This window comes from Rattus norvegicus, chromosome 1 (genome assembly GCF_021556685.1).
Source record: "Rattus norvegicus strain SHRSP/BbbUtx chromosome 1, alternate assembly SHRSP_T2T, whole genome shotgun sequence".
NCBI lineage: Eukaryota > Metazoa > Chordata > Mammalia > Rodentia > Muridae > Rattus > Rattus norvegicus.
The window spans coordinates 30470915-30704012 of NC_141534.1; the positions used below are offsets into that span (position 1 = coordinate 30470915).

General features: G+C 46.7%; 5 protein-coding genes, 1 long non-coding RNA gene and 1 other non-coding gene across 27 annotated transcripts; 3 read left to right on the forward strand and 4 right to left on the reverse strand.

Moving 5' to 3' along the window:
* Positions 1 to 17074: 17074 nt before the first annotated feature.
* Cep72 (centrosomal protein 72) lies at positions 17075 to 47016 on the forward strand. Of its 5 annotated transcripts, none has more exons than NM_001400076.1 (12): positions 17075 to 17192; positions 19816 to 19943; positions 20893 to 21085; positions 24318 to 24426; positions 34012 to 34190; positions 35463 to 35669; positions 36724 to 37028; positions 38029 to 38167; positions 39656 to 39852; positions 41224 to 41350; positions 44648 to 44759; positions 46343 to 47016. In NM_001400076.1, exons 1-12 carry the CDS (start codon positions 17114 to 17116, stop codon positions 46506 to 46508), a joined length of 1941 nt encoding a protein of 646 aa, NP_001387005.1. In that variant the 5' UTR covers positions 17075 to 17113; the 3' UTR covers positions 46509 to 47016. The 5 variants fall into 5 exon arrangements, with proteins under 5 accessions (NP_001387005.1, XP_087408661.1, XP_087408668.1 ...); XM_087552535.1 differs by having other exon boundaries at positions 17102 to 17192; positions 36724 to 36851; XM_087552542.1 differs by having other exon boundaries at positions 17102 to 17192; positions 36724 to 36788.
* A 1816-nt stretch (positions 47017 to 48832) lies between these two features.
* Tppp (tubulin polymerization promoting protein) lies at positions 48833 to 72825 on the reverse strand. 3 transcript variants are annotated; one of them, XM_087567493.1, is made up of 4 exons: positions 72496 to 72788; positions 63028 to 63339; positions 53753 to 53906; positions 48833 to 53450 (listed from the first exon to the last, which is right to left on the reverse strand). In XM_087567493.1, exons 2-4 carry the CDS (start codon positions 63333 to 63335, stop codon positions 53256 to 53258), a joined length of 657 nt encoding a protein of 218 aa, XP_087423619.1. In that variant the 5' UTR covers positions 63336 to 63339; positions 72496 to 72788; the 3' UTR covers positions 48833 to 53255.
* A 14961-nt stretch (positions 72826 to 87786) lies between these two features.
* Positions 87787 to 118495, reverse strand: Zdhhc11 (zDHHC palmitoyltransferase 11). 4 transcript variants are annotated; one of them, NM_001419501.1, is given in 10 exon segments: positions 87787 to 88135; positions 88668 to 88760; positions 95121 to 95167; positions 97679 to 97791; positions 102826 to 102981; positions 104895 to 105019; positions 107177 to 107278; positions 108001 to 108179; positions 116838 to 117059; positions 118428 to 118495. In NM_001419501.1, coding segments are annotated over 9 exon segments (1044 nt in total). In that variant the 5' UTR covers positions 118437 to 118495; the 3' UTR covers positions 87787 to 88135; positions 88668 to 88669.
* Positions 118496 to 118587: 92 nt separating this feature from the next.
* Positions 118588 to 120905, forward strand: LOC134484978 (uncharacterized). Its single transcript, XR_015649166.1, has 3 exons — positions 118588 to 118973; positions 119524 to 119622; positions 120820 to 120905. It is a non-coding gene; the product is annotated as an uncharacterized LOC134484978 (long non-coding RNA).
* A 641-nt stretch (positions 120906 to 121546) lies between these two features.
* On the reverse strand, positions 121547 to 148464 carry Brd9 (bromodomain containing 9). Of its 8 annotated transcripts, none has more exon segments than NM_001395088.1 (16): positions 121547 to 122150; positions 124972 to 125139; positions 128928 to 129030; positions 129882 to 129920; positions 132476 to 132587; positions 134065 to 134197; positions 136664 to 136759; positions 138364 to 138439; positions 141124 to 141256; positions 143253 to 143368; positions 144004 to 144114; positions 145424 to 145568; positions 145926 to 145986; positions 147221 to 147344; positions 147576 to 147790; positions 148326 to 148464. In NM_001395088.1, coding segments are annotated over 16 exon segments (1785 nt in total). In that variant the 5' UTR covers positions 148378 to 148464; the 3' UTR covers positions 121547 to 122049.
* Positions 148465 to 148529: 65 nt separating this feature from the next.
* Positions 148530 to 193644, forward strand: Trip13 (thyroid hormone receptor interactor 13). Of its 5 annotated transcripts, none has more exons than XM_087650837.1 (14): positions 148530 to 148957; positions 149769 to 149934; positions 152066 to 152195; positions 154944 to 154999; positions 155534 to 155624; positions 157251 to 157323; positions 159503 to 159566; positions 160347 to 160433; positions 160685 to 160791; positions 162183 to 162336; positions 164530 to 164642; positions 165478 to 165547; positions 166709 to 166840; positions 193266 to 193644. In XM_087650837.1, exons 5-13 carry the CDS (start codon positions 155549 to 155551, stop codon positions 166802 to 166804), a joined length of 840 nt encoding a protein of 279 aa, XP_087506963.1. In that variant the 5' UTR covers positions 148530 to 148957; positions 149769 to 149934; positions 152066 to 152195; positions 154944 to 154999; positions 155534 to 155548; the 3' UTR covers positions 166805 to 166840; positions 193266 to 193644.
* On the reverse strand, positions 158728 to 158865 carry LOC120100379 (small nucleolar RNA SNORA21). Its single transcript, XR_015655811.1, has one exon. It is a non-coding gene; the product is annotated as a small nucleolar RNA SNORA21 (small nucleolar RNA).
* Positions 193645 to 233098: the final 39454 nt, after the last annotated feature.

The window sequence follows — 233098 nt, forward strand, 5'->3', positions numbered from 1 at the left end:
CCTACAGCTTGGGTCTCCACCACCTGGTGGGAAGGTAATTCTGTGTTGTGTGGTAGGTGGACTCAGAAACCCCAGGCTTAGCAGTTTGTAGCTATCTAATCTCCCAGTTGAGTAGGTGATCTTCAACTCTACTTAAGATCGTGATCTATTTCCTTGTCTCACTGGGTTGAACTTTAAGTAACACAATTAAATGGATGCTATTGACCCTGAAGACCTAAGGCTCCTGAACTATCATTGAACATGAGAGGGAAGATGTCAATCATCCACACAGCTTAAACTACAAACTCATTTCACCTAAGTCATCCAGCATGGCTAAAATACAAATCTCCAGGAACTTGGTAGCTTGAAACAGGTGCAAGCCTTTACACAGCTTTATAAGGGAGGGACAGGGAGAGCTTGTCCTGTGATAGGTTTTTAATATGATTGTGTCAGCTCTGGATAGGATGGTAGATCACTGAAAGCTGTGTCTTTTCCAGGTCATGTTCATGAGACTAACACAGACACTGAAACCTCTCCCGAGGCCACCAGAGCTAGCAATCAAAAAAAAAGCATTCAGGATGTCACCACAGCCTTCCACAGCTTGAATCTCAGATGACACCCACCACATTTGATACCTTTAAATGGTTCCAAAGTCTAGCCTGATGTGCTGACAGGTAGCCACACATCTATATGGTTCCTGTAAACAGGACCAGGATGGAGCTGACACTGTTAGGTGGGTTTGCTTTGCCCTGAGTAAATGCTGATTAACTGCCTAAAGTGTTTCTAGATCTTGAAAATGACAGTCATTACTCATCCACAACTTCGTCTTCCACAGGCTAATTCAAGGTCAAGTGTGGCATAAAGATAGTTAAGAAAATCTTCAGAAATAATTCTAAATCATTATTATTAAATAATAATTATTGAATAATAATTATTAAATATCTTCTCCAAGGGATCCTTGAATACATGAGTATGCCATGATAGTTAATCTACCAACTGAGACACCTACCTACTCTATAATCAACAGGCATCTGTATCTGCAGAGAGAATGTGCTGCACAAAGTCTTCATTCTTGTCCAAGGCTGGAAGGACAGAGTTAGACAGCCTGCAACTCATCCAGCTACTCGGGGCAGCTTCCCAGTGATGGGTGGGGAAGATTTCAGTAGCTGGTCTCACTATCCCATCACATGGGCTCCGCAACCTGCTACAGTATCCCAGGAGGAAGGAGGAGGCCAAGCACTACGCTGGGAGGCCCTGAGGAGGATGCTTTTGTACAGGAACCAATTGGGGAACAGGATGTCGGTCTGAGAATCTCCCCTTACACACAATTGCTCTATCTTACTGTTCTCGTTAATCTTCCTCTGTATCTGACCCATACATTAAGTCTCATCATAGATACATATGTACAAGAAAGTACATAGTATAATGTATGACATGTTAGTACCAACTGAAGCTCCAGGCACCCACTGAGATGCTTGGATGTATTCCCAGGGACAAGGGACTCTGTGTTATTGTACCTTCCTATTTCTATATGGAGAGGGATCGAGGTTTGACACAATTAGGTAGTGACGGAGCTGTGATCAAAATCTAATTCCAATTTTTATTTCAGCTTTGAAGAACAACATATAACACTCACCTTTCAGGATATAGAAATATTCTTAGGTTGGTTTTTAAAAAGATCTTTAAGTGCCTAAACAGTGGCTTTTGTATTTCTGTAAAATCTTAGAATAGCCAATAACCAATAAAAGAAATGTTAATGCAATTAGATATGTTCTGGTAACAGAAAGAATAATTTTCTTTAAAAAATTTAGCTTTATTTTATCTCTGTGTGTGTGTGTGTGTGTGTGTGTGTGTGTGTGTCCCCATATGTAGGTATGTGCATAAAAATCTGGAAAGGGTGTTAAATCCACTGAAAGAGTAATTACAGGTGGTTGTGAGTCACCTGATATGGATTTGGGAAGTAAATGCTGGCCCTCTGTAAGAACAGTACATGTTCTCAATTGTTGAACCATCTCTCCAGTCCTTAAATATTTTAACGAGTTTTTATTACATACTCCTCTTTCTGTTTCTCTCTCTGTCTCTCTGCAACTCTCTGTCTGTCTCTGTTTCTGTCTGTCTCTCTGTGTCTTTATCTCTGTCTCTCTCTCTCTTGCTCATGTGCATGCATGTGTGTGTGTGTGTGTGTGTGTGTGTGTGTGTGTGTGTGTGTGTGTACATGTAATACCACCCCACAGCACACAAGTGAAGGTCAGAGGACAACCTGTAGAGTCAGTTCTTTTCTTCCACCTGATAAGTCCTTGGTATCAAATTCAGGTCATTGCACTTAGCAGCAAGTGATAAGCCATCTCACCAACCCCAAAGAATAGTTTTCTTATTAAAAATGCTGATGGCTGATATAAGAATAAGCTATAAAGAAATTCAAATGTATAAAGTGTGAATTTCCACTTCTATTAATAGTTGTAAATCTTGTTCCGTAAGAGCAGAGTCAGGGGACAAGAATAATCCCACACAAAGAGCTTCATCTAAAGTGTGCCAACCACCAAGAGCTTGTGGGATTGAGAAGCTTGTTGGAGGCAGAAGTATGGGAGGCAGGCTCCACACCTATGGCTGGGAGACAGGTAGGACATATTGGGCAATGTCATATCTTAGGAACTCAGAAGAGAGGTTCCCATATGGAGAGGGGATTTGATTTTCTCCATGTGATATAAAGGCAATCAGCTTTTGAAAAGATCTTGGCTCCACTGCTCTACCAACTTCTGTGCTGCTCTCTCAAAGCCTTTGTCCTCTGTGATAGGAAAGCATCAATCTTAAATGATGTTTTAATAGTAAGTACATTTTAGCCCAGGAGCCATTGTTCTTGAAGCTGTCCATCACGTTCTCCTGGAATGCTCTCCCTTTTGACTTGGTATTGCTCTGTCTACAAGTTGGCTTTGTGGTTTTAGTCTGTTTTAGTTTTGTGCAGCTTCACTATGATGTACAAAACACGTGGGTTTCTTTTTAGCACATTATGTCTAGACTCCTAAATCTACAGATAATAATATTTCTTACTTTTGAAGACTCTTCCTTATTCTCTCTCCCCATGAATAGATTCAGTACCTATTACATTTTCTCTCCTCCTCCTATAAGGGTCTCCTCATAACCCCTTCTTTGGTTTTTTTCCCATTCTTGACCTTGTTCTTAACCTATCCCCCTGATCTGTCTTTCAGAGCATGAGATTTCTTTCTTTGCTGCTGGTCTGCTGTTGAACTCAAATTATTATATGTATGTGTGATTTCTCAAATTATTGTATTATGTGTGATGTAAAATTTTTAGCTGTTGTGGTAAAGCTCTAGAATTTCTGTTTGGTTCTTTGAACCTGACATGTCAATTTTTACAGTTTTGGCTCTCTATGGAGATTTTCAACCTTATATTTATTCCATTTATTACTCTCATAGCTCAATCTGAAGGCCATCGGTTTCTGTTCTTTAGTTTTGTTTTAGCCACTGGTGCATAGGCTAGATTTGTGCACTGTGTACAGAGTCATAGAAACAAGATGAAACCATATCATGCTCTGTTTCTCCATCAGGAACTTTGGTTGGATTCTCCTCAGGTTTGGACACCACATCCATCTGAGGCTGACCCAGTGACAAGAACAGGAGCTACCTGAGACAATCAAGGCTAAGCTATTGCTCTGACGCCAGTAGACTTGGTTTACCAGGTAGAGGCTAGAAAGCAGAGCTCACCTTCCTGTGGGTTCCAGTGACAATGCCTGCCTCCTAACCTTGGGTACCTTCAAAGGAGTGGGTTCAGCTTCCGGGGCTGACAGAGCCCACAGAAAAACAGCCCCATCCAAAACTCTTATTTCCATTTCTCCCAGGCATCTCCACATGACTTCCATCACTTTCCAATGCTTTCATTCATTCTGTCTGACTTCCCCACTGGCCCTTAGCATGAGACTTAGTTTACATTAACGAGGCTTTCATTCCTAGCTATTTTTTTCCAGTTTAGTATTTAAAGGGGCACTGAATTGGGGTGGAGACTGTAGGACTCTATGGCTTCATTGCTCTCCCAAAGAACCTGATCATCTTCAGATCCCAGCACCAACACTGGTCTCACAACTGCCTGCTTTTCACGCTCTACAGGATTTGACGTCCTCTTCTGGCTTCCAGCGATACTTATCTTACATACACATTCACATGGACATATAATAATTATACATATTTCTTTAAAGAAATAAAGAAAAAACATTACATTTTCCCCACCCTTCTGCAGCCCCTGGCTTTGGTCTTCAAGTGAGGCTCAAATGTACCATTGTCTGTCCTTTCTTGAAAAGTACCATACAATGCTCAGGTCCAAACTCTTCTTACTACTGGCACAACCTCACGTTCTCAGGTTTTGCTACAGTCACATGAAATAAAAGGCTCTCTTATTCCTGTATCTTTTATACAGCAGATACTTAGGGTCTGATTAGACAAGTCCGCACCTATGTCAATCATAAGGCTGTACCAAAATTTATGAAGAAATTTAATGACTCAACATCTGTATCCAGAGAGATGTGTATTATGACTGAGGAGAGAGGAGGCTTGTCCTGGTTGGTTTTGTATTTTGGTTTGGTTTTCTGGGTTTTTGTCAAGTTTACACAAACTATTTGAGAAGAAGGAGCCACCATTAAGAAAATGCCTTCATAAAACTGATCTGTAGGCAAGACTGTAGGGCATTTACTTGAAGAATGATTGCTGTAGGAGGGATGGTCCACTGAGGGTGACATCTGGGATGGTCTTGAGGTATTTAGGAAAGCAGGCTGTGCAGGCCAGTAAACAGAGTTCCTTCATGACTTCAGCTTCAGTTCCTGCCTTGAATTCCTCCCCTGACCTCTTCAGTGATGGAGTATAAGCTGAAATAACCCATTTCTTCCCCAAGTCAATTCTGGTCATGGTGTTTTATCACAGCAATAGAAACCCTAACTAAGACAAGGCTATAAGCACAAGTATGTGGATCTTTCGAGCTACAGAGCAGAAGGCTACACACTGGGTAACTGAGGACAGACATTCACAATCTCCAAGCTGTATCTCATCAACATACTGTCAGGACCAGTGTCCCTCCATGGGCTCTAGAGTAGAAATTGCACCAGCCTCTTCTTTGTATTTATATACTATCTACCCTCTGCATCTTTGTGTATCCAAATTTCAGCCTTCAAAGACAGACGTTAGTCATAGGCCCACCCTTATTCAAGAGGGGCCTCTTAATTTAGTTACATCTGCAAACACTATTTCTAAACAATGATTGGGTGTTGGGATTTGTGGGGACTTAAATTTATCTATATGTTTGTTGGCTGGTTTATTTATTATTATGTGTATGATGGGGGGAGGGCATGTACTTCCTGGTGTTTGTGTGGAAGTCAGAGGGCAGCTTTCTGGAATTGGTCCTATCCTTCCACCTTTATATGTGTTCTGGGGGTTGAACTCCAGTCATCAGGATTGCTTAGCAATCATATTTACCCACTGAGCCATCTTATAATTCCCAGGATATTAAGATTGAATAAATTGTTGGTGAGGACACAGACCTATAGTGTGTTTTCTCTTTCAAGAACATGGACTGCTGCCTTCCCTAAGGTCCAAAAGGCCACAGGAACCAGTCAACCTGTTCCTACAATTCATATCAATCAGAGAGGTTATCTATCAATACCTGCATTCTACAACACGAGAGCTCTTGTATCAGAGTCTTATGAATGACAGGTATTCAATATAAAGTTGATGTGAAAAAGAGATTAAATTACTTAATTCAATGCCAGGGTAGCAATTGGAGAAAAATTAATCATCCTTATAGTCTGGAACAAGAGCTGTACAGTAGAGTATTAAAATCCCCAAGCCAGGCAGGATGTGGTGGCACATACTCTGAAGTCAGAGACTAGTGATCTCTGTTGTATAAACCAACAACATAACCACTCTGTTGTATGGTCAAAGGGAAGGTTTCTATTGTAGATATTAGAGTGAAAATAGCCAGAGACATCTGGAAGAGTCCAGAGCAGAGAGAGAAAGAAGCAGACTGAATATGACCAACAGACTGGATCTGGCCAGGGTTCTCTGTGAGAGAGGAAAAAACAGCAGGAGAGAGAGAATAGAGAAAACAGTGGGAGAAGCAGGAGCAGAGGGGGAGAGAGGGAGAAAAAGAAAGTAGCCAAAATAGTAGTGTTATCAGGAGAATGAGTAGGCAGGGGCAGGAAGCCTGTGAGCTGGAGAGAGTTTAAGGTAGGGGTGGTGGTAAGAAGGGCTAGAATGCTAGCAAGGACTTTGAGATAAGCTACCTGTGGTACTGAGGGAGTCTGGAGGCCAGCATGAGCTTTGGTATGCTAAGAGACACCACAGGTAGTATGCAGTATGCAACTGTGTGTGTGTGTGTTCCTTCAGCGTGAGGTAAGGGAAATAACTCCTTTTGACAACTATGAACTAACTTCACAAGTTTCTGAGGAATGCTGGCTTTTAACTGCAGGAAATCCCCTCGAGTCCAGGTTGAATTCATTTCTGGATATTTGGACTGCCTTTTGGAGTTTGGAAAAATGTTCCTTTGGATCTAACATCCTGAGGACAGCCTGGTCTCCATAGAGTTCCTAGTCAGGTGAGTCAGGGTTACATAGTGAGAACCTGTCTTTAAAGAATTCTGAACCAATGGTTGGGAAGATAGCTCAGTCAGTGAAATATTGTCTGTGTTAAGTATGAAGACTTAAGTTTGAATTCCTAGTACTCACCCACCTCCACCCTCACCCTCCAAAAGCCAAAAACAGTATCCACTTGTAATTTCAACACTAAGGAAGTAGGGACAGACGAATCCCTGAGGTTTGCTTGTCAGACAATCTAGCCAAATTGACAAGTTCTAGATTCAGAGAAAGAAACTATTCAAATGAGGTGGAAAGTGACTAAGGAAGACCTCTACACCCACCTCTGGACTACACACACACACACACACACACACACACACACACACACACACACACACGAAAAAAAGCTAAACCAAGAAAACCATCAAACCAGCACAGTATGTTGCATTGCATACAACTCAGAACTTGAGAAAAATAAAGAGTTTCTCAGGTGAGGAAAATCTAGGCAAGTTATGTGGGTCAGACAAACATACTTCAGGATCTGGGGCTCAGATAATCTCCAGGCCGAGAGGAGGGTGCAAGCAGGGCCTAGCTCTGAAGGAAGAGAGAGAACACGTGGGATTTCCCTCTACTTGTCCCTAGCTTGGAAGCCAGTTTTGTCTTATGTTCACTCATCTGCCCGGAGTTTCTTTTTCATTAAAGCTTGCTTGTCTAGTGAATCTTTCCCATTATCCTTAAATGTCCCAAGTCATTGTATTTTAAATGATCCGTTTGTTGGTATCATATATATGCTTGAAAATATTTATGTTTGAAAGCAGTCTTCCAACACTGACCATATAAATTTTAGGATCATTAAAACTAACAAAAAATAAAAAATCTATATTAATCAAATACCAGCCACAAACACTGGAGTAACAAAACAGATAGTTTGTTATGGTCTTGAGAGGCTTCACAGACTAGTTTACCAAGATGACACCATTTAATGTGGACATGGCTAATAACTTCTTAATGGCTATAAGATACCATCTGGACTGAAGGGATGAGAGACCTTAGGCTTTTGAAGGATCATAAGCTTAAATTGGCTAAATTAATTAATCACAATTCTGGAGCCCAGAAGTCCAATGTCAAGATGCTGCAGAGATGAAGTCTATGAGGCCTCTCCCTTATAATCTAGATGCTATCCACTCCCAGTGGCCTCTACTTTGTTCTCATGGCGTAGTGCCCAGTGTCTCCTGCTCCTCTTGGGAGAATCTTTGTCATGGCAGGTCAGGGTTCACCCTCGAATCCTCCTTTGACACTCACTGCCTCTTCATAGCCCACTCTAGATACAGTCACACTGAGGCTCAGACTTCAATGTGGCAATGCTAGGGCACATCGGCCCTTCTCATCCCCTCAGAAATTCCACACATATGGAAGAACATATCAGATGTGATCAGTACTGAGTAACCACGAGGCAGGCTTAGTCTGTGAATTTTCCACTGAAGAGACAATACACGTTTAAGTACTTAGGGGCTATTTGCCTCGATAGACCCTGCCTTTGGTCACACCGCCTACCTGACACGGAAGTAAACTGGGAATCTGTAAAAGAAACTTCTCTGATTAAACCCCAAATAAACATGAACTGAACAGTATTCTAAATAATCAGGCTCAAAGAGGAATAAAGTTATTTTCCAAGATGAACATAAAGATATAACTTATCCTAATTAAACTAACTGTTTCTATTAACAGAATTTAACTAGAGAATAAATTTAGCATAAAAATGTTTATATTGAAACAGAATAAAGTTGGAAACAATAGTTTAAGTTTCCATCTTAAATTAATTTCAGGAGAAAATGAAACCATGATCGAGCGAAAGAACAGAAATAATAAACGTGTGTGAAACCAGTGTAATTGGAAACAAAGACAGAAAAGAAAAATCAATAGAATGAAAGCTATCTTTGTTTGGCTGGTTGGTTGGTTGTGGAGACAGGGTTTTATATTTATATAGCCCTGGCTGTCCTTGAACTCACTTTGTAGACCAAGCCAGCCTCAAACTCAGATCCACCTACGTCTGCCTCCTAAACAGCAAGATGAAAGGCATGAGCGGCTACTACCTGACCAAAAAGTTGTTTCGTTGTTTTGTTTTTGTCTCAAGATGAATAAAATTTATAAGCCTTTAACCAGACTGATGAGAGAGGAAGTTGGGGCGGGGGAGAACAGAGGTAGGGATGGAGGGAAAGTGGAAAGAGAAGGAAAGGATTCCATTTCACACCCCACGTGCATCTGGCAAACTTAGACTAGGAAGGACTTTCTTTAACCTGAAACTGAAAAGCCCGCAGCCAACAATTCCCTTCACCGTGGTAGAAACCAGGCTCTTCCTCCCAGAGATGGGGTCACAAGGAGGTCCATTTTATCACACATTGCAAACACCAGCAATAACACTAGCTAGTGTCACAAAAGTAGAGGTGCCCAAGGCTCACTGGCTATAAAGGAGGAAACGAAACCATTTGTCTGTTGATGTGTCACCGCTTATGTGTCTAATTCCAAGGAACTAGCTTCGGGACAAGCCCTGCTCGAGCTAGTGAGTCAAGGTCTCAAAGTCCCAATGTTGACACACAAAGACCCATCTCTACTGTACTCAGAGGTAGGGAACACATAGGGAACACAGCTCATGGCTCTGTGCTATTCCTCATAAGGAAGATTAAAACATGTTCACTGAAGATCGCGAGAGGACGCTCAGCCTTTTTAGCCTCAAAGGAAAAAACTCTAAAACAATAATGTGACGCCACTGTGCACCGAGGAGAGAGCACAAGAGGTGAAAGGAAGGGAATGGGGCTCACAGACAGCAAAGCCGTGCCTTTGAGGAAAACACTAGAGGAAAACAGCTCGTTCCAAAGAGAAGCCCGCACACACCTCTAAGGCTCATGTAAAGAACTAGAGAATGAGCCTCTTATCCAATGCAATTAACATGTGACCTTTTAAAAACACTGTCACAAGCTTTGAAAACTTGTCTGCTCTATCTCATTTTGAGGCTCCACTCTGAATCTTTAATTTTTCCTCAAATCCCTAAGGGTTTCTACTTAAGGGTAGCAAACCAGTCGTTTAAGGCACTGCATAACTAATGCAATGTTTATCTTGAAAAGCAAAATAAAACTCAGTCTGTAGCAGAGCTGCCATTTGGCTTAGTACAGTGCAGACTGACCCAGAAGTAGAGAAAGACCAAGTGCGGTGATTAAAGAAATGGGCCCAATGGAGACCAGCTGACAATAATCCCAAGTAGAAGAAACAGGAGGTAGAAAGAGTGGAGTCTGGATCCTCACTTGGCAATGGTCAGTGATGGCAGCATTTGCTATGAATAAGACAGACACATGCCCCCAAGCCTCAGTCTTGGTGTAGCAAGGGACACCAAGTCTCCTGAATCCTTCTTTGCTAGATGGCTATTTTAAGTTCCTAGCACCCTCATAGTCAGCCTGTGTTGTCCTACCTCATTCAGCCTCCTTCTGACCTACATACAGCTTTTCTAGGTCTGTGATTTTTTTGCCTGCCATTTGCTTTTCTTCAAGGACTTTGCTCACTTCACACTCTCCAACAGGAGCCTGGGGGTTTGCAACAGACACTTGAAAGCAAAGGGATGAGGCCCTTTGGGCGTAAGCCAGCAAAGAAGGTTCTTGGGCTCTGACCTAGAACACCTTCCTTCCCAGAACACGGAAAGCCAAGGAAGATAGCAGTCAGGGAACAAGGCCAAGGGTCAGAGGTGGAGTCTGTGTCAGGACCCTGAAACTGGGTGGAGAAGTTGGCAAGAGGCGCCCCCCCCCTTGTGATGAAGCTTCCCCCACCCCCACCACAGGCATAGTGACCTCAAACTCAGTGGCTCATCCTGCCAATCCCTTCACCGCATGCCTTCCCATTCCCCTTGTAACTTCATGTCTCACTCTGCATCCCACCTTGGGATTCTAAGACATCAGTTATGTCGGCAGATCAAGAGCTGGTTGCCAACCACACCCCTTGAAGTTGCTGGGAATTCAGGTGTGTGCGGACTGGTCCTGCTGGTGAACCAGGTGTGGGTGACTTAGAACTTCAAAGGTCTTAGGCAGGAAAGAGGTTGGGAGCTCAAATAGGTGAGTCAGGCCCATTGTTCTGTATATCTGAAAAAAATCAATTGAGTCCAAAGTAAAACATGTATTTAGCCAGCAAAAGTGTATGGCTAATTGGTTTTTAAAGGATGTGCTTCCTGATTCTTGATACTGAAAGGAACCCAAGATAAAAAGAAAGAAAGAAAGAAAGAAAGAAAGAAAGAAAGAAAGAAAGAAAGAAAGAAAGAGGGGGATATCTGAGACCAAGTAAATAACAAAATAGCAGAGTCCACAGAAGACAACCCCAGCTTTCCTTTGGGGTAGTATTACTCTGGTGAGAGATAGCACATAAAGACTTGTAAGAATGTATCACCAGAAACAGAAGGCTGATAAGAGGGTAGACCCTCCCAGGGACCCATATGTGTAATAGACAAAACCTTGGGCTTCTCTGAATAGGTTCTGGATTAGAGCTCCCTGGCTCCCTGGCTCCCTGGCTAAATCTTCTGTAAGATCAACTTTCAACTTAGCACTCACTCTGTTCCTGACCCAGACAGCACAATGGTGAAGTTATGGGCTACTGTGCCTCAGGTGTCTTTGGGGAACAGGGTCTCAACCCTGAGAGTGTCTGGTAGGGTTGTTGCCCCTTAGGATGATTGTGTCTGGATCCTTATCAACCTTAGATCCTCCTTTGGGGAGGGGCAGAGACAGGGCCTACTGCGTGTTATAGTGGGAACCAGCTGTAAGTACACTGTGAGCCCTGCTTGGGCACAGCTTCTGAGAGTCAGAGAATGCTAGGGCTCTGACATCATCTCCACGTGCATGCTCGGGGCTGACATAGACTGGAGATGTGGGTGAGAATTCTGCACAGCAGGCAATACGAACTGCAGTGTGACCTGACCAGCCTCCTCTGGAGCTTCCAAAGAGACAGTGAACATCTGAGAACAGCTTTCTATGTGAGGGCTCCCTCAAGCTGTCTTCTATATTCTAATGTCTTGATATATTTTTGGATTTGGAATGATAAAAGTTATTCTAATCAAATGGAGTCATTTGTATCAAAATCAACCAAAACAAATTGAAAACGTCCATAGGTTGTGAAGAGAGGGACTCTCATGTTCCTGTGCCTGATTGGCAATAGCTATGGACTAAGACTCTGCCAGAGTCAGAACCAGGAAGAAACTACCCCAACTTCACATGGGAAATTTCTACCAGTAACTGCCTGTTCATTTTAGGGTTACTGACATCCTGGTTTCTGATCCTGATAACCAAGGATTAGTGTTTCAAAACAACGTATGCAGGCATTTCGCTTTGCCTTTGAAAGGCTTCTTTTGTCTCATGTCCTCAATGTGCCTCAAACACAAGGCTTCCATGGTCTCCTTCCTTTCAATCCCAAACACAGTAGTCTTTAGAGACTCTCTGTGATTGGAGTTGACCAATAAGGTGTGCATGTGTTGTTTCTGTGGCTGTTGTACCAAATTACTAGAGATTTGCTCCTCTGAAACAACACAGACTTCTTTTTTCAGTCCTGGAGGCTACAAGGTTTGGTATGGGCAGAACCAAACTCTCTCTGAACCTCCAGGAAGTGTCTTTCCTGCTTACTCTAGCTCCCATGACCCAGATGCTCTCAGACTGGGGCTGCCTCACTTCAACCTCTGCTTCAGCCTCAACTGGCTCTTCTTGGGGGTGTCTTTTGACTCCTACAAGGACTGTACTTGGGCAAGCCTAATAACTAGAAAACTTACCTCATGACTCATGGGCAACTTCGTCTCCCATCCTATGAGGTGACATTTGACATGCGAGCATTTTCACATATCAGGCAACTCGAGAAGCCGTGAGACACTGTGAGAGAGATGCCGTGAGAGAGATGCCGTGAGATGCCATGAGAAGCCGTGAGTCGCTGTGAGAGAGATGCCGTGAGAGAGATGCCGTGAGACACTGTGAGAGAGAAGCCGTGAGACGCTGTGAGAGAGATGCCGTGAGAGAGAAGCCGTGAGACGCTGTGAGAGAGATGCCGTGAGACGCTGTGAGACGCCGTGAGATGCCGTGAGCTTCATCAGTGTATGCTACTTTCCCAGGATCAGGCCTGGTCAGGTCCACTACTGCGGATCTGCTGCCCTGGCTTCCTTCTTGACAGAGCCTAAGGGAATAGCTTGATGCCTTTTGAAAGGGATTGGTCCCACCAATGTGTGAGGCTCCACCATATCACCTCTTAAGACCCCTGGATTTAATGCTTTTTCACTGGGGTTAGCACTTTACTGTGTGAGTTTGGGGCTAGAACATGTCATCCACAAAATAAAGTATGCTTTAGTTTAACAAGAGCGCCTTTCCTAGTACATCCCTCACTTGACTGAGAGCTTCTAAAAGGCAAAGTTCTGTCTTCTTTTCCTGGATGCTATACTCACATATCCCTCCGCTCAGGAAAAGGAGTCTTATCCACATGACTGAGTCAACATATGATTAGAAACGATAAAAGCCAGCAATACGCTCTCTGATTACTCCCTGCTTATACAGCTAGGGAACCAGATAAGCAATGTGTAGGTTTTTCTTTGTACATTTCCCAGATCTACCTTCACTGACCCATTTTGCCTGAACTTCAGACAGCTGGATCCCTGTCAAGGGTGTGACATCCCCTCGGGTTCCTCTTCTAATGGAACATTAGCTCCCTGGTCTTTTCTGCTCCCTCCTATCGCGATGCTCTGGGTACTGGATCTCCTTAACTGCGCCTCAGGTGCCCCAAATAGAACATGAGTTCTCTTTAGTGTCACAGACTCATTGAAACCTTCTCATAGTCACATGTCTTCTGGTTATACACTCACTATGTGGTGTGGCCTATGACAAATATATTGCATCCACCACCATGACAGATCTCAACAGCCCAGATCAACACAGCAGCAGTCAAGCAATGCCAGTGTATTCTCTCCCACTCAGGGAAAAGTCTACAGTCAGAAGGTAGTGACATTAATTTAGAGCCCAAGTTGAGTACTGCTGTAATGCCATTTTCTCCCCCTTTGTACCGAGGTGACAGATTCAGCTCTGGCCATCACAGCACAAAGCAAAAGGAGAAGGTATGTGGCTTAGCTCTTTTTTCCAGAAACTCAACTTTAAAATGTTATTGTAGTTTTATACATCCCACTAGTCAGAACTTCTTACCCCAAGCTATAAGAGATAGGTCTCATCCTCTGTGATGGGGAAAGGCAAGGCTGAGAGGGTTAGGAGCCGTTAGTTATATGAATGAAGTTTTAATTTTTTTCTATTTTTTTTAAAGAGGTGAAGAAACTGAGGTTTGAAGTGAAGCCAGTCCAGAGGCCACAGAACCTGTGAGTTCTCATTCTTAGTACCCTGACAGTATGTTGATATATTATAAAGCCAGGATGCCCTCTGACCCTTGCTCTAACCCCCGCCACACACTCAATGTGAGAGGCTCCTTTGGCCCATGTTCTCTGCCTTGTGCTGTCACTTCGAGGTGTATGACTGTAAGGCAGAAATGGGTGGCAGTGCTCACACGGGTCCTGGCCTTACAGATTTTTACCACATGATATCACCCTGAGCCTAAACGAGAATGGTGCTCTAGTGGTGGCAGGGCTGGTGCTGGAAAACCTGAGTATCAAAAGAACAGAGCTCGTTGGCACAGCTCATAGGCTCTGGGCCTGCTGACTAAGGCTACTAAGCAAAGGCAAGTTTGTGTGGTGGTAGCAGGATGAGGCTGGGTGTAAACTCTAATTTATAGGAAGCTATAGGCTTTCTACAACCTGGCTACCTGGGCACACTGTCTAGTCTAGACAGAAAATGAGCTCCCCACCCCTCTAGGTGAAAAGGAGCTCCTCTAGACATAGTGAGCCTGGGCCTCAGAAACACTAGGCTTTGACAGAAGGTGCCTGCTTCACCTAGACCGAGGCCTCCCTCTGTCTCTTCTTGCAATACACAAGCCTCAGAACAGACAGTTTGGCTGAGTGGATAGTTGAGGGAAAGACAGGGCTAGGCATAGGGTAGTTCCTGGTGAGGACAAGGGCACAGTGTTTACGGGGTATTGTGTGCCGTGGCATTCTTCAGACATCCCAATTTGTCACTTGATTACTACCTGAGAGTTGCAGATATAGCTCCAGAGTGTGGATTCTGCCTAGTTACCAACCTTCCTCTCTGGAGATCATAGCTCAGCGTTAGGGGCCAATGAGGATGTTGAAGGAGCAGCCGTCCATCTAAGGATGTCACACCAGGAAGGTCACAACGATGGAAGTCACCGCCAGTGAAGACTCACCACCTGGAGGGGCATACATGTGGCACTATACCTGTGGGGGCATGCCCGGGAGCTTATGCCTTATAGACTATCTTCCGGGGGTCACACTTGAGTGGTCTCCACTTTGGGAGATCACTACCTAAGAGGTTTTTCCTCCAAGAGTGAGGCCTGGGCAATTTCTTGGGGGATCACATCTAGGGAGCCCCTACCCAGAGGGTCTCCACCTGCAAAGTTAGGACTGCAGGGTCACCTCCTGGCAGGTTACATAAAGAGCCCTATATCAGGGAATTATACCTATGAGGATCAAGTACCTGGTGAACACCATTGTGGTATCTACCTAGGGAGAATCTTATCTCTTGGGTTTGGTGGTCATTTTTGGAGCCTCTACCACTTTTGCTGTTGTGATACAGAACTCAAGCAGTCATAGAACTGGAAGTAGAGACATTTCACTTAGATGTACGTGCTGGGAACTAGCTCCCTCAGGCCCAGCGCTAGATCGATACCAAGGTAGTCTAATTTTGGACAGGAGTGGGGGGCTCTGGCCTATGAGACCATGGGAGCTCTTTCGGGTTTCTTTTCAGTATGGCTTTGCACTGATAATCCTGAGACTCACAAGAGAAAAACCAGTCCCACAATTTTGAGCCAAATTTGAAACTTTAATCAAATAACCAGAAAGGACTGTGATTAGGTCCATACCCTGGAATCCCAGCAAGAGTCACGTGTTATAGAAGGTTTCTAAGGGCAAAAAAACACATGGTTACAATATTTCCCATAGGCTTTGCTATTTTTCAAGAACTACAACTCCCAGAATTCCAGTAAGTTACCTGGTCCTTGGGCAGGTGGGGTTTATAGGTTGCCTTTGACTCTTACAGGTAACCCAGCTGCTATGGCTTAGCCTTTGATCCCTAGGGCAGAACAATGCCAATGGTCCATCCTCACCATTGATCCAACTACATAACAGTGTTTTCAAACTCCTGGATCCAATGTCCTGCTTCAGGAACTCATGAGGTAAAGTGACATCAGCCTGGTCTCAGCTGACCTTATAACCTGGGTCACTGACTTTGAATTCTTACCTTTCCAGAAACAGGACAGAATTCAAACCAGAGGTGCTTTCTAAATGCAGAGAGGTAAGCTACAGCCAAGCCCAGATAGAGCAGAATCCCTCCCTAGCCATACAACCAACTGCGAGAACCAGTGGTTCCACAGTTTCTCCACACAGTATATCAGAGATCGCCTCCTGCTCATGTTCCTCACTAAACCATTCCCCATGCTACTCTGGGCAAAATATAAGAGCAGAATGTGGTCTCCCTCACTGTATTTAGCTGACAGGGGAGGTAAAATACCATGATACAGGCCTCTAGGCCCACACCAATTATGTTTATGGAAAGCAGCCATGGGAAGGGCCTTGCTTGACATCTCTGTATGTTTTAGTGTATATGTTGGGAACGGGGTGGGAAATACATCGATAATTTCCAGGCATTCATGTTGATCTTAACTGGTGGATATACACCTAGGAGGAAGAATAAAAAACAGTTGCAACATGGAGGAAAGCTGACCCTGGATCAGAGCCTCCTCAAGAAGGGGGAAAATGGAAAGCTCCTTCTACCTCTTCTCCTACCCCTATTCCTGCTTCACTCCCTGAGATAGCAACAGCCTTTGCCTTTGAGGATGACAGCCATTTTGCATTCAGCCACAGCGTTACACTTTGCTCACAGAGCCTGTGCTCCAGTCTTCTCCTGATGTACTGCCGATGGTCTTAGGGCTTGCTCACTATCCTTTGCCCACACTACTGGATTCTAACACTAGCCTGGGGAGACACAGTCAGAACCAGGGCCTCGAGCAGCTGTGTGCCAGTGGGAGGTCCACCTATGAGCACGGAAGGATTCCTTTCAACATTGTCAACAGGCTGGTGTGGCATTAAGAGGAAGTACTGTGGTGTGCTTCCCTGCGGTGACACACAAGCCCAGCTTTTGTAAAAGGAAGGAGAGCTCTAACTAGCAACGCAGCATACTGGAGTATTGCCCCTACGAGAGGATGAGGGGCGCTAACAATGTCATGTCACCCATTGCTCTGCGAGGCCCACTGAGGACTTAGGGCCAGGATGAACCCTCCTCCTATCTAAAACTCTCAGTCTTGACCAGAACGCTCCGAGAGGAAGTTTTAAACACAGCCGAAGCTCCGACCACCCTCCTGGGTCCGCCCCTTGCAGGGTTGGTCCCGCCCATCCCAGAACACCACACTGCGCAGGCGCCACGCGCCGGCGTCGAGTTTGAAAATATGGCGCCAGGTCAGCGGTTGGTTTTGTGCGAAGAGACTGTCCGGGAGCGCAGCGGCCTGGGTCCCCACCGCGACCTGGGTGCGTTGGGGTCAGACAGACACCCGGGGCTCAGAGTCTCCCTGTTGGTTTGCCTGGCCTGATAGCTCTGCCTCAGTGCGAACGCCACTTGGCCACAAACGGTCCCGGCCCGTGGAGCAGGGAGGCGGGGCCGACTGGGCGGGTTTGTGGAGAGGGGCGTGGCTGTGGTCCGGGAGAGCCGTGGACCGAGTCTGTTTTTATGTGTGGAGCTGTGGTCGTGCTGAGCCCTTACCTCTTTTCGTTGCAGCTCTCTTCCTGGGTTCCTACATGGCTTTTCATTTATGAGGGATTTTATGTGTGGAGCTGTGGTCGTGCTGAGCCCTTACCTCTTTTCGTTGCAGCTCTCTTCCTGGGTTCCTACATGGCTTTTCATTTATGAGGGATGCAGTTGGACATCAGGGCCTCTTTATGTTTTGTGCAAGAGGTCATTCTGGTTGTTTTGTTTTTTTTTTTAACTTTTTCCCCCTGAACTTTTACAATAAAACCACGCAGGCATAGACTTTTCCATTGTTGAAGATTTTAGGGTACAAGTTCGAACTTTAAACTTACAGTGGTTTCATCTAGAGTGAATTTTCGTTATCTAAATTATCGGTTTTTCTTGATTGTTAAACAGGTACATAGAACTGACAGCATTCTTTATTGCTAGTTTATTAATGCTTGTGGGATCTGTAGAGATATCACCATTTTCACATATGGTACTTAATCTGGCTCTGTTTTTCAGTCACGTTGGAGATTTATGGTTATAGATCGTTTCAAAGACACCACTTTGGGGTTGGTTGATTTGTCTTCACTGTTTTTAATTTTTACCTTTTTCTTTCTTTGTGCCTGCTTAGCCCTATTTTACTCTTTAGATTCTAGAAGTGAAACCTTGTGGATCAAAGCTTTTTTTATAATTTAAATATTTTAATCTATACATTTCTCTTTACGTATTACATAGGTGCACACACTAACATATTTGTTAGTGTTATGTCTCTCCTATTTGTAAGAGCACCTGGGGCTTTTCATATGCTAAGTAAATGCTAAGTCATGGAACTTCACCCCAACCTTTTATACTTTTTCAAGTGTGGTATTCAGGCAAGATGGCCTTGATCTCCATATTTAACCGAACCTGGCCTTGGAATTTTAGTCAGACTCTCAAGTGGCTAGGATTGCAGGCAGTTGCCACCACAACCAACTCTAATTTTCATTGATTTCACTATGCTTTTAAAAATATCCCTTTAGGTATCTTCTTAGTCCTATGAATTATTTAGTAATTGCTCACTTTTTTATTCTTAGGGATATGGGTTTTTTTTGTTTTTTTGGGGTTTTTTTTTTTTTGTTTTTTTGGTTCTTTTTTTTCGGAGCTGGGGACTGAACCCAGGGCCTTGTGCTTCCTAGGCAAGCGCTCTACCACTGAGCTAAATCCCCAACCCCAGGGATGTGTTTTTAAAGAATCGTGTGTTGGAAGGAAGGTTTTCTTGTTATTTTTCTGTTGATTCTAGTGTAATTCTATTATGGCCAGAGAACATACTGTGTGTGATTTTAGTTCTCTTAGGTTTGCAGAGACTGTTTAATGACCAGGAATCTGGTTTCTATTGGAGCATGTTCCCAGTACAGTGATAATCGTGTTGCTGAGTGGAATGTTCATGAGTGTCAGGTTCATTTTATTGCCTGACAGTATTCAGCTCAATCAGAACGATCTTCCATCTAAGGGTTTTATTTAGTAAGAGGGTACATTAGTGCTTTTCTCATTTCTTGTTTGGAAAAAAAAAAAACTGACAAAAAGCAACCTTAAGAGTGAAAAGGTTTATTTTGACTCAGTTGGAGGAGATAAAAGTCAAGGTGAGGAAGGCATAGTGGCTAGGATGTAGGGGCTGTGTATGTGGCATTTAGGTTAGGAAGCAGATAACAATGAATCCTAGTGCTCAGCCTGCTCTCCGCTGTCATTTGTTTATTTCTTTATTCATTTATTCATTCTTTTGAAGACAGGGTCTCTCTGTGTAGCTCTGGCAGTCCAGGAACTTGCTAGAAGTAGTGGTCCACGCCTGTAATCCTGGACCCAGGAGCTTGAGCCAAGAAGATCTAGCATTCAGGGCCATCCTCTGCTATCTAGATTTATCTCAAAAGCTAACAAACCAAACAAGAACATTAAAAAAGACTGTGTTCAGTGCTTTGAGATGGGCATAGGCCCTGGTGCAGTAGGATTTTTGCAGTATAAGAAGAGAAGATTCTGTTTCAAGTATGACATGGGCAAGTAGATGTTTTAGCCAGCAATCGAGGTAGGGAAGCAGGGGTCCATGGCTAACATTACTAAGAGGAAATGAGGGAGCAGAATCTTGCTGTGGCCCTAGGGATGGTGGAAGATAAGTGATAGGAGAGGGACCAAGGTAAGCAGACACTAAGGGCAGAGATTCTTGGTGAAATGACTTATCAGGGTTCTCTGCCAACCTCTGATGTATAAGAAATACACCAATGGGCCTAGGATATAATCTATAAGTCTAATTACACTTTGGTCAAACATTGCGTGTCTGTCAGTATCTGTTGTATTTCTAGAAATTTCTAAAATGTTCCCCCTGAGTTGAATTTCTATTTTACTATTTTCAATTTTAAAAAAGATTAAATTCTTTCAATTTTCTGTTCTTAGCTGAGCTTCGATCTTTATCGATTCCCGGAACATACCAAGAGAAGATTACACACCTGGGGAACTCTCTGATGCATTTGACAGCTCTAAAATCCTTAGACCTCTCACGTAACTCCTTGGTTAGTCTTGAGGTACGTTTAGGCTTATTTGTGACAATATCAGTATAAGAGGAACATATTTTAATGATAAACATACAACATGTTTTGAAACTCCACACAGAATGCTTATAGAATGTACCTTTAGAATGATTGTGTGTTTTATTGCCACTAGTGCTCATCTGGAGCTAAGTGTCCAGCCTGCCCCACTCTACTTTAAACTGCTTTGAATGACAAAGTAATAGCTTCCTGAAGAAGATGGATTATCTTTAAAGGGAAGGAAGCCAGGTCCCAAAGCCTGAAGTGTGCATGCCCATGCCTCTCTGTCCCTTCATCTGCTGTGCTGCCTCCCTCTGGAGGTTGATCTCTCCATGGCTGGGCATTTGGCCTTCTACCCTAAATGGCAGTGTGCAAATTTGGGGTTCATTGCAGGTGCCCAGTCATGATTTGAAAATAAAAAGTCTCCCAAGGTAACACAAGTGGGAAGTTTGTATAAATACTGCTTATTGCTCAATTCAGAGAGGAGGGCCTTACCTTGAAAGAAACATAGGGTGTCATTGCCTAGGAAGATGGTACTTAATGGAGATTATTCCTAACGTCGGTTTCGGAGTCTGACTAGTTTAGGTACAGGCTCCAGCTTCTGCTACACCAAGGATTGGTTCTTCTCTTGGTCCCTAAGCATTAGCCTCCTAATCTGGGTATATGGAGAGTAAGTGAAATTGTGTAAATTACATAGCTTGATTCATATTGGGCACTCAAGAGAGAGTAGCTGTGCTTAGTCCTGCTGGGACTCACAGGCCTCTATTCAGATACCTCAGATGGTTGTTGCCCTATATGGAACATACAATTTCACAAATGAGAACATGTTCCATGGTTAGTTTTTCCTGGTAGTAGTATATTCATTATAAGTGTGTTTAAACTGGTTAGCCTGTACCAATGGTTTGTTTTTCATGGTGAACTGAGTGAGATATTTTTGTATTAACAGGGCATACAGTATCTCGTCTCTTTGGAGAGTCTCAACCTCTACTACAACTGTATTTCTTCACTAGCAGAAGTGTTTAGGCTCCACACCCTCATGGAGCTCCAGGATGTGGACTTTCGGCTTAACCCTGTTGTGAAGAATGAGTCTGACTACCGCCTGTTTGTCGTGCACATGCTCCCGAAGCTCCGGCAGCTAGGTGGGCGGAGCCTCCATTGCCCTCGCAGCCTCGTGCATGGAGCTGCTTCTGTTCCTGGACCGATTATGCTGTTCTTTCATGCCGGAAACAGAAGCTGAGTTTGGGGTTTTGGGGTTTTTTTTTGTTTTTGTTTTTGTTTTTTTGCTAAATCCCTGTCGGCTCCGGGATAGCCTTCTTCCGCTTGTACTCAGTCTTGCTAGCCAGCCAGTCCAACCTAATCACCAAGTGTTAGGCCCAGGAGAGACCTTATCTGAAAAACAAGATGGATAACATCTAGAAAAGACCTCCACATGCACACACATGTACACATGCACTAGTAAACACATGAATGCACAACACATACTCTGGCACACCACTGTCACCATCACCACCACCACCAACAACAACAAATGCCAAGTTTACAAGGTCATTCCTTGGCTAACATCTGTAAGTTCCCAGGATGGTACTCGTAGGACTTGTAGGTCAGGGAGCTTGTAAGCATTTCCTGGAATTTCTGTTGTTATTGGGGTCAGACCTCCTGTGCCTAGAGGATCATCAAAGCAATAGAACTACCAAAGTTCTATTAGAAATATTAGAAAAATAGACCACTTTTCCTCCATAGCAAATGACTAGAGGCTCAGTGTTTAACATTCAGAGTCTTTTGGAAAAAGTAAAGTTCAGATGCTTGTTTTTGAGCCAGTGGGTAAAATAGATAAAAATACTTGCTACCAAGTCTGATGACCTGAATTAATTCCCAGGAACCACACGGTGGGAGGAGAGAACTGCTGCAAGTTGCCCTTTGACCTTTACATATGCACAGTGACAAGTGCACACTCGTACACACACACACACACACACACACAAACAGATGTGTACTTAGTTTTGTAAAAAGTATGACAACAAAAAGAGACTGGTAGGCTTGAGTGTCTTCCAGCTTGTCTGGTTAATTTTAGTTTAACCTGACCCTTATATGTAGACAGGCATGGGTTGGCCAGATATGAGTCAGCTCTGGATTTATACCCACCACATAAATGCAGCACAGACACCGTCAGTCAGCCAGCCTTCCCATGGATAGTCTGCAAGCTAGCCTTGCATATCCGTTCCTCGGACCTGGGAGATGGACGCTGTGTAAGTCCTGTCCTGTTGGTTTATCAGTAGGTCAAGAGCTTTCGTGAGTAAGCAGTAAGCATCAAGTTAAATTCATCCATACAGTCTGGGCTTTCTTGTCATAGCACCAAGGGCTAGAATATTTTGACCATGAAGTGACTCTCCATGTTTAAATAGTGTTCTGATGCCTTAAATTCCCTTTCCATGAATCTCAGGGATGTTTTTAGAAATAGAAGGAATATTTAGCAACATGAAATCATGTTCCTTTTATTTCATCCTTCTGTAACAATGTAAATTACTGAATTACTTCTTGAAAAGCTGTCCTCCCTGGTCAGCCACAGTTTGGCTATTATCAGAAGTCACCTATTTAGTAACTCAGTTGGAACTATTTTCTTCAGTCCTCTAAAGGGGATTTAAGGACCTGACGATAGCCCTGAGTATGGGCTGGCCTCTCCTAACCTAACAGGTTACATTTCCACAAGAGCTGAGCTCCCAGGGCAGGATGGGCAGTAGCAATGTTGAGCAAACCTTTCTCATTTGTGCATTGCCAATGCAGAGGTGGTTATGAATCTCTAACCCCGAGGTACAGTTGTTGGCCAAAGGTGGGGGGTGCCGAGTGCCTGCACCTTCTGTGTCCTGACCCAAAAGGCCCAGCTCCAGCACATTGTGAGTGCTGACACTAATGCTCCAGTCCCCATGCTGAGACCCCATGTCCCATATACAGCTGAGTGTCTGTGCTATGGACCTGTGGGCAGGAACACTGTTAGACCCCCCAAAGTGTTGAGCCTGGGTGCAGATGGGCCAGCTGCCTAGAGCACATTGTTTAGTTAAAGCATACTTGGAATTTCTGGGTTTAATTTGAAGATACTTGGAAGGGATGTGTGCTTGTGTTCTATCCTTTATTTGACTGTTTAAGTGACTTTATAAACAGTTGACTTTGGCTTTGTATTTAGAAGCATTACAACTATGGTAGTCTTGAGACTCTTCAGGTTTAAATCACGGCCATCCCCATGCCAGAAAAGTTTAGATTCAGAATCACACAGTTTGTGTGGAGAAGCAATGTAAGAGGTATTTTCATACATAGCAAAGGGATATTACCGAAATCAGAGTCATTGGAAAAATCCTGTCCAAAGGCCCGGGATCAGCAGAAGCTAGAAAAAGAGCATCTCGGTCCTGAACAGGGCCTGCAGAGGGGCCTGGTCCTGGTTGGTGGGAATTCGGGAGGCCCTGGGTAGACTGTAGAGAAAGGAGCAAAGGGTCAGGGAAGATACTACTGCCAGGAAAGGTGGAAGTGCGTGTGTGGGGTGAACTTTATTGGCTTTGGATGTTTTGCGTTTGAGTTTGATGGAATAATTAAGGGGTTTGCACAGCCTCTGAGGGGAAAGTAGCGAAGCTCAGACATGTTCTCCTAGTCCAGAGAAGACACATGTAATTACGCAACATCGTGGGGGTTTTCCTCACTTTTTACTATTTTCTATAATTGTGTGCCATGGAGTATGTACTGTTTAGAAGATACCTTGGGAACCTAACTGCATGTGCCATGGGAACCTGACTACTGCAACATGAGTGCGCTGATAAAATGAGGAAACTTTCAAAACTAAGGACCTTGTCCTCCTTGGGTATTTATATAAGACATGTCAGAAGGCCTTTTGGTCAAGGCCCGTCTCTGTTCCAGCATTGGGCTTCTGAGGACTCACCCTTAAGAGCAAACTCAACATAGTCCGAGTCTTCATTGTGGTGAGGACTTTCCTCTATGCAGACCCTTTAGTGTGCTTATGTGACAAGACCTATCCAGTGTCTGGCGGGCACATTTAATAAACATCTTAGAAGAATGTCTTAAATGTGCACCTTACGTGTCCTACTTTTGCAAGGAGCATCAGCCTGTTCCAGTGCAGCTCACAGACAGCAAGCGTTAAGGGCATAGGCTCGCTTCTTGGCATTGCTAGGAAGCCAAGTGTAGCCACCAGAGCTTATCATTGCAGTATGATGCATGCCATTCACTGATGAGAGCTTGTGTCTCCATGAGCACCAAAGCCTTCTGGTACTGTGAGCTCCAGAATGGGACAACTAGGTGTGACCACTCTCGTGAAGAACGTGGCAATCATCTGCCCCTGTTCTCTACAGTTCTTGGGAATTTTCTCTTTAGATGACCGTCCTGTGAGAGAGAGTGAGCGGAAGGCTTCCCAGCTTCATTTTGCCCCAGAGGATTCACTGGACTCAAAGGAGAACTTCTCAGCCACTTTGACAGTTGGAAGGTATGGACTGATGTGGTTCCACTTGGAGATGGATTTCAAGCTTGCCTGTTGACAGGACGTTCAGCCATCAGACGTGAGAGTCTATGTGCCACCTGTCCCTGAGTCAAGGATGCAGAGCAGACAGAAGTTCTCAGTTCTGACTGAGGCTCAAGTAGAGGTGGTAGACATCTATTTCTCTGTTTCTTCTGAAGTTCGTCCATACTGCCAGTCCTTTTCAAACGCAAAAGCTGCCGTGTAGGTAGCCATACCTCAGAATACTGCATTTTGGATTTCTGGGTGTCTCTTGTGTCAGCTTTTTCTTTTAAGTTTGCTGTTCATATTATGGCACTAAGGGAGAGCATATACCATGGCCTCAATCTGTAGTTATGGGAAATTTCTTTTCTGTTTCTAAAATTTGTTTTCCTTTCGTGTGTGTATATGATCTTAGTTGTTTTCCTTTTGTGTGTGTATATGATCTTAGTTGCAGTTTCTGTTACTCTGATGAAACACCGTGTCCAAGGCAACTGGGGAGGAAAAGGTTTGTTTCAGTTTACACTTCAGGTGACATCCACCACTGAGGGAAGTCAAGGCAGGAACCTAAACAGAGCAGGAACCTGGAAGCAGGAACTGATGCAGAGGCCATGGAGGGATGCTGCTTACTGGCTCGCTCCTCATGGCTTGCTTAGCCTGCTTTCTTATAGAGCCCAGGGCCACCAGCCCAGGGATGGCTGGACCCTCCCCTCTCAATCATTAGTAAAGGAAATGCCCTTCAGGCTTGCCTATACACCCCTCTTCTTTGTACCTTTTTTTAAAGGTACAGTTTTGTTTCTTTTTTTTTTTCAGTTACTACTGTACTTTATTGTGTTCAACCAAATCACCATGTTACAAAAATAGCAAGCTGCCATAATAAAAAATAAGGCTCCTCTATCCAGCACCAGATAGCATCATTTTACTTTCAAGCCTAGAAATTGCACACTTGTATATAAACCAACCGAAGATGAGGATTGAGACCTCATCTTGGTGGATTTTTCCTTTGATGAATATGAAGTGTCCTTCCTTATCTTTTTTGATGACTTTTAATTGAAAATTGATTTTATTTGATATTAGGATGGCTACTCCAGCTTGCTTCTTCTGACCATTTGCTTGGAAAGTTGTTTTCCAGCCTTTCACTCTGAGGTAGTGTCTGTCTTTGTCTCTGAGGTGTGTTTCCTGTAGGCAGCAGAATGCAGGGTCCTCATTGCGTATCCAGTTTGTTAATCTATGTCTTTTTATTGGGGAGTTGAGGCCATTGATGTTGAGAGATATTAAGGAATAGTGATTATTGCTTCCCGTTATATTCATATTTGGATGTGAGGTTATGTTTGTGTGCTTTTCTTCTCTTTGTTTTGTTGCCAAGATGATTAGTTTCTTGCTTCTTCTAGGGTATAGCTTGCCTCCTTATGTTGGGCTTTACCGTTTATTATCCTTTGTAGTGCTGGATTTGTAGAAAGATATTGTGTAAATTTGGTTTTGTCATGGAATATCTTGGTTTCTCCATCTATGTTAATTGAGAGTTTTGCAGGATACAGTAACCTGGGCTGGCATTTGTGTTCTCTTAGGGTCTGTATGACATCAGTCCAGGATTTTCTGGCCTTCATAGTTTCTGGCGAGAAGTCTGGTGTGATTCTGATAGGTCTGCCTTTATATGTTACTTGACCTTTTTCCCTTACTGCTTTTAATATTCTTTCTTTATTTTGTGCGTTTGGTGTTTTGACAATTATGTGACGGGAGGTGTTTCTTTTCTGGTCCAATCTATTTGGAGTTCTGTAGGCTTCTTGTATGCCTATGGGTATCTCTTTTTTTAGGTTAGGGAAGTTTTCTTCTATGATTTTGTTGAAGATATTTACTGGTCCTTTGAGCTGGGAGTCTTCACTCTCTCCTATACCTATTATCCTTAGGTTTGATCTTCTCATTGAGTCCTGGATTTCCTGTATGTTTTGGACCAGTAGCTTTTTCTGCTTTACATTATCTTTGACAGTTGAGTCAATGATTTCTATGGAATCTTCTGCTCCCGAGATTCTCTCTTCCATCTCTTGTATTCTGTTGGTGAAGCTTGTATCTACAGCTCCTTGTCTCTTCTTTTGATTTTCTATGTCCAGGGTTGTTTCCATGTGTTCTTTCTTGATTGCTTCTATTTCCATTTTTAATTCCTTCAACTGTTTGATTGTGTTTTCCTGGAATTCTTTCAGGGATTTTTGCGATTCCTCTCTGTAGGCTTCTACTTGTTCTCTAAGGGAGTTCTTTATGTCTTTCTTGAAGTCCTCCAGCATCATGATCAAATATGATTTTGAAACTAGATCTTGCTTTTCTGGTGTGTTTGGATATTCCGTGTTTGCTTTGGTGGGAGAATTGGGCTCCGATGATGCCATGTAGTCTTGGTTTCTGTTGCTTGGGTTCCTGCGCTTGCCTCTAGCCATCAGATTATCTCTAGTGTTACTTTGTTCTGCTATTTCTGACCGTGACTAGACTGTCCTATAAGCCTGTGTGTCAGGAGTGCTGTAGACCTGTTTTCCTGTTTTCTTTCAGCCAGTTATGGGGACAGAGTGTTCTGCTTTCGGGCATGTAGTTTTTCCTATCTACAGGTCTTCAGCTGTTCCTGTGGGCCTGTGTCTTGAGTTCACCAGGCAGGTTTCTTGCAGGGGAAAAGTTGGTCCTACCTGTGGTTCCAAGGCTCAAGTTTACTCGTGGGGTGCTGCCTAAGTCCTCTCCGAGGCGGCAGCAACTGGGAAGATCTGCGCCGCTCTTTCCGGGAGCCTCCGTGCACCAGGGTTCCAGATGACGTTTGGTGTTTTCCTCTGGCGTCTGGACGTGCACAGAGTGCAGTCTCTTCTGGTTTCCCAGGCTTGTCTGCCTCTCTGAAGGTTTAGCTCTCCCTCCCACGGGATTTGGGTGCAGAGAACTGTTTATCCGGTCTGTTTCCTTCAGGTTCCGGCGGTGTCTCAGGCGTAGGGGTCCTGCCGCTCCTGGGCCCTCCCCCACGGGAACCCAGAGGCCTTATACAGTTTCCTCTTGGGCCAGGGATGTGGGCAGGGGTGGGCAGTGTTGTTGGTCTCCTCCGCTCTGCAGCCTCAGGAGTGCCCACCTGATCAGGCGGTGAGGTCTCTCTCCCACGGGGTTTGGGAGCAGAGACCTGCTGCGGGCCGGGATCCGCGGGTGTCGGGAGGAATATTCTTAATTGAGGTTCCCTCCTCTCAGATGAATTTAGCTTGTGTTAAGTTGACATAAAACTAAATAGCGCATACTTATTTTTAAGAAACTTCTACATGGTTAGAGAGAAAGTGTTTATTGAGAACAGGAAGCCATCTCACGAGCAGGCGCAGCATGCCCTTCAAAAGAGGAGCCCCATGACCTGTTCTCTGACATTTACATAGCCCCCACCTCCACAAGGCCTCATATCACGAGCCTCTCTTGCATATGATGTATTTATTACATAAAGCCCAGGCAGGAAAGGACTTCCAGCCCTTCTCTGCAAATGTTCATCTTTTATGTGTTAGTCTTGGTGTTTCAGTTACAGGCTCCTGCTATCTTGTCATATTCCTTGCTGAGAACTCCATGTCTGGGATGTCCAGCTTCCTTTTCACTGCTTTAAGGGAGTTTCCTTTTCCTTTTTTTTTCTTTCTGTCTGAAGATAGTCTCAGTGAAGCTTATTGGTAGCAGTAGAAATCCATTTAAAAAAAAAAGAAAAGAAAACTAAACAAACTACCATATGAATAATTCTTTGATATATTCATTGCCTATAACATCTGGTAGATATGGCTAAGAAATAAACAATATTTTCTTTGCAAATAATTATAAAAAATATAACTGATGAGTCACTTGCTATTAAAAGTACAATGTAAGCCAGTAGGTGGTGGCACAAGCCTTTAATCCCAGCACTCTGGGAGGCAGAGCCAGGTAGCTCTCTAAGTTTCAGGTCAGCCCGGCCTATAGAGCAAGTTCCAGGACAGCCAGAGCTGCACAGAGAAACCCTGTCTCAAAAGACAAAATAGGAAAAAAAAAGCACAGTCTAAGTTGTTAGTAAGGCTTAAGCAACCTCCTATCGCATGTAACAAGATCCTCTTAAAAACATACTGTTTAAAAACTGCTCTGTGGGGAAGGTGGCTGCTTCAACGACTGACAGCCTGAGCTCCATTCCTGGAATTCACATGGTGTAGAGGAGTGTGTGCGCGCGCACACACACACACACACACACACACACACATACATTTCCTATCAAATGTCTGATCTGTCTTCATTGGAAACGTCTTAATTTTTATTCCTGGCTTGATTTCATCCACTCCCACCCTTGGTAGTCAGTATCTATGTATAAATTTACTTTTATTCTGTCTCTTTGTATGTCTCAGGTGTGTGTGTGTGTGTGTGTGTGTGTGTGTGTGTGTGTGTGTGTGTGTTACACAGTGGCTACAAAGACTTAAAGAGGCTATGGCAGAGATAAAGGAGATTTGAAGAGGCCTGAGAGGAAAGGTAGGAAGGTGATAGAGATGCCAAGAGTCTCTGTGGAAATAAGATGATAAACCCTACTGGGATCTGCTGGAGGTGCGAGTGGAGAGTCAGGCTGCAAGGTCAGAGGTGTATGATGTTCTAGAAATGAGCCGGACGTGGAGGCACACACCTCTCTCAGCACTTCAATCACAGCACTTTGGAGGCAGGCGGATCTCTGAGGTTGAGACTGGCCTGGTCTGCATAGTGAGTTCCAAGACAGCTAGGGCCATGTAGAAAGACCCTGTCCCCAAACAACAGTAAAAAGGAAGTTAGAGAAATGAGATGTGGGATTGTAGGAGCTGTGGAAAAGAGCAGGACCGTGACCGTGTAACAGATAACAGTAGAGCAGGCCACATCTGTAACGGGATAGAGCTAAGCTGAAGTTCCTGGAATAGTTGGGAATTCTCACATCCTAAAAATTCATGACAGGTTAATGGGACCATTGCTGTCTGTTAGGTGTTCTCCTCCTCGAGGGGTTCAGGTAAGTGTGTTGCACCCTTCAAATAATCTGGTAAGTTCTAGGCCTGGCTTTCCTGATAGTATTATCATGTGTGTTCCCATTGTCCCGGTTTGCTTTGATAAATTTGTAGGTGGTGGTAAACTTATAGGGGCACTCATTCTGTTTTTAGGAATGAATTAGTTATAGATCTACATTACGGGTAGTGCCAGATGGGATTGTTTATTTGTGCTTCAAGATGCACGATCTTCTTTGTCTTCAAAGCGGAGTCTCCAGACAAGGCACAGCCTGAGGAGGATGACAAGAAATCTCTGTGACAGCATATAAGTGGGTCTTTTCAATCTGTTTCTCTTAGCTGACCGGTGTCTACACCGGTGTTTACAGTGTTTTATTAACATCTTTGGACCGGTGCCACCATATCCATTGCTACTTTCTAATCATTACATGTTCATTGTTCTTTTATCTTCTGTTTCCTTTCTGCTGTTTTTGATGTCTACAGAGCATCCCGATTTCATTTTCTCCACATTAACATAGCCATTGGTTTCTCACCTTTCCTAGTAGTTGCTGTTGAGTTGGCTGTCCAGCTGATCCGTGTCCACTTTGAGTACATACCTCTTTCACAGACCAAGTGAATGCCTTGTTCAGCACAGTATTTCTGGGCCTCCCTCCACTTGAGCCACTGTCAACCACTTACTCACACGTGGCTTGAGTTGTGCATGTAAAACACAGGCAAGCATAATGATGATATGACTGTTTTTGAAAAATTGTAATCTGTAAAATCAGTTAAAAGTAAGGAAAAGGTTCTTACTTTATTGTATTTTCCCCATTGCTCTTTCTTCTGTTGATGTAAATAGGGTTTTTCTTTGAGGAACTTTTAACAACTCTTGGACAGCAGTCCTAGCAACACATCCCTTCAACTTTCATTCGAAAAAAAAAGGTAATTTTGCTGGAAACGGGATTCTACATAAAGTTTTGTTGTTTGCTTTTCTTTCAACACTTTAGTTTTCTCTTCCCTCTTACATAGTTTCTTAGACGTCAGATAAATCTTATCTTTGCTTCTCTGTGGATAAGGTGTGGTGGTTTGAATTGAGAAATGTGCGGTGGTGATGGTTTGGGAGTTTAGGCGTACAGCCTTGCTGGGGGACAAGCTCTGAGGGTATGCAGCCTTGCTCCACTTGCCGTGTGCCTCTCCTCTTGGCACTTGTGATTAAGGTATGAGCTCTCAGCTTCCTGCTCCTGCTGCCGTGCCTGCCTGCCATGGTGGACTCTTACCCCTCTGGAACTTTAAGCTAAATAAACTTTTTTTTAAAAGATTTATTTTATTTATTATGTATGAGTACACTATAGCTGTCTTCAGACCCAGCAGAAGAGGGCATCGGATCCCATTACAGATGGTTGTGAGCCACCATGTGGTTGCTGGGTTTGAACTCAGGACCTCTGGAAGAGCAGGCAGTGCTCTTGACCACTGAGCCATCTCTTCAGCCCCTAAATAAACTCTCAGTTCTTAAAGTTGCTTGTGTTCTTTAAGTGGCATTTTATCACAACAACAAAAGTATCTAAAGGTTTGGTTCGGTTTTCCTTTAGTTAGCTTCTTTTGGACTATTTTTCTTGGTCCTGATTTTCTGAAGCTTACATATGCTTACATATATTTTTTGTTATTTATCCTCCTTTTATTCCGTTGGCATCATTCACATGGAATACCCTTCTGCAACTTGGACTCTATAGTGAGTATCTTAACGCATAGCATATAGTTGAATTGTGCTTTTCATTTTTTTCTGCCAATCTCTGTCCTTTAATTGGAGAGCTCAACCCATATTAACTTATTGTACTGTTGGTAAGGAAGGACCTCTGTCATCTTTCTGTTTCTGTTCCCTATGCCAATTATGTGCCTTAGAGATTCTGTTACTGCCTTTTGTGTTGGATATATACTTTTGATATACTATTTTAATATTTAAATTACTTTTCTTCCCAATACCAAATGAAAAGACAACCTAAGTTTTTATTCCTCATGTGCCACCCACCTGTGTGCTTGTGGGTAGTGTGTGTTCATATTTGTGTGTGCATACATGTATGTAAAAGTGAAAGTCAATTTCAAGTATCCTTCTTACGCCTTGCCTTAGCTCTTCAGACAAGATCTATCACTGAGCCTAGAGCAAATTGACCCTGATAGAGCAGTTAACCAGGAACTACAGGGATCTGCCATCTTCATGTCTTATTTCCTACCCCATGCTCAGCACAGACACATGCTCCTCTGCCCAGTTCCTATCTGTGAGAAAGTAAAATCTGAACCCAGGCCCTTGTGCTTCTCTAGTAAGCACTTGACTAACAGAGCTACCTCCTAGGCACCACTACCTTCCCCTTCTTTCTACCTCATTTTCCTCTATGCAGTTCCTCCGTAGCCTACCTCTATTCCCACTCTTCTGAAACTTCATGTAGGGCTTTTCTTGTTTGTTTTGTTTTGTTAACCCACTGAGTCCACTTAGCACATTCTATATGTGAGTGGGTAGTTATAGCCATCTGCTGGAGCATGTGTAACCTCTCTGGCCACATCCTTGAGGAAAAATGACTTTCTTCTAGCAACTATCAGTTGCCAATAGCTACTCAAGACAGATGAACTCCTCTCGTACCTGCTGGTATCTTGGCAGGCCTGATCTGATGCAGGTCTTGTACACGGTCATGTCCACTGAGTTCCCATGTGAAACAGCACTGTCATATCTGACATTTACTACCTTCAGTTCTTAGACTCTTTTTGTCCCTTCTTCCATGGTGACCCCTAACACTTGGGGTGAGGGGGTGGGACATATTGTCCATTTTAGAGGTGAGCACTCTGCAGTCTCGTATTCTCATTACCGTCCCAAGTCTGATGCTAAGACACTACATCCAGACTACATGGAGAAATCAAATTGGCCCTGTCCAGGAAAATCTGTCCTACTGGCGAGTGTTTATAGTGCTAGAAGGCGATGCACACACTTCTGAAGGAGAAAAACAGTCAACAGTCTCGCCCCATGTTTCACGAGCCTGGAACTCCCCAGGTAGGCTAGTCTGGCTAGCTAGCTAGCCCCAGGAAGCCATCTATCTCTGCCTCCCCAGTTCTGGGATTACTAGTCTTTTGTCAGACATGTAGCTGATAAACATCTTTCCCCATTCTTTGGGCTGCCTCTACAGTAGATTAATAGTTACCTTTGCAACGCATAAGCTTTGAATTTCATGAAGTCCCACTTGTTGATTGTTAGTCCATTTCCTGGGTGACCACTGTCCTATTCAGAAAGCCTTTTACTTGAGGCTGTATCCTGGAGTGTGCCCCCTACTCTTTCCTGTAGAAGTTTCAGTTTTAAGTCTAGCATTGAGGGGCTGGGGATTTAGCTCAGTGGTAGAGCGCTTGCCTAGGAAGCGCAAGGCCCTGGGTTCGGTCCCCAGCTCCGAAAAAAAGAACCACAAAAAAAAAAAAAAAAAAAAAAAAGTCTAGCATTGAGATGTTTGATTCATCTGGAATTGATTTGTGAACAGGATCAGAGAAAGGAGTCAAGTTTTATTCCTCTATGTATAGATGATGCACACTTTCCCCAATACCATTTAAAGATGCTGTCCATCTTGGTTGTTTTGGCAATTTGTACTCATTGTTAATACTCTCCACTTAGTGAACCTTGTTCTTTTATTTTCTTCTAGTTCTTTTTCAGTTTCCCTGCAGCTCGTTGAACAAGATTTTTGTCTAGAAATCTATAATGTCTAGACTTGGTCAAGTAATTTCTGAATTCAGTGGGGTTGTCTGTTTTTTGTTTTTTGTTCTCATTTTTCTTTTGTAGTCAGTACCTTCTTCTTGTTTTGTTTGTTTTGTTTTGTTTTGAGACAGGGTTTCTCTGTATAGCCCTGACTGTCCTGGAAATCACTCTGTAGTACAGGCTGGCCTCAAACTCAAAGATCTGCCTGCTTCTGTCACCGGAGTACTGGGATTAAAGACATGCACCACCACTGCCCTGCAAGTCTGTACCTTCTTGTTTCTCTGCATCCCTTTTGGTTTTAGTTAACAACTGGACATATTGGATAACAAGTTTGGAAGCATCTCTGGAAGTCGGTCAGTTTCTCTCTAGTCAGTTGAATGTATTTTTGTTCTTGATCATTAAAGTTGTCATTGTTTGATGGCAATTCTGAACAATTTCTGTGAATTTTCTTCTTTGTTGTATATGACTTCTGAAGTCTCAGTTCAGTTAGCTTGTTGATTAGTGATTAGTCAAAGGTTGCCATACATATATGGAATCAGAAAGTTAAAGGCTATGTTATGCATGCCTTGCTCAGCTGTAAATATAAGCTTCAGGAACACTGCAGTCCTTTAAGTTTCTTGATCACATATATTTCTTGGGAATGTGTCAAGAAAAGAACAAGTTGAATTTTAGCCTGTTAGAAGATTGTAGGAATGGAGGAACAGTCTAGAACTTACTTTTTTTTTTAGCTATTTCTAGTGGACTTCTGTTTAATGCTGGGTCATTAGGGTTGGGGGCATCTCATGACATTAATGGTTGCCAGTTGTGCTAGGTAAGTCGCTCTTCCAGGTTACTTTATAATGAGAGCCATCCTAGGCTGGGAGTATACATAGACCTGTGGACACTGAGAAGTTTCCTTTTCCCTTGCAGACCACACCACCTCAGAAACAGATGTACTGAGACCTCAGCCAAAAAGTGCTTGGTCATGGATGCTGACGATGAGGCTGTCCTGAACCTTATTGCCGAGTGTGAATGGGACCTAAGCAATCCTCCTGGGAACATGAGCTCCAGCCAGAAGGAACATGACGCTGACCTCCATTATGCCCAGGGTGCGCATCACAGCACAGTAAAGGCCCAGGGGTCAGATAGGCCCTGGCTTGAGCATACATTTATGATGCTTACAGTGTTAAATCTGGATACTAGTATTTCAGCTCTGGAATTACAAAGGTTCCCCTTTGTAATGGGATTTAAGTTAATGGATTTAAGTTGTCTAGTCATAATTGTAGTTGTTTGAATTTCATTCTTTCTCAGAGCATAGGGGAAAAAATGTCTGATTTAAACAAGACAGCTAGAACTAGCTACAGCACTGTGAGGAACAGTCAGCTACTTGGCTCTCTTGAAATGCCCGTGCTCAGCAACCTGGTTAGGCACAATTCCTACCAGGCTCCCAGAACTTCTCAAAGCCTGTGAACTTGATGTGCACAATCTAAGGACTGCCTTTCACCAGAAACTTGCTCATAAGCTCTAATTTAATGTCTTGTACTCTATGATGAGTTTCCCAGAGCCACTCATGCTAGCTAGGACCAGCAGCTCCTAAGCCATAATCTCCCAAGACTGCTGTCCTCAGTCTTAACCCCGGTTCCTCTCATGCGTGTGTGGGTGTGTTACCGTTTTGACTTGCCTTTTCCTGACAGGTACTAATGCAGTGTTGGCCATCTGGATCTTCTCTTGTGATACTTTAAAGTCTCCCTCCCTGTTTAATAGCTGTTTCTTTTTTTGGTGTTGAATCATACAAATGTGGAGTTTGGATGTAAGACCTTTCTTTCACTCCACTGATTGATTCCCTTTTCACATTCCTAACAGCACTTCAAAGAATTAGATACTTTTTCTATAGTAGAACATGCTTTATTATGTCCTAATCTAGACCTTTTCCCATCCCAGGCCATAGAAGGACTACCCAGGTTTATTCACAGGCCACAGTTGGGGTCAGTGCTCAGAGGTCTGAGAGTACTGACCAGTGGTCACGGCCTCTCGCACTTCCAGGTTCTCTGAGCATCTGTGAAGAGAGACATTGAGTAATCACTCCGGGCACTCGTTGAGGCAGTTGATTTGCATCTATTGCCCAGACTGTAAATTCTGTCTTCTATACACCGCCATCCCATCGTAGTTACTTGGTACTGAGTCTTGCCACTGTTGAACACTGCCATTTTCCTCCTGTAGAACTATCTGGAACTCACTGCAGTGTTGACTGCTATATTAACTACTCAGTATTTTTTTTGTCTTACTTAATTGATTTAAAGAAAGTATATTTTATAGATTACATTGCTCTCACAAACCTAAAATGTAACGAAGTAAAACTTAAAATGTTTTTAATAAAATAGAGTCCAGACATCTGTTGAGTCCTTTGTCCATCCAGCACCAATGTGGGGACTCAGCGAGGCGAGGCCATGAGAAGAAGAAAGTCACCTCCAGAGGGTGTCCAGGTCATTCCCCACAGGACCAGCTCTGTGGGGAGCTCCCCCCACAGCATGGCCTGCCAGAGGCCTGCCATCTGCATGTGCAGCATGCCCGCATCGCTTCACAGCCAGGTAATCACTCAGTCCTGCCAGCATTCAGCCGCCTTTCCAAGTTAGTATTTATACATTATTCACAGTGTTTGCTACAACTCTGAAATCTTTTCTGATGTCTTTATACCTATGAAGTTCTAAATTATCTTTGGAAAGGATTTAGCACATCAGAATTTATCACACACCGGTATTTTGGATTGCTAGTTTGGAAATTTTTTGGTATTTTTCCATTGTGCACACACCCTCTTTCTCTGCCTCTCACATTTCTTCCTATCCCTCTTTAGTCCTATAGACATGTTTTCTTCTAAATACACAGGCTAAGCTCCTGATAGTAGTTAGATTTTTAATACCAAAGATGAGGAAGATTAAATAAGTTAATTGAGAGTACCATGAGCATCTACAGTGTAAGTATCAAAACTTCCCCCATAAATGAACCTGCTATCTTGAGGCGCTTGTTTGGGTCACATTTGTGAGGCCTTCAGATGGACAGTGGTCAGGTAATATGGCTGTTCAGAGTCCTGGACCGTGGCTAAGGCAGGGTCATGGTCCTGTTCAGTGTCTTCACCACTGTCATTGTTCTTCCCTGGACAAGAGTGTGTCTGCCCCTTCCAGAGGGTATTAGTGAATAAATGCATGGGATCTCCCATGTCATTTCACTATCCAGGCCTATTTAATATGTGGGAAACACACGTGTGTGATGTTGTCTAGAGAACTTTGTTGACATCTATTCTGTATGAGCTGAGTAGACCAAGTACCGACAAAAGCCCGTACGTAACAAGAATGGAGTTTTGTCCACTTTGTCCAGAGTCTTCTCAAAATCCATGTTTTACCACATGAACCTCCCTCCTTTCACCTCCTCCTGCCTCTTCCTCGTGTGTGTGTGTGTGTGTGTGTGTGTGTGTGTGTGTGTGTGTGTGTGTGTGTATCACACACATATAGATACACATCTGTTGGTTCCATGTTTGGTGGACACACATTCACACTGTGGACGTACTTTTTAAAATTATAAAACCAGCCTCCAGATCCTAGAGAATTCAGTCTAATAAGGGCTCTGCTCGCTTTCTCTGTATTCCAGACTCTGTGGATGTTGAAGACTGTGCTTCATCTTCTCAGAAGTCAACTTTGCCATCACAAAAGATAGTAAATCCTTTGCCTGTCCCTGAAAAGTACAGGAAGCGAAGGATGCCTGGGGGGAGATTCCAGGTGCCTTCAGACCGGGAGTGTTTGAGCTTCCTAGAGAGGGCTGACGTGCCCTCCAGCCTTGAGGACAGTCTAAGCAGACAGGATGGCTTGGAGGGCCAGAGTCAGGTGGCCTTGTCTCACTCTGAGGCTTTGGAGGCTGAAGAGCGGACATCTCATGGCACAAGTGACCCCAGAGTGGTGAGCAGCTGTAGCAGAGGGGTCAGCAACTGGAGACCTGCCTTATTCCCGTTACGTGTGTCTTAGCAGCACAGTTGTTTGGTCTCTTGCTTGCCGTATCTTATATTTTCAGTACAAATTGTGACCCCCACAGTGAATGTTGCTTTAAAACAACTCTCTTGATGCTTGATCTTGTGCTCTGGTTCTGAGGCAAGCCCAGCTTCATAGTAGGGGTGATTTCCCCATATTTACATTTGTGTCCAAAGTTGGAAGTAGGCTTTATGGCAGGCTAAGTCGTCAACAACTGTCATGAGGGAGGAATCCTGGAAATACACTTTATGGTTTCTGAGGAATTCATTCCTAATTGGAGAACTAAGAGTTCTCCCACAGGAAAGGACCCAGAGACTCCAGAAACTACTCCCTTGTCTCAGTAGCAGCCAGCTGGACCCAGTTGGAGGCTTTGAGACTCAGGGTCCACCCACCAAGTTGAGAGCAGGCCATACTGACTCAAAACTGCTGGAGCAGGATGGGGAAAATGGAGATTTACCATAGCCTTTTGAATTGGAAACAGGGAAAAGTCTAGGAGGTAGAGCCATTTGGCTTAGAAGCCAGAGGGCCTTCAAGATGGTTGATTCTTTGATTGGTCCTAAACTGGAACTGAGGCAAAAACAAGGAAAGTTGGCTATGCGATTTGTGGACCAAGCTAGAAACAGTTGGCTAATGCCTCTGACTATAGTTCTGGGGGCTGTTTTCATGTGATGTGACCCTGTCTATTTGCAGCCTGTTCTTAGGTTCTGGACTAAGGGAAATAAGGGAAATGGGGGAGGGGATTTCTATGCTGTTACAGCCTCACGAGAAGCTAGCTTCACAGATGGGTGTCTCCTGTTCTCAGCTCCTGGGCATGGGCTCCTTCTATTATGGAGACAAGGATTTTAGACCCTGGCATGTTGTATTAGAGACCTAGCTTTTGCAGTGAGCTGCCAGCTTAAAGCCAGTCTTCATCATTGTGTCTTCTTCGTAGCTGTCTCCTAAACTCTGCTCGGCAGCGGCGCCTGAGCGAAGGTCCACTCTGGAAATGGCACTTCTGGAGGCGCTCCTCGACCTGATAGACAGGTGCTCGAGTGGCAGTGGATCCCTGCATGGCAATGAGGCTTTCCTCGGTGAGTCCTGGCAGCTAGGTTTGGGGCTCTCAACATTCACACAAGCTGACGTTCTAGGGAAGTGAATAATTATCCCATGTTAACTAATAGATATCCTCTTGTGAGTGTTACACGTTTTATTACATGTCCTTCCTCCCTAGTGTTGCTGCCCTTCTTGGTGGCTGGAGTGCTTTGTGACTACGGCTACCACCTGGCAGTGCTACAAATGCCATGTGGAGTGTTGGTCTCTGCTGTCTTCTTATGGGCATTTGGAAGGCTGGGGACCTCTTTCCTGCCTTCTGATTCTCTATGTGCATCTAGTTGAGTACAGAGCCTTGGATTCACAGAGCTTCAGGGATGTGATCGAAACCCAATGGGATTGTCTGCCTACTGAGGTCTCAATTCATTTTCTTTTGCATACTGGAGATAGAGAATGAGAGCATGCCAAGGTTCCTCATGCAGTGTTCTGCTCTGAACCTGGGCAGTGGCTGCTTTCTCCAGAAGCCTGGACTACATGTCAGTGTCCTTTGGGGGCCACGTCCATCAGCAGTGAGCTGCCTAAGCCACTGCCTACCATGGTTCCTGTGAGTCAGGGTTACCGCGGCTCTGATAAAACACCATGATCAAAACAACTTGGGAAGGAAAGGGTTTGTTCAGCTTACTCTTCCACATCACAGTTCATCAGCAGAGGAAGTCAGGACAGGACCTCAGACAGATTAGGAACCTGGAGGCAGGAGCTGATGCAGAGGCCATGGAGGGGGCTGCTGACTGGCTTGCTCCTCATGGCTTGCTCAGTCTGCTTTTTTTTTTTGGTTCTTTTTTTCAGAGCTGGGGACCGAACCCAGGGCCTTGCGCTTCCTAGGCAAGCGCTCTACCACTGAGCTAAATCCCCAGCCCCTCAGTCTGCTTTTTTACAGAATCAGAACAACCAGGCCAGCGGTGGCCACACCTGAAATGAGCGGGGCCTTCCCCTATTAATCACTAATTAAGAAAATGCCTACAAGAATGCAGCCCATCTTATAGGGCATATTCTTAATTGAGGTTCCCTCTTTCAGATGACTTCAGCTTGTGTCAGGTTGACTTTAGTAGCCAACATAGTTCCTGACCACTTCCCTCAATTGCTCCTAGATCAGAAACCCTGGGAACTGTAGTACTGGATTCTGATGGCTGTACCTCTAGTCTTTAATCAGGGCCAGTGTGTTGTTGCAGCAGAAATGGCCCATGGTAGTTGTGATGTCCATGATGTAGCTGCCGTGTTGGAGTTCGCTGGCCAAGCTACCATACATTTACCACATCTTTCTGACGTGGCTAACTTCTCTTGCCAGTTGCCTTTTTTGTACATTATTGGGAACCAAGCAAGGTGATTTCAAGGTGCCAGTGTCTCTGTTCCTTTATGCGTTTTCTTTATGCTTTCTCGTCATCGAGCAATTGAATGAGCTTTTTTTTTTCCCTGTTTGTATTCCTTCCTTGAGCTGTGATACACTAACAGTATTTCCTTTTGACTCCTAGCTCAGGCCAGGCAAGTTTTGTCATCTCTTCAAGAGTTCACCGCAGCGCGGGACGGTTCAGCACTTGAGAAGGAAGGAGTTGGGTACCTGTCTCTGGAGAACAAGGCTCTGCAAAGCCGCCTTACGGAGCAGCATCAGCAGTATGCTGCTGCGGTGACCAAGGTGACGACAGAGCTCAACAACACAAAGAGGGAGCTGGTGAGTGCTCTCTGCTGTCTGTGGTTGTTGCTGGGGCAGGGGAGAGACAGGTCTGACCCCCAGAGCTCCATCTGACTGTTTCATACCCAAGTCCCAGAAAACAGTGAGCCTATGATGGTACTGCTGCTCATTGCCAGAATTTTGCCTGGTGCTCTCTCCAGGGTGTGGATGGAAGAGGTGGGGACGAAGCAATGGACCATATTCAGTCTCTCGGTTGCCTGGGCTTCTTAGTCCCGCTCTCTAAGGTTCCAAATAACTGGGTCATCTGTGGTCTTTGTCTTCATTCTGCACCAACCAGGTGCATTTGATGGTTTCGTCCGAGTCTAGGGGACTCTCTAACACCAGTTGGTATATCCAGAGAGAACTGTACAAACTTAGACCTGGCATCTAAGCTGACTGATTCTTGTGGGGTTATATTGTATTTAAAGTTTTGGGGTGCTCTCATTTCTTTTAAGTTTATGCTAATGGTTTACATCAAATGCAGAATGGGTGGGTGGAGAGAACGGGTGTGGGGTCTGGCAGTCAGCCTTTAAACAGAAGGCATCCCAGCCTGGTGGGCATCCATGTGTGAGGGCAGGCTTGCCACATGTATATTAAACTCACCACTTTCCCGCTGCAGACTGGGCTTGGGTTTTGGTGAAATGCTAGTTCCCCTTTCCCAGCCCAGCCTGTCTAGAGCCCAGACCTTTACGAGTGTGTGTGCTGGTGCATGAGCTGCAAGCAGGTGTAGGAACTGTGGGAAGGTGCAGGGATCGGTGCTGTGGGAACCTTTGTAGGTGGCGTGCATGGGTCACCTCTGAGAAACCTGATGACTTGCACCACCTTTGCAATAACTACCATTACTGCTCTGATGGGAGCTTTGATCGCTCTTATGTCTCAGTCTTAATGCCCCAGCTTACGTTCAGCGTTTTCCCTGTGTGCAAAGATACTAAAGGACTCGGGCCTCAGCTCCTACTTGTAATTAGGGGCAGCTGATGGAATCCCCCATCCTTGTGGACTGAAGACCCAGATCATAATGGAGTCCCACAGGAAGGATGCCAAGAACACAATAGTATAGAGGCCCCAGGATCTGCTGTGACAATGGGATCCTATGGAGAATAAGGAGCCATTCTCCTCTATGAGCCATTGCTCCTCTGATATTACACCTGAATTCCTGTGGTGCATACCCTGCCTACCTCCCCCCTTCCTTGTGTTCTCCCCCTTCAAGTGGGTCAGACTGGGGTAGCCTGCAGGTGGGATAATATGCTTTTGAGTGTGATTTTTGTTTTGTGTTGTAATTCAGAATTATAATATGAAAAGTAAAACTTTACGGTGACCTTCCAGAGTTTTCATTCATTCATTAGCTGTACTAAATCTCACCTGTCTATCCAGGACACATTGAGACAACATTTGGACAACTCATTGGAAGAGAATGACAACTTGAAATCTCTTCTGTACAATGTGAAACAGGAAGTGAAGCACGCAGACACGTCAGGTGCACTGAGTCTGCAGATCACCGGTCAGTAGCTATGCACGCCATTTGCTAAACCTGAGTGTTCATGAACGCGGGAGGCAGACATCATTCTGAGTCACTCTGTGTTAAGGTTGAATCAGTAAACACTGCCTGAGTAGGGTTAGGGCTGCCTATGGCAGCTGCTCTGGGGTGGTATGTGGAGGTCGCTCCTCGTCTGGCCATTTCCACTGCCATCAGGATCTTGACTTTTCTGCTTTCCAGAAAAAGCAGGTGTCTGGGCAGCTGCTTGTGTTCACTGTTTCTTTCAAGTCCAGATAATTTTCATTTCTTTCTTCACTTTTTGGGCTGTTTTGTTTTTCAGCTTTAAGAAAAGTCAGGTTCAGATGCCTAGGGTGGTCATCTGTGTTTTGGGAGGGCCGGGACGTAACTGCCTCCTTAGCACCACAGGGAGGAGCGCTACCCAGGTCTGACTCCTGGGCCGAGTGTCTCCTCAGATCTCTTTCTGCTTGCTCTTATTGGGCTGTTTTGTTGAATGATAAGAGTTATTTGTTTTCTTTTTCTTTCTAATTAGTACTTTTTTTTATTTGTTTTTCTTTGTTGTTGTTTGGGGAATATTATTCCTCAGATACCATCCCATCTTTTTTCTTTCTTTTCTTTTTGAGATTATATCATTTGTCCCTTCCCTTTTCTCCATTCAGACCCTCCATTACCACTCTTTTTCAAATTCGTGGCCTCTTTTTTCCATTAATTGTTGCTACATGTATATATGCATATGTAGTGTGTGTGTGTGTGTGTGTGTGTGTGTGTGTGTGTGTGTGTGTGTATACACACACATATACATTCCTAAATGTAACCTGCTCAGGCTACTTGTATGTTTTCAAGGCTGACCATTTGGTATTGGGCAACCAATTAGAGTGCTCTTCCCTGGGGAAGAGTTTCTCCCACTTCCAGCATTTCTTAGTTGACTGTAGTTCTCTGTATAGAGTTGAAGTTTCATGGTCCTTCCCCCACCCACATAGGCATGTCTGTTCCGCTCATATTTAGGCAGCCATGTTGGTGAGACTTTAGGGTTGTAGCTTCAGTCTCACAGGAAGCCCCCAGATCCTTTCCCCATCCCCACCCCCCCACCCCCGCCACCCTCTCCATCCTCCTCTTCCACGGTGTTTCTGGGAACTTAAGTGTGGTGACTAGTTTTGTGGGAATGAGTGCTACGTCTTTGCATTTGGATTGGTGGTTGTTTTCTGTGATCTCCCTCTGTTGCAAAGAGGCATTTCCTTGATGAGGAGTGAGGACTGCACTTATCTGTAACTATGAGGACGGATATTTACAGTATCATTAGAGATTATGCTGGTTTGGCAAAGTAGTGGTTGTCAGTTTTCCTTCAAGATCCGTGACTTCACTCGCCCTGGGTAGTTGGTTAGGTTCCCAAGATCTTGTGAGGTGGGTTTAGATCCATATTGAGAGCTTGTCTTAGAGTTTTATTGCTGTGAAGAGACAATAAAACCACAGAAACTCTTACTAAGGAAAACATTTAGTTTGGAATTAGCTTACAGTTCAGAAATGTAGTCTATTGTTGTCATGGCAGCAAGCATGGTGGCATGCAGATAGATCTGGTGCTAGAGAAGAAGTTGAGAGCTCTATATCTTGGTCCATAGACAGAAGAAGAAGACTGCACACTGGGCACAGCTTGAGCATAGGAGACTTCATAACTCACGCCCACAGTGGCACACTTCCTCCAACAAGGCCACACCTCTAATAGTGCCACTCCCTGTGGGCCAAGCATTCAAACACATGAGTCTGTGGAGGCCATACCTGTTCAAATCACCACAGAGCTGTTGTTACCAGCAAGGTATGCATGCCACTCTGGGTCCTCAGGGTTAATTGTGCATGCTGGTCGTTTCTGTGAGACATTACTTTTATTGTCTTGGCTTTTTTTTTCCTTCTAGCTTTGTCTTCACTTTTAAGGTAGCATGAGTTTTCTGACATTCTGTAATTCTGGTTCAGGTTGCTCTTTATTTCTTGTGTCATTTTCTGTTTGTTTTACTTAATTTGAATTGGTGTATGGGTCAAATCTGCTCTGTGGACCTGACTCTCAGAAGCTAGGACTCTTTACACTTCTCTTACGGCAACAAGAGTTTTCTGTCACTCGTTTTTCATGACACTTGTCCTTCAGGATTTCCTTCGAAAGATAGGCCACAACCCCTTCTCTGGCTATATGGCTGATAAAATACAACTGCTCCTTTCGGGAAACTTTTGTCCTCTCTTCCTTCTTTCTGTAGTCGTGTTTTGCTCAGTCCCCCCACCCCCCTGTAGAAGTGGCTTTTCCCAGAGAGGACCATGTTTTAAACAGACTGGGCTGTCCAGCCCTTAACTGCATGGAACACCTGGTCTCCCCCTCACTAACAAGATGAAACCTTCACCTAATTTACCACAGCCCCGACACTAACCCAGGAAGTGGGTCCTTTGAGATCTTCTACATTGTATCTGTCAGATGCCCCACTGATGACAAACTGTCCACGTAGACATAGATGTCATGCACTTACCATACCTCTGGGACTTGGCCTAGTTCCTTGGGTTAGGGACATGAGACTCCTGTGGGCTTTTAGTTTTCATCTGGCTTCCCTTGATATTTGGTTAATGTGAGGTTCCCGGGAGGCCCTGAGACCAGGCTACTGCTATCTCCTCAGAATCCCTTTCACCTGTGCTCTCGGGGAGGCTGTTGCCTTGACTGAGATCGGCACAGACATTTGCGTTGTGCTGACTGGTGAGAAGGACCTTATACTAGTGTCACTGTTGTCCTTTGCCATACTTTGCCTTCTGGCTTTGTTGATGTTACTGATGCTATATGGTTTCACAGCCGTGTGTCTACATGTAGGTTTATCTGGATCCTTTGTTTAGATGTAGGAAGCTAATAAAAGGTACTGCTTTCCTCCCTTGAGTTGGAAACACAGAAATAGATCAGAATCAGATAGATTGGAAGAAGCACTGGCTCTAGCACTGGTAGGGAGGAATCGGTGGGTCATCAGATCTGTGGCCACCATAGAGTTTAGACTGCTTCTCCCTAAATCACAGGCTGCCTTGTGAATGAGTGTAGATTTCTTCCTGAAGAAAGGGGAGACTCTGAAGGCAGATCCAGTGGAGGAATCTGCTGGTACCAGCTTTAGGGTATCAGGTATAGGTAACAGGGGTATTAGCTCCCATAGAGGGAAACAGATGTTGCCTGATACTCTTCACCCCCATCTTTGAGTCTCTAATATTCTTTCTCTGGCTTTAATTTAAACCAGAATGATCAAAATGTGTAGATGAACATCATTACACAATACTACTTCCTGTCTTCCTCAGGACTTCAGACAAGTATGAAGCAGCTCTCTGGGGAAGTTATGGAGCTGAAGCAACACGTGGCGCACTATGACAAGATCCAGGAGCTCACACAGATGCTTCAAGAGAGCCACAGGTCCCTGCCTGAGTGGGTCACGGGGGGAGGCTGAGACACAGGGTGGGAGGCACTAAGAAACACAGTATCTGTCAGGAGTTGGTGTTCAGGGCCCATAGGCATTGCCACATTGACTTTCAACATGAGTGAACATTCCCTTGGTAAAAAATGAGATATGATGATGACTGTAAGGAATGTACTCTGAGGTACACCTGAAAAGTGTTTAACCTGAGACCCAGGAGCAACCCAAGACATGTATGAGCCAGGGAGTATGGACTAGAATCTGAGGGGTGAGTACATGTTAGAGCTGGTGAAGTCTGGTCCAGTGTTCTGCTCCCCTGGGCCATGTGCTTTCCACTATAGCATGTGCTTTCCCATCACTGGAGGTCATGGTTGTTCACTTACAAACATGGACATCATCTTTCTACTTGTTGCTGTATGAGTAGTGAAAGGGGGAGTAGGAATGTTAACATGGGCAAGGCAGACCCTGGCTGTATTGAGGAAGCGTCTTCTGGGAAGGAGGCAAGTGCCTGAGAGAGAGCAGGTCATCGGAGCAGCTGTTGTTCCTGGAGCCTCCTCTGAGGAGGGCTCATTGTCGTCACTACTCTTCCCCGACCCTCCCTTCTTCCTTGTAACTCCTGTTGTTAATGGTCTCCTTACAAGGTGACCACATGTAAGGGTCTTCATGTTGGGTCAGACAGAGCCAAGCTTTCCCTTTTAAGTCTTGGCAGGCCCGAGTTACAGAGCTGGGGGTAAAGGCTTTGGGCACAGAAGACTGCTAAGACAAAGTAGGGAGGAATGGATGGAAGGAAGGAACCTGGGCTGCTAATTCAGAGCAGTGACAGGCAAAGGAATACACTCCTGGATTCCAGCAGGCCCAGTGCAGACAGAGATGCAGAGGTCTGGAGACAGTGCCACCAGGCTTTTGCTCACGCATGTGCATGCTGGTGTTAGCAGCCATTTCTGTGATTTCAACAAACAAGGTCAGCACGCACATACAGATTTATTCAATGGGATGGCCATCTTCAAAGATGGCAGAAGTTAGTGTTGCCTTGCTTCATCTGAACTTGAGATGCTATTCATTATGGCCACCTTGGGGACGAAGCAGTAGTGAGAACTTGTGGGAAACACACTAGTGTTTCTGAATCCAGCTCTGTGCTGTGCTATGGCCATGTCCCAGTTAACTGTGTGTGACTAGGAATCAGAAACACTGCAGTATTGGGTCTTTACAGTGGGAATATGGTTTTACTAGCCATAAAGATTCTCATCGTCTTGCCATAGAACTGTGGTGTGTTAGGAAGGCATCACCATTCACTTCTTCAGCTTATTCCCAAGCTCAACTCACAGTGACCAGCAGTGCCTTTGGGAAGGCTTGCTGAAGCCAAGGGCTCTGGCCGTGTCCATGTATGGTATGGAAGGTCATATAGAGTGACAGTAGCCAGTAGGAAGAAGATAATGGGGCCAGGGACAAGTGGTCACCTTGGCACTGCTACAGTTGGGAGCACCTGGCCAGGGCATGGGCGAGATATTTGTTTCTATGCTGGTGGACTTCAGCCAGTCTGTGGCAGTTGGGACACAGCAGTTACTTTCCTTTCATCCTCCAGCTCTCTGGTCAGCACCAATGAGCATCTCCTGCAGGAGCTGAGCCGTGCACGGGCACAGCACAGAGCTGAGGTCGAGCAGATGCACTGGAGCTTCCAGGAGCTCAAGAAGACTACGGCCCTGGCCCCACACCGTAGCTCCCGCCTTGGTGGCCGGCAGTCCTGCTAGCTGCTAGTGAGCTGTACTCCAGGGTTGTACCTGGGCATGTATCTGTCTGAATACCCTCCTGAGACTGTAATTACCTTAGGAACCTCAAAATGTATTCGTAAGCTCAGCTTGCTTATGTGTCCTAAATTGACGTAACCGCCCTGGGGCTTCTTCACGTTTGGGAAGTTTTCATTACACATCCTGCGTAAGGTACCTGTAGTTTTTTTTTTCTTCCCAATGTGGGAAAATTCGTATAATTAAAATGTTTTCATGTGACAAACATTCCTTACTTAAAGAAATAATATATTGCTATGTTTAAAAGTTAACCCGTAGATGGCTCTTTATAAATTATAACTGACTTCCTTATTGAATTCTTCTATAAAACAAGTTGTACAAAGTGAGAAGGAAGAAATAAGTTCCAAGTTGAAATAAAAAGTAAACTTAGAGATGTGACAAACATTTTAAAAACTTGTATGATGTTAACGTGTCATAGTAAAACAAATAAAAAACCTCCCCACTTGTGCCTCAACCTTTTGCTTTCAATAATTCCTGCAAATAAACAGACTGTGGACCTGAAACCCAGGGGAAGATTTAAAAACACACTGTACAGAGTGGATCCCAGATGACTAACCGCGTAAAAGGTGCTCAGGAGAAGAGGCAGACTCAGTCACCAGTACAGTACTATCCAGAGGGAAGCCCATGCAGAGAGATGGCTCGTACACACCAATGTTGCCGAGTACTGCACTCTGGAGACAGCTCAGAATTGCCTAGTGGACCTTGTCAGAAAGGCTCTCCTGCCCTCCACTCCTGCAGCGACTCCCAAGTCAATTTTGTGTGCAAGGCAGGAGTGAGTTTCAAGCCTCAACTTTGAGGCTTTGAGGGCTCTGCTGTGTTCTGTGGCTCCCAAGTCAGGAGCCGTACAGCCAGCGGTCTGTTTCTGTTTCAGTTTTTGTACATCATGTATGTCTATGAGTTAATTTATATTGCCTAAATTTTCAGATTATTTTGGTACTGATAATCTTTTGTTAGTGTTTTAATACCTTCGGGATTTGAAGTTGTATCGCTGTGTAGACTTGCTGACACGTGTCTTTTAAATAAGAGCTCACTGTCTGGGTAAGGAGATAGCCTCTGGCCATTGCCCTGCCTCAGCTTCCTCATTGCCGGAGTGCTCAGCGAGCCAGTGAACAAGCGGGCCTGGCCTTCCCATCGCCAGTGAGTATCCGACAGGTGAACTCCGGAGCATGCTGGTGGCCATCCTGAACTTTTTCAGCTGTGTATCTGGGGAACCAGCTTCCTGTCTTCCCTTCCTTGTGGTGTCATCTACGGCGTTATTCATTTCCCCAGACCACTGTCATATCTTCCTGTCAGGTTTGTTTCTGTTCTGTCTGCGTCTCACTTTGTATATTTGTTCTAGTCTGTTTATTGTTTTGTTTTTCTGGCTCCAGTATTGTCGTTCCTTTGTTGGTTGTTTGTTCAGTTGGTGGTTGTTTTTCTGTTTTTCTCCTTTTGAGACAAGGTCCTTCTTGGCTGGCCTGGAGCTCACAGTGTAGATCAGGCTGGCCTCAAACTCACAGAGATCCTCTTGCCTCTGCCTCCTGAGTGCTGGGGTTAGAGATGTGTACCATGACTCCTGGCTGTTTTTAGACTGTCTCTTTTCAGCATCTCTACCCCTGTTAATCGGGAACCTGGTCGGCACTCGATTCCTCCAAAGTACGGAAGAGCCTCCACTTGCCTTTGGGTTTGTGTGATTGCTCCACGTCTCTTAATGAAATACTTTTAGTTTCACAAAATATGTGCGTAGCTCCTACTAATCTGAAACCACCTGCCTACTTATCCTCCTGTTTTACTTTTTGTTAAAGACATTTCAAGTATGATCATTTTTCTGCACTTTTTATGTCTACTGGTAGCAAATTATTACATTATCCAAACAGCCAAACAAAAACCAACTGTTTTTCCTCCTCATGAGAGGCACCCTCACTGGATGCTCTTTGCACTGCTGTCTGAAGTGGACCTTAATTCTAGTCCTCCTGATGATGCCCCTGCCTTTGGAGTGTTTGACTTTGCGATGTGGTTTATGAGTGATCACCTTCAGCCTGAACCTCACCCAAAGGGCTGCACCAAAGCCAGCTGTCACATTCAAGGCCACGTGGGTGGCCTGCACGCACTCCTGCCCAAGCTAAGCAGCAGACAGCCTCTTGAGTGGAACACACAGGAGTCTCTGCTGGTGAGCCTGACGCAGGGAAGACTTTAGACACCTCTGTGTTCGCACCCAAGTGTCAAGACCCTGCCGGCCAGACGGTGTGACGACTGGCATGGATAGCACAGGACTTTAAGGAAAATAGAAATCCATATTTTAAAACCTTTATTCATCACTTTACCAACTTGACACACAATGTTAATAACAGCAAACACAATGAACGAAATGTTGACAGACACAAGCTGTTCACAAAAGCAATATGAGCCAGGCCATATGTCCAACTAGGTGACTGGATGCCTTGCACTATAGGAGGGACAGCAGGGCCATCCTGACCTGACATTCTGAGCAAGCGTGGTTTAGATGTCAGCATAAGTGTCTTTGAGTCAGGACACCTGTGACATCAACATTACCCATCACACTGATAAAGTGATAAACTCCATACTCCCTAACATTAATAAAATAGTGTAAAAATATATATCACATATATATAAACTTAACTCCCTTTCTTGAAAAAAAAAACTTAGTACAAACTAGTAGTAATAGCATATTATTCCTTTCAAGTTTAAGTTGTACAGGCTTCCTTTGTTGTTTGGCTTGGTTTAGTTAAGAAGTCTAAAGGAAGAGATAATTTAATCATCCCAAGATGGCCACACCCCTAAACTGTAAAGTTCAAAATGGTCAGTAGTATGTTGGTGAGGAAGAGCTGTTTGGCTCAATGTTGGAAGGCTATTCTGTCTACTGATGTCTTCACAGTACAGCTAAATTGTTACTCTTGCCATTCTTAATTGGCAGGGCTTCCCCCATGTGCCCATGTTGTAGCCGGGTAGTAGACGAGTCTACAGGGGGTCGGGGGCTGCAGACAGGCAGGCAGTTTTCCCTGGAAAAGGACAGGTGGCAAATACCACGTGTCTGTGCCATGGCATCTGTCCCAATCCTCCCAGCCAGTTCTAATACCAAAGCAGCTACAGAACAGTATGTAAACACATGGGGACAGCTGTGTGCCAGTAAAACTATTCATTAAAGCAGGCAGCTGAGGCAGCCCAGGGCCTCTGGGAGGGGGAAGGTTGAGTCTTGGCTCAGGGCAGCCACCTGTCAACTCCCTGGGACAGACTAAGGGAGGTGGCAGATCTGTAGTGCAACCTATTTCAAAACTGTCTCCATCTCTTAATGTCCCTATGCCCCAAAGTAAGATAGGATACTGAAAGGTGTAAAAATACTCCAGTATAAATATAGATCTTTCCACAATATTTAAATACGGAATTTGAACTCTGGTTTTGGTAAAGTATTTCCACTAACTAGTTGCTCATAGCATTAAATAGAAATAAATAGGGGTTCTACTAGAGTCAATGTTTCAGACAGCCTCTAACCTACCTACCATCATTCCCTGACACTTAAGACACCATCTGAATGGCTCTTCCCTGAAATTTGTCCCTTTCTCCTGAATGTCACCTCCAACAGAATGTGTCCCTGTATATCACCCCCTACAGACCATGTCCATGGGTATCACCCCCAATAGAATATATCCAAGTATTACTCTGACAGAACATGCCGAGTGTCATGCACAACCAAACATGACTCTGTCACTCCATCCGTGTCCCTGAGTGTCGCCTCTGACCAAATCTGTCCTTACTTTTGTCTGTCATACCTCAAGAGAACCTGTCTCTGTCTCCTGAGTGTCTTCCCCTGATAGACTGAATCTTTCTTGTCTCCTGGATCAGCTCACAACAGAGTATGTCTCTGTCTCCTGAGTGCCCCCTATAGAGAAAAAAAAATATCGCCTCCTGGGTGTTATCCCCTGTGAGAACCTACCCCCATCTCTTGTGTGCCTGTCACCTATTAGCACATGGCCCTGGTCTTGGTTTGCATGCTGTGCAGTTTTTGTTTTTATTCACAGACACTGGATTCTACTTACCCATAATTAGTAGTAGCTAATTGGTATCGCATAAAACATGCAGCACAGACAAACACTCCAGCTGTGTGTTCAAATCGAACTGAGGAAAATGCACATCCATTCTGTGCAGCAAAGTTGGACTCAATCAGTTTCTATGCTGAGAGGGAACACAGGTGCCACAACAAATTCCAAAGACAGTTTAAGCTGACAATATGGAGACAATAAGTCCTTGTGATCTAATTGTTACTACCCTTTCCTTGCTAGATGATAGATGTCATCTAGAGGGAGGGCTTCTATTCAAAGTTAAACAACACTGACTGGAGAAAGGTGCTGTGTGAGGAAACTGGAGGTAAGGGGAGACACGTCGAAGACCACTTGTCTCACATAGCTCTGGGTGCTGCTGAGGAACTACATGGGTGGGCCTAGGACTATTCCCAAGGGTGCTCAGGTTCTGTGCTAGGACAGTGAGGACCAGTAAGGCAGAGTGACCCAATTTCCATTTACAAAGCCCAAGGTATGTTAGAGCTATTAGAAATGCTTTCTCAAGTGCTTTCTTGCTGAGGATCCTACCTTTGGGGACTCTGATGGCAGTTCTGGTCCTCTACTGCCCAGGACCTATATGGACGTGCCACTCTGAGCTTTTCTGTCCAGTCCTGAGCACATGGGCGAAGTGACTAGTTTCTAATGAAGCGTCCCCATGGCGCTGGGCGGTCCTGTGAAGGTGGACGCTTACGTTGTTTCCTAGGTGTTGCTAGGCTGCTAAGCCTGGACTTGGCTTGGCTCTTCATCTGGACATCACTCTGGCATCTTGGCCCTTTGAACAGGACACTGTGTCCAGGGTTTTCAGACTACTATGGGGTCAGGGAAACATCTGACCCACTACATGTTTGGGGACCGTCTGATGCCACACTAGCCTGACCCTCTGCCCTGGCCTACATGCAGTCACCTCCTGAGGGATTTGCATGTGCTCCATTTTACTTGGCTATGGTGGTGCCAGCTAGACTGTTCGTAGAAAACAGCATCCTCACACCAAGAGACTGCCAGCCACATGGGGACTAGGGGTTCTGGGCGTGGGTGTGAGAAGTGCAAGGGTCCTTTTCTTTCCCCAGACCAGTGAGGTAAGATTCCAGAGAGGAGGCTCCACCACTTGCCAGGTACTGCAAACTCACAAAACCTTGGGAGGAAGTTACCATCCTCAGCTTCCAGCGGTGGGTATGTTGATGGGGCTTGCTAACTGAACTTTTCAGAGGGCCTGCTGTCTGGGAGGTCTGGTATCGAGGATCATGCATTTCTCTCTAGGTTAGTAAGTAGTCCTTCCTGGTGTTGCAGTGAAGCCCCAGAGAGCCCCAGAGAGCTGGGTAATGTGACTGACTGTCTGCCGTGGCAGTAGGGAAGACGGCCTTGTTGTCTAGCTGTGCTGTCCAAGCCGCGTAAGACACACTCCCACCCCCAACAGCCATCTGCTCCGGGAAGCAGATCCCGAGGCCACTGTGCTCTTTCTAGGAACAAGGCTACACAGTTCACCAAGTTGCATGCAAGGCTAGGGCTGTGTTAATGCAAAGGAACAAGTGCTGCTCTTTTGAGAATAGTACAGGTCTGTGGGCCTGGCTAAGCGGCACCCTCATTCGTGGAAGAGCTCAGTCCTGACTTCTCTCTTGCGGCAGGAAAAGAAGCCTTAGCTGATGCTGAAAATCTTTCTTGGGTCTGGTTCTGGTGTCCAGTGCCCTGCACTTGCACTTGTGATCAAAGTTAGGAAATCTGAACCCAGAGAAGATTCCACTGAGCTGAAGACACATGGTTTTGAGCAAAACACAGCATAACTCGCGCTGGCAAGAGCTTCTGTCCCATTGGTGGGATAACTGTCAGGCCTGGTCTGGATGAAGTGATTCAGCCTCATGTGTGTCCCAACCTGGTGATGGGGCATGGCAGCTTGATGTCCCGGATCCCCCTGGATCACTCTTGAGACCAAGCACATAGCCTTGTCATTTCTTAGAACAACACTGAAGAAACTTCCAGCTTCATATTACTCCTCTGGTCACCGGGGAGCTTCCATTTTTCTCTTGGCCACTCTCAGCACAGACTTGGTTGGTGAAGCTGTGTGTGTGTGTGTGTGTGTGTGTGTGTGTGTGTGTGTGTGTGCTCGCGCGTGTGCACATGCATGTGTACTGATGTGAATTGTTCACACACACATTGGCACACCACCGAGTAGCCTCAGTTGTGTGCTGTGGTCATAAAGGATGAAGCGGCCTGTTTAGGATTACTCTATCCGGTTGGTTAGTTCCTTAGCTCCTGCCGCCCTACAAGTGCCTAGATAAAGCCAGCGTGAGTTCTCACATCTGCTCACCCTTACTTCTGCCAGTACCCAGAACACCCCTTTTACGTGCAGCTCGAGTGGCCAGTGTGGTATGATCCTGGGAGACAGTTTGGAAAGAGCAGTCCACTTCCCAGCTGTGGACAGGGCAGGTATGTTAGGACAGGACAATGAATCACGGCCCAAACCTGGGGTCTGAGGGAGAAGTGTCGAAGCACCCAGCAGGAGGAGGCCTGGGCATCGCCCCCACCATCGCCTAGTGGAGGTGCATTCTGAGTTCTGCCCAGTTAACATAGGAATGTAATGAAGTGCAATGGGTGTAAGTCCTGTGCCTGCCACCTGTAGTGTCCGGAGCTCCAGCCCGTAAGGCTACTTGCCCCCCTGCACCTTCTGGTCATAGGTGCCCGCATGCTTGTAACCAGGCACGTAGCCTGACTCATCCACCAGGTCCACGCGGCCAGCTTTGCCCTTGCCCTTTCCTGATTGGTCGAAGCGCTCTTTGTGGGAGCCTGTGAACTTGCTGGTATCCGTGAGCCGTGACACTGTGGGTGAGGACACAGCTTTCTGAAAGAGAAAGGGAAGAGGGTTATCATAAGATATTAAATGATAGAACTGGGTAAGGACTGCCACCGTTTATGGCAGCATTTAGGTAGGAGGTGGCAGGGGCTGCAGGGTAACCCAGGCAAGGAATATGTGTCTGCTAGGCCACAGACAAGGGGTTACCTCTCCTGACTCTGGGTTAGTCCCACACTTACAGGACTAACAAGTGTAAGATTTTTCTAAATCTACCCAGTGTGACCTTCAGATACTATTGGGCCACGGCCTCCCCAGGGGCAGATACAGTCAAGTCCCACCCGTGCCCTCACCGTGACGCCAGAGATGACTGGTGCTCGGCCCTCGATGAGTCGGTGCACCTCACGCACGGCTTCCTCGCTGCTCTTATCCTTGAACCGCTTCTTGGCCAGTTCCTCCAGCGCCTCCTGGAACTGCTCAAAGGTGATGGTCCTGCAGGACTTCCCTCTGCGGATGACAGGCCACGTAAGTCCTCCCTCAGGGAGAGGTCCTCTGGACCAACCCCACAGGTATCCCTTCCCACATTCTGCAGTGACCCCTGCTGGTCACAGCCAAAAGTCACCAACCAGCATGTCAGGACATTGCTGCTGTACTCTCTCCTGGGCGGGAGAGCAGAGAGAAAAACAGGAAAGATCCCATGAAACTCTTCCAGGGTTACCCTAGTCTTATCAAGGAGCAGGACGGTCGGAAAGGGTCTAAGGCCGTGGTTATCAAAGCGAGCAAGGTTCAGGACACCAGCCTGATGAGAATCCTAATCGTGAGCAGCCTAGTCAGCAGGGTGGCCTTGAGGCTGAAGCTCCTATTCCCCGTGTGTACGTGGCCACCAGTGAGCATCCTAGACAATCTGTCATTTCACAAAATCCTCCTGCCAAAATTTGTTGTCATTTTAAGACATTTTCAACTTGGCATTTACCACCACCACCCCCCAACTAAGCCAAATTACTGCAGTTTCCAATGTGTTGACATAATGTAGAAGAGACAACCCTGCACGTCCCGCATGGTGCTGGGGAGTTTTAGTGAAATGGCCAGAGGTAAGCTGCCTCCTGTGGCCAGCAAGCCACAGACCCCAGCTGCAGAGTGCTAAGAGTTCAGGGCGTTAAAGCAGCTGGCTGACCAAATCCCAGGAAGGCTCTGAAGCCACTCCATCAGCATAGGATCCAGAGAAACCAAGGTGAGTAAGAAAACAAAAACAAGGCAGCGGTAGGGCACGAGTTCCGCAGGCAAAGGCAGGTAGAGCTCTGTGAGTTCGAGGCCAACCTGGCCAATAGATGAAGTTCCAGGACAGCCAGGGCCCCAAAACCCTGTCTCAAAATGAAACAACAACAACAACAACAAGCCAAGAAACCATAAACAGAGTTGGAGGTCCAAGACACCATGCAAAGTCTCCTGAAGGAGACAGGGTGAGAGAGACTAGCAAGGTGTGAGCATACAGTTTGACGGATCTGGAGTCCAGAAACACCCACTCGTGGCCTAACTGAACAAGGTCAAGGAGAAAGGACCATTTCAGAAAGCAGCTGGAACATCTGCTCCCTGTGCAAGACTAAGCCAGCTGAGATCCACAGCTCCCTCAGTTTACTCAGAGCATGACCCCAGAAACGACTTTCTCCCACATATCTGGGAGATAACCTAGGCGATCTTAGGTGGGCAAGGTTTTCTTAGAAATGATGCCAAGTGATCACATTCAATAACCGAGAAGTGGGCAGACTAGACTTCAGAATATTAAAAGCCAGGCTCTTTCAAATGGCATGAAAGACAAAGGCATCCCACAGAGCTGCAGAAAATACAAACCCGAGAAGGGGCTTGAATCTAAAATACGAAAGCAAACAACTTAACAGTAAGAAAAGAAATTTTCAAATGGGCCAAGTGTTTGGCCAGACACCTCACCGAGGAAAACCCGCTGAGGGGAGCAACGCACACAGGAAGTCACCCATGGGAAAGCAAAGGAGATGAGGAAGCTGCCTGCTGCGTGCTGAGGAGGATGTGGTCAGTCTCCCTGGGGGTCAGGCTGCTTACAGAGAAGACTTAAGCTCGTGTTAAACCCATTTATGAATAATGGACAGATTTTATTCAGTCGTTCAACCTTGGAAAACCACCCAAATCTTCTTTACCGTGGCCAGATAAGCATTCCATGGGCAGCCTTGAGAGGACACAGCAGTGGCAACAAAGTGGCCCTTAGTGGCTGTGCTAAGGAACCAGACATGAACATACTACCGTTCCCACACACCTCAGATCTTACTGGTTCCCGGAGGAGTCTCGCACTTCACACATGTCCTGAATACAGAGGACAAACGACCAAGGAGAGCTGAGCCAAACGGTCTTTGAGAAATGCACAGCCCCCCCCCCCCTTACTTCTCAGGGGATTGGGGAAGCCACTGAATCAAGGATACAACATAGGAGCTAGAGGCACACAGTGTGTGGTCCTAGAACCTTGCAGAATAGTCTCTAATATGGGTGAGGAGCCTCAGTAGATGCCTTGTGTCCTAGCGAGTGGGTTCTAGTCCTTCAATGCTCTTAGCCCCAGCACTCAACAGCTACCCTTGAAATACTGGGCAATCTAGGGCAGTGGAGAGGCTTGGCTTCACAGTTCAGTGGTGCCTGGAGCTGACAGCTTTTCCCTTTCTCCTAGGACCTTGTGTGTGGGGGTGTTGATCTAAGGCCCCTCAGGGCCGCTCTGTTTGTCGTGAGAAGTCAATGGCACTCTTGTCTCTTACTCCCAACCCTTCCTGGGCTGACATGAGGATGCCAGGCCTAATGGCCAGCCTGGCAACCCGCTGCTGGGGCACACGGCCATTTCTGGGCCGCCTCGGCACCAGGCACCACCAGTATGAGTCACCGGGGGATGGGGTAACTGGAGGGGCTCTCCCCTCACAGGCCACATTCAGATAAAGTTGAATGCCTGCTCCACTGGTACAAGAATCCCTTCCTGGCCTATATCCCTACAAGTCTAACTGTTCTGCTGGGGAGAGGGAGCCCTGTGTTGGTGCCCGAGGTCACAGAGAGCTCTCCTCAGGAGACCCAGGCACATCTTGAAGCAGAATTCCCAACTAGCTCCAAGAAGACAATGCTCACTTCTTCCTCAGAGATGTAAAAACCTCTGCAAGGTTCTCTGACAGAGCCTATATCTAGAGCTCTCAGGGATCTTCCTAGGGCTTTCGCTTCCCTGCCTTTGGTTCCCAAGCTGTCTGAAGCTGGCCTACACGTGAGTGCCTGCTCACATGTCCTCCTGGAGCCTGAGATTGCGTCTCAGTCTCTTGGGAACCCTGGGACCTGGCTAAAGGGGTCAGGACCCAGACTCAGCAGCAGAGCCCTCTGACGACTACTCCTCTATGACCAATACCACAAACACTACCACTCCTCACCTCAGCTTTGTGCTTTCACAGAGCCCCTAATTCAGCCTATTCAGAATTTTGTGAAAGGATCCCTGTCAAGGCCTGCAGAATAAAAAAACTTTTAAGTGGTGAAGGAGAAGGGCACATAGGACAAGACAGGGCTGCCTGCGCTTCTTCCTGGGATTTACAGAAGCTGTTGCTTCTGAAGTAACCACCAGAGAGCAACCTTGTCAGCCAGATACTAATGCAGGCAGATAGGGTGCTTTTGAGGAGTGGAGAGCTATACCCTCCCTATACATGTGGTGGTCAGAGAGCAGCTGAAGGACCTGGAAGGGACCTCTAGTCCAGGTTCCTGCCCTACAGAGATGCTACTTCATAGGAAACCCTTCTGGAGTCTTTCTGTAGACACAGTAAGGGAGCTGACCTGAACCTGCTGGACCACAAAGCAACCTCAGCTGCCATGGGCCTCAAGTTGTTTGTTGCGACCAGTGTCTGACTCTTTAGATGTGTTCAAGGGAGGTGTAGAAGTCTGGTCATTTTCTTCAGACACCAGTCTCTTGTACCTTCCTCAGGACTCTCCCGTGCCCACTGACTTCTCAGGCCCCAGGCCTGTGCATGAGACAATGCTGCTGCTGCTGCTGCTGCCGCCACAAGTCTAGGCCTGTCAGTTCTCTGTACCCTCAGCAGGTCACTGGACTTAAATTCCTTGGGAGCAGGTGATGTGCTCTCTGTCTAGAGGGGCCTGGATGGCCCTACTATGGCCACATTCCACATTATGTCTGTTTACTGGCAGTCACCAGCCTAGAGGTGGCATCTGTGGCTTGCAGCATTGCTACATCTCTCTGTTGAGAACAAATCCTTAAAGCCCCGTTCTACTTGTCATTTCGTGTTTTCCAAGGGGCCTGGGGCTATGGGATAAACATTTACCAGGTGACCCAAAGTGGGCGCATCTGCCCCTCCCTACCTCCTCATGGCTCTGGCCTGGATTAAGTAGGGGTACACCATGAGGACAGATGTGCCTCCAGCTGTTCAGACAAGTTATGGGTCTTGGGGAAAGGCAAGCTGGAAGAGCTGCGGAACAGAATACATTTATCACCCCATACATACAAAGAACATACAAAGCCTTCTCCAGAAAAGCCATAGAAGCCACTAGCTCAATGACTATCCGGCAAAAAAGCTCCCCATGTCCTGTCTTTCCCCCAACAGAGGTCAAAACCCTAAGTTTCCCAGAGGCGACTAAGTAGTCACTGTGCACTACCACATATAGCCACTAGAGGGCCATGCAGAAGTAGGAATAGCAGCAAGGCTTCAGTTGCTGGGAACAAGAGGGAGAGGCAAGCTGGATCTTGCTCCGTTCCAGGCCTGCAGGGTCAGGCCTCTCTTCTCTGGAGCATGCGACTGTTAGCCTTAGCCTAGACTCAGGAAGCAGAGCCCAAAGGAGCAGCTCCAGTGACATATGTGCCATAGGTGAGTGGAACTGAGTGGGCCCCACAGCCAGGAACAGAGGCTGCCTCCGAGGGTCCTCGCACGTCTAAGGTCCTTTGCGTCTGGATTCTCTGAGATGCTTGGATGGGCAGTATACATAGAAAACCATCCTTTCCATGCAAAACCCTGGCCAGGACTCCATACCCGAGGCCTGTCCCTGAGAGTAATGGGCTGCATTAGCCTAGGTGACTTTATGCTGAACCTCCTGGGCAGCCTACAGATATCAGAAAAGTCCCATCAGGCTGTAGCATGTAAGGAACACCACGCCGCTCCTAGACTGAGCAGTGGCTGACAAATCCCCAGTCTAGACAGATCTAGACCCTGCTTTCTTACATGTAGGGACTGGCCTGGCTTCCTTCTGACCTGTATCCAGAAATAATGGACACCCAGCCCTGACACCCCAGCCAAGTCACTTTCTGACTTTGCACAGTGTTGGCAGGAATCTGTGCGTTTACTCTGGAGGGTACCCAGCACCCAGTCCAGGCCCAGGGAGGCCAAAGGTCTCTGGGCCTCCTTACCTGGCAGTGTGGTGGTTAAAATAAGGAGGTAGTAGGTAATCCCAGCCCAGCCCTGAGGCCTCTGTGCCTCTTCTTCCACAGGCAGTCACATACACACAGTCAGGCACAGACACTCCTGCACACAGTCCCAGATGGAGACAATGCCTAAGGCCCCCGGGTGTTTCTCAGGCTGTGCCACACTGGCCTGGCTTCAATGTCAGGTCTCCATTATCTGTGTGGAGACCGGCCATGCTGAGGCTTTTGCAGGATGGGGAGTCGAGGTTAACAGTAAAACTTGGTATAGAGCTTCAAGAAATTTGTTTAAAATTTAACACATAGTAACATCAAAACAAACAAGCGCTGTCATGGTGACAGCGACCTAAACAAAGGCTGCAGATACCCCAGCTGGCGCCACGCCCGCAGAGCCATGGCAACCTGCCCCAAAACAGAAATAGCTGAACTTTTTTTTCCCTCTCAAGTCCTGTCAGAGTCAGCAACTTCCTGGAGGTACCAAAGCAATTTCCTCCCGGGCCCCAAACTCCTATAGGAGGCGATCCCTGCCCCTCAAGGGACCACAAACACCCAGACCTCAGAATACAAATAGCACCACCACAGACGACAGAGTCTCCCTGGAAATCTCACCCCAGAGTTCCTCAGCCATTTCTGCTGATCCTTTCAGCATTCCCTCAGCACCCTGATACTCAGAATACAGTCTGTCTACACTAGAGGACAATAGGACTCAGAATCTTCTGTTCACGAAGGCCTCTGAGGATCTCCCTCCAGAACAGAGGTGTTCCAGGTGGGACATAGTTCACAATGGAATCCAGGAGTGAGAGTTCAAAGACAGTAAGAGATGAGGGGATGACAGCCTCCAGGGTCTCAAGGGTCCAGGTATGGAGGCAAAAAGAACATCAAAGTTTCTGGGTCCCTGTTTAGTACAGAATCCTCACCTAGGTGTCCCCAGCCACCCCCGCTCTAGTGTGTACCCACCATGTCATCAAGCCCAGCACTGTCTGCCTGCCTAGACTGTCATAGCCTTGAGCCTTCTCTGGGCTTGAGCAGCATGTATTTGCTCTCCAGAACCTTGACTTGCAAGGCAGGGATAGTCCAAGGTCCCCAGACAGCCCAGAGTCTACACTGAGGAATGGCCATGTCCTGGAGTCATCTGAAGTCCTGCAGTCTGGGAACAAGCATCACCTCCATGTGGCTCATTCATGTGGGTCTAGTGCCTCCCATAGCAGGGAGGACATGTGGAGTCCTCGTCATCCAAAGACCCGTGACTACATAAGGCCACCCACCAGGAGGCTGTAAAAACACAAGTTCTACATGGGGGTGCAGGGCATATACACAGGCACACAGAGCTGGAAGGTAGCCTCCTTCAAAAGAAGCTGGAGAAGCTGACTGACCTCTGGAAAGGTCACTTCTTCCTACCTTCCAACCATCCCTTGTAAAAGCTTCCCCATAGACACAAGTCTCTGGGTCTCCTTATTCTTTGGTTGGATCTTGTCTATCTTGAACACTGGGATTACTAAGGACACAGTATCATGAGGGACATGTCTGAGGAGGAGAGTATGATGAGCTCATTAGCCTTGCTGAAGAGACACTCTGTATGATCCCAGTGTGGGAGCAGCTTCCAGGGTTTCTGGAAAGTTCAGGGTTAGCTCTATAAGGGGCACCTGCTGGTGGGGAAGGAACATGGGGCCCGGTCCAAGTTCGTTTGCCAGTTTAGACACTGGCAGTGAACTCCATAAAACCATCAGCTTTAACTGTACGGACATGGTAGACACAGCTAATACATACATGGTAGGCATGGCTAATGTACACATGGTAGGCACAGCTTTAATTGTATATACATGATAGACATGGCTCTAACTGTATATATATAATAGACAGGGCTAACCTGGCTTTTCTAGGTCTCAGTGTTGCAGGTCATGTCCACTGGCCTAACAGCAGTTCTTGGCACCAGGATGAGGGTCATATCCGTGTGTCAGAGGGCCTAGTGCCAATTATTTTGCAGCCTGGGTCAGTGTACCTCACTCACCACTGGCCAACCTACCAGAGCAGGTTTGTTTACTAGGACCTACCTGTCCATCCCTGCCTGGAACTGTCCAGTGAAACGCACGAGGCCAGTTTCTATGAGGACGCTGCACCTTTCCCAGCCGGTGATAGCCAGGACAGGCCACGTGACCAGCACAGTGAGCTCTACCAATCCTGGAAAAGACACCCCCCACCACACACACACAAGACAAGGGCCATGGCGGTGTCAGTTGCCTAATTCAGAGACAGTCACAAAATGTGTAGGGAAGGTCTCAGGAACTATAAGGATCAAGATTCCCATGTCATGTAGGAAGGAGCAGCAGCAGTACAGAGGCTCTGTGGACTAATCTTGCTGCACGCATGTCCCTGGGTCCCTATGACCTGCTCTGTACTTTGTAGACTCCTCATGGCTGCCAATCTCCCATCACTGTGCTGTTCTGTTCAAGGGGGAGAATTACTATCTCCTGACCCTTTGTCTTGGGTCCTTCCTGTAAAAGTGATAGAATGAATAGAATACAGTGCTCAGTAGACCCGCCTCTGTGGGGGTTGCCTGGGTCACTGGCACTCAACAGCATTACACACAGATGAAGCTGTGGAGAAAGCAGTGCTGACGGAGGCCTAGGGACCACAGTCTGGAAGTGCACAGGCGCCCTGGACCTTCCAGATAGGCGTGGGGGGGACTGGTGCCAATATGATCATCATAGAACCAGGCCAGAGTAGCGGCGAGGGCTTTCACAGTGGGCATCAGGCTAAAAGAGACCACGCGAATCTGAGCCACCGGCCATAACTTCCTCTATTATCCTCACCCACGATAATTGCACTTCGGCCCGGGGGAGATCAGATGCATCTCAGGAACAGAACCTGAGCTGGAAGGGAGAAAGGGCTGGGGCTAACGACGGCCACACAACATCTGCTTTCATAGGTTGAGGCTACATGGAGAGCCTCTTCTCCAGCTTCTCGTTGGGGTTGAAGACCACAAGGAGACAGAACAAGCAGAACAGACTAGCTCGGACTCCCTTTTGGAATCCCCTGGGATCAGCAGAGCCTGGAGAGGGTCAGGATGCAGGATCCCTTCGGGACATGTTTCTCGGCCTTTTCCAGTACAAACATTCAAACTAAGACCTGCTTCTGTGTGCTCTGTACAACAGGAAGTTCCCTTGGCAGCACAGGGTTGAGATATTCAAGCCCAGTACACAGTGGAGTTGACACCAGCACTGGGAAGCCAGGGGACAGCCAGGCGCTGGCTCAGTCATCTCTACTGAGCCCCCTTCCTAGGTGCCAGGACCTTGCAAATTCAGGCTCAGCTTCTTTCGTTTCCCTCAACGGGGATCTAGAAGCTGCCGCTAGCTTCAGCTCAAACAGACGCCACTATCACCCTGAGTCTGGTCATCTGGGTTATGCCACCTCTCCCCGTCGGTTCCCATGTTAAATCCCTCCACCTTCCCAGGAATGTCTATGTTCCTGGCATGTGACATCCGTCTGGCGGTGGCTCAAAGACTCCCCCACGCACCCGTGCGTGACCTGGGGGCAGGGAAGCCTTACTAGACCTGAAGAGCACCAACAATTCCACAAGCAAAGTGGCGATTGGTGACCACAGTCGTGAAGACATCCCCCACCCAACTCTGGAGAAGGAAGCGACGCTCAGCTGGTACCACCTACAGAGAAAAACCACAGGACCTGAGAGCACGCAGACGTAAGGCAGGACAGGAGAGGAACGGCCATTCCCTGATTCTTATCAGTTTGGCTGCATGTGTGATCATTTATCAAATACAAAATTAATGGAGGTGGATAACGGGCTGATGGTGGGTATCATGAGCCACTGTCATATCCTGGAGAAAAGCTACATCGTCCTGAGCCTCACACTGACCTCATAGACTCAGCGCACGGCAGATGGGTCTCTGTTTACCTAAGCCGATCCTGATCGTGTGTAACGATGGCTCACTAACCTTGGTATTGGTTAGAGTTAAGTTTTCTCAAGGCCAGAAGTCCCCGCCCTGGTCACATCCAAGGCCAAATGGACCAAGGCAAGGTCCACAGCTCAGGACATGGCCAAGAAGTTCCTAGGCACCTGTGACCAGTGTGCTGCCCAGACTGTTCAGACACCAGAGGCTCTGTGCCCACTCGTTAGCTTCAAGCTTTCAGCATCTGCGAGCAAGATTCTTCACTGACCATCATGGCCACTGCCATGAGCTGCGCTGCCTAAGCCCGCACGACACTTACTTGATCTTGCTGAAGACGATGTCCACATCGGTGACGGTCACGTTCTTCCCGTCGATCACGTGGCAGTCCTTGCACAGTTTTGACCAGTTCTTGCCGTGCATCTCCTTTCCTGTGGCCCTGGTGTCCCCGTGTACTGCAAACCGCCGGAAGGCCTCCTCCAGGGCACTGAGCTCAGGGGCTGCAGCTGCACCCTCATTGGCCCCCTCTGACTCCAGCGACAACCTCTTAGCAGCCTTGGCTGGGTCTCCTGGGGACTTGGGTGGTGTCTTGTTGGCAGCTTTGGTGGGCTTGGCCTTGCTGTCAGCCATGTTGCTAGGGAAGAAGGAGAAGAAAGGGGTCATTCTGCTTCTCATAGCCATTCTGTGTCCTTGGTTCTTGCTTCAGTGGTACCAGGCAACAAGATACGGTGAGAGCTGAAGACGAGCACCCTTCCTAGGGTCTGGGACCCCTGGGAGCTGAATGCCCAGCATGACTGTGTTGGTCCAGCTGCTGGACCTGGCATTGACCCCGCCAGCCTGACACCCGCAGAATCTAGAAAAAGGAAACAGGGTCTGACTCAGCAGCAGTGGGCTTTACCTTAACCCCAGCAGGCACATTTCTACGGCCTCCTCCCTGGGCCTCACCTGCCGTGGGTGAATGCCCAGAGGGATGCCCAGAGCTTATAAAATGATGCCATCCCGAAGATCCAGGCCAGTCATGCTCACACCTGAGCCTTCTGAGCAAAGGCTGAGCCATGCCAGGAGTGATGAGTGACCCTGGAGACACAATAAGGCCCTGCCCTGGGATCCTAGAATGTGCAGTTGGCCACTCCGAGGAAGGGAAAGCTGAAAGTGTAGCCACATTCTCTGGAGTTTTGTGGGCCATTGATTCCTAAAACAGGTAGACATCCAGGAAGGCTAAGAAGACAGAGGAGGTGGCTTACTTCCCAGCACAACTCGGGAGCACAGGGATATGTAGATGATCGCACCACAGACACTGATGTTCCAGCACAGGTAGGCACATGCCATTTCCAGCCCCCAGGAAGCAGGAATGAGGAGCTCCCAGTTAGCTTTTCTCTGGGAACTGAATGCTCCTGGTATAGGCACACACCACTGGCCCACAAAGCTGAAGTGTGCAGGCCCTGTCCAGACTGGAGATCTCAATGACAATGTGACCAAGTCATGCCGTGAAGTGTGGCCCCTGCTGAACTCACGAAGGGGTGAGTTCCCTAAACAGCCAGAATAACACAAGTGACAGTCAGCCACAAAGGTCAGGTCCCCTTCTTGCCCATCTCCCTTGAAAAATGGTGATAAAAGCACAACAGAAGAATTCAGCAGACGGAGACAGCAAGGTTAAGTGGGAAGCTCTAGGTGAATGTGAAGCCCAGGACTTCCTACATCGCCACAAGACTGACTCATGGTGAATCAAGTCCATGCACTCGATCAGTTATCTGAGCTCCTGCACTGGGCCCTCACAGGACACTGAAACGTGAGAGGGGCTCTGCCTTCTGAGGACTGCAGGACAGTAAGGCAGGTCAGAGCCTAGCCAGCAGCAAATTTAAACCAAGCAAGGAATTGTGAGCAAACCAGCAGCAGAAGAATGGCACGTCAGGACAGTGAGGGCGTACCTCACGCTGGTGTGGCCACTCCACATCAGACAGGTGCAGACTGCGTCCTGTCCAGGTTTCTGTGGTCCCTCGAGATAGTGAACAGGTACCAAGGTGGGGATAGGCCTCGTGAGAAGGAGCTCTCACTTCCAGCTCCTCCACTGTTCACATGCTGTAGGAGAAAGACTCCTGGGTTGGACTCCCTTCCACATCCGGGAGATCAGGGATTGCAGAGGCAGCTCAGAGAGCTTCCTGGTGACTTGGACACTCTAAGAAGATGAGTGAACACTTCAGGAGGAGTGAACCTCTGCACTGAGGAGTCAGGGCAGAGTGCGGGCTGAAAGGTATCTGCCCAAAGGAATCAATAGGAGGCTCAAGTAACAACCGAGTTCTGGAAAGCAGAACCCATCTGAGCTCAACCCTGGAATATGTCATCCAGGAGCTTTTTTGGGCTCTGTGGCAGGGCAGCTGACGACTGTGACTTCGCTAAGTGGCTGACAGCATGGCCACACTGTCTTAAAGTCCTAGTGCCGAGATTTTTTTCAGCAAGATCAGCTCAGTATGCAACCTAGATGGCAACCACTGAAGGGCACCAACAACACAGTGTCACAAAGGATAGGCTGCAACAGGGGGGATGAGACCCTTCCCTCAGACGCACCGTGGGGACTGGAGTCAGACCTCCAGACACTGAGTCCACCTTTGCTTTGTCTTATCCTGAACATGCGTTACCTTCATATCATATCGTAAGTCATCTTGGATATAGAAGTCACTGTGGGTTAGGTCCTAACTGTGGCTCCACAAAGAGCATCACTTGCTCTGTGAAAGGAAGCAAAAGGGCGCCGTGCAATCAGAGCACACGCAGGAGCAGGCTGTGAGGACACAGCTCCTATCCACAGGTTCTCTTCTCTAGCATGAAGTGATCCGTTAGCTCCCAACGGCAGCCATGAGAACGAATTGAATCTGAAGAGAACCGAGGCCGCACACAAGGTATCCAGGAACATGGAGGCCCAATTCTCTCCTTCACTCCTCAGTATTGTGTGATGACCCACTGCAGCCCTTTCCCAACCCTGTGTAAAGGCCCTGGGCTCCTGTTTTCCCTGCCCCACAGCATCTGAGGCAAACCTAAAGCTTAAGGAGATCTCTGAGTGTCCCACCATGTCACTATAATTTCCATCATGGAAGGTAGCCCATTTAGAAGAGGTTCCAGGAAGGCACCTGATCTACCAAGTTCAGTGATAAAGGACAGCCTCTCGGGTGTGTTCTGCACTTCCAAAGTGTGACTCCCACACCTCAGGCAAGTGTCCTAGATATGCCTTGTGCCCCCTTCCTGATAACCTTTAATTCATTGTCTCTCAGCCAGCCGGAAGGGATGTACCCCAATTTCATCCTACAGAGTCTGCCTATGAGCAAGTGCCCCTCCCTGAACCGTCCTCCTTCAGCAGCACTGAGAGCATAGAGAGCGGGTGTGTGTGGTGGAGGAGGGGAGTGGCGCCAGCTGGTGACCCAGCAATGACTGCTTATGTTCCCTGAGGGGTCAGGAGGACAGGAGATGGTAACTTATCCGCAACAGCACTGACTGTAGGGACAGACTATGTTACCAGATTTGCATCTTCAGACCAGGCCTGAGGAGGGCAGGGGAGGCCAGCTGAAGGTAGAATTACAGATCTTGCAGTGGGAGGGGATGTGGACAGATGCCAGGGGCAAGGCTTTCTGCAAATCCTGAGGACCCCTTTCGTCCAGACGAGATTCCTTGCATCCCACACACCCCGACCTTTCCTTGCCAACTCCAAAGGATTGGCTGTTCCCAACAAAGCCTATAGGAAATCAACTGGGCCCCATTTTTTTTTCAGAATAAAAAAATACTAAAGCAAATAAAAATATTTTTTTCTTAAAGAAAAATCTTACAGTAGGTAGGAAAAAATAGTTCAGTCGGTTCTGAGATGAGTTTGATTCCTAGAACCCATGATAAAAACAACAACAATGACAACAACAACAAAAGGTATGTCCATGTGTGCTTTTAACCTTATACACTGGGGAGATTGGTAACAGCCTGCCAGCCTAGCCTAATTAGTGAGTTCTGAGAAATAACACACACATGCGCACACACACGCACGCACATGGTATACTTGAACACATAACAACCTATACACATGTAGCGATACAAACAAAGAAATAAAGAATACAAACGCCAGAGGTGACAAGCCAAGCATCAATTGCTACACACCTCAGGGCACAGCCCCGTTATGGACTGGAAATGAGGGAATCAATGGATTGTCTGTAAGCAGGGCAAGGAATCTATTACTACAACCAGAACAGGGTGTCCCTGAACAGAAAAGGCATTTATGAATGCAATGGGTGTTCATGAATAAAGTAGGGGTTATAACTAGGGCAGGTACCCATGAGTGAGACAGATATCAGTGTGTGGGACAAGTGTCTGGGAACAGGAAGGAATACAGAAAAGAAGGAGATAACACTTCTGCCTCTCTGGGGAATCTCTACAGCAGAGCACAGGCCAGGGATAGCTCTTTCTCTAGAACATTCCATGACCTCCATTTCATCCTCATTACCAGGAGCTGATTGGACTTGAAAGAAGCAACCTCCAGATAAATCCAGGGAAATGAGACTTCCATCCACTTGCAAGACACATACCACTCAATCCCTGACCACCAGCTAGGCTGCCCTCAGTTCCACAGGCCTCATCAGCAAAGATGAGGTCAGGGGCAGCCAATTAGAAAGACCATGACCTGACATCCAAGAGAAAGAAGTCTGTCCAAGACGGAAAGAAAAATGGGCACTACTCGCCTCTTCTTCCTCACTACATCCCACCAACGTTTTAGTCCTATGGGATCCCAGATCAGACCAAGGCTAGTCTGACTGTGTGGGATCTAGACACATCCAGCTAGCCCTAGAGAGGGCTCGTCTGAGGATGGGACACAGGCAGCCTCTCCTACACAAGTCTGTACGTTACGGTGTACTTACACACAGCACAGCCTTTGATGATGGTTTTGTTAATAACACAGTCACACACTCTGCTCCTCGACTCTGCTCCGCTCACCCCATGTCACTTCTTATCTCAATGGGAGCTGTCATCCCAGGCAGGGTGAACTCCCACAAAGTGAGCATTTTCTGAATGTGTACATCCTGCAGGCACACAGAGGCAGTACCAGAAGCCCAAATCTATGAGGAAACCCAGCCAGGCCTCTTGTCACCCAGCCCCATGTACACAGTGCACGCAGAAACAGCTCAGAGGATGACTAGGGTTGCTGAGGATGGAACACAGTCCCCAGTCACAAAGATTGGAGTCCCAAGGCCCGGCCGCTGCCTACAGACTGACGTGAGGACCAAACCCTGTGCTCCTCAGCGTTTCTAGGTTAAACACAACACAATTCTCCTGGGTGTGGCAGGGGAAGGGTAGCCCAGTGTCCATGTCAACTCACTTCCTATATCCTAGGTCTGGGCTGCAGTGTAGGCAAAGCAGGGCTACATGTTTCAGAAAAACCCACACTTCACATTAGGAGAAGAGAATCCTGGGCCAGGAGACTGGGTTAGAGTTAGGCTTCTATACACCTAGGTTCTTTTTTATTTCCCACATCCAGGGCCACAGAAATGAGCCCAGAACTCCCCAAAGCCACACTGGCTGCTCTACCCAGCTGCCCATACCTTCCTGGAACTCACATTTCGGGCCTTACCCACAATGTTGCCCTGATTGCCTGCCCACAGTAGGAAATTCGAGAATAAAGCCGCTTCCGGGAATGACCATTTGAGGTTCTGGCTTACAGTTCTAGAATAAGGGAATGAGGATAGCCACCATTCTTGGTTGTGGGAGTCACAGAAATGCCTTCTAAAAATAATGAATGAGACAAACCCCATGAGATATTCCAGAGTGTTCGGTAACTCTCTAAGGTTGTTCCTACTGTCCAGCCAGAAAGCAGGTTTCTCCAGAGCCCTGGATGGCTGCAGAAATGTGAGTGGAGAGTAAGAGAGCAGTAGCCCCCACATACCCAGTGTTTAGCCCCAGGCTCTAGACAGTTCTCTAAGGCCAGTAGTGAGTACTGAAATCAAATCCCATCACATTGATCAAACACTATTTCTAGTTCACCCTCCAAAATATTTGCCAATACAGCATCCTGTATGGGTCTGAATGGATACAATCAAGATCAAGAGGGATGCTTACTGTGGGATCTAGTTACCACAGAGGTACTGAAGACCACTCTTGAGTATCTATGTCACAGTGGCATGCCAGGGTTTGCCACCATGCTCCAACTAGAAGCTCCATGTGTCGGCTCCATGTGTCAGGTCCAAGGGACGCAGATGAACTTGTAGGTCACTGGTTCCTAACACAACATCAACATGGCTTCATGATCACCAAAATGTACATGGGCATCCCCAAGTTGCATGCCACACATCTCAGCATTGTTCTTGGACAGTGACAGGGGGCTATGAAGATGAGCCAGTGGGTGCAGCTAACCTGGAGCCAGGCAGCTACCTAACAGGGCTGAGCAGGAGCCCCTCAAAACATCTATCTGCACCTTCATGCCAGGATCTCTGCCTGGAACCAGGTTTGGAAACAGTATCTTGACAGGAAGTCAACCTAGATTATCCACAGCTGGGAGGTCAATTGTGTGCCAGTGCCCCTGTAGGACAGACACCACCAGATAGCACTGTCTGCATGTATCCCTCCAAAACACGAGACCTTGAGGGAAGTGACTAAATCAATTTCCTGGGCTCTCCTGAGTCAAGTAAGGCTTCCCAGGAGTGTTGTAAAGAATTGGTTGAGGCCTTTCCTCTGGAGTTTGCTCCAAGAAGGAACTACCTTGGAAGCAGCCACAAGGGGACAAAGCCATGGGAGGGGGCCAGAGAGCTAGATGGGGCTACACCCAAAGGCCCTGCGAAGTCAGCCCAAGTAGACCGAGTTCTGCACCGATCTACCTACGGCACTATCTTCTGTGACACCCACGTATCTCGCCATCGGTTGTTACGTGCTGGGACGGAAAACAATGGAAGTGCACAGAGAAGGTGAGCAAGGGTGTAGCAAAGGCACATGGCACACTTACAGGGGAACGAGAAGGCTGAGCTCCTCGGTGTTCTTACGCCCATCTACCACTGACCAGAGCCAAACACCCTTGAGCAGGGGAGGTTTGCCACAGGATACACTCTCTCAAAAGGACTTCTGCTTATCTAAAAGTGACGAGAGACTAAAATGTCAAAGCTGGAAGAAGAAAAGATTCCTGTTGTATACAACAAGCATAGCTTGTCCGATATATACAAAAAGCCTCTGTAGTCAATAAGGAGGGAAAGGGGGAGATTACTCATCAGAACAAAAGACTACTACGTCCAGGGGAGAGCCCGAGAACACAAGCAATGAATGCTAGGCTTCGTGAGCATAACCAGCAGAGCACAGACACAACCCCAAACCAGACACAAGACACACCTGGCCAGGTGGGGACACTTACGTCCATCCCAGGCAATTGTTGGTGGGATGCAGAACACAGAGCACAAAAGTAGGGAAGGTAACTAGTGGAATGCTCTAGAAAGCAGCACCCCTGGTTCATTAGATCTGGAGGTGCACAAAACTCAAAGCCCAGCTACTGCTGTTCATCAGGGGCCTTGCAGTTCCCAGGAGAGCCCTAGGGCGGTATTCTCCATCTCCCAAGAGAGAGGCAAGCTAGCCGACTGCAGAACGGAAAGTGAGAAAACTAGAGCCTGCTTAGACCAAGACGGCTCAGAGAAGATAGTCTAATAGAATAGTAGCTGTGTGACTTCATCTGTGGACAGCACAAGCTAAGCCAGTCTTCCAGGATAATGTCCACAAGGTGAAATCATCAAGACCCTTCCACTCCCACACTTTCCACCACAGGACAAAGGGCAGTGGGAATGGTTGCCAGGAGGAAACTGAAGTTACAATACTGAAGCAGGGTCCCTGTGGGAGGGAACTTGAGGGGCCAGCCATCTGGCAGAGATCACTCCAGCCTGGCAGGTGGGAAAGGAGACCGAGGTTCAACTCATAGATCACTCTCCTCATGCTTGCCTGAAAGACCAAAGAAATCCTTACATGTGGGCATTCAGACATCAAACCACGGCTTACAGCTGAGTTACATCATTGGACACTTAGAGAGACCATGGACCCAAAGAGGTCTCATTCTTCATCAGGAAGTGGCATTCTGTCCATGGAGTTTTCCCTGATAACAGTAAACCATTTGTGGGGCACACAAGTACACAGAAACCACACCCTCTGAGACCCCAGCAGGACCACTCTATGCCGTTCCTGCTTGGGACGAAGACACTAGGGGGAGGCTTCCAAGGGCCACAGAGGTAGGATAGGGCACAGATCTGAGGGTACTATGAGTGTATGCTGTGGGTCTTCGGTGGAACTGCCCTAGGTGGGGAGTGCCCAGGGTAATGCCATTGCTGAAGGATGCCACGAGGAGACTCCTTCGAGTCATGGGCGGGGCTGTCATGGGTAGGGCTACTTTGATTGGGAGGTGGTGTAGATAGGGAGATGCTGTGGGCATCAATAGAGGATGCGAAGGTTGCAACACTGTGACCCCTCTCTATGAGGAAACTGGTCTTCCCAGGTTGAATCAGCACAAGGAGACTCCATGAGGGTGTTGGGGACTGGCAGCCATATCCGAACCCTGTCTGTGGCTGAGCAGCTCCAACTCTTCCTTTCAGTAGGAAGTGGGAAGCTCCATTTTCCTGCATGGGTTCTCTGGGCACATCCTTACTGTGAGAGGGAGAAGGGATGGACAAGACTGCAAGGTTCCCTTTCCTGGCAAAACTGAACTCACACCTCCTACAGGCTCCTCCTTCAGTCGTGCACTATAAATAGGACAGCAGGCCCTGCTGAGGAAGCGAGGTCTCATCCTCCGTGGAACTCACAAAGCTGTCTTCAGGTCCCTGTTCTACAGACTTCTCCCAAGTCTTCACCCCTCATGGGTAGTTTCAATGTTCTTAAACGGGATTTTCTAGTGCTTATAAAAAATTCCCCAAATCTTAGATGATAGTTAAAATAGCCTTATATACCACAACTTCCAAGAATGGAGAAGGTGGACCCAAGGAGCCCCAAGAGGAAAACGTGCTGCTAGGCAAGTCGCCCTCACTGCCCCATCAGATTCTCAGTCCTGTCAATTCAAATATGCCCCTTGAATAGGGCACCTTTTCTAATGGTGGGTCCCTGTGGTAATCACGAGTTTTTCTGAATAGAGGAGTCCTTTAGAGAAGCTAAGCACAGATTGTGCCCCTCCCCCTCGCCAGTCCTCCAGGGTCACGTGACGGGAGAGGGGCCGGCACGCGAGCAGAAACAGCAGCCCGCTGCCAGAGAACCCAGCTAAAGGCTAGGAAAGCAGGGTTTCGCGCCCCCCACCCCCACCCAACCCTCCATATTGCTCCAGTCCTGGAGAGCTCGCGCCACCTATGCAGGCCACTTACGCGGCCAAGAGAGGCCAGATACGCCAAGTGGGCGCTGGGCCGAACGCCACCATTGGCCCCAGGACAGGCACAGGATCGACGGATCACCAGGACACAGAGCCTATCCAACGCTGCGCCACTTGTCTTCCTCACCTTGTTCAAGGCCTCGTTTACATAACCGAAACCGCCCAGCAAGGGTCAAATCCTCCCTCTTCTACGTGCAAATACGAGCATTCAACACGAGACCCTGACAGAACCCTCGCCATCTCGAATGAGAGATGCAGGCTTGAAAGGAGAGTGGTGGAGCGAACAGGCACTGTCACCTGCAGGACGCAACGCGCACTCAAGATTCCAGACCCAAGAACGCCCCAGCAGCTCCAGCGTCAATATGCGCGGCTCCGGGCGGTGGCTTCTTTTTACCCTGTTTCCCACCAGGTTCCTCGGGCAGCGACCTGGGGCCCGGCGAGGCCTGGTACCTGGGTCGGTGGGAGCCGTGGGGTGCTTTCGGTCCGCCGTATTAAGTTCCGACGCAATGCGCCTGGCTCAGTGTACACGCATAGCCTTTTTGACACCCCTGCCGAGGTCTCTGAGGAAGCAATGCTTCAGCAGCCGGAGCTGATCTAGCCACTGCAGAGAGTGGCAAGTGGCCAGCCTCACAGACCGGAGGCGTCCCGAGCCTTGGCCCCAGAGCCGCGCCTCGGACCACGGACAGCGCCCGGCGCTAGCTTACCTCCAAAACGCGTCCACTGCTGCGCCTCCGCGACTAGACGCGAGCCCGGGGGCGCTGAGCTCCCAGAGCAGTCCGCCCGGACCCCGCCCTCCAGCACCGCCCACATGCCCCTCCTCCTCCCGCTGCGCCTAGGCGCGCACTAAGGCCCCTCCCAGCCGGAGCGCGGCACACGGACACCCGAGACAGCCACTGCCTTACAAGGCTGCCACAGGCACAGCCGGCCTATGGACGCAGCTCGACCCAGGGTGCGGTCGCTGTGGAGCGTGGGAACCGGGCGGAGGTTGGGGAAGAGCGTGTGGGGCACACCTGGCCCTGGGGCCCGGGGCGTGTGGCCAGTCCTAAGTGGGGAAGCTGAGGCTGGTGGCGCAGTCGCAGCCTACACTGCGTGCAACCCGCAACCGTTGCTGATCCCTACGTGCCTAGAGAGCTTGATGCGCGGGGTGAGATCGCTGGCCACTCAGGTTATCTGCACGAAAAGGATTCTCAGAGTCTCTGCTGATTTTCCTTCATTCTAGGAATGTTTGCCACAGAATCTCTGACTCTGGTAAGGTCAGGGTCCCACTGGTGGCTCTGAAAAGGATTATGGGATTGGTAAGGAGGCAATGGGGCTGAATGGTGCAATAGATTCCTCAGTCCTCCAGGTTCTCTCTCAGACTCCAACCAAGTCAACCCCTGTGTGTGTGTGTGTGGGGGGGGATTTGCTGAGTGTCTAACAAATTAACTCATGGCTTGAGGGAACCTTGTTCTGAAACTTAAGATATGAGGCCCACCTGGGCACTTCAAATTACCCCTCCCCATGGTAGTCTCTGACCCACAGATCCCTCAGACTCTGCTTTCTTCAGCTTCTCAAAAATGACTTAAAAGTCACTTCTAATTCTTGCTCTCCCGAGAATTCCCATTCACTATGGAAGCCATGTGAGTTCAGGACTGTGGGACTACAAGGAATAGAGAGCCAGACGCAGGCCCTCTCCGTTTTTATCAGATCCTGGCTTGGCCACTTGCCTTATGTCCCACAAAGCCCCAAGTCCTGCCATCCCCTGAAAATCAACAATGTAAATGAAGTTCTGAAAGCTGAAATTCATGTGTGCGTTTGTATTAGCATGTTTTCAAACGGTGAATCTATCTTTACATTTTATTTTTATGTATTGTATGTGCATAGGCCTGCTCGTCAGTATGTGCACCAGCTGCATGCTGGGTGCCCTTGGAGACCAGATAGGTAAGTTAGATTTCTTAAAACTGGAGTTACAGGTAATTGTGGGGTTCCTAATGTGGGTTCTGGGAATTAAATCCAGGTCCTCTGCAGACTTGTATCAATACAGTAAAGTTCTAGAGGCCCCTCTGTTAACAACCATGGTTCAAGATGTCAGCTTGATAGGTTTGGATAGCATCTTCTGACCTGACCCCACTACAACATAACAGTTACTAAAGCTTCAAGGCTCTGACCTGCAGACAATCTGTACAGGGGACCTGCACCAAATCCAAATGGATGTGCCTCTGGTGAGTATCTCTCATAGTGACCCAGTAAAACACCCCTGCTGGGGTGATGGTCGGCTTCCAAATTCATTACATTTGGGACCTCAAAATATGACCTTATATGCAAACAGGGACTTAGTCTGGGGATATAGTTCATTGGAAAAGCCTTCTTTTTCCGCCTGGATCTCCAGGACCACAAAAAGTCCATGAGGGGTGTCTGCATATGACAGACCAGAGGCCCTGCCAAAAAGGGTCCTATCTAGGGATAGCATGGAGTTCAGGGAGGAAATGAATGGATGATCATTGGCAGCCTTCAGAATCTGAGAACAGTGGCTGGCAGGAATGGGAGCTGTGCTGGGTTCCAGATAAGAGCAGGATATGGCAGAGGAGCCTGAGACACTGGCAGGTTTCCACCTGGATGGTGCAGGTCTTCCTGTCTCCTCCAGGGAGGGTCTCAGCAGCCCATGTTCTAGGAACCTGCTACAGAAGGCTCCATCAGAGTTACACAAAGACCAGGAGGTGCAAGAGCCTACTAGGTATAGTCCTACTGAGAGGCTTGGAGGTGCAGCCCGCTGTGGGAGAGCAACTAGTGTCCCAGCAAACAGCTCCGGAGAATGGTTACTGCCTGGCAGGAGCCTTTTTTGATAGCCTTTGTTTCTCTCTGAAGTCCTGAGGAAGGCATACAGGGAGTCACCTGCTGCTGCTCCTGCTGGCAGTCCTGCCCTGGACCTAGCCTGAATTCTAGAGTGGCTTCTGGTTGATTCTGAAGGATTTATGTGTTAACAACCAATTTTTATCTTTTTGTAGTTGTGAGCAGGTAGGTGAGGTCTGGTAAGCCCTAATTATTTAGCTGAAGATGCCATGGAGGCCCACCTATGGCCCTCACTAGCAATGGACCATGAGCAAATTTCAGCCCCTCTGTGACTGTCAAACAGGAACCAAGCCCAGCAGCTAGACTGAGGCCAGGGGCCTCATAGCTCTAGGGCCTGGGTCACAGGTTAGACTGCAAAGGAAAAGAGGAATGCACAGTCTTGGGCCTTGCTGCCCCTCTACTCAGTATGATCCTGGTAGTGCCTTCAGAAGCAGACAGGGCTGGACACTGCCAGAACCTTGTGAGTAAGCAGACCTGAAGAACCTTACAAACCTGTAGAAACCCATACAGGACCAAATCCAGAAACCCTTAGACAAGGTTCTGCCCGTGGCCTCTGCTTATTTATGTAGCACTGGAAGGCTCCATGCAGAGAGCTTGTCTCCTAGAGTCTCAACAGCGCCAGGTGGCTCATGGCCCATTGTTAGTGAGGGCCATAGGTAGGCCTTCTGGCATCTCCAGCAGTAGCCACGTCACTGAGTTGTAGTATAGCCCAGCCAAGGAGTCACAGAGAATTCTGTGACTAGGGTTCTGCTGAGCGCCCCCCTTACCAGCCAAAATGATATTTCTGGTTGACTTTGACCCCCAGAAATCCCATCTGAAACCAAGAAGAAGCATGTTAGAGGCATTTGGCCCATGGAACATAAGAGATGGGCAAGTGGCCCTTTCCACCCAATAAGTCCTTCAAAGCTCACCAGTGATTCTCACTGGACTTCTCTAGGACAAACCTTTGCTAGGCTTCTACACTCATCACATATGAAAAACATATATACATTCTATTAACCAAAGTATCACCTTTTATTTTTGAACTAAAACTCTACAAATTTAGTATTAAAACGTTTCAAGCTTTAGGAACCTCAAGTTTTGCTTCTTTTGGCTAAAAACATTCTTGACCACACAGCAGCCTCAAGGATGGGCACAGTGTCTCCCTCCACAAGAGATAATTCAGCTTGTGTGGACTGAATTTACAGCCTGTGGAGACAAAACGTGGCTTAGATTGGCTGTAGACATCCGTCTTGCCTTCAGGACAACATTTTTTAAGAGCTTCCTTCTTCGCGGGGGCACACCTTGAAATTTGCCTATGCAGCCTTGTCTTGGAATTCTAGTCACACTGGTCAACAATGGGCGCTTAGACCTAATGAAAGATGAGATCCAAATGGAACTCCAATAACCTCCTGTGGCCAGGAAGGTTCCACCCCTGTAGAAGGAGAGACATTATCAGCCAGTTCCCTTCCCTTCTAGGCTCATCATGGTGGTGGTGCAGAGGATGACATCTCTGTATTCTACCCCATGTGATGGCCATCTGCTAACTCCTGAAAAAGATCGCCCACCTTCCTGTGTGCAGAGTCGAGGGTGAAGGTCAGGAGACCTGGATGTTAAATGAAGTCTGTGGTTCACAGCCCAGTCAATGACTGGGGAACCTGAGTGTGTCTGAGAAATGCTTCTGCTCATACGCAGTATTCATAAGGGCACACGGTGGGGCCCGGCATGTGAATGACTGCCTCCCAGCAAGATGGAGCTCTCTCTATGAAGTAACACGAAACAGACGTGATGTCTGAAAGTAAGACAGCAAAGGACTAAGGTCTCTGAAAACTGAACACCCAGCTCTAACAGCTTCCCAACTGTGGAGTAAAGGGGAGAACTTAGGCGATGATCTCCAAGTTAGAAAAGCCATGCAACCTAGGAGAGGGAATGCCATCAGGTCCTTCAGTGTTCGGCAGAGCACAGATAACTCAGGCAAGGAGGAAACTGTCTCATCCTGGGGGTGTCGGGGGGTAAGTGAACAGGGCTGGCACAGACGCTACCCTGACAAGTCTAGGAGGCTCAAAACTCATAGCTATTGACTAAAACTAAGCTGCAGAAGTCTGTGGCTATCCATAATTTAATAGCAAGGCACAAAGAGACCAAACTGGTATTAAACAATTATGTCACAGAATAAATAATAGAGAATACGGAAAAATCCAACTCCAAAAAAAAGGTAAGCGTTACATTTTCTGGCATCTAACTAGAAATATTAGGCAAAGCTGCAAGAAAGATTGACCTGTTAAGAAACAAACAAATTTACTGACCCAAAACCAGCATACGTGCATTCAAAATGTATCACAATCATTTCCTCTCGTTTGGAAAATGCAATGATCCAATTAAATTTCTAGTGGTGAAAGCCATACACACATGATGAACATCACTGAGTAGGGTGAGTAACAAGAGGGAAAGACAATCCGTGGGAGGTCAGAGTCAGCGGCTTTGCACAGGAAAAGATGACGAGAACACATCTGGGTGGTCGGTGATAATGTCACTAAGTAGACCTTCAGCTGGGGTTCCAGAAGAAAAGCAAGGTGGACAGTTCTGAAGCTGTCCTCTGGCCTACACACACAGACACACACAGACACACGCACACGCATGCACGCACGCACAGAGAGAAAGACAGAGAGAGAGAGAGAGAGAGAGAGAGAGAGAGAGAGAGAGAGAGAGAGAGAGAGAGAGAGAAAGTCCTGACCTCAGCCTGGGCACCAGGTAAGAAAGACAGCCTACATCATGGCAGCAAGGAGAAACCAGCTCGGGTTAATAGACTTGGAGCTCTGCACAGGCCTTGTTCCTTTTGCATTTATTTTGGTTGATCTTAAAATTCCAAGTAGCATGGGTTCAGTTTATGTTCTGTTAGGCTGAGGTCACACAGCTCCTCCTGTTTTAGAGTTCAAGACTGGCATGCAGCTCGGTCCATTTCAACTCTCAGCCCAGAAGCTCTATCATTAGGCTGACTGCACTTCCCTGAGCTCTCTCTTCTCCAGCCTCTGTTAGGTCTCCTCATGTACACTAGACCCTTAGTGCAAGTAAAAGTACGCTTTTATGCATGAGCTGGTAATTTCATAGCACAAGATTTACTATATAACCTGGACGCTGCCTTCTCAAAATCGTATTTCTTAAGCCTTTATCCATGTTCAGATACCCTGCCCTGGCACAATGCCACAGGGTATATCTGCCTCCCTTCCTGTTATCTTTAGCCACCCATCAGATGCAGCTCGTCTCTTTCTGGAGAACCTTCTATATGTGAGTTGAGATCACTCTTCTGGAAGCCAGAGGCTGGCCTCTTCCTGGAGGTCCAGTTGAAAGTGAGTCACCCCTCCGCCCTTCCTCCTCTCCCAGCTCTCTGGAGGCAATAGGTGATCTCTGTGGGATCTGGCTCCCTTAGACCAGTTTTGTTCTCTCTTCCGTCCTGTGAGCCGTACATTTGTGTGGATGATCTTTAAAATGCACCTTAAGCCTGTGGTTGTAGAGAAGCCACGTGACTCTCTTTGCCTGGAGCCCCTTTTCTAGAGTTATGAAATACTGAGGAATTACTGAGAGATGGAGAGCACACTCCGATGTTCCCAGTGACTCGTTAGAGAGGCATCATCACAGTGTCTGTCATTCAAAACTGAGTGGCAGCCATTTTGAAAACAGAGGTTTAAGAGCACACTAACTATGGCAGGCTGATGAAGTGGCCAGGTTTTTGCTTTTTTAAAGCAGAGCTGTGTTATTGGACATGGGAGTTACAACCTGTGCCCCAAGTCATATCTCAGACACCAGTCCTCAATAAACCAAGAAAGGGAGCCAAATTAAAAGTAGAAAGCAAAAGAAGATTTATTTAATATGGCTTCGTTGGAAAGAGGGACAAAAAGATCTAGCAACCCCCTCAAGTATATCTTCCAGGTCCTGAGGTGAGATCGAGGCTTAAACAGAGAACTATTGGAAATGAAATCTCTTTCCAGAAGGCACGTTTTCTCCCTGGCTGGTACCCTTTCCTTTCAGAATGAAATTCCTGAGGAAATTCCTGTTTGGAGAGAGTCTGTTGTTTAATAGTGTGATGGTCAGATCAAGAGAGACAAATGTCTCTTTAGAGTCTCTTCATTTCTGCTGATTATAGTTTTAGCATGGTAAATCACATGGAGCCTTGTTTTTATTGATAACATGACTATTTCATCTGGCTCTGCCCTCTGCATCCTTTATGAAGCCAACACATGCACACACATACACACATATGTGAAGTGTACGTGTACATACAGAGACACACAAACACACATACACACATATGTGAAGTGTACATGTGTGCACATACAGAGACACACAAACACACATACACACATATGTGAAGTGTTTATGTGCACATACACACACACAGACACACACATATATGAAATGTTCATGTGCATGCATACAGACACACAGACACAAACACACAGATATGTGAAGTGTTCATGTGCACATACACACAGAGTCAGCAGTACACTGAGGATGCAGCAACTTGTGGTTGTCTCATAAACATTCCTTGTGGGACTGGAGAGATGGTTCAGCAGTTAAGAGCACTGACTGCTCTTCCAGAGGTTCTGAGTTCAATTCCCAGCAACCACATGGTGGCTCACATCCATCTGTAATGGGATCCAATACCCTCTTCTGGTGTGTTTGAAGACAGCTACAGTGTACTTATATACATTAAATAAATAATAAATATTTTTTAAAAACATTCCGTGTGAGTTCAAGCTATTGCTTCCCAAGTTATTCTCTGCCTCACTGAGACAATTTTCTGTGGTGTTATTTCTATCCTCTGAAGGCGTCAGTTCTGCTATTGTGAGCTCAGTGTCTTCCAGCCTTCACTTCTCTCCCCACTTTGACTTCTGCTTATTAGCTTCTCAGCTTGTCTCCTCTCAGCTTGTCTCTTCTGAATGTTTATTTCTGCCTCCTGGAGACCTCAGGCTGTATATGTCACACACTGCTCAAAGGTCTGAGGAGGGACGGCTGGTTACGGGTCTGTTCTTTCTCTAGGCTTGGATGATAAATAGATTATCACAATTTGAATTTTCCCAGAGCATGTGCAAAACCCAACATTGTAGTCTCTCTCCAGAATATGCCTCAGGTTTGCCCACGTTTAGGTTATGTAGCTGGGAAGGGAGGCCCGCCCGCTAAGGGAGTCTGTAACATCCAAATCCAAAGTGAGAAGGTCTGTGACGTCTTTCCACATGTCAGCTGGTTTCTGAGATGTAGTGAGAGGATTCCGAGATGGAGTGGCAGGGTCAGGGACTACTAACTCTGCCTTAGAAAGCCACAGTAACAGAACAGGAGAGGAATGAAACCTCACATTGTGGTCCAATCATACCTCACAGCTTTTAACTGGAAACAAGTAGCAAGGAGATTAAGAATGTGTTCTTATTTTAGGTGTCCAGAATGTGCTGGCTACTTTTATGTGAACACGAGCTGAAGTCACTGGGAGGAGGGAGCCGCACTAAAGAAAACGCATCTATAAGATGCGGTGTGTAGGCAAGCCTGTAGGGCATTTTCTTTAATAGTGATTGCTGGGGAAAGCCCTGGGCCAGTGGTAGTCGGTAGGAAAGCAGACTGAACAAGTCATTAGGAGCAAGCCAGTAAGCAGCATCCCTCCATGGACTCTGCATCAGCTCCTGCCTCCAAATTCCTGCCCTGTTTTGAGTTCCTGTCCTGACTTGTTCCTAGTGACTTATAAAAAGGCTAAACATTTTCTATATCTGACAAATCTATCCTTCAAAAGTGAAGGAGAAACTGAGACATTTTCTTATAAACAAAAGTTGAGTAAATTTGTCACCAGAAAAACCTAGCCTAAAAAACCTGCTAAGGGAATTTTTCCAAACAAAGACTTGCTGGACAAAGCTGTAAGGGATAGAGAGAACGGATTAAATACAGTAGTAGATCAAACATTAAACTTCCATTTTAACTCCTCTCTTTTCTATACAGTTTAAAGAATAAATACTTAAACAATAATAAACGGTTATTACCAGACCCATAATGAATAAATATAATCCATGGAAATCACAAAATAGTAAAAACTGTGAAGTCTTTATATGTAATTATGTGGATGCATATATCATCCTGTTGGTCATCAGCTGAACTCAGCTCCCTTGGTCTGTCCTCAAACAACCAAACCCAAAACCAAACCAAACAGTGTTCAAAGAAATACATTATATATTGTTGATAAAAGGCTCAATTTACATACCTACAGACATTGTCCTAAAATATGTGGAGCAAAAATAGAATTGAAGGGAGAAATAGACAAGTCTGCAATAATTATGGAAGACTTCAAAATACCATTTTCAGCAGTCAACAGAGCAATCAAACATGTATCAAAATGAAAAAGAAAAACTTAAATAACACCACAAGCTAATTACACCCGACATGCACGACATGCATGTACCAAACAGTGGCACATAGAACATTCCCAGGACAGATCATAGCAAAGTCACACCACACACACACACACACACACACACACACACACACACACACACACACACACAAACCCTCAGTACATTTAAAACATTTTAGATCACACTAATTATACTTTTTTAGTTATAGTGGAGTGAAACTAGAAATCATTAATAAAAGTGCACAATGCACATAAAACATTCCTGATGGCCAAAGGCACCGGATGCCCTTGAGCCAGAGCTGTGAGTGTCTTGACATGGGTACTGGAAACTTGGGTCTTAACCACTGAGCTATCTCTGCAGACCCCAGGGAAAACAATTTAAATGTGGAGACAATGCAACTTCAATACGAATTTCAATTTGAATTTAAAGAAAGAGATAGACAGTCTGCAACATGAGAAATTGAATATGCGTTTCTAACACACTTGGTCATGGTCCTTGCAGAAATATCCAGAAACAGCAGCAAGCACTACGCCATGCTGATGACACAGGGTCAGAGAGGCAAAAAGAACAGAGGAACACGCCAGGCACATTTTTAAAGGAGAAACACCAGAGGGGGAAGCTCAGAGAGCAGGACACTGTTACAGGATGACAAGTAGAGGTGGATCCTTAGACAATGACAGTCATCTTTGCCATGGGAAGCAAGAAACAGCTCAGACCTAGGGATATAGTGACAGCAGGGTCAGAGATGAAGGATGATGGATGGGCTGAGGTGTGCGGTTGAGCACAGGTTTGGGAGTAGAGGCCCATTGTTTCCATGAAGAACACTCAGTACATCTAACAGACAGCCTCTTCCACCCCATGGGAAACCGAGACACAGGACAAAGGGAGCTGCCACAGAGACGAGAGACTAGAACAGTTACACTGGAGATTAGGGGCCCTTCCGGAAGAGATCCTTGCTTATCAAAATTTAGGAGGCTTAGAATATGGGAAGACTAGAGCAAAGAGAGACAGAGACGTGGTATTGATCAAGGAGGGTGGGAACAGAACTACACATGTACTGCTTTGATGGATCAGAGTGGGGAAGACACCCACTGAAAGGGACAGAGGGAATCAGATCCCTACTTTACAGTCTGTAGTCAAATGGACCACAGGGAAAGGACTATAGCACAATAAAAATATTGTTAGGTAAAATGTAAGAGATAATCACTGTTGCTCTTTCAGGTATTTAAGTAGAAAGACATATCAATCAGACCAAAATGTGTTATCTAAAAGGTAAGTTTAACTGTGGCTATATTGGCACTTGTGGCTCTGACTCATTGGACGGTGTTAGATCGAAGAACAGTCAAGTTCCACACCCGAAAACTCTGCCTGCAGTCTGCCCGGCTGACGTAGGGTGTGTTCAGGTTCTCTAGAATCCTTAAAGAAAGCCAGGTGTGGAGGTGCTCTCCTATAGCCTCAGTGTTCGGGTTTGAGCGTGACGACGTCCGGGCAGCATAAGAAACTGTCTCAAGTGGGGACTATTCCAAAAGCTGTTGCCTGCACGCTCTTAGCTGGGCTGCCTTGTCTGGCCTCAGTGGGAGAGGATGCGCCTAGCCTCACAGAGACTTGATGTGCCAGGGTTGGGGGAAAGAATACCGAAGGGGGCCCCCACCCGCTCAGAAGAGAAGGGAAGGGGGAGGAGGGAAGGATTTTGGGAGAGGATGAGCAGGAGGGAGCAGTGAGCAAGATGCAAAGTGAATAAGTAAGATAATAATAATAAACAAAGCAAACTGTCTCGAGGAAACAAATGTGCTCAGCTTCGTTGGTTTTGAAGGAAATGCTAGAGTTACCGATCCACAGCACTGGCGGGACTGGAGTGTTCTAAATCATCGAGCATTCTGTGTGCTACCATTGGAGTGTAACCTACAGGACAACTTTAGAAAACAGCCTGATTTGCACAGCTGAACATTCAGAAGCCCAGCAGTTTGACTGCCAAGAACAGGCCCGGGAGAAGCCTTCACACATCTGTCATGGCAGCATATTTTGATATCAGTAATACAGAGGCCATCAAGAAAAAGGACCACGGGATGTCAAGTACAGAAAGATTTGGAAATTGGATATTAAGTAAATTTTCAAAAGCTCATAACATTACATAACAATGAAATACATTTATGTCTCTTTTTTTTGGAGAGTATATGTTAAGGTATAAGAAAAAGAGGAAGAAGAACCCAAGAGAAAAGGTGGACAAGTCTCAGAAGGCAAGCCACAGAAGTCGATGCCATGCTGGACCCTGCTCTAGGTCCAGGCAGCAGGCAGTACATCTTCCATTACCAAAGATAAGCAATGTGTTAGTCAAAGTTCTCTAGAGGAACAGAACCTATAGAGTGGGGTACGTATGTGGTATTTATTAGAATGGCTTATATACAGTACACACACACACACACACACACACACACACACACACACACACACACACACACGGAGTTGCCAGTGAAAGCAAGAGCAAATAGCCAAAAAGAATAAGCTGTCTTCTTCCATGTGCTATATAGGCTGCCGGCAGAAGTTGTACTGAGAATAAAGGGGTCTCTTCCCATCTAAACAGACCTGGATTAAAAGTGGGTCTTCCCACCTCAAATAACTTAATTAAGAAAACAATCCTTCACGCGTATACCCAGCCACTTGGGTTTTAGTTAATTCCCGATGTAGTCAAGTTGACCTCCAAGAACAGCCATCACAAATGGCTAAAACATGGAGGGCAGGGGCTGGAGAGATGGCTCAGAGGTTAAGAGCACTGTATGCCCTTCCAAAGGTCCTGAGTCCAATTCCCAACAACCACATGGTGGCTCGAAAGCATCTGCAATTGGGATCTAATACCCTCTTCTTCTAGCATGTAGGTGTACATACAGATTGAGCACTCATATGAACGAGGAGCCCAGAGAAGTTTCAGACACTTGAGGTTGTAGACAGTAACTTTCACAGACATCCCTGAAGTGAGGTCTCTGACTCCCAAGTCTGTGACTATTTCCCGTGCTCAACAGGCTGCAGCCCAGGAGCTCCGGAACTGGGCCATCTGAAGATGTGAACAGAGGTCGCTGGGGACCTTAAGCAACAGGACTAGACACAGACTGAGCCTGGGGCCCTGACCAATTTCTTTCACTCAGTGACTATGGCCTCCAGGTTCAGGGCCACGGCTGGACTTGCTGGTGTCGTGAAGGGTTTTTCTAGGTAGGTGTTGCTGTAAATCTGTCCTGTTGTTTGTCCAGAGGAAGCACCTCTGCCACCTGACTTGAGCATCGTGTTCCCTGATCCCCATTCTTTCCTCACAGTGTGGTCCTGCCTGCCATTCCTGTCCTCAGATGCTGCCTCATATGCTGTCTCATCAGCACCTTACATGACATTCACAGGCTCGTGAAACATGTCCCTAATGCATGAATTCCAATACAGGAGCAGCAGTAAGATACAACTACCCTCTCTCAACAGCTGAGGGTAGATACAATCCATGACGCAGCTTTTCCTCTGTGCGTCCCCACTAGAATACAAACGGAAGACATGTAGATTAAAAAGTAAAATTATCCTTTACCCCAGTCAACATGATCCAACGATGCATAAAAACATTAACTAAAACAACAATAAAGTCCTGGACGGTGGTGGATTACACCTTTAACCCCAGCACTAGGGCAGCAGATAATAATGCAAGGTAATAGATCAAATAGTATACAGAGTACTGTTTATATTTGTATGTATTAAGTCAAAAGGACTAAAACTATGCAACTCATAATACCATTTAAAACAATGAATTTATCAAAACTGGCACAAAATTTGTACAGAATCTAAAAACCATTGTTTAGAAAAATAAGACATCAGTCTATAGTTCATGGATTATCACACAAAACATTACTAAAATGGTAGACCTCCTCCCTCCCTATCAAATGTTCTTTAGGTTTTTTTTTAAAGGTAAAACTGAGAGCTTGACCTAAATGCATTATGGGAATTTATACTAGCCAAAATGATTCTGAGTGTTAAGTCAAGGGCACAAGAATTCCAGTTTCTCTACATTGCCACCAATATTTGTTATTTTTCTGGGCTTTATTATTTTTAAACCATCCTAATGGGTGTGATCTGGTATCTCGTTATAGTTTTTAAATAACTGTTGTTTTGTTCTTTGGCAATGTCATACATGTACACTCTGATGATGGCAACTCCCACCGCTCTAATCTCCCTGCTCTGTAGATAATAGCCCAGGCTGACTGAAATCCAGGATCCCCAGGCCTCACAGTTGTTTTTGAGAATCTTAAGACGAGTCTATATTTCTGAAATAAATTTTAATCTGTTGTGGCACGTAACGCTATATTTATGGTGCCAGGTTTGTGATAATACTAATTTATTTGGGTTTTTTCCCTCAACAACACTGATGTCTCTGTTCATGTAAAGCACAAGCAGGTTAGAGGTGGAAATGGCACTGACACTTCCGCTCATGGAAAACACAAATGGGTTAAAGATGGAAAGTTAAGTTCCTTCTGTCTTAAGTCACAGTTTGACCTCCCTCTACTAATGACTCCCAGGGCCATCCTGAGACACCTGCACCTCAGTCCCACTGAATATGAAAAACGGGCGTGGAATGTCTGTGGAGGCTGACCCAGACGAGGGTCTCCTTGCTCACCACACTCACGGTTTCTCCCTGGGCGGATTCAGTGAAACCTGACGAGGCAGTTTCTCCACGTCACCCGCATTCTCAGCGGTTTGTCATCATAGCATTCGCCGAAGTCAGCTATCCACTGGTATTTTCGTTAAAAATTTTGACTTGGGGCACTTTTTATGACATTACAGAGACTTTGTGTATTTTCATTCCTTTTCCACTCCCCGAGAAGGTTTTATGAAGTATTATTACTTAAATTTGTTTGTGTAAGTCATGAGTCAAGTCATTAAGCCTGAATTTTCACTGGGTGAAAAGTTCAAATCAACAGTTTGGTTTCCTATTATAGACGAGGCTTTCTATGTTTTATTGAACCTGCAATGATAATTTGAAGCAACTTGTGTCACAAAGATATGATTAGCTTGGAAAGATTTAGAACCAGATAGAGATTTATGAGGCTGGGCCCATTAACATCACCGTGCCTACCTTAGCATATTGCTGTCTATATTTGCACTCGTGCTTATAAATGCAGAGGAAAAATTGTCCTACAGCAGGTGAAATGAAAGGTGTGAGCTCTTGGGCCTTTTTCCAAGTGGATAGGTGTGGTGGTATGAATAGGATTGGCCCCCATAAACTCATGTGTTTGAATGTTTGGTCCATAGGGAGTGGCACTATTAGAAGGTGTAGTCTTGCTGGAATAGGCATGGCCTTATTGGAGGAAGTATGACACTGTGGGGGTGGGATTTGAGGTCACATATATTCTCAAGTTATGCCCAGTGTGGTTCAAAGACTCCTTTTACTGCCTGTGGATCAAGATGTAGAACTCTTCGTTCCTTCTCCAGCACCATGTTTGTCTGCATGCTGCCACGTTTTTCACCACGATAATAATGAACTAAAGTTTCTGGTCTCGGATGCTTTTGATGGCTGATCTTGGGTAGGTCACAGGCCACAACATGTGTCATCAAAAGTCAAGAAGAGAGTCACTGAAGACTTTGCTCCAGCCTCAGGGTCACTCGAGACAGCTGTGGAGCCCTCTGGGAATTAAGAAGCATTCTCTCTAAAATTGTCAAAAACTAAAGCAAAGTGAATTCCTTTGAAGCCCCAGAAACCTTCAAAAATTTCAAAATTCATACTTCAGTCACTACCACCAGGAAGCCACTAGCTCCCAGAGGTGAACACAAGCAAAACTGGATCTGACCTGGTTAACTCTCTTGGCCTGTCCACAAGGAATCAACTGAGATTCTGCAACATGCACGCATGCAAACATGCACACACACATGCACGCACGCACACCACCACCACCACTACATACTATATACATCAAACACCACACAGACAAATCACACAGCACACATATACATTTACCATGTACATTACACACCACACAGATGCATCACAGATATATCACACACCTCACAGATGCATCATACTACACATAGACACACACAGCACACAGCACACATCACATGTAACACTCTACACAGATATGTCACAGACATATCACATACAGCAAAGATGCACCACATACCATATAGACATACACAGCACATATATCACACAGCAGACATCACTTAGCACACTCCAGACACACCACACAGATATATCACAGATGTCTCACACACCACACAGACACATTATTCCACATCCTACATAGATAAGGCAGATACTACAGGTAACACAGACAACATATCACACAAAATAATCTCACATACATTACACATTATACACCACATTACACACAACATAATACACATATATTATACACTATAGACCACATTCCATACAACATAAAACACATACATTACACACTATAGACCACATTCCACACAATATCATACACATACATTACACATTATACACCACATTACACACAACAGAATACACACATACATTACATATCATACACCATGTTACACACAACAGAATACATGGACTTTTGCCATGTTTACTTTTACCAAGTCATACCTCAACATTTTATTGTGAAAATTTTCAAACATCTAGAAAATTTGAAAGTGAAAATGCATATGTACTTAACACCTAGACTCTATCATTGCTAACATTCTTCTATGTAGATGATTCTTGAATGACAACGGGGTTTGCATTCTGAGGAACTCATCATAAATTGAAAATATCTTAAGTCCAAAATACACATAATACACATATTCTACTGAAGATCACGGCTCAGCAGCAGCTTGCACCACAGAGTAGACGGTCTCCTCATGATCTCGGGCTGACGCCTTGATACTTCCACTGCGAGAGAGGGCTCATCCTTGCCACTAGCCTAGGAAGAGATCAAAATTCCAAATGAGAAGTATGGTATGTAGTATTAATTTTGTACCATAGCAAAACCGAAAACTTCTAAGTTGTGCCAGGGAACATTACTGACCGCTTAACCATCTGTTCCCAACACTTAACTCTAAGCCTTAGTTCTGGGTGTACGTTACAATCATAGCCTTCAATGTGCTTCGCTAATAAACGCTGTTTATTAGTGTATAAATGCCGTGTAAGCGCTGTCTCACTTTAGCAGCTTCATTTCTGTACTTCGCTTTCCACCCCACTTCCTCACCTCCCCGACACCTCACGGTTAAGAATTTCTGTCCCTCCCTTTTCCTTCTACTTCTCACTTTTGTAGGAACAAAAGTTTAAAATCTAAGTTTAAAATTGCAAATGTTATCTGAGTACTGTTCCGTAACTGTGGAACAGTATCAGGCAGGCAGGAGTTTAACGCATCGCTCTTTCCTCGGGTTGGGGGAACTGTGGGGCTGTGGGTGATTTAGACCTATGTCCTAGGGCCTGGTCAGCACTCTATTCACCTTCACTGTGGTGGGGTCTTGGGAGCTGGAGCCATGAAACACTCATTTGACTGTGGCGAAAGAGTAGACAGCAGGAGCCTCTGGGGCTCCACCCTAAAGAGGAAAGACAGACACATCAGCTTAAGAAAGACCCCATCATCGAAGCCAAAGGATCTTAGATATGAGCATCTCGGAGCAATGCCATGTGTACCGCACACTGGGGAACCATGATTGGATTCTAGCGTGACGGACCCTGAGTTCTAACCAGCGGTCTACACAGAAAGGTGCATCTTCAAACTGCTTGGGCCCTGTGCTAGACCTTATTTTGTCGAGTCCAATCCCCAGTGTTTGCAAGTAGATAAAAAGTCACACCACACACACCCAGCATCTCCGACTTATGGGAGTTTCTCGACGCAGATCCAGGAGGCTAATGAGGAGGCTGGCCTGGAATATCCAGAGGGCGCTAATGTTAACCACACTCAGCCAGGAGAAGGCAGAAGAACTCAGAGGCTTGACACACGAGAACAACAATGCTAGTGAACAACACTGCCCACAGTGTTGAGGGTGAAATCAGTAATCTCGGGAAAACTGAATTCCAGAAGCTTCCTGAAAGCACTTAGCCAAACTCTTCCTCACCCACTCTGGGTAATGTTGACTGATAAGAGGCCATGCTGCCCTTGGGACACTGGGGAGCCCAGCTGTGCGTGGAGACAATGAGTTTGTGCTAATGTCTTCTGCAGCACCAGAAAACCAATTCAAGCCACATGGCAGGCAGCAGCTGACCGGAACTCCCTCAGATCAGACAAGAACGTTCTTCCTATGTGAAAGCCCAATCTCTGTTCCTGTTTTCTTCCTATTTCTATCCATCTATTTCATGGAATATTTTACAACAGATATGGGTGCCAAAGGAAATAGTCCCACTAGGTAGTCTAACAACCGGTAGAAAGCGTGCTCGATGAGGTCGAGGGCTAGAATTCTCCACTAAGCCGTAGCTGTGATTGACACTGTAGACCATCAGCACTTGCTTGCACTTGTGACTGGCTCAGCATCACACAGGACTAAGACAGTAACCACGCGCTCTGAAACCTAGTCTGTGACGTGCCAAAGCGGACCAGTGTCTGTTTATTATCTACATCCACACTGTTAGGTTGCCATAGAAACTGTTTCTGTATCTGAAAGTATAGGAACTTGAGAAACCCCGGAGTGTGTCAAGTCCTGGGTGATCGTGTGTGTTGACACAAGCCAGTTACGATAAGGACCCCAGAGCCTCTGACCTAGCATAGCCTTCTTGCTAGGCTGAGGCTCAGAGGGAGGTCAAAGTGTTCCTCAGGGGACCTAGTACAAATGTTGACAGTGTATGCAGAATATGTCCACTATAGCTTTCCCCCTCCTAGATGATTACGGCATGAAAATGCCACGCCCCACCCCACAGAGGCGTGTCTCACTGATATTAGCTAAATCAGTACCATCGATTCAGAGGTATATCATAAACTCTGCCTTTTTATTCTCTTTAACTAGCTGTATACCATAACTCCACCTTCTTGCTCAACTCTACATAATAAACACGCTGAGCCTCCGGGGTGCAGTCTCTCTAGCCCAGACCACCTGATGCCAGCTCTCTGTGTATCTGCCTGTTTGTCTTTTCTTCATTACTTCACCACCCTCATTAGATCCAAGTCCCTGGAGCCCTGCTGGGTATGGTACAAAGGAGCAGGTAGCATTGTATTGGGCATTGCATTTTGAGAGTTGTGGCTATGGCCTGTGGTCTGTCAAATGCACACACACACACACACACACACACACACACACACACACACACACACTGAACTTTTCAATATGAGGCTAACTCACCATCTTACTGGAAAAGAATAAATATTATAAAGTAAAAATAATACTTCAGAAATGAGGCCTGTGTATACCCCAAAGATGAAGTCACTTATACCCCCCAGAACAAGATTCTTTTTCTTTTAGCCATATTGACAAAAATGGGGAGTTTAAGAAGTAGGCCCCAAGAGTGATAGGTAATGATTACAATTTGATTAAACAGAGGATCAAATATCTGATGAGGAAGAACTAAAAGGAAAGACCGTGGAAATGCCAGCCGGACTCCTGGTGGCCAGGAGACTTAGGTAAGGGGAATTTTAGTTTCACTTAGAAAATTTGCAATTTAATTTTTTTCTATAATGTGCATCCACTCGGGAGTCGGAAACAAAATGAAGTGGTTGGGATTTGGAGTGGAGCTACAGTCATAGCCACAGTGAGGTTTCTGCCAGCATATCAGGAAGAGAAACAAAAAGAAACACTCTGGAAGTCTGCTTAAAGGATTAGGTAACATTTCAAACCGGCATTCACAATGATTTGGTTACACAATAGTACTGCCAATCAAGTTTCCAAGAAACCAATTTAGGGAGAAAAAAAAAGCTGTTTAAAATAAAATAGTTTTTTTCCCAGAATAAGCTATCCTCACAGACCAATCAATGAACGGAGAAACCTAGAGCAACTGTCAGCGTTGGCATGAAGGAAGTGTGAACCGTCAGCTAGGATTCTAGTCCCAGGAGTACCTCTGACCCTGCACTGCTGGGAGAAATGGGCTGATGGGAGACATTTTCTCAAGGTATAAACTTCCTGGGCACAAAGGATGGGAAGGGCCACAGGGTCAGCCTACCCTTCACTATGAAGGTGATATGATAGTGAAGACAGGCTACTTCACTATCCCAAACACCAGTTTCTCCTCAAGAAAAAGGGTGTATTTAGTGCAACTCCAGTCCAAAAGCCGTGCTTTTCACCAAAGCAAAGTGATTTAAAAGCTTACATGGGAGAAAAAAATGTGAAAGAAATGCCAAAAGTACAACGAAGCCTTAGGAGGGAAATGTGCTACTGGAGATTAAAACAGGGAAATGAGGTCTTAAAGAACAAAGGCTCAGAGGTGCTAAAGGGACGAGCAGAGGCACCTAAGTTGAGAGAGAGGCCGGCCAGTGTGTGAGGGAACTGGAGATTGGAAAATGTGTACTTGTAATGAGGTGGCAACTAGTAGCTATAAGATAATCTCATCTTGTGTGTATCATCAAATTAAAAAACCAAGATAACTTAAAAACAAGAATGTAAAACAGTAAATAAAACTAGCAAAGTGTTTTGGCAAAAGACATTGATGAAATGCCCTGGGGTACTTACACAGCCTTAGGTGAGGATGACTTTTATTTTTAAAGCAAAACAGAAGAGAATTTTGTAGCTTCCAAACTTTATGGCCTCCGCAGTATTAGAAGACACCATAAACACATTTTGAAAATGATCTACGCTTTCTCAGTAGGAAAAGAGCCATTCATATTTGAAAACTATTTTTAACAACAACAACAAAAACTCCAACTGGCCAAAACATTTTTAAAATGTTCGTTCGTGAGAAAATGTTTGTTCTTTAGTCAGGCTCTATGACACAGGCTTGTACCCCGACTTTTAGGTAACAAAGGCAGGGAGGCCTTGAGTCTAGAAGCCTGAGGCCTGCCCGAGAGATACAGTGAGAGACTGACTCTCACACATGAAAGTTTCTCATTGTTCTCATTGCTACTAAAAGGAAACATGCCAAAATGCTACTCATTTCATCTGGATAAAACTAAAAATAATACTGTTAGTATTTACTAAGTTTGACATAAATTTGTCTGTATACACGAGTAGTAATGTTTGGCTCCAAACCGCACCTATTGTAGGAGCAAGTGTTCCCTAAGGGCACACTTCACTGACTCTCAGCCAGTCAGGTGCCAAGAGCTGTCCACGTGACTAGATGGTGGCAATCAAGCCTTTCTGAGCTAACGTCCTGTTTAGGTAGGGGCTTTCTGGGCCATTTCATTAGTCCTGGCCATGGCCTGGTTCTGGAAGCGCTATCAAAGCTGATGAAGACCAACACAGCTGGACTAGCACCTTGTCTTCTGACAGCTGAAAAGAGTGGAGTTGAAAAGAATGTGAATTGTTCAGCCTTTGTGGGAAGAGGGAGAAGCATGGAGCGATGCAGGATGGACAAGTTCCAAGCTATCACTGCCTCTACCCGACAGGCAGTGCTTCAGGAGGGTGTTAGCAAAGTCGACTCCAGACACAGCCTTAACACACACCAGGGGCAATGTCTGACACAACACCCGTGCCATGCATGGTCCCCGCATAGGAGGGTAGGGAGCTTGGTCCGGAAGGGACTGTATCCTTATATAGTATACTGAGGGGCATCTGTGCTATGTTCTGAAAAGGAGGATGCTTCAGACTTGTGAGGAAGTGAAATTTTTATGATTTTTTTTAAAGATTTAAGTAAATGAATGTTCTGCTTACAGCTGTGTATGAATGTGTACCACATCTGTGACTGCCTAAGGAGGTCAGAAGGCAGGGTCAGATCTCCTGGAACTAGAGTTACAGATGACTGTGAACTACCATGTGGATGTTGAGAACCCAGGTTCTTAACCATTGGGTCATCTCTGCAGCCCTATGTATTATGGGATGGATTTGCGTTGTTGTTTTGTTTCTTGAGACAGGGCCTCATTCTGTAATCCAGGCTAGTTTTGAACTCACCTTGTAGCTAAGAGTGACCTTGGATACATAGTGAGTTTAAAGCCAGCCAGGGCTACAGTCTGTGTTCAAAATGTCACTGCAGGTTATTAAGCAGTGACATGAAGAATGTTTTTACTTAATGGGTGGCTCTTGTGAAAAGTTGAAGCAATGAGGGGATATTACAGTTTTGATGTGGAAGAATCAAGCAGGCATAGAATCTTCCTGTCTGCCATGACAGTCTAATAATCCATGACAGTTATATTGGCAAGAGGGAACCTGGTGATGCTCTCTGACTCATATATGGAGAACGCGACACTGGCAAAATCCACCAGCAGTCTGAGCCTTGGGCCTCCAGAGAGACCTAATTCCCAGAGAATCATGGAGAGTGCATCTTTCGTCTACTAGACAGGAATGGAGTATCCCTTTTATTTCCTACTTAGTCCTGATCTCTGGGCTATCACCTCTTTGTACTTTTCATGGAGAGGCCATGACTTCCCCCTCAGAAGAATAGCCTCCTGTTCTTATGACAGAGCCCCACCCCCACCCCAAGGCATGGCCATCAGGGAAGCAACTAGAGAAGTCTCAATGCTGCACAGGGCACTGACCTGTGAGGTCAGGCCAGAGTAACTATTTCTGGCCTTCTCAGCAGACCCCTATGTCACCTGCTGTGTCTTGGATGGGGATCATGACTGAGGGTTGGACAGGGTTGTGCATATGTCTATCTGTCTGAGGAGGCTTGAGTGAATGTCTAATTTTTTTTCTTTAATTTGTATCAACAGGTCCTAGAGGTGACATAACTGAGACGGTCAAACATAACACCCAGAAACTGGAAAAAGACTATGTGCATTAACTGCTTAAAATACACAGGCATTTGTGTTTATCCTGTGATGAGGAGAGAAAGCACAACAGAAGAAAGCACAACAGAAAGCCAAGGGGGGACATTCTGTTACTCTGTAACCATGTCTCTGCTACAACTTTTCTTGGCTATATAAAAACATGGGGACAGATACACTATGGAGCAGGTGTCCCCACGCTGTGCTGGAGCCGACTTCTGTCTTATGATTCTGGTGGGATGCATCTTGCTGTTAGGCAGACCTGTCACTTGGAAGCATTCTTAATCAATACCTCCACGACTCAAGAATGAATTCAGTGACAAAATCTGAGTCTTAGGATCTCATCATCTAAGCCAAGCATGTAAGAGGGTGACAGGGACACAGCTTCCCACGTGGCTATATATGGATGCAGAAAAATAAGCAGACAGAACAAGGGAAACAGCTTAGTGGGTAAATCACTTGCCCTGCAAACATGAGAGCATGAACTTCATCCCTGGCACACAGGTAAAAAGCCAGATGGGTTAGCGTGTGTCTGTTATCCCAGCGCTGGGAAAGTGGAGATGGAAGGATCCCGGGAGTTCCCTGACCTGCCAATCAAGCACCCGGTGGGTTGGGGGTGGAGAAGAGAGAGACGACGATAGAATTAGAGATACTGGCTCTCAAAAAGTAAAGTGGGAAGCAATCAAGGAAGACATCAGTCAATCTCTGGCCTCCGTAGATACGTGCATACACATATGCATGAACCCACACGCACGTAAAGCAGTTTTATTTCATGTTTACCAGTGATAGTACAGCTGTGAAGAAAACTTCTCAGTTTGTGCAGCCACAAACTGCTAGGAATGTCAGTAAGCTGAGTGAAACAACTGTGTTTTATACTATGCCATTCTGTCATTTAAAACATCACACCAGGGGCTGGGGATTTAGCTCAGTGGTAGAGCGCTTACCTAGGATACCTAGGAAGCGCAAGGCCCTGGGTTCGGTCCCCAGCTCCGAAAAAAAGAACCAAAAAAAAAAAAAACATCACACCAAAGATGAACCCTTTTCTAAAGCCCTTTTGAACTAAGGAGAGCCGATAGCTGTTTTCCAGATAAAATACCACCAGGAGGCTGCCACTCACCTGGGCCTGGTTGGGGACGTAGGCCAAGTCAAGTTGTTACTCTTTTCCTGTGGAGCAAATCAAAGTACATAGCTGAGACAAGAAGCTACTTATGGTAGGCTTCCTGCCTGCTCTTTGCAACTAGAGCCCGTTTTTCAGTTTTGAGAGAGAGTTTTAAGGACATTTGAGGGACAGTTCCCTTCCTCAGAGAGCACTCTTCCTCAGAAACATGTTTATGTACACATATGCTTTCCTTTCTCCATGGCAGGGTGGGAGAAGGCTGACAGATGGCTGAGTAGTAATACTTATGCAGCTTTCTAAGGACCGCCTACTGCTTTCACCGCTGGCGAATTTACATATCCATTCACCTTCTGCTCCTTGGGGCAAGCCTTCTCCCTCTGCCTTGTCAGTAACATGGTTCTGTCAGACTTTTTGATGGAGGTTAGCTGGTGGGTGTGTGGGTATCTTATCATGGTCTTACCAAATGCCTACCATGTTCCACAGGCTTCCTTGACATCCATATTCTCCTGAGTGAAGGATTTGATCAGATTCAGGTCCATTTCATTAGAAAGCCGTTAGTATTTTTGGCACAAGTGTGTGGTTTAGAAACATGTTGACGATGGCTTGTATTTCATTTCTTAATGAAACTTTTGAAAACAAAATTTTACTTTTTATAAATTCCATTGTCTCATTTATTTAGACATTGATCTCACTGTTATATTAGTGGAAATTGCTGATTTTTTTTCTTTTCTCTAAAAATGTTATAATTTAGCTCTCAGACTGAGACCTGTGGTTGGCTTTGGGTGTTTTGCCAGGATGAAGAACTCAAAATGTTCTTCAGTCTTGGCTATATTCAGCTCAGGGCCAGCCAAGGAAGCCATCTTCCCAGTTACCTTGCTATCTTTGTTTAACACAAGCTGATCAAAAATGAAAGGTGTAATTCTGGGCCTTTATTCCATATATTTGGTACAAGTCTGTTGCAAAGCTGTTAAGCTACCAGTTTACACATTATTAAGAAATATGTTGCCTATAAACAGGTTCCTGCTGTTCACTTCATGCCTTAAGCTACCATTGCACTGGCTTTAGTATGATGTCAAAGGTGGTGCGAGTGGATGTCCTTACCTGTTCCCAGCTCAGGCTGGAAGGCCACTCTTTTGTCATGAAAGTAACAGAATAAAGTGATCCTCATAGTTTTCATCTTATTCTTGGGTTGTGGGTACTTTCTTTTTAATCAGAAGTGGGGCTTAAATATAGTCCACGTTCATTTTCTATATGGGTTGACATGATCATAAGGTTCTTGACCTTTATTCTATTAGCATTTTATTATTATAGTTGATCTACAGATGCTAAACAAATACATTTTTAGAATCAACATCACATATTCACAGTATACAATCCTGTGTGTGCATTACTCTTACGTGTTGGTTAGCCAGTGTTTCATGTGTTTCCCTTGTGTTTCCTGAATATCTTTAGCTTACTGTAGTCTCTTGTGCTGACACTGTGTTTAATATCACGTTAATCCTGGTGTCACTAAACAGGGTCCTCCCTCCTCTGTGATCTGAGTTTGTGTGAGACTTCCTTCTTCCTTCTCCTGTCTCTCCGTGTTTCTTGTTTTGTTTTATTTTTATTTATTTGAGAACTTTATACACAATACTTTAATTATAATCTTTCCTCTCCCAGGTTTCCCACAATGTTCTTTCTGTCTCTTAAAAACAAAACAAAAACTAAATCAAAAGAACACACACCATGCCCATACACATACAAATGCACAAAAAACCAAACAAACAAAACCATGAAGTCAGATTTGTGTTGGTTAACTACTCCTAAGGATGAGTGTGGTTGGCACAGAGATACTGTGCACACATCACACAGATATACCATATAAATGCCTGATACACTTCACACACTATATAGTCACACCACATACACTATATACCATATAGCAGACACTACACATCCCATAGAAACATCACACAAACACACCATACACATGCACACACACACACACACACACACACATCACAGATCACACAGACACATCACACAAGCACAGACCTAGCACACAAACTCACACAACACTGGCATACTCCATACCATATATATCAAACACCACTCATAGATACATACCACACAGATGAATCACGTATCACAAACAACCTACAGACAAAGCACATACCACATGATGCACTGTATGCCATGTAAACACGATACATTACAAAGAAACACCAAAGACATATAACATACCATATACATGTCACATACTATACCCATGACACGTACATTATTGCCATATATAGACACACACATTGACACAGCTAAAGCACACTTACATCATGCACCCTGCACATTGCATGCCACACAGAAATACCATACATGAAAACACTGCACATATGCATATATACATTATACACTATGCAACAGACACACTAAGTACTGCGTGTATACAGGGCCACACTACACCACACACTCCCAGGACAGTATCAACAGTGAGATCAGTGCAAAGCTGGATGGTCTAGGGCACCTCCACACATTGGCCTCAGCCTTTCCATGAACATGACACGGAGGGGGGACAGGCGCACCTGGGAAACGTTCCCCTTCTTCCGAGGAGGTAGCTCTTTCTTCTCTGCTGGGCGTGGACTCTTCTGGAATCGGGTCTGCATCATGTAGTCAAATGTGCTCAGTTTCTTAGAAACTACAAAGTGGAGGGGAGGACAAAAGGACAGGGTCACCTGGCAGCCACACAAAATACCACACAGAATCTCATGTGCAATGTGCAGTCCACCTTGCCAGGGAATGACTGTCCTGCCTTGCACGTTCCAAGAACAAGGGGAGGACCAGGTGTGTCAGGGCCAGACAAGCAATGCTCCGCATAGTTTACACGGGACAAGACCTAAGTGTTCCCTATTGCCCAAGACAAAGCATCTAATTTAGGGTAGAGATGTGGTACCCCAGAGGAGGTGGACTCTGCACCTTTCATGGGTCCCCTGCTTTCTGCATCATGACTACTCCAGAATCTCCTGGGGTGGCTCTAAGAGGGAAGGCTCAGGAAAGAATTCTTTGTCCAAGGATTCTGGAAGCCTGCCATCTACCTAAGGGCAACAGAAGTCCTGCTGGTAGAAATGCTGGCCCCCTGGGCTGACCCTGCAGTCTACCCACCCTGTGCCTGCTTCCCCCAACCCATGCAGCCACTTCACCCTAGGTGCTCTTTACTCAGACAGCACAGGGATACCAAGAAATGTGACACATGGCAAGCACAGCCTGGGACTTTGGCAACCGCACCTAGCAGAACAATTTGGATTACTTCAAGAAGATCGGACGTGTTTTTGAGAAAAGAGCTGTAAGCGCCTATCTCAGCCCCGTGCTTCTGGGGAGGGCTCTGACTTTTCAAAACCAACATACATGGGGGCACCCAATCGCCCCTCTCTGTAGCTCAGGTAGCAGACAGCGTGGGCCACCTCATCCCCCAAAGGTCCTACAGAATTTGGCTTTATTCTCTTAAGAGTGATGAATCTTCTTAGGCCCACCCCGCTGTGATCCAGTCTCATTAGCTCCCAGCACCTACGTCAGAGTAAGCCTGTGCACACTTTCTTACATTCTCATTAAAACATTCCTTCTTCCCAGAGAAAGAAGCCAGCTGATGAGCATATCCAAGGATGAGTTATATTCCTGTATGTCATTTAGGGTGACCAGGTACCAAGCTCTGGCAATGTGTGGATTCTGCCCTTTCTCCACTGGATTCACCCCATTGTTCCTCACCCAGCATGGCCAACCACTCTCTCATCCCTCCATTGCAGGAGCTTCAACTGCCCACACTTGCTGAGCACTGGGCCCTCAAATCTCCAGCCCGTCTTCAAAGTGGTGCCTGGTAGAGGGCCATCCGCATGAGTGCTTGTACCTTGAGATCCAGCCCTTGAGTGCAGGCCAGATCTACAGACTAAGCTTTCAGTGATCCTTATCCATGGCCAGGGTATTCTGCTGTCCTGCTCCTCCCGTGAAGCCTGTCACTGCTGTGGGACACTTTGCAGTCCATCCAGGAAGGGTCAGAGCAAAGTGACAAGTCAGTGACTCGAGAAGCTACGTCTGCCAATAACCTTTCAGGGAGTCAGAAGAATCTTATGATGGCGGTGTAGCCACTGAGTCCCAATAGCAGTGCCCTGAAGAGGACTCAGCTGAGCTGGCCCTACAGCTGAGTGAGGGCTACAGTTTTGGCCCGTCCTCCTAATACAACAAAAACCAACACGTCCTGGAAACACTTCGTGTCTAAACTCAACACGTTCAGTCTGCCTCCAGTTTTTCCCTCTAAGAGGAACACTTTCTGGTCTCCTCATACCGAACAGCCCTATCCTTAGTACTACTCCAGTTCCAGCTGCCACTGGTTATACCTCATCCTGCTCTCAGCCCTGTGAGCCCTTCCTGAGTGTCATTAGGGACCATGGTGGCTAGCGGCCCCTGACTTGTCCTCCAGGGTTTGGCACAGCACATGTGGCATCACCTGCAGTACACTTGGGCAGTTTTGAAAAGTGATTCGGGTACCAAATCTGTGCATGTCTCTGGCCTACAGAGGATGCCTTAAACTGGAAATACTCTTATGGCCAGGGCAGGCCCTTCTCAATACCACAGTCTGTCAGAGGGAAGCAAAGGGAAGCAAGCTATTCTGCAGGAAGCACAGCCTCATGTCTCTCTATGAATCTCCTGTCCACCATAAAAGAGACAGTGCAGGCATACTGCAGCTCACCATGAGCTGCTATATCAGCAGCCACAAGAACTGATGTCTATATCTGTGGCCACACCACACACACATTTCCAGCCAATTCACAGATCTTCGACTTCATAGTAGCTGACCAGAAGGGTTAGCTTGACTATCACACACCTTGGTAACATTTCTGGAGAGGAGAGATGAAAGCAAGTTCTAGTCAATATTTGGGGTGGGGGGAGCAGCAAACTGAGGCTTACTTGAACTCACTCCACAGAATGAAGGCTGAGCAACAGTCCCCTGGCCTCTGTCACCAGTGTAACAGCCCTTTGTAAGAGGCCTGGCTGACCATGAATGCAGAGAACAAGTCATTTCTAGCATCAAGGATCTTGGGGTTAAAAGCAGTAAGTGGTCAGTCTCTTACACCTTGGAGCTGGGAAGTGCTAGCTAGAAGTATGTCCAGCATATGTGGCCCAGTGCACGGGCCATAGAAATGCAGTCAGGGCTCTCTGTACCACACCTCCCTCTCCATCTGTGAGTTCTGCATGCATGGAGCCCTTGATTTCCACAGCTTTCAGCTTGGGGTCTTTGTTCAGAGAACCAAGTAAAGATATCATGGACAACTACGGGGCATCAATGCACGTCTTCCCAACTTGGGTCATGTGAGGTCTCCATGCTTTTTCCTTCCAGATAGAAGCTGCTCTGATGTATCTTTGTCCCAGAGGATAGTTTGAGAGGGCAGGCATGGTGGTAGAAGGCAGAACTTGGGGCCAGCATCCTTACTAAATCCTGGAACCAGCGTTACTCAGGAGGCATCTGGCTCTTCTATGGGTCTTGGCTCTATGAATGTCAATGACAGAACACTCTTGCCACCAGTAAAACACACCATATCTAGGGCCCAAAAGGTTATGGGTGAGTTTTTGAGATTCGTGAAGACTCGAGATGATGCTAGACTTTTCCTCAGCCTGAATGAGCAACAGGGAGTGCACCAGACTGTCTGGCCTCCTGGGGGCATTGGGTGAAGAATGGTACAGGTATTAAGCTCTGGTGCTTCCTTCAGATTAGGCAGCTTCATGTGTGGGCTAGACTGTGTACTCCCAGAACCTAGTCCTAAGAGTGTCTGGGTCCTTGCTACTGAGTGTCTCATACATGGTCCAGGTGGGACAAAACTGATCATGTTGTCTGACATATTCCAGGGGACATCCTCCCTTCTAGGAGCCTTCTATGGGAAGAAGCCAACATTCTGTGGTGCTCACGATTCTGAACTTAGCATATCCATAACTTGCATGCAGGCTTTACTGTTTATTCTATGCAATCTGATGTCCAGAGTGTGTCTCAGTAAAGTGCTATCCACACGGTGTGCCTCAGTGCCATTGACCCCTCACTACCAGAATGTGGATGATTCCAAACTCCATCCACAGATGCAAAATTGCCCCTCCCTTGCCTTGGGTTGGCACATGGTAGGCACAAAGTCCTTGCTATGAAGTGGAAAGAGAAAGTGGCTAACACTGTGTTCCTGGGCAAAATGGACCCAGTAATCTTCAGGGTCTATGGGTGTAGGTTCTGTAGGGAGCACTGGCATGACACCAGGTACGAGACCTAACTCTGAGAAAGAGGGAGGGACATCTAGATAAAAAAGGAAATGTGTTCTACATGAGGTCAGGTGCTAGGAAAATTGCATTACTGATAAGTGTGAAAGCATTTAGATATGAGAAAATTTTCCAGGTAAGCTTAGAAACAATGTTTCTTTTAAATTCCTATTTATAAAAGTAGTGGAGATCTTTAAAAGTAACCCAAAAGATACGTCATTCTGAGTGTTTAAGTCACAGCGAATGTGAGGTTCCCTCCTAGCCTTGTTATTGTAAAATAGCAGTGGTGGTCTGTTGAGACACATAAGCTCTGCTGAAGTAAGTTTGAGGCTTGGCTCCCTCCCACTCTACAAACATATCCAAACACATAGAGATATAAGTGAGCCGTGTCATCCTATATACAACCTAAAAATATAACTTCAAATTAAAGTCACAAGATTTAATCCATGGGTCTTCACTGTACTTGGAAGAGGAGGAGGAGGGAGGAGGAAAAAGAAAAGGGGGAGGAGGGGGGAAAGGAGGAAGAGGATGAGAGCAAAGAAGAAGAAGCAGGAAGGAGGGGAGGAGGAGGGGGGAGAAGGAGGAGGGGGAGAAGGAGGAGGGGGAGAAGAAAGAAGAAGAAGAAGAAGAAGAAGAAGAAGAAGAAGAAGAAGAAGAAGAAGAAGAAGAAGAAGAAGAAGAAGAAGAAGAAGAAGAAGCAGCAGAAGCAGAAGCATCCACGTTTCAAGTCATCAACAATGCTGAAGTCAGGAGTGTGTGTTAAACAAAGGTTAAGGTTAAGAAGCAAGCTCTTTAGGTTCATGGCAATGCTACTGGTAAGAAGCACTGGTCATAAGTGGGGTCTTTCCATGGGAGAAGGCTAGCACTTTACAAGACACTGCTATCACAGCCTCAGGCAGGCTCTGTACCACCAAGGTTTGGATGAGTGAAGCTGGAGGGAACCCACACTGCAGGTGTAGCCAGGCCTACCATTGCCAGAGAACAAAGACGTTTCATGGCCAGTTCCCTACAGCAGAAACCATGTGTATAGAAGGGGTGGCTCTAACTCAACACTTCCTTAGGCAGATGGCCATAGTAGCACAAAAGGTGTCTGACACATATTTGTGGATATAGAGTCTCCTCTTTGGGAGAGGGAAATTGGTCCTTTGAGCTTAAGTTTCATTGTTATAATTCCCATGTGTTGCTCTCCTAAATCCTCCTGCTCCTAGGTCCTGTTCTTGCCTAATGGTCATATCCCTTTATCTCTGTGTATTTTAGTGTCTCCTGTGCGTTCTGTGGGCTTCTGAACATGAGTTCAGTTCCTTGCTGGACTTGCTGGCCTTCTTTTGCTATCTCTTCCCTGTAGTCTGCCCTTTTTCTATGAACTCATTTCTGGCAAGGCTCCCCAGGGTGCCGTCTGCCCCGGGACACATGAACTAAAGCGACAAGGCTATGTGGTACATACTCAGGTAGAAGTGGAAGACAAGCAGGTGCCCGAGCAGCACAAAGCTGGCAATGGCTAGCAGCAGCACCATCGCCGCGATGGAAAGGACCACGGGGGTCTTCACAGGCACAGGAGACAGTGAGAGGAACAGCAGCCATGTGTTCTCAGAGCTGATCTCTATGAAGACAGAGAGACATGTCCATCCAGCACCTATCCAAACTGCAGCACCTGTGGTCAGGTAAGCAGAGGGATAGATAGCACTTGCTAGGGTGAGAGAGGACAGTCAGCCAAGGGATGGGTTTTGCCCTGCGTTTGCCCTACTCTATGGGCCCATTGGCTGTGGCCAGCACTGCGATAGGTGATACAGAGAAGTTGCTGAATACTGCATGCAGGACCAGCCCCTTCCCTTCCCCTTCTCCAAAGCCTTGACCTTTATTTCAGATCAATCACCTCACAGACATTAATGAAGACCCTCTTGGTGCATTTCTTTAACACTGTTCACTGAGGCCCTCAAGATCCAGACTATGTATATGGGGCTTCCAAGGCTGTACGGCACACCAGTGGAGGACCAGGCTCCAAGCCCAAGCATGTTAACCCATACCACATCCTAGAACGGTGCTAAGCTCTTTCTAGAATGAACTCCTATGTGTGCAGTCTGAAAAGGAAATACTATATGCTGCCTTGTGGGCTGGGCCACCCGATGCCAACTCACAGATGTCCCTTACTCAGTGATGGCATGGTTTACTCTAGCCCACAAGATGGCTGAGCCCAAGCCATGGACTCTGTAGGGTTCTGGAATGGCAAGCCAGGAAGTGACCTCCACTTATACTCAAAGAATCACAAGTCTGCTCCCAGGAAAAAATGTGCTCCACTTCTCTGCACCACATCTGATGTCATGGGCAGTGGCCCCAGCTGGGTTACCATATTTTGATTTTTCTCACTTCCCTTCCTTTTTCTTTCCTTTTCCCTTTCTATGCTTGCTCAGCATGGCAATTCTTTAGGGAAATGTAACAGCATTACTAATGAGGGGGTCATTTTGGTGGTTTCCAGAGCATGCTAAGGAGTACCAAGTCCTAAGTGGTCAAAGAGGATACAGAAACTGAGGTCCTTCTACATGGAACTCACAAAACTCTCAAAAGAACACTCTGTCATGTTGGCTCCAGGGATGCCCCAAGACAAGTGACACACAGGTCCTAACCTCTCCTGTAGCAGGGCTTGGGTAGATGCCTATGATGCTTGGAGCAGAGGTGGGTTGACACCCCACTGGCCCACAGGATAACCAGCAAAGGAACATCCTACTTCAGTCACATGTGTCAGTATCTTGGGGCTGTTGTAGCAAGAGATCATAAGCTGGTGGTACCTAACAATACAGTGATCCTCTCATATCTGTAAGTCACAAGCCTGAAATCAGAGTATCCTCTCTGCGGTTCCAGAAGATGGACCTTCTATCCTCTTCCTGTTCTGAGTGCTTCTGGGTTTGTGGTCATATTGCCCAGCCTATGACTCCTACCTCCATAGGTCCTTTGCAAGTCTGTATTTCCCTTGTTTCTCCTGAAGAAACATTGTCATTGGATTTGGGCCCAAGAGGGGCCTAGGCTGGGCTTCTTAGCTCAGAATTCCTAGCCATATCCACAGAGACACTTTTTTTCAAATAATGTGTCATCTCATGTCTAGGTCAGGACTTGGACACATTTTGGAGGCCATGTTCATTCCAATCCCTTTCCTTTTTGCTTGTTGCAGACATTTACATCATGGGCTTGGATTTCTGGACCTGCTTAATCATAGAATCACTGAGCTTCCTCTCAGAGTCTGTGGCTAGACATATAATAGCCCCACTCTCTTCTGTTCCTGTCTACAAGTAGTTCTTTCCTGCAAGACAGGCACCTGCCTTCTCCACCCAGCACTGCTAAACAGTCCACTGTCTAGGTGCTCAAGACTGACTGAAGGGTCAGGGTATACCTCACTCTAATCCCTGGTCTCAGGTCAACTGGAGAGTGAGGAAACGTAGATGGGTTGAGGTGAGGTCTGGAAGCCTAAGGCTCTGCACATGGGAAGCAGGCAGCAGCAGTCCCTGGGCATCAGAAGGGTACCTTTATATAGAGGATCCATGCGAAGCCCATTGGGGTTGACAAAGTACTGGATGAAGATGTACAACAAGATAATCAACACACCAAGAAGCCCGAATGCAGCTGAGGCCACAGAGAAGAAGAAGAACCTGCATGAGAGAATACTGCTCAGAGATGAGCGAGTGGGAGGTTAGGACAGACTAACACCCAGCTGAGATCAGATCAGATCAACACACAGGCCTGGTGTGGTAATATGGAAGCACAGAACTCAAAGTCTACTGGTGTCTTCTCCACCCTTTGTTCTTGTGTTCTTTCTAGCATGACTTTCACATACTCCGGGCAGATTCTGGTTCATGGTTGTATTGCTCCACACTTCCCATAGCCTTCCACCTGAGCCCTCATGTCCTTCCATTCTGCAGTCTAGACAAGAATGCCATTCCCATCCGATAGGAAAAGATGTCCAAGATGCCATCCCCAAGATGGCAGACTAACACCTAGGTAGACAGAACGTCTTCCAGAAAGTGTGCTGCAATCATGGTTACTCAGGAACCACAGTCTTTCTTGTTTTCTTTGGTTTTGTTCTTGTTCTTGTTAATGCTGTTCCTCTTCCTCCCCCTCCCCCTCCCCCTCCCCCTCTCCTCCTCTTCTTCTTTTTCTTCTTCTTGTTATTTTATTCTCCTCGTTCTCCCTCTTCTTGTTCTTTCTCCTCCTCCTCCTCATTGTTATTGTTCTCCCTCTTCTTGTTCTCCCTTTTCTTGTTCTTTCTTCTTGTTCTTGTTCTTCTTCCTCCTCATCTTCCTCATCTTCTTTCCTCCTTCTTCCTCCTCCTCTACCTTCTTTATTCACTGCCGTCCCATACACTGTGTTGAGCTTCACCAGCCTTTATTGTCCCCCCATTCTGCACTGTGAGACATGGGCTGCTATTCAACTCTGGACCCAAATTTTATCAAAATGCCATTGAAGGGCAAGAGAAATGGCTCAGTGGTTCTCCCAGAGGACCAGGGTTCAATTCCCAGTATGTACATGGTGGTTCACAACTGTCCGGAACCCCAGTTCCAGAGGGATATGATGCCCTCTTCTGGCCTCTAAGGGTAAGAGGTGCCCAGACATAAAAGTAAATAAAACATCCACATACATTAACTAAAAATAAAAATGTTTAAATTTAAAAAAAAATAACATCTCCCCCACTCCTGCTTTCTTGGGCCATGGAGAGTAGGGAACAGAAAGTGAAGATGCTAAGAATCAGTGGTATCTAGTAAGAATGGTTGGTACCTATCACCCTCTACTCTTCCCTTGACCCCGATTTTGGCATGCAAAGGTCATGTCTCAATCTCACAGCATCTGTGCTTTCTTCTGCCCTCTCCCCATTCATGGGCAGGCCATACCTCACCTATTTCCAATTTGCCTTCCCAGAAACTGCTTAGTTAGCCAATAAAACTCTGTGACCGGGCAGTATGAGGCTCTCAAAGGGACAGTGCACAAGGGTTTCCTGGCTAATCCAGTCACTGCCAGAACCATGATGATCACTTGAAGGCCCTGTTGGGATGCCTAGTAACAGTGTTATTCCCTTGGTGGATGGCAGAGACATCATAGTCCAATGTGTTGTCCAGCAAGGGGAAAGAATGGGGTTGGTGTAAGAGGCTACTACATCCTGTTCATCTTCAGGACTCACAGGGTTGATGGACAGCCTAGGCCAGTAGTTCTCAAACTGTGGGTCAAAACTCCTTTGGCAAACCTATTCATAACAGTAGCAAAATTAGTTATGAAGTAGCAATTAAAATTAGTTTATGTTTGGCGGTCACCACAACATGAAGAACTCTATTAAAGGGTCACAGCATTAGGAAGGTTGAGTACTACTGATCTTTGCCCTGATCTGATGCCCAGAAGCTCTCTGGATTCTGCATTCACGAGCAGGGCAATGCCTTAAGATGGCCTATATACTTACTCCTGCGCTCAAGGTCTAGCCACTGTTCTTGGACCGATGGTCATAACATCGAAAAGGTAGATAGGCTTGAAGTGAGTTTAGGAGGCGAGACCAGCTTTGACCTTCTGTTCATGGTGAGCACTCCATTCATGGACTTTGTGAGTGTGAACTTGACCCACATGTTTAGGATCAGCCCCACCAAACACATATCAAAGTCGGCAGCACATAATCACTCAGCTCTGCATAGTTGGAAACAGAGACCATCCTTTCCTTGTGCTGTTCTCCAGAGTCTGTGGCCCCCTCCACTCTGTCACCTGCCACCTATTCCTATGAATCCCAGACCCCTCCCCTAGTCACAACCTTGACCCCAAGAGTGCCTCACCAGTAGTTTCTTTTGCCCACACAGTTGTTCAGCCATTTGCAGTGGTGGTCAAAGCCAGAGACACATTTGTTGCAGGAGCTGCAATGTTTGGCTTTTTTGCTCCTGGAAAAGAAATTGGGAGAAACAGCCTGTTAACCCCAAATGCACCATGGGAAGTGAGTGTCTACCACGAAATGGTGGGTGGGGCCTCCATCTGAAGGCAGTGGGGAACTGGAAGTCTGTAGAAAAGACAAGGCCACCTTGGGTAGAGAGATGAGCTTGTACCCATGGGCTTTGTTACTGGAAGGTAAACCCAGGACTCCCTGTACATAGGTTTGCTAGATGGGAGCCTGAAAGTTCTATGTAGGAGTTGAAGGCTGGTAGTTCACCCAGTGCCAACAGTGCCTTCCTGTAATCAAGTCAGTGTGCTGCCCTGATCAGGTTCTGGAGACTTTGGGTCCCACCAGGCATCAGTTGAAGTTGCCTTTCCCTCCTCCCCAGTTGGAAATGTTTTATCAGGAAAAAAAAACACAAGGAAGTAACATGCTTGCCCCACCACCACCACAAAGAAGGGTCTGTGTGTTCAAGATGACCTGAGGACACACTGCTGGGCCCTCAGACTGCAGCTCTTCACAGCACGGGAGAGAGGTGTTGGGAACCAGGAGGCAGGACTGTTAGCTATAGAATAGGGCAGTATAGCAGCCCAATAGGAGGCTGCGAGCACATGACTGCACCCTTCATGGAGTGCCACAAAATGCTAGCACCTGGCAGCAGCAGACTCATCTGGGCAACTGTGGGGGTCACAGGACAGCAGGATTCTATACCCAAACTCCTACTCCACTCACACGGTAACCTCACACAGGTGGCAATACTGGTTCTGAATCACATGTGCGTGTTTGGACCGGTCGAAGGTCGGCACAGGCTCCAAGTAGTCCTTTTTGAGTCGGACATTGGTGTCAGCTGGATCGATGGTAATTGCGATCAAGTGCACGACGAGGTGGAACATGAACACCCCACCCATCACCTGGGCTGTCAAGGAACACACAGCCCTGAGCCTGGCTGACGTGGTGCAAAGGGTCTCCCAGTGGGACAGACAGTGTCAGACACTGGGACTCCTAGTCACTGATATCTGCAGCATCAGAGAGCAGATCCTAAGAGATACTCCCTTTGGAGAAGCAGACAAGCCAGCGAGCTACTGGCCACAGTGTGCACAAGCCCTGAAATGTCTTATGTGGCAGGGACAAGGAAAAGAGTAGTTTATACCTTGGAATGATAGCTTCAGAGACCCAAAGTGGTTCACCTGCTGGTGGGTGTTTCCCAGATGGGAAAGGCCTAGGATATAAGTGGGACTAGACCAGGCCAAGATGATGCAACATATGTGGGTTCCATTGGCAGTAGAGTTACTGTTGGCCACAACACAGGAGAAAGCTGTGTTCATCAGAAACATGAAGGTCAGGCAGCAGTTGGGAGGTACTCTCCAACCTCAGCTTGAATTAGAGCTTCAGGGGCCACAAAACTCTCAGGAACCTTTGGGCTTTGCCCATCTAAGCCTATATGGCCACAAGAAGGTCTTTGTCCCCTCCATCCCTCCTCCTGTCCCTGGGATAATATACAGGAGGAGACACTGATTACAGAGGCTCCCTCTTGGGTTGGGGATTTAGCTCAGTGGTAGAGAGCTTGCCTAGCAAGCACAAGGCCCTGGGTTCGGTCCCCAGCTCAGGAAAAAAAAAAAAAAGAAAAAGAAAACAGAGGCTCCCTCTTGCCCTGATTTCTGGGCCAGGTGGACCAGCATTTACGGCATCTTTAAAGGAAGTCAACAAAGTCTCATGCCCCACAGCCTAAGCTTGGGCCAGCAGGCAGGCTTCTTTGTGTCTATGCAAGAGAAAGGCCATAGGCATATACAAGAGGCTCTGTGGGGATTTTAACAGGACATGGATAGTTAACTCAGCCAGAAGTCCCTTTTCCCAGCCCTTCTATGAGCTCAGGGTTGATGGCCTGGCTTTGTAGTGCTGATTTCCAAAGCCATCCTGTATGCTGGGGTTGGGTTTTGTGGGTGATGTGTGTTGGAGAGGAGGCCCTAATGAAGGTCTAAAAAGAATCAGTGATGTAGGATAAGCCTGCAAGAGGCCTGTATACTGACCCAAACCCTGGTGTAGGTCCTGTCTTGCTCACCTCATCTTCAAGCATGAACTGGCCAGGATGAAGGATTCAGGGCATGGACACAGGACGGAGAAGCGGGTCAGGGCACAGAGAAATGACTGTGAGGAAGACAGGAAGCTGTATTCCAGGAGGACCAGAGCAGGAGCTGGTGCAGGGCTGGATGGGAGTGTGGCAGAAGAGGCTCTTGCTACCTTTTTATTGTAGCATAGATTGCAGCTATGGTATAGGCCAGTGGGAGTAGGCACAGGGTCACTCACAGCTGTTGATGCTACCATGGCAAGAGCATGGCCCAGCAGCTCTTCCACTTCTCGAAGCTAATTTGAGGGTGAATGTGCTTCCTTCATGATGACGGGTAGTAAGAAGCCTGGTCAGAGCCTGGGACATTGGTGGGTAAGGATCGAGGACACGGGAAGTCTTATACTGGACTCTGACTCTTTCCCTGTGACACTAGAACAGGCCTGTTCTAACAGAAACCCGTAGGCAGGCAGAAAGCCCAAGAGGCATTTTGAGGAGCAAACAGGGTAAAGCTGAGGTCAACTGCCCAGGCTCTCCGTGACCGCATCTCATGATACCTCCATATCTTCTCCAACCCACCAGCATCCGTCCTCTACTCACACATGAAGTCCCACTGTTGGGGATGTAGGCCAGTCATGTGGAGGGTATGGCTGCAAAGTATTCTCAGGGTACAGCTGAGGCAGAATCTCTGGAACCTGAACCTGCCAAACAGATCCTAAAGGACCGTCAATCCCCAGACGTCACATGGAGTACCAGGGGGCCACCCTAAAAGCATTTGTCTGTCACAAAAGGCCTCTGGTCACAAAAGGGACTCAGATTTCAGACTTCAATCTGTCCCTCCTGGACACGGAGCTCCCCTACAGAAGTTACCGCACATCTTTTATCACATTCTCCTGTGCAAAGCTTGTCCAGGATCTCTTTGCCAGCATTTTTTTTTTTTTTACCACTCAATGATATCCCTGTCACCCATAGAAATCATGTTGGTGACCTTACTTTATACTATATTTTGTCTCAGATGACCTGGCTGGCCACTCCCTACCACACACCAAGGCGACATTCCCAAGGGGGAGCCCAGAAGAGGAACTTCTTCAGGAACTGCCCTTGTCTCCTCTAGAGCCTTGTCTCAATGGATAACTAAATGTGAAAGTAGCAGGGTGAGGCGTCCTCCATGGAGGCCTTCCTCCAACTCCCTCTGGAAGTTTCCATGTGGGAGCCTATGAGAACCACAGCTGGCTGGAACATTCCCTAGCAACAATCTGTGTTTAGTAAACAAATAAAGGAAGGGCGCCAGCTCAGGACACCACCCTCCTCAGCCTCCTCGAACTACTGACCTCTCCCTTGTCCTGTTTCCGCAGGAAGAGGGGAGGCCCAGGAGGAGCCAACATTCTGGTACTGTCTGGACTCATGATTCCCCCAGGGCAAATTCCGTGGTTGAGCTACAACAGCAGCCTAAGACACCCTGCTTGTCCCCCCCACACACACCCACTTAGTTCACATTGCCTTGGCACAACCCAGGACTCAAAAAAAAGATTTATAGGCTAAAGGTTGATTTTGCACTGTGGGCCCTGTTGGTTAAACTGTGTTATCTATTCCTTTGTCAGCAGGGAAGGAGTCCCACTGGTGACAGGACCCTCACAAGCCTGGCGAGCCCTTTCTCATATGAACCACAAGAAGGATCTTCAGGCTTTTTTCTGACCTCAGGGTTTCCTAGGATCCTCTCCACACAAAGTCCTAGCTCTTCTAACCCAGCCCCTCACTTCTCAGCCCCTCACAGTGCCTAGCAGGTGCCAAATGATGCTGGTGCCCTCTAGTGGCTGCAAACTAGTACTAAGCACTGCTCCTTTGAGCACAATGCGGGTGTAGCCGGGCTCCCAACCGTCAAGCTAGTGAAAGAATTTCAGAGGCAATAACCTGACCAGAAAAGCCAAGAACGCTGCAGGAGCTCCAGTGTCCCTGAACAACAACCCAGACTGAGCTAGCAAGTGGATAGAGCAGGCTCTGGGAAAGAATGGAGTCCATTTGGATGTGCTGCCAGAACGGCCCAATGCAGCAAACACAAAGCCACCAACAAGATCCAGGGCCAAACAGAGCCAAGTTAGGAATAAAAAGAAGCAAGCAGTGATTATAAGGCAGTGAGTGTCTCCTAAACATATACACGTCCTGACACCAAAGTCAGAAGACTTCACTTGCAAAACAGAGTCATCGCAAACCAAGTAAACGAGGCCACTGGGAACGATCTCATCCACTGTGGCCACAGACCTTATAAAAATGGCAACTGTAGGCCAACAAGGGGATGCAGCAGCTCAAAGAGCTTTCTGCGGAAGTCTGACAACCTGGACCCTGTGGTAGATAGAGAGAGAGAACTGACTCCTGGAAGTTGTCCTCTTCAGGGATGGGGTAGAGGACTGGCCCTGATTGTGTTGCCTGCCTGTGGATCCCGTTCTGGGCTGCCTTTGCCTGGCTTCAGTGGGATCAGATGTGCTGGGTCCTGCAGTGACTTGATGTGCCAGGGTGGGTTGGTACCTCGGGGACGGGGTTCTTCTCCTTCTTGGAGGAGAAGGGGAGGGTGTGTGGGGAGGGACTGTGGGGAGGGGCTGTGGGGAGGGGCTGTGGGGAGGGTGTGTGGGGAGGGTTGTGGGGAGGGTTGTGGGGAGGGGCTGTGGGGAAGGTGTGTGGGGAGGGGCTGTGGGGAAGGTGTGTGGGGAGGGGCTGTGGGGAGGGTTGTGGGGAGGGTTGTGGGGAGGGGCTGTGGGGAGGGGCTGTGGGGAGGGGCTGTGGGGAGGGTGTGTGGGGAGGGGCTGTGGGGAGGGTGTGTGGGGAGGGTGTGTGGGGAGGGACTGTGGGGAGGGTGTGGGGGGAGGGTTGTGGGGAGGGGCTGTGGGGAGGGTGTGTGGAGAGGGGCTGTGGGGAGGGTGTGTGGGGAGGGGCTGTGGGGAGGGTGTGTGGGGAGGGACTGTGGGGAGGGGCTGTGGGGAAGGTTGTGGGGAGGGGCTGTGGGGAGGGACTGTGGGGAGGGGCTGTGGGGAGGGACTGTGGGGAGGGACTGTGTGAGGGGGGCTGGGAAGAGAGGGGCATCTGCAATAGGGACGTAAAGTGAATAAATAAGTGGGAAAGAAAAAAGAAAGTTGTCCTCTGAGCTCCACTTACATGCAATGGCGAGCATGCCATAAACACACACTCACTCGCTCTCTAAATATTTTTATGGGAAACACAGCAGACTGAATTCCCAGGGCAGAAAATGAGCCAACACTGAAGACTGCATCCCCAGGCCAAGGTGACATAGCGGCAAAGTGACAGGGAGACATAGTATTCCCCAGTGTTTTAAGAAGAACATGGGCCTGTGTCCGTTTCACGTTAGACTGCTTCCCCAGAACTAAGGGAAATACATCATCTCTTGCCTAAGACACCTTGGGTAGCTCTGTTAGGACAGCCATATGTGTCACACACGTTATTCCACAGTACCATGGAAAGATATGAAAGAAAGGCAGCAAGATGGAAGGCAGGGAGCGGGAAGGAAACACCCCTTTATTCAGGAAGAATGGTGGATGTAGAGATTTAGCATAACTAGGTCCCCCACAGGTACCCCCAATGGCAGTGGGTCGTGCTAAGACTCTTGTTGGGACTCCTGGTCAACCCGACAGGCCACAGGCTGCCTAACTCAGAAACACAGCCAAGCTCAGCCTGGCAACTGCCGTGCTCCCCTAAGGAGACAGAGAGGCTCCATCCCATATTCAAGACTCAGCGCTGGCCTCAGCGCTGGCCTCAGCGCTGACTAGATTCTGGGTTTTAAAACTCACATAAAGGTCACTTGAGAGGCACTCGAAATTGTTGAGCTAGTGCCTGTTTTCACCCATGCTGAGGCGTTTGGTGAGGCCAATGTCTGATGTTACATAAACAGAAGCGGGGCACTGAGCTATGGGCTGATGACTTCAGTATCATCTCTTATCCCCCTTTGTGGCTGAGCACCCAGGAGGCCAACTGCCTACATTAAAGAGCACACAGGAACTGATGGCATTGCTTTTCAGCCCCGCGGACCTAGGGAGCTTGAGGGCTCTTGGTTAGAGGCAGATGCTACTGGAGGACAGAGGGCCTGGGTGTCAGGACACAGTGGAGGCTCAGTAGGCCAACAACAAGGTCTGGAGTTTCTGGAGGACCAAGGAGGGTACAGCAGGGTTTGTGGCCTCCATAGTAGGTATAGTGAGATGGGCCACCACTCAGAGTTGGAAGCTGTCACCCTGATGGGAAGAGAATACAGGTGGGGTGCTGTGTGTTTGAATAGCACGACTCAGGTACCTATACCCTTCTGTTCCCCTCCCATGTGGACATTTGAGCTCCCACATGGAAGTTAGTCTCACACGGTTTGAATGCCTACTCTGTTCTGGTGACTGGATAGAGCTTTAGCAAAGACTCCTCTTGGAAGAGGGTGCTGCTGCCTATCTGGATCCTGGGCACACAGGAACCCGAAGCGATTCCCTGCACCTGCCGTTGGTTCCTGCACACCATCCTCACCCTGTCTCCCCTAGACAAGACCTGATGCTGCAAGGTCAATCGAGTAAAAGTGTGTCCTGGGTTCACATGTCTGGGATGTGTGCACATTCAGAGTGTGTTGCCAGGGTTGGGGTGGGAGGATCTTGGTCGCAAGTATGCTTGGGATGTACATATGCCCGGGGCATGTGTATGTGGGATATGTGTATATATCCCTGGAATGTGTGTGCCCAGGATGCATGTACAGGGCAGAGGAAGTCTTCCCCTGATGCATGTGTGCCTCTGATGTGCATACTGAGTTATATATGTGCTCAGCGGGAATGTACTGGGAAGTAAGTATCTGGGGAGTGTGTGTCCAGGATGTGTGTCCCAGGATATGTATTTTCAGGGTTGCATGTAGCCAGGATGTCCGTGGTCTCACAGGTACCTGCCAGAGGCATCTTTGGCTTATCCCTAAAAACAAGTCTCCTATCACTAGCAAGACTACATGAGCAACTGGTGTTAGCCCCGGAAGTACAGGCAACGAGGGGCCTTTTTAGTTATGATTTCTAGTGCTGTGATAAAAACATCATGACCAAAACAACTCGGGGAAGAAAGGGTTTATTTCATTGTACATTCCCAGGAAATAGTCCATCACTGAGGGAAGTCAGGGCAGAAACTGCAGCAGCACAGGAACCTGGAGGCAAGAACTGAAGCAGAAGCCGTGGAGGAGCCCTGCTCACTGTCTTGTTTATTATGACTTGTTCAGTTTGCTCTCTTAGACCATCCAGGACAACCTGGCCCAGGGAAGGCACTGTCCACAGTGAGCTGGGCTCTCCCACATCAATTATCAATAAAGAAAATGACCTACAGACTTGCCTATGGACCAATATTATAGAGGCTTTTCCTCAACCAAGCTCCCCTCTTCCAAAATGACTCTAGCTTGTGTCAAATTGACAAAACTACCCAGCACAGGGCCCAAACTTTCAGGGAAAACATAGTAGCATAACACTAAGTATGTGTCGAGGAAGCCGATGACCTGCATTTCCACTTAAAGGCGAGAATCCCGACATTAGTTGAAAGAAGGAATAATAAAAACAAAGGCTGGAAAAATTAAAAATAGAAAGAGGCCAACAGTAGAGAAATGTAGCGAACTGTAAAGGTGTTCTCTCCAAGAAAGCCAGGGTGGTGGTGCACACCTGCAATTCCAGCATTGGACAGGCTGAGGCAGGAGGACTGGGGGTTCACAGTGGTCCTGGGCCACAGAGAAAGGTACAATTTCAGGTAAAAAAGAAAGAAGGAGGGAAGGAAGGAAGGAGGCAAGGAAGGAGGAAAGGAAGGGAGGGACGGAGGGAGGGAGGGAGGAAGGGAGGGAGGGAGGAAGGGAGGGAGGGAGGGAGGGAGGCAGCCAATGAAGACATGTTACTATATGTCCTGAATGTGATACATACCTAATTCTAACATTTGAGAAGCTGAGCCTAGAGGATCATAAGTTCATAGCCATCTTGGGCTATGCAAAAAAATCCTGTCCAAAAAACAAATGTGCATCCTTCAGAGATGAAATGAAAAGCATAGGCGATATTGTGAATAAATTTATTCCAAGAAATCTGACATTTTGGAATACTCAAATTTCCTGAGAAACATACCTTACTAAACTGAACATAAGCTACAGCAGAAAACCCGAATAACTTTTTAACCTGCTACATTGAATTTGTTCTCAAAAGTCTCTACCACTATGTTGAAAAGAACCAGCCACAGCTGAGCTGGGAGACATTCTGCTCCAGTTTCCTCAACCAAAGACCCGGAGGTACCACTGGGAAATGTCAGGGTGCTGCGATTCCAAGCTATGGTATAATACGTGCCTGGGTTCAATCCTAGCACCCACTGTAAAATAATAAAGACAACTGTGGTCCTGGCAATAGGGAGATTAGGAAGTGAGTGATAGAGTTGGCTGTGTGCTTTCCCAGGAAGATAATAGCACAGTGGTTATGGGCATAAGCACCAGGCCAATATAAACCATGGCATTTGAGCGTGATAGTTTCTGACATCTGAGAGTTTTTCTTAAGATGCTCCCCTGATCATGCATGTGGAAAAATGAAAGACTTGTCAGTTCTAACTGTTCACATAGGTGACTGTGAGGTCCTGCTACATCCAGTCTCAGCAAAGTGGACCCCCAAGACATGGCAGTCCCTGCCCTGGCTCTTGAAAGAGTCACTTGGTCCTGTGACCTGCAAGGTCTCCTTCCACTACTCACACACATATACCTAGTTCTCCTAACTCCTAGGACCTGCAAAATGCCAGCCAAAGTGCCCTGTACAGTCTACACCCAGAGTATGGCCTCACTAAGATAAATGCCACCCAGGCTCGTCTATGGCTTCTGGATGCAATTTTCTGAGCATAGGCCCACTTTACACCAGCTTGGCACTGGCTCTAAGTGAACTCATTCCTAAGGGTCTGGTCTCCCTGATCGGATGTTAAGTGTGATGGCAGATCCCAGATGCCCGCCCTCATATACACCATGCCATAGGGAAGTGAGTATGGATGTAGGTCTTCCCACTGCCCTGGGGAACCACCTCTAAAGGCCTGTCCAGGAACAGGGCTCCTGTCTACCTTCCATGCTTTAGCAATGGGCTCTACAAGGGTATCCAAGGACACTGGCAGGCTGTGGGTCAGTGGCAGCCACGTATATGCTTCTGAAATCCTTTCTTGTTTATTTGGCTACCCTGTGAGTCAACAGAGAAGGGCTTATCTGTACACTGTAAAAAAGATGTGACTGCAGTCACATAGCTGCCTCCCTTTCCTTGGGTCACCATTTCCAGGGTCCCACTTGTCACCTTGTATATAGGAGATTCTAATGTTCACAATAGCAAGAACACCTTCTATCAGGCAATGTGGGGTCACAGGAACAAGTGGTCTAGGCAGACAGAGCCCATTGCATGGGCATGTTAGGGCTCAGACCCAACTCTCTTGAAGCCCTTCAGAAGCCCTCCCCCTTCCAAGAGATAGGTAGCCCAGGGGCCCGCCCTACTAGTACAAAGGATACAGCATTGGCAGCATATTTCCAGCTAGTTGGCAGAAAGGGGATGAAGATCCCAAAGGTGACAATGGACATGGCCAGGTAGGTGGTCCAGGATATTGCCTGAAAGGAGTGGAGGGGTGGTGACCAGCCATTCACCCTAGACAGAGGGCGTGGTAGCAGTTTCTTCACATTGTTTTCCTGGGCTTCTGGGAGGACCCGGTTCTGGCCGATGCCACAGGTGCTCATCTGAGAGACAAGAAGGGCACAAGACTGTCTATTCCTGGGCATAGAATAAGTGTCTTGCAATACCACTTGTCACTGTCAGGGGAAGTCACCAGAACCTGGGCCAGAAGCTGATACCTACATGACTAGGGCAGGAGATCCCTGTCGTGTCAGGTAGGTTGGCAGCCCCCAAGATAGTGGGCACAAGGCCGAGTATGTCTATCCCACCTCTGTGCCCAGGTTTTCATGCTTAGGCCATGTCTACTAGAGTGCCTCTTCTCTTCTTGACACAAATCTGTCCCAAATGTTCAAGTGACAAATATTAGAAAAGACATAAAGAGAACAACACTGAGGCCTTCTTACACAAGAACCTGAATGCATCCATTTTCATAGAACCCTACCTCCCAGTACACTTCCTCCTGGGAAGGGGCTGTGTGAAGGAAGAGAGCACTAGAGAGGGGCCCAGGACGGGGAGAAGAGCATAGTACACTGCACAGGTCCCAGGGAAAGGGACCCAGCAGTGAGCCAACAAGATGAGCTCCCCATCTTCCTACCAGTCCCAGATTTTAGCTTTGATAGTTGCTCTATGGGAATATACATATCACACAAAGCTACACACCACACAACGAACATGCAGCTTCTCAACACACAGAGGACGCCACTCCCTACATCACACGTGTGCACCACACAATTCTTAGGTCCCCTGGAATCCTCCATTTTGTGACCCGGCATGCCCAAACTATGTCCTCCGACTGGCCTGTGATACCTGTCAATGCCCTGGCTTGCCTCCCTCAAAGTTACATCCCACCGTCTGAACTGGAGTCTCTTCATTCACTCATCTCATAACAGCATAATTGATCCTCTCAAAACTTGAGGACTAAGGATGTGGGACTCTGGTAAGCTATGAGATGTGATCTGAGATTCAAGAGTCAGTGGTACTGGGAGCTTCTAGCACCCGTGTGTCTCTCGCTTCTATACCCATTACTGTAGGTTTCAGTGTGTGGGTGGGACCCTGTCATGACTGCTAACACAGCTACAGATAACACTCCCAGAATGTCTTAAATGTTACACCCATGACTTCTGTCTTTCTATGCGGCCCTACGAGCCTCCCATAATTCCCTTTGAACTGTCCAACCCTGCAGTCACTCATTCACCCTGATCGTGACTTTCCTTCAGGTTCCTGGTTTTTCAGGGGGAGCCTTCCCAGTCTTGAACCTCTCATTGTATGTCCCTATGGAGAGGTTCATCAGTCTTGCCAGCCCTAAGAGCCAAACAGGTTACACGATAGCTGGAGTCTCCAATGGGCTGAGTCCCCACCTGCGAGGCCCTGGCTCAGGGAGTTAGGAGATGAAACATAACTGCCTTTAGCCAGTGTCCACTCTACATTCTTACCTCTTTCATCAGGTTGAGCAGCACAGGTCAGACACTTCTTGCTCAGTGCTGACATGTTAAACAGTGGTGGGGCGTTCCCACGAACAAAGCGGTTACGGAACACCTCACAAAGGAAGGTTCCACAGCTCTTAAAGCCACAGCCCCTGCAACCAAGGAGACTACCTACTGCTGACTGTGGGGCACAACAGAGGTGTAAGATCGGTGGGTAGCATAGATAGGATGGGAGTGGAGCTAGCTGGTTCCCACTGGTGGGGACTCCGAAAGGCAGAGCCCACTGAAGAGACTGAAGTGGCTTTGCATGAATTTTTAACTAGAAAACTGTTGCAATCTACTAAATGAAGGCCATCGGCTCTCTGATATGCACTGCCAACTCCAACTTCTTCACACTTGATCTCCAAGATTTTTTGGCTGTAGAAGCTCAAGTGCACATGCTTCATAGAGAAACACAAAACTCTAAGCCCGACAGCCTACCCTGTAGACTGCTCTTCTCTGGAGGCCATGGCCTGGATGGCCCAATAACACTTCCTAGACTATGGATGCTGAGTGGTGAGTTAATGAACCTCCATTCTCTCATGAGAATTTCCAAATACAATACTACTGAACGTTTTCCCCTCAACGTCTCAAATTTTACCTTAATAAACGTTTAGTTCCTATTTGTGGGCTTCCAAGATGATGTGGATACTCCCAGAGTGGGTTAGCTGCTGACGCACCCCTGGGACTGAGATAGGAGAGACAGACTAGATCTCTTTCCATTCACACTCCCTATGGTGGCATGCATCACCACTGGAAAGCCACCTGCTGGCAGGATGCTGTGAGGCTGCTTTGCTGCCAGGTGTCCACAGAGCCCAGGGTCTACAATCTAACCTGAATCCACTGTCCAGAGTGTACAGGGAGCATGTGATTAAGAGAGTGAAACATACTGAAGACACTGGGTAGAGGGGTAAGAGCATGGTAGAGGAGGAGAGGGGGAAAGAAGCATGATAGAGTATGACCGGGGAAAGGGCAGCCTAGTATGTTGGGATTCAGAATCTCTGCTTCAGACAGTCTGGGGCTGGGGGTGTGGGTGTCGGGGCCAGCATGACTCATGTTCTCCTAGGTCCTACATGTGTTGTTGGGCTCTTGATGGATGACAGCAAGCCTCCCAGAATGCATCTCTCCTCACATCATTACTGTGTGGTTCTCAGTATCCCTCCAGGTATTCACGACATCTCTGCAGGGCTGATATGAGTAGTCTTGGTAAAACTTTCTCATTCCTAATGAAAACTGCTGCCTCCGGTTGACCCCGAAGTCTAGCCAGTATTCACCAAGGTTTGCAGTGGCTGGCCCTCATGTTAGAGCAAAAGGCAGTACAGGTGCTGCTTGACTCTTCTTTCTGATGATTTGGAGACAGTCACCTTAGGTCATGTGCCTGACTGCACATCGTCACCTATACATCCCACCTCCAAATAGCCTATGTGCACACTTCATCTGCACACCTCTCACCTGCACACATACTTTAGATTCACACATGCTCTTCTGCACATGTAATCCTCATCTGCACACACACATGCCTATATATCACACACCTCTCGATACCTTCACCTGTATAATTCTTATCCGCGCGCACACACACACACACACACACACACACACACACACACACACACACGCTTATACATACCTTTACCTGCACACACGCCTCTTGTTTGACCTATAGCATACATACATTCCAGTCTAAAAGAGATGCAAAGTGGGTTTCAACTATCTTACATCTTGACCTTACCTCTTCCTTTCCTGAGATCTTGGTAGTTTCTCGGGAGTGAAAAGTGGGTACTGGACAAGCCCATGGGTGACATCCAGACAATGATGTTGAACATTCAAGCCTGTACCTTACCCAATCAGCTGTTGTATGTTTCTGGTTTGACTAGGAAATGTCTGGTTTTCAGGGCCTCCCCAGTACCCAGTATTGTACAGTGGCTAAGGCTACAGTGTCTGGTGTGGGGAAGTCACCTAAGTGAAGCTGGCGTCGAAAATGGAACAGTGAAAGGCAAATATGAAATCTGGTGAATACCCAGAGAATTAACTGGTGACCTCAGTGAGCATGGTATTTCTTGTTTTTTTTTTTTTTTTTTTTTGGAGCTGGGGATCGAACCCAGGGCCTTGCACTTGCTAGGCAAGCGCTCTACCATTGAGCTAAATCCCCAACCCCGAGCATGGCATTTCTTTACAGGGTGATATTTTGAAATATAATGGACATAGTGACTGCATAGTAATAAAATGTATTAAATGGATTTTACAATTTAAATGGCAAATGGTTTAGGTTTACGCAGTTAATTTCACCAAATCAAAGATATGAGGTCTTTTCAACAGTGAAGGCACTGGGTAAAGCTTCTCTTCCTTTTCTCTGAAGTAGCAGCTGGAAGACCAACTGTCAAAAACAGCCTGTGTGCTATGCACTTCAGGCTGAGAGCCAAGAACCAACAGCATCTCCCAACTCAGGTACAGTCCTCCTACTATGGGGATCACAAAACACGGACCCCCAGAGCACAGCCCAAATGCCCTTTGCTGGCCCAGGCTCCCATTTGAGCTCATCACGCTGAGGTCACCTTGGCTATGTGTAGAAGACATAGGGCAGTGTAGTGAGAAACAGGCCCTGAGGAAAAGCTGTTGAAAAGGAGGTTGCCACTCAGACATGCTGCATGACTGCCTAGGCTTGAGAGCCTCCTGGAGGCTGGTGCAGCCCCAGGATGCTGCAGACCCAGAATCAGCCTTTTCAGTCTCCCTTCAAGTCTGGCCCAAGTTTAGCACTGGCCCAGAGCTAAACTAGCCTGAAAGGGTAGTTTGAAGATCAAGACCCAGGAAACAGGCAGTCTTCCTGAGAGCTGCTCCTGCCTTGATCCAGCTGTGAGGTGCTGTCCTTTGCTAATGACTGTGGCAGATCCCAAAGGCTCCCATGCCTTGCTTAGCATGCCGCCTACTATGCCCTCAAGTCGCATCCCTGCTCCCTGCCAAACAGAGCTTCTGCCTGCAGCTGACCTGGGAAAGTGGGGCGCTCTTTGCTATTTTATTCCCGACAAGGAGAAGATGCCCAGCTGACGACAGGTATCCCCACCCTCAAAGCAGACAGGATGAACACACAGTTACCCTTAGGCATCTCTTTATTAGGACCTATTTTTGTGTATTTTGCAAATACATCCAGTTTTGAGACATTTTATGACTCTGAATACTTCATTCTACAAGGTGGGGTGGTTCATTATTTGTCAAGGAGACAGCTCCCTCCTCTGGCTCAGTGACAGGTAGAAACCAGAAGGTACTGTCTGTGCAGGCCTGTGCTGAGGCCCCTTTGAGACTGCGTGTAGAATGACTATGTGCACGCTATCAGACAGGCTTGGCTGCTGGAGCTCGGGAGACAGAGTTGAGCCATCTGACTGCAACCCATCTATGTTCTATTCCACTGCTCAGAACTTACTGACACCGTTCGGGCAACTGGGCCTCTGCTGCAGACATGACAGTACAGACAAGCCACCATCTCCTCAGGCTGCTACAAGCCAGAGAGGATGAGACAAAAGTTTCTGTCTTGTGACAAAAACCGTATCAAATAAAATGTAGAAAAATAAAATAAAACATCTGGAAAACCCACGAGCTAGTTCTTGGCAGGAGCTGCAGGTTCTGGAGATTGAAGGAATTCGTAAGGGTCATGGGTGACATCCGGCTGTTCCCCAACACTAAGGCGAGAAGGACTTCCTGTAGGTTTGAAAGAACATGGCATTTAAGCATACCAAACAGAACTGCAAAGCTCATGAAACCAACATCTGTGACTGATATCCTCAAAGACCAATGTTCTCCCTGATATCAGAGGGAGGTGCATTCACACCACAATCTGAATCAGGGAGTCTGCGGCCTCCTTGGCCTCTACTTTGCTTGATACCCTGATCACAAGGTGATCATAAAAACTCTAGTTTTCCTTCAGGCAGCTCCAACCAGGCTTCCTTGAAGAGATCAGAATTCATTCTGTACACAGAATGCTTCAGGCTGTATGGGAGGTCAAAAGAGAACAAATAGCAGCGGAGACTAGAGGAAGTAGTTCCTGAAGGCAGCAGAGGCTAGGCTAGGGATGTAGTTCCTAAGGCAGTGGGGGCTGGGGATGTAGTTCCTAAGGCAGTGGGGGCTGGGGATGTAGTTCCTAAGGCAGTGGGGGCTGGGGAAGTAGTTCCTAAGGCAGTGGAGGCTGGGGAAGTAGTTCCTAAGGCAGTGGAGGCTGGGGAAGTAGTTCCTAAGGCAGTGGGGGCTGGGGATGTAGTTCCTAAGGCAGTGGGGGCTGGGGATGTAGTTCCTAAGGCAGTGGGGGCTGGGGAAGTAGTTCCTAAGGCAGTGGGGGCTGGGGATGTAGTTCCCTAAGGCCAGGCTCATTCCATGTGGTAGGCAGACTTGGTTACCTTGACCTGACGTTCCCTCAAATACCAGGGACTGAAGAGCACAGAGAAAAGACAGACATTGTTAAAGAAACTAGGGTAGAAGAGGCAGTGTCTGACTCAGTCACCACAGTAAATAGACAGTAAGGTGCTCCAGGACTGTGAAGAGGTTGGCAGAGCAGAGGTCTTAGGGTTGATGTGGGGCTGTCATGGCTTTGCTGAGTCCCATGATGGGATGTGACCCACATGGGAAGAGGAGGCTCTGCTAGATGTAAATGACGTCTGTCAGCATGTGAATTTTAAAGTGCAAAAGCAACCAAGAAGTTATGAGAAAAAGGAAAAGCAAACAAAAGACTCTGTCTAGGTCACTCAAAGGCAAATAGGGTAAGATTTGTGATTTGTGTCAAGCCAGAGCTTACAAGGAGAAAAACTAACAGAAAGTCACATGCTGCGTTAGTGAGCTGCGGGAAAGCAACAGTTTACAGAAGACACAAGTGATGAAACTTCAAAGGAAAAAATTAAGCTTGTTGTGGAGATGGGAAATTATCTCTAGATCACAGTTTGCTACACATACCTCGCCTTCCCCAGTTCTGCTTGGCTGCTTGGTTATGGCCCTGTCAGTACTATGCATGCTAAGACTCAATGAGAATGGTACCCGTAGGCTCATATGTTTGAGTATTTGATCCTCAGGTAGTGGAACTGTTTGCAAAGGATTAGGAGGTGTGGCCCTGTTGAAGGAGGAATGTCACTGGGGGTTGAGGTTTTAAAGGCCCATGCCAGGACCAGTGTCTCTGTCTTCTAGCCTGCTGCCTGTGGATGAAGACGTTAAGTCCTCAGCTTCCAATCCAGTAGCTGGCTGACTGCCACCACCAGACTCCCACAATGGTAACCCTCTAAACTGAAGGACCCCAATTAAATGTTCTCTCCCTCTCCCTCTCTCTCTGTCTGTCTCTCTCTCTGTGTCTGTCTGTCTCTCTGTCTGTCTCTCTGTCTCTGTCTCTCTGTCTCTCTGTCTTTCTCTCTCTCTCTCTCTCTCTCTCTCTCTCTCTCTCTCTCTCTGTCTCTCTCTCTCTCTCCCTCCCTCCCTCCCTCCCTCCCTCCCTCCCTCCCTCCCTCTCCCTCTCCCTCTCTCTCTGTCTCTGATGTAGCTCTGGTTATCCTGCAACTCACTATGTAGACCATGCTAGCCTTGAACACACAGAGATCCATCTGCCTCTGCCTCCTGAGTACTGGCATTAAAAGTGTAACTGCCATGCCTAGCTCTTAAATGCTTCATTTTCTAAGTTGCCTTGGTCATGGTGTCTCCTCACACAATTACAATGTAACTAAGACACCAGATGAGGTGTGCCCAAGTGACAGAATAACAGTTAACGTTTATGTCCAACAAACCACTTCTGACTGAAACAGCAGAGGAAGAAATTCACATGCAATGCTGTAATCCAGGGCAAAGCAGGGGCTAGGGAGGCCACAGGCCTCAGCAGGGAAGAAAGAACCACTGTTTTGTTAAATGCATATGAGATGCCTGTCAGTCTGTCCTGGAGACATTTGTGTTTATGCCCACAGAGCACCACTGCAGTCAGCCTCAGTTCTAAGAATAAAGGGCTGTTGATGTGTCATGGTGGTCCCATGCTCAGTCACAGATGGAGGAAAATAATGATCTCGCTTACTCCAAGGCTTAAGGAACATCACGGAAGAGATGTTCCTATAAATAACTCCCACAAACTCACTGGGTCACTAAGCTATCCTTGGATAGAACTGTTGTCAGTGCTGTGTCTGGGGAAACAGCACTGACTTGCTCGGCAAACTCAAGTGTTTTTAAGGAGCTACAGAGCCAGCATCTGAGACCCTACAGATGGCTGAGATACTCAGAGTGTCAGTGGTGTGGTTCATCTCTCCTTAAATGTGGAAGCCCTTGCCAGGGATGGTTAATGTTCTCCCAGTAGAAAATGAACACTTCACTGGTTAATGCCGTTGAGGAATAAAATATAGACTGGCAAAGGTGTCAACAAATATATAATCAAAACAAATATCCTGGCCCCAAGCGATGCACGAGGGTGTGGAAACCTCCCAGAACACACCCTGTGCCAAAGCCCTGTGGGCCTGTTCCCCCACCCAGTGCCGGCCCCCACTACTAACCTGTGTAAGGCCCTTACCTGGAGGATGCTGCTCCCTCTCAGAGGCAGTGGACAGAGAGCTAAGGTTGGAGGATGGCCGGGAGCCTCCTCGCTCTGCTTGTGCTTCATGTAAGTCCTGCAGGAGCCTGGCTGTCTCGTCCAAGTTCAAGTGGCTATCCTCATGGTCCAGCTCCTTCTTCACTTTCCCTGTGACAAAAATTATGTAATGCAGGTAAACCTAGTCAGCACAGACTCGACACAGAGCAACTGTTCTGAAAGGTCAGTGCTGGTGTAGCTCATAGCACAGAAACAATTTAATGACAGGTCATGACTGATAGAAGGAAGGAAGCAGAATTCAAGCAGAATGCTATGTTGAATGCACCACCACTATGGACAACTTTGTGAACAAGAAGCATGTGTCTGATACTGGCCTCCTGCCTTAAACAGAACACAGAGCACCCAAGTAAGTTTACTGAGCTGGGTCTCCATCCAGCTTCCAACCTAGGAACGAGGGCTCAGTGTTGCCTTGTCTCAGCGAAGAACCACCTTCGACTGTGAAAAGGGAACAGCCTAGCCCAAGAGGCCAGGGGCTCAGCTCTGCCCTGTATGAAGAGTAGCATCAGGAACATTACAGAAGAGGAGGTGGAAGGAGTGTGAGAGCCAGAGGACCGGAGTTTGCTAGGAGACTGTGTCTCCTAATACCAGAAACTACACTGTCTCACCAACAAGGCTGCCTGAAGATGAGCTGAACAAGGACAGCACCAATGGCCATGCCAACACAGACCGGGAAAGCACATGAGGCCTCACCCTACACAGACCTCAGCAACTAAGGAAAGCTGGGCGGGAGAGGTGGTTCTGCCCAGGAAGAGAACACCAAGTGGCTGTTCAATGCAAATGATCAGCCCTGAGTACATACAAGCATAGAAGTTAACTCTATATGAACTGAACAGGTCACACATAGGAATGAATGATACACACACACACACACACACACACATACACACACACACACATTTATTACATGTATGTAAGAAGTTAGCAAAAAGAAGGCCATGAATTCAAAAGAGAATGGAGAATGGAGGGGGCAGTAAATGAGAGGATTTAGTGAGAGGAAAGCAAAGGGAGAAGCTTACATTGTCTCAAAAATAAACAAAACAAAAACATTAAAAAGAAGAGTTCCTGGGCCACTCCCAGCAAGACTTGGAATGGTCCTTAGCCACTCTGGCCTGAGTCCAGGGTGCCCCATCCAAAGAATCACCCAACTCAGCACCTGGGGTACAGACTTGGACACCTGTAAGTGAACTTTAAAGCAGCAAGAAAATGTCCCAAACCATGGGGGTCAAAGGGTACGAATGCCCGAGACGGAATGAGCAGGCAGAGCACTGAACAGAGTGCCCAGGGCTTATGCACTGTAGTGCAGAAGGCAGAAACAGCTTCAGGAGGCAAGGCAAGCTGAGTGGGGCTTCCCAAGAGAAGGGTAACAGCGCCTGTGTTGAACTCTACCAGAGCAGAGCAGAGCAGACGCCTCAGAGGCTCACAGGCAGGGGGGGGGGGGGGGGGGGGACACGGTCAGTCTCAGCAGGCAGAGGAACACTAACTTGCATGAGATGGCGGCGAGCCAGTAACTGAAGGAATTACAGTCAGGAATTTCCACAGTTGGGAAAAGATATGGGAACCCCAGAATATGAGAAGAATAAATTTAAAAAAAAAAAAAGCAAAAAAAAAAAATCCCAAAAAACAACAACAACAACAAAAAAAATCAAAGTGCATCATGACCCAACTTCTAAAAGTTATAAAGAAAAGAAAAATCTTTTTTTTTTTTTTTTTTTTGGTTCTTTTTTTCGGAGCTGGGGACCGAACCCAGGGCCTTGCGCTTCCTAGGTAAGTGCTCTACCACTGAGCTAAATCCCCAGCCCCAAGAAAAGAAAAATCTTACAAGTGCCAAGACAAAGGTGTCTGTATGCAGGTGAATGCACTGAGCAGCCTGGGCCATTGTCCCTAGGAAGGCTAGTATTCAGGTTTGTATTCCAGGGAGGCAGGGAACTCCACCACTACCCGACACTGTGTGTGAGTGTGTGTGCGTGTGAGTGTGTGTTGTGTGTGTCTGTGAGTGTGTGTGTGTATGTGTGTGTGTATGCTGTATCTACCCCTGTGTGTGGGCGCGCGCGTGTGTAAGCGTATGTGTGTGTGTGAGAGAGTGTGTGTGTATGTGTGAGAGAGTGTGTGTGTGTGTGTGTGAGAGAGTGTGTGTATGCCGTATCTACCCCTGTGTGTGTGCGCGCGCGTGTGTAAGCGTATGTGTGTGTGTGAGAGAGTGTGTGTGTGTATGTGTGAGAGAGAGTGTGTGTGTGTATGTGTGAGAGAGAGTGTGTGTGTGTGTGTGTGTGTGAGAGAGAGTGTGTGTGTGTATGCCGTATCTACCCCTGTGTGTGCGCGCGTGTGTGTAAGCGTATGTGTGTGAGTGAGTGTGTGTGTGTATGTGTGAGAGAGAGAGTGTGTGTGTGTGTGAGAGAGAGAGAGAGTGTGTGTGTGTGTGTGTGTGTGTGTGTGTGTGTGTGTGTGAATGTGTGTGTGTGTGTGTGTGTGTTCATATGCAGAGTATAAGCCGTATCTACCCCTGTGGGGTCTGGAACCAACACAGGCCAAGTCAGGAGGGGTGCACACAGTGGCCCCTAAACAGCCCTAACCCAATCAAACCCAGGTGCCGAGGGTTTGCCCAGGTACCTGCCATGCATGTACGAAAGACTGAAGCGTGACTCGCTAACTCTGTATCTGGTTCCCTCTAGGCCTTCCTTTTGTGCCCTCTCTGAACGACTGTCTTTTGTTTTCTGTCAGAAAAGAGCCTAGCCCTGAGTCTCAGCAGGTGGTGGCATCTGGGGTGTCTTGGGAACTAAAACAGGGCTGACAAAAGACAATGACTAGGAAGATGACAGATCTGAACCCAATACCTAAAAACTGTATTAAACACAAATTACCTAAAAATACTCCAACCAAAGGCAATGTGAAGCCTCAGACTACTGTTACGTTTATAATGTTCACAAATCCCCTTTCTCAGCCTGACACTGCTGACTCTGGGCCATCTTCGCTGTAAGATTTGCCTCCTCTCCCTGTAATAACTTAAAATGTCCCAGCACGGGTCCAGGGGAGGACCGCAGGGCAAATAAGGTATACACAAAAGAAAAAAGGAAGGGAGACAACACAAAACATCATCAAAGCCCCTGACGGAAGACACCCTACACCTCATGGAAGACAGCACTCCCTAGCAGGGGAGAGGGCTCATCCTTTAGGACACAAGCATGCTGACACAAGCATGCTGACACATGGCGGACACGCCACACACATGATCAGCACCAGAGCATCTCAGCCACCAAACAGGAACAGCTTCAAGTCAGAAAGGCACAGGGCACACGGTCAGGGCTATTTGGAGCTTCTGTTCAGAGTAGTATGCGACGAGACCTGTCTGAGATCAGTGACAGAAGTCACCAGAAGTGTGACAGTCTGACCAAGGGAATCTTTGAAGAAAATACACATTTTTATTTCCTAGTCTCTTACAAACCAGTGCTTGTGTTGATGGCTTTTTTAGTTTGGAGTTTTGGTTGGTTTTGGTATTTTTGGTTAAAAGGAATGGAACCCAGAGCACTGTTCATGCTAAGTAAGCACTTTACCAGCAAGTTGCACAATACTTCTGACAGACTCAACTGGGTTTTTAACTCACAAGACAACCTGTGAGTCAACTGGGTGTCCTCTTCCTCTAGTTCTGACATTGTCCCCTGGAAACAACATCTGATCCTATATGCTGAGGATACAGTTAGGCCCTAACCACAGCCCCAGGGTATTTCCTGTTCTGACTAGTGGTAAATTTTGAGTCCCCACAGAATCTCCTTGATTGTGTTACCTCCTGGGGCAGCCCATGAAACACAAACCAAATGATGCTTTCTTACGACATCCCACGTCCCTGTGAGAGGCCACATACAATCGTGCCCTAGATGCCTCACCAAGAGAGCTGAGCATGGACACATCCAGGGAGACATCAGGATACTGTTTCATTGACATGAAGTCCAGAACAGGGCCACCACTATCTCCCAGTGGGTCCCCAACCTGCAGAAGAAGAGAAAAACATCAGCTAACAGACCGCACAAATGTCAGCTAATGTCAGCTACTTAAGTCAATAGGATGTGCTAAAGTTGAGGTCACCTCTCAGTAAGTGACATTAATGAACACCGTCCGAGTGGCTGCACCCCAAGGAACATGGGATCTAAGCTTATTAATGGACGTGCAAATCCACGTGCAGAGATCAGCACACCTCTGGCAGCTTTCCTCTCTACTAGGAGCAAACTACTTTAGCTAACTTCTGGGAAATCACTAGCACCATGGGAATATGGGAGGAGGCCACAAGGAGGCCAAGTAGACACATAGAACTCAAGGGCCCACTACCACATCTGCAGGAGCAATACAGCAGATTCCAAACCAAAGGGTATCAGAAAGGGTGATACTACAGTTCCCCAGGCCTCTAGAGTTCCTGCTGCCCACTTCTGGTCGCATTCCCATACTGAAACCTTACAGTATTCCCTGTAATCTGAGACTTAACCCCATGGTTGATCACCTCAGGTATACAGGTCACTGCTGCCCAGTGGGAAAAACATTACTGCATAAGCCCATAGTGCTGCCAACCACGTCAAGTCACAAAGGGAAAGAAAGGGGTCTCCATCCTCCTTGAGAATGGTGCCTAGCTGACTGCTTTGAACTTGTTTCTAAGCTTACGAGATTACAGCCCTCTGTTCAGGTCACCACCATACATAAATGAGGGAAAAGCAGTGCCACTGAAGTCCCTCGATAGAAACGCAGCCAGAACAGAGACAGGAGGCTGTCCAGGCACTCACTACAACGGCTAATGACACCACCACGCAAACCCCAAACTGGACTTCTACTTGCATGCTGGGGAAACCCACCTTCATCTCATCTGCAGGTCTCATGGGGATGCTCCTCCTCTGAAAAGTGACAAGATAGGAAACAAGTCTTTCCAATGCAGTTTTACATCAGAGTAATTCATTCACATTACACCAATAGTGGCTTTTTCACTGCTAGGGTTCTGCTCATTAAAGCCTTACTACACCCATGGCTGAGGCAGGGTTTTACAAGACTTTGCAGGCGGCAGTCAAGGTAGACCGTGACCGGCCAACTTGCTCTGTGTCAGCCAAGTGCTCAAGTACCAGGCTGGGGTGGGGGTGAAGGAAGGCATGGGCAAGAAGATGCCAAATTTACATCAGAGCAAATGCGTAAAACAAACCAAAACGGGCAGCCTGAGGAAAACAGGCCTGCTTGTTTAGCTTGGAACATGACCAAGTACCTGAGACGGGATGTGCTGTGATGGAGGCAGGAGTGACATCTATCCCATTGCTGAAGTGGGATGAACTGCATGTACCTTCATTCTGTGTGCTGGTAAGAGCCTTACCAGCCTACTTAAAAACAGCCTACTTTGTGCACATTCCTCAAAAAGGGTCACTCAGTGTGTGCTTCCACACCCATGAATTTGGTGTCAGTGTTTCTGAGATTTAGTTATGCAATTATTTTCACCAACTTTTAATTAGAAACATGGCCTTTATTTTACCATCTGTCCCTTGCAGATGGTTCCTCTAGCATTATATCTTGGGTACTCGGTGCCATTTTTAACTGCTGCTGAGTACGAAAAATTATTCAACCCCAATGACAGAACTCACCCTTAGACAATTAATTCAGAATTCACCAACAGCACAACCTCATTTCAGGGCCATAGGGAGCAACTTCTTGGCCATACCAGACAAAGTATGGGTAAAAATGGCATATGTTGGGCCAACAAGATACCTCTTCAGGTAAGCCCTTGCTGCTCAACTTGAGCAGCAAGCCCTGGAACCCACAGTGGGAGAACTGATTCTCAAAAACTTTCCTTTCTCTTCATGTACACAAGGCATTACACATTTATAGAGCAATAAGAAAAAGGTTTTACATAAATGGCCTAGAAAGAAACACGAGTAAAAGATGTCAACCAGAACAGGAGCCAAGCACATGGCTGGTGGGACTGAGTTCTCAATGAGGCTCAAGATTTCTATGCCCAGCTCTTTAGCTAAAGAGGAGGCTACCAGGCCAGACCAAGAGCCATGGAAGCCAAGGGCCAAGAGAGTCTCAGAGCTAGTGTGGAGAGATACTTTTCTGAATACCACCTAGCTAGAACAGAGACCTTCTAGAAAACTTTGGCCATGAGAAGAGACCCAGCAATACCACTCTTTAGCATTATGGTCACACAGCCTTGGAATGATGGCTGTCCTAGACCAAAGATCACAAGTAACAGCTTTCTTCCAAAACGAAGATCAATGTTCTTCAAATGAAGAAAACAAAATCTTTGGAACTTGAGAAACAGCTCAGTTGGTAAAGTACTTGCTTCACAAGCATGAGGAGCTGAGTTGGATCCCTAGAACACCCACATAAACACTGGATATGGTGTTCACTTGTAGTTCTAGCACTGGGAAGATGGAGTCAGCTAGCCTAGCCCACCCAACTAGCTCCAGATCAGTGAGACCCTTACCTGAGGAACAATACTGCAGTTGACCTCTGGCATCCTTATGGAACACACACACACACACACACACACACACACACACACACACACATACACACACACACTAAAATGTACTCATCCTTGGACTGGGGTATATTTTAGTGGTACACTTGTCTAGAATGTAAAAAGTCCTGTATTTGATTCCTAGTACTGGAAAAATAATCCTACCAGCACTGCCCAGCAGGAACACATTATACGCACATATCTAATTTGAACACAAACACATTTTTGGCTTGTGAATACACACACACACTCACTCTCTCTCTCTCTCTCTCTCTCTCTCTCTCTCTCTCTCTCTCTCTCTCTCTCTCTCTCTCTCTCACTCTGTGGGTCTGAACTGCCCTTAGGCTACAGTGTATCAAGCCTAGTATCAACCCTGACAGACATCACAAACAGAAAATAAAGACACAAAGAGTCACAGATGCTTCTTAGAAACAATTAGTGTTCGTTTTCGTTAGAGTAAAAAGAAAAGCCCATCTAGACTGTGTCAAGAGAAAACGAGTTTCCAAGGTAAAGGCAAAGACATACAAGATCTGAGAAGAGCTCAGCCTTCACCCTGTGCTGTATGAAAACAGCCACTCTTCGGGAGGAATAATGAGGAGGTCAGTGAAAGAAACAGGACATCGGTGAAGAAGACAGGACAAGCAACTGCCAAACATTTTTTTTTTTCTGGTTCTTTTTTTCGGAGCTGGGGACCGAACCCAGGGCCTTGCGCTTCCTAGGTAAGCGCTCTACCACTGAGCTAAATCCCCAGCCCCTCCAAACATTTTTTAAAAGACAGCTCTTAGAAACAGAACTTTTAAAGGTCAATGAGACAAGAACAGCCAGCAATGACCTCAGGAGCCTATTTCCCTGGACTCTGGTGGGGTGGGTGGGCTCTCTGGGCAGGAGAAGCCCCAAGCACAGGACCAGAGCCTAGACCTAAAAGGATGCCACAACTGCAAATCCCACCTGCTTCAGCTGGAAGATCATCCTTGAGTGATCGCCACCTGTGATTTGGTCCAGGAGGTCATCTACCATTTTCTTGCTGTAGCTTCCAGCATCCTTCACGAATTCCTGCAGGCTAGAAGGAAACTGTGTGATGGAAAGCACTGAAAAAGCATCACGTTCCAATTTCAAGGCTCACTCCCAACAGTGACAATGTCACTGATTCCAGAAGTCCTCTGGGACTTCCCATATATGCATGGGGCATTAGACTGTTGGCTATTTAATGATTTTCAATGTGGTTCATGGCAAAACATAAATAAATAACATCTCTAGAAAAGTTAAAGGAAAAAAAGGCAATTAACATACAGGTACACAAATCCATATAAAATGTAAGACATGGGCTGGAGAGATGGCTCAGTGGTTAAGAGCACTGGCTGCTCTTCCAGAGGTCCTAAATTTAAATCCCAGCAACCACATGGTGGCTCACATCTGTAAGATCTGATGCCCTCTTCTGGTGTGTCTGAAGACAGCCACAGTGTACTCATATACAATAAATAAATAAATCTTTCATCTCTAGGGAAGGTTATCTACCTCTGCCAGTCTGACATTTAGAAGCACAGCAGCAGGAAACATAGATGTGGTGAGTGGGCACACACAGAGCAGTAGGGGTAAAACTCAGGGCACACCTCTTGGTACACTTTGATTTCTGAACCATATGAGTATATTAGGTTAAAAAGAAATAAAATTTAAAATGTAGTCAGAGAACAGAAATCCCATGGAATAAAGCATCAAGGATAGCCTAACGCGCTGAGACCCTGAAGAGCCTTCAGAGAGACAGGCAAGGCTGCTGGTCCAGAGCTAATCCTAGATAAACCCAGTCACTGACAAATACAGGCCATCATCTGGGACACCTGACCATGTGTACAGAGGGCAGATCCTGACGGCCATCTCTCTAGTTTCACAACTGCAGTTTTAATGCTGCACCCCTGGCTCTGTCATGAATTTTGCCTCCACCATCCTACCTCACCCCACCCAAGTTCATTAGTTTCAGTCCTCACCTCGGCACCTGAGAATGTGGCTGTATCTAGAGACGTTTGAGAAGTGATTAAGGTACAAAGAAGTGATTAGTAGGGTAGCTGCTGACCCAATCTTATAAAGAGGAGGTGATCCGGATAAGAGAAAGGCCGTGTGGAGAAAGGCCGTGTGAAGACAGGAGAGAAGATAGTGTGAGTCTATTTTAAGCCAAGACTGTCAAAACCTCCAGCCTCTAGCACAGTGAGGCCTTGGTGTTAGAACTTGATTACTGTCACTCCAGCTGACTAACAGTCACTAAGAAATATATCTCAAAACAATTGTAAAAAAGAACTCCTTGTAAGTATGCTTTGTTTGCTAAACACATGTACGTTTATGCTACGGTCTGGACCACTGCCTTCTTCAAATTGTGCTGGACTGCAAGGCAGGTCTATGGCAGAGGTGTGGACAATGGCAAATAGTACTGGAGTTTCTGCTGACACCACCTTACTGCCAGGGCTGTTCCTCCCAGAGCTCTCAGCAGGGACAAGCTGCTCACCAGGGCACAGCTCTCACACGTGTGTGTGACCTGGCTTGCTTACCTCAGTGCGCACTGCACACCAGTCTCATCTCCATAGGCAGAATACAGAAGCTCCATCTCATCCGACTTCAAGTCCCCAAACACAGAGTTGTTCTGCATTGAAAGTGCAGTGCTGGCACTGGAGAGGAATGTGACTAAAGGAAAGGAAGCAGAGGCCAGGTCAGAGTCATGCTCAGTGCACACCTAGCACGACCACTGCCATTTTTCCTTCCAGGTGATCACAGCCTGAGCCCATGTCTGTCTCTTCCCTTTTGCTTCCTGTTTTAGCACAAACGCAGCAGCAGTTCTGCCCATGGATAACTACAATACCTACTCGGGACCCACTTCACACCTGTGGGCCAAAGGCTATACAGCAAAGACTGAGCCTCAGGTAGAGATGAACCTGGACAAGCAGAGGTGGTTCTTGGGATCAGTCAATTCCTGAACGCCCTCTGGCAGAATCAGGAACTGAGCCCACACTGGATACACTCTTGCCCAGGGTTTTAACAATAAACCAGGCTATGTCTCGAAGGCTCGATGTTTCTTAACCTCTACAGATATGCACTATGGCGGCAGGCATGCCATGTCTTGCACTCTGCTACAGCATTTCTTCTCTCTCCTGTTGGACACCTGCAGGTATCCCTCTTCCCTGCAATCAATGCTTCCTGGGGACAAAACTGCTGAGCAGAGAACCAAACACAAGCCAACATCTCAAAAGCAAAGTGGGAACACTAAGAAGGGAGGGGTTGAGATGGGGGAAGGTGTGGGTAGATCACACCTCACAGAAGGTCCAAATGCAGGTTGGCCTCCGTCTTCGTTTGGATTTCTATTGCTGTGATAAAATACCATGGCCAAGGAAGTAAGTTGGAGAGAAAAGGATTTTTTTTTTTTTTGGCTTACTTCCAGATCATAGGCCATTATAGAAGGAAGTCAGAACAAGCAGGGCAGGAACCTGGATGCAGGAACTGGTGCAGAGACCATGGAGGAGTGCTGCTTACTGGCTTGCTTACATGACTTGCTCAGATTGCTTTTTACAGAACTCAGGACCACCAGCCCAGGGATGGCACTACCCACAATGGGCTGGGCCCTATCCCATCATCACTCACTGAGAGAATGCCTACAGCTGGCTCTCATGGAGGTATTTCTTCAACTGAGGCTCCTTTCTTTCTTATGACTCTAGCTTGTGTCAAGCTGACACACAAAACTGATCACTATAGTCTCTAATACTCTGAGATGTAGAAAATATCATTCCAAAAGGAAAATGCCATCCAGTGAGGCTGTACCAAGCCTCCCGTACCAAGAGGAAGTCCCCAAAAAGCAGATGTTGTGAGTGACTGAAGGAGACAGGGAAGCATGGTCAAAGCTTATGGGGCAGAGGTGAGCTTGAATTGGTTCTCCAGGGCCACGTAAACTGGGAACACAGGAAGTGACAAAGAAGAAAAGAAGCCATGACACAGAAGGACAGCCCTATGTCCACCCTGCCCCTTCCCACCACTCGAGACAGAACAGCTAGAGACAGGTGGTGAAATGCCGATTCTAAGCATGTCCCACAGGAATGGCTATTTCATTATATTGTCTGTAGTTGCGGAAAAGCAGAAGAAATATCATCAAAGTACATCTAGGTTCAGACCAGGATGGCTACTGGGCCTCCAAGAAGAAGGAAGTGATATTTTTCAGCTCCACAAAGAAGCATCAGTTTGAATGTTCTCCAGTCCTAAAGGGCATACCTGTGCACACATAAATATGCACACACAGAGCAGGCCTGCAGCCAATATGTACTAAAACACATGAACCCTATAAGCAAGCACACAAGCATGCATATTACCACATATGTACAAACACACTGTCCAAACACACTACAAGACCCATTATAAATGTAGACTCCCCCCACACACAAATGTACCTGCCCCTCTCTCAGGCCATGCTGCCACTTACAACCACCCTGTCTAGGTCTCTCGGCTGCCAGGCAGCAGCATCACCCCACAAATGGTTAAGATTAAGTCTGATGTAAGAAATGAAGCCCTCCATAGGAACCAGCAGGATCCTGAACTAAGACTCCTGTGGAGGGAAGGGATGGCAGCCTGTGAGAAGAAACTTGTGAGCAGTCTGAGCTCACCTTCAGTGGAGAGAAGAACACAAAGCAGGAACTCTCCACCAAGTACAGCTTTTTTTTTTTTCTTTTTTTTTTTCCCCTTTTTCTTTTTTTTTTTTTTCCGGAGCTGGGGACTGAACCCAGGGCCTTGCGCTTCCTAGGCAAGCGCTCTACCACTGAGCTAAATCCCCAACCCCCCAAGTACAGCTTTAATCCACCTACTTCAATGGATCTAAACTTCACTTGTCTTAAAAATCCGAACCTTGCAGATTTGAAGCACCAGGGAAATGGGGGTGGGGGAGCTCAACCTCTCAGAGGTGAAGGGGAAGAAGGTAGGAGGAGGGACTCTGTGAGGGAGAACTAGGAGGGGGGCAGCATTTGAAATGTTAATTAACTAACTAGTTAAACTGATTCTAGAGACCGTAACAAAACCATAAAGAAAATCATGGAGGAGGAACAGGCAATTTTACATCCCACTGTCAGCCAAGCCACCCTCAGCTCGAGAGCTCCCACCAGCCACTGCGCTTACCCTTATTTCTTCTTTCATCTTTGAAACCCAATGTTGTAAAACCTGGGAGCAACTTGCTGGACAGTGAACTCAGGTCCACAGGGTGTGTCTCCTCCTCTGCAGAAGACACAGGAGAGGGGGAACCATCAGTAGGGCTTGGCCACAGCTCCGCTGCTCAGTGACGCAACTTCTCTAAAGCTCCTTAGACATGAAGGAGTAGAGCGCGGGTATGCTACTATGTCCATTTAAAACTAATTTTGCAAAAGCAAAATATAATTCTTGAAACCAACATCATTTCAATTTGATTCTGCAATTGCCTTGACATCAACGCCATAAATAAAAATCCTGTCTGGAGCTAGACAGACAGATGATCAATTGGCAGTGTTTGCCTTGTAAGTATGAGCTTCTGAGTCCAACCCCCAGATTCCTATTTAAAAAAATAAATAACAATAAGACACAATGGTGCATGCTTTTAATCCCAGTGTTGGGGAAGTAGAAATAAGATTGCTGGGCCTCACCATCTGCCTGCCTACCCTACTGGGCGAGTTCTAGACCAGGAGAGACCTTTTCTCAAGAAAATAAAAAGTAGATAATACTTAACAAGTGTTGTCCCTCTGGTCCCACATGGATGTGTGTGAGTACACACACACACACACACACACACACACATGCACTTGTGCATATATACACACATGCACTTGTGCACACACACGTACTCATGCATACACACACACGTTCTCATGCAAACACACACATGCACTCGTGCATACACACACATATGCACTCGTGCATACACACACACACACACACACACACACACACACACACACGCACGCACTATGGGGCTATCATGCCAGCAATACCTCACCTTTGCAAACTGCTCGCTCAGTACTACTGCATACTAAGGTTAACACTCGCCAGCCATCCTCACGCTCATCTGGCTACACAACTTCTGACGGGTTTTCACATGCACATCATTTCTCTACTGAGAGGAACCTCACTTTCCACCCTGAATTTCTAGCCTATATGGGCAAGTCCATGTAGTTTCTCCTGAAGACCGGGAAAATTTGTTTCTATTAACAGCTAAAATCAGTGTCCCCCTGTACACACTAGAAGAGATGAAATAACCCTGATGACAGAGGGCTCTGGACAAGAATGGTTAGAAGCGGCAGAGCTGAGGGAGGTGTCCACCTGTACAGGACGGACTCAGGCAAAGCAGGAGGAGAGACCATGTCCCAGCCTCTCCGAGTATCTGTAGGCATGCTGCACTCCCAGGAGTCATTCGCAGGCACAGTTGCTGCCTTCCCAAGGTGTTCCAAGGCATGAAATACCCTTCCAGACCAGTGCACTGTCAGCATTCATGTTTCCAACTAAGACATGCCCTGACATGATCATCCAACCTTCCTTTCAGAATATTTCTGAGCTTCAAGGGTGCAGGTCAGCAAATGGCCCATGAGGAAGGAGTGCTAGCAAAACCTTCCATCAGTGATGTTCAACCTTAAGAATTTATCACCATGCTGAGAAACCCAATAAAGGCCCGATGACATCCTAGCTCCATGCATAACAAGGCTCCACTATGCACATGGAAGCCAGGCAACTGTTCCGCAGTCTCGTTACCAGTAGTGGTGACGTGAATGTGTACTACATACTCTGCATCTCAGAGCATGCGCAGAGTTCAGAGGACAACATGCACACATTGAGGCCCTGCATAGAGCACCCACCATCAGCATCAGGCTCAGTTGCATTCACCACACTGTAGAGTAGACTTCCATCTCCAAGCTTCTTCAGGTACCCCATCTGCAAGGAAGTACCACCCAAATGTCAGCCCCCAGTAGTGACATCTCCTAGAGACATGACATGCTAGTCACATCTCCACCTATTTCTCCCTGAGAAAATACCAGGGACTCCCTCTCACATGCCCAAGGATTAAAGATTGGCCTGCTTGTGACTGAGGCCAATTATATCTAATTATGACTGAGGACACCTATATGTACTATATGGTCAAAGCACTGCTGAGGCACACGACCCCTTCCAAAGAGTTTCTGAAATAAAAGCCTTGACCCAGAAGCAAATACGTAAAACCGTCCATGGGCCAGAACAGAATGCGACAGGAATGCCAGCTGGGGACAAGCGCCCCACTCTGCAGTGCTCTGGGCCTCCATCCCTAAGGCAAGTACAAACACGGTTCCACTAGAAGCCTGCAGTCTCAGGCAAGGACAGTACGTCAGGGTGTGGATGAGGTGCTCAGAAAACTGGCCAAATGCAGGAAGAGGGAGCTCCTGTGATTGTGGAGGCCCTTGGGAGAATGTCAGAGAGCAGCATAACAAGTAGGGCAGAGGCAGGAGGTGGCAGATCTTGGAGAGAGGGCAGCAACAATATACCCAGAGCAGTAGGGCTGGGCTTCTCAATGCAGTGCTATGAACTAAAAGGAGATGTGAAGTGGCCTGAGAGATTGGAAAGAACAGAAGTCTCACCAGTCAGCAAAGATTTCAGTATACACAGCACAGTTATCAATATAATTATACTGTGTATAATATACACAGGTACATTTCCTGCCCCTACCTGACAGTGTTTTACCCACCACATGCATATCTGTCATGATTACTTTTGTGTCAACTTGACACAAGTTACTGTTAAGTGAAAGGAGGGAAAACAACTCTGTAAGATCCAGCTGTAGCTGGGAGGTGGTGGTGCAGGTCTTTAGTCCCGGCTAAAAGGACTAAAGGGAGGCAGAGGCCAGTTGAGCTTTATGAGTTCGAGGCTAGGCTGGTCTACAGGCCTAGTTATAGGACAGCCAAGGCTACATACAGAAATCCTGCCCCCCAAAAAACCAACCAAACCAAAAAGATCCAGCTATAAGGCACTTTCTTAGTGTCAACGAGGGAGGGCTCAACCCATAGTAGGTGGGGCCATCACTGGGCTGGTGATCAAGGTTTTATAAGAAAGCAGGCTGAGCACTCCATAGGGAGTGTGATGGTTTGTATATGCTTGGCCCAGGGAGGTGTGGCCTTGTTGGAGTAGGTGTGTCACTGTAGGCATGGGCTTTAAGGCCCTCATCTTAGCTGCCTGGAAGCTAGTCTACTCCTAGCAGAATTCAGATGAAACTCTCAGCTCCTCCTGCACCATGCCTGATTGAACATTGCCATGCTCCTGCCTTTAATGATACTGGACTGAACCTCTGAACCTGTAAGCCAGCCCCAATTAATGCTGTCCTTGAAAGAGTTGCCTTGGTCATGGTGTCTGTACACAGTAGTGAAACCCTAACTGAGACAGGGAGCAAGCAGCACCCCTCTATTGCCTCTGCATCAGGTCTCCGTCCTGTCTCGAGTTCCTGCCCTGACTTCCTGTGATAATGAGCAGTGACATGGAAATAAACCTTTTCCTCCCCAACTTGCTTTATGGTCATGGTGTCTCATCACAGCAATGGAAACCTCACTAAGACAATATCCACTTCTAAATAAGGTTTATTGCTGAAGGAACCAAGCTCTCCAAAGAAACAGCTGATTCCAGGGGTGAACACAGCAGGAGCATAGGACACGGCTGCCCACAGAACTGGCTGCAAGCCTTACGGCTGATGCTTCCTAGTAGGCAAAGTTACAGAAGCAAACAGGCAAAACTCACGTTAAGGTGTTTATGGGTTTCTGTTTAATTCTGGACGTTTGCAATGCTAGGGAGGGAACAGAGAGCCTTGCGTGGGCTGGGCAAGGGCTCTACCACTGAGCCATACCTTTAACTAGCTTAAGGTATTGCCTATAATTGGAGGGTCCAAAATGTTGCCATTTCAATATTTAAAATGTAAGGCACATTTTGAAGTCTTGATATGACAAGGAACGTAAAGTCCTCATTACTGCTAAGATGGACCTTACACCGCAATAGTAAGATGTAGATTATGTCAGGTCCAGAGGAGGCTCATCTTAACATGCACCAGTCAACTTCTGCTAGAAAAGGTGTACTAGGAAGAGTGGCAGCGCCCTGCTCTACAGAGAAGCAGGTGACAGACGGGCGGAGCCCTCTGCCATAGCTGGGACTGTCAACAGCTACTTTAAGACATGCAGCAGTAATCCATAAACGGCTCACAAAAGGAGAGAGCCACAGATGAACAAAGAGAGGGAATGCTTATGTCACCCCTGTGAATACTTACTATGAAGTAGGCTTTGCTGGTAGGGAATCCTGGCTATCAGGGCCGTTTAAAACAATAGGGTCAGTCAGAAGCGGCCCCGACCCAAGCTGGATGTCGTGGGCACATACCATAGTCCATGTTCATGGCAGTCCTGCCAGCACAGTGACCTCAGACCCTTCTGAGGAAATAGGACCAGGACAACCAAAGAGCTGATCTGACTCTGGCTTGAACCCCTGGGACTCAAGGTACTCTGGCCAGACCCTAATTAATACTCCCAATTTTGAAGATGGTACCTGGTTGCAAAGACTTGAGTGTCTGAGGACAAGTGGCATGGCCTTCAGGGGAGGGCCACAGATACTACCTTGCCACCTGGGAGAAACCGGTTAATCCTGTCCCGAGCCTCATCAGCTGCGTGCTCTACCAGGGCTAGCACATGCTCCTCTGCTGTGCTGTCTGTCAGGCTGCAGGCATTCCCTTCAGGCTCAAACATGCAGCTGTAAGGCATGAAAACCAAGTGTCATCACAGGCCCTGCCCTTGCTTCCCAACAGTAATAGTTTTTACGAACAGCCCCCATGCAGGGGCAGTGCGAGGTAGAGCTTAACCCTTCCACTTCCCATAGCATTCCTACATGTGCTAATCATCTTTACCTTAAGTAAAAAAAGTACAAGCCAAATAGAACCCCTTTTCAGAGAAACACTTAAGTCTTCTTACAAACAGAAAAGGAAAAAGGGACAGAAATTGCATAGGTATGAAAGGAAACATGACACAGTCCCCTCTGTGCAGAGTGTCACATTTGCAGTAAGGGTGAGCTGCATGAAGCCCTGGGCTCTGCATGGAGGAATAGTTCAGATTCAAAGTGAGAAGTGTAGGCACTGTGGGGGTAGCCTGTCCCCTGCAGACAGTAGAAACAGGCATACAGGTTCCTCTCCGCCCTGGCATAAGAGATGCTGCAACAAGAGGATGGCCCTATAATGGTCACAGCTGCTCCCTCAAAGTCCAGCACAGGATAAAGGTGTCCCTCACCAGAGTCACACAGCAATGGCACTGACAGGTGCGCATGATCTGTAGCATTTGATGGACTCTGTAGTCTAAGAATTCAGAAGAAACCACCACCACTCTCCACCCTATCTAAAGCCATGGAACCCACGGGGGGTGGGGGGGCAGAAATTTAGTGACAAGGCCACTAGCTAGAAACTCAGGAAATCTGAGGCAACTTGTAGGACCTGAAGGAACCTAAGGGAACAGGTGGCAGCAGGTGTCCCTAGAGAGGACAATGGGCAGAAAGTGCATCAGAAAGAACAGAGTGCTGAGAGGGAGCCTGCCTTAGGAAAAGATGGCTTTCTCTCCACCTTAGACGATCCCAGGCCACAGGTTGGTCATCAACCCAAAGAGAGGTTTATGGCACAAAGATAGCTGAGGCCTCCCACCCATCACGTGTAGAGTACTCATCATTCATTCTGAGCTACTCAGGTCAGTCACCCAACAGACCTAAACCACAGTCCGAGTAGCCACATGCTGGATACTGACAGGAAAGAAACCACGCAGGGCTCCACTTCCTATGATTGCTTAAATGTTCCTTGGGGGTCTGCTACTGAAGAGGTAACACCAATTCTGTCTCCGCACTCAGCATCCATGGCACAAAGGGGCACTCTGTAACCCTCTGGCGTGAGCTACAGATAAAGGTCTCTGAAGGTCCCTTAATTAGCTGTGGCCTGATGGAACAAAGAAAGCTTCAGGGAGCTGTATCTAAAGTACCCTAACCTTCCTGATGCTCCACACCAGGCTATCCATCCCCCTATAGCACTACACGAGTCAGCCTACAGACACCACCTCACGATGAGTACACATCTGGTGATGAGTCACATCTGGTGACTACAGTGGACTTACTGCAACTGTGCTCTGCACAGATAAGAACAAAGGTCATTACCAGGTGGTATGTATGGAGGGCATATACTAAAGGGATGAATATTAGCGAGGAAAAGTATTTCATACAGTAATGACAGGCTAAAAAATGCACTCAGGAATATCATCATGGGCCTGTGGTTCCCAAGGCATGTGGTGGCACACAGGAGGGTGGCCCTGGTGCCCTTGCATTTCCCATGTATCAACAGTATGAGTTGTTGTGATAGTAGCATGAGAGCATGTGACGAGTGACTACCTTACCCCACCGAACTGCCTGCAGGATCCAGAGTCTGCAAACATACACAGGGGATAGGCTACATCACCTACGTGATACAATCACTTCACTCTTAGGGCAAGCAGAACAGGGTGGCCACTTCCCTCTTGAGTTCCAGTGCCGGGAAGGCATCCAGTTCACGGCCCCTGGGCTACACCAAGGGGCTGCGTGGAACCTAAAAATCCTTGGAGACCATGCTCCTCCATCCAGGCTGAGATGCTTCACAGGTTCCCTTTGCCTTGCTTGGGCAAAGCACTGCAGTCCTGCTTGTAGCCAGCAGCTCCACAAGCAAACACCTCCCACAGGGCCTTACCTGATGACTTCTCTACTCGGCTTTTTGGATTTCTTGGTAGTTTCTACTTGCACTGGGACAACCTCAGGAACAGGTTCCTCAACTGCGGGGTCTTCACTGCCCAAGAGAGCTGCCTGCTGAGAGAAATCCATGTCCTGCATAAACGACATGCTGCGCTTCAAAGCTAACAGCCGCTCCTAGAATCAGAAAGGACAGAGCAGCAGGACTTTACCTCTCCCTCAGCCACGGAGCCCGTGACGATGGGATGGCATGGGATGGCCACGGCCTCACCTGGCCTAATCGCCACCTTCCCAGACGCAGACGCTGCAGCGGGAATGGTTGCGAGGGCTCGGCATTCAAGGTATGGCCCAGAGATGGTGGTGAGGGAATGGTGGAGCCCAGCAAGAATCCCTTGCCAATATGTGGCTCATACAGCCTGGCTTACAGCACAGAGCTAGGAAGCCACTCGGAATGCCAAAGGATAAGCTTCTAGTGCCGAGGGTCAGTGAGGCTGCCCCACAGAGCAAAACCACAAGGCTGGCTGTCATCCAGCGAGACTGAACCTACATCCAGGACTTTTCATCAGCCCCATAGAACGGCACCTCTAAGCTGTGTGAAGACAGGGGCAGTGCCTGGAGGACAGGGCGGTCTAGAGCAGGGGTTGGCACCTGGGTGTGGCAGATGGATGAAGCGTGTCATTCATTGTGAGCCTGTTAGGCACAGAGAGTTAGAAGGCTTCGGCTCAGTGCCATTGCTCTAGTGGGTTTCTTACTTTGCTCATCATCTTAAAGCCCGCGTGCAGGATCTTCTTGGCTAATTTGTAGTACACGGTGTCTGGTCTATTGTACGTCATCGCATTATCACACATTAATTTGAAATCTGCCTAAGAAAAAGAAACAAGTAATTTGCCACATAATTAATAGTAAAGTAGGGGTTGGGGAATTAGCTCAGTGGTAGAGCGCTTGCCTAGCAAGCGCAAGGTCCTGGGTTCGGTCCCCAGCTCCGAAAAAAAGAAAAGAAAAAAAAAATAGTAAAGTTCTCCCATTCTTGTCAAATCCCAAAGAGAAGGAGTGAAACGCAGCAAAAAACATACTTAGGAGGACTGATTTTTAATAAATCCAGAGAGATTTCATAATGTTCCATGAGTTTTCATAAGCATGAGGAATTTCCCAGTGAAAAGCTAATCAAAGTCTCCTTCTGTATGTTAAGATATAGATTTTATGAAAGACACTGTACAAATATTCTAAGATCCCTTCTCTCCTTCAGCCTTCCTTCTTATCTTGTAGGAACATTGACATAACCATTTTGCATGAAAAACAGAAAAATCAAACTTTTCCAACACTAAGGAAAAAATGTGACCTTTCTTCCAAAACACTATCCTATCATCACGCACTCATTTTTCCTGCCTGCCAAGCTACTAAGTGCTTTGTAACTCACAGAACCAAAACCAAGAAGCAAAGGATTAAAAGCAAAGCACCCAGGAGATGCAAAAATTTTAAAAGTAACAAAAATGAAAGTATGCAATTAGTAAGAAAACTAAGAATTAGGGAAAACTTGCTTCTAAAAACACCCACTTTCAAACTAAGCCAAATTGGACACACTGTTGTCCAGAAACAAGTCCTTTCTATGCCAGGACAAAAACATCAACAGAAGAAAGGAACACATTCATAAAGCACACAGCATCCAATCCAGCATCCAGTTCTCTGATGACAAGCACCTGTTTCTCTTACCAGCACCAAACAGTCAACTACCCAGAATAATCCTCTGCACACGCTTGCAGCTAAAAACTACCTGATGAGGCTAAAGACATCGCTCAGCAGTTAAGAACTCTCGTTGCTCTTGCAGAGAACACAGGTTTGATTCCACAGCACTAACATAGTGGCTCATAATTCTATGTAACTACAGTTCTAGGAGAGTAGTACCTTCTTCTGACCTCCAAAGGCACCAAGCATACATGTGGTATACATACACACACGCAGGCAAAACAAAATAAACACATCTGTAAGAATTATAAAAATCAAATAAAAATGACTTGAGGTACAGTACTCACTATGTGAGAGGGCACAAGCATACTCACACGCATGACCACGCACGCATACACACACACACACACACACACACACACACACACACACACACACACACGCACGCACACAGTTTTACAAACATTTCTGAAAGTAAAACTCATTTACCTTAAATTCTGTGACTGATTTATATTCATTAGCTACAATCTTGTCTTTCATCGTGCCAAAGTCCATGGGATGTTTTATTATCATTGAATACCCAGGAGCAATTGCATCCGTAACAGGAAAAGCAAAAAATCCATGAGGATCTTTTCTGAAAACAAAAATAGCTTTGAAGTGAAAAAATTTCTAACATCTAAATTTCTAAGTGACATAAAAAGTTTTACAATCCAAAGATTTATATAAGTGGCTAAAATTTAAATTTGCTTCTTAAAACTTCAGTGGAGGAGAAACAGACCTTTTTAAGGTTGTACCACATATTTTACGTACAATAAAAATGACACTTTCCCAGTTCTCCCCATGACAGGCAGTCTTCTGCAGGCAGAACCAGAGCACTAATTTCAGGGAAAGGAGGAGGTGTAATGCAGCACACGAGCTCCAGACCCTAAATCTGTGACCTGCACCCAGGCTGCCCACACCCTGCTAGATGACAGGTGGGACACGGGGTTACCTCTGTAGCTGGCGGAGGAAGTGCTCCAGAAGCCTCTGGATGGGTGTGCTCTCATTCTCAGCTGAATTTATAAAGAGAAAGCAAGGGAATAAAGTCAAACAGCAAGACTTCGTTTCCTTCATTAGAAGGCTCCATATTCATCTGCGTGTGGAACTGCCCAGCATTTGAAGCCCAAACAAGAATTGAGAACTTGAGGGGTTGGGGATTTAGCTCAGTGGTAGAGCGCTTGCCTAGGAAGCACAAGGCCCTGGGTTCGGTCCCCAGCTCCGGAAAAAAAAAAAAAAAAAAAAAAAGAAAGAATTGAGAACTTGGGCACAGCTCCCAACACAGGTAGGTTGGCAAAGGGATACACAGAGGATCTCAAAACCTATCAGACTCTTCCAGCTCAGGGGTGGTCAAGTCCACAGTCAAAGGACGACATTCTAAAGAGGAAAATCACCAACCAGACTGAGGGGGCATGAACATTTGTTTTGTAAGTCATCATGATCACATGGTAACTGATGCTTGTATTAGCTTTCCTGATGATCTATGTTCCAACACTCAGCCTCCTTGGTTTCTCTCCATGTGGGAAAAGACATTCTTGCCTAAACACAGAACCCCTGGAGTCCTACACAAGAGGGCTGGGAGCCAGGAAATCCAAGAGCCAAGACTGAGACTCCAGATGAAATGTCAGTCCTGGAAGGAGCTGCCCAGGTCAGAAACTTACCAAAGACCTCAAGCTTCCAACATGCCATCTTGAGGTCACCTTAAGTAACTCAGACCTACCATGAGAATCTGTGTTGGGGTCTCTTCTTCCAAGGGAGATTACCCATGTTTCCATGATATATGTGTTTCTTATGTGAGTAATATAGGGGCACTAACGGATAGTGCTGTTTGGAATAGTAAAGCAGATAAAACTAAACCTCTAGACTAAAAAAAAAAAAACAGTAAACTTTAACCAGATTAAACATGTTGTAGATTAAACTGGGCAGTTTAATCCCATACTCAGGAGGCAGAGGCAGGCAGATCTCTGAGTTCAAGGTTGGGTATAGAGTGAGTTCCAGGACAGCCAGGGCTACATAAAGAAGCCCTGTTTCAAGAAAATGAAACAACAACAAGGAAAAAAAAACCTAACCAACCAACCAACCAAATTAAAATACAGTAGATTTTGCAGGACACATATGGTTGGTGTCTGGCAACCACATGTCTGTTTTCCCAGTCTTCAAGAGAATTTGTAGCTTGTGAAATGTTCCCAAAAACTAGATAACCATGCTATGGGCAAGGTAGGAATCTCATTTGTAGGGACAGGGGCTTGCCTGGCTGTGTTCGGCAGGCTCTCACTGGTCGATCTGGGGGTGGTTCCACCTCCACCTTCTTCCCAGGGTCAAAGGCATCAGCCTCCCCCTCTGAGTCACAATGTTCCTTCTCCCGCTTCCGTTTCTTCTCTTCCTGTAAGCATCAAAGAACGGAGGGCACAGAACAGCCAAAGCTCTTTTAGATTAGTACTGCAGGGCTCTGCCACACCTCTCCTGCCTTCCCCAGACTGGGAAGATCCACTCCTGACACTCGGCAGGCATCACATAAAGATGCCCTGAAAACCCAGGACAGCGGCATTAGGCTAGGTATGGCCAGACATGATTAGGGCCCCATCTTGGTTCACTGAACCTTTACCTTCCTCTTCCTCCTCTCCTCCTCATCAAGGTGCTTTTCCTTCTCTGACTTCTTCTTCTTTTTCTTCTTCTTTTCCCTATGTCTTTCCCGCTCATGGTCTGACCGGTCATCATAGTAGCTGGAGTCGTGACCAGATCCTGAGAGCTCTGTCACTTCACTTCCTCCCACCTTGAGCACCAGCTTCAGAGGCTTCTCCAGTGGTGTGTCTGTATAATCTGCACACAGACCGTAGGTCAAACTTGCAAAATGCTGAGTGGAAATACTGCACCCCTGTGGGTGAATCTAGACAGCAAGAAGTTGTCAAAACCGCGAGAAAAGATGTAATCCCAAAACTGACAGAATTGTGTTTAGTCCTCTCTTTCAAACAACGAAATGACCACTGAGGATATTCTGAGGGTCCTTCCTACCAGAAGAAAGTACAACAAGCAGAGCTGAGACCCAAGACCCCAATTCCTTCACGGAAGCCCTCTTTTCGCTGAGGGTCTTCCTGGTGCCAGAAAGGAGGTACATGGTGGCTATAGGACCCAAAAAGAAGCCTATGGCCTCATGCAGCAGGCTGCCCTTTCTCAGGCCTAACCCCGCCCCCTCTACGACTGTTCTGGACCTGGCTCTAAGCCCTTCCTTCTCGCGGGACCCCGCCCGCCTAAGGCACCGCCTATACAACCCCGCCCAGCGCAGACCACGCCCTTCCTCTGGAACGCCTTCTCCCGCCAGTACCGCCAACCTAGACCCCGCCCGTGGGCTCCGCACCTTCGTACGACGAGCGCCATTCTGCCTTGTGCTTCTTGTGCTTCTTGCCCATGGCTGAGGTAGCACGGGATCCGGTGAGAAGCGGCTGCCCGTAGCCCGACCTGCGCCAGTCGGAAGTGTTCCTTCGCCACCCCCCGAGTGCTTCCGGGTCAGGGTGGGGCGGTGCGCAGCGCGCGGCAGATTCGAAGCTCGGCGGGGCGGGGCGGATTGCGAGGCGCCGCGCGACTCGGGCGGCGGAAGTAGATTTGTCCGGGACTCGGCCAGGGTGGATCTTCGTACAGCTGAGAAGACTGTCCCACAGGGCGCCGAGAGGCGACCGCGACCTCATTCTGGCTGGCCGCATTTCCTCGGCTCCCGGCTGCGGCGCCATGGACGACGCGGTGGGCGACCTGAAGCAAGCGCTTCCGTGTGTTGCCGAGTCGCCCGCGGTCCATGTGGAGGTTTTGCAGCGCAGCGGAAGGTGAGCTGTGAAGAGTCCGACCATGCGTGGTGCGACCCGGTCCGATCCCGCCACCGCGTGACTCCAAATAACACGACCTTACCCCAACTCTTAGGATCCCACCCTATAGCGCCCTACCCCTCAGCACGGCCCCACTTCGCCGGACCCGAGCAGCCCGACATCAACCCACTGAGTAAGACCTGACATGACTCCACCCTAGAAGACCCTAACTGCATGATCCGACTTTACCTCCATCCCACCACACGTTACTCTTGAGTTTCACCTCTCACATTGCTGCATATCCCTTCCAGACCCTACCACACTCTCTGTCAGGACCCCTAGGTCTCAACTGACTGGCCTGTGGAAGCACAACCTAAGTATGATACGATGATCTCCAGGTAGTAGGACTGCACCTGCTCAGCGACAGAGGTGATCTCCAGTCAGTTGGGGGTGCAAGAAAGTGCAGTGTCAGTAGAGCACGGAGGTGAATTAGTAGTTTGCTAAGCCTTAATCTGGTGGCAGATCTCCTGTTACAAACATACGTACTCCAGGTTAGACCCTATAGCTGTGCATTTTCAGGTTTTTCTTAAAAGGGCTGCTAACGTGGATTGAATGTTCATTATGTTTTGGGCTTATCCCAAACACTGAATTTTTATTCTCATAGTAGCATGTCAAGAACTTGTAGGTCCTCCTTTTTCTAATTAGGAGCCTGAGGGTGGCTGATGGTGTGGCTGCAAGCCTGGGTCTCTACAGTTGATCCCAAGATGACTATGACTTTCTTGTGTATATGTAAGGTCTGAGGGAAGCAGGGAGGGGTGGGGATGGGAGAGGGAGACAGTGTGTGTGTGTGTGTGTGTGTGTGTGTGTGTGTGTGTGTGTGTGTGTGTGTATTTGAAAAAAGTTCTGTCTCAGCTTCCTGCATGCTGAACTTACAGCCAGACCTGGTATACATTAGTGCATTTCTTAACTAAGTTATTTTGTGTATGTTTTATCTCTCTCTCTAGCACTGCAAAAAAAGAAGATATAAAGCAGAGCGTTTACAGGCTGCTCAAGAGGCATAACATTGTGTTTGGAGATTACGTGTGGACTGAGTTTGATGAGCCTTTTCTAACTAGAAATGTTCAGTCGGTGTCTATTGTTGACACAGAATTAAAGGCTAAAGACCCTCAGGTAAATTGCTTGTTCATAGTGCTGGTAACTGAGTCCTTAGGGAGCATGAGGTGACTGCCACAAATAACTAATTTTGATAGCAGGTTCCTTACCTATCTGTTGGTTTTGGTGGCTCTTATGACCTAAGCAACAGATTGCATAAAGTCACATAATGCAACAGATCTCACATGGGAGGTTTATTAGGGAGAGAGAAGCCAGAGGCTGCTTCTGGGTGAAGGTGGAGGGGAAAAAGAGCACAGAGAGGAGGGACTGACCTTTCATAAGGGATGTGACACACGTGCATGGGAAGGGTGTGTGACTAGTGGGAGCTGGTGATGACTTACCCTGCTGTCCTGGAGCTGGTGCTAGAGTAGGGCTACTATGTGTCAGGATGCTCCTGACAGAGCCAGGAACAAACAGGAATGAGAAATTGACAGTTGGGCTACAGAGCTATAGCATATCAGGCTGTGCCTGAGTACCTGAATGCAGCTCTGTCCATGAACAGGTGTTGTGTGCTTGGGAGTACATTAAGACAGTAGATCATGTGGAAGTTATGAGAGGGGCCTGTTTTATGGAAGCCCTTCATCTCATCTCATGTACAGATTGACTTGACCACTATCTTCTGATCACATATAGGAAATTGGGAGCTTTGTGTTAGCAGTGTCGGTATACTAGATAGGACAGTCTATCACCAGGACGAAAACACCTATCCCTAAGGAGGAAGCATCAGTGGCTGTGTGGCTCTTACCTTTCACAATGAACTGGTTTTGAGGGCTGAGAATACAGCTAGTGAAACCTTTTGCCTAGTTTGCACTGGGTTCTTGAGAGATAGTTTCATGTACTGTGTGCTCAGATGCTGATTGCTGTTGCAGAGATCTGGTTGCAGTCTGGTTTTTAGTATTGTCACAATACTTGGAGATTCTCCTGCGTCACTGATGTGTAATACTTCTGATTGGTTAATAAAGAGCTGATTCAGCCTATCGCTGGACAGAATAGAATAGAATAGAATAGGGCAGGACTTCCAATTCCAGCTAGGGGACCCCAAGCAAAAGGAAGAAAGGCAGAGAAAGATGAGCAGAAAGGGAAAGGAAAACGACCAGGAGGATTCACCGTGAGGAGAGGATAGATGGAACAGGAACAGCCAGGGCAAGACCAACGTGACAGGCAATGCCACATGACTGAGAAGTAGGCCAGGCCAGCATGGTCAGGATACCATAGTATCTGCCTAGCTTTTATTAGAGCTTGCAGCTTACTAACAAATTTATTAGGTCTCCATGTCATTTAGTTGGGCGTTAAAATGGGCTAGAAAAGGCATAGTTACTTGGGTGTAGAAGAAACTCCACTCTCAGTGGACATATCTGACAGCATTCCCTTGGTCAAGGCTAAAGTCATCAGTCACAGTGCATGTGTCCTGTGCCTTAATATGATCCCATGGTAGAATTGCACTTTATTTCTCATTTTGAAACTCAGAATCCTACTCTGATTTTGGGAAGAAAAAATATTTGGCCATTCTAAATGAAGGACAGACATAAAGATGCCCTAGTGGGAAAAGAAATAGAAAGGAAACCATGTGGATGTATGGAAAGCCATTTCTGCTCAGGCCCACTTGACTGGACTACCTCTGAGTTTGGTTGTAGAGAACTTTGTTCTTTATATAAATGTTGGCATTAACTTCACAATGACAAAGAAAGAAAAGAAAATCACTTAAAAATTAATTGTGTTGGGGTTGGGGATTTAGCTCAGCGGTAGAGCGCTTGCCTAGCGAGCGCAAGGCCCTGGGTTCAGTCCCCAGCTCCGAAAAAAAGAAAAAAAAATTAATTGTGTTAGGAATGGTAGAGCACACCTCTTTAATCCCAGTGTTTGTGAGGCAGAAGCAGTTCCATCTCTGAGTTTGAGGCAGCCTGGTCTACATAGGCACTCCAGGCAGCCACTCCTACATACCAAAACCCTGTTTTCAGAATTGGCGGGAGAAATAGGTAAACACCTTAAGAGCTAATCCTAGATCAGAAAAGAAATGCTAAAGTTTTCATCTAATCTGAGAACTGGTTTTAATAACACAGTCCCTTGATGTTTATTTTGGACTTGCGCACATATAATCCAAGTAAAGGAGTGCTCTCATTGCATAGCTGTTTTCTTTTTACCTCATCAACAGCCCATTGATCTGAGTGCATGCACCATTGCACTTCACATCTTCCAGCTGAATGAAGAAGGCCCCAGCAGTGAAAATTTGGATGAAGAAACAGAAAATATAATTGCAGCAAGTCACTGGGTTTTGCCTGCAGGTACAGGGTCCTGACAGTAGGGTAGTGGTGGAGGGAGGCAGCCAAGGAAGTCTAGGGTATTCCATGTCACTTAATGAGATGATTTGGTTCTTTGGTTTTATAAGATTTTAAGTTGATTTATCCCTTTTGAAGTAAATTAAAAGGATCTCACTGTATTAGCTTTCCATTGCTATAAGAAATACTTGAGACAATTAGCTTATAAGGAGAAGAGTTTATTTTGGCTTACAGTTTTGTTCATGAAATAGTGGCTCCATTGCTTTGTGCCTTTAGCAAGGCAAAGCATCATATGAGAGGGAAGGGTGGCAGAGGAAGCCTGTTCAAGGCCAGATGCAAGAGAGGGAGCAAGAGGTCTGTGCGCCCACAATGTCTTCACAGACATGATTTAAAACCTCCTGGCCTGTCAAAGTTCCACTACCTCCCATAGCTGATGATCAGGCCTTCAGTATGCGGGCCTTCAGGGACTACCAGAGACTTAACTGATGGTGATCGCCGCAAAGGAAGGAGCACATTCCTGAACTGAGGCTGTTGTTTCTGTACACCTCACAGACTGTGTCTGACTAAGGATGTCAGGTGCAGTCCTTATCCCTGCCTGTGGGAACTGTTCAAAGCTTTTTTTTATTATAAATATAAAGGTTATGTGCATATTTTATCTGAAAACTAAATGGTCAAAGGTGGATTAAAAACCTTGGGTTGGGTTAAAAATTTCTGGGGTTGGGGATTTAGCTCAGTGGTAGAGCGCTTACCTAGGAAGCGCAAGGCCCTGGGTTCGGTCCCCAGCTCCGAAAAAAAGAACCAAAAAAAAAAAAAAAAAAAAATTTTCTACAACGCCTGCTCGATTTGTCTCCCCTACCAGGCAGTTCTTGCCTGCCATGACAATGCTTCTCTGAAGACTTTGCTACTGAGTTCCAATAGGTAGTAGCCAGGAATTATTAATTCAGTCACCAAGTTTTATGTTTCTACAATTTGTTTTTTGATTGTTTAAAACACACTTCAATAACTTAAAGGGCATGTCTAAGACAAAATATAAATTGCAGCACTCAGTGAAAACGAAAATACAGTGCACTATTATTTATGGAATACATTAGTCCAAAAAGGAAATTTATAGGCTTGCATTTGAAATAAATATCTTAGACCTGGACTTTTTCCTCTAGAGATACTGATAAACGGATGAAAAAAAAAAAATAAACCCAGAGAAAGCAAGAGGATGTAACAAATGGCAAAACTGGAAATATTGAACAATGACATTTTTCTGGAAAATATTTTAGTGGTTGGATATTTCATACATGCCTATAATAGTTTTTGATCAGCTCAACTCTGTCCCCTTCCCTCTAATTCCTCCCCTGTCCTCACCACCATTTTTGCCTCCTAACATCATGTGCTGCCTTTTGTTGTTGTTTGTTTGTTTGTTTGTTTGTTTGTTTGTTTGTTTTAAACCAACTGGATCTACTTGGTGCTACATCTGCCCTGAAGAAAACTGACTCTCCTTCCCCTAGCAGCCATCCATTGCAGTAGTTCCTGAGATAGGGGTGGAATTTCGCAAGCCACATCCGACAAATACTGCGACATCCACTAATTCTAGCTCTTAAAATTGTTTTCCCTTCCATGATGCCCCATGAGCCTGAGGGTACCATGTGATATAGATGTCACATTTAGATCTAAGAACTCCACAGTCGGGCTGGAGAGATGGCTCAGTGGTTAAGAGCACCCAACTGCTCTTCCAGAGGTCATGAGTTTAATTCCCAGCAGCCACGTGGTGGCTCACAACCATCTGTAGGGAGATCCGATGCCCTCTTCTGGTGTATCTGAAGACAGCTACAGTGTACTTATATATAAGAAATGAATAAATCTTAAAAAAAAAAAAGGAACTTCACAGTCTCTTATTCTAGACCTGCTGTCTGTCTCTGTGTGGCAGTTATATCTATTACAAAAAGAGGCTTCTCTGATGAGGGTCAGAAGATGCACTGAGTGTAAAAAGAGAAGAGCTAGGGGTGGGGTGGGGGAGTTTATTACTATATCTACTTAACAAATAGTATTAGGTTCTCCCGTAGCCTGTGACCTAGTCAGCCATGGAGTTTAGTCCAGGGTTGAGTTCAGTCCTGTGGTTTCAGCTTTAAGCACAGTCACACAGTGATTGGTTACTCCTATACCATTTAGTCCACTAGTGCACCAATGGGCATTTCTGGCCAGGCCAGTCAGAACTTATTGATGCTTCCAGGGTTCATAGCTGTGTAAACTGTGTAAAACTGTTGATAACTTTCTCTTGCAATAGCATGCAGAGAACTCTAGCACTGTGACAACTACTAGCCTAGAGGATGGGGAGAATTCCTTTGTAAAAGCAATGACCCCCGAACATGAAGAGCAATTCATTTTATCTCGCTTACATTGGTGATTGAACTCAAAGCCGCACATAAACTCTAAGTTTCATGTCAGGTCCTCTTTGTATGTTTGTTTTAAGATAGGGTTTCACCCAGGCTGTCCTTGAACTCACTCTTAACCCTGGCAGGCCTTGAACTTGTGATCCTCCTCCTTCCTCTTGAGCTAACTGACTTGGTGAAAATAATCCTTTTATTTCACATATCTGTCAAAATCATATGACTAGCATTTATTTAAGATCTTTACTTTTAAGAAAAGTTGAACTTTGGGAAAAAAAGATAAACCATTTGCTGTATCAGTCTTGATCTGCAGTTGGAAAGCATTGGTCTCAAATTCTTCCTAAAATTGAGCTTTTTGTCTTATTCTCTTTGACAGCTGAATTTCATGGGCTTTGGGATAGCCTCGTGTATGATGTGGAGGTCAAATCACATGTAAGTTTTTTTCAGAATATATTTATTGTCTTGCTTTCCAACCTCACTATGTTCTGCAATTCAAGAGGGATTTTGGAAATCCTGTCCACCAGTGGCCCACATCTGAGTGCCAATCCATCAGAGGTTCTCCAGCAGAGAACTAATCCTTTAGGTAGAAAATGGTCAGAGACTAGCTCTTTGGGGGGCATACTAGGAAACTGTCACTTGGCATCTGGAAGGCACTCCTCGGGCTTCTGACATGAGGCATAGCATACCCTCCTACCTGCTCTGTTGTTTTCAAGGAGGGAGTTTTCTGTCTTCTAAGGACTTTGGACATCTTAGTACATGTTGTCATTCTAAGTAAAAGTGATGGTTGTTTTTCCTTAGCATGGTACCAACCAGGATTTTACCTTCTCTCCTTTTAAAGATGTCTTCTAGAACATGAGTAACTGATAGGAGGTAGTCTGAGTGTCAGGAGGGGCAGACCTACATAGCATGCTTTTGTAAACCTTTGCTTACAGGTGCCTGATCTGCCTTTCTGCCTTTTCTTATTAGCTCCTTGACTATGTGATGACCACCTTACTATTCTCAGACAAGAATGTGGACAGCAACCTTATCACCTGGAACCGGGTGGTACTGCTGCACGGTGAGGTGGGCGGGTTTTCATGTGACAAAGTGAATGGCCTGGAGTTAGCTTGTCATTACAATGATTCATATCTAGTCCTTCTACAATGTTATAGCCCTTTCTTTTCTGAAGTCATCAGAATTGTTCTTGGATATTCCATGTATGTGAAACTGATTCAGTTAACTAAAATCTGACAGATTTGTTAACCAACCTTCTCTTGGAGGAGGCAACTTGTTTGCTTTCTTCTAACCTTTTTTATATGAAATGGTTGCTTGTTTTCCCAACTGAACATAATTGTTTAGAATAAACAAGTCAACTTTCTTTTCTTTGTAATAGTCCCTGTTTCACTTCATGCGAGTGAACTACAGGAGCCATGTTTCTAAAGAAATTCCATCAGGTTCTTTTTAGAAGGAAATTGTTGATTTGCTCCCACTCCCATTGCTGTATAGAGCTGGAACAAAATAAAGACATCACCCACAGCCAGGTAGTGGTGGCACACGCCTTTAATCCCAGCACTTGAAAGGCAGGCAGATCTCTTGTGAGTTCAAGGTTAGCCGTGTCTACAGAGCTGGTGGGCTCCAGAACATCCAGGGCTGTTACAGAGAAACCCTGTCTCAAAACAAAACAGTAAAAAAAAGACAACCACAGCAAAAGAGAAGCCTAGGTTAATTACCCTGGTTATGCCAATTATGATTGTCAGATTGCCCAACATCATTTACAAAGTATCATTTAAGGAGCTGGAGAGATGGTTAAGTAGTTTAAGAGAACTCTTGCTTTTGCAGAAGACTGGGATTCAAGTCCCAGCACCCACATGGTAATTCACAATCATCTATAACTCTAGTTTTTGGGGATCTGGTAACCTTCTGCCCTCTGAGGGTCCTGAATGCAAGTGTTATACTTATATACAGGTTAAAACAAAATACTCGTACACATAAAATGTAAATAAATCCTATGGTAGAGTAGACCTTTTATCTTAGCCGTTAGGGGCAGAAGAAGTGGGCAGATGTCTTAAGTTTGAGGTCAGCTGTTGCTGCTATGCTGTTTGGGGCCTGTGGTGAAGCACATGGGAGAGCAGTCATCACATTGTAGCCAACAGTGAAGAAGAGACTAAGGTCTCTCGATCCCCTTCAAGTACATACCTCAGTGACCTAAAGCCACACTTCACCTTTCACTTTCTGCAACCACCATGGCACCACTCTGGGGACCAAACAACCTTTAACAGATAGTCCTAAGTGGCGTTCCAGATATAAACTGCTGTTGGTCTAACATGGGGTTCCTTTGCATTACCTGCAGGAGTGGTCTTGTACCTCCATTTACCAGGAAGGCTATATTTGGCCTTAGGAACGTGCCTTGAGTGTGGACTTCATAAAGGAAGTGTGGAGACTAGGGCTGGTGTCACCGAAATGTAGACCAGACATGTAGTGTGTACTCAATATGCCTAGAGGGGCTAAGAGCCAGGAAGCAGTTTGTCAGCTGGGAGACCAGAAATAGAGACCATATTAGTGAAGTCCAATCAGGGCTACATGGTGAGACTCTAGAGCTTTTAAGCTATAACGTAACAATTAATACTTAGAGTAATAGCAGTGATAGCACTTAACTATGCTTAAAAAGCAATGACTTGACTATATTTCCTGACTATTATTGCAGGTCCTCCGGGTACTGGAAAGACATCCCTTTGTAAGGCATTAGCCCAGAAACTGACCATCAGACTGTCAAGCAGGTAACTGACAACAGAGAGGAAAGAAGCAGGCATGGGAGTTGTGACATTTAAAATGTTTATTTTCGGGGTTGGGGATTTAGCTCAGTGGTAGAGCGCTTGCCTAGCAAGCGGAAGGCCCTGGGTTCGGTCCCCAGCTCCGAAAAAAAAAAAAAAAAAGAAAGAAAAAAGAAAAAAAAATGTTTATTTTCAGTCCTGATGCATGAGTTCCTCTCCTTGGATGTAGGTCAGTTCATTCTTCTATACCCAACATGGTCTCAGGTTTGATTCAGTCTTGTAAAGTACCCTAAGGATAATAGTGGCAGCCTAGCACTTCAGCCTGTGTACTAAAAAAAAGTTTCTCTGCCTCTGGTGTCACATTCCTGGGTGACAGACAGGTTGTCTGTCTGTGTGTTTATCATTTACTAGTAAAAGGACATTGATGCCCCTGTGGTTATATCTTGCCAAGGACCAGCTTGGAGACAGGGTGTCTGGGAGCAATGAAAACAAGTGACTCCAAGTCAGATCATGGGTCCAAGCCTATGTCCTGCTGAAATGGCTTTCCAGAGTCTCTTTTTGAGACAGCTAGCTTTCTGTTCGAGACAGCTCTCTGCTAGTAAAAATTCTAAAAGTTCTCTGACCAAAGTCAGAAAAACTGCTATAAAAAATTCTTGGATCTTCTGATGAAGTCAGAAATACCGCTAAAAAATTCTAAAAATAATTCTTGGGTTTTCCGATCAAAATCAGAAAGCAAAAAACGATACAACAAAAAATTCTAAAAGAGCTGTGTATGCTCTTCATAGATTTTCCTTCTAAAATCAGAAATCCTGTTAGAAAAAATTCTTGAAGAGCTCCACAGTGTCTAGGGTACCTTAGTTTACAGTTGAAAGAGGCCTGATGGACAGACAGCCAGGGTCACTTAGAAAAATGTGGGAATTTGTGTTTATCTCATAAGTTAAAAACAGCGTATACATATATATATATATGTATATATGCATATATAATAATTTATATATAAATTATTTCTCCCCATTCTGTTAAATATAATGTTTTAAAATTAATTATATTTAATATTTACCTCAGGCTCTTAGTTATCCCTTTGTCATGGGTTTTTCTTTTTCTTTTTTTGGTTGGTTGGTTGGTGTTTTCAGATTTATTTGTTTGTTTTATGTCTATGATCACACAGTCACTATCTTCAGACACTAGAGGAGGGCATCGGATCCCATTACAGATGGTTGTGAACCACCATGTGGTTACTGGGAATTGAACTCAGGGCCTCTGGAAGAGCAGTCAGTGCTCTTAACCGCTGAGCCACCTCTCCAGCCCTCTTTGTCATGTTTTTAACACCCTTCTCTACACTTTGTAAGCAGTAAGAGTAATTAGTGCTGTGGTTTTAAAATGGAATACTACTGGTACTTTTTTTTTCCATCTTGTTGCAACACGGATTGAAGTTAACAACGCAATATGTTGCCACTTCACCCAAAAATGGTGTTTTCACTCTGCCCCTTCTCGATGGCTTAGTGGGGTCACTAGCAAAAGCTCACTGATGAGTGCTTTGAAAAGAGGACCTACTGGCATTTCTTAAAAGCAAGGAATTCTTCTGTGGACCCATGACCTGAGAACTATGAAGAGTCTGGGAAGCCTGATCTGCATAGAGAGCTCTAGGACAGCCAGAGATATATAAACGGTTTCAAGGGGCGGGGGTGAGGGGATATATCCTAGGAGCCTGCTTCTCTCCCCTTGCATAATGATACTCGGTGTGTGCTATTTCTGGGTAGAGGGCAGTGAGTGACATTTTAGACTTTCTCTGATTAACAGCATTAGTGAGTTTTGACCCCTAAGTACTCCAAGACCTGAGTCTATGGGAAAAAGAATTGTCACAGCACTTTGGGGTTTATAGAAGAAAAAACTTATTAATGCTCTTTTTTTGTTTTATTTTACTTTTTGTTTTATATTGGAAATAAAAGTTATAACTGATTAAAATGAGAGGTTTTGCTGTTTGATTCAAATGAGGATATGGGGAACTTGACTTACTTTTATCTGGACCTGTTATTGCATCCTATTAGATTTTCTACAATTATTAATTATATGGAGCTGCTATCGTTAGGAATGGGGGGGGTCAGTCTCAGAATGTGGGCAGTGGAAGAATGTGGTGTCAAAGGCATTCGTTGTAGTTTCCTTATCTCTCCTCTTATCATCTTAGGTACCGGTATGGCCAGTTAATTGAAATAAACAGCCACAGCCTATTTTCTAAGTGGTTTTCAGAAGTAAGTATTACATGTTTTAATTGTTGAAACAATTAGACATAGTTGGGAAACAGTGTCTTCTGTCTAGACTAGATATTCCAAACACATAAGCTTCTGGAAAGAGGTAGGTGAAATGAGAAAGTAAAAAAATACCTGATTCTGGTCAGAGATGGGCTCCAGAGCTAGAGGACTTGGAGGCAGGCTGAAATGAAGGGGCAAACCCTCTGAGGACATGTCCCAGACCTCCTATTGGGTAGGGTAAGACACCCACTAGGCATTCAACAAGTTCCAAACTCTGTGTTCTGTAGACTGCCCTTTGTCAAGAAGCCTTCATACTCATGTACTCTGGATCTGAATTGAGGTGTCCCCTAGTACAATGTAGTGTGTGCAGCTGAGTCCTGAAAGCAGACTGTATGCATAGGGCATCTATCTCAGTATGCTCTTGGGTAGGTGTTAAGACAGGATATAGGCAACTGGGAACAGAGCACCTGTGATTTTCCCCTCATCAGTTTCTGTGTTGCTACCAGTGGTTTGCCTTGTTCCCAGGGAAGTAAGTTTACACAGGGGATCATCAATGGGGTCACTTGCACTGTGCCTCCCTGAGCAACAACAGATGCAGTCTCAGGTCTCCACGTCCTAGAACGCAGCAGCACTTGTGCTGATCTCTAGAGCCATCTCTAGATCTCGTGTTATGCTGGGAGTTTTCTGAGGGGCCATCAGAGAGATGGCTACAGTTGTGATGCTTTTGTGCTCCTGTATCGACTACAGTTGGCACCACTAATAAGAGGACTTTGGTTTCAGAGTGGCAAGTTGGTAACTAAGATGTTCCAGAAGATTCAGGACTTGATTGATGATAAAGAAGCTTTGGTGTTTGTTCTGATTGATGAGGTAAGCACTCAAAGGTAGTCATTCTTTGTCTGCATTGCCTCTTGCTATTACTGCCTGATCCCTCTCATTTGGTTAGCTGTGTTGCGAGCTCTTTTCTATGGATCTTTTCCTAGCACCCCGTGCATTGAGTTTCTAGGAACAGCAACACACATAGACACATTCATTCTTTTATTCAGTCAGTTAACACAATCCTTAGCTGCCTGTGAAGTGCCAGTTACTCTTCCTTTTGACCTGTTACTCTGTCCACACAGGTGGAGAGTCTTACAGCTGCTCGAAATGCTTGCAGGGCAGGCGCAGAGCCATCAGATGCTATCCGTGTAGTCAATGCTGTGTTGACTCAGATTGATCAGATTAAAAGGTAACACTGGGATAAATAGTACATGAGTAATGATGAAGAAATGTGATGGGCAAATAATCTTAAGATTACTCTTAAGCAGCTTGGTGACTTTATAATCATTTCCCTCACCTTGGCTTTTGCTATCTGTCTCCCTACAGTCTCTGAGGAAGGTGCCTTCCACAGCCTGTCTGAAACCCTCACCACTCTCTTTTCTAGCATCACTCCCAGTTCTGTGTGCCCAATTCCAATAGTAGACCAGAGAAACATTAAATATCAAACCTCTTACCTATGTCCTGTCTCCAACTGATCAGCTTTCTATCCCGCTACCCAGAATCTCTGTCATACTGACTGCACTCTTCTTCCCGAGATCCCCTGATGGGCTTCTCCCTTGCCTGCCTAGGATCCCCTATAATGCTTCTGATCTTCCCCACCTGCCTGCCTGGAGTACTCCATTAGGTTGGTTGTCTGCCCACCCCACCCCCCATCCCCCAGAAGAGGCAGTCATCATCTTCTTCCCATTAGTTAAACAGTGATGTGGACAGAAGGACAGCACTCCTTGTCCCTTTTGCCTTTATTATGCTTAAGGCCGAGAGTCTCCATTGCCTCAGGTTCCTCACTAAGGTTGTAGATAGGGTGGTCAGGGATGTCGCACAAAGTGAGGTCTTCCCCAAAGCTCAGGTAGGTGAGACAAGTCCAACAGAGTATATATACCACAGCTTTCCAGACACAAAAGCCTCGGGAGTGTCTGTTGAACATAGACCTGCTGTAAGCCAGGAGCGGCTGACTAGAGATCAGGGGCTCTCCGGATAGAAAGGCTTGGTGGAAAGCTACTCTGGCATAGCCACCAAAATAAAGCTAGCTAGGCTCTTCCACACACGGACCTACTGTCCCTCCTACCATGTACCTGTCAAATAGGGCAGACAACTGAGTCTTTAAAGCACATTGTGTATTGGGAGCCATTTACCACTTCTGAAGCAGAGACAAAAAGAGGAAAAGTCTGCCTGCCAGGCAGAGTGAAGGCAGGTCAGGGCCTGTTGGCAGGTTTCCCAGCCTGCTGAGGCATGGAAGGATAAGAAGAGGTGCACCTGAGACTCAAGGCCAGGGGCTGAGGATTCTGTTGACCTTGGTGGAAAGAACAGAGGTTTGGGGGCATAGGAACAAGTGTCTTGTGTTTAGGAAATTGTTTCTGTTAGCTTGTGTCTTTGCTGCCCATGGAACTGAAAGTGTAAGGCGGCTATGAGAAATACACTCGCTGCTGCATTTGTTAACCAAGCAGCCCTCCCATACCTGTCTCTTGTGTCTTCTTTCTGTCTTTCCTGTCATCACCCTCACTCCCACTCAGAAGACCATTTGACTTTGCACGGTCAGGACTGGTGTAATTGTGCCTAGTTCTTTCTTACTCATTACAACAGGCATTCCAATGTGGTGATTCTGACCACTTCCAACATCACTGAGAAGATTGATGTGGCCTTTGTGGATAGAGCTGACATCAAACAATATATTGGCCCCCCCTCTGCAGCAGCCATCTTCAAAATCTACCTGTCTTGTTTAGAAGAACTGATGAAGGTACCTTTGTTTGTTTCACTCCTGACCATTACTAGGTTTCTACATGTTAGTAGTTAATTGGCATAGCTTAATGTATACTACTTCTAATAGACGTTTTATTATAGGCTTCCTACGTTGGAAATTATACTTATGTTATATCTATGACCCCTATGGGGTCAGTATTTTTTATATTTATTTCCTTTAAGAGTTAAAAAAATTTTGAATAAGCCTGTAAAATAATGGTTTTGTATAGCACATATATACATCATACATATACATACATATATATGTGCTATACAAAATGTGTCATTGTACCATTCTCTTAACAATGTTTCTGTTCTTCTGGTACTTTATGATTAACACTTTTCAGTATTTGAGGTACCAGTGTGTAGAAGGTTAGTGAGAGGGCTATAGACAGACTATTAAACACATCCTGGTTCTGAGCCAACCATAGACTATTAAAGTGACCAGTCTCTTAGTCTATACAAAGGACAATGAAAGTCTTGCTTCACAGATTACACTGACGGAAGGCCAAAGTTTTTGGAATACCATCTGACTGAAAGTTATAGTAACTGAAGTTCACAGACCTATGACTGACTGAAAGCTGTGGTTCTCAGACTGCATCTGATTATAGAATGTAAGGAACTTGGACAGTAACCAAGCAAGCAAACAAGTAGAGATTTATAATGATTGCTGTAATGGAATTGTCCCTAGCCAGCAGAGTGGAACTGTCCTCAATGGATCCTGTAGCCATTACCTGACACTTTATAAGATAGTAGACCTTACCGTGAGTGGCTTGGTCACTTTTGGGCAGTAAGAGGGAGCCAGCTCAGTCAGGAGCCCAATAAGGTACTCAAGTTAACATTGTCTTGAATTGGCAACTTATCCTAGCGTCAGTGGGGGTGGGGCATCCCTGGAGCTTCGTTACTACTGGAGCTTAGCGTGCGGCAGGCCCAGTGAGGAAGCTAGAAGTGTTAGAGGTCAAAGACACCTTTGATGTGCCTTTCAGCCCTCATAGTGTTACATTTATCACTTATGCCATGAATCTAGAGTCTAGAATTCCGAGGTGTTTAGCCTAGATTTTGAGGGAGCTAAAACCAGTTTCTTTGGTCATTTTGTGAAAAATTTAGAGTTTGGGAGATGGTTTGTTGGATAGAGTGCCTACCACTCAAGCACGTGGACTAGAGTTCAGGTTCCCAGCACCCACGTAAATGTGGCAAACCTACCTATAATCCCAGGAGTCAGGAGAAAGGGATGGAATCCTTGGAGCAGGCCTGCTAGCTAATTAGTCAAATTTGTGAGCTCTGGGTTCAAGTGATAAATCTTGCCTTTTTCTGTAGGACGGAAAGCCATTAAGAAAGACATCAGCTTCTGGCAAAGCATACTGATCATGCAAGCATACATGCATACACACCACACACACATGCATATGCAAAGAAAGAACAAGATACTCAGACACTGATATGACTTGGGCTGGTCCTGAAGGCAGATACTATGAAATTGGATCTCAGTCTACCAGGAGCTCGCAATCTGGTCTCTTGTGAGGTGTGCCCACCTGTATAAGTTCCCTGGATGACCTGAAACAGTCCCTCGTACAGAAAGGTAGAACACCAAACAGAAACCTGTTTCCTAAAGTATGCATAGAAAGCTTCCGTGGAAGCAGTCAGTGCCACCCTGAAGGCTTAGTGTGGCAACTTGACAAAGCCTTCAATCTATGAGAGAGAGCTTTGGGGACCTACTGCCTTATCTGTCATTCTAATAAACTAGTCATCCCTGAAGAGCGGACTAAGAGTCTTCTTTTGAAGACAGCTGTGGTCCTGGCTCTGCAATCCAGTTCTGCTTCTCTAGGTTCGACATGTATTTCTAGAACTAAGGCAGCAGCTTAATACTACCCATCATGGCCCCCTACCCACTCCCCAAGCCCTGACATGAAGCCAAGAAATACCTAGGCCAAGAGCTCAGATCTGGCGAGCTGCTGACCCTGAGCCATGCTTTATTATCTGTATACCAACCTTTGAAGAAGCACGGGCATGTTGGGGAAGACCATTAGAATACACAGCTGTTTTCTAGTGCCTGTGTTTGAGTGATTATTTTGGACTTACATAAGTCATGACAGTTTGTGATAGCCCTGGAAGTACTGGTCCCTTTGGCTCATGGTGCCTCTACCTTGTGTTATGTGGATTCTGTCGTAACTACACTGCTTCTGTCCCCCAGTGCCAGATCATATATCCCCGTCAGCAGCTGTTGACCCTTCGAGAGCTGGAAATGATTGGCTTCATTGAAAATAATGTGTCGAAGTTGAGCCTCCTTTTGAGTGAAATTTCAAGGTATAAACTGATGTCTTTTGGGTTTTTTCAGGAGAAGATTTCTCTGTGTAACAAGCCCTGGCAATCCTGGACTTGTTTTGTAGATCAGGCTGGGATTAAAAGCATGCACCATCACACTTCACCTGGTATCATTTTTTTATCCAAGAAAAATCACTTGCTGAGGTAACTAGGTATTGTGATTTTCTTTGTAGGCCAGAGAAGGCTCTGGAGGTGAGCTATCCACGGGCACTGCAGAAATAGGCATGAATAGCTGGCAAGGGCAGCGGTGGCCTGCAGCTGGTAGAAGGAACGTGAGAAGGGAAATAGCTTAGCGTTGCAGAACATCAGGGCCTTCTGGGCAGTGTGTTGGCAATATGTGGGAGACGACTTCCCACTGATCACTGTGGCAGTGCTAGAGAGGCAGAGCAACCGGGCTGTGAACTTCACTTTCTGGCCAATTTGGACTTCATTTGGAAGCCATGGAACATGTGGAAGATTTTGAGTGAAAGATTAACATAAAGAACGCCATGTTGTTAGAGACGTAAATCAGTGAGGAAGAATACAGTTCAGAGATTTCTGTAAAAATTTAAGACCTGGTTGGGGATTCTGTTGGCAGCTTTGTGCCACCGTGTCTTCCTCCACACCTGATGCCTTTCAGGGGGCACTCGGTCCTACAGCCTCAGTCGGAGCAGGAACCAAAGGTGACAGATCATGTTGGGGAAGAGAGAGGACAGCACAGGGTCACACAGAGCCCCATGCTTTGGGGTTGTCTTGGCCAACATAGAGAAATCATCCCTGAATTGTATACATTTGTGTATGAAGTTGATGTCTGTGAATGATTATTATGTTCATACAGGAAGAGTGAGGGCCTCAGCGGCCGGGTCTTGAGGAAACTTCCTTTCCTGGCTCATGCGCTGTATATCCAGGTAAGCTTCCCTTCGCCCTGGGTAGTGGATACTCAGGTTCCTCACCCACCCATACTGCTCACAGGATTCTGGGGTAGTGTCTTAGTTTCTATTCCAGATGCTATGATAAAAGTTCTTTAAAAATTAACTTACTAGAGAAAGAGTTTATTCTAGCTCACAGTTCAAGGCCACAGACCATCAAGGGCTGAAAGTCAAAGCAGCAGGAACTTGAAGCTGCTGGTCCACAATCAAAAGCAGAGAATGAATAGTGAATAATGGATGGTGCTGCACAGTTCCTTTCCCATGTATACAGCTCAGGACCCCAACCAAGGAGTGATGCTGCCACAATGGGCAGGTCTTCTCACCACAATTGATGTAATTGGGATAAGTCTCTAAAGACATGCCCAGAGCCTGTCTCTCCCAGGTGACTTTAGACTCTGTCAAGTTGACAATACTGTCCATCATAGATAGCAGGTATTAGGGAAGAAATGGCTCCTCTAGGTGTCTGCTCATACGTGCATACCTATACATGTGTGGTGCTTACAGGTACACGTGTACCGCAGGGCACTGGGGAACTTGTGGGTAGAGCCCACCTCATCCACTTGTGCCTCATGAGCTTAGTTCTGCTCACACTCAATGGTGACCTGGAATCACTCCCTTCCCTACCCAGAGCCAGACCCCAGCACAAGCCCATCAGCCACACAGTTCTCTTAAATCCTAGTATTCTGCCTGACCAGTGGTTGGTACACCTGCTGTGTCGACGTGGCCATCAGTAGCGCCCTGAATGTGAGTGCTTTGACACAAAAGGGAGAGCTTGATGTTGGCTATATAGTGATTCTCAATTATAAAGCATCAGTGTTAGGCCTCACAGTTCGAGGACATTGGGTCAGCTCTTTGTAAAAGCTTCCAAAATGTCAGACCTTGAGGCCCTTTATTCTGTTCCCAACAGATTCTTTTCCTTCTTCGCAGGAGGATGAGTGCTGGTCTCCCCTGCCTAGGAAACAATGAATTATATCACCTTTACAAACCACAGCTGGGTTCCCTGTTGTGGGCCTGAGGCCCTGGGCTTGTCTGCCCTACATAGAGCTAAGCCTCTTCCTAATTCCACAAATGTATAGGTGGTAGCTGTCATGCAGCCCCACTAAAGCCCAGGTCCACTCAGTAATGGTCATTTCTTTTCAGGCTCCCAGCGTCACCATCGAGGGTTTCCTCCAGGCCCTGTCTCTGGCAGTGGACAAACAGTTTGAGGAGAAAAAGAAACTCTCAGCTCATGTTTGATCCTAGACATCCATATCTGTGGTTTTCAATGGACAGGTAGGAGGTGATACCGTCTACCTCACAGTGTGCATCAGAAATGACTAAACCATGTAGGTCTGCAGGCCAGGCCAGACAGATGGGTGTACAGACTTTGTCAAAAGGACTGTTTGTGTTATTTTACAATGCACATTGAAAGGCAAACTGCCTGTCTTTTTCACTGTTTTTAAAAGACAATTGATTCCAGTCGTTTACATCTATGTAAAGCCCCATCCTGACTCTAGCCTGTCAGACACAAGATGTTAAAATTTGTTTAAAATAAAGGGAGATCAAAACAGCTTTCCTAGAGCAAGAGGAGTGCTGAATAATGCAGTTACGGCACTGAAAGATGGACTCTTGCTCCGGCTAGAAGGGAGCGGCTACTTCCTGGCAGGAGTCTGCTTCGGTTAGCACCGGATGCTGTGGAATGGGTGAGAAAGACGTGCTCCTGTGATACAGAAACTGAGAAAAGGATTGCAGATAAGAAGATAAAGACTTCTGTGATAGCGATCAGATGTTGTGTTCAGAGGAGCAGTACGTACTTTCTATGGTCAAGAGAATCAGGCAATGTGTGTTTTGTTTCTCCAGTAATTTTACTCATATTTCAAGTGAAAATTCATGTTGTCAAATATAAAATAAGTCAATGTGTGTTGCACCTCACAGAATACCATGTTTTACTTCATCTTCTGCTAAAAGTTTAGCATTAATACTTTGTACGTGAATACACTTTTAAATGGAATGCTGCCTTTGTCATAGAATTTTTTGTAATATTAAACTTGTTTTCAGAATGCGCTTATTCCAATGTCTGCTTCAAGTGCTGTGAGTTTTACTGATGGTGACTGGCACGCTCGCACAGCATTAAATCTGTGTTCCCGAGAGCTCATGGTACAGCCGTGTCACTGGCAGGACTCACCATCCTGCCAGTCAAGTTTGAGAGTGGTGCTTCTGAGACACCACAGGCATGGCTGCTGCCCAGCTGCTCAACTCTAGCTCCTGTTGCGGACAGGGCGTTGGAAGCAGAGCCCTGCCCTTTGACTCCTTGGCTCCCAAGGGTGCTTGGCTTTAATTTCCCCCTGGGAAGCTAGGGATGGAGCTGTGGCTGCAGTAGTGGGCCACTTCCTGCTTCAGCTGACCTACTCATGAGTCCCAGTACTCTTCCCCTTTTAGGAATAAAGTTTTCCTTTGTTGTTCTGACTACTCTCACTCATGTACTTACAGAAGACGTGTCAAAACCTTTCCCTTATTTTATGTTACCTCTAATAAACTGAAAAGGAAAAAAGTTAACAAGAATTCTATCCAAATTCTTGAAAAAAAAATTATTAGTTCAAAAGAGAATAGTATAGTCCTGACACAAAAATACAGAGACATTAGAAAATATCAGTTTTTTAAATGTTTCATTTATTTGCAAGTATGTCTATTCGATATGCACACATGTGGATGTATGTGCCTGTATATAGCCATGGTCACCAGGAGGAAAAACCTCTATCACTCTTCACCTATTCCTTTAAGGAAGTATTTCTCCTTAAACCTGAGGCTTGGTGTTCCTTAGGTTGCCTAGAAATCCTCCTGTTTCTTGCCTGTCTCAGGTCCAGTGTTATAGGCATGTGCAGACGGTCAGGTTTGTTATGTGGCTGCTAGGATCTGGACTCTGGTTTTCTTTAAGGGGTTTCGCCTGTTTCTGTTTTCCTGTATTTCTTTAAGGGACTTTTTATGTCCCTTAAAGACTTTTTTTTTCCTCATTAAAGATCCCTGTCATCTTCATAGGTTGAGATTTAAGGTCACAGTCTTGCTCTTCGGGTGTGTTAGGATCCGTGGGTTGCTGTAGAAGGAAAGTTGGGTTCCGATAGCGCCATATTGCACTAGCTTTTGTCGGTTGTGTTCTTCCACTTGCCTTCTGCTATCTGGTTGTCTCTGGTGTTGGCTAGCCTGGTAGTTCCTGGGAGTAGCAAGCCTCTGGGACTGGTTGTCCTGGGAGGCAGTAGGCCTTCCGAAAAGCAGGCAGAGCTGTGGGCTAGGGTTTGTAGTATAGATCTTCAGCTGCAGGTAGAGGTGTGGACCAGAAGATGGAGCCGGTTGTCTTGGGTGGGAACAGGCTTCTCAGGAGACAGGCAAAACTGCGGGCTGATAAATGGGGTGTAGCTCCAAGATTGCAAGTAGGGGTGTGGAGCAGAAGGAAGATGGATTTCTGAAAGGCTGGGGCAGACCTCACAGCTGCTGGGCTTGCTGGGGTCCCAGAAGGCAGGGAATTGGGGCATAGCTTTCTCACCTGATTGTCCCGGGTGGGAGCAGGCTTTCTGAGAGGCAGAGTTGTGGGCTGGGGAGTAGGGTGCCAATCCGTGGGCAGTCACTCATTGTTCTTAGTATTATCATTGTTGAGTCTGTTAAGTACCTGGGGAGGTAACTGGGGCAGGCCCTCATCCCATTATACTTCCTGTAACTTAAGCCCTCAGCATAGCCTATAAATTAAGTTCCTTCCCAGGCTCTTCTTCGCCTCTATGCCTTCACTGATGTCCAGGCATCCTAACCCTGGTAGCCGTTCTAGGTTGACGCCTCAGAACTGGGACAGCAGAGGTAGGGGGCTCCCTACCTTCTCTTCCTTGCCCTCTGGATGGCTCCATAAGGACGAGCTCTAACGTAGGCCCAACAGTGCTGAGGGTGATTACTTCTACCTAGCAAGACAGGGAAATTTACTGAAAATGAGTCAGTAATGTCTATGCTGATGGGGAGATACCGAATGACTGTAGGTTAACAGCTGTGACCTATACAGATCCTGGAGGTAACCTGTGCAAATGCAGGTAATGCATGAAGGGACATCATTTCTTATGTGTGTGGCTGGGACCTCAGCCCTATGTTGGCGTGCTACTGCTCCCTCTATTTTCTTCTTTAGCAGCCCTTATGATACACCCTGACCCTGCAGACAGGTCCCCACAACCTGAGATAATGAGTGGGGTCTAAAGGCACAAAGGTCAGGAAAGAGTGAGGGAGGGTTTCTCCATGCTCCATGATTTGGAGCTAGAGTGGGCAAGGGCCATCTTCCTACCACTAAGATATCCAGCATCCAAGTGTTCGGGGGGAAAAGAGATTGGGAACTAAGGAGAAAGAGAGAGGTTAGGATGCGAGAGTATGGAACAGAAGGTACCCAGACAGAAGAGCCAAAGAGATAAGAAGGCACAGATAGGGAGAGCCCTGTTGGGGAACTAGGGGCTGACAATCTTGATGTGACAGTTCCCTCTCCAACCAGCAGAGGGTAATATCATCCTGCAAATCAGGACAGGACCAGGGAGGAGATGGTGAGCATTGTCAGTTGATTTGCTTAGCCTGCCATTAGCTGCAGCCCTTTCCTCCTGGTCCTATATATCTAGTACAAGGGTGTGTATGGTCATCTATATGTCATGGAACTTTTCCTGGGAGAAACAAAGAAACAGCTTTTTACTCCAGATAGGGTACTGATGATGGACCAAAGAAATTATTTCATCTAAATACAGCTTCGGAAGTCAGTGTTCTGGGTAATAACTCGTAGAAAAAAAAAAAAAAAAGGTCCACTCCATTATGACCGGCAGTTTATGCAAACTGTTATCACCAGAGTTTCTCGAGCAATTTACCGGATACTGCACTAAAGGGTCTCCTCCCACTAGCAATTGCTTAGTGTTTATGTAGACTCAGTGATGAATTTGGGACTCTTGTAAGTTACCTGAGCATCCTGCTTGTGAATTTCCTTCCTCGCCCAAGTTGGAAGTATTTCTGTTTGGAAGAAATTGCTGTAGAACAGCAGGGAAAACAAAGAAGGTAGACTGACCGAAGACCTGGATCCCACACAGAATCCAGCCTGAACTCTGCAAGCCGCTGTGGGCATTCTCTGACTTACTGGACAGGTGCAATCATTCATGTGTGGTGATGGAGCTGGTGTGGACCTGACAGCCAGAAGCCTGACCCTCTTAGGGACCTCTGGAAGGTTACTGCCCACAATTTTCTCCACACAACGCTCCTGGCTCTCATAATATTCCACAGGCAGTGAATACCTTACATCACTTTGTAGCTTCCACACAGAATCTGGTGTCCCATTAAAATGGGAAAGGGGTCTGCCTCTGAGGGGCCAGTAATGGTCAGTGGAGAAGGGTAGGTAGATCTGGAAACACCCGTGGAGCCCCCTGCTTATCAACAACTTTTCATGTCCTTAATGAGTCAGGTAGTAAAGAGGCCTCAGGAGTCTCCTGGCTCCAGAAACAGTGTATGTGCTCCTGGAAAGCCTTGACCATGTCCACGTGGTTACCATTCAGCCAGGTTAAGATTTGACCTGTAGATCAGGGGCCACAAACCCCAGGGCCTAGTAGTGTAAACTAGGTCACCCACCTCTTTTCTCTAGTGGTAGGATGGTGAGTTGGAAAGATCCCACACTCTTAGCCAAAAGAATGATCACCTTCCTGCCTCTCCCATCCCTCGCATGTACCTTGTGTACCGTCCTAGGAAGTCATTTCAAAATTTCCCATTTGGACTCTCCCACTAAAACAGACTGTACATCCCACGGTGAGCACAGCAGGTGCCACCAGGAACTTTGAAGTTTCCCAATCATCCCACGTACGGGATGTATCCCATACCGTGGTCAGCCTGTGCTCTACTCTGCATGCCGGAAACAGACCTAGCTTCTGCTCCAAAATACCATTCCCTCCCCTCCTCCTGCCTGCTACAGAGACTCCTTCAGACTGCAGGGACAAGTAGTCCTCTACTAGGGGGCCAGAGTGCCAGCTGGCTTCTTGTGGGTCAGAAACTGCATAAAATTGGTTTAGCTGCTAGTGAGTCCTCCTAATGTAGCGTTATTGTACAATGATTTATTAGTTTTTAAAAACGTGTTTAAGCCATAAACCTATGTTGGAATATTCTACATTTCCATTTTGCTAATAGCCACCTATGAACTACAGAATTCACGACCCTGGGCTTAGAACAGTAGTTCAAACCTGGGGGTCACGACCCCTTTGGGGACTGAAAGACCATTTCACAGGGGTCACATAATTCAGATATCTTGCATGTCAGATGTTTGCATTACTATTCACAACAGTAGCAAAATTACAGCTATGAAGTAGTAGCAAAAATAATTTATAATGGTGAATAATCACATTGTGATGACCCCAACCATAAAAGTATTTTCATTGCTATTTTAAACTGTGATTTTGCTACTATTATAAATCATAACACAAATATATGATGGGACCCCCCCCCCATGAAAGGGTCCTTCAACCCCCAAAGGGGTAGCAACTCACAGGTTGAGAACCACTGCTCTAATATCTTCCAACTTTCCATAGTCACAAAATCCTACATTAGCTAGCCATTCTTGTACAACACTGAATATAGATATGACTCTTTTCTGGAAACTTTAGGTCACAGTTTAGAGACAGGCCACACTCCATCAAAAGGGTCTTTTCCATGGGGAGCTTTCGAGGTCTCTCTGGAAGGGTTGCTCTCTAAGGGTAGTAAGGGACAATGACCTGGCAACTAGCTCCAATTGTTTTCTTTTCTGATGGACTCAGCACAGACCAGAGTCCCTCGAACCTCATGCGTCTAGATTAGTAGTGAGGTGTTGGATGTGAGATAGTATTACCACCACACTCACACTGGTCCTGTGTCTGAGTCTGTAGTATTTCAGCCATATTCTCCCTCTTCAGAAGTGTAAGGATAGCCTAACTGTCAGAATGTGACAGGCATGTGCTTCCACGGCTGAGCACCTCTAATGTTTGCACATAGCGGCTGTGTATGGGTGGTACCATCCAGGCTGCATGGCTGAGGCCTTGTCTGCACCCGCTCTGCTTCTTATCTACACCCCAGGCAGATCTAAGCGGCAGCAGAGGTGATCGGACAAAGGCAGGACAATGGTTACCATTTATTTATCCTTCCCAGCCCCTGAGGCTGGCTGAGAGGACCCTGCCTCCACCTCTGGCTACAGTGTGTTGCCAGTAGGGAACATGGCTTGGGTGACTGTTGACTTTGGTTAACCAGAACTCAGGTCTTCTGTGCCCAAGAAAGTCAGAGCCACACGAGTGCCAACAGAAAGTCACCCCCTGGACCCAGTGCTGACGCAGAGCAGGGCTCTGCTTTCTGCCGAGCTTTTTCTTGTATTCTACCTTTGGAGGAGAAAGCCTGCCATGTACGCTGGCAGTTTTTGTTTGGCTCAAATTTTAGGGTTAAAAGGAGGCTGTTTCTGAGCTTTGCCTAGCAGAGAAGTTGAATGTGCCACATCCTGCAATGGGAGGCAGAACTTCTGACAAGAAACTGGCGACCAACGACAGGGCAACTTCCATTCCTTCTGGAACCACACTATCTTGGTATATTTTTACTTCTCTCTCCTTCACAGAGGAAGGACTCATTGTCTACATGAAAGAAGAGAGTTTAACTGTTGGGTTCTGAACTTCCAGCCAACAAATGACAAGCTGTCGATTTTAAATGATCAAAAGCCTTGATCTTATACTGTAGATAACGACCAGTAAGACTCTTCCTTTAAAAAAAAATTATTTTATGTATGTGAGTACACCGTCACTGTCTTCAGACATCAGAAGAGGGCATCAGATCCCATTATAGATGGTCGTGAGCCACCGTGTGGTTGCTGGGAATTGAACTCAGGACCTCTGGAAGAACGGTCAGTGTTCCTAACCGCTGAGCCGTCTCTCCAGCCCCAGTAGGACTCTTCATCTCCTCTTTGTGGGAAATGAAATTGTTGCCTGCTGACAGAGCTCAGTGCTTCAGTCATCAGGGTCCTCAAGAAGTTAGGTGTTGCCAAGCACACGCCAGGACACTCAGCTACAGACAAATGTGTTAGGATCCACCAGATGAGGCCTGCATCTGACCAAGAGAAGAACACTGCTTGTCCCCAAAGCCTTGTTGACTCCTTTCCCTTCACCTGAGAGATGCTGCATCCGAAGAGTGGAATTGTGGCTGACCTCTGACCCTACAGATGACCCGAGGGAGGTACTTCAGAAAACATGTCAGGTCACCTGCGTGAATGTGGTCCCATCGATCCCTACATAAACCCTGTTCATAGACTTTCCTGTTACCGTGACTCCAATTCTATTAGTGACAATTAAAGCAGTCCTACAGCATCACACGGAAAGGGACAATAATACAGAGAAAGAGCCATTCTAAGGCTAGCATAGGGCTTGAGGCACAGAACCATCCACACCAACATCCTCCAGGTCTTAGTTCTTCAAGCACAAAGATGCAGAAGGCAATAACCCTTGGATACCAGTGCCACCAGTGCCTCTATTTGCTGGACATTTTGAGCACCTGGGAACTCTCTTGTCTCCTTGGGACAGAAGTGTCCTGAATCTCTTCTGGAAGCCTGTGCTTGCCCCACATCTCAGGGGTGACCTTTAGCCACTCAGGTTCTGATAGAGCCAGGCCATGGGGCTCACAAGCGATGCCTTGTGGGGAGACCTCACGTTCTACCTTCCTGATGGCGTTTTCGGCTTCCATGTTGGACCTCGCTTTCTCCAGTATATGTGAAAGGATGCATTCATCCTGTCCTTCGTTGCCCTGCCCTTGGGTTCACACTTGACACTGTTTCCCATCAGCTTCTCGGTCTCTACGTGACTAGCATGCTTAGCATGGGCTTTCTTCATGTCCATGAGCTCATGCCCAGAGCGCCTTTGGCACCCTGTAACTGAGCTGTGGAGTAGCTCGTGTAAAGTTCAGGGTGCAGATGGTTCTGCTCATCTGGCTCTCACATCCGCCTACATCCCTTTGGTAGTGTGTTCTTTTCTCCAAGACCGTGATCTCAGGCTTTCTTACAGAGGTTGTGGTGAGGACTTTTACCCATCTCCTTGGTGATCCCTATGTCTAGCCAACCTAGTCTTATTTGTATCCCCCCAACTTGCTGGTTATTAGATTTTCTGTATCCTGCTTTTCACCTATTTTTCTCTGACCCTGGGCCCTATGAGGATATGACCATTGCTTTGGACTATAACCCCAAGGTTCCAGCCAGCCCTCTTTCATGACACTTGCCCCTCATGGTGCAGTCCTCTTCTTCTCCTTTGGGGATTCTCATATTGTACACTTTGCTAACTCAAAAGGAAGTCACGTGTGCTGACGTTTCTGTAGGAGCTCCTCTGAGGTGTTATAAGCATCCTAATGTCTAAATGTCCTGTCAGTCCCTTGCAGTGCAGTCTGATGACCCCACCAGGCATGACACTTTCACTTGTAGCATTTGTTAGCTTGGCTCACACAACCTTCTCTATTTTCTTCCCTCTTCTCCCAGGATGCCGCATCTAGGTTCCCTGTCAGCAGCACCCCTTCAATTCTTCCCACATGGCGGCTCTTGTGTTAGCCCCACTGCTTGGCTGTATCAAAATATCTTTATCTTGTCCTCCTTAGAGTGTTTCTGCTGCCTGATGCAGACTCATTTCAGCTGCCCCACAGCCAAGCCATGTCTCCATCTGGCTGGGTATTCAGGACAGACAGTCCTTCTCATCTGCCCTGGGAGGATTCTTAATGTCGGGAGTGGCAGCCTCAGTCTGCTTTGGGAGCCTTGGGCTGTCAGTCTCCCTCTCATTTCTGTCTGAGGGCTCTGGTCCTGAACACCACTGTCACTCTGCTTTTCCTCCGGGCTTCACTCCAGATGGTTTCTTCATGACTTCCTGTGGCTCTCAAGTTCTCGTCTTGTGTCTAATATAATGCCGAACCTCTCACTGACTTAAGTTTCAGTTATTGCTTAATTTCCTGGTTTTGCTTTTCAGGTTCTGCTGGCTTTAAACTGCTTTCCAGTGTCTTTTACGTGCCTGAAAGCACATGGTGCCCCCTTTTTTTAAACCTCCGACACTGATGGTGTCTGCTCCCTTTATCAACAGATTGTACCGTCTACTGTTTTAAAGGGCTTTCATTGCAAGCTACTGTTTCCTTGAATCTCCTTTTCTGGAAGACCTTGAGAATAGGCGTGCATGAGAGTAAAATGTCAGGCTCCTGATATTTTACTTCTTTTGGGATCCTGGAAGCAATGCTAGCCTTGAACCACATTAATACAAATACTTAGACCTTGGACGTCAGATTCCCAGGGACAGAAGCTCACTTGGCCCATAACCTTGCTATGATTTCCAGGGAAGATGCTCTTCTCAAGCTTCTTCTCTTTAGACCTTGGATTTGGTGCCACTCTCTGACTGACCCTGAGCCCTTCCACGGTGACCACCTTTTCTCTGGATGCTTCTCTTTTTGTCTGTCTTCACGATTCACCCTGAGTCTCTGGAAAATAAACATTGCTGTTTGCATCATTGAGGTGGCAGACTTTCCTGGGATAAAGCAGGCTCTAGTCTGGCTTTAGTTTCTTCAGGATGGGGATGCAGAAGATAGCCTTTCTCGCCGGTTGGCAATGCCTCTGGGAATGGGCTATCATAGCCACCTAGCATATTGTGGCTTTAGGCAAGACCCAGCCAGTTTTCTCTGTTCCCTGTGTCTGTGGAGGTTTCCTAAGTCTTAAATCCACATTCTAAGAGTCTTCTGTGGCTGCCTCTCCGGTCTGATTGATAGCCATGCCATCTTTCTCAGGGAAACAGTTCTCCTGGGTCTGAGGCAGTCTACAGTGTGATATGAGGAGGAGGAGTTCAGACACTCTTTTTTTTTTTTTTTTTTTTTTTTTGGTTCTTTTTTTCGGAGCTGGGGACCAAACCCAGGGCCTTGCGCTTCCTAGGCAAGTGCTCTACCACTGAGCTAAATCCCCAACCCCCAAGTTCAGACACTCTTAATGCTATAAGAGGCTATTGTCCAATATATAGGATGCAGGGAAGGGCCTCCAGGGTCTTCCCTTGGGGAGAAGGGGATGCTACTCTCAGCTTCTTGAATTTTAGGAGAGATCTTCAGAATGACTCACAGTCCTTTGCAAGACTCCTCCAAGAAACCCCAATCATATCTCCTCCAGATGTCTTCTAGCTCTCTGTCCATTGTGACAAACTTCAGTCTTTGTAAGTGTGAGAGCTTGTAGAGAGAAGTGAAGTCTTGAATAAGTGTTGTTGACACAGACATAGCCATGTCAGGGACCTCAATGTTTCAGATCCTTGTGAAAGGCAGAACCTTTCCCAGTTGAATCTCAGGGGGTCGGGGGGAGGATGGCAAAGCCTTCTTCTGATCAAAGTTCAAGTGTTGACAATGTATGCAGAAAATGTCCACTAGGCCACCCCTGAACACTGTACACCTACAGAGATGGAGTCTACAAAAATTAGCCAACCTTGCTTCCTTGTTCAACTATATACAAAACCCTGCCTTTTTGTTTATCTATGTGCAATAACCCTGCCTCCCTGCTCAACTGTATATAACAAATAGGCTGGACTTCTGGGATGCTGTTTTCTCCATCTGAGAGCCCAAAACACCCATCCCAGCTTTTCTGTATGTGTTATGGATCTGTCCTTTCTTCATTCCCTGGACACCGTGAGCCAGGCTTCCAGAACCCAAGCCAGAGACAAAAGCTAAAGGTGAGAGGCTAGAAACAAACCGCATTCCTCAAAGTGGAGGTTTCTAGACACCAAGCTGAAATAGTCCAGTCTCACAACCATCTGAGGTTAGAGTCCAAACTGTGGGATCTAAGAGCTGCTGCAATTCCTGTAATTGGGTTTGTTTCTGTTTTTGTTTTTCAAAAGAAGTCATTTCTCCTTCGCCATTTTGAGTTCCTGGGGTATGAGCAGTGCACCCGGGCAGAGGCAGGACTGTTCCCCGGCACCTCTGCCTCCTCTCAGTGTCCGGACAAAGCAGAAGACAATTTTAGAATTCACACAGCCAAAAGTAAAGTTGTATTTTTATGTGGGAATGAAGAAGTTGGCTAGTCCCTCAGCAGGAGTCTGGGCTTCTCAGTAGTTGCAGGGTGGGATGGCTTGGTGAAAGGCAAAGACTGTTTAATGGGGGATCCATGCAAGGAATTGTGTTCATCAGAAGCACCCCTTTTCAGGGGACTAACCACTTAAAGGAAAGTCCCAATGTCCACAAAATGTTTAAGTGGATTTTTCGATCACTCAAAGGCAAGTGACTAACCCCAGCACATGGAGAGACCACTAAAGCTAGAGCTGTGAAGGACTGTCTGGAGCAAATGAGCAGTCTCCAAGGACGGAGCGCTATGCCCACTACAGACCCTGACAAAGAGAATATATGAAATGCATGGCTGTTTCCTATATCCAGTCTCTTCTTTCTCCTCTTCCTCTGGCCTCTGGTTCTCTCTCCACAACCCCATTCTGTCCTCACTGCCTTCCTTCTCATCTTTCTTCTTCTTGGGATAGAAGACCATCCTGATGTGGGCTGCACCATTTCATAGGCTGGGCCCTGTACTGAAGAAGAGTGGGGCAAGCTGGGTGTAAGCATGAGTGCATTAAGTCATTGCTCTCTGCTCTGCTCTGCTCTGCTCTGCTCTGCTCTGCTCTGCTCTGCTCTGCTCTGACTGCTTCAAGTTCCTTTGCCTTGGCTCCACTGCAATGCTGGACTGTAAACCAGAATTGTGAGACAAGTAAGTCTTGTCTCTCTTAAGTTTCTTTTTTTTAATTGACTAAGTTGTTTATTCACTTTATATCCTCTCTCTTGTCCCAGTCCCTCCCTCTCTCATTCCCTACCCATAACCCCTTCTTCCCAGAAAAGGAGAGGCCTCCCATGGCTCCACGGCACTGCTTAGAGATCTTCCTAGCTCTTCTTTCACCACCAGAAGGAACACACAAAAGTTCCTCCCTATGCAACAGGGTCAGTACAGGGCTGTCTACTCCAATTATTAGCCTCTGGTGGGGGCACTGGCCCTTCTCAGATTGGCAATAGTATGAGGAGGGTTGTAATATCACTGTATCATCAACTGAACTAGTAAAGGGGTGTGAGCCCCTACAGAGGTTAGGGACTACAACTTAGGGCAAGATGGAGAAAGAACAGACATTGGCTAAGTCTGGCGCTCACCCTTGGAACTGATCTTCAGACGAATGGGCAAGAGCTAGAGCTCAGCAGATACCTCAGGCACCCCTTTCAATTCCCAGTAGTCCAGCTCCATTCTTAGGGAGACAGCTCATGGCTGCCCAACATCTTTTATCTGGGAAGCCAAATGTTATCCCTGAGCCGAGCCCAACAGGAGGCTCCAAAAGGTAGATCACACTGGCTATGCCCCAGCCTCACTTTACCTGTGTCCCCATCTGAACTGTGCAGTGAGAGGCCCTGCTGGAAAACCTGCGTCAGACAGCCCACCTGGTCACTTCACTTTCATTAAAACAAGATCCCAGATCCGAATCCCAATCCCTCGTCCAGATCACACCTGTCCACACTGAAGCCATCAGGCATAGCTAAGAGGTCACCATGTCATCAGTTGACAAAACAGCCTGATAACTGATCCCAGCAGATAGATGGGCTGCTCTAAGTAAGTGTGGCCTCTCTTCTCTTTCCTTTGTAGTGTTCAACAAGGGGCTGTTCTTACACGAAGAGGACGGACTCAGCACAGAACAGATTCTGAGGACTGCTCTTACTGGCCTAATTAGATGGCTGTGCGAGCCTTGGAGAACCTTCTCAAGGGAGACCCTGTCTCCAAGCTGTTCCATGACTAGAAGGCAAAATGTGCTGCACAGTAGAAACTTCTGTGAGAAGAGATCCCTGTGTGAAATTGTATGGATCATAAACCCCTTACTCCAAACAAATCCCAGAGAGGGCCGGTCCGTCTTCGTGGCCCTCAGACTCCATTACAATCCTGTCCTTGGCTCAATGAGATGGTCATCAGTCAGAAAACTGCCCTTTTGAAAAAAGCCTCATATATCTCAAAGGTGATGGTTTCAAAGATGGCTTCATGTACATCAGGGTTACAGGCACTTGTCGTGGTCCCTTTTGAGCATGAAAGATGTCTGGCTTTCAGAGACAGTGAAATGGGTTGTTTCAGTGTATAGGGTATCTTCTCAGCCTGCGTTAGAACCCTGTAATGTGGACAACAGGTGACAATCTCTCGGCCTGTGGAATGCATTTCCCATCAGATCATGCTTCTCCCTGAACTGGCCAGGCCCATGATGTCCTCTGCAGCTTTAGAGGGATAGAACTGGTTCTGTCCACTGTGGGCTACAGAAGTTCATCTATTGCCAACACACACACACACACACACACACACACACACACACACACACACACACACACACCAGGACTGTACCATAACCAGTGGCTGAGGAACATGGCGTGTGGAGAAGGGACAACTTGGAGAGTCTGTGTGAGTTCTCCCCTAGATTCCCTGTGCAAGGCTGGTCAGTAGGTAGAGCACATCCACAGCAAGCCTGAGTTTTGCAAAGAAGCCTGCAAGCTTCAGGATTAACCAGCTCTGCTTTCTGAGGAGTTGAGGGAGGCATTTCTCCCGTAAAGAGAATCTGTGAGTAAAAGGGATCCAGCTTCAAGAGGCAAAGGGGAAACAAGATAGCAGTATCTTCAGGAGCCATTTGGAATGACCTAGGTCAAAGCTACACAGGCTCAAAGGATCAGCTCATTTGACCCCCACACCTACCCTACCCACTTTAATTCTTTTTTGATTTTTCAAGGCAGGGTTTCTCTGTGTTGCCCTGGCAATCCTAGGACTCTGTGGACCAGGCTGGCCCTGAACTCGGGGATCTGCCTTATTCACAGTCCCTCGTTTTCCCTCTCTCACCCCGCAGCCCCTGTCCTGAACCCTTCGTACCTCACTGGGATGGTTGCCAGGCTGCCCTTCTTCTTCATCCTCTTGAGAAGTACTGGTCAGGTACTGTCCTCCACTCTGTTTTCTAGCAGGATTGTCTGATGTTTGCACGGTTAGAGGAGGGCTGTGTGCTTTAGGGCTGCCTTCCTTTGGCTTCTCTTTGTCCTTGTCGTCCAGCACTTTGATATGACATGCCTGGGTGGAGATGTTTTAAAATCCAGACTAGTTTTTGTTTGCTCTTTTCTCTGGGCTTCCTGATTGGTGTTTTATACTTTTGGAACTTTCTCAGACACTGTTATTTCAAACATTTCTTCTTCTGGTTTTCCAGTTGCACGGTTGCTGTGTTTTCCAACGCCACCCACTTGTTCTTAGGTATCGTGAAGTTTCCGTACTTATTCATCCACGTTTCAGCTGAGAAGATCTCCCTAGCCTGCCTTCCACCCACTGGTTCTGCCCTTAATTGTATCCATTTGTTAGCTGCTTCAATTGGTCCGGCCATCCCTCAAGCTGCTCTCTGAGTTCTTCCTTCTCTGAGGACATGCTTGGCTCTGCTTGCCGCGGTCTGCTTTCCATATTAGAACCCAACTTTAGTACATCCAGGATACTCTATGTACTCAGTGTACTCTATATTCCCAGTGAAACGGTTTCAAAGCCTTGGCCATGCAAGACTTTTTTTTTCCCCTAATGCCCGTGTTTGCTCTTCACATGTCTTTCTTGCTTTAGCCTACCCCATCTTGTTTGTCAGCAGCCCAACTTGATATTCTGCGTGACAAAGGCTGAAGTAAACTGACCTTTAAAAAAAACAAAAAATAAAAAACATTCAATGTTCTTTGTAACTCCAGGTGTCAGAGGCTCTGGCTGCCCTGGCTGCCCTGGCTGCCCTGGCTGCCCTGGCTGCCCTGGCTGCCCTGGCTGCCCTGGCTGCCCTGGCTGCCCTGGCTGCCCTGGCTGCCCTGGCTGCCCTGGCTTTGTCTCTCCTTTCCACTTGAAGCTTTCCCTGTGCTCTTTCTTGTATCATGGCTGATACATATAGGTCTGTGGCCATGGCTTACAGCTCACACACTGAGGAAGGAAGCATGCCACAGTTTCAGGATGTAGAGCCTAGAGTGGGCTGCTTAACATATTTCCTATTTCTTTGAGCTATAGAAGTGCTCTCTGGTTATTTTTAATTCATTTTCTTTCATACAGTATAATTTGATCATATTTCTCCTTCCCCAGTGACTCCAGGTCTTCCCTACTTCCCTACCTACATTCATGTTCTCTCTCTCTCTCTCTCTCTCTCTCTCTCTCTCTCTCTCTCTCTCTCTCTCTCAGATAGACAGATGGATGGATGATAGATAGATGATAGATAGATAAAAGAAATCAGTAAAACCCCCAAATCCAAAATGAAACTAAAAGTTTACATACACAAATAACAACAATAACAATGATAACGACGATGACAATAATGATAATGATAATAATTTAGAGTCTTCCTTGTATTGGCCAACTGATCCAGGGCTCTGGAGTGTGGTTTGTAAGTCGGCTTTAAAAGGAAAGTATCCTGGAAGTTGGGAGCCAAGAAATACCACAAAATCACACCGTACAACAAAACTCACACAAGAGATTTATTGGGGAAAACACAAGAGGGTGACTGCCCCTGCTCTGGAGAGAAGCAGCAAAGACTGAGTAGGAGGCAGGCTTTATATAGGGTTTCTTTTAGGGGGTGGCCTGAGATTGGTGGGATTTGTGGTGGCCTGATCTTGGGGCAAGCTCAGGGATTGGTGGATTCCATCACCTGATCTTAGGGAAAGCCCAGGGATTAGTAGGATTCGGTCTCCTCATCTTAGGTCTTTTTATTCTCTGTAAGGCAGAACTTAGCTGCCTTCGTCTTGGGAAGCTGGAAATGGCTGAGTAATTTAGGGGTGAGACCTGGCCACTCACACTTCAAGAGGCTTATACGTTTAATATAGTCAGTGACACTCCATTGGAGAAAACGGACTTTCCCTTTTCTATCAAGTATCAATTGCAAATAGCCTATTGGTTAGTGGTAGGACCCACATGTCCATTTCCCCACCTCAGCTCTGGGACCGTGTCTGGCTTGAACCTGTTCTGGCCTTGTGCATGCTGCCACAGTCTCTGTGAGTTCACGTCTGTCATTCCGGTAGCATTTGGAAGACACTGTTTCCTGGGAGCCATCTATACACCTGGCTCTTACAATCCTTTTGCCTCCTCTTCCGAATAGATTCCTGAGCCCTGAAGAGGGAGGTTTGGTGAATATATCCCATTTATGACTAAATGCTGCAGCCTCCCACTCTCTCACATTGTCCAGTTGTGAGTCTCTGTTAATTACCATCCAGTGCAAGAAGAAGTTCCTCTGATGAGGACTGAGCAATGCACTGAAATATGGGTAGAGTAATATGTTACTGGGAGCCATTTTATTGTTGTTCCTTTAGCAGCACAGTAGCAGTTGGCTGTCCTTCCGGGTCCATGACCGACCTAGTCTCAGGCTAAAGTCATTTTCACAATGTCAGGTATGGACTGCATTTCATGGAGTGAGCATTAAATCCAATCAAAAAGGGCTTGGTTACTTCCATAGTATTTGTGCCACGGCACACCAGTATAATGTACAGGAGGTCACTGCTATAAGCTGCACAGCTTATATCTGAGTGAGATTACTTTTCTCTCTTTTTAGGGCACAGAGTATCTTCTAGCACCATGAATGCTAGCCAGTAGGGTTGAAGGTTCTAGTGGGCCACCAGCTCAATTTCTCTGTGCTTGATGACATAAGTTTTGTCTTGAGCAGTGGGGCCTTGTCATTATGGAGGTAAGTCAATAGCATTGACAATAGCCTATAATGTTCCGGGAGTCTACATGATCCCTTTCACAAACAACTCAAAAACGTGTAACCTGATACTTGTACTGAGGGTTTTACTGGGTAACATGATGTCTAGGATATTATCTCTCTTATTATATGGTCTATTATTGTGAAGAGACACCATGACCATGACAAGTCTTATCAAGAGAAACATTTAACTGGAGCTAGCTTACAGTCCAGAGGTTTACTCCGTTATTATCATGGCAAGATGTAAAGCAGCATGCAGTCATACATGGGAGAATGAGCCACTGGGCCCAGCCTGAGCTTCTGAAACCTTGAAGCCCATCCCCAGTAAAATACTTCCTCTAACAAGGCCACACCTACTCCAACAAAACCACTGTCCTAATCCTTTCAAATAATAATAACCTATGGGGGGGGCGCGTTTTTATTCAAACCATCACAAATGGTAACTCCATTTAAACTCATACACACACACACACACACACACACACACACGCGCGCGCGCACACGTGTATATATATATTACATTCTTTGTATGTGTGAGGGGTGGTTTGTTTCTTTGTTTTGTTTTCATTGATTTCAGCCTTGGGTTAGTTGTTTTTTTCTGTCTACTCTTTTTGGGTATCATTTTTCTTGTTTTTCTAGAACTTTCAAATATTCATAAAGTTACCAATATGAGATTTCTCCAGTTTTTTCATATAGGCGCTTAGTGCTATATGAACTTGAGACTTAGTGTCTCTTAGAACTGCCTTCCTTGTGTCCCATAGATTTAGATATGTTGTATTTTAATTTTTATCCAGTTCTGGAAAGTTTTTAATTTTCTTCTTAATTTCTGTCTTGACCAAATTTTCATTCAGTAGTGAGCTGTTCAGCTCCCATGAGTTTGCATACTTCCTGATGTTTTTGTTGATGGTGGTGCCTAGCTTTAATCCAGGGTGGTCAGATAGGATGCAAGGTGTTATTTCAGTTTTCACATATCTGTTGAAACTTAATGTGTGACTTAATGTCTGATCAATATTGGAGAACGCCCCATGAACTGCTGAGAAGAAAATGGATGGATATTCTTCAGTGTCTGGGTTGAGTGTTTTATAGACATCTGCTAGGTCCATTTGACTCATGGTGTTATTTTACTCCAGCATTTCTCCATTTGGTTTTAGCCTGGATGGCATACTTATTGGCAAGAGTAGAGTATTGAAGTCAACACTGTGGTGGTTTGAATGGTAATGGGGCAATGGCCCCATAGGCTCATGTGTTTGAATGCTTGGTCCCCAGTTGGTGAATTGTTTAGGAAAGACTAGTTATGGCCTTGCAATTTTTGTTTTACATCCTTCTTTTAATTTATAGTTTTTAATTTATAGTTTCTATTTCTAGTTTCTTTAGTGATTCTTTTTGTGCTGTTAAGTTTTATCTTCATATCCTGAACTGCTTTCATTATTGCATTCAACTATTTATGTTTTAATGATCTTCATTAAGATTTTTATTTATTCATATCCTTTCTCTCAGGGACCCCACAGCCATCACACTGGGCCAGAACCCTGAGTGGGCAACAACATTGAAACATCCACTCAACAAAGACAAGACCTTGAAATAAACAGTGGCTAGAGATGGTTGTCCTTCCTGTCCTCATCCCAGTCTCTCTAGACTTACTTGAGTTCTACTGTAGCCTGCTCACAGGAGCCTGTCCTCCATCCCTTAAGGATTATCCTTGGAAATATTCATAATTGTTATTTTGAAGTTCTCATCTTATGTTTCAGCTAAATTGATTTTATCAAGACCTACTAGAATAAGGTTGCTGACTTTTGGAGAAGGTGATATGGTCGTGGATGTTCACATCTGTGTTTTTGCAGTGGGATCTAGGCATCTGGAGTTAATGATGCTTAAAGTGTTGTTCAGGGTACATATGTGGTCTCATATTTGCAGGGTGACTGTTCCATTGCTGCTGCCCACTCAATGTTCTAAAGAAGTGGATGTGGGGTACCAGATAGTGATTCTGTGGGTCAGTGGAAATCACAAAGGAATAGAGATGAGCTTGAAGGAAAGTCATAAAGGGGTAGCAGGAAATTCTGAGCTAGAGGTCCCCACAAAGGTGCAGAATTCCTAGGGGATGGAGGAGGGGCTTCTGTGGTGGGCTGCAGCAGAACTAAGCATGGGGACAGGAAGGACAGTGGTCTCTGGTCATTTGTTGTCTGATGCTGGACTGATTCAGGACAGGGAAAATATTTGCTTACACATGCGTATACATCCATGTGCACTCCCACCACACACACAGTCTCCTTTGACACTGTCCCACTGTCCCATGATGTGGTATGGCACAGCTCGGTTTTTAAGTGTTAGGAAATGAGGTCATTAGCTTTCTGTCCCTGGCCTTCAGTTGAACTCAGAACACACCTGTCTGAGGTCAATTTTATGGCCTGAGATTTTCCTAAGACTCGAGACATGTTGTGCCCCAGGAACATGCTTTCTGACGTTATGGCATGGAGTGTGCTACAAGTGCCAGTTGGATCCACGTCATTAATGATATTCATTAGTCTATGTATCTTGGCTAGCTTTCTCTTCACTATTTCTTCCCACTTTTGAGGTGTAGTATTGACATATCAACCTACATTTGTGGCTTTGCCAGTTTTTTCCCTTAAGCTTATTTGGTTTTGTCTCATGTGCTTTGAATCTCTCTTGCTTAGGATTATGTCTTCTTGTTGAGTTTTCCGTCACCTGAGATCTTCTTCAATTTCTCTCTTCAAAGACTTGAAGTTCTAGTCAGACATGTCTTTCACTTGTTTGGTTAGAGCACACCAAGATATTTCATATCATTTGTGGCTATTGTGAAGGATGTTGTTTCCCTAATTTAGTTCTTGGCCTGTTTGAAGGAGGGCTACTGATTTCTGGTTTTTGTGGTTTTCTAGCTAATTTTGTATCCAGTCACTTTGCTGAAAGTGTTTATCAGTGGTAGGATTTCTCTGATATAATTTTTGGGTTCACTCATAAATACTATCACATCATCTGCAAATAACAAGACTTTGACATCTTCCTTTCCAATTTGTGTCCCCTTGATCTCCTTTTCTTGTCTTACTGTTTTAAAACTTCAAGTACTATATTTGAATAAATATGGAGAGAGTGGACAGTCTCCTCCCTGACTTTAGAGGAATTGCTTTAAGTTTCTCTCCATCTATTTTGATATTGGCTGTTCATTTGCTGTATATTGCCTTTGCTGTGTTTAGGTATGGGCCTTGTATTCCTGATCTTTCCAAGACTTTTTTTTTTTTTTTTTTTTGGTTCTTTTTTTTGGAGCTGGGGACCGAACCCAGGGCCTTGCGCTTCCTAGGTAAGCGCTCTACCACTGAGCTAAATCCCCAGCCCCCTTTCCAAGACTTTTAACATGAAGGGGTGTTAGATTTTGTCAAAGGCTTTTTAGCATCTAGTACAATGATCATTTTTTCTTTTAGTGTGTTTATATTGTGGATTACACTGATGGATTTTTCATATGTTGAACCATCCCTGCATCTCTGGGATAAAGCCTACTTGATCGTGGTGAATGATGTTTTTGATGTTGCTTGGACTTAGTTTGTGTGTATTTTATTGAGTATTTTTGTATCAGTGTTCATGAGGTAAATTGACACTATTAATGATATTCAGCTATACTTGTACATGGGAGCCTAGCATAACTGTTGTCCAAGAGATTTCACCCAGCAAGTGATGGAAACTGATGCAGAGACCCACAGCTAAGCATCAAGTGGAGCTTAGGGAATCCTGCGGAAGAGGAGGAGGAAGGAATCAAGGAGTTAAAGAAGTCAAAGACACCACAAGAAAACCTACAGAATCAACTAACCTAGGCCCAAAAGGGCTCACAGAACTGCCAAGCAGAGAGCATGCATGGGAGAGACCTAGCCCCTACACATATGTAACAGATGTGTAGCTAGGTCCTCATGTGGAACCCCTAACAGCAGGAGCAGGGACTGGCTCTGACTCTGTTGCCTGCCTTTGGATTCTTTTTCCCTCCTGGGCTGCCTTGTCTAGCCTCAATAGAAGAAGATGCACCTACTCCTACTGTAAATTGTTATGCCAAGGAGCCCTGCATCCATGGGAGGTCTCCCCTGCTCTGAGGACAAAGGGAGGGGGGATGGGAGGAGGTGAGGTGAGAAGGAGGGACTGGATGGAGAGGAGGAGGGGAAGTTTTGATGGGGGATGTAAAGTTAGTAACTTAATTAAAAAATAGTTTAAAAAAATACATGAGCCTAGGGAGGCCATTCCTGTTCAAACCACCACACTATCCAAATGATGGGGTGTTTTTTTTTTCCTTACTGTTATAAACTCCAGCCAGTTTTAGGTTAAGGTTTTTTTTTTTTTCCGGAGCTGAGGACTGAACCCAGGGCCTTGCCCTTGCTAGGCAAGTGCTCTACCACTGAGCTAAATCCCCAACCCCTTAGGTTAAGTTTTGATGCCAAGTGTTCAGGGTTGATTTTCCAGTTCATTTGTTCTCTGTGCCTTACTAGTATTTGGTTATGCCCATGAATTATTCCTGAATTATAAATATTGTTATGTTCCACCACCCTCCTTTTTAATTGAAGATGCACACATACACATAACACATAACCCACATACAGACTATTTTATCTATTTATATGACCATCATTGTAATAAAAAGGAAATAATATCCACATAGATCATAAGACATCATGTCTAAAAAGCAAGCAAAAACTGCTAACAAATATTTAGTTAATTAAAGTAAGCACTGACTTCTCCCTCTATTGCTGGGCCACTATAGCAGCGGAGAGCAAAGGCTGATTAATGAAATTGATGCTCTCTGTATTAGCTACCTTCCTGATACTGTGATAAAACACCACGACCAAGGCAACTTAAAGAAAAAAGAGTTTATCAGGGCTTATGGTCTCAGAGGATTAGTGTTTTTGATGACAGAATGAAAGCCATAGACAGTAAACCGTGTAGCGAGAGCAGAAAAAGCTGAGGACTCAAATCTTGAACTGCAAGCACAAAGAAAGCAAACTGGGAATGGTTTCCAAGCCTCAGAGCCCACCCTCAGGGACATATGGACATACTCCCACCTGCAAGGTCACCCCTCTTAAACCAATCCAAGCAGTGCCACCGACTGGGACCAAATATTCAAATGCTAGACTCTAAGGGACATTCTCATTAAAATCATCAAACTCCCTGAAGTTCCTTGGTGTTGGAGACTGCAGTAACCTGAGATTCTGCAGTTCTCATCAGCAAGGATGCACCCCAGATCACCTTAGGCTTCTGGAGACAGTCCCAGTTACCAGGAGCTCCAAGTCACTCTAAGCTTAGGAGTACCTGCCCATGACCTTGGACCATGCAATGACCCTTGACCTGCCCAAGCCATGTCGGCGCTACCAACAGCCATGACAGTCAGTGGCCTGGGACATTAGACATTTTGGGTCAGGCAGCCAGTGTATTTATTCGTTTTGTGAGGATTGGGTATTTTCACACTGTGGTGCATGTGCACAGGTCAGAGGGCAGCTTTGAGAGCTGATTCTCTCTTTCCATCCTGTGAGTCTCAGAGACTGAGCTTAGGTTATTAACCCTACCCACTGAGTCATTTTGCCAGTCCAGAACACTTAGATTTAGTGAGTTCCTGATAAGTAGTTTGTATACAGAGTTTACAAACAGTCCAGTGGATTTTCACACTCGCAGATAATGTCCCGGCATTACCACAGCGAATTCCAAACATCCCCACCGCCTTACTGCCTCCAGTGTTACCCCAGCCCACTACCATGCCCGTTTGCTATCTCAAAAGCATTAGGCATTTCCAACCCATAAACATGAAATACATTCTGATTCATTTTTTAATTATCTTTAATCTTTTTTTTTATAGTTCAGTCATTATCTTACCTCCCAGTTCTCTGTCTGATAGTTCCTCATCCCATTCCTCCTCCCTCTTCTCTAAGAGGATATCCCCACCTCCCGAACCCACCAGGCCTCCCCACTCCCTGGAGCCTCAAGTCTCCCCAAGGGTAGGTGCCTCTTCTCTCCCTGAGGCCAGACCAGGCAGTCCTCGGCTGTATATGTGTTGGAGGCCTCATATCAGCTGGTGTATGCTGCCTGATTGATGGCTCAGTGTCTGAGAAATCTTGGGGGTCAGGTTAGCTGAAACTGCTGGTCTTCCTATGGGGTCCCCCTCCTCCTCAGCTTCTTCCAGCCTTTCCCTAATTCAACTACAGGGTTCCCTGACTTCTGTCCATTTGTTGGGTGTTAAGTATCCATGCCTGACTGTTTCAGCTGCTTGTTGGGCCTCTCACAGGGTTCCTGTCATGCTAGCCTCCTGTCTGTAAGTACACCATAGCATCAGTAACAGTGTCAGGCCTTGGAGCCTCCCCTTGAGCTGGATCCCAATTTGGGCAGGCCACTGGACCTCCTTTCCCTCAGTCTCTTCTCCATTTTTGTCCCTGCAATTCTTTTAAACAGAAACAATTCTGGGTCAGAGTTTTTGTCTGTGGGATGGCAACCCCATCCCTCCACTTGATGCCCTGTCTTTCTTCTGGAGGTGGACTCTACTGAGTTCCCTCTCATTTTGATTTATTTTTACTATTTCTTTGAAACATCCTTTAGTTCTCAGTATACAAACTTTATACTTCTTCTGTTAACTTTATTCCTAAGTATTTTTATGGCATTATAATTCAGCCTGCTCTGTTAACATTATTTTTGGATTGCTGTTCTAGGACAGAGAAGCAGACTTGATTTTCCTGTGTTGATTTTATATTACGTTTGCTTATGTTCTATCAGGCTTTTTTTTTTTATTCCAAAGTATATTCTGCCTATAAGATCATGTTGCGTGCAGTGTTTCAATACTTCCCTTCTAGCACAGAACCATGTGATTCCTTTTGGTTGCTGAACTGCCCACTCCAACCCCAGAATCCCCTTGTTCCATTGGACAGCTCAATAAAAGAAGATGCTCTTGCTTCCTTCTTGATTGTGAGAATCAGCATCCTTGATTTCCACCTGGGCATCCCTTCCAGTACTGTCTCTCCCCCCCACTCCCAGGTTCAACAGCACAGCAGCTTGGAATCCATAAGACTGAAGTCTGGGAGCCTGGCTCCCATGACCACCTAACAACTGCTTCCCCAGTGAGGCCTCCAGAAGCCCACACTAAAGGATCCAGTCCCATTTATGCATACTTAGATAAAGATCCCCAAAGCTCATTGACTACACAGGCAAATGAACTGAGGCTGCGGGGGGCAGGGGGACTGATGAATGCCCAAGGAAATCAAGTCTGAGTGAGATCCTTCCTGGGTACAAGGCTTAGGTTAACAAGGTGGATAGAGGGGGCTGGAGAGATAACTCAGTGGTTAAGAGCACTGACTGCTCTTCCAGAGGTCCTGAGTTCAATTCCCAGCAACCACATGGTGGCTCGTATCCATCTGTAATGGAATCTGATGCCCTCTTCTGGTGTCTGAAGACAGAGATAGTGTACTCACATACACAAAATAAATAAATCTTAACACAAAAACAAGATGGCTGTAGTATGAAGGTGCACCAGCCACACATTTGTGTGGATTTCCTGAAGTTGCAGGTGGTGGTGAGTTTCTGAGGAGCCTGAGTGGGTGTGTAAAAGCATTCTAAATGACTGTGTGTTGTTTGATATGACATAGCCATGTCTAGAACAAGGCCTCCAACCTGGGAGTGGTATGGAAAAGCCTTCCTCTGGGCGAGGCTCACAGGGACAGCAAAGTCGTCTTCTGGTCTGAGTGCAAATGTTGGTAGCGTATGTAAAAATAACCACAGCTTCCTTCTCCTGGATGACGGCAACCGGAGACTGCTCACCTACAGAGACCTCCCCCTGATACTCGCTGAGCCTTCCTCCCTGTGGTGTTCAGAAGACAAGCGCTGAGTTTGGGGAAGAGCGTTGCTGTGTAGTTAGCGATGAGCTTGGATGGGGAAAGCTGTTCTCAATGGAGTTATTGCTGCCCCATCAGAGTGAGCACTACTCACCTGATCGTAGCTTTCCTGTGTGCGTCTGTTCTTTCTTCATTCCCGTGCCACCTCAGTCCAACTGCAGCATGAGCTAGCCATGACGGGCTGGGAATCAAAATGGGTCCTCCGGATGAGCAGCCAAGGCTCCTAACCACTGAGCAGTCTCTCCCACCTCCTCTACCCTTCTTTAATTTTCAATACAGTTACTTGTCTATGGCTGTAAAGGGGCTTATAGAAGGAGGAGTTTATTGGGGTTTACAGTTCCAGAGGGTGAACCCATGATGGTCGTGGCAGCAGGCAGGCAGGCAGGGATGGCACTGGAGCAGTAGCTGAGGGCTTACATCTATCTATCTGATCCATATGCAGAAGGGGGGCAGTGGATGGAGGGAGGCTGGGCCCGGCATGGGCTTTTGAAACCTCCCAGTGACACACTTCCTCCAACAAGGCTGTTAGCATGTTAGCATTTCTACCAGGTTTCATCCAACAGTTACCTACCAACAGCCAGGTAGGCCTGGCTTGCTATAGAAAGGGCTGTTTGGCCTCTCTTCCTGCTCTCTGCCCCTTTTCTCTCTCATGATCCCTTTCTTCCTCTCTCTCCTTCTTCCTCCCCATTTTATATGTTACCAGCTCTGGCTTTTCCTCCTCCTCCTCCTCCTCCTCCTCTTCCTCTTCTTCCTCCTCCTCTTCTTCCTCTTCCTCCTCCTCTTTCTTCTCCTTCTCCTCCTCCTCCTCCTTCTTCCTCTCTTCCTCCTCTCCTTCCTCTTCTTCTTCCTCCTTCTCTTCTCTCTCTCCCCCTCCCTCTTTCTACTCCCTTCTAAACCCCCCTTCCCATGCCCCCAAATAAACTTCATTCTATATGAGGCCAGTTTCATGGCCCTCAGTAGGGAGGGATGCTTCAACAAGAGCCTGCTGAGGCACCCCCTCCCATACTGCACTCTACAAAGGCCACACCTCCTAGTTCTTCCCAAACAGTCCACCACTGGTACCCTAATATTCAAATATATGAGCCTATCAGGGTGACAGCCATTGAACCCATCAAGCTGTCTTGAGGCCATACCTGTCTGTCTGTGTCTCCCCAGTGCTTGGAAGTGTAAGCACAGGACACTGTGCTCAGCTTTTTATTTATTTATCTCTAGTGTGAGGGCTGGGGATTGAACTCGGGTCCTCGTATTTGCTTGAGCTATCTCCTCAGAGCCAGGATGTCTTTGGATGTGCAGACTGCCTTAATTCTAATGAGACTGCATGTACCAATCCTTCTTTGGTGGCTTGCACATTTTTTTTGAGTTATGAAATTCCTCTGAGGGACATAATATTTCCCACTATGCCAACTCTAATTTATTTAATTTCTTATGCATCCTTCGGGTCTTTATGATACCCATGGGAAGAAGTAGAAACACAACTTGTTTTTCTTAATAACAGATGATTAATTTTCTTACAGTTGTCATTGCAAAATCTGTGCCTAGCATGACCCATTGTCTGCCACTGCCTGAGGGACACGTCTCAGTGTCACCCTCACCTCAGTCCTTTTGCCCATGTGCCTGTTTGAGTTTCTTTGTGCTATCCTTTTGAGGTAGAAGAATTGGGGAATGGATTGAGGAACCTGGAGCGGGCAGGAACCCACAAGAAGACCAACAGAGTCAACCAACCTGGACCCTTGGGGGCTCCCAGAGACTGAACCACCAAACAGAGAACATACAAAGGGTGGACCTAGGCCCCTCACACATATGTAGCTGAAGTGGAACATGGTCTTTATGGGTCCCCCAACAACTGGAGTCAGGGCTTACCCTGACTCTGTTGCCTGCCTGTGGATCCTGCTCCCCTAACTGGGTGTCTTGTCTGGTCTCAGTGGGAGAGGATGTGCCTAGTCCTGGGTGCCAGGATTCATTTTTCCATTAAAAAAAAAAACCAAACAAACAAACAAACAAAGCAGTGCCAGGTATCTCTCTTCAATTCTTGCCAAAACAATTCTATGTGCAAGGGTTTTCCCCAAGACAATTGTTGCTTAGCTATAGCAAATAATTCCGACAAAGATGTGAATATCCAAAAGATTCTTACTTTTCCAGGCCCTGCCAAGGGATTGCCACTTGTGCAAATACCCCGGGAGAAAGGGGATTCCTGTGCCAATGTCCTCCTACGTACAGAGGAATGAATGCAACTGCTGCTAATTCCTATGGAGGGAACACCTGCTACAGAGAGCCAGAGTGCCCTGTCTCTATCTGCCCTGCTGGATATTCTGGAAGGTTCTGTAAGTCGGATCACACTGAGTGTGCTTCCAACCCCTACCACAATGGGGTGCTGTGCCAGGATGGCGTCAATAACTGCACCTGCTTCTGTATGCCTGGGTACCAAGGCAGGTGTTGTGACTTGAAAATTGAGTTTAAGTCTTTAACCAAATCTTTCAGTGGGTACACACAAGTTTGCCTTCTGTGTTGTTATTTGCATGAAAATTTTAATGCTTGGAACATTTTTTCCTGGGATATAGAACTTGAATTGACTCTGCATGCTAGATTTCCTCTTCCTCCTCCTCCTCCTCCTCCTGCTCCTCCTCCTCCTCTTCCTCCTCCTCCTCCTCTTCCTCTTCCTCCTCCCCCTCCTCCTCCTCCTCCTCCTCTTCCTCTTCCTCCTCCTCTTCTTCTTCCTCCTCCTCTTCCTCTTCTTCTTCTTCCTCCTCCTCCTCCTCCCCCTCCTCCTCCTCTTCTTCCTCTTTCTCTTCCTCCTCCTGGCCTTGAACTCACAGACGTCCACTGGCTGCCTCCACTTCCCAAATGCTAGAATTCAAAGGTGTGTGCCGCCAGCTACTGCTACTTCTTTCTAAACATTATATAGAATTATTGTACCTGTATGTGGTATGGGAGAGGGACATGCACATGCCATGGTGTGTGTGTGTGTGTGTGTGTGTGTGTGTGTGTGTGTGTGTGTGCATGTGTGCAGATCAAAGGACAACTTTATGAGTTGGTTCTCTACTTACACCAAACTCCAGCCGTTTGTAGCAGCTTCTTTACCTGCTGAGGCATCTTCCCAGCTCATTTACTGCTCCTTGATGCCTCTGAAAATGTGTGTTATCACCTCGATAGGATCTTTGAGTCCCCCATGCTTCCTGGCCACAGCGCTGGGGATTTCGGCCCTACTGGTCATTGGCACGAAGACTCCATGGTGTGCGTGTGGGTGGAACCCAGCAGTCTTCAAGGCAGGCAGTACTGGTCCCTGTACGACTGGGTTGTAAATTCATCTAGATTTTCCATCACGTAATCTATTTTTCCTCACATTTATTATTTCCTCTCGTTGTCTTCATTTTCTTAATTTACATACTGGTACCACTTTCAAAAATACTTTTCTCTCTCCTATGCATTTCCCACCACCTCTCTGACTAAGATGACAGTCTCAGCAGCCTTTCCGGAAATGTCAGAAGGAAGCCACCCGGGCCATGCCCTGGTCACATGGGAATGTTTGCTGCTCCTCCACTTAATACTGTGCTTGCCGAAGGTCTTTTGAAGAGACTCGCATTCAGCTAAGGAAATTCCTTTCTATTCTTAGTCTGCTGAGGGATTTTTTTTCTTTCATGAATGAAAACTGAGTGTTCCCAGATGTGGGCTTGTATCTGTTAGGGTGGTCATGTGCTTTCCTTCTTCCCTTTGTGAATGTGGGCCCCAGGAAGTAGGTCTTTCTCTGACCCCCCACTGCAGCCCTCAGTCTTTAACCCACTCAGATGGACACAGTTGCAAAGTGCCTCTTGCAGTCCGTTCTTTTGTTACATCTTCACTTTCCCATCTAGACAATGGGTCCCTCTCAGTGACCATGGATGGAAACTTGGGTCCCACGGTTGCTCTTGTTAGGCCAAGCTGAGATAATTGCAGGGCGTGGGGGAGGGGTGTAGGAGAGGAGCCTATTGAAGAGCTTCTCACTTAACCTCGCTCCAGCAGCTGCATCTGGGTCACAAACTTGAAAAGCTGCCTCTGAAGGGGCGTCCCAGAGTGCTGGCAGGAGAGACCCACACACTCTTTGGACTCGCCTGTGAAGACCAAGATCCCTCGGAACAAGGTCTGCCCGCCCCAGCTGAAACTCAGCAATGCTGAGGTCTGCCGGGTTTGGCTCAGGACTGCAGGTAATGCAGTGGGGTGAGGTGCCCAGAGGGCACAGGTGCGGCATCATGGAGGGAGAGCCATCAACAGCCTGCTCTCATAGATCCAGCATAGATCCTGCGTGCACAGATCCAGTTCCACACATTCCGAGGATTCTGATGCCTGTGGCCAGCGAGGTGGATCTCCAAGCACTGTGACCTGGGAGTGTGAGGGGCTCCACTGTACCCTGCCATCCCTTCAAACAGTACCCCTAAAGCCAGCGCAATGGCATTTCATAATTACACATTCCTTAAACCTTCGCAAAGCCAAGAGAAAACACAGCTACGATGCTGAGATTCTTGGAATGTTTTCCATTCCCTCTTTTCTGTGGCATTCTAGAATGAGATGATAGAACTGTGGTGCCTGTCAGATCCTCCCTAATGAGACAAGCTTCCTGGTCCTATGATGTCCACTCTTGGGGCAGCCCCATGGCAGCCCAGGTTAATCTCTCCTCGGGACCAAGAACCCCCCTAGCGTACTGTCAAGCTTTCCCTAGAATCTCTGGTTCAGTATCTTACCCCTCAGAGGATGGCTTTAAGATGCTGGCTCTCACCTCCACTTGCTCTGGAGTTAGCGATGATCTCAGATGAGTGGGTTGGAGCAGGGTCGCCCATTTGTCTCTCTTGGAACCTTTCTTTGGCGGGCGCCCTGTGTTAATCTGGCCTCGTTTCTCATTACAAACTTTAGGATCAAACAATTGTTCGGATTCTGCTCTTTTCTCAAAGGGGCTATGGCCTGGGCCCTGGGTGACCTCAGGTCATCCTGGATGGACCCCTTTTACTATAGCTTCCTGTGGTGGCTGCTGAATTACCCAGTCCTCTCCAGCCACTGTCCGGCCCAGGCCAGACCTGCAATGGCTAGCAGACTTCTGTGTTACCTACACCATCCAAGCTCATGCTAGACATTTCCAAGATGCCCCACCAAGACTATCTATCTCATCCCTTTCTGTCAGCCTATACCTCAGCTCTGTGTGGCTGCTTTAGCCCTCACTGGAACTGAGGGTGTTGGTCAATGAAGGGAACCCCCATTTGGAATATGAATTTAGTGGTCTGGTCATACAGCTACATAATGATGTATTCCTGGGTACTCCTTGACACGCTTCTTGCAGTGAATTTAAGTAAGGACTGTGGTGTAAGTCATTGTATCCAGGCTCAGGGCTTATGAAGAAACAAACAGCATGGAGGTGGCTGGCTCAGCTTATCGGAACAATGAATGGGCAAACCCTGTTGAAGCATGCCACAGTTTGGATCAGGATCACCTGTTCATCTTTTTCCAAGCCTTCCTTTGACTGGCACCCTGGCTTAACCTGGGCGACGCCATGATGGTATCCCTTGGAGATCACAAAAATTCATCACACGTCAGCCACCCAAGGTGCCGGGGCTCAACATCTTCCTGTGGGCTACACAGTTTCTTTATGTGGAGCAGGGCATTGTCAATGGGAAAACAACTATTCTATGTTTTCTGGAACCTTCTTGATCAGGCATTTTCCACATACTATTCTCAACAGCTAGCTTGACGAGGCATGGAGGAGAGTCCCCAGCTGCTGGAACACAAGAGTCTGTTCTCCATCAGACACACGTGATCCTTTGCAGACAAGGACCACAGAGTCAAGGATGGTGTCACACACCCTTTAATCCAAAGCCAAACTCACGATGAAATAAACCAAGTAGATGCAGGTACATACGTGGCTGTGTAGCTGAAGTCTGCACAGCTCCAGGGATGATTTGGGGTGCCCTGGCCTTGGCAACATGGCTCCAGGTGTCTTGTGCCACAAAGAAGTCTTTCTGGGGGTCAGTGGTCAGGAGCATGGCCAGTGTAACCTCGGATCCCTGGTGCCCATGTAGCATTTCTATCTGAAGGGCACTGTAATTGTGATACAGAGTACGAGTCACACCTTCTTCATGGACAGGGGACCCAACTTGGGGAAATGGCATAGACTAGACGAAATTTATTTAAATAAATGTAATTATTGGACAGAAAGCTTCAGAACTGGGGAGGAAATAGTATTCTGCAGTGTGGTGTCGGGCATTTTACCAAGGGCAGCACGTAGCCATCTGACTAGCCCTATACCTCAGGTTATGGTCGTCCATCACACATCCAGAGATGGAAGCAGTAAAAGTCTCCCCGTGTGAGGTTAGGACACGAGGCACCCTTTCTGGTGCCTTCCCTGGCTTCAGGGCCTCTTCCTATAAAGCAGTTTTTTCTGTCCTTAGTTTCTCTTACCAGACAAATGGGTCCATTTAGGGACATTATGAGTGTCATGTAACTAAATAAGACTGGATGTGACCACCAGGGACAGTGGTCAGAAGGACCACGGAGCAGCCAGGCCATAGGTGCTGGAAACAATATACAGGAAGGGTCAGGAGTTCCCTGGGCTCCAGTCAGCCAGGCATGGGGTGTGTGGGTCTCTGTTGAGCTGATCACCCTGTCTTCATCCTAGCCTCATGTAGAGCAGGACTACTATGCGGGTCCACCACGTGGGTCAAACCCTTCTACTTTAGACCATCTACCACCAGCTTCCTGATGAAGTCTCCAAGATGGCAGCTGTAGGCCATGTGTAGGCCACACCTAGATCTCAGGGTAGGCTGCTGGCTGCCACACTCCCTAGGCCTCCTTGGTACTCACATTTCATGTACCATCTTGGCCAGATAGCCTGAATGTCCAGGATTTTGCCAACCTGATGCCCACCCGTTTCTTCACAGGCCTGGACACAGTTTCAAACTGGGGTGTCCTAGTACTCCCCGTGTTGAGAGTCTTCTTCCTTCCTGCCTTCCTCAAGCGAGGATTTCTGTTCTCATCTGAGTTCGAATCCAGACCTCCATGGCAGGCTGGGCTCATTTCTTACCCCCCTACAGATGAAGGGTGAACTGCCAAGGCCCCGCTGTCCTTGTCAGGAAGCAGGTGGCCACCGAAGGGTCACCTACCCTTCCATGACAGCTCCTGTTTCGAGAGCACCTACATCTGTCTGGATCAGCGGCTGCCCTCAGGTCTGACCTGTCCCCCAATCAGAGAAGTGCGTACTTTGGGTCCTGACTGTTCTCACCTGTGAGCATTGTCCCAAGTCACTTCTAAACAACTAAACAGTGTGGCTGTTGTTACTTCATTTCATAGAGCCAAGCAGATGCTCCTATTTCAAGAGTTTGTCATAAGCCCACCCACATTCACCCCAATGCCACCTCCTCCCCTGGCTCCTGGTCCTCATCTCCATCTGAGATGTTGGGATCCAGACTACAAAGTCATGCTATATGAGCACTGTTCTGTGTGAGGCTTAGTCTCCAGGCAGCCCTCTCTGCACCTTCAACACAGCTTCCAGAGCAGTGGTTCTCAACCTTCCCAATGCTGTGACACTTTGATACAGGTCCTCGTGTTGTGGTGACCCCTCCCCCCATGATAAAATTATCTTTGTTGCTCCTTCATAACTGTAATTTTGCTGTTATGAATCAATATCTGTGTTTTCTGATAGCCTGTGGAAGGGTCTTTTGAGTCCCAGGTTGAGAACCACTGTTCTAGACACATTCGATATCTGTACTTATCCCTTATTTTCTAGTAGAGTCACACGGTGAGGAAACCTTAAGAGTGTGTCTGCCCACCTAAACAAACCAGCAGAAACCCAGATTACCTCTCCTGACGACCACATCTCATGGAGATGTTGGTTGCCTTACCTGTTGAGGGGGGACTCACGTCCTCTTTCCTGTCTGAGCCGTAGTGACTACTTGCTTTTAGACATAGTCCCTCTCCAGAGCTTCCCCTGACTCTATATAGTCCAGTGGTCACTGCACCCAGACAGCATCCTGCCGTCTTGCCACATACGGCACACCCACACACATGGACCAGCATCGTGATATCCCCTGCCTGAATAGAGGGCGGCTGTTCTCTGAGCTTCCCACTTCTAAACTCCCACAGGGGAAGGAGCTGTCGTGGTGCAGGGAAGAAGTCCAGATGCCTGAAGCTCTGGCCTGGCCCCAAGTAAGGCCCTTCTGGAGATGGCTACTCCCTGACCAGTGTGTCCAGCCGAAAGCAGCCCAGCCAGCCAGACATACGGTTCTCATTACACACCGTGGCAAGAACAAAGCAGACGGAAGTGTTTCTCTTTTGGAAAGAGCAGAGCCCTGTTCCATACCCCTAATAAAATCAGAGACCACCTGAGTCCATTTCCTTCAAGGCAGCAAGTGCTGTGAAAGGGGCCTTTCGAGGAAGCTCCCATTCATGCAAAGAGGAACAAGAACAAAAGCAGAACCTGGATCGTGGCAGCTCCAGGACCCTAGACAACACTAGTGTCTACTCAGTGCAGCTTGAGAATCCAGAGAGCTGCATCAGACAGCACGCATGACCCCATCCATTGTATGCAGGTGTTTAATGAAAGCTAGACACATCAGTCTGTTTCATGAGTGGGACAGACCTAATCTCCTCGGGTGTCCTCCCAGCGCTTTCTGATAGGACAACCAACTTTGCCTTCTTGGACTTGAAGGTGCCAGCTGCTCTGCACATCTGACCCTGCTATTGTACCAGTCAAGGTAGGACAGAGTATGGCATTATATGGTGGCCACAGACCAGCTCAGCACATTTGCAACACAGTCCAAGCGGACACTCCTGGCCTTCTTGGGCCCAAGTGGTTCCACGCATTTGAGAGCAGCAAACCAACCCAATCCCTCTTCTTTACTTCTAGAATGGCAGTGGGTGGCACTGAATAGCCAGGAGGCTCTGGAGGAGCCAGGAGCCTTGCTTTTGGGGTCGTATTACCCTACAAGCCTGTTCCCCTCCAATTCTGTGAGCAGACTATACTGCCAGAAGGTCAAACTGCTAACTTCATGTGTCCCTGTGTGGCTGATTTTATGGACACTGTATCTGCAACTTCCAACCGATGTTACTGCGATTCAGTCAGGTCTCGGGCTCTATGCAAGAAGCCAATGAAGCAATTGGAACAAATAATAATCCAAACCATGGTGAAAGGAGATACACAAGAGGTCACAAAGATTTGCCGAGCTGATTATTGGCATTTGAACGCTGAAGAGCACATCCTCATGAGCAAGCAGGCCATTATAGTTGAGAAATCCTGCACCTTCCAGACTGTGGTTTGGGCAAGCCAGACTTTGGAATACATGGTGCAGGCACACTAGGCTTGCAAAGTAGCTGCGAATGGTACTGACACACTAGTGAGCTCAGGCTCAGGCCAATGAGCTGCACACACACACACACACACACACACACACACACACACACACACACACACACACACACTGCATATTCACAGAGCTTAGTCCCAAAGAACAGGGTGGAGCAAGGAAGAGCAAATCAGGGAGCCCCAGTCAGCTTGTGGGCAGGGGAAGGACACAACAGGCCAGGCAACTTACAAAGAACTGGTAGAGCTTTGAGCCCCTGGATGAGTGTTGGTGCCACCTCTAGTCACCCTGTACATTCCACACCAGACAAGGCTGTACCACAAAGGCAGTACATGTGGGCACAGCAGGAGGCACACTTCTCAGAAGCCTGTGCCTATGCATAAAGGGGCAGCCCTTACCACACTCAAGGGGAATATGCCGAGATATGGGACAAGGTGCAAACAGCCACTGAGAAAGGCCAGTGGGGCTCTCTGCCTACCCTTCCCAGCACACAGTCACACAAACTCAGACTTAGGGTGAAAAGACAGGACTCCAAACCCAGTCACATGACTATGCACATTTTTCCAAACCTTTTGTCTCCTACCTATGAACTAGAGGCAGGGTGAGCTGCCGGGGCAAAACTATCGGATTGGGTCATGCAGGTTGGACTTGTCGCTGGACTTCTTGGAGCAGTTCTGAAAGATGAGTTCAGATCTTACTTGGCAGATAAGAATTTTATTATGTAATAAATAGTAATATGCATGGCTATTTTTTTCAGTTTGCCAAGTGCCAATTGCTAGCTCTGGCCTCAAAAGCAACTCAGCTGAGGGACTCAGACCCCCGGAGTCCTTCGGTCATTGAAGCCACTCAAGCTGCTGGCTGCCTGCTGTTCTCCACTTGGACTAGGGAATCCCCACCCCACCCCCACCCCCACCCCACCCCCCAGCTCCCTCCAGAATGTCTCAAGCATTAGCTGCTGGTAGTGGCCAAGGCATCTTGAGATACAGAAGCAGCTCCTCCTGGCAAGTTGCCTGGCCTAGAGGATGCCCAGTCACAGGAAGGGAGAAAGGGAGGGAGGGAGTCGAGGCGGAAGGAGGGGAAGAGGAAAGCAGGAAGGGGTGAAGAGGAACAAGGAGATGTTAACACTTGTTAGTTAACACCATCTAGTCTCAAATTCTACTGATTCACAGAAGGCAGCTGTAGCATCGGGTGCTGAGGTCTGTAAAAAGGACTGGGCTAAGGACCTTGCCAACTGTATCCTTGTCCTCTAAGCAGGGATTGGTTTGTTTGTTTGCTTGTTTGTTTGTTTGTAGCCCTGCCTATCCTGGAACTCATAGAAATCCACCTGTTTCTGCTTCTCCATCTCCCAAATGCTGTAATTAAAGGTATGTAGCATACCAAGCTAGGGCTAGACTTTTAAGCAGGACTGGTCTGTGACCAGAGGCTATGAATAGAATATCCATATATCCATCCCTTCTTTCTCTGGTGATTATTCCTCACAATTGTATGGCCAGGAGTATGATTTTGCAGGACCAGAGAGGCCTCTTGTATCTTTCCATCCAAAAGATCCTGCCATCCTCTGACCCCAAGAACAGTGCCATGCAAAAACAAGCCAGTGATTCACAACAGCAGCTGCCTCCTCTACTCCCATCTTCCCTTCTCTGGGATAGGCATGCCTGCCATGTTGGAAAGCCCACTGCTGAGAGAAACTCACCTCTGACCTTCTGATTAGAATTTAAAGCTCACAGGGGACTGAAAGCCTCGGGTTTGAACAGATGATTTGGGATTCGTTGTAATGGAAGTCACCTTACTATACAGGAAGAGAAAAATGGTACCTATCTATGTGAGCCGAGATTGTCACTACCTACTGGGAGGAGACTGGGCCTAGAGCCTTGGGCAAGATATTTCCTCTTAGGGAGCTGGGAAGTTAGCAACCCTGCTTCACCCTTGCCTACGGCCACCCTTGGGTTTAGTACAAAGTCATTCTGTGGTTTGGGAGACTGTCTAAAATGATTATTGAATAAAAATCCCACATTCTTTTGTAAGAGTCCAGTTTCCCAGATCGTAAACAGAAGTGTAGCCACTGATGTTACCAACATCTGCATGCTTCAATTCTGGGAGTTTTCTGTTACTTTGGGATGCTCTTAGCCTTTCCTCACTGCCTGACTCGAACCACTGTGACTCAAGGGTCTAATGTCAGGGTGCAGGCTCCCGAGACGCTCTAAAGAGCTTTGTGGATGCGGGCCACCTCCCCAGGCCCATGTAGTCATCCCTCACGAAATATCTACTCCCTCTACTTATACAGAACACAGGCCTCCATGTGCAGGAGCATCTTACCCGCAAAACAGCCACGTCTCTACTCTCACCTCAGCACTGTGGCCTCCGGAACATTGAGCCCTCTGTTCTGCTCCCAAGCCTGCCTCTCCTTCAAGATAAATAATGAGTCTGTTTGCTGAGATCTTCATTCAGAAAGTGCATCATGGGACATCTTATATTGTCTGTTGCTGCTCTGTGATATGAAAAATGTCTATTGTGTCAGTCCATTTCACCCGACTGGTCCTTGCCCTTTGACTTCCAGACTCAGTGTGGAAACCAAAAGCAAGAAATGAGTGAACATTGTCTAAGATCGAGCGTGCTTGGAGGGAAGTTACTCTCTAGAATGAGGCCAAGTGATGCCGTGGGGACTTGCCTATGATTGCCACAACATTGGGTCTGAAGAGTCCATGGTTCTCCTACATGAAAGGGGTACGCTTGCCTGCCAAGACTGGAAGGAGGATGTGGAAGACAATGGTTTTCCCTTGGATCCAGATGTCCCTATATAAAAAGCAGGGCAGGAAGTGCTACAAGAGAGATGGGAGACAGTCCTGCATAAGGACCCAAGACCCCCAGATTCTGTTCCAGCTCTGCTGTAAGCTTCCCATGTTCTCTAAACACCAGTAACCTCTCTGTGCTGTGTAATCTTTTATGATCCCAGCTAAATGAAGTCAGAGGGGCCCATACTGATGGGCAGCATCAGTGGAAACCCAGGGCACCAGGGCTCTCAAAAGAAGTCCCTAAAGTCAGATGGATACAGAGGCTGAAGAGTCCTGAAGGCTCCATAAATCTAGGTGAATAATAGGGTCTGTGACCTCAGTGTTGAGCCACCAAGGAACTGTCCCAAGAGATTAATGTTAGTAGAGGATCAAGAAACTCAAGGTTCAGAACATATCACCACTCATCCGAAGAGAGAAGATGAAGTCTAGATAAAAGTATTTGTATGCCAGTGCATCACGTGTGTGGATGAGCTTGGGTGTATGTGATCTCAAGTGTGTGTGTGTGTGTGTGTGTGTGTGTGTGTGTGTGTGTGTGTGTGTGTGCTCATGCCAGAAGTCAGACTCAGGTGCCATTTCTTAAGAGCCATCTGCCTTGTGTTTTGAAACACAGTCTCTCTTGGCTGAAAGTTCCCTATGGACAGACTGACCAGTGAGCCCCAAGGATCCACCTATTTGAACCTCCCTGGCACTGAGATTACAATGTGTGCCACAGTCCTGGCTTCTTTACGTGAGTGATGGGTATCAAACACAGGTCCTCCTGCTTTTAAGGCAAGAACTTTATCAAAGAGGCCTCAGAGGAACGTCTCATGGAAACAACACAATGGGTTTACTGTAAGACTGTACACGTGTGCAAACACAAGCTTATACATATACAAGCATAAAAAACATGCTCTCATCCACCACACACACAGACTTTCATGTTTCATGTACACACAAATACGCCCCCTAAGCACATACCAAGTCATATGTACACTCAGGCATATACAGCATGAGAACACAAGGGCATGTCATACATGCACAAACATGTACACACACAGGCATGACTGTGCAGGACTTGACTGCCTACTTTTTTCAATTTTTAAGTTTTTTCAGTTTCGAAATAAGAGTTGGCTGGCAGAGAATCATTCAGGTCTCCTTGGCATTAAAGAAAAATGTGTCTATAAAAGGATTAAGATTTGCTTCTCCTGTCTGCTCAGTGGGTCACCTGGAAAAGAGGAGCTAAGCGCCAGCAGCCATGCTGGGATGTGGGTAGTGACAGCATTTCTGCTGGTGTCTCAATCCCAGAAGATGGGGGAAGGGAGTCATCGGATACGTAAAGACTGCGAGGGACCCTGCCATCCTCTATCACTTTCGCCTTTCCTCAGTTTCTGGGTCCCTTAGAGCAGAAACAGGCAAACTGGAGTTCTCAGTCCCTGGTGCCTGCATACTGCCGGGACTCATTGAGTGCTGGTGGCATGGCTGGATCAATAGATTGATGGACTGAGATGGATAGATGAATGGCAAGGGAAAGAGGAAGAGAAAGGGACATTAATGGCACTCTTGGAACCTCCCAGGCACTGTGAGCTGGAGTTACTTCAAACTCAGTGTACCCCCATTCCCTTCAGAAGACCACACCACACCTCTGCCTGGAGAGGGTGATGTAAAAGTATGGTCTTGCAGGGTCCAGGCACAGATGCTGAGATCTGCTTAGCTGTCTGCTTTCTTAGTGACTCTAGGAAGCACAGTCTTCCTGGAGTATCGGGGTGCTAAGGCCCCCAGGTTCAGGGCACTCTGAGCTTCAGTGAAGAGAGAGGAGCAAAGCTGCTCTACACTCTGTCAAGGGAACGCCTATCCAGGCGCAACTGAGCTAAAGTGATGTCACATCCCGCCAGGGCAGACACTCCTGTTATTCAGGCCCTCACAGACACACAATGGGGTGATGATTCAATTTTTGCCTCAGTTGACTTCATGTGTTGGTGTCATGGAGACACACAGAGAGAATGGCCTCCAGTCAGGGGCTCACGCACAAGAATTTCCAAGAAAGGCTCCATTATTCTCTCTGGAGACTCCATGGAGGATATTTGGTCAGCTTTGTGCAGTCATATTTGTGGCCGGAAAAAGAAGTTGGGAAGACAGACATCCTGAGGGCCTAAAAGCTGGGTGGTTTTGGAGCCAGATGTCACCAAAAGAAATAGGACAATGCTCTTATTTAAACACATAAAATTATCTCTAGAGTAGTGGGAAGCGGCAAGACAGGATGAGGAGGTTGCCACCTCTATGAAGCTCAAGCCAGTAAACACCTGACACTAATCTTTGTGTGTTTTAACAAACCCCTCAGGTTGGAGAATCTTTTGTTTCCAGTTTCCAAAGGCAGCCAGGGGAGGCATGGTTGTCAATCGAGAGGCTCTGAGCTGAAGTTTACTAGAAAATTCTAAAAGCAGAGACACTGATTGCTCTGAAAAGTAGCAACAGTTAAAACAAAAGTTTGAATGGTACCTTTGCTAAGGAGGACACAGGGTGGACATCTAAAGGAATATGCCTTTCTCTTTTGGAAAATTAGAACCGTGGACATTTCATGGAACAAGGTGTCTGTCTGCAGATGACAATGTTTCATTGTCCAGAGGAAAAAATGACACTGAACAAGGCCCACACGCCCTCATTCCACAATCTTTCGCAATCCCTTCCCTTGAGACAAAATCACCAGGCTTTTGCCGGCTCCAAACCCGCGCTGGAATCGTGGTTGTTTTTTCTGCTTTGATGAAGAAGTACTGGGTTTTTTTTTTTCTTTAAGACTTTGAAGTTTATTTATTGTTACTAAATTGCATTAATTATTTTTGAAGCTTATACTTTTGTTCACAACTTAAGGGTTTCTGAAGAGCATACCATCAGCATAAATTCAAATAATTTGAAGAAATGGATCCAACAGTTACTTTTAATTGGCAGCAGAGCAGGGCCCCCGATTTATTACAAACTTACACGCTATGGCTTAGAACTAATTTTAGGTTCCCCTTGAAGCTGGAATTCAAAACCTCACCATGGCTCCACATGGTATTATCTGAGGAGAATGTTTGTTTCGTAATTTGAAATAAGAACCTGGGTCTTTTATGAGGCCAGTATCATTTCCATATGAGGGCACAGAAATGAAGGAGCCTCTGGGGTTGAGTTGACATGCTCAATTCATCCCCAGTCTCCCAGCTGCGGGCCCTTCTGTGGAACCCTAGGTACAAGTTTCCACAACTCTGTGTCCTTGGTCAGCTAAAGTCAGCCAGGGTCCTGGGGTTTCTGGAACATTAGGGCTGGGACGCTAAGTGAAAACTCTCCCTTCAAGCTTGCCCAGTAGCCACAGCAACAGCAGCCCCAGCTACCCCAGCAGTAGCACCGGACAGGACAATGGCCTCAGTCTCCACCGCGGCTTTCTGCCCGATCCTTCACCAAATCAGAGAACCCATGGCCCATCCCCTCACTCCTCCTCCATCCCTCCTTCCTTCTCGCTTCCCTCCCTTTTCATTGCCCTCCAGGATGTCTTATATGCAAACAGCCTTTCTCAGCTCCTCAAGCCTCTGGAAGAGAGTGAGACACGGTCCTAAACCTCAAAAGGTCCTGTTTCTATGGCAAAAAGGGAGATGGGATTGCTGACGTATGCATGCAGGTCTGAGAAACAGGGACTGACATAACTGACCGTAGAGCACGAACCTAGATACAGAATGGATCTGGGAAGGTCCCAGGAACAGAGGGGAAGGCAAAGGGAGTGGAGAGTGGTGTTTGAATTGTCTCATAATGTACAGAAGTAGGACAATTTTCCACTTCAACTTGGCTCCTCGCTGGGCACCGAGCACACTTCCGTGGCACTAGATAGTGCTGTGTAGTGAGACGCGAGAACTGTGAAGAGAGTTCCATGAGTGCTGATGGGACCAGGAGCCTGCCGAGGTCTAGGTCTAGATCTCAGGAAAAGTCCTCTGCGGAGCGAAACACTTGCAAAGAAAGGCTCAGAGTCAGGACTGAGCACGTGCAGTATACACGGAGTGGCTTTATAATGACCCGAGCCTGGAGGGTTGAGGTAGCAAAGGACCCAATGAGGCTAAGAGAATCTGGAGGACTCCAGCTCTTCCTGGGAAAGACTGAAAATACTAAGGAGTGGCCGGGTCTTCTGTTTAAGACGATATACTTGTTCAGGAGTCTGCTCTGCAAAGGAATACTTCCTGGCTCAGAGGTAAAGGGATACGCTCTGTGGTGCAGCTGCACTGACCACCAGGGGCGCTGGTGGGTCCAATGGATTTGGAGCGGGCTGATGGCTCAGTGTGGAGTGCACCACACTTTTTTTAACCCATGAGTAAAAAGTAGGCTGTTCTGGATCCCTTCCTGGTTCCTGAAAAGGGCAGAGCCTTGGGGGTGGGGCAGGAGGTGTTTTCTGTGACACCACGTAAGCATATCACAGGAAAGTTGGGCATTTAAAAATCCAGGGTCCCACGGAGATAGCCAGGGCTACAGGCCCTTAGCTAGCTGGACAGTGCTTTCCCACTGAGCCACACCCACACTGCGGGGCAAGTTCCACGACAGTACAGAGGAAAGCTGGGCAGATGGGAGACAGAAGGAAGGGTGTCTTGCAAACCCCACAAAGGCCATGTCCTGTGGGAACTCCAGGGCTTGTTAGATCCAGAGACAACATCAATCCTAAGCTGCACGCCTGTGGGCTTTCTCTGCACCTTGTTAGTTCTGGTTTGCTCTGCCTCTCTGCTTCCCTGTCCTTGTGTTCCTTCTCTGGCTGACATTGTGAGGCGCCCCTGTTCAGACCCGCTTTTGGCCTCTCTCTTCTATCCACTCCCTGCTTCCCGCTTGTCAGTCTGGCTGGGGCCCTTGTTTGCGTGTGTGTGGTTTTGGCTTTCTCAAAGTCAACAACAGACTTCATATTGTTTTAATCTTTCTTCCTCTCTCCTCATGTCTCGCAGCTTTTCCTGTATTCATTTTTCTTTTTATTTGGGAGTTTCATCGTGGGTTGCGCTGGCAAATCTTCTGAAGGCCTGTGGGAATATTTTTATTGTGCCTTAAGATAGTTCTTTCTTTTCCGCTCAGATTTCTGCTCCTCTATTTCCATGTTGTTCTCTTTTCAGGGTTGTTGTTGTTGGTGGTGGTGGTCCCTGTCTCAGGACAGAGGAATAGCCACTTCACCAGCCACTGGCCTCTAGTTTGTGCCCATGCTTTGAATGGTTTCTGAGTTTCTTGATGTAGTTCCTTAACTAGGCTTGTCTTGCCCTATTTAATCATCTTAGGAGGGAGATACATCATCTAAAACCACTGTTTTTGTGTAGAACATCCAAAACACAGACTCTACAGAGAGTCCACAGACCAAATGGCCAAACTCGAGGAGGAGTAAGCTGCTGGAACTGGATATAGACAGGCTTCATAGAGTCCAAACATAGTAAATTGTTGCAGTTCATTTATACACTATATATAGTAAAAAACGCTTTCACAGGAGCGTTGAAATAACTTTCTATTCAAATCACAGTGCTAAGTCTCAAAATACCAGCTTAAATTAACTACCAAAAAGCCAGAAGCAGTGACATTTATCTGTAACCTGAGCACTAGGGAAGCAAAAAAAGAAGGGTCTCTGGGTCCCACTGGGCAGTCAGTCAGCCAGCACACACACACCACACACATACACACCACACACACACACACACACACACACACACACATACACACCACACACACATACACAACACATACATACATACACCACATATACACACCACACACACACACATACACACCACACACACACACCACACACATACACACCACACACATACACACCACATACATACACACACACATACACACCACGCACACATACACACCACACACACACACATACACACCACACACATACACACCACACACACATACACACCACACACACAACACACATACATCACACAACACACACATAACACACAACAAACACACACACACATACATACCACACACACATATACACCACACACATACCACAGACACACACACCACACAAACATCATACAACACACATAACACACACACCACACATACATCACACAACAAACATAACACACACATAACAAACACACAACAAACATACAACACACACATACACACCACTAACAAACCACATACAAACACACCACACATACATCACACAACACACATAACACACACATAACAAACACAACAAACAACACACACACACATACACACCACTAACAAACCACAAACACACTACACATACATCACACAACACACATAACACACACAACAAACACACACCATACCCCCCACGCACATGCACACACACGAACACAACACACACACACACACACACACACACACACACACACACACACACACGAAGGTCTCAGGACTAGCTTAGCCTGTGACTCAAGATGAGCAGCAAATACTGGACCCTAGGCCATTTTTCTGAGTGCATGGAAATATGAGGTGATTTTATTTTTGGTGACATCTGGCATTCCACCCACACACACACTTTTTCCTTTTGTCTGTTTTCTCTTCCTTCCTTCCTTCCTTTCTTTCTTTCTTTCTTTCTTTCTTTCTTTTTTTCTTTCTTTCTTTCTTTCTTTCCAGTGAACATATAGTGCTTTAATTTTGGAGGAGTCTCTCAAGAACAAACCTTGATGGAACAGAGTAAAACTGTAAGGACTCACTGACTCCACTGTGATTCAAAACATTTCCTCCAGGATTCTTGCCTAAATAACTTGAGTCTCTTCTGATTGACTCAGGCATATCAGAGATCTGTCTGCTTGCTGTGGAATGACCTAGCTTAAGTTTTGTTTTTAAATGTTCAGGTCCTCATTCTCATAAAGTGGTAGGATTGGTACGTAGGTACAGTTCCAGTACTTTGGAAAGTAGAGACAGGATCATCGGAAAGTCAAGGTCATTCTGATACTCAGCCATTTGGAACCCCAGCACAGACCCAGGACCCCACGTCTCACTTGGCCTAAGCACACCCTTACTTATCTACTAACAGAGAAAGTCAAGAGTCTTGCCATACCCTGTGGTGAGGCTCAGGCCACCTCATGGGGTAGCTTTCAGATGTTATTATCATCAAAGTTCAGTGGGAGTGTGACAGAAACTCACTCCAGGACCCTATCTCAGACAGGATTACGTCTTTTGTCAAGCGTGAGCTACTTGAGGAACCTTGGCAGCTAGTGAGAGATAGCAGGGAGCCTGGACCCATGGGAACCCTATCCTTCCTGCGCACCTCCCAGAAAGGCCACCTTGGGTAGCTAGAACCTTCCAGAAGTTGATGCTATGCCCAGGCTCCAGATCCGAAGACCTGTTTTGAAAGAATAGGTGTGGCTGGATTGGACCTGTGCTTTCAGTGGAGATGCCTAGGCTGCCATTGGTCAGGAGACACACCTCATATCCAACTAGCTTAGGATGATCCTTTCTGCCCTAGGCTGATGCGCCCTAAAACAAAACAGACCAGCCCTGGGCCCTGCTGAATGCTGCCATGCAGGCCTACACCTTCCAGAGCCATGCTGATCAGAAGCCATTAGGGACTCTGTAAGTATGTGGGCGTCCATGTAGTCTCCAGTGCCTCTAGGCACTATAGGACCTGTAGGATCGGTCTGTTTGCTCTTGGAAGGGATGCTACAAAGAATAATCTGGTTTGTCTGACCTCCTGGGGAAGTGTCTACTACTGTTCAGTGCTTTCCAAAAGAAACAGGATTGTTTTGTTTATTACTGGTGCTTCTGCTTGGGCTGTGGACAGAGTCTTTCTGCCTAGTTGCCAGGAGCAGCTCTTTCTTTTGGGGTTGTAGAGTGAAGAGGGTTAGAGTTGTGTGGTATCTGTAATCTGGACATGTGGTGTCTAGGGAGGAGTCTGTAGAGTTGCCTGTTTCTAAGCTTGAAAGTGTCCACTGCTTCCTGGTTGACAACAGAAATATGAACACTCACTGTGCATAGTATACAAGTATGGGCTTAGAGAGTGTGTGTGTGTGTGTGTGTGTGTGTGTGTGTGTGTGTGTGTGTGTGTGTGTACGCGCGCCTGTGTGTACATTTACATGCATATACATGCATGTGGAACTGTGTGGTTGCTGTGATGGTCCTACAGAACTGTGCTGCTTTTTGAATCCTCACTACCACTCAGTCCTCTAAACTTTAGGTGAGACAGACAATGAATGGATGGAAGGAAGGGCCAAGTAGGCATAGGAGTGATTTTGGGTGGGAGGCTGTGAGTGGGAAAGGCCTTGGCAGAAGGCCTGGTCAGAGTGTGAGAAGAAAAGCTTTGGCAAAGCTCTGTGTGGTGTTGTACCTTAGAAAAGGATTATGGGTGGGGTGGGCAGGAGGAGGGCTGGTTGAATGTGATTAAGACAAGATAGAAAGAGCAGTAAGTTAGGAAGACATAGGAAGGAAGAGGAGCCCCTCATTCCAAAGTCCAGTTAAGTTTTCTTGCTAGTAGAAAAATCAAAGAACCCAGCACAATTAACATTTGCCATGAAAGCTTTGTGTCATATATTCAATGTTCCTTTTATCTGCAAATGTTTTATGTTAAGCAATAACCCAGATTTAAGGCCTGAATGAACATGGCCTTAGGTAATCATTCTTTATTAACTTCGTCCGTGGTAGACATATCCTGTCTTCCTGCTTTTCTGTGAGGTGGAGTTTTAGCATCTCAGTTGTAACCCTGTCAGAGCCTGTCCAGGAATCACCTGTGATCTCATTTAGGTTCCCCTTTGAAGAGGGAAGCTTCAGGGTCCACCAACATCCTATACATGAATGGCTCCTGTAGAAAGTCAACTGGGACTCTTCTGGAGAGGCCCTCGCCCATGTTCTTCTCTAAGTGCCTTCCTTTCTGTTTTCAATGAAGTCCATCTTTGCTTGTTCTGAAAGTCTGGCTTTACCTAAGTCAGGGTCACACTGCTGTGAGCAACAGGATAGACTCACGCCTCCATCCTCCCGCCACTGCTATGATGAAGCATTGCAGTGGCTGCAGACCCCTGCTCTAGCATAGCTTTCATGGCTCGTCAGAGTCCATATCCTCTCCTGGGTGCCGTGGAGGTTTTCTGTGGCTTCAGGAGGGTGGGAGGCTGAGTATAGACTGTAGTTCGTCTTGACTTTCTAATGGAAATATGCCTAAGAGATGTAAAGCACACCTCCAGGTATGAGGCTGTTTCCAAGTTTGTAACCGAGGTAAGGAAAGACCTGCCTCAGTATCAATGGAACGAATCTATGACCAGGTCCAGATGAGTTAGAGGGGAAAGGAAAAGCCAGGGATACAGACATCCTCCCCTCCGCTCTCCCACTCCCCTCCCACAATGATGGACTAAAACCTCTGAAACTTAGCCAATTTACCCTTTTCAGTGGTTTCCCTCAGTAATTTTGTCACAATGAAAAAAATTACTAATGTAACGTCTGCCTTAGTCGGTCGGTATTCTATTGCTGTGAATAGATACTTATAAAAGAAAGCGTTTAATGGGTTGGGGATTTAGCTCAGTGGTAGAGCACTTGCCTAGCAAGCGCAAGGCCCTGGGTTCGGTCCCCAGCTCCGAAAAAAAGAAAAAAGAAAAAGAAAGAAAGAAAGCATTTAATTAGGAAGGCTTGCTTTTTAGTCTTGGAGGTTTGGTTGATGGTCAAACCAGGCTATGAGCACACATGACACTTCAGCTTGCTGCCAGGAGAAGAAAGCTGCTGCTTTATCCACATCACGTAGGAAGCATGATAGCAAGCAGGCAGACATGGTGCTGGAGACGCAGCTTAGAGGTCTACACCAGGATGTGCTTGGGAAGAATGAGACTGGGCCTGGTTTGGTCTTTTGAAACCTCAAAGCCCAACCCCAGTAGCCTATTTCCTCCACAAAGACCATACCTCCCCCAACAAGGCCAGACCTCCTAAACTTCTCAGGTGGTCACAATCTTTATCGACCATGAATTCAAATATATGAGCATGTGGGGGCCATTCTTATTCAAACCACCAAATGGTAACTGATCAGGAGAGCAGGAATCAAAGACCGAACTTTCTCTTCTTCTCCCCAAGTACCATGAGGGCAGCGTGAATGCTCCCCAAAACTCACAGGGACATCTGTGAAGTGTGTCCACAGGAGGCCTGGCTTGAGTCTGGTCCTGCTCCCTGGGGTTCATTAGAGCAGTAACCCAGAGTCTGAGGATGGCCCAGCCAGGGTGCTGAGGGAGGCTGTGGAACAGGCTGGGGTTTTTGTTTTTTGTTTAGCTGCTTTGGTAAGTTTAAGATATATGAAGTGACAGAGCAGGCATGTTCCTAGAGATGTCCTTTGCTTCCTGCTAGCATGCATGGCTGCCTTCCTGCGAGATGAACTGTCTGGCTGCAAACCTGAGTCCAGGATGAAAACCTGATGGTTGCGTCCAATGTCAAACATGAGTCATGGAGGCTGGTCTCTGAGCTGGTGGAGATGGCTGGAAAAGCACCTCCATGTCTACGCATCTGCTTTGCCCTGTCTGTCACCAGGAGGAGAGAGTCTCCTTTCTGCCTCACCCTTAGGGCCATCTTTTATTTTTTAAGGTATGTTTGGATTTGTTTGTTTGTACATGTTGCGTCTGTGTTTCTGTTACAGTGTGCGAGTGGATGTGGAGGCCAGAAGAGACCATTAGAACCCCTGGATCTGGCACTGCAAGCAGTTGTGAGCCACCATGTAGGTGCTGGGAAATGAACCCTGGTCCTCTGCCATAGCAGAACATGCTTTTAACCACTGAACAATCTCTCCAGCCCTACCCCGGCAACTCTGGGTTATCTTTCCCCACATCTAAGGATGAACTACCAACTCCCCCCTTCTTCTGCCTCTGGGATTTACAGATATTCGTTGAAAGCTTGATACAAGCCGTCAGTGTGTACAGTGCTGCCAACCAGCCTTCCTTCTCCTCATCCTTCTTCAGAGAGAAGGAAGGGTCCTCTAGATGGTTGCCAGCCAGCCCCACTTTGCGCTTTCTCTCTCTAGGCTGCTCCTTTCATCCTGATATAGGCAGGCAGTGTAGATGACCTCTATCATGACTTCCCAGTGTCTCTGCCAGGGATGAAAATAACTATGTTCTATGGCCGAGGAAATGCTCAGCCTCTGCGGCCATCAAGAAGAGGCCGTTGTCCTCCAAGAACACCCATCAAAGCTATCTGAAGCCTACATAGATAACTATCTCATGCATCTGAGAAACAAGTCCTGGTGACAGGACCAGTATGTCTTCCCTGCACTGTTTCGGCTGATGTTTATAAGGTGCCAGAGATGGCAGAGGACTTTCTGATAAGAAGTCAGCTGACCAAAGGCTTTGTCCTTAGACACCAACTGTGTCCATCCTGCCCTTTGCCACAGTGAGGAGCAAGAGCAACAACCACTGAAGGACTCATTTCCTCTTTGTTGTTGTTCTGAAGCTTTCTGGGGGAGGAGTGGGGGTGGCTGGGTGGGGGTGGGGAGTGCCTTTTCTTTACTGGAGGTTTGAGAAGTCTGAGAGACTAGACATAGCCTCTTCCTTCTGTCTCTAATTAACTCTCTTTCAAAGCAAGCAGGAGAAAGAGCTTCTCTGTTTGGGGCACTTGTCCTTGTATTAGCCTCCTAGAAAGCAGCCCTGGGAGCTGAGAGCAGAGTTCTAGCCGACAAGAAAATCCCAGGGAGAGGGAACAAAAGAAAAACACTCACCCTCTCCCTCCACTTTCCTCCTCTGTGGGATGTGCATCTTCAAAGTTAGGGAAAAAGCCCTGTTTTTTTTTTTTCTTTCCGTTATTGATTAGAGAAAACCCACTTTATCCACTCCATTTTGCTTAAGGGAGATGTTTTGTGCCTGGTAGTTTATGAAGCTACTGAAGCTTCATGGCTAGGATCTACCCCAATGGCTGTGTCCTGGGGATTCTGCCCTCTGTGACTTCAGTAAGAACAGCCAGCCTTTGGGGTCCAGGTATGGGGCAGAGAGGAAACACTGAAGCCTCAAATCCAGCTGATCAACGCCAGATATGTCTCTTGTTTCCAGTGCTGCAAGTGTAATGACACCATATAATTAAGTCTTAATGTGTGTTTTTGTTTGTTTGTTTGTTTGTTTGCCTGGGTGCTCATTTTATTCATTTAAAGCAAAATGAATGACAAAAGAAACATTACCTCAGCCATCCAAACTCAGATTCCACGGCCTTGTCATCAAAACATCTCTTTACCCTTCAGGTTGCAGTGGTTTGTAGAGAATGGCTCCCATAAACTCACCTTGTTGAATACGTAGCATCCAGTTGGTGGAACTGTTAGGGAAGGATCAGGAGGTGTTGTCTTACTGGAGGAGCTGTGTCACTAGTGTTAGTCTTCGAGGTTTCAAAAGCCCGTGCCATTCCCATCACGCTCTATCTGTTACCCTTTTGCTTGTAGACCTTGTGTAAGCTCTTAGCAACTGCTCCAAGGCTGTGTCTGTCTGTTGGTGGTTATAAACTCTAGACTACCCTTTGGAACCATAAGTCCCAAGTTAAATGCTGTCTTTTAAACGGTCATGGTTGGTGCTTTGTCACAGCTGGGAATTGAACTCAGGACCTCTGGAAGAGGAGTCAGTGCTCTTAACCGCTGAGCCATCTCTCCAGCCCCCAACCTTGAAGTTTCAAACACCTATATCAGTCCTGGTCTCTCCCGTCTCTCTGTCTCCGTGTGTCTCTCTTTCTGTCACTTTCTCTGTCTTTCTGTCTCTGTCTGTGTCTGTTTCTGTATGTCTCTCTGTGTTTCTGTCTTTCTCTATGTGTGTCTGTCTGTCTGCCTGCCTGCCCCCCACCCCCGCCTGCAGGTCAGGATGTAGCTCTACACTACTTCTCCTACCCCATGCCGCCATGCCTGCTACCTACCATGCTTCCTTCCCACCATGCTAGGGAACTAAACCTCAGAGACTAAGCAATCCCCTAATTGAATGTTTTATAAGAGTTGTCTTGGGGGGCTGGGGATTTAGCTCAGTGGTAGAGCGCTTACCTAGGAAGCGCAAGGCCCTGGGTTCGGTCCCCAGCTCCAAAAAAAAAAAAAAAAAAAAGAGTTGTCTTGGTCATGGTGTCTCTTCCCAGCAATAGAACAGTGACTAAGACACTAAGTCTTAGATCTGGCCATTTTTAAAAGGCTGATTAGTATTCTACACCAGAGACACAGAGACACGATAATTTCATATTCAACACTCCATGGGTAAGCATCTAGTGTTGCTAGTCTTTAAATCTGTTTGTAAACCAGGCTATGAACACACATGACACTTCAGCTTGCTCCCAGGAGAAGAAAGCTGCCGCTCTATCCATATCACAGTTTCGTCTGGTGCTAGCCAGAGAGTTGAAGGGAGAAGTAGTATGTAGACAAAGAGACTCGGTGCATAGCTATACTATGTTAAGTATAGCTCACCATTTCCAGATCATGGTTAAGGCACCGGGGTGAGGGTGCTGGATTTTGAGAAGGTGATGTCCATCTTTTTGCCCTTATTTGAAATTTCTGAGGCTAGTTTTCTCCAATGACTCACAAAAACCTGTTCTCAGGCCAGTGAGAGACTTATGAAGATGTTTCAGTCTATAGGAAGATTAGTACCATCAGTCCTATATTGACATAAAGCCAAGTATGCCTATTACAGGAGAAACCCTGGGCTTCAGAGCATCCTTGCCCCTTGGCAGGGAAGATCTGCAAGCCTTGCTCTCTGTTTGGGGGTTTTCCTTAAGAGGTGACAAATGCTGGAGCAGAAATTCATGGACACTCTACAAATAAAGGGGCATCCCTGGCTCCTCCTCCCTTGAAACTGAGGAGGAATCAGAAACAGAGTGGCTTCCTTCACTTCAGGGTTAGTTAGAGAAAGCCTGGGCCTGCTTTCATTAGGTAGGGAAGGAGAAAGGCAAAAATATATGAAGTCAGAGATAGGGAGATACAGAGAGAAATAGACACCAAGAGAGACTGAGAGACATGAAAAGACACAGGAAGACAAAGAGGTAAAGAAAGACAAGATGGAGTAACACAGTCAAAGTCAGACAGCCACAGAGGGAGAGAAGACAGGGAGATAAAAGAAGCATCTTACAGAACAAGAGCAGCACGAGGGTAATGTACTGAGATGTACGCTCAGAATCTCAGAATACGAGCTCACCCAAGGTGAACTGATTAGAGTGGTCTCAATCTAGTATACCAGTGTCTTTATGAAAAGGAGAGCTTTAAATGGACTTGCAGATGGGGAGTGGACAGGACATGAAGACTGTGAAGACCAACTTCAAGTAAAGGTCTACAAGCCAAAGACCTCAAGGGCTGTAATAGCCCGAGGGCCGAGAAGTGTGGGGTCAGACATCCTCAGCCTTCAGGAGATAGACCTCCACACACCTTGTTCTTTGACTTGAAGGTGGGGTTGTGAGACAATAAATGTTCATTGTGAGAGCCGCCTACCTGTGGTTCCTTGTCTTAGTGGCCACAGGAATCTGGTTTGTAGAGACTCCCACCCCTGGCCACAGGATCTCACGAGCAGAGCTTCCCACTACTAGCCACAGGAATCAAAGACCAGCTCTCCTTCCTTGTGCTCCCAGCTCTGGAGGGTAAGTTGAAGCCAAGTTCACTAACTTAGAGTGCATGTGACGTGTGACAAGGTTGGTGAGTCCGGAGCAGTGCTGGCTCCAAGCTCACTCTTTTTTTTTTTTTAATTTAATTTATTTTTTTTATTTATTCCCTTTACATCCACTTGTTGCCCCCTCCCAGTCAGAGTCAACTAACCAAGTTCATTCTTACCTTGCAGTGAGGCAGTTAGACTCTCTCTCTCTCTCTCTCTCTCTCTCTCTCTCTCTCTGTGTGTGTGTGTGTGTGTGTGTGTGTGTGTGTGTATGTGTGTCTGTATTTGTGTGTGTATGTATGTGGTAGGGTAGGAGTTGAGACAAGGTCTACTCAAACTCACAGAGATCATACTGCTTCTCGGGAGTGCTGGGATTAATGGTGTGTGACCACACCCAGCTAAATTACCTTGTTCTTAGTAATTAGTTTGTACCTAAAACGTAACTGATTCCATCTATGAGAGACTCCCCCAAACCAAAGGCCACAGAAGAGGAGGAAAGATGTAGGAAGGAATTGGGCAGACACAATACAAAGAGCTTTAATTAACAAGAAAAAGAAAACAAAAAATGCACTCGTATATTTAATGATAGGTATTGTGTTGAGTTGACAAGAAATGGCAAAGCAAGATTTATCCAAAGCATAATCTTTAGTTGCCTATGAATATAGTCGAAGCAGCTGAGAGAGGATTATGTTCAAGAGACACAGAGTGACTGAAAGTCAGACAAAGCCTTGCACTTCAAAGGACAGGAAAAGTGACAAGATCAACAAAACACAAAGAGAAGGTTTTTAAAAACTAAATAAAATTAAATAAAGAAAATAGACATCGTGCTCTGCCTAAACATGAGTTTCAGTTCAGATGTTCTAGCACCTCAGACACAGTGTAGGAAGAACTAAATTCACCATCCTGTCTGCACACTAAAATATCAGACAAAGTAGATGAAGCAGTGCTCATCCAGACACACAACACAGGGCAACAAAGGATGACTCTGGAGAGAGTGAACAAGGACAGCCACCGTCCTCGGTGTCCTTCTGCACGTCTCTTCACTTCAGGGGAGGAAGGCTCAGACAGAGCTCAAGAGGAGCCTCACTAAGCCAGACAGGCTGAGAAAACAGAACGCACAGAATGCCCAAGCTACCTGAAAGGAGACAGGAGACACGAGTCCCTCAGCAGGAAGCTGCCTACCAGGATAGTCAGTGGCCCCATCTCCAAGGCCTGCACTGGGTAAGCCCTGGATCCATCTCACCAGCCAGAGGGGTTTGCCCCACAAGCGTTTGCATTTGCTAGGAGTGTCAGTAAAAAGCACAAAGGAGCAAAAGGTTTAAGTAAAATAAATTACTCAGCCCAGAGTTTTAGTGTGTAGAGGCTAAGAAGAATCATGGGCAGGGCTGACTCTGCTGGAGGTAAGGAGACTCCCTGCCCTGGTGGCCTTGACCCTTGTCCTGCAGGAGCATCATCTGATGACCCGTTGTGTTCTCCACTGTGCATCTGTATCTTAGCTCACATTGCATTAGACTCAACCTAATGACCTTATCTGACTCTGCTACAAAGACTCTGTTTTCAAATACAGTCTGACTCTCAGGTACCCGGCATCAGGATTTCAACTAAGGGGGATCAAATTCAGCCCCCAATAGCAGAGGCACAGAACTGTCGCTAGGCTGAAGGCTGTCTGATCCCACTTTGGAGGGCTTCAAAGCAAACGCAGAAAGAGCCAAACTATTTCCGCATAGCTTAGGCCCAGAGCAAAGCTTGAGATGTTTATAGAAAGATGCCCAGAACCTTACCCAGCACAGTCTACACTGCCCGAGAGTCAACCAAGCTGGCAGGCTACAAAGAAGCAGGAAAATGTGACTCAGAATGTATCTTGAAATGACACGAATTCCACAGACAATGACATCAAAACAGTGTGACCACATTTCAAAACACCAGAGGATAGAAGGCTTAAAGGGCATGTGGGAACATGGGATTTTAGTGGCTAAAACTGAACTTGGAGTGGATGTGGTGGACACAGAACAGATGATCCAGAGAGTACTGTGGATGACCTAGAAGTTGCAATGAAGGAATCTATCCAAAAATGACACAGGTAAAGGAAAAAGGAGTGGGAAAAAGAGAATTTAATAGGAAAAGCATGGAAAATTAGGAGCATCCTTAGTGTGTTGTGCATAGATGTTTGCTCTAAATTGAAACATTCTCTCCAAAGCTAAGGAAACATACAAGGCATAGGGAAGCCAGTAAACTGCCAGATTCACAAGGCCTCTCCTCAGATAATAACATCAGCCAATGACTGCTGGGGAGAGGAAACTATGCTAAGACTGCCAAAGGCTGGAAACATAAACACTCGAAGAAATAATAGCCCTATTTTCCAAAGTTGATGGAAACTGCACACCCGAAGATTTGTGATCTTCAACAAACATCATGCATAAGAAAGAATACCACGGGTACATGTATGTATGTATGTATGTATGTATGTATGTATGTATGTGCCTGTATGTATGTATATATATGCATGTCTGTATTATGTATGAATGTATGTATGTATGTATGTATGTATGCCTGTATGTATGTATATATGTATGCATGCCTGTATTATATATGTATGTATGTATACATGCCTGTATTATGTATGTATACATGTCTGTATATATGTATGAATGTATGTATGTATATATGTATGCATGCCTGTATTATGTATGTATGTATGCATGCCTGTATTATGTATGTATACATGTCTGTATATATGTATGAATGTATGTATGTATATATGTATGCATGCCTGTATTATGTATGTATGTATGTATACATGCCTGTATGTATGTATATATGTATGCATGCCTGTATTATGTATGTATACATGTCTGTATATATGTATGAATGTATGTATGTATACATGCCTGTATGTATGTATATATGTATGCATGCCTGTATTATGTATGTATACATGTCTGTATATATGTATGAATGTATGTATGTATATATGTATGTATGAATGAATGTGTGTATCTTGAGACAGGTGACAGGTTTTCTCTATGTAACTCCGTCTGACCTAGAACTCTCTATGTAGACCAGCATAGTTTCAGATTCACAGAGATCCACCTGCCTCTGCCTGCTGAGTGCTGGGATTAAAGACACGTGCCGCCATGCCTGGCACAGATACCAGATACAGAGGGCATTGTGGTTACAGGCAGAAATCAGAGCCCTCACTGAAGGACTTCATAGTCCACCTCCACCAGCCAGGACCCACATTCTGAAGCTCAAAAACTTCCCAAAACAGTGCCACTAGACAGAAAATCAATGTTCAAACGTGAGCCTGTGTGTGTGTATGGGGGAGGGGAGGACACGTTATGGAAGGGTCTGCTAGATGGCACAAGAGCTATAAGTCAGAGCTGGATTTACAGGCACAGGTCTCTGTCTGCTGCACTGCTTTGCAAGTTCTTTGGGATGGTGACTGTCAGGCAAATGTCACTGCTAGAACCCTATACTGGCTGGTTTTGTGTGTCAACTTCACACAAGCTGGAGTTATCACAGAGAAAGGAGCTTCCCTTGAGGAAATGCTTCCACGAGATCCAGCTGTAGGGCATCTTCTCAACTAGTGATCAAAGGGGGAGGATCTACTGTGGGTGGTGCCATTCCTGGGCTGGTAATCCTGGGTTCTATAAGAGAGCAGGCTGAGCAAGCCAATGGAAGCAAGCCAGTAAGAAGCACCCCTCCATGGCCTCTGCATCAGCTCCTGCTTCCTGAGTTCCAGTCCTGACTTCCTTTGGTGATGAACAGCAGTGTGGAAATGTAAGCTGAGTAAACCCTTTCCTCCCCACCTTGCTCTTTGATCTTGATGTTTTGTGCAGGAATAGAAACTCTGACTAAGATAAACCCCACAGTTAGAAGCAGCAAGAAGCTACTGGAACACTTCAAAAAGGGACCAGGAGACAGAAAGGTAACTAGCCATAGTCTATGCTCTGAGACGTGCTAGATGGCTCTCTTCTTACTCAGCTTAGCCTTGTGCCTAAACACTTTAAAGGGCCTCGTGGTACCTGGTCATACTTATCTATATGCACCTGAGATTCTGTGGTGTTACTTGATGTTTTCATGTGGGCTCAAATGTTCCTAGAATACCTAGCCCCAGGATGGGAACTGGTCCCCTCTGTCTCCAGTAAAGGCCCCTGGCCCTTTCTTCCTCTAGGGTTGAGCTGACCCATATTATTCCAGTCGTAATTGAAAGGGGTTCTTCTGTAAAGTTTCAGAGTCCACTATGGTATTCAAAACAGAATCGCATAGTCTTTCCCCGGTGTTCTCTCTGCCCCAATGCTGGGTTTTACCTACAATGAAGTAGCACCAGCAACTTACATTACTGATGAGGTAAGACCCATATCCCCTAGCCTGGGGAATGGCACTAGACTGAGGCCTAAGGGTCCTGAGAAGGAGAGCACAGGTACTTAGAAAATGCCTCATTATGTCAGGAGGCATTCAGTGATAGGGCCTGCCCAAGAGAGCCAGTAGCTACCTGACAGGCAGGCTACCTGACATCCAAGCCTTCTTCTCTAAGAGATTCCAAGTCCAGTGTTGATCTGGGAGTCCCTGGAGACAAGTGACATGTCTTAACATGACCTCTGTGACCCAAGCACAGCAGAGAGCCTCAACAAGAGAGATCAAGGAAGGCATGTTTGAGTTCCCACCAGTCACTGACCATCCAGAGCCCCCCACCCCTGCACCGGTGTTAGATATGGCTGGCTTAGGACAAGGTGGGACAATATCAGCTTCCTGTATGTCCTTGTTAATAGTTGCCTTGGTCTATCCTTACAATCAATCTGTTGGCTGGAGAGGTCCGTAATTATAACTATTACCAAACCACAAAGTGAGGACCTGCCCAGTGTTTCACAACCTAATAGCCCTAAGCCAGCCCCCACCCCGGCTCTGTACAAGTTCTTACAGAAGCACAGCTGAGTGGAACCTTGCTGACACCAGGACCCCACATCTGGTTTCATGGGCAGCCAAATCAGGGAATCCCTAAGTAAAAGGAACCCTGGTCTCTCACTCCTGCTGCCTAAGAAGAAATATAGACATACTCCACCATGGTCTATTGAGCCTCGTGTGCTGGGAAGAAGAGTTGTGGGGTCAGTGCTTAGAACCTCTCAAATGTTATGGACTGGGTGCTTTTAAAAAAAACTACAGTCTTATGTATATGGTAGCTACTTGGAACCTTGGGAATACTGGGGACCTTGCTCAAGGTCACCCACATAGAGCACTATTAGGTCTCTCAGGCCAGTTTCACCAAGAGGTAAGAGATACTCTTGGCCCTCAGGGAACTGGAGGCTGAGAATGTTCTGGAACATTGACTAAGCCTCCATAGGCACTCCTGGGATATATACCCCCAGCTACTGTACATGACATGCCTGGGTTTCCATGGTTATGAGTCACTGAATTGAACATGTGTAGGGTCTTGCCTGGATGGCTGCCTGAGACCTAATCCAGATAGTCCCTCCATGAGGAAGGCTTCTCTTCTCTCTCTCTCTCTCTCCCTCCCTCTCTACTGAGGAGCTCTGGTATCTCCCTGAACATGTGCTGCTACATCCCACTCATAGCAGCCACTCTGGTCCTGAGGAGAGCTAACCATTTCAAGCTCAGAAGCTTTGCAGATGGATGGAGGCCTCCTATGCAAGATCCATTCTAGGAGGTTTCTATTGCCCTCTCAGGTAGGGTGGGACCAAGAACAAGTGTCAGAGTCCTTGAGTCCTGGAGCAGATTAGGTCTGATGAGAACAAGAACACTCGTGTGCACTGCCTCATAAGACAATCTGGAAGAAAACCCTGCTCAGGGACCTGCCAGGCTTCTCACATGGTGCAGAGTCCACCGATCCCTCCGCTCACAAAAGCCAGGCAGACCTGCTCCATTTTATCCACATCCTGACTTTGTAGAACCCGCCCTGCCATCCCACAAGACTAAGCCATGCTCACTCTTCTCCCCACAGTGGTCTCAGTGGCTCTGTCTGACATAAGGAGTGTAGCACCTAGAGCTGTAGGACACAGGCACCTAAGCGCAAGCTGCAAATTGATCTATCTTGCCAGGAAGTAAAGAGAGGAGAATTTCACTCTCCCAAGGACAAGTCCCCTACCCAAGTCCTGTCAGTTAAGACTCAACCTCACCCTAGACACATTCACACAGGATCACACGTCACAGGGAGTAGTGAGAACCACGTGGTGGCCAGCTGTGTGTGAGTTCTGTCTTATGTTAATCACCAGAACCTCATACTTAAAGCTCTGAGACTGGTGTTGTTATCGAGTTACAAGGTCTGACCCTTTTGGGATGAGGAGGCTGAGCTAAAGTGACAGCCCTGAAGACGATACAGTCCCACAGGTGCTACTCTGGTCCTGGAATCCCACCAGATAGAATCCGGAATCTGGAGCTGAGGACGTCATTATTCATATGAAGAATATAACACTTGGACTCCAAAGTCCCAGTTGAGCAAATGTAGAGTAGCAGAACCTAACTCGTCACCTTTTGGGGAAGGTGCACGTGCACATGTGCACGCACACACACACACACACACACACACACACACACACACACACACACACACGTTTGCCAAAGCAGGTACTGTATGTACTTAAATGAGTATATAGGGACAGGTGAAAGAAGAAGGCTGTTCCACACAGTCTTTCTTTGTCGTGGTGGGCCGTGGGCGTACCCTAACATTGAGGGAAAACAATGGGAGCTATCTTTTAGGACTTATCCCCAAGCATTTATTGAGGCTGGCTGTGTGGGTCTGATCACTAGGAAACGGATGGCCCATGGCCAGGTAAGGTAGTCTTCTGATCAAAGGCTGGCCAGGGAACTTATGAGAAAGTTATATGTCGATACATCTTTTCTTGGATGTCTGATCTGGCTTGATCTGAGCTCAGAATGTGCTCAAGATCACTGCTAGCATATCATGAATCCTCAAGGCTAGTGAGCCCTCCTATCACCTCAGGGGTAGGAGGTAAGATATGTAGGCCCACTAGATCTCTGTCCATGTAGCCTCAGTGCCATTATGCTCCTCCCTCCACCACAACCTTCTGGGGCAAAAAGTCCCACTGCTCTAGGGAGTTCTATTCTTGGTCTCAAGTCTAGCTAGTCTCCTTTTGCAAACCAGTATCTGAGAGAGAGGCTATGCACAGAAGGAAGCCTTCGTGGCCTGACCCTACTCGTGTCTCCATTGAGGAGCTTCCGAAACCTGGCTCCTCTGCCCTGGTCATCTAGACACTCTTACCTCAGTGCATTCTGAGCCCCAGATCTAACTGCAAAGAGCTTTGTGACCCAGCTTGGATCTTCTCTGAGCGTTCACCCTCCTGCTTGCTGAACCTGCTGGTATCCCACTGACTCAGCCTGCAGCAAGTACACATGGTGGCCAGATTCTTCAGTTCTAGTTTCCACTGGCAGATGAACCAGGCGTCTAGGATAACTGTCACTCTCTCATATAGGGAAATATGAATACTCTAAAAAGAAACACACTTAGATTAAACAAGAGGCCAGGCACACACCTGTAACTTCCACACTCAGGAGGCTGAAGCAGGAGGATCGTGAATTTGAGGTTACCTGGGGCTATATAATAAGAAACCAGAAGAGGGCATCAATGGGAGGAGAGGGCCTTGGTCCTGTCAAGGCTCGATGCCCCAGTATAGGGGAATGTAAGGGTGGGGAGGTGGGAGGGAGTAGGTGGTTGGGTGGGGGAGCACCCTTATAGAAGCAGGGGGAGGGGAGATGGGATAGCAGGTTTCTAGAGGGGAAACCGGGAAAGGGGATAACATTCAAAATGTAAATAAAAATATCCAATAAAAGAAAAAAATAGTTAAAAACAAAAAGAAACCTAATTAATTAAGTTTTTACATAGAAATGTTAAAGTTGCAAACAAACCTAAAAGTAAGTGAGGTAAGTGCGGAAAAAAACCAGAGAAAATATGTTTTTCATATATGAAAATCTCTCCTAAGCAAAACAAACAATTCAGCAGTAGAAATGTAATCATAGCCCGGCCTCTCGGAGGTCAGTCTCCCCACAGCCAAGAATGCAAACTCCAAAGCCTACTGTTTGTGCTTCCGCTTCTTGGTCGCCTCAGGTGGAGCCTTTGTTGCTGATGCTGCCAGGAAAGAGCCTTCTGAAAGGCTTTTGAGTTCCACAGTTTAGGAGGGGAAGCAGTGCTATCTCCCTCCGGGGAAAGCTCCCTGGACTAGTTAGTCGGATATCCTGAAGGATAGATGTTAGATCAAGTAGAATAGAAGAGTGACACCAAGCCCCACATGGCACCAGGAGGATCAGACAAGAAGGTAATTACGCCAGTCGAGGACAAGAGGCAAAGCCATGAGACAGTTCCAATAATTCTTGAAGCAATAGCCTGAATGCAGCTCATTGGGGACTGTTGGGAATAGAGAGCTCTTCTGTACTTTCTGACTCTCTGCCATGATCGTGCAGACCTGTCGTTGTAACAAAAGATAATATTTTATCTTACAAACCCTGGAAAAAGTGACCCAGAGAAGCCTGCATGAACACTGGCAAGTGCCTCGCTGAGCGGAAGTGTTCATCCCTCTGGATGCTCAGCTCTAGCCCGGGCTTTGAAATGCTCTCTCTCGGTGGTTCTGGGCGTCTGCTCTCATTCCTTCCTATGGAGCCACGTTGTAGGAGAGAGAGAGAGAGACATCGGGTCTAGACACAGCCAGTTGTCTCTCTGCCATGCCCTCCACTGCTGTGAGCTCCTGGTTAGCTGTTGACCCAGGCTGTTCACTACCACAAGACGAGACTTTCTCGGGACTTCCAACATGGCCTCTAGGGGCTTGTCTTCACCTGTTCTGCCACACACACCCTCCAAGATGGTTTTGTTATCTTCATGAGAAGAACATTCAATGTAGTCAAATCGCCAATTACTTGGACTGGTTTCATTAGGCTGTGATAGTAGATGTCAGAGATGCTGAGACAGACAGATAGGAACAGGGCTGAGGTGGGATGCAAGCATTGCATAAGACATCGCCTCTCGATTCTGCTGTCTTTTAACCCTCTTCTCCATCCTCACCTGAATGAGGCTCTGGACATTTTGATTGGAGGTAGTTAAGCCCCAAGCAGCAGGGTAGGCTGAGGGTGAACATGTCGAACTTCCAGCACTGAGGTTCTGGTCATGTGGAGCTGACCAGATACAAGGTAAAAAGAGTGCACCGCTGGACTGACCTCGCTCCAAGAGGTTACTCCAGCAAGATAGAATTCAGCTCACCCAGGAGTTTCTCACCAGAGTCTAGTGTCTAATGGATGTGTTCCATGTGTCTTCCACTGAGCTAGCCCTGGAGGAACCTGGAGCTTATGGCTGTTGATGCTGGAAGTCCAGGTAGCATCACCTTATTGTGGGGTTCGCTTCCATCAAATGTAACTCAAACACCAGGTCAATGCGGATGACAAACATTTAGTGTAAGCAAACCACTGGTGATCAAACAAGGCTGCAGAACAGACTCAGAAACTGAACTGCAATCCTGAAGGGATGCTATACAGCATATTTAAAGGATAAAGTCAGGGAGTGGGGGTGGGGGAAAGCAGGGTGGGCTATAGCACTGTCCAATAATATTTTGACATAAGGACTGAGCAAGGAGTTTCCATCAATCAGGATAGATGTTAGTCTCTGGGCTTGGGAACAAAACACTTGTTTGACCTTGCCAGCGAGAAAGAGAAGTTGTCTTTGAGATGGCTGGACTCGGATATTGTCTCCTTATAAGTCGTCCCTGAGATGTCTGGACTCAGACAACTGTTCAGCTATTGGGAAGTCCCTGGCTCCCCTGGGGCCTGAGACCTTAAATTTAGTTTCTCCCTATGATTAAATGGAGTCTGAAAATTAAACAGTACTACTTAGAATACATTTCTTCTGCTTGTTCCCAAGAGACCCTGAGGCTGAGCCAAAGGGGTTGGCACCTCCCATCATGGTCCAGGTTCTAGGCTTTTCCCTAGGGTGAACAGCAGCTGTGGTTGCCCTTATATGGAACAACAGAAAATATTTTATTTTACTAAGAGGACCCTGTGCAGATGTCTGGGGCGACTTACCTCAGCCATCTGAATACAGCTCTTTATGTTAGCACATGGCTTATCACAGTCTATGCTCTGGGGAATACATTGTTTGGATAGCACCAGCTCTCTGACATTAGCTGAGCATGGGTGCCAATTGAAGTCACTGTTGGGGACTTCAAGGCTACCTGGATTGTGATGTCCATCACAGAGAGGCTTCTGAGAGGGCAGAGAAATTTTCGTTCTTTCCTCTGTCCCAGAACATAGATAGGACACTGCTCTATCCTTTAGGGAGCCTGCTGGGAAGCCACTGAGCATCCCATTGACCTGAATGCATAGGAAGCATAGCCAGCTGTCGAGCCTAGTCTAGAAGCCCAACGCTCAGAGGTTCTATTACCACGAGGAAGGAGCTGTGGTGTGAAGGATGCTGAACAGCTTCTGCCCTAGGGAAGGCCTCTGGGCTACAGATGACGCCGAGTCTACAAAACTGAGCCTTCTTGCTCCAACCTTTCCAGCCTCCTCCCTCTACAGTCAGTTTTCATGCAATGTGGTCCACAAGGACATTATCTGAAACACACTCTCCCCAATCTGTGCTCCCTTCAGGAACTTCCTTCCTGTGCCCAATTCTCCTGCTGGCATCTGCCTGTTGCCTAGGAACTCTACAGGCCATTTTATGCTCAAATCTGTAACTTTTAGATACCGGCAGTCTTCCATCCAAATACAAAGCAGGCCTGACCCTGCTTACCCTCTAGGATCAAACAAGATGGTGGTTACTGATGCTCTAAGACAGATTCATAAGATTTGACACAAGTAGCTCAAGACAGATGTGGTGGCGAAGGCCTTTAATTCCAGCATTCAGGAGGTAGAGGCAGGTAGATCTCATTGAGTTCCAGGCCAGCCAGCCTGATCTACATAGCAAGCTCTAGGCCAGCAAAGGCTACAGAGACCCAATTTCAAAAAGGGGTGAGGAAGGATGATGTGGAATGTGTATCCTAGGCCCTAGTTTAGACACCAAGACAGGTCTACAGGCCAGTTGGCTGGGGCAATCCTTTTCCACAGCCAAATGAACCAGGTAAAGGAAGGCCGTATCTGCTGTAAATACCCCAGATTACACTAGGTGCCCACCAGAGAGGGAGCACACAGTCTACTGAGGATGTGGTGCTTTACTGGATCAGTTTCAGCAATGCCTTCCCTAGGTCACAGGCTTTCCTGTCTATGTCATTCTATCTGGCGCTGTTGCCCTGGCTGCCTCCCTGTGCATGGGTACGGTCTGTGGTATGGTTACGTACTAGTTAGAGGTCATTCCCCAGTCTTTGTTCTTGTCAATCATAAGACAGGCTTGGTTCTGTCTGCTAGAGAAAGCAAGATGAGGATGGGTCTGAACAGGGAACACCCCGGGAAGTTCACCTTGCCCTGGTACTTCCTCAGCTCTCTACTCCAGAGCTGAGACAGGCCTAGTAATCCTATGGGAGCTCTCCATAAAACAAGCAGTTTTCTGGATGACAAAGTACTTCCTGGTGTCTTATAACTGTATTTATTTCACTTAGACATATTCAGAGTAAGATCTCTTCTTCCTTGAGAGAGCAGAACACCTATGGAGAATTCAGGGCATGCCAGGTGAGACCAGACACAAAGCACCAGGCTCTAAATTGAGGTGAAAGTCAGAGACAAAATAAGCCACCCCCAAGCTCCCCAATGGTCAACTGTACAGATCTTCACCCTAAAATGTATAGACCTTTACCTCCCTTAATACGTTGTCTAAGTCTAACTCCAACACATCTGGAAGATGCCAGCCTCACTACAGGCAGAGGGTAGGAAGGAAAATAGAAGGTGGGAGGGACCTTCCACAATAGGAGACAACTCCTATTGTGGGACAGAGACTGCAGGGCAGTGCCTGAGGCTGTGAGGAGACTCACCCCCTTGCTGCCTTGCAAGGATATCAGACAGTTGGTGGCCCTGGCCCAGGAGGCTCAGAGGGCTGGGGTAGAAGACACCCCTGACCAGAGCTGTGATGTAAATCAGTCCAGGCAACCAACAAGAGGGCTGTGAATGGCTCCAGCCAGCCATGACAGGGACTCTGTCTGGGTCAGTCTTGTTTCATGTGTCTTCGCACTCTCAGCCACAGGGGAGGATGCACAGTCCCTGAAACAGGACAAGTTCTTTGGCCTCTGTGCCCTGGGTCTGCCTGCCTTGAGCTTGGAGTATCTCAAAGCAAGTATATCAGGATCTGCTCCCACTCTGCCTGGGATTTCCGACCCACAAACTGCCCCCAGGTGTTCCTTACCTCAAGACACCCTGGAGTGCCTGCGCTCAATCATTTTCTGTGTAAAATGCAGTGATGAAACCAGGGAAGAAAAGACACTAAAGGAACTGTCTACAAAAAAAGAGACCATGTGTTTGTTCCTTGACTCTATCACCTGCCTTAGTTAGGGTTTTACTGCTGTGAACAGACACCATGACCAAGGCAACTCTTAAAAGGACAACATTTAATTGGGGATGGATTACAGGTTCAGAGGGTCCGGCCAGTATTATCATGGTGGGAGCATAGCAGCATCCAGGCAGGCATGATATAGGAGGAGCTGAGAGTTCTGCCTCTTCATCCATCTGAAGGCCACTAAGAAGAAGACTGTCTTACAGGCAACAAGGATGAGGGTCTTAAAGCCCACACCCACAGGGATACTCCTACTCAAACAAGGTCACATCTACTCCCAACAGGGTCACACCTCCTAATAGTGCCACTTCCTGGACCAAGCATATACAAACCATCACACCATCCTTCCTGTGAAGAAACATGCTTCACATCCCACTTCCTGGGATCTCTGGGTTTGGGGTGCTCACTTCAGGGACACTGGAGGAGCTGCTCCGGAGATCCGTATTACTTTCAGATTGGAGTTTTCTCCATCTAAGATCTGCTGGGCCACAGAGAGCAAGCAATCCAAATTTTGGAATGGATGAGAGTGGAGTTACAGGTATGCAAATGGTTAGGCCTAGCCATTATCTACTGACTCTCAAACACACTCCTCGGACATCTGGCAACCTTCTGCACGGCTAGATGGGGCAGGGTTTCAGAAGTGAGCATGTGGGGCTCACATTCGCTGCCATATATCTTTCCTTAACTAATCCTCTACCCATGAGTGAGTGATGGTTTTTATGTATGCACCTGCCAGTGCATGTTTGCCCTGGGTCCGAGATGGCTCGACCTTCGTGCTCTCTACTGCTCACTTACGCCTTCCAGATGCCCCTATTTTACAGCTTACAAAGCTTGATCTTAACTGTGATTAAAACAAATAACACACACAAAAAATTACGTTGAGGACACGCTTGGAAAAACACTCTGTGACTAGGGTGGATTTTCCCCTCTTTGATTTCTAAATACAAACTTGCATGAAATGTTTGCACAAATGTGGCTTGATATTGAAAGCCGTTATCTCCTTCCCGTTCATAAAGCAAGGCCAATTCTCTTTGAGTAGCAGAGTTACACCCTTCACTCATTGAGGTGACTCCCAGTCAGAGGGATGAGGTAAATGCTTCAAGAACCTCGGTGCGCAGAAACCGCCAGGCGTGCTGAGGTAGGGCTCATTACCTCAAATTCATGCCCCTTTAGCTTTCTGCAGCTGCCACACCAGCACCGGGACCCTGTAACTCTTTTGTACTCAGGGTAAGGTCTGAAGTCATGAGAGTGAGGAAGACACAGCTTGAAATACAAAACACTGTGTTCTGTAAATCAGTGTTGGCTTTTCTCTCCAGGCCTTAGAAGGATCTGTAAAAGACCAGAGTGCATCGGTGGAAAGGAAACAGATGCCTGCAGAGAGCTGGCGGCTACTATTTCACAAACAAGCAGAAGCAACAATCCAGCCACAAAATAGTGAGCGCATACTGTGTGAAGGAAATATTCCCTCAAACCCGGCCTCTGCCTGCATGTGTGTGATACCCTCATGGAAGAGGCTCAAGAGATAGATTGGTGTGTTCTGTTACCTAATGTTTGTTGTCCCAACGCAGACCCTATTTCTTAAACAACACCCCAGGTTCATGAGGAAGCTTGCCTATGTGCACCCTGGTCCACAATTCAAGTGGTCTCCCTGTGTGCTGAGTGACTTCAAACAGGCCAGGATCAGCAGAGCTCAGTTCTGGGCCCTAGGGCCACCTTCTACCCTCTCTGCCCGCAACTGGCCAAAGCACAGCCCATCACAGACCTCCTTTCACTTCTGAAGAGGGGAGAGCGATGATTAACAGCAACCACAACCGAGACAACCGCAGAAACAGGACAAGCGGCTTCTCTGCACAGTGGACACCATGTAAGAACAGCTCATAACAGGTGCCACGTGGTGCCATGCCATCCCATGGAAGAAACACACACACACTGGTCTTCTTTCTTAAGAATTCATGAAGGCAAGAGTCCCCTTCCCCTGCCTGAAACAGACCCAACAAGAGATCACCACCACAGGCAGAAGTGGGAAAGTGGAGGGCCCTTCTAGGAGGGCCCCCATAGCTATGCCTCATTCAGACTGGGGCCCAGCCTCAAAGAGCAGAGGGCACACGGCTACTGGAGCTGTTGAGCTTTCGCTGTTGGGAATGGAACAGCATGGGACACCATCATGGGCAGGTGTGAGTAGCTAGGGCTTGGATGCAGAGATGGACGCCAGGCAGCGTCTCTTCATCTTAGAGATAAGGGCACTGCCCTACCCGCCTCTGACAGATAATGACAAAGTGCTTTGAACAGCTTCAAGCCCGCGACTTAATGAGACAGGTGTGGCTGTAGCGCAGCCTTGCTCTTTGAAAGTTCTGAGAGTTGATTTTTATCAACTGATGAAGTCTTCCCAGAGCCTCAGGCCTGAGTAAGGCAGGACACTAGGTGTGGGATGCAGGACCCAGGATGTTAGATCAAGGACACAGGATGTTGGATACAGAGGTAAGTCCTCATGTGGCCAGCCCAATTGTGTTCAATTCTCACACTGAGCAGCCAGAAAGGGGAAAGGGACCCCAGCTCAGGCTGTCCCAAAAGATGAGAGTGGGAATCAGGAAGTGGGAACAGGCTGAGAAGAAGCCTGGGTACAGGGCCAGGGGCTGAACCACAGACAGGTCCAGAGAGGACATGTCAGGCTGGCTGCATGTAGAGCGGGTGTCTGCTCCACTGGACTTGAGATGAAGCCACAGTCTAAATGGGTTCTGCCTTGATACCAGGATGTGGCTTTCATGTCTGTGGATTTGTAGTACAGCAATTTCCTATTGGTTGGAAATGGCCATTGCTATCTTGAAGCAGAGTAGCTGTAGCCTCCTGATCTTCATGATATCATATTAATTTATTAATTTTACATCATGGAGGGATGGAGAGAAAGTTTTGAGGTTCGGGAAACCTTCCTGGA

Bases quoted from the DNA above. Each gene is read 5' to 3' on its own strand.
- Cep72 (NM_001400076.1), top strand. From the start codon at position 17,114: ATGGCGCCAGGTCAGCGGTTGGTTTTGTGCGAAGAGACTGTCCGGGAG. The intron at 21,086-24,317 runs GTGGGCGGAGCC...TTTTCTCTTTAG, and splicing joins CCCGAAGCTCCGGCAGCTAG to ATGACCGTCCTGTGAGAGAG. The intron at 39,853-41,223 runs GTGAGTGCTCTC...CTGTCTATCCAG, and splicing joins ACAACACAAAGAGGGAGCTG to GACACATTGAGACAACATTT.
- Tppp (XM_087567493.1), bottom strand. From the start codon at position 63,335: ATGGCTGACAGCAAGGCCAAGCCCACCAAAGCTGCCAACAAGACACCA. The intron at 53,907-63,027 runs GTAAGTGTCGTG...TGTCATCCGCAG, and splicing joins ATCGTCTTCAGCAAGATCAA to AGGGAAGTCCTGCAGGACCA. The intron at 53,451-53,752 runs GTGAGGGCACGG...TTTCTCTTTCAG, and splicing joins CAGTCATCTCTGGCGTCACG to AAAGCTGTGTCCTCACCCAC.
- Brd9 (XM_087552603.1), bottom strand. From the start codon at position 148,377: ATGGGCAAGAAGCACAAGAAGCACAAGGCAGAATGGCGCTCGTCGTAC. The intron at 143,366-144,003 runs GTAAGAAACCCA...TTCTCTCAGCAG, and splicing joins GCTTTAAGATGATGAGCAAA to GCAGCTCTCTTGGGCAGTGA. The intron at 129,031-129,881 runs GTGGGTTTCCCC...CTTCTTCTGCAG, and splicing joins GACCTGCAGATGAGATGAAG to GTTGGGGACCCACTGGGAGA.
- Trip13 (XM_087650829.1), top strand. From the start codon at position 148,694: ATGGACGACGCGGTGGGCGACCTGAAGCAAGCGCTTCCGTGTGTTGCC. The intron at 149,935-152,065 runs GTAAATTGCTTG...CCTCATCAACAG, and splicing joins TAAAGGCTAAAGACCCTCAG to CCCATTGATCTGAGTGCATG. The intron at 152,196-154,943 runs GTACAGGGTCCT...TCTCTTTGACAG, and splicing joins TCACTGGGTTTTGCCTGCAG to CTGAATTTCATGGGCTTTGG.